This window comes from Leopardus geoffroyi, chromosome B4 (genome assembly GCF_018350155.1).
Source record: "Leopardus geoffroyi isolate Oge1 chromosome B4, O.geoffroyi_Oge1_pat1.0, whole genome shotgun sequence".
NCBI classification, from domain to species: domain Eukaryota; kingdom Metazoa; phylum Chordata; class Mammalia; order Carnivora; family Felidae; genus Leopardus; species Leopardus geoffroyi.
In genome coordinates, this window is record NC_059341.1 from 121,228,326 (window position 1) to 121,472,118 (window position 243,793).

A 243,793-nucleotide genomic window follows, 5' to 3' on the forward strand; every position below is an offset into this window, starting at 1 on the left:
TTAAATATGTTTTGTGTTAGTAAATCCCACTGTATTCCTCGTCAGACCACGTGGTGTTAAGTATTCAGTGTTGGTGATTTGCACTGTTGATTTCCTACTCAAATCTATCTGCTTCTGACCCTTCTGGTAGGCAGAGACCCTTTTAACCAGGTTCTCACCTTTGAGTGACCACATACTCAGGAAAGCATCCACTGGAAGTGATTTATTTTAACCAATGGTGGTTTTGACAGGAATGCGATGTATTTCAAAATAAGATATAAGGGTGCATCTGCTGAGGAATTTGGGGAGATTTAAAAAGAAGATGAGGGAAAACACTTTTTTTCTTTCCCCCTGCCTGTGGATGAAGCTGTGTAAAGAGATTTTGCTTGGAGCTTGCTGTGGTTAACTCATAACCATGAGAGAAGTATGAAGCTAAAATGCCCTGCAATGAAGAAGACAGAAAGATGGAAAGAATATAATCCTTGATAACATCAATGAGCATCAGTAACCACTCATCTCTAGATGTATTGTTTTGTAATATGAAACATTAAACCACTTCTACTTAAAACTTTTAGGGAATCACTACCTTCAAAGTGGGTTTTCTTTAAATTGTAGACAGAGACATCCAAATTTATTTAAATGTTTTAAGAGGGACTTTAGCAAACTGGGGTACATCCAAATGACAATGGTAAAGTCTTTGAACAAACTGTCTTTTGAAAAATAAGGGATTATGGATGCTAAGCCTAGAAAAGAGACTTGGCAGGAGATATAATCACTTTTGTATGTGAATAAAAAATGTAGGACCAACATGTAGTACAAGGGAGATGTTCTAATTCACTAATAGGAAAAAAAAAAAATGGCCAATTAGAACTACTTAAAACAGGAAGGTTTGTCTGGTAGAATGTTTTCTCATTAGGAATTTCAGCTGTAATTTGGTGACTCCATGTTGGAAACTCTGGATTTTTTTTTTTAATGTTTATTTTTGAGAGAGAGAGAGAGAGAGAGAGAGAGAGAGCGCACCCACGAGCTGGGGACGGGAGGAGAGAGAGGGGAACAGAGGATCTGAAGCAGGTTTGGCACTGACAGCAGAGACCCCCATGTGGGGCTCAAACTCACGAACCAGGAGATCATGACCCAAGCCAAAGTCGGACACTCAACTGACTGAGCCATCCAGGCAACCCCCTGGACTGGTTTTGAGTGGGAGGCTGAACTAGAGGACTTCTAAGTTCCTTCCAACTCTTCTGCAATTTTATTCTTTGACTTAATGATATATTGCAATATTGACTGTACAAACAGGAAGGAAAAAATGAATATAAAACCACCAGTGTATATTATTTTTATTATTTGTGCTTCAACTTCTAAATTTGGTCACATACTAAAATGGTCTCTGGGCATACTAATGAAGCTACACAAAAAGTGGATCGAAACAAAATCAAGCTAAATCCTCCCTAACAAAACATATTTACAAGAAATTGAATTCTGAAGGCAAAAAGTGGGGGAGGAGACTAAAAGATACATGTAAAAATTGCAAAGTATTAACTGTACCCCCACTAAAATTATAGAAAAGGCTCATATACATTTACAGTATTTCTCAAATATCTGTACCAATGTAGCAAAAACCTACCACTTTTCATAAAGATATTCTTGGTCTGGGCATATTTTTATTGATATAAGAATTCCTTAAATTATGGAAATTTATAGAAATGGGATATGAAAAAGTTGCTGAACTTGCTCATTCCATATGCCTATTCAGACTCTCTTACCTTCATAACTCTTGTTTTGCACAAAAAAATCTCGTTCAATTGCAAGGGATGAATAAAGTAAAAATAAATCAGAGTAAAGAAAGCAGCAAATGAGCACACGCACCCCAATGTTTACAGCAGCGCTATCGACAATAGCCAAAGTATGGAAAGAGCCCAAATGTCCATCGAAGGATGGATGGATGAAGATGTGGTTTCTAGATACAGTGGAGTATTACTCAGCAATCAAAAAGAATGAAATCTTGCCATTTGCAACAACATGGATGGAACTAGAGTGTATTATGCTAAGCAAAATTGGCCAGAGAAAGACAAATATACGACTTCACTCATATGAGGAATTTAAAATACAAAACAGATGAACATAAATAAGGGAAGGGAAGCAAAAATAATATAAAATCAGGGAGGGGGACAAAACATAAGAGACTCTTAAATATACAGAACAAACTGAGGATTGCTGGGGGGGCTTTGGGTGGGGGAATGGGCTAATTGGGCGAGGGGCACTGAGGAGGACACTTGTTGAGACGAGCACTGGGTATTATATGTAGAGGATGAATCACTGGATTCTAGTCCTGAAATCATTATTGTACTGTATGCTAACCTACTTGGATATAAATTAAAAATTTTTTAAAGAGCAGCAAATGATTATCATACCTGTCCGTGCTAATTATGCTAATAAGTATTATGAAGCAAATATCTTGAATTTGGACAAAATGCTAAGTAAGATGTCATATTATTGCTATACCAATAAAATGTCTCCACTAGCAGTGAATTTTCTCACTTTCCATGTTGAAATTAGAATCTTAACAGTTGTGGGCATATCATTTAGTGAAGAATTGAATTTCTGCATGTGCCAATTTTTCACATTACATTTAAGAATTTTCATATCAGGGGCGCCTGGGTGGCTCAGTCGGTTGAGCATCTGACTCTTGATTTCAGCTCAGGCCATGATCCCAGGGTTGTAGATCAAGCCCTACATCACTCAGTGTGGAGCCTGCGTGGGATTGTCTCTCTCCCTCTGCCCTCTCCCCAACTTGCGCGTTCTCTCTCTCAAATCAAAATAAATAAAGAAACATTAAAAAAAAAACAGAATTTCCATACCAATTTTTTGCTTTGGGTTTTAACTGAAGTGAATTCCTTCCCACAAATCTTTTTCAAGTGCTTTATTATTGGAATATTGTCCACCATATTCCTTACACCGTCTTTGTTTACTATGGTTACTTTAAAAATTTCCTGCTCTGATTATACTATATATCTATTTTAATTGGAATGATTTTAAATATTGGGGATGATAGGCTTTGATCATACCCCTGTATTTATTTCACTCATATCCTTCAGAGATACTTCTGATCTCTATTTAAGCTTTCATTCATATACCTATTTTTTATTCTCATTTATTCCTAATGGCATTTGTGATTCAGTATTTGAGTGTTTTGTCATATCAGCCAAAACAATTCTGCCAAATGGCTGCAAGAAAAAGACTAAATCACCTCACTGTGCTCTCCTAATCTCCATCACGCTCAAGTATTTCTTCACTAATTGAGCAAATATTTTTTCATATAAACAGTGAAGAGTTAAGAATGAGTATTGTACTTAACAGTTTAGTATAACTTGTAAAGAAGGAATTGACTTTTGATAGATGACACAAGCAAATTGAAGATAAAATCTAATTTATAATAAAGTACTGCCTTTTTGTCTAAATGGTTTCAAATCTCTTAAAACCCAGTTTACTCTTCTTTTGATTTAGTGATATGTTTTCTTCTAAGAACAAAACATTATCACATATGTTTTATTACACAAGTAGGAAAAAAAGACATTAGGTTGATTTCATATTTCTTAAAATTTTTCTGAGTTTCAAATTCTCAAACCTGCCAAGACTACACAATAGTGTTAGCAACATATATGCTACATTTCAATACTGTAACAGTAACGTGAGTTTCCTCCACTCTACAAGAATTCATCAGACATCTAATATCTGGTAAAAACAATCATGCTTACATTTTTGCTTCCTTTTACCTTTGTATTTCTCAAATAAAGGTGGCAAAAAATTAAAAAAAAAACTTATTGAGTAGTATAATTTAATGAAGAAATGTGTTTTAAAAACATTATTTGTTTCTATATCCTGTGTTAAGTCTAGCTTTTAGTATTTCACATTTTTAAAAATAAACTGAAGCTTAGCTCAAAATTTACTTTTTCACCATCTCTAGGAACAAGTGAGTACCAAAATGAGATTTTTGTACTTTAAGGAATTAGGCACTACTGATCCTGTGTACTAGTCAATTTGTCAAAAATCGAAAACTATTTCAGCCAGTACTCTTTTGGCCTTGTTTCCATTTTGTTTGGCTGATAGGACTGTCAGATCTTCACAGCCACAACACCATATGTTACAATCAAAGCCAGATGACATTCTGGCACTCTAGCAGTTTCATGAAGTGATGTGCTAATTTTCTGTTTTGTGATGGTTTGTGATAAATCAACTACAAGTTCAGAGACTAAAAATTCTGAAGAAAACACTATCGCAAATTTCTCCATTGCCCACCTTTTTCTTTCCCTAAGGACTCAAAGTGTCTGTTCCTTTAAATAACTACCACTATTTACTTTCTACCAGTGTTCCATCTCTCCTCAATCCAACGTAGAGGAAAAACTTAATACCTAAAAAACACCCTTGATACCTCATCCACTCATTTTATTCTTTCAACAGATTTATTGAGCACCTACTATGTGCCAGCCACTGTATGAGGCATAAGGAATACAAAGTTGAACATTGACAACAAAAACACAGTTCCTGTCCTCATGGGGGTTTACAGTCTAGAGGGTCTACATTAATCAAATAAATACATATAAAATTACAAAGATGTTCAACGCTAAGTAGAGGTATGTGTTCATGTGATAACAGACAACAGTGGTTCTTACTGTGTGACCGGAATTAAGGAATGCTTCCCTGAGGAAGTGATGAATAAGTGAGATCTGAAAGACAAATAAGAATTAAACTAGGCAATGCAACAGGAAGAGGTATTTCAAGACAAAGGAACACAAACAAAGGCTCCTGTGGTGGAAGAAGCACTTTAATTCCCACTCATTCCAGATAACTTGAAGTGCAACGAAGTAACAAAGTAACTGAAACACGATGTACAATTATGTGCCAGCCACCGTTTTAATGGTTTGGACATTAACTCTTTTAATGCTCAGAATTATACCCTAAATAGTGGCTCTAACTTAAATATTTTTGTTTTCATCTTAAGAGCAAGAAAAAGCCATTAAAGTGGGTAAGAATAGGGATGGGGGGGGGGGGGTTGCCTTGATTAAAACTGCACTTCAAAAGAGAATTTTGCCTGAAGTAGAGTGAATCAGAGGAGGGCCAGAGGAGCTGTAGGAAGACCAGTCAGGAGGCAACTGCAGTAAAGCAGGCAAAAGGTGCTGATGGTAGTTAGGGAGGCGATGACAGGTGGAGAGAAGCCGACAAATACGAGAGATGACAGGACCTGGTAAAGAGCTGACGGTGGGGGGCAGGTAGGGAGAGGAAAGTGTCTAAGAGTAGTTCAGGGTTTCCAGTTTGGGAACCAGGGTGATGGTGGTACCATTCACTGAAATAGGAAATGTCTTGAGTAGAGTGGAGATTAATAAAAACTTGTTAAAGTGGAAGTTATTATAACTCTTGTGACAAATACCAAATAACTACAACAAATCCAGAAAGGAGTTACTGGTTAATTTTTCTACGTATATTTTCATGCAATCACACCTAGCCATTCTTATGTGGCTTAAATAAAAATAACATTTCATCACAATTAATGTCACAGGGTGGTCTTTTGAAATTCTAGGACAAAATGAGATAAGAAAAAAAAATACAAGATACTAAGAAAATGTTTTTGATGTACATAAAATTAAAAGGCAAAACACAATTACCATTTCAGCCCGTGACCACTAACATCTCTGGCTAGAGACTCAGTGCAAATAACATAAAAGTAAAAATAAATAAAAAATATGGCAACTTTTTTTTTCTACTTTATGGTCATTAAAAAATTCTGGTAAGTTTATCATAGGTTTACTCCTGTATTTCTCACACTGTGAAAAGGTTGGGGTTAACTTAAACAAAGGTTCTCCCACTATCTTCTAAGTAGTTTGAAAAATATACACACATCACACTTGCACAATTAAAAGTATTATATTTATCTTATAAAAAAAAACCAGATAAAAGTAAGTAAATGACTCCTTTCCCTACCTCTGGCAAAATCTGTGAATTAATGACAAAGGTAAAATAAAAACATATAATTGGGATTTAAGTCAAAAGGGCAAGTTATTGATTGTGATTTCAGTCAAGTCACTTGTTCTTTTTTAAGCCACAGGGTTTGTTTGTTTGGTAAAAGTTATAAAATGTGAGTAATACCTACCTCCCAGATTTGTTGTGAGAATTACATGAGATAATGTTTTTCAAAGTGCTTTATGAATTTTAAGTCTCTATAAAAATAGTACTCACTATAAAGTTAAAAAGTCCAACAAAGCATATAAGAATGCTCAAATCAATATTAATTATCATCTCTACTGTTTATATGCTTCTTGAGAAGGCCAAGTAAACTAAAAAGGAAAAAGGAAAACATCCAGCTTCCGTAACACTAAACAATTACACCATAAATTTAAAACTTCTATGGAGCAAATAAGGCAGTCCTGAGAAACTGTCAGCTCTGAAGAAGTTAATGTCCCATCAGTCCTGCTTTTGTGTAAGAGACTGCTTTTGTGGAATACCTACAAATCAACAGTACTCTAAACTAAGGATATAAGCTGTATGTTTTAAATCTTTAATTAGACCTTTGCTTTTAGTCTAAGACTACTATATAGTTTTAGATTAACATGGTTTAAAGGTGATTTTTAAAATACTCTGAGGTAAAAAATTAACAATTTAATTTGTTCTTTGCTATATCCTCAGCTCCCACAACAGGCCTGTATTTTTAAATAATGTCAATGAAAATGGATGTTACAGAAGGAAAAAAAAGGCCAGTATTGTTTTCAGTGAAATCTAAATCACTCCAACACTTAATGTAAATGAAACATGTATTTTCCTCCAAGTATTCCGATATAGGGATGGCTATGGAAGTCATGCCAAACAAGCAAAGCACCATAAGTGTTGTAATGTCATTTAAAATCTTCAAGTATCTTAAAGAGTAGTCTGAGCTGTTTCATGTTATAGCTTGGATATATTTATGTTTAAGAATGTGAATTTTAAAATAGACCCTACTTAGTTTAATTCTATCAGAAATATATTTTAAATCTTTAAAAACATCTGTTTCTTAAACACTCATAAACTTTTATAATGCATGATTTTCTCTCTCATGTTGGTTTCAATCTTAACAATCCCTAGAAAATAGAATTCAAAATGTACCATTATTCTTATTATAGAAGATAATATTTATATCACAGAGACCTTTAATCAAAACTAGCTTTATAAATACAATATGTGTAAACATCTACCTAATATGTTACTACAAGAATGGTATGAAATTTTATGTATATGAAAAGAAAATTCTCTGCAAACATTCCCCTCCTTAAATAGAGAAAAGATAAAGGTAAAGAAATAATATAAATAGTACTAATTAAAATTCTTGTAGTTACAAATGCTACCAAATGTAGGGACAGTTAAATTACTCTTTTACTTCTAACATAAACTGTTTAAGGAATGTACAAGTAATGCTTTCTAAATCAGTTGGCCATATACTGTAATGCTTTGCTTTTTTACAGTTTGTGCTTTTTATTTTTACATTTGTACGATCTTTTAGTTGAAAATTATAGCTTTAACTTATACAGTTTGTTAATCATTGTAAATGATTTGTTTTTCACATTTTCAAATTACTTTGTAAGTTCAGTAGGGTGATGATTTTCCAGAATTTTCAAACCCAGTCAATATAATTTATTAACTTGATTGGACTTTTCCACAGTAATTAAATAATTATAGATTTAAGTACATAATTTTAATAACATTTAAAAGGTAAGCCTCCTTTTAATTACATTAGCCCTAAAAGCATTTGAATCTTTGTAAATAAATTATTAACAAATAGTGATAAATAAAACCAGCAATCTGTGGGAACACAATAGCTTTCCAATTTTCTTTTTAAAAAGTGCCTATAATGTGATATCAAAATTAGGAAATGACACCTTCTTTCCATTAGGCATGTAATTATTTTACAGTATGTGCTGACTTCCCCATATCATACCAGTTTAAAAGAGGGTTAAACCCCAAAACACAAAACAACCAAAAGATTGTAATGCCCGTACCTAATACTTTCTAAACTGGCTTTGGAACAGTCACCACTTCATCACATTCTACTTCATTTTATTGTCATTTCATGAAAAGGAAAGTCTTCTGCTACTGGTAACATAACATTATAAATACAACCTCCCTACTCCACAGCTATTAATTTTAATTTTTGATTGCCATTCCTGTTATTCAACTGTCATCTTCTTTATATGATGAAGAAGAGCATCTTTTTCCAAGTGAGCCTCTGCAAGAGCCATTTTAGCTTTGGCCAATTCCTGTTTAAGAAACTCATTCTCTTCCATGAGCTGAAATGATAAATTTGGGAAGTAAGAGAATTTAATCATTTTGAGAATACACAGACTATTTACACAGTATCTAAAAACACCCAATGCTGGTGAGAGTGGACTTAAGATGAAGCACTTTATAAATCTAATAGTGATTCTGTTTAATTTCAAATCCCCTCGACCTCTCTGTGGTTTTACACACTGCTGACCTTGCTCTTCCTTCCTAAGCCTCTCTCTTTTACCTTTTATGCCTCAGTTCTTTCATGTTTATCTCTGTTCACCCACAGGCTTTTCTTCTTTTCCTCTGCTGTTTAAGAACCCTTAAATGTTACTACTCTGTTAGATTCTGTAATTGGTCATCTTATAACTTGAGTCACTCACTCTCTTAGATGATCTCATCTACTCCTATGGGTCTATCACATAACTTGATCTAGCACGAAACTTTGTCTTGAGCCACAGGCCCATATTCTGAATATCTCATTAAACATTTCATCCAGATGGCCAATAGGTCTCCCCTCCCACATTAAGACTCAGTTGAAGTACTTTTTCCTCTTCAAACTATTCCCTAACCCCTAACTATGAAGATTTAATGATAAAACTCAGTAAGACCTTTCTCTCCTCCAAAACACATTTACACAGATACATTAATATATACATGTTTAATTTCAAAAAGTTCTCAAGACTTCTTTGGGTCCAGCTTAAGAATTCCTGCCTTAAACCAAGTTGGGTATTCCCTATATTTCTCCAATCTCCAGCATTGCACTTGCATTGCAGTATGTTATGACCATCAATTACACACTTCTATCTTTCCCACTAGACTTCAAGTTTCTTGATAGGGATGATATATTGTTCAATTTTCTATTCCTAGCTCAAAGGTGACATCCAAAAAATTCTGGTGAACAGATAAGTGAACTCATTCTTTGGTTCTAGCATAGAGAATTAAAATTCTGCTGGATATTTTATTTATAATAACAAAAATAAGAAGCAACTCAAATGTTAACAAATATTAAGAGGAAGAATTAGAAGTGATAGCACGGGGTACCTGGGTGGCTCAGTTGGTTGAGCATCCAACTCCTGACTTTGGCTCAGGTCATGATCTCACAGTTTCATGAGTTCGAGCCAGCCCATGTCAGGCTCTGTGCACAGAGCCTGCTTGAGATTCTCCCTCTCTCTCTGCCCCTCCCCTGCTTGCACTTTTTCTGTCTCTCTCAAAATAAATAAATAAACTTAAAAAAAAGTGATAGTACATTCACATCCATATTACTCTGCCATTAAAATAAATATGAAGCATATGTAGCAATATGGAAAAATATTTGTTAAACCATGTTAAGTAAAAAATATATATAGTATATACATTAGAATAATAATTATTTTGAAAAATTATGGAAAAGAGTCTGAGAGGAAAATTTTTAAAATATATATTGATAGCACTGCAGACAGTTAGAATACATTAAAGTTGTTTAAAAATATTTTTCCAATGTTCTGAAATATTATAATACTTTCACAAACTTAAAAATAAGACATCAAAAAGAACCTATCCTCCAGGATTCTTTTCTAGATTCCAGGAACTGGTTCTCTCCCACATTTACTCCTCTACCTTCTCATTAGACTACAACCTTTGTGAAGGCTGGGAATGTTCCAATCTTGCTCAACACTATATCCATGGCATCTAACACAGTGCCTGGGCACATAATAAGCACTCAATAAACATTATTTAAATGAATAAATGAATAATGTTTTAACTTTTTAGTATCTAGTATTTGTTTTAATTGCCCAAATTGAATGAGAATAAATTAGTTTTCCTATTACCTGTTCCCTAGTAAAATCAAAGGAGCACCCAGGAAAGTTAACCAACTGAGAAGGCCAAGGAACCTCTGGACTTGTCTGAGTGGCTTGAGTGATGCTGTGCTGTTCCTTCACATCATACTCTTCACTGGTAAGCAGGACTGAGTCACTTTTGACTTTGTTTTTCAAATCATTTCCAGTGTTAAGCATCTGAGAATCTGATCGGACAAATAAAATGCTCAGGTAACATTGCAAAATATGTGATATATATTAAGTTCTATTGTGAAAAACTAATTTTAGGAAATACATCTCTATTAGTATGAAAACATTATAATTAAATAGAAACACAAGTTAAGTCAATAAAGCCAAAAGCTCGTTCACTGAAAAGGTGAACAAAATCAACAAAAGTCTAGTTAAACTGACAAAAAAAAAAAAAAAAAGAAAGAAATTACTAGAATCTGAAATTAAGAAGGTGACATTACTATCAACCTTACATAAATAAAAATTAAAAGGAATACTATGAACAACTATACACCAATAAATTAGATTAACCTACATGAAACAGAATAATTCCCCAAAACCCAAAATACTAAAATATACCTAAAGAAAAAATAGACAATGCAAATACCCATATAGCAGGTAAAGAGTCTGATCAAGAATCAAAAAACCGGGGCGCCTGGGTGGTGCAGTCGGTTAAGCGTCCGACTTCAGCCAGGTCGCGATCTCGCGGTCCGTGAGTTCGAGCCCCGCGTCGGGCTCTGGGCTGATGGCTCAGAGCCTGGAGCCTGTTTCCGATTCTGTGTCTCCCTCTCTCTCTGCCCCTCCCCCGTTCATGCTCTGTCTCTCTCTGTCCCAAAAATAAATAAACGTTGAAAAAAAAAAAAAAAAAGAAAAAGAAAAAAAAAAATTGAGGAGCATTTCTCAATTCATTATATAAAGCCAGACAAAGAAACCACATGAAAACTAAAACGAATATGCTTATATAAATATGAAAATAAAAATCTTCAACAAAACATTAGTAAACTGAACCTCATAGTATGTATAAATAATTATACACCATGACCAAGTTGATTTATCCCAGGAATGCAAGGTTAATTTAATATCCGAAAATCAATTAATGTAATACATCACATCAATACAACAAAAGCCACATCATCTCAATAGATGGAGAAAACGTCTGAAAAAATCAACACTTCCATGATAAAAATACTCTGCAGACTAGGAACAAAAGGAAACTTCCTCAATTTGATAAAGGGCATCTATTGAGTTAATATCATACTTAATGGTAAGAGACCAGACATTTTCCCCCTAAGATCAGGAATAAGACAGCATATTTGTTCTCACCACTTTCACTCAACATTATCCTAAAGGTTCTAGCCAATGCAATTAGGCAAACAAACAAACAAACAAAAAAGTAAAAGGAATCCAGATTAGAAAGGAAAAAAATAGGGCACCTGTGTGGCTCAGTCAGTTAAGTGTCTGAGTCTTGATTTCAGCTCACGTCATAATCTCACAGTTGTGAGATTGAGCTGGGCATGGAGCCAGTCTAAGATTCCCAATCTCCCTTGCCCCCTCCCCTGTTTGTGTGCACACGTGCACTCTCCTTTGGGGGGGGGGGGGAGAAAGAAAGAAAGGAAAAGGAAGGAAAAGAAAAGAAAAGAAAAAAGAAAGAAAGAGAGAGAGAAAGAAAGAAAAAGGAAGGAAGGAAGGAAGAAGGAAGGAAGGAAGGAAGGAAGGGGAACAAACTATCTCTATTCACAGATGACATGATCTTGTATATAGAAAAAAAACCCTAAAGAATCCACTAAAACACTCTTAGAACTAATGAATGATCTCAGCAAGGTTGCAGGATATAAGGTCAGTATACAAAAATCAGTTGTTATTCTAAACACGTGTAATGAACAATCACAACTAAAATGAAGAAAACAATTCTATTTAAAATGTCACCAAAAAAATAAAATACTTAAAAATAAATTTAACAAAAAATATGCAAAACTTATGCTCAGAAAATTCTAAGCTTTCAGTAGAAATCGGCTGTAGCAACAATTTTCTAGATAGGTCTCCTTAGGCAAGGTAAATAAAAGTAAAAATAAACTATTGGGACTATATCAAAATATAAAGTTTCTGTACAGCAAAGGAAATAATCAACAAAACTAAAAGGCAACCTATTGAATGGGAGAAGTTATTTGCAAATGACATATCTGATAAAGGGTTAGTATCCAAAATCTATAAAGAACTGATACAACTGATTACCCACCCCCCAAAACACAAATAACCCAATTAAAAATAAAAAAAAAATCCAATTAAAAAATCCATAAAAATCCAGACATTTCTCCAAAGAAAACATCCAGATGGCCTGTTCAAAAGACACATGAAAAGATGCCCAACATCATTCATTCATTAATATCTGGGAAATGCAAATCAAAACTACAATGAGACATCATCTCACACCTGTCAGAATGGCTAAAATCAAACAAAGAAGAAACAACCAGTGTTGGCAAGGATGTGGAGAAAAAGTAACCCTTACACACTATTGGTGGGGATGCAAACCAGTGCAACCACTGTAAAAAACAGTATGGAAATTCCTCAGAAAGTTAAAAATAGGACTACCCTATGACCTAGTAATTGCACTACTGGGTATTTACCCCCCCAAAATACAAAAACACTAATCTGAAGGGATACATACACCCCTACATTTATTGCGGCATCATTTATAATAGCCAAACTATGGAAGCAGCCCATGTGTCATGGATAGATAAGTGAATAAAGTAAGATGTATACATACATGGAATATTATGAGCCATCAAAAAGAATGAAATCTTGCCATTTGCAACAACACGGACGAGGAAGAGAATGTAATTGCTAAACAAAATAAGTCAGAGAAAGACAAATACCATATGATCTCACCCACATGTGGAATTTACAAAAACAAATGAGCAAAGAAAAAAGAGAGAGAGACAAACCAAGAAAAAGACTCCTAACTATAGGGAACAAACTGATGGTTACCAGAGAATGGTTGGGGGGAGGGGAGCGGGAAGGAGATGTAATAGGTGAAACAGGTGATGGGGATTAAAGAGTACACTTATTATGATGAATAAACAAACAAACCCAAAACTACAACGGTAAACCACTTCATACTCACTAAGATGCCTATAATAAAAAAGTCAGGTATTAATGAGTGTTGGCAAACAAGTGAAGTTGGAACTCTTATATGCTGCTACTGGTAAACATGTAGAATGGTGCAACCACTATGGAGAACAGTCTGGCAGTTCCTCAAATGGTTAAAAATAGTTACATGTCCCAATAATTCTATACTTAAAATATATACCCAGAAGAAAAACTTATACATACATGTTTATAGCAGTATAATTCATAAGAGCCAAAAAGTAGAAACAATCCAAATGTCCATCATGCAATGGATGGATAAACAATATTTAGTAAATCCATATAATGAATATTATATTATTTGGCCTTACAAAGGGATGAAGTACTAATATATGGAACGACATTAATGAACTTTGAAAATATCTAGCGAAAGAAGTTAGTAATAAAAGGCCATAATACTACATGATTTCACTTATATGAAATGTCCAGAATAGATAGGTAAATCTACAGAGACCAAAGGTAAATCAGTGGTTGTCTAGGGTGGAGGAGGAATGGGGAGGGACTGCACCATTTGTGAACATATTAAATATGACTGAATTGTATACTTAAATTGGGTGAATGGTATGGTATGTAAATTATATCTCAAAAATGTTTTTATTAAAAATTAATTTTTAATAAAAAAATTAGGCAGGAAGTATCTACGTCAACATTTTTTCTTCCTTTTTGGATCATATATAGTCAGAGCACTTTAGGTTGCATGTGAACTGAAGCCCAAATCAAAACTTGCTTTTAAAAAAGAAAATGTACCTAAAACTTATATAACATTGTGAGTCAACCATACTTCAATAAAAAAATAAATTTTTTTGTAATAAAAAAGGAAATGTATTTGACTCTAACAGGGAGTCCAAATGATGGTGCTTCAGTCCATCACTGATAGTGGATATTGGGTTCATATGATGTCTTCAGGAGTGTCATTTTAGGAACCTGATTTTATATTTCTCAAGTCCATTTTTCTTTTCCTTTGTGTTGGACCAGTCATATGATGGCAAAGGTGGTCTCTAATGACCCCAAACAAGTTTTACAGCCTGTGACCCTTTCTCTCTTAGTGTCCTTATCAATTCACAAAACCTCAATACTTAGATCATAGTCAACTCATGTACCACTCACTGTGTCCCAAAGGCTGGTCTTTTTTTTTTTGAGTGAGAGTGTGTGCACACATGCACAAGCGTAAGTGGGGGAGGGACAGAGACAGAGGGAGAGAGCCTCAAGCAGGCTCCATGCCCAACGCAGAGCTGGATTTCAAGATCATGGGATCGGAACCTGAGTCAAAAACTCTTAACTGACTGAGCCACCCAGCCCTCCCATCCAAAGGTGGAAGTCTTTTGATTGGTCAAGCTGGGACCTATTCCCACTTTTGTGATAGGGTCACATGATTGTCACGTCCACCAAAATAACATGAAATGAGAGAACAGCAGTTTGCCAAATCAAATTGTATTGAGTGGACTAAGGAGTAATATCTGCTCAATATAATTTTTCCCCTTAAAAAGATTCCAAGAAGGGAATAAAGTCAAAGAAGAAACATTTTTTAAAGCTTTTGTTCATATTGCCAAATTATTCTCCATGATGATTCCATCAATTTTACCCCTACTCTCTCTCTATATATAAATGGAATAGTTCTATTTACATGGTTAAATGACATCAAGTTGAGTTTTGGTCCGTTCTATGCTTCATTTTATTATAGTAGTCCCAAATCAGAAACTACTTTTTATAATAATGGCTTGCATCAGTTATGTTTTTAGTAATATAACTAGAAAAAAGCTACAAAAACTGTTGTGTTGGTTCAGACTTGCATACCACTCAGCTTGGTACTGACTGTAAGAGAAACTTACAGAAACTGTAAGAAAATACTATGCCACAGGAAAGCCAAGTTCTATACTCTCTAATAACACCTCTACTTGATTAGCAACTTATACTTTCATTTTCAGACTTTAAAAGGAGCAAAACTTCTTTTAAATGAAACTTGTCACAGAATGCTAATATAGACTAAAAATAAGAGCTGAGTTACACTGACTATAGTTAGGATAATAGAGGACCCAGGACTTCCTCTATTTAGCTTATATCTCACTTCTCATGGGATCCTAAGAATAATGAAAAAACACTGACTAAACAATTCTGAAATCCACTTATTTCAATCATTGGGAGATGGATGAAGAGAAAAAAGGGAAGGAGGAGACAGAAGGGAAAAGAAAGACATATGGGGAGAGGGAAAGAAGAATGAGGCAGAGAAGGAGGGAGAAGAAAGATGGAGAATGGAAGAGTGGGAAGGATGGGAGGAGAGGAAGAGCCATGTACAGGGTAAGGGGAGCTAAAGAGGGAGAGGTAAGTAAGGAGGAGGAGGTAGGAAGTGAAAAGGAAGAAATAAAAAGGAAGAGAATGGGAGGGAAGGGGCAGGAGGAAGAAGGTAAAAAGATGAGAGGGAACGGGAAGAGAGAGAACTTGTGAATGATAGAGGTGATTGGAATCTGTTAGAGTAGAAAGATCTATTTCCTTTTATATACTTTAAAGAGCTTCTTTCAAGTTTTTTGGACAAATTATGATGAAAAAATCCATGCCTCTCATGGATGAAATGGGCAGCTTCTTACAGTAACATACTTTTTCCCTTAGCACAGGCTCTTTCAACTTGAAGAAGCCACTCGATGTGTCTAAACTTACATTTCTTCATTTGCAAAATGGAGGTGATAAGAATACTTGCTTTAATTATCTCAAAGGGTTCTGGTAAGAATTAGTTGATATTTAATGTAAAATAACTTTATAAATTGGCAAGCATTATCCGAATATTAATTGTTATCAGTACTACAGAAGGTATTGATAAATTTCTGACTTTAAATATAGACTTTACTAGTTATTTGTTTATTCCAATAAGAAATTTCTATTCATTTTTCTTCTCTGGTCATACAGACTCTTCAGAGTTTAGGCTTTACACCAACCACTAGGTTTCATTACTAAAAAAATCTTCCCACATTCCCAGTTAGGAACCATTACAGCAATGATTCTAGGAGTGTGTATGGAAGAGCTGCTTATTACAGACCTTTAAATATACATTGCCCCTTCCCCATTATGTTCTGATATAATATATTGGGAGGTAGTCCCTCCATCACAATCGTTTGAGTTGAGAACCAATGCCACAATAGCCATTGCTCCAGATGGGAGACTGTTTTGATACTTTGATGCCTTACATTTGATGCTTCTGAGTTTAGATATTTTTAAAAATCTAGCATATGCCTTTTCCTCTAATATGCCCTCACTACCTAAAGTGCTCTGCTGAAAAGACCCAATTAAATATCATTTTAAAGACAAGAAAAAATATATTCTTAAAATGTAGTACATTTAATAAGGATCAGCTTCTAGTTTTCCCAGATGTAAGAAATTAAGTGCATAATTTGTGAGACATGCCTTAATGAGAAAATAAAAATAGTTATTACCTTGCTTTCATTAGGGTAGACTAGTAACAAAGACGTGATTTTTTTTTTTTTTTTTTAAATTCACACAACTTTAAAGACAAATGCAAACAGAATTTCCATATTGAACCAATCTTCATGCATATACCTTTGCCTGACCGGTGATTTACTTTGGCCTTTAGCTACTGCATTAACGTTTATTTATTTTTTTGGGGACAGAGAGAGACAGAGCATGAACGGGGGAGGGGCGGAGAGAGAGGGAGACACAGAATCGGAAACAGGCTGCAGGCTCTGAGCCATCAGCCCAGAGCCTGACGCGGGGCTCGAACTCACAGACCGCGAGATCGTGACCTGGCTGAAGTCGGACGCTTAACCGACTGCGCCACCCAGGCGCCCCTAGCTACTGCATTAAAATACAGCTCACAGGGTGCCTGGGTTACTTAGTCCCATGAGCATTGGACCCTTGATTTTGGCTCAGGACAGGATCTCACGATTCCAAATGTTGCAAAGGCCTCCCTGAATGGGATTCTCTCACGCCTCTCTCTGCCCCTCCCCCACTCATGCTCCCTCTCTCTCTCAAAATAAATAAAAATCTAAAAAATTAATAAAATACAGTTCACAACTGGTAAAATATATACGTACCTAACTGTAAAATACAGATAAGAAATGTTGGGGAGAACACTCAAGGAGGAGAAATTTCCAAGCACCTTGGTTTTTTTTTTATGTTTAAATTTTTTTATTTTTTTAAGCCAACTCTACACCCAACATGGTGCTTGAACTCACAACCCTGAGATCAGGAGCCATAAAGCCCCTGGATTTTTAAATTAGTTTTTTACTCATTTTAATGTTTAATTCTATTTCTCTAATATGTGTATGCAAGTGGATTTTTTCAGATATTACAAACCTCTCATTTAAAAACAATATTGCTTTTGTCTTCTTTAGCAAAGAGTACTTATTTGGTAAGTTAGGTTCTGCATTTAGGGAATGTGAGAAATACCAGGAATCAATCTTGAATGATAGCATTTTAGAGTGGGGAAGCATTAAAAATAATCTAATCTCACTTCATTGCCAATAATTCCCCAAGAATTACTTTAAGGGTGTTTTAAAATTTATCAAGCATAAATATTTTATTTTCTGCTATACTTTTGTGTTAATGACAAACCTTATTTCACTGAAATGAGAGAAACAGTCTGCATGAACTGTAAGGTTTGGAATTAGGTGCTATTTCTTTGAGATTCAATAAATAGAAGTTTCATGGGTATTTAAATTTTCCTGTTTTTTGAATCCATATGTATACATATGTATACATATGTATACATATATGTGTATATATATCTCCACATTACTCAAATTCTCCATAATTGATTTTTATGTACTCACTTTAAAAAAATTTTTAAAATGTACTCTGAAGCAGGTTTTCTCAGTATGGTTATACTTTTTTTTTTTTTTTTTTACTGTTTATTTATTTTGAGAGAGAGAGACAGCAAGAACAGGGAAGAAGGATCCCCAAAACTGCAAGATCATGACCTGAGCCAAAAGCAAGAACCAGATGCTTAACCGACTGAGCCACCCAGGCACCTCAGTATGGTTATAGTATCTTAATATGGTATGATTACAAATAGGGTTGCTTTATATTTTTCAGTTATGTTGTTAGATAGATAAAAGTTTATGACTGACTTGTGTTTTGGGAGGTCTTTTATCAATGAAATCTTTGGGGTCAAAAAATTTAACAGGCACTTCACCAAAGAAGACAAACAGATGGCAAATGGCATATGAAAACATACTCTGCATCATATGTCATATGTCATCAGGGAAATGCAAATTAAAACAACTTATGACTAAACAGTGATTTAGAATGGTCAAAATCCAGAACAGACAATAAATGCAAGGAAGGATGTGGAGCAGCAGGAACTCTCATTCACTGCTGGTGAGAAATGGTACAACCACTTTCTTACAAAATAAACCATATATTTACCATAAGACCCAGCAATCATGTTCCTTGGTATTTACTCAAAGGAGCTGAAAAATTATGTCCACACAAAAGCCTGCGCATGGATGTTTTGTGATAGTTTTTTATTTATAACTACCAAAAAGTGGAAGAAACCACAATGTCCCTAAGTAGGTGAATGGATAAATAAACTGTGGTACATACAATGTAATATTATTCAGCTCTAAAAAGAAATCAGCTATTAAACCTGGGGGGGGGGGGGGAGGGACAAACAGAGAGGAAACTTTAATGTATATTACTAAATGAAAAAGACCAATCTAGTAAGACTACATACTATATGATTCCAACTACATGACGTTCTGGAAAAGGTAAAACTATGGAGACAGTAATAAGATTGGGGCTGCAGTAGGGAGGGAGGATAAACAGAGTACAGAAGATTTTTAGGGCTGCAAGACTGCTCTGTAAGTTATTACTAAACTGATGGATATATGTCATTATATGTTTGTCCAAACTTACAGAATGTATGACACCAAGAATAACTCTAATGTAAACTATGGGCTTTGAGTGATAATGATATGTCAATGTAGGTTCATCAACTGTAACAAAAGTATCACTCAGGTGGAAGATGTTTATGACAGGAGAGGCTATGAGGTTATACACCTGTGGTAGCAGTGGGTATATGGGAAATTTCTGTGCCTCTGCTCAATTTTGCTGTAAACCTAAAAATGCTCTAAAACTCTTTTAAAAAACTGTCCCATTTCCCACTGTTAGTTTTAAATTTAATGTTATCTCTCACTTCCTTTTTGTTAGCTTTTGTCTGGTATATATTTTTGTTCCATCACATATTTTCAGTGTCTCTGTGTCATTTTATTTTGAAGGAATATTTTTGAAATTTGAAGGAATATGTCCTGCCGCACATACCTTGATTTTTCCCCTAACACTATCTTAGTGCCTCTGCCTTTTAACAAGGGAATTTAAACCATTCATATTTACCACAATGACTTAACTGTTATATTCTAATTTAATGTTTTCTATTTATCATGCTTCCTTTTTATTCCATTTTTAATTTTTTACCTTTTGTTAGATTGGATATTGTCATCCAAGTTTCTCCTCAGTCCTAATGGTTTAAAGATTATTATCTTTAGTAATCTAAGGTTATATATACAATATTAGCACATATTATTTAAACACACATTGTTCTATCAAAGTCTAGTGTAACTGTCCTCTTAAAAGGACAAAAAAAAAAAAACAAAAACAAGACAAAAACTTAAGCACAATTTTATTAACCTATTTCCCTTCCTTTTCCCCCCAGTGCAACCTCTCATACAAACGTCATATAGAATTTTAGTTACACATTAAAAACAATTTTCCTTATAGAAATGAACAAAAATTTAGGTTTAACACCAAGTTTTACTAGTTTCTTATTACTGTTCCTTACTAATTTTTCATTTTAATTAATTCTTTCTATTAAAAAAAACTGTTCTTATTTTTGCCTTTACTTTTTAAAATTTTTATATTTAAATATTTATTTAAGTAATCTCTACATCCAACATGGGGTTTGAACTTACAACCCGAGATCAAGGGTTACATGCTCCTCCAACTGAGTCAGCCAGGCACCCCCTTATTTTTGCCTTTAAAATAAAAGTTAAGGTTTGGGGCACCTAGGTGGCTCAGTAGGTTGAGTGTCTGACCTCGGCTCAGGTCATGATTTCGCAATTCGTGAGTTCAAACCCCGCGCTGGGCTGTCCTGACAGGTCAGGGCCTAGAGCCTGCTTCCAATTCTGTGTCTCCCTCTCTTTCTGCCCCTCGCCTGCCCATTCTCATTCTCTCATTCTCTCATTCTCTCTCTCTCTCTCTCTCTCTCTCTCTCTCCCTCCACTCTCAAAAATAAACAGTAAAAAAATTAAAAGTTAAGGTTCAAATTATTGTCCCACAGAATTTTGAAGATATTACTTAACTATCTTTTAGCATCCAATGTTGCCAATGGAGAGTATGATGCAAATAAACCTGACTTTCATCCTTTTGCTTTTCTCTCTAAAAGAGTTTAAGACTTTTCTCTTTGTCTTCAGTATTACGAAATGTCACCAATATGTCTAGGTAAGATTTGTCTTTCACTCACTTTGCTCGGCATTTAGATGGCTCTATCAACTTGAAGGCTTGTTTCTTCCTTCAAATTTGAGACATTTCATTATTTTTTAAATTATGTTTCCTAATTCCTTTTTTCCTGTTCTGTCTTTCTGGAACTCTCTTTAGATACATGCTCTCCTTCGTGTATGTGTGGCCACCTGAACACCACTAGTCAAAAGAAATGTGTTTCTCCTACCCGATGCCCTCCCACCCTATGAATATACCTCAACATCTTTAAATATTTCTTTCCCCTAGACTTCTTTCCCTATTCCCATGGCCCAGATACCCCCCGCACAATGAACTGTGCTTTGCTAGAGCTACAGCTCCTTGCAGCTCCTTTGCCGCTCTATTTTTCTTTCACTCTTTACCTATTGTGTGTCTTTCTTAATGGTTATCTCAATGATTTTACCGTACTTTTTAAACTTGTTTTTCCTCCTCTCTCCCTGTTTTAGAATACCCTTTGTTCAGTCTTTGCTATCTGTGCTATACAAAATAGCAGCCATTTAGCAACACATGGCTATTAAAATTCAAATTGATTAAATATAAATAAAATTAAAATTCACTTCCTTAATTGCACTAGCCACATTTCAAGTGCTCAATAGCCACTTCATTATAGATTATAGAACATTTCCATAAGCAGGAAGTTATACTGCACATTGTTGTCATAGTCATATTCAACTTTAGCTGTGTCCAGTGTTTTTAAGCTGTCTTTATTCTCCCAGACATCACGAAAGTATGTTTTTTGAATATCTACTAGGCAAGACAGTATTTTAGGAGATAGGGATAGCAATGTATCAAATGAATTCCTGCACTCATGTAACTTACATGCTACTCAACAAATAAGAAAGAATATAGTATATCAAAAGGTTCTAAATGTTCACTGAGACCAGTAAGTAGGGCTAGGGAGAAAAGGAGTGACAGGAATGGGAGAAGGATGGATGGACAGAAATCTCTAAAAGGGGGGATGTGACCAGAGACCTGCGAAAAGTAATGAACTGAGGCATGGGGATATCTGAGGTAAGAGAATTCCAGGCAAAAGTACTGCCAAGTACAAACGCCCTGAGACAGGAGTCAGACTAACAGGAATGGATGGTGCAGAGGGGGAGAACAGCAGGGGATGACAATGGAGAAAAGCAAAGAACAAGATCATGTTGGATTTCGAAAGCCACTGGAAGGACCTTAGTAATTTTAATTGGATTGCAAAAGGAAGCCAGTGGAGGGTCTTTAGTTGAGAAGTTATGTGATACAAATTAAATTTTAACAATGGCAGTCTGGTTGGTGGGTTGGTAATAGTGCAGGCAAAGGCAGAAGAAGAAATACAACTTAGGAATTAACCAGAATAATTCAAGCAGATTTGGAAGTGCTAGTGTTATAGATGGTAGGAAAAGGTCCAATTCTGGTTGTCTTTTAAAGCTGGTGGTTTTAGGGAGGCTATTGTTTTTATTTCAAAGATAAGACTTTTAATTTTCAAAGATTTTTAACCGATTATTTTCCATAAGAGCTTGTTCTTATTCTAGGAGTTCAAAATCCTATCACGTGTTTATAAAAGTCTCTACTTTTCTTTGGCATTAACTGTATTTTCATTTATTTCTTGCCTCTTAATTGGTTTTTGAAATAGGCATTTTGTCATTTATTTCACCCATCCAACATCAGAATTCCTTTCTTAATGTGAAGAATTTCATTGGGGGAGTAAAATTTGCTTCCTTCAATAAATGTTGGAAAAGACTACTGAAACTTCCTGATTCCTTTCCATGAGTGTGACACAGATGTTGCCTCAAATTGTACTCACCTTAGATTTCCCTCAGATACTAAAGAAGGGAAGGGAGAGAACTTTCTCTTTCTGGGGGCAACAGCGGTGACAGTAGGGGCAAGGTCAAGTACCTAAGAATAAAAGTTCAAACAGGGCTGACTGCAGCAGTTGCCGTAAGACTGAATACACAGACCAATAATGACAGTAGTGCAAAATGAAAAATCAAGTGTCCAATGTTAGGCAGCAGTGTGTCCCATCACACTAGATTACAATGTAGTGTGGTTTGAGGGTATGGATCTGACAGGTAAATCTTGAGCCTGGTTCCCCAGATCGCCCATGATTCTAAAACATATATATTTAAGAGCTTTGTTAAATGATTCACATGTCCCATTTACCCATTTAAAGTGTGTGGTCCAGGGGAGCCTGGGTGGCTGAGTTGGTTAAGCATCTGATTTCAGCTCAGGTCATGATCTCGTGGTTCATGGGTTCGAGCCCCATGTTGGGCTCTGTGCTGATAGCTCGGAGCCTGGAGCCTGCTTTGGATTCTGTGTCTCCCTCTCTCTCTGCCCCTCCCCTCTTGCACTCTGTCTCTCTCTCTCTCTCTCAAAGATAAACATTACAAAATTAAAAAAAAAAATTAATAAAGTGCGTGGTCCATAGGTTTTTAGTACGCTCTCCAATGGTACAACCATCACCACAATCACTTTTAGAACATTTTCATCACCCTGAAATTCCACTGTACCTATTAGCAGTCTCTCCCCATTTCCTTCCAATCCTGCCTCCAGCCCTAGGTACCCACTAATTTACTTTGTCTTTACAGATCTGCCTTTCCTGGAAATTTCATGTAAATGAAATCATACAGTATGTGGTCTTTCATAACTGGCCTCTTTCATTTAGCATAACGTTTTCAAAGCTTCCCTGCTGTAACATGTATTAGTGCTTCATTCTTTTTATTGCTGAATAATAATCCATTGTATGAATATATCACAGTTTCCTTGTCCACTCATACCATGATGACATTTGGGTTGTTTCCACTTCTGGGCTATTATGAATATTGTTCTTGTCAACATCAACATTTGTGTACAAGTTTTTGAGTGGACCTCTGTTTTTACTTCTCTTGAGTGGAACTTCTGGGTCATAAGTAATTCTGTTTAACTTTCAGAGTTACTGCCAAATTGTTTCTCAAGCACCCACACCATTTTACAAGCCCAGCTATGTAGGAGGGTTCCAATTTCTGCACATCCTCCCACCACTTGTTATCATCTGTCTTTTTGATTTGTCACCTTAGTAAGTCTGAAGTGTTATCTCATTGTGGTTTTGATTTACATTTCCATAATGGCTAGTGACGTCAAGCATATTTTCATGTGCTCATTGGCCATTTTTATATTTTCATCAGAGAAGTATCTGTTCAAATCTTTGCCTATTTTTAAATTGGGTTATGTATCTTTTTTAGTTTTGAGTTCTTTATATAGCCTGGATACCAGCCCCTTACCAAATAAATGACTTATGAATATTTCTTCCATCCTGTGGGCTGTCTTTTTACTTTGCTGACAGTATCATTTGAGGCATAAAAGTTTTAAATTTTCATGAAGGCCAGTTCATCTACATTTTTCTTTTGTCATTTACACTTTTGGTGTGGTATCTGAGAAGGCTTCTTAACCCAGGGTCATTAAGATTCATTCCTATATTTTCTTTTAAAGAGTTTCAACATAGTTTTACCTCTTACTATAAACTCTGACCCATGAAGAGTACATTTTTGTGGATGATACAGGGAAGAGGTCTAGGCTCCTTCTTGTGGTATGTTTCAGCACCATTTGTAGAAAAGGCTAGTCTTTCCCACATTGAATGGTCTTGGCACCATTGTCAAAACTTAGTTCATCATAAATGTAAGAGTTTATTTCTGGTCTCTTAATTCTATTCCATTCCAATAATCTTTGTTAAACTCCTTCTCTACTCAATTAGCTAGAGAATATTTCTTGCTTACAATCATGACTACTGCCTATTTACAATCAATCAAATGTTTGAGAATTCTTGGGTGTTTGCTTATCCCATTTTCTTGACTATGGATGTTGTTTCTATGTGCCATAGCTGACATCCAGTGATGGCATGGAGGGAAGGGAGAGATACCAAGTTCATCAACTGGGTATAAAATCATTCCCTTCCTGGGGCCTGGCAGCTGTAGAATTTACCCTCCATGTTTTAGTCTATATGCAAACCCCGCTGAAGTGTGCTATTTGGTAGAAGAGCAGGAAATGGTCTCAAAAAGAAGTGTCTAGATTGTTCACCTATTGCCTCAGGGATCTATTCTAATTTCAGCATTCTGTTGGGATGCTTTTTGAGGAGAAAAGTCTCCTATACTCTCTTGACACCATTTGAGTGATGAGTTTAGAAAAAGGAACTCTGTGTGAGATTCAGTCTCTCCTTTCTTTGGTCTAAGCGTTGCCCACAAAAAGGATGCATTCTATTCTGCTTTATCTACAAGACAGACCTGCCTGTTTTGGGATCTAAAGTATTTGGGGGGAAAGAGACGTAAAGCAAACTTATCTTCTTACACCTAAGCTATTTGCTCCATGTGAGCTATTTCAGAAAAGAAACTGACTTTTTTTTCTTTATTGACCTGATGTCTTTGCTCTGGTTCCCAAATTCCAGAAGGGGTAGACTTGTTAGTTAAGAGTTGCCCATGAGCTGATCCTACCTTAGCAACAGTCCTCTTTTAGATGGGGTTATGGCTCCAGATTTTTCTGGTTTTGCCTCTTTGGCAAAGTACTCTGATTTTGTGCACTTACAAGGATTTCTTTTTTTTTTTAATTTTTAACAGTTATTTATTTTTGAGAGACAGAGACAGAGTGTGAGTGAGAGAGGGGCAGATAGAGAGGGAGACACAGAATCTAAAGCAGGTTCCAGACCCTGAGCTGTCAGCACAGAGCCTGACATGGGGCTTGAACTCACAAACCATAAGATCATGACCTGAGCCAAAGTCAGATGCTTACCCAACTGAGCCACCCACGTGTCCCAAGGATTTCTGATTACTTTTCTTACTGTATGACTTTATTCTTCTTTTAATATATGTCATTTCATGAGGTCTGATAGATGAAATAGATGCATATAACAGCTCCTCATATTTCACTCTCAAGAAACTACTAATAAAGTGAGACCGGAATACCTAAGTCAACCAAGCCAAGCTCTTTCCTCTACTCTACATCACCTTGTAAGATATAGCCCTTACACTAGAGACCTTAACAATCTTGTTACAATGGAGACACTAATTCTTACATCAAGATAAAAGTAAAACTAAATACATAGCAATATATTATAAGTAATTAATGTATAGAGAATAAGTAAGTACCCAAGAATTATAAGAAGTTGCACCAGGTTATAAAGAACAATTGATTGAAAAGGAGGAGCTTGAGACAACCTTGAAAGGAAACATACAATTCTAATGAGAAATAAGAAGGCAAATAAGAACATGGAGATGGAAAAGTGCACAAAAAATTCTGTTATAGGAAGTACACCAAGTTGGTTGAGTTATATATAAAAGAATAGTGGGAGATAAAGCTAAGAAAGAGATCAAGAAGCCCAAGTAAGCTTAAGAGCCATGTAAGACCATAAAAGCCTGTGTCACTTTCATTCAAAATACATTTGTAGAACAGGTATTAAAGCCACTGTAGATGAATTATTTTTGAGGTAAAAGGTCCATACATAGATGATATTCTATTCTAAGGTAGTGAAATTGTCCCCCAATCATCTACTACCACATATTATATATCTATAAACAGGAAGTACAAATAAACAAATCAGCATATCAATAACTTTAAATCTCAGTAGGTGCTCAATGACAATGTTTTTCATATATACCTCTGATATGAAAAGAACCATCGTCATTTCTCTCTACCACAAGATGGTCAATATGAACAGTTACAGGAGCTGGCTCAAGGGATATTGTACTACTACGAGGACTGTCGTCCTGTAAAAAAGAGAAGCGGTATCAGCATGTTGTTATTAAAGTAAATGATTTCTAATTTCTATGATTCTTTTCATTATTCCCCCACAAAGACCAAAAACTCATATCAATAAATGCTAATAAGCACATATTATAGAGAAGACACATTCTTAAGCACGAATTAAAGTCCCAGTCAGCAAAGTGAACATTCACAACACGAAAATATATAAATACTTATTAACATACTTTTAAATTTATTTTTGTGTTAGAAACTTGTATCTTCATTGGCATCACGGTTGCAACAGTTTCATCTTCCAAAAAATGTTGAATATTAGTAAGCGAAGATGTAAAAAACTCTGTGCTAAAGTTTTCTATATGGCATTGCAAAAATCCATTTTTTTCTGCAAGCAAAGAGTGTATTACAGCACCAGGCCCACTCTCAAATCTCAGAGTAATCTCAGGAGAGGATTTGGAATGAATTACAGATTTATGATCCGAACCTATGGAAAAAGAACACATAAAAATCATAACTTGTAGCACTATTCAAAAACTCTCAATTATTTGTCATCAGACATTATTGTCACTTTGTATAATGTTAAAGCAATAATATCTTAAAGTTTTAATATTTATCTTTCATTTACATGATATTTACAGTACATATACAATATACCATACACAGCCCTTCAATTTTTATAGACCTTCCATGGCACTTCTGTTGACCTATCTATATTTTCTAATGTTTTGGTGCCATGAAAACATATACCATGATATAAATCTGATATGATGCATACCTAAGATACTTAGAATGTCTGAGTGTGTACCTATCTATTCATTTATAATGTAACAGACAAATGTGATAAACAGTCATGACACTTAAAGCGACACTTAAGCCATTTCTTAAGAAGTAACAAAAACCTGAAGTTCTGTACCTTCCTCATTAAAATTGGGTCCTTATATAATTAGAAAAGTAAGTAGACAAGACCTCAATAAAATGTCTCTATTAGAAAACAATTTTAAAACTGAAATTAAAGCAAGGGAGATATATATTACATTTATGTTTATACTGATTTATACACATATATAAATATAGTATACATGTATTTATGCCTTGGCCTTGTTCCAAAAAAGACCTTGAGTTGGCTGAGATAAATACTAAATTCAAAAACAAGTTTTATCATTTCAATAAAGACTCACAGAAAATCTGATTTTAAAAAACAAAAGTTTTCAATATGACCACTTAAGTGAACCTACCCTCACAGCAACTATTTTGTTTATATTACATTACCTAGCTCCAAAAAGAGTAAGAGGCAAAACGTTCATGGTATAATCATATGAAAAATAAGTAAGCAATGGAAAAGGACAGAAGGAAAAAGGTAAGGATGGGCAGTAAGATTAATGACTCCAAACACATTATTTATTTTTTCTGTGCCACAGGTGAACCAAAAATGAACTTCCTAGCAGCAAAGAGAAAAATGTGATCAGTTTCACAATTTACAGAACCGATGAATTAAAAAAAAACAACTAACTGTTCTGGAAAAGTCAGACTATTGAAATAAGTCTCATGGGTCCTTGTAGGAAGACCTACTAATTAAATTCATGATGGAGTGTTTATTTTCCCTCAGCACGGATGTGAATCCTTTAGTCCTATAAAGGCCAAATTTATACATATTTGTGAGGGGGAGGGGATGTAAGAAAATAAACATACCCATATTTATACATCAAGGATAGATCTCCATACACAATTCAAAGTGGAGAGTTGTTTTTGTAACTTTATTTCAGGTACAGGATAACGTTTAATTAATGTTAGTACTACAAATCAACATTCAAAATAAATAAATAATATACAGGAAGAGTTCAAATAAAATTCTAAAGCATTCTTTAAATAATTAAGAAGATTTTCTTTTTAAATAAAAGGCAAAAGCCACAAATTGATAATGGTTAGTGTTCTTTCCTATATCAAGAAAAATAAGAGTTTATTAACGTGTATTTAATAATAAGGACAATTAGAAACAACTTTGTAAATGTGACTTTGTTTTGCCTTTCATCTGTTTATCCACGTATCTACACACACACACACACACACACACACACACACACACACACACACACAGAATGAGAGAGAGATTACCTACTCAGTCTAAGGAGCTGAGAGCCAGAAATAATTTCAAACAAAAAGAATATTTATTCGGAGCAGAGATAAAACAAAACAAAATCTTCACTAGTCAAAACTCACTCCTCTCTTCTACTTCTTATGCCATGAAATTATTATATTAAGGTCTTCCTACTAAAGGACTCCAAAATCCACACATTATAGAAAAACAAAAACAAAATCAAAAACAACTTTGCAATTTTAACTGGTCATGTCAGAGTGACAGCAGATACAAACTGTAGGTCAATCTTTATTCGCATGGTTTATTAATGTTTTAAATGTTCAAGCTAAACTAGTTTTTTTCTCCTTTTCCTTTTATTTCATTTCCCCTTGCTCCTTTCTTTTCCTTTGCTTTCTTCCTTCTTGTTTTTTAGAAAAAAAATTTTTTTAATGTTTATATATTTTTGAGACAGAGAGAGACAGAGCATGAACAGGGAAGGGTCAGAGAGAGAGAGGGAGACACAGAATCCGAAGCAGGCTGCAGGCTCCGAGCTGTCAGCACAGAGCCCGACATGGGGCTCGAACTCACAAACCATGAGATCATGACCTGAGCTGAAGTCGGAAGCTCAACCAACTAAGCCACCCAGGCGCCCTGCTTCCTTCTTGTTTTTTATCTTTAAACAACTGAGGCAGTTGAGAAAAATAAGGTATTAGCACTGACTGTATGATCCATACATACAGGACATTTCAAAATGATTTCAGTAAGGCACAACATGAAACAAATTAATAGGACATGGTACTAACTGACCCATAAAAATAAGTAAAAACAATTGAGCAACTGGAAATAATTTTAAGAGTGTACAATTTGAAAACTGTTTTGGATTTGGGAATAGAACAGGGTCTAAGTTTTGAAATTTTGGTTTTTTGCCCACTATGAAACCTTTCCAATTGTATATTTAGCTTCCACTATTTTGCATGCTTTTGGGATTGATACTTGCCAACAGGAAATTCTTGAAATTTCTTAACAGCTACATTGTAAACTGCAAGGCCTATACATAGAAAAATGCCTGGAGACAATTTTTTTTCTATGATGCTGATTTAAAGACAAATGGCACATTTACCTGCAATTCCCAGGATGTGAGGTGATAGTATACTTATTTGATACCATGCAGGACTATGTATTTCAACAATATATGTATCAGATACAGCATTCTATATATATAGCAAAGAAAAATATTTACAGCTCAGTGGCTTTTTAAAAGAATTAAAAATTTGAACAATGTCATTTTATTTTATTTAAATTTTTTTAACGTTTTTTTATTTATTTTTGAGACAGAGAGAGACAGAGCATGAACGGGGGAGGGCCAGAGAGAGAGGGAGACACAGAATCTGAAACAGGCTCCAGGCTCTGAGCTGTCAGCACAGAGCCCAACGCGGGGCTCAAACTCATGGACCGCGAGATCATGACCTGAGCCGAAGTCGGACACTTAACCGACTGAGCCACCCAGGTGCCCCTGAACAATGTCATTTTAAATGCTTAATAGAACTATTCTAATAAATTAATTTCTTCAAATGACTGAAAACCATGAGTGATAACTCCATATCAACTTTGAAAAAGGGATAGTTTTATGTGGTTTCCTCTTTATACACTGCATGTTTTGTTGTTCCTATCCCCCTACGTTCAGATGAATGTGTTGATGTTAGAATGAAGGACCGTAAGAACATGACATACGATTTTGCCAAACACCAGGTATCATGTCAGACTCAGGAAATGTTTGCTTACAAGCAAGATAATGGAATGTAAAAATTGACATTTATTCTAGCATAGAGCTAAGTTTGACATTCTAGGATTACTTTATTATTCTTTTCATACAGAAAAGACCTCTGTTTTCTTAAACCTATTATCTCAAAGAATGAGAAGACTAAAAACGATGGCACTTAACAAAAGAAATAAAAAGAAATTAGAGAATACATCCTCAACACATTACATCTCTAATAACAATCAAAATACTTTATGAAAATAAGGTAAGCTAAGAAAACAAATCTCTCACATTAGTATAAATAAATGTAATTTTCCTTGAATTCATTTATACCAAAGACAGAACTGCTGAGGAGTTATATGTAAAAAACACAACAAATTTAAATCATATTAAAGTCTTACCTATTGGACGATTACAGAGGTAATGTCGAAGACTGATATTGCCTAACTGATCTGGTGTCACTTGGTCCACTTGAAGACAGATTTCCATATCTTCCCCTCGGATGTCAATTTCCCCATTAACACCAGTAATTTTAAACACCACAACTGACATCTAATAATGATTGCATAAATAATATTAGCATACCAAGTAATTCAAAACAAAATTTAAGAAATGACATAGGAAACTACTAAAATCTCTAAAAATACAATAGTGACCTAATAAAACCAATAATATACTTGTGATCAACAAAACCTGGTTATTACATTACAGTGACAAACTTCAGCTTCCTTTCTTCCTATTCAGTCAAGAGATGAATTTTTTTAGGTCACACAGATAACATTTCTGTGTGAAATTATTTTCACTGAAAGCTGAACATATTTTCTAAGTCATCTGTAAGAATATTTCACTGGGTGGAAAGGACTTATAACAAACCAGTAACATATTTCTTTTGTAGAAAGTTCCTCAGAAGGACTGACTACCATCAACCATCAAACTTGTTTTCAAAGTGTATTTAAATGCAACTACATAAAGGTCAAAAGGTAAAAACCTCCCCTCCACAGTACGAAAAAAAACAGATTTAGAAAAATGAAATTCAGAGAAAAACAATTCAGTAAGAGGGAAGGGAGAAGTGTCAAGAGTAGAACGAGCAAAGTGAGTCACTCACTACTATGGCAATTCACTTTACATAATTATGTCATAAAATCTGTACATATTTATCTGAAATAAAAGTGGTGGCATTTCTCTTCATAGAATCTCTGTGAAATGATTACCAGGTCTTGATTTTCTTGAGCACCCTCTGAATTTGTACTGATGGCATCTGGAGAGGTTTCACCAAAATTCTGTAGATTTGCACTGGCATTTGCACTCTCCGTTAGGCTCTGGTAATTCGTAGTTGAGTTCTTTTTAATACCTGAAATAATAAAAAAGTTAACTAACAAATTAAAATCAGTCTTATACAAACGATCTGACAATGTTAAATTTAACCAAAAAGGGCTATCCTTCAAATCTTTCTCAAGCAAAGGCTTGGTTAAAAGACAATAAGCAAAGAAAAATTAAATTGTAGTTAGTTTAGCAAATAATAAGAAATGACGTCCACAATAAAATGTTAGAGGTACTAAAGCCCTGAATGTAGTATGAAAAGAACTCAAAAACACTGAGCACAGCCTTCACATTGCTGGTGTGGTGCTGGCGTAGCGGGTTCCTGGTCAGCCAGCTATGCCTCCCTCTCTGCCGTCCTACTTTGAATAACCCCAGTCCAACCACTTCATTTCCCCTTTCAGTACCACTTCTAATTATCTCCTACCTGAAGTTAATGTCACTACAATCAATGTGATCACCCTCTGTTCTTACCTACCTGCCTTAATTTTTCAGTGTGCTGTATTTCATTATTTCTCAAACTCTGTGGAAAAAGACAATCTTAAAAAAATTTTGTGCCCATCATAGATCAGTATCTTTTAAAAATACCATAAAAGTGAATTATTAGAAACAGTGGATTAGAAAAGCCCAAGTCATACAAAACACAGTTTAAGTTATTATACAGTTAACCCTTGAACGCTTCTAAGATTTGATTATTTAATATGAATTATTAAACTTGGATTGCTTTACCTTTTTCCAAAAATATATGAGTATCACTTCCATCACTTTCTAACAACTGTTCTTCCAATATCATACTGTCAAGTGAAATGGTGTCCAATGAGGTCTGTGAGGGGCTTCTTTTCATGTTCTTATAAGAAACACAGAGTGGAACCAGGTTGGGTGGAATCCGTTCCTTAGGCTTTCCACTGTTGATAAAATTATTAGAAAAACATCACAAAAAACCTATTCTTCTATGTGTTAACTCTAATGTCATATTTTGTCAGGAGGTTTTTCTGTCCAAAAACAAAATATGCCCCCCACCACATACATACGCCCAGAAAACCAAAAACCCCCAAATTCCAATAGTATGTTGTTACCTGAAAGATGACTGTGATTTAAGTGTTCTAACCGTGGGTGCTTCTTCTTGATTGATTTCTAGGTTCTCAGAGAGTGAAACTGTTTCTGGAAGCAAATCTTCAGCTTTAAAGACTGACTCTATGGTTTCATGTCCTCTAGTAGTTAAATTATTTGAAAGTATGTTTTGATTACCATCATTATCAAAGGACAGCAAACTTGAATCTTCTCTGTAGTTTAAGACACTATTTGAATCTGTATACAAAGAATCCTTTTTGTCACTTGTTTCTGATCCAATTTCTCCTGATCCACTTTTGCACACAATTCCACTACTTTCATCTTCACTTATTTTCCCTAAATTTTTATCTGATAAATAATCAAGAAAAGAAATACCTTTTTGCAGATTTGTATCACTAGCTGATTTAAAAAGCAAAGGATCCTTCGAAGGGACATGGCTAAGATCAACACTCATAGATCTGTTGTCTGACATGTGATTAACAGTTACACTTCTGATTTGATTTATACCACTACTAACTTGCCTCCTTTTTGAAGACAAACATTCTCCATTTTCTGTAGGCAAATAATCAGGAACCATTGGGCTCACACTTTCAGTGACAGGAGACTTAAGAGTACTTCCTTGATCCACTGGATGTAGCAAAAGAGCCACTTCTGCACTTTTAAGTAAAATTCCAATGCAAATGGATGTCTGACTAGGAGGAACGCCAGTCACAGCTTCTACATCTTTTCTTAAGTTCTCCAAAAGCAAAATGAGTGACTCGTGGAGGAAAAGCAAGAGCAGATACTGGTAGTGATTGATCTGCATACTGACATGTTTATGAATGTGAACCAGGACATGAACATCTGCATCTGATGATGAAGAGGAAAATCTTAAAAATGTATCTGAAGATTTTGGACTACCATTTGTCAAGGGCTCAGATTCTGTACTATAATACTCTTTCAAGAGCTTCTTCCGCTTCAATCGTCCAGTCAGATCACTAGATTCACTTTGTGATGTATTTAGAGATACCTGATTACAAGTCTGCAGCTCTTTTTGTGACAGGGCATACCTTGTTGGTTGGCAAATCCAGATGGAAAGAGGGAAAGAGTCTATAAAATTTATTGGCCGCCCTTTTCCACTTTTCATCCCTTCATAATCTATCCAAAATTGAGAAAAGTACACAGCCCAAACATCTGTGGCAGCAGAAGTTTTGAGAGTGTGTTTATTCAACTTGGGAATAATATTTCCTTTATAAACTTCATGCATTTTAGTATCTTGTTCATGAGCATGTCTCTGGAAGATTGGATGCAACAGATTAAAATTGTCACCAGATTTGGGAAAGCTGGTATATGCTTTACTGAAAAAATCACAATCTTTAAAGTCTTGAAACAAAGCTTCTAGATCAGAATGTCGACAGTTTGGACAGTGCCTTGTATTTGTGGCAATCATTTCAGAACTCTGAATAGAAACTGCACGTGGTTGATCTTGATGACATTCAGATTTCATTTCAGAAGGAATGACAAACTATAAGAGAAAAAACATTAATCTAGTCTAACTTACAAATCCATACATCTTGAAGATAAAATAATCAAGAATATAACTTAGCTCAGGAATTCTTTTTGGTATATCCCACCAAAACACTACTTTCTTATCCAAACATAACATACGAACTCTCTCCCCACAAATCTTTTTATTAAACCAAGTAAAAAGGACTTAACTAACCACTAAGAAAAGAACAACTTTAAACAAAATTAAAACTAAATCAATATTACTAAAAGCTTACTATGCCTTGAGAATTAAGTGTTAAGTTTGGAAAAAAGAACTTTTTGTTAAGATATTTAAAATTTTTTTTTTTAACGTTTATTTATTTTTGAGACAGAGAGAGACAGAGCATGAATGGGGGAGGGTCAGAGAGAGGGAGACACAGAATCTGAAACAAAGATATTTTAAATCCAAGAGATGTGGGGAATGACTGGATGGAATGACTGGATAGATGCCATTAGAATCACTTTTCTCAGATAAAACTATTAAGAAAATAAACTTAAGCATATAGGTCAAACCATTTACTAATTTTTCAGAAATAGTTACTCTCAGTCCTTAAAATATGGTTTTTTTAGTCCTTAAAATACTGGTTTTAAAAGTGCATATTGAGAAAATATAGAGATTACACAACTGTCTTAAAGTATAATTGTGATTTTATAAAATTCATCTTTTTATAATTGAACATAGTAAGATTTTTAAGAAAATCTTTAAAACATTTCTGCAATGAAATTTTAACATTTATGAAAAACCCCATTTTACAGAAACGAAATTAAAGGTATAGAAATTTAGAGTATCACCAACAGATCCAAAAACTGAAATTTTTCATCCAAGTCTTACTCTATTTACTACACTATAGTAGCTGTTGTTTTTTTAAAAAACAAAACGAGAGGTTAGAGTGGGAGAGAGCCAAAGCATAAGAGACTCTTAAAAACTGAGAACAAACTGAGGGCTGATGGGGAGTGGGAGGGAGGGGAGGGTGGGTGATGGGTATTGAAGAGGGCATTTTTTGGGATGAGCACTGGGTGTTGTATGGAAACCAATTTGACAATAAATTTCATAAAAATAAATAAATAGATAGATAGATAGATAGATAAAGTGTGCATAAAAAACAAAACAAAAAACCTCGCTCCTTTAAAGTTTAAATATCCCTGGGATTCAGATTATCAACTACTTGGTTGTAATACAAAGCAAATTTATATTATCTTTGGATATCAATAACAGAATAACTGTGAACAAATAAAACCCAGATCTAATTTATAAGTTTCACTGTATTAATTTCCACTTTAAAAGAAAAATTTTATCAGCTCCGGTAGGAAGTAGGGGAAAAAATACTGATTTAAATGTTATTTCTGCTTACCTCCAAATGGATGAGCAGTGACAAAATGAAACAGGTTAAATGGAAGATAGAGAAAGAAGGGGGAAAAACAGTCTCTTAAGGCTTTTTAAACTGAAAATCAAAATTAAAATTAAAATTTCAAAATCAAAATTAAGATTACAATAAAGTTGATTTATATTTGAACACCCATCTTAAATCCTGGAAATTACGATGTTAACTTTTCTTCTCTAAAAATGGTTTTGTTATCACAGTCACTTGTGTATATGGTACCTTTAGCATTAAGCCATCAATTCGAATATCAACATGCTCATCAGATTTTGAATTGTCATTCAACTTGTATACAGCCATAAATTGATTAAGACTCTGTTTTAAATCCAAGAGAAATTGATTTAACCATAGAATACTTCTTTCATCCACGGTAAACTGTAGTGCATTCAGTTGGCTATAAAGGTTGGGAGATGGAACTGTGGAGAAAAAACATTTTTAAGATTTTTAATGAACAGATAGTCTAAATCTTCCCTGAGAAAAAACATTTTTAACTTTTATTCTTTTTAAATTAAGATAATAAGTTTTGAAATTTTATTTACAAAATTAAAGTGACACATGTGGATGATAATGAATACATTTAGACAGACAAAAAACATTTTTCTATGCTTCACTAACTGAAAAATATATTGTTTATTCTAAAACTATCTAAAAATAGGAAACCACGTTTAGATCTCTCTTCCTAGTATCTGTAAGGACTTTTCCTACCTGAATGATAATCTGAGTCCTCTAAAATAAGAGAACCGAGTCTAATGACTAATTTCTTATGAAACTGGTGAACAGGCAGGTCTCCTTCGGGAGGAGGGGCCATGCAGTTTTATTCTCCACTTAATCCTAACCCTAGAATAGCGCTTGGTGCAAAGTAAAAATTCAAGTACTAGATAATAAAAGGAATATACTCCTTTTTCATAGCTCTCCTCAAATATTAGAATGCCTGGGGGTTGGATAAGTGTTTTAGCGCTAATTTATATTAAACTAATATTCACAATTAGAGTATACACCTCTTTCTTAAATCCTTTTGTTTATACTATAAAAGCCATTATTGTTTTCAGAGCATCTTGATAAAAAATCTTCTATCCCAAACATTCAAACCTACTCACTTCTAGTAAAGCAAATAGCATGTATATCTAGATTTTTTAGATAACAATAATTTAAGGAAAATAAATCCAAGGTATAGGATATCATTAAAAAGACAGCATTATAACTATGTCCTAAATAGGATGTTTTTTTGCACTCATTCATTCATTTTCTTCCAGGAAAGATTCAATGAATGCCAACAATATTTTGTGTATGGTGTTAAGCATAAAAATAATAAAATGTCTGTAGATTTTTACTCAACACAGACACAAAGGTAGAAAAATGTAATTCAAGTCTAACAGAGACATCCAATTGGGATGTGGCAGTGCTTATATTTGGAATTTGAAAGGAAGTGGGGTGTTGAAGAGATCACCACATCATACTCTGGAAGGAAGGAAAAAGAAGGCCTCTCAAGTATAAAATGAGTGATGATGACAGCTACAGAGAGGACTAGAGAGCAAATGTAGTCCCCAAAGCTATAACACAGAAGGAAAGAAGAATCCGGGCTGTGGAGATCTGGGACAGAGGAAGAAACTGGTACACTAAGCGGTAGAAAAATCTACACATAGTAGTACAAGGACTACAAGTAGTTTCCAACAGGGGTCTACTTATGAAATAGATTATTATATGGTTATTAAAGATACTTAAATAAACCTGTAGAAACCTGGAATATGCTCATATCATCAAAGGGAAAGGATGTAGGGGCGTATAGGTGGCTCAGTTGGTTAAGTGTCCAAACTCTTGATCTTGGCTCAGGTCATGATCTACTGATTTATGGGATAGAGCTCTGTGTCAGCTCCCGCTGACCGCACAGAGGCTGCTTTAGATTCTCTGCCTCTCTCTCTCTGCCCCTCCCCCACTTACTCTCTCTCACTCACACTTGCTCTCTCTCAAACTTTAAAAAAAAAAAAAAAAAAAGAACTGAAAAGAAGGGTACAGGATGTAAATCAAATATGCAAAAGAAACACATACATTAAAAACAGGACGAGCAATACTATACTTACTGTATGGTCTCAACTGTCCCCTCAAAATTGGTATGCTAACCCAGGGTACCTCAGAATATGACTGTATTTGAAGACAGAGCTTTTAAAGAGGCAATTATAGTAAAAATGAGTTCATATGGATGGGCCCTAGTATATATAGTACAATCAGCATCATTAGGAAATACACACAGAGCAAAGACCATGTGAACAGACAGCCATCCACAAGCCAATAAGGATTCTCTGAAGAGAGGCGCCTGGGTGGCTCAGTCGGTTGAGCATCTGACTTCAGCTCAGGTCATGATCTCACACTCCGTGAGTTCGAGCCCCACGTCGGGCTCTGTGCTGAGGGCTCAGAGCCTGGAGCCCGCTTCAGATTCTGTGTCTCCCCCTCTCTCTGCCCCTCCCCTGCTCATGCTCTGTCTCACTCTGTCTCAAAAATAAGTAAAAACAAAAAAAAGAATTCTCTGAAGAAACAACCCTGCTGACACTTGATCTAGAACTTCCAACCTCCAAAATTATGAAGAAATGAATGTCTTTTGTTTAAATCACCCAGTCGGTGGTGCTTTGTTATGGCAGCCCTAACAAATTCATACATTTATGTTTTAGCAGAAGTTGTCTCTAAACTGTAGACTCGTGGCCAGTTTTTTATTTTTGGTATATTCTTTTTCTAAATAACATAACATATATTACATTTACAATTATTTTAAAAGTTATATTTTTATAAAGTTGGGCTGCTTAACAAAGAGATGAAATATAAGGACTGAAAATGGATCCCTGTACCTTTGTATATGTTTGAAAATTTTCATAGTGAAAAGTTAAATTAAACACAGTTAAACATAACCTAGCAATTCCATTCCTAAGTATCTAGGGGGCTAGGCTTTAAATTGCTGTAAGGAATTTAATGTTTTTATCAGAAAAAATATATATTATAGAATAAGATTACAATTCCTATGGCACGTGTTAATAAAAATGATAGAAATAAATAAACCTAGATTAGAAATCAGAAATCTTGGAAACTAGTCTTCACTCTGAAGAATTACTAACTCAGTGATGCATTACTTAAGGAAAACACTTATTTATAAGGAGCAAGGAGGACTGGAAACAATGGGATTCTCCAGTTACAGACAAAGGTTGTGAATATTATGGGAAGGCAGTGTAATATAGCTGCAGCCTTGGGGGAAGACACATGAATTCTGATTTAGAAGACCCACATCTCAGCTGTGCCATTTTACTAAGGTACTAAGCAAATGTCTTAACCTTTTTTAATTTTCTCACTGTTTTGGTCAGGAAGGTAGAAAGGATAAACAAGAAATACACAAAAGACTGCTGAAAAGCATGAAGATGGTGAAAATTAGATCCCAAAACTTTGGCACAAACAAGGATTAAATAATTAAACAGTTAAAGAAAAGATACCATATAAACAAAGGCCAATTTTATTTTGAAAAACTATGAGATGAACTCAGATAATCGCATAGAAATTTAGCATTCAAAGAACACAAATGCATAATCATTTTCACTTTAGGACCCCAAAATAGCTTACAAATCAAAATTCATGTAATTCAATGTTCAAAGTAAAGACAAGTGCCAAAAGTTGTCCAAAATATACATTTGTGCATAAAATAGCCAAAAAAATTCTCTATAGCTAAAAGAATAAATGCATTATTAATTTTTCAAAGAAATATAGAGTTTTATATAGCTGAAATATAAATAGGTTTTGAGTAATGGAAAAAAATGACCTTATTCTACAAATAAACTAACTTTCATAAATTCTTTCATTTAACAAACAGCTACTAGTAAAGAAATGAGTCAAGCCTCAGGGATAAAATGAAGCATGACTACTACATGATTCCCAACATTAAGGATGCTACAAGCTAGTGAGAGAAAAAAAAATACGAACAAACAGTAAGAACATGTAAGAAATGCTATATAGAGTTATATACTAAAAACAATGAGAACAAGTGTAAAGAACAATGGGCTTTTGTTTCTTTTTTTCACATTTATAAAGGTTGAAAACTTAGCAAAAACAAAAAACAAAAAACAAAAAACTTCCCAAGTAATGGACAAATAATAACAAAACAGGAAACTCTCTTACTTGGAAAATCCTTTCCGTCTGGATAGTAATATTCTGTGAATTCTATATAAACAGCTGACATTTCTTGTGGAAGATACAGGGATTTCTTATTGCAAGAAATCATACTTTTGGGGGAAGAACGACACTGTTCTGCTGTAGAGACCTGAAAAAATAATTAAGTATATTGAAGTAACACTGAATAAAGCTCTTTCCAAACAATTTATGCCACATGGGCATCACTTCAAACTCCTAAAAGTACTTCAAATAATTAATTAATGGTTAATTTCCAATGCAAACTTTATTATATATTTAACTTCAAATTAAATTATTTTTAATAACACCAATCAACTATTCAGAAAACCTATAGCCCCTTAGAAGTATTAACAGTTACAAAATCAACTCTTTAGTAAGGTCCTTGCAAACTTATTATTGTAAGCCTTAAAATATCAGAGTATTTCTATTACAGAAGTAAGTAAATGGGAGAGTCAGGACACAGATCCAAGTCCTCAAGAATAGACTGCTTCCCTGGTAGGTATTTTACAGTAATTTGTTACCATAATTTATTATCATGAAAAAGTTAGCTATATACAGAGTTTTAGTCTGGGATAATAAAAAAATTACAGAAATAGATAATGGTGATGGTTGTACAACTATGTGAATAAACAATGAGAATGAATGCACAATTAAAAATAGCTAAAATGTTATCAAGTCATTACATTGTATGCTTGAAACTAATAATGTTACATGTCAATTATACCTCAATTTTAAAAAATGGCTGAAATGGTAAATTTCATGTTATGCATATTTTACATTAAAGATTAACCTAAAAATAACTACAAATTCTTCTGTCAAATAGTTTGATCACTTGTTTTTTTTTTAATGTTTGTTTGTTTATTTATTTATGAGAGAGACAGAGCATGAGTGGAGGAGAGGCAGAGAGAAAGGGGACTTCAGGTTCTGAGCTGTCAGCACAGAGCCTGATGCGGGGCTCGAACTCATGGACGGAAGATCATAACCTGACCTGAAGTCGGACACCCACCAACTGAGCCACCCAGGCACCCCTCACTTACTGTCTTCTAAAAAGACTACGAGTTTTAAGGTTCTTGTTACACTTTTTCACTCTCCCCTGAAAATGGTGAATTTACATAAAAAATGTATATACTAATTTTCCCCAAAGTTCAACCAATAGTTTTATCAATTTCATTTATTTGTACTTGTTTAGTATATATTCAGGTATGTATCTCAAGGTTAACTTTTTTCATTCATTCAACAAACATGTATATTTCTCATATGAAGTAGAATATTTCTCTTGTATAAATTGCTAATAAAACCTTTGAAACCTTGTATAGACTTTATAAATTTAAGTCAGTTCCTTGCATTATCTAATTAAGAAGTTTTTCTTTTTTTTTTTTAATTTTTTTTTTCAACGTTTACTTACCTTTGGGACAGAGAGAGACAGAGCATGAACCGGGGAGGGGCAGAGAGAGAGGGAGACACAGAATCGGAAACAGGCTCCAGGCTCTGAGCCATCAGCCCAGAGCCCGACGCGGGGCTCGAACTCATGGACCACGAGATCGTGACCTGGCTGAAGTCGGACGCTTAACCGACTGCGCCACCCAGGCGCCCCAGAAGTTTTTCTTTGCATATATGGAAACAAATCCTTTTCACCTCAAAGTATCAACTTATTTTAATAGACAATTACTTCCTTTTTCCTTCAATAGTTAAAAGGTTATTCAAATTGATATAAACATACTATTTTCTTTCAGTTATTTTTATTTGTTTTGTTCTGGTGTATTTGTATATGTGGGATTTCTTTTTTTTTTTTTTTTTTTAATATTTATTTACTTTTGAGAGAGAAAAGAGACAGAATGTGAGTGGGCGGGGGGGGGGGGGGGGGCGGGCAGACATAAAATCTGAAGCAGGCTCCAGGCTCTGAACGGATAGCACAGAGCCCAACACAGGGCTCGAACTCACAAACTGTGAGATCATGACCTGAGCTGAAGTCGGACACTCAACCGACTGAGCCACCAAGGTGCCCTGTGTATGTGGGATTTCTTTACTTTATTTCGCCCTCAACTACTTGGGATTATGGGTGATTCACCTCTGCTATTTCTATATGAATTTATTTACATCTTCTGGCTTCAAATAAGATGCATTATATATGGAATGTGAAACAAGAAGCCATTGTACAATAAGAAAATAATGCGTAATCAAGGTTTCTCAAAATTGTCATTACTGACATTTGGGGCCACATGATTCTTGGTTTTGGCACTGCTAACAACGTGCAGTGCATTGTCACAATGTTTAGCAGCATCACTGGTCTCTACCCACTACTTGTCAGCAACAACCTCCTCCAGTTGTGACAACCAAAGATGTCATCAGACATTGCCAAATGTCCTCTAGGGTATAAAATCAACCCCAGTTGAAAACCACTGAGTAAAATAAAAAATTTTCAGATAAAACTAAGTCTCAAAGCCATAGACTCATCAAAATAAACCAGAACAATTCATAAATGATAACATGTTATCTGAAATTGTTTATTTTTAAAGAATGTTATAGTCTATTATGTTGGTCTCAAGGACTGTAATATTATACCATATTGTATGATTACAGCCTGAACAATATAAATGGACAGAATTCTTAGCCATGAAATTATGTTCACAAGATAGCCAATACTCAGTTCAATAAGGCAAAAAAATATTTTAGTTTCTTCCACTAAGAGCATTGTGTAATAAGGAATCTGATCTCCTAAGAGAGGTCTGGCCTTTGTTCCTGCTTCTGGGAAGTAATTCTAAATTCTTAGAATTCCCTATTCATGGTAGATCCCTGGGACAACTGACAGTTTATGTTTACAGTGATGACTAAGAGTGAGGTTGGCCATACTTGATAGTCTTAGTAGTCTTCAGAGACTGGAGGCTTTGGGTCACCTGGTATCTAACAACTGAGTTCATCTAAGAGGGTAATACTTCATGTATATTGTTAGGTATACTTCATGTATATTGTTCCTTGTGCCCTGAGGACAAGGAAGTTCCACATTTGGAACCCTCTTAGCCCAATCCAGGTTCTCTTCCTATGGCTGAATCCAATTTATATCCTTCCCTGTAATATATGTAATTCTTAGTATAAATGTGCTTCTTAGCATAACTTATTTCAGTGAATTCTATTATTTATCCCAATGAATTCTTGAATCTGAAGGTGGCTTAGGGGAGACTCCCAAACAGTTGCTGTGAGAAGTCTTGTGCAGATTTGGCAGACTGGAGGACTATGCTCTTGACCTCACAGTTTGGTTAATTCTGTATAACCATATAAACAAAAATTAATGAATGGATATCTTCTATCCTGTCTAATTAGCCATTTCACAAAACTGGCCAAGATGTTTTTAAATAAAAGAGTGGCAGTAGTTTATAAGAGTTGCTTGCAGGGGCATCTGGGCGGTTTAGTCATTTAAGAGTTTGGCTCAGGTCATGATCTCACAGTTGTGGGATTAAGCCTCACCTCAGTCTCTGTGCTGACACCACGGAGCCTACTTGGGATTCTCTCTCTCCCTCTCTCTCTGCCCCTGCCCCACTCTCTCTCAAAATAAATAAATAAACATTTAAAACAAAATATGAGTTGCTTGCAGAAGATGTTTTATCATAAGATTTAATTAAAAATGAATCATACCTGGTATATATTGAAATCTGCAAGTCTAACCACAACAGAACTAGACATTAACTTAGCTTTGGACTGTTGAGATAATACTGAAGGTGATCTGGAAGTCCCTTTCAGAGCCGAGTCTTTCTCTGTGGGAAATAAGAAAAAAACTTTCAATTTATGGCAAATGATTTTTGACAATCACTTTTTTGTTAAGACAGCTACTAGAAATACACATGAACTCTAATTTGTCAAACAAAATAATATATGTGAAAATACTTTATATATAAACTGATGCAGGAATTTGTTATTATAATGATTATTCTTTTGTGTGATTATTCTTTAAACATGAGTCATATACCACATTTAAGATATTCTTATACAATAACTTTTACCAGAAATTCTTGTTAAAAAGAGAGACCTATCAGCCATTTAACAATCTCAAACATTCTAACGGGGTATTACTCTTATTGGTCATGTCAATTTAAAAAGTGCTTTTGGTCCATAAGCCTATGGTCTGAAGAAGGTGCAGAATTTTTAGACATTAATTAAATTTTACAGAAAATTTACAGAAAATATCCTATCATGATCACACACACACACACACACACACACACACACACTCAGGGGAATGCCATAATGTTGTTATAGGTAAAATACCTGTTTGTGTGTGCTGGGGAGAGGCATGTGTTGGGGATTTAGGAGGTGAACCTACATTATGATCCTTTACAGCCTGCTTAAGCATTTCAACGTTGCACTCAAATTCATGTAACAATTCGTTGGCCCATCCATTTTTTGTTTTGGTTGCATCACTAAAATACATCCAATGATTACAACTATCTCCTGTAAAATGAATGACAGGTATTTCACTGAAAAATGCACAATTTTCATTTATTTTATTGTAGCAATGCTTCTAATGAGATTTATTTATTTCCCAAGGGTTTTTTTCTCAAGGGAGTAGTCTTCACCTACAAGAGATTTTAATCTTCCTAGAAAATTTGAGCAAAACATTTGGAATACATGCAAAGAGTGTCAAAAGGAAGTTATCTAGAGGTTTCTATCAGAAATCAACCATTGGTAGAACATGACTCAAAATTTCAATTACAAACAGGACTGCTGGTCAACCCTCACTGAATGCTCAAGTATCAAACATACCTCCATTAGAAAGAAAATACTACAGAAAATACTACCAGAAAAAAGTCCTTTCATCAAAGATTTGTTGTAAAGTGACAAATAAAACCTATCCTTAAAATGATGAGGATTATTAAAACACTTAAGAAACCAATGAAATTTCTCAAGATGGACATTAAGTCATAAAGATATAGATCTATCTATACCTACATAAAAATTTTTGGAAGGAAAATAAAAAATTAGGATTATTAGGTTTCTCTGTAGCAAAAACTGAGAAAAGTAGTATGTACATAAAAGGGTTCAGAAAATATTGTGCCCACCCAGAAATGCTATCTTTGGGTGGCACCTGGGTAGCTCAGTCAATTAAGGGTCTGATTCTTGATTTTGGCTCAGGTCACGATCTGCATCTTGAGATTCTCTCTCTCCACTCATCCCTCTCTCTCTGCCCCTCTCTCTGCTTCTCCCCTGCTCATGTGCACACACATTCTCTCAAAATAAATAAACTTAAAAAAAAAAATAAAATCTATGACTAAGTTTCACCTTCCAAAATATGAATTATTTCTGTAGTTAAAAAAACTTTACATACGTGTAAGTAACTTACAAATCAAATATAGAATATACAACAAAGACTTCAAACAAAAATCAAATAGTATAACCTTTAAATTCGTCAAGCACACATACAGAAATAACAAACAGAAGAAGGATAAATTTGTGAACAGAAAAATTTTATCACTTCCTTAAAGTCCTGGAAAATTCCTTAAACTTGTTTTTCTTATTTTTGTTAATTAAAAAAAAAAAAAAATCCATACATCACCAAAATGCAGAGATGGGCATAAGGTCAAATTACTTAATTTGGCCATAAACTTATATATTTTGTTTTTTATTATTTGGGAGGAAAAAACCTATCAATATTTAATTATTAAAAAGTCTATTAATGTATCACTGCTCTGCCTTTTGGCTAAGATCACATGTAAAAAGTCTATTAATGAAATTTAGAAAACACAGAAAAGTTTTTTAAAAAGTTCCTGGAATCCTACAACATGGCTGAAATCATTGTTATCCTTTTACTTTATTTCCTTTCTTGAGTTTTTAATATTAAAATATACTAATAATATACTGATTTTTAAAATTCAAAACATATACTAACTTTTGTCACAATAAACAAAATAAAATAGCATAAAATATGTCCTCCAAATTCTGATTTTAACATTTAAATCAATAGAGTACTGCCAATTGCTAACAATTGTACTTCCTAATAATCTACATAAAACACTATATAAAAATGCATAAATATTTTCTATGGCAATTATATCTTCTTGGTGAAATACTACTAGGGAAAAATAACAAATATTTTGGTCTCTTTTTTTCCTTAAAAAGTTAAAGAGAAAAGAAAAATGCCAGTGGAGTATGACTATGCTCACCTCATCCCATGAATATAACTAGATTACCATCAAATCATCCTAAATATCCCAGAAATAGACCTGAAGACTGGCAGAACAAATGCCACAACTAAAGGTAGAGAAGAGGCCACAACAAGGAAGCTACGAAGTGCAGTGACAGGGTTTGGGAGAGAAATGGATTGGATGGTGGCTGCTATGTTGGGGAGGGAGTCACAGTTGCTAAGAAGGGCTAGAGACAAACTCACACACAGAGGAGTGCATGGGGAAAATGAATCCCCACAGTAGTTGACTTGGAAAGCAAAAGGGACCCAATTTCATGGCTTTTGCCAACCAGCAGGGCTTAAAGCCTGGAATTTTAAAGGTCAGCGTGCTTAGCTCTTGGAGAGCTCAGAAGGTACTGGAGCACCTCTTGTGAAGAAGTCAGGCAAACAACCCGCAAACATATAGCATGGAAACAGTAATCTGAAGAGCACCTGGAGCACACGCCGGGGAAGGTATTTGCTCATCTTGTATTGTGACCCAGAGAGATAGCGTTCACAGAGAAACCCCTCTGGGAAGAAAGGAATAAGCCAGCACCATTTCCCTTCCCCATCCCTCAGAATAAGCACGGGGTAACTGGTGGGAATCAGTTTAGTGCAGACATTCGCTACCTAACTCACTTACACCAAGCCACACTCCATGCACTCCAGTGGAATTTGCCTCAGCCCCAGCACAGCAGACCCTCTCCCCCAAAAGACCAACCCAAACCCCTGCTCACACTGTGTCTCCCTACATGGGAGTTTTGCAGAGCCTCGGTGCCAGCTGCGATGGCGACAGGCTTCATTTCACAGGCAGACCAGAACACACTTAGTTAAAATGTGCCATATTCAGGCCAGGGACCAAACACCGCCAGTGAGAGGCAAACAGAGCCCCTGCATTCAACTGGCCTGATGGATAAAGTGGCTAGGAAACAACAGCAAAGCACATGCAGCACATATTGGAGACACTCCCAGAAGCATCAGAACCTGGGGAACAGGGGACATGACAAAACAGGGCACTCCATGACCCCTGCTTCATAAGGCCATTACCCTCAATAACAGGAGATGTAGCTGACTTTCCTAACACAGAGAAACAGGCACAGAGACTTAGACAAAATGAGAGAACAGGACGGGACATGACCAGAGATCTAAGAGAAACAGATACAAGTAACAAGCCAGATTGAGAATTTAAAGTAATGATTACAAGGATATTCACTGGACTTGAGAAAAGAGGAGGACATTCGTGAGACCCTTAACAAAGAGATATGGAATGACATAGCAGAGATAAAGGGCTCAATAAACAAAATGAGAAATACCCTTGATGGAATAAGCAGCAGGATGGAAGAAGCAGGGGAAAAAAATTAGTGACCTAGAAGACAGATTAATGGAAAGTAATCAAGCATAACAAAAGAGAGAAAAAAGAATTATGCAAAATGAGAACAGACTTAGGAAACTCAGTGACTCAATCAAACATAATATTATAGAAGAGAGAGAGAATGGGGCAGAAAATTTATTTGAAGAAATAAAAGCTAAAAATTTCTCTAATCTAGGAAAGGAAACAGATATCCAGATCCAGCAGGCAAAGAGAACTCTCAAAATCAACAAAAGAGATCCACATCAAGACATATTTTAATTAAACTGACAAAATATAGTGATAAAGAAAAAAATTTTAAAGCAGCAAGACACAAGGAAACAGTAACTTACAAGGGAACACTTATAAAGGCTACCAGGAGATTTTTCAGCAGAGGCTTTCCAAGCAAGATGTCAGTGGTATGATACATTCAAAGTGCTGAATTGGAAAAAATCTGCTGAGTATACTCTTAACTAAAGGAGCTCATGACCACTAAACCAGCCCGGCAAGAAATATTAAAGGAGACACACTGAATGGAGAGGAAAAACCAAAAGTGACAGTCTGAAGGTAGAAAACACAAAAAAAGCAAAAATGAGTGTTTTTGTAAAAATTAGTCAAGGAACTCACAAAATAAAAGACTGTAAAATATAAAAACATATATGTAAAGCATGGGGAGGAGAGGAGTAAGAATGGGATCAAATCTAAATGACCAAATTAATATAGATTGCTATCTGCAAAAGAGGTTATATACAAAGCTAATGGTAACCATATCATAAACCAATAATAAATACGCAAAGAAAAAATAAAGAAATGCAAACATATCACTAAAGAAAATCAGGAAACCATGAAAGAGAAACAAAAAAAGATAGGAGAAAATCATCACAAATGACCACAAAAAAATAAAATGACAATGAATACACATCTGTAAATAATTACTTTGAATGTAAATGCACTAAACACTTCCATCAAAAGCCACAGGGTGACAGAATGCACAAAAAGAACAAGATACATCTATATGCTGCCATCAAGAGACTCATCTTACACCTAAGGACACCAGCAGGTTCAAAGTGAAGAGATGGAAAAACACCTATCATGCAAATGGATGTCAAAAAAAGCCACAGGAGCAATACTTATATGACACAAATCAGAGTTTAACAAGAGACAAAGAAGGACACTATACAATCAAAAAGGGGACAATCCAACAAGAAGATATAACAATTATAAATATTTATGCTGCCAACACAGTAGCACCCAAATACATAAAACAGTTAATTACAAAAATAAAGGAACTAATTGATAGTAATACAATAATACTAGGGGACTTTAACACCCCACTTACACATCAATGGACAGATCAAACAGAAAATCAATGAGAAATAATGGCTTTGAATGACAAACTGGAACAGATGGATTCAATAGATATATTCAGAAAATTCCATCCTAAAACAGCAGAATACACATTCTTTTCAAGTACACATGAAATACTGTCCAAAATAGATCTCAATAAATTCAAGAAGACTGAAGTCATACCATGAATCTTTTCTGACCACAAGGTTATGAAACTAGACGTCAACCACAAGAAAAAATCTGGAAAGAGCATAAAAATATGGAGATTAAATAACATGCTACTGAACAATGAATGGGTCAATCAGAAAATAAAAGAAGAAATTAAAAAGTACATGGAAGCAAATGAAAATGAAAATACAACCGCCCAAAACCTTTGGGATGCAGCAAAAGCAGTTCTAAAAAGGGAAGTTTATTGCCAAATAGATCATTCTCAAGAAGCAACAAAAATCTCAAATAGGCAATCTAACCTTACACCTAAAGGAGCTAGGAAAAAGAAGAAAAAACAAAACCCCAACCAGTAGAAGGAAGGACATAATAAAGATTAGAGCAGAAATAAGTGATACAGAAAAACAAAGGAATGAACAAACAACAAAACCACAAAAGAACAGATCAATAAAACCAGGAGTTACTTCTTTAGAAAAAAATCAATAGAATTGACAAATTTCTAGCCAGACTTATCAAGAAAAAAACAAACAAGACTCAAATAAATAAAATCACAAGTGAAAGAGTAGAAATAACCAAGACCACAGAAATACAAATATAAGAGAATATTATGAAACACTACATGCCAACAAATTGTGGACAACCTAAAAGAAATGGATAAATTCCTAGAAACATATAAACTAATAAAACTCAAGCAGGAAGAAATAGAAAATTTGGAAGCAGCAAAGAAATTGAATCAGTAATCAAAAAACTCCCAACAAACAAAAGTCCACGACAAGATGGCTTCACAGGTGAATTCTAACCAACATTAAAGAAGAGTTAATACCTATTCTTCCCAAACTATTCCCAAAAATAGAAAAGGAAGGAAAGTTCCAAATTCATTCTACAAGGCCAGCATTATCTTGATAACAAAACCAGATAAAGATACCAGTGAAAAAGAGAACTACAAACCAATATCCCTGATGAACACAGATGTAAAAATCCTCAACCAATACTAGCAAACTGAATTCAACAATACATTAGAAAAACCATTCAGCACAATAAAGTAGGGACTTATTCCTGGGTTGCAAGGGTGGTTCAATATTTGCAAATCAATCAATGTGAAATATCACATCAATAAGAAAAAGGATAAAAACTGTATGATCATTTCAATAGATGCGGAAAAAGCATTAGACACAGTACAACATCCATTCATTATAAAAAAGCCTTCATCAAAGTAGGTTTGGAGGGAACATACCTCAACATAATGAACATATATGAAACACCCACAGCAAACATTTTTAATGGGGAATGGTCAGGAACAAAACAAGGATGTCAACTCTCACCATGTTTATTCAATATAGTACTGGAAGTATTAGCCATGTATCAGACAACAAAAAGAAATAAAGAGCATCCAAATATGTAAGGAAGATGTAAAACTTCCATTATTTGCAGAGGACATGATAATATATACAGAAAACCCAAAAGACTCCAGCAAAATCTGCTGTAACTGATAAACGAATTCAATAAAGTTTCAGGATAAAAAAATCAATGTACAGAAATCTCTTGTATTTCTATACACCAATAATGAATAGCAGAAAAAAAAGTCAAAGAATCAATCCCATTTACAACTGCACTAAAAACCGTAAGATCCCTAGGAATAAACTTAACCAAAGAGGTGAAGGACCTATACTCTGAAAACTATAAAACAATGATGAAAGAAATGGAAGATGACACAAAGAAATGGAAATACATTTCATGTTCATGGATTAGAAGAAAAAATACTGTTAAAATGTCTATACTACCCAAAGCAATCTACACATTTAATACAATTCCTATAAAGGGGCGCCTGGGTGGCGCAGTCGGTTAAGCGTCCGACTTCAGCCAGGTCACGATCTCGTGGTCCGTGAGTTCGAGCCCCGCGTCAGGCTCTGGGCTGATGGCTCAGAGCCTGGAGCCTGTTTCCGATTCTGTGTCTCCCTCTCTCTCTGCCCCTCCCCCGTTCATGCTCTGTCTCTCTCTGTCCCCCAAAAAAATAAAATAAACATTGGGAAAAAAAAAAATTAAAAAAAAAAAAAATACCAACAGTATTTTTCCCAGAACTAGAACAATCTTAAAATTTGTAGGGGACTACAAGAGACCTCGAATAGCCAAAGCAATCTTGAAAAAGCAAAGCAAAGCTGGAGAGATCACAACTCTGGACTTCCAAGTTATATTACAAAGCTGTGGTAATCAAAACAGTATGATACCAGCACAAATGGATGCACAGATATATGCAACAGAATAGAAAACCGTCAGTTTTGAATCCCAGCTGCACGCCAAAGGAAAAACACAAGAGAGTTTTGACACAGGGCTAACTGACTTCCCTCTCTACTTTGTGAGGGCTGCCTAAATAGCAGGGGTTGAGATCCCCAGTCCGGGAATGAAAGATTGGGTGGCTTCATTTTCCCCCAAAACACCAACACGGTGGGAATTCAGAGAGCAACACAGCAGTCCCCGGGGGAGGCAGGGACCTACCTACATGAACACCCTCCCACCCTGTTCCTGGCAACTGCTTGTCTTCTGGGGCAGGACTGACTCTGAGCCAAGGCAGCCACAGCTGGCCTCTCCTCCAGACCATCACAGCCACCATCTCCCAGGCACCAACAGACAACTCTTTTTTTTCTTTTGCAATCAGGATCATAGTTTCTGATTTCTTTTTTTTTTTTTTTTTGTCATTTCCTTTTATCTTTTTTTTTTAATTAGGCTTTTTTATTCTTTTCTTTCTTTTCTCTTCTACTTTCTTTTCTTCTTTCTTTCTTTTTTGTTGGAATCAGCTTTATAGTTTTTTGATTGTTTGTGGGGTTTTTTTGTTACCTTTCCTTTTCTCTTTTTATGGAATCAGGCTTCGCCCAACCTCTTTTTTTCCCAGGTTACTTCAACAAACAAATCAAAGCACACCTAGTTAAAGGTCTAAACGCTCCAACACTGCAAGCAAAGAGTTCTGCAAAGAAATGACCAGTGGGAAAGAGATGCCAAAACACAACAGCAAAGTACACACAGCATATACCTGAAACACAATCTGGAGTACCAGGCCCTGGACAGTGTATGACCCCTTTTTAATACAGTAGTGCTCAGCTGCAGGAATCATAACAAGCTTTTACAACATGCAAAGATAGAAACTTAGCCCAAATGACACAATGGAGGAATTCTCCCCAAAAGAAAGGTCAAGAAGAAATCACAGCCCGGGGATTTGCTTAAAACAGATATAAACAACGTACCTGAACAAGAATTTAGAACAAGTCATAAGACAACTAGTTGGGCTTTAAAAAAGCATAGAAGACACCAGAGAAACCCCTGCTGCAGAGATCAAAGACCTAACAACTAGTCATGATGAATTAAGAAATACTATCACTGAGATGCAAAATAAACTAGACAGTGACAGCAAGGACTGAAGAAGCAGAGGAGAGAATAGGCAAAGTAGAAGATAAAATTAGGAAAACAATGAAGCTGAAAAAAAGAGGGAAATTACTAGACACAAGGGGAGACTTAGAAAACCAAGTGTTTCCACGAAGCAAAACAAAATCTATACCATATGAGTGCCAGAAGAAGAGTGAGAGAAAGGGACAGAAGCTTTATATGAACAAATTATAGCTGAGAACTTCCCTAATCTGGGGAAAGAAAGGTATCCAAGTCCAAAAGGCATACAGGACTCCCTTCAAAATCAACAAAAACAGGTCAACACCATGACATACCATAGTGAAATTTGCAAAATACAAGGATAAAGCCAAGATACGGTAGCAGCCCAAGTATCCATCGATTGATGAATAAATAAAGGAACATGTAGTATCAATCCATAATGGAATATTATCAGCCATAAAAGAGAAAGAAATATTGTCATTTGCAAGGATATGGATGGAGCTAGAAAGTATAATGCTAAGCAAAATAAGTCAGTCAGAGAAAGACAAATACCATATGGTTTCACTCATGTGAGATTTAAGAAAGAAAACAAAGGAGCAAAGGGGGGAAAAGAGCTAAATTAAGAAACAGACTCTTAATTATAGAGAACAAACTGATGAGAGAGGGGTGGATGGTGGTTGCATGAAATAAGTGATGGGGATTAAGGAGTGTACTTGTCCTAAGTACCAAGTAATATATGCAGCTGTTAAATCACTATATTGCACACCTGAAACTAATATGACACTGTATGTTACCTATTAAAATAATAAAAAATAAACATAAATTAAAATAAATACAAAATAAAATGAATTAAAAAATAATAAATACAAAAAGAAATGAGATAAATTGACTATATAACTTTAAGGCAAGATTTATGTCTGTTAAAGAAATTGTTATACATACCTGCTTTGTGATAAGGATAATAATCTATAGTTAGCTGTGTAAAAGACAGTTGCATAGCCCCTCCAGTAATACGTCTGTTTGACTCTGGGAAAATTAAAAATTTGGCATTGAGAGAAAGAGAAAGAAACATTAGCAAATATCAGAAACACTTCATGTATTGTACTTGCAGTCTAAGCAATGATTGTCTCTCTATTGTCATGAACAATATACGTTAAGGAATTCAGGAAATGCAATGCAATCTAATTAGTATTACTGAGCCCCTATCATTTGCATTGTACAAAGCTAGAAGATGAGGGTACAAAAAGAGTAGAACTTTTATATTTATAGCTCTAACCATATGCCAAATATTGTTTTGTTTTAAATACTTTAGTTATACTTATTGATTTGCTCTTCCTCACAACCCTGAGATAAATACTATTATTATTATTATTATTATTATTATTATTATTATTTTCTAGACAAGTAAATTGAGACACAAACAGGTTAATTAAATAGACCAAGGTCTTACCAGGCAATAAACACAGAGCTTATTTTGAACCCAAGAAATGTTAACCACTATACTATATCATCTTGTCTTTTATTGAAGAACTTGAGCCTACTAGATTAGGTAGTTGTTCAAAGTCACATAGCTATAGTAAGATTAGAAGCAGATCACAACTCAGTGTAACTCCAACATAAAAATCAAATTTTAACACAGCATGGATAAATCAACTGCAAGTACAGAAAATACAAATTAAGATACAACCAGGTATGAATGAATATGATTCATTTCAGACCTTTCTGGATTTTAGAACAAATCTGTACCATGAAGGAAATACTTTGGTGGAGTAGTTTTCCCCTAAAAAACATAATGCAGCTTATTCTATGAGGGAGTATAAAGAGTGAGAAATGTAAAAAAAAAAAACAAAAAAACAAAAAAAACAAAAAAAACAAAAAACAAAAAACTTGGAAGACACTTGTCTCTATTCTTTTGCTGATTACTTAACCTTGACCCCCTCATTTTGTTATGTTGGTTTATTTTAACTTTTTCATTTTCCTGTCAAATCAGTAAAGATACCAACTTTAAGACAAATGACACAAAGGTAGACAAAAGAAAAGACAACAAATCCCTCTCTAAACTCCAAATCTTCCTCATCTTTTCCATTCCACCCTTTTATCTGGTCACTGGTACTTAGCTGCCTTATCTGATGAAGGCAGAGTAACTTCTGCTAAATATCCAAGGTCAGTCTCAGCTTTAAAAATACAGAGTAACAATTTTCACAGATGTAGACTGTGATTCAGGTCTGAGGTACAGAGGTCAGATATAGATATCTCTGTTTTAAAGAGATCCTCAAGCTCACCAAAGTTTGAGAACCACTGTCCTAGAAGTAGGATCACTTGCTAAACCCTTCCAACACTCATGGGCGGGGGACACTCTCCAACAGAAAGAAATGCAAGTACCTAGATTACAGAACCACAGATTTTCAAAGTGACCAAGAAGAGCTATTTCTCCATTACCTGTGTCTACTAAATTAAGAAAAGTAAGAGAAACAAAAGCGAAAAGTAAAGAAAACAAACTTAACTAACTGGAATTTGGCTTCCTAACCAAATTTTGGGAGCATTACTGGAGAAGAGACGCAAGAAATGTTAAACAGCCACATAGTTGTGTTTACATGCAAATGGGGTCAGAAAAATGCAGATAGACCACCATGTGGAAACATATGTGCAAATAATTATGAATTGAGTATGGACTAAAATTGAATGTATTCATAATTTCAAAATTATTAAAAAGTTAATTCAAAGGCAAGTCTAAGATTTCATCATCCTCTAAGGATGTCATCTATTCAATCCTTGATTTTTTTAAACTTAATTTTACTGTTAGCATCTGTAGCTAATAATTGTGCTGAAATACTAACTACTAAAGCCAAAAAATTTCATACCAATATATATTGCTTAAAAGTACAACTTTCACCTATGCATCTCATATGAATGATAAAATTATGACCAGTCATTGTACAAGACATATTATATATTACAAATGATAAACAATCCAGTTTCGTAGGAAATCCTAAAAAAAAATCAAAGTAGTTTGAAATAAGCAGCTTTTATTACCTTTTTCTTTAGCATGAATGTCATCACATATGTGTAGATCTAGATGAGAAATCACTAAATGATGAGACGTTTCTTTAACATCAAAGTCATTGAATAGTTTCACAATTGCATCATTTAGATCAGGAGCATTTGAAGTCTGTGGTGTCTTCACTTGTTGGGTAGATGGGGCTACTGCCGAGCTCTAAAAGATTCAAAACTGCCTTATCACTACAAGTTAAATATTTGAATTTCCACAAACAAGAAAACTTAAATAAATATCTTTAGTAGTAAAGTCATGAAAAATAAGCTAATATATCTCTATTCTATCAATGACTCAATTCCCCCCCAAATATTTTCTGAATTATATGGGAATAAAATTAAATCTAAAAACTGGAAAACTATACACATTTGAATATGAAACCAATGTTTAAAATAGTTGATTATATCTATATATTTATAGCCCTTATTTTAGAAAATATATTTATTAACTATTAAAGCCAGCTTATTCAAATAGTATTAGCTCCACATATTAAAAAAGAAACAAACGTGAGCATCGTATATATCAGTTGTATACACTATTATATATCCTGTAGAAATAAATCACTTCTTTGTAAAAGTGCTTTTGATATCGTGTAGTATTTTAAGTGCCCTGATACCTCTCCAAAGTGATGTGGCATGTCCTTTGAACTTGGAAGAAGCCAGAAAGTGGAAGAGATTTATAAGAGACTGTGAGTTCAAGTTCTTTTCTCCCCAAAGTGACAAAGTATAGAATAATGCTGAAGTGTAAAGACTTATGTGAACCTAATAGCCTAAAATGATTCTATATAAGTATACTGTAAGATCATCTTATCTATAAGCTACAAAACTGTACATGAAAATTTGGTAATAAAATGAAGACCAAATTTTTCATCAAGAAATATTAAAAAGTTTCTAATTAAGAACAATCCACTAATAAAAGTGTAGTTAGTTATATATGAAAAATTAAAGTACATTTTGTATGTATACATATTTATACATTATCTATTAAGAACTACCTGTAAATGAATTTCAAAGTATACTCAGTTAAATGAGAATCTCTCAAAGAAAATGATTGGGACCCACAGTAATTAAAGAAAAGGAAAGATGAAATATAATTGTGAAGCCTTAAATTCTAGGGGGCTCAAGAAAAATTCTTTCACTAATTAACTGTCAAACTAATTTCCATAAGAAAAATCACTTATGTTCTTCTACTTTCACAGCCTTAACAGACTACTATTTATGTCTACAATTGTACTATTTTGAAGGAAAACATTACCCTGTATTTAACCATGTTTTTTTATGTTCTTCATCAACATAAATACTGATATACACAAAACATAAACATTAATCTCCATAGAAACCTTTCTCTTAATGTTGTGGTAGATTCAGTTTTTACATGCTGTTTGGGGTTGGGGGGTGAGTGGGCATTATAAACTCTTTTGCCTAATGAATAATCTTAACATTTCCTGGTTTCTTGTGTATTCTTCCCTTTTAGAAAAGAAAAGGATGAAGCTAATTAAGTATTTATGATAGAAGATGGCTGTCAAGTTGTCAGGCTGAGCAAAGGAACACTGTCAACTACTTTACTCTCTAATCCACTCTCTTAGTCCTCAAATAATCAGGGCATTCTGTATGATACCTAAAGTAGTTAATGTGACAATGACCACCCAAGAAAGAAACTTGAAGGTAATGAGAATGGTTAAGTAACTTTACCATGAAATATTAGGGAGCAACCAAAAATAAAAATTAAAGACTAACAACATGGAAGAAAATTGTATATATCCATTTACTACACACTTGCTAAAACTAAGAAAAATGCAGGTGCTGAGGCAAAAAAAACCTTTAAGGAAATACTTCAAAATGCTAACACTGGTTTTATTATGGTGATTGGATTACAGAACTTCGTCCTTTTTCTAGTTTCCTAATCTGTGATAATCTATACAAATATATCCACATGTTGTATAAGTAAGACCCACAGTAACATCAAAACTTTGTCTATTAGCCTTTAATTTCAATTACCATCTCTGTTACTGACACCCTAAACTACATAAATCTTTATTACAAACTTTGACAGACTAGTGTTCATGATGGTAACACTTAAATTATTACTTCCTGTACTTCTTTACGTTCTTTCAATTTCAAAATGGAGCTCATTATTACCTTTTTTTAGCCTTATCTCCCTTAATCAAACCTGCTTCCTTCTTCTGCATTCCCTTTACTGGCTGATGGAACTACAAATTATCATTTGAAAATCCTCAATTTTGCTCTTCATCCTCAACTGATGAAACACTCAGATATCTCTCCCCAACTTGGTTTGTAGATTTCTTCTTTCAAACCATTACCAGAGGTTCAAGTTCACCCCTTCTTTAGACTGGTAATCTTTCTCTTCTTCAGTCCATCCACTATAATACCACCAAGCATTATTTGATTGTCCTTTTGTACCTAAAAACTTCCAGTGACTTCCATATGCCTACAGGAAAAAGTCCAAATTCTTCAACATATAATGAATGCCCTTTACATCTAGTCACCACATACTTCTGCCTGAACTCAGGCTACCTGCCCAAAAAATTACTCGGTGTTACAGTTCAGTGTTCTGTTCACTAAAGTTAAAATTAGGTTCTCCCAGAGAAATGAAGATATCTCACTGGATAAATATTACTTATTGGTAGAATGATAAAAGGGTCACCATCAATTCTTTATTTCTTTTTATGACTAAGAAAACTATTCATATAAATAGGTAGATTGCAACGAAAATGAGTTTTACTTTAGCAATATGGCATGACTCTTTGAACTCCAAGTTACATGCCAGGATTCATGAAATGATCTTTAAAAAATTATTTTTAATAATCTAATAGCTAACGTTTATAGATCCTACTTCAAATGTGTTGAAAGCAAAGAAGTGGGAGTGGAAATCACCTGACTTGTTACTTTGTTATTCATTAGTCATTCACTCCAACATGAGTAACAATAATTCAAATTACCTCTGTCCTGTCACCCCAAACTTTTTAAGTTTTTCCTTAAACTGGACAAATCCATCATAGTAAGAATGAGTAAGAAGTAAGAAGGTGGCCTTTCATTTGTCAAACAAGGTAAGAGTAGTTTGGGAAAGGGAGAAGGAATCCAACGTTTTAACATAAGCAGCAGATAAAGTTTAAGAAAGCAGGTAAGTTTCTCCAGCAGATAAAGTTTAAGAAAGAACACAATACATCAAAGTGGAATATGTAGAAGCCAATTTCCTCAAAACCTGGACAGGTGTGTATCAGAGGGGCATGTGTACATAACTCTCAAAAACACTGCTCTAGTAACACCAAACTCCTTATTTTTATCAGGAAACACCATTCAAGACACTTTGGCAGATTCTATTCCCTCATCTGAAAGATCCTTTCCCTCACCTGTGAACTTCTAATTTTTAAGACTTAATTTCATTATCCTCTTTGTGAAGCCTTTCCAAACTATGCAAACAGTTGGCCAAAACTTCTCTATGCCTCTATGGTTCCTTCACTACAGCATTTAAGCTGCACTGCAATGACTTATTTTATACTTGACTTCCTGTTATACCTTATATCCTGAGTTCCTTGAGGACAGGGTCAGACAATATTCATTTTTACATTCACGGTGTCTAGCCCTGTTCCTTATGACATAGCAGGTAGACAGTAAATAATGCCAATTTGATAGTCATAGGTGTATGCCATTTCCATGTACCAAGTGAGATCACCAACAAGCTATTTCCTTAGAAATAGCTTCAAAGAAATAGGGTTTCACAATATCCCTTGTTTTTGTTAAGAATAGATACAACACTACAGTTTTGTGTTCAATTTCAGCATTTCCACAGGGTTTCACACTTGCTGCCCTGTTCTCACATTTCTCCCTTGACTATACCCAGGTTTTTCCTGTCTGCCCTTTATTTTTTTTTTTAAATGTTTATTTATTTTTGACAGAGAGACAGAGCATGAGTGTGGGAGGGTCAGAGACAGAGGGAGACACAGAATCTGAAGCAGGCTCCAGGCACTAAGCTGTCTGCACAGAGCCCGATGCAGGGCTCGAACTCATGGACGGCAAGATCGTTACCTGAGCTGAAGTCAGTCGCTCAAAGACTGAGCCACCCAGGCGCCCCTGCCTTTACTTTAGTAATTAAGTTGTATTTAACTTCCTGAAAAGAGGTGTTTATAATATCAAATAGTTTTATGTCATCATTAATTCTAGTGCCTAATACAGAGCTCCAAACAAAATAAGCACCCTATATATAGAAACACATATATGCTTTCATAGAGATACCATGTGTAGAAATTATACAGTAAAATATCTAAATTTTTTTTTAATGTTTTATTTATTTTTGACAGAGAGAGAGAGAGAGAGAGAGAGACAGAGCATGAGCGGGGGAGGGTCAGAGAGAGAGGGAGACACAGAATCCGAAGCAGGCTCCAGGCTCTGAGCCATCAGCACAGAGCCCGATGCGGGGCTCGAACTCACAGACGGTGAGATCATGACCTGAGCCGAAGTTGGACGCTCAACCGACTGAGCCATCCAGGCGCCCCAATAAGATATCTAGATAAAAGATTCTTGGACTATGGGGCACATGGGTGGTTCAGTCAGTTATGCATCTGACTCTTGATGTCAGCTGAGGATGTGATCTCAAGGTTCATGAGTTCAAGCCCCCTGTCAGGTTCTGCACTGACAGCACAGAGCCTGCTTGAAATTCTCTCTCTCCCTCTCTCACCATCCCTCCCTTCCTCCTCCCTCCCTCTCTCTTTCAAAATAAATAAATAAATAATAAACTTAAAAAAAAAAAAAAAAGATTCTCAGACTCAAAGTCTTACAATCTACTTCATATAAACAACTAACCATTTTGATTTTTAAACCATTTATAGGTCAAGTGTTTTTCCTCTTAAGAGCTTACCTGTGTAGGTTCAGGAGCCATACTCTTCCTTTGTTCAGTTGATTTTTCTATTGCTTCACTAAGAGATTTTGCATATTGTACCATAGCCTTCAACTGGGAATCAGTTAAAACCCATAATAAGTCATCCAATATTAGAACTAACTTTGTTGCAATAACATTGCAGTCCTTTAACTGTAAGAAAAAAATGATTCATAAAATTAAGCCAAGACATAAAACTTACAAATGCACAATGTTTTAAAAAATGCTTAAAATGTTTGAATGAAGTTAAATATGGATCCTTCCTTCATTGACCAAATATTTACTGGGTTCCTGTACTATAGAACAAATATCTCCTTGTACTGGAGATACAGTGGTAAAAAAGACTGACAAATTCCTATACCTTAACAGGTGCATATTATGCAAGTACAAGTACTTATATAATTTAATTTTTCATTTATAGCTAATAAGTCATATAATTACCTCCAATAATTGTGCTAATTCTAGTACAGAAAGGATTAAAATTAAACATGAAATGCTATGTTAACCACATTTCACATTTCAATTTTTTTTTTTTTTAATGTTTTATTTACTCTTGAGAGAAAGAGAGACAGAGCATGAATGAGGGAGGGGCACAGCGAGAGAGGGAGACACAGAATCTGAAGCAGACTCCAGGCTCTGAGCTGTCAGCACAGAGTCCGACATGGGGCTCGAACTCACGAGCCGTGAGATCATGATCCAAGCTGAAGTTGGACACTCAACCAACTGAGCCACCCAGGTGCCCCCACATTTCACACTTCAGAATACTGTAGTAAGCACTGTACTCTGAAATTTTTTTTGAACTTAATTTAGTATATTTATTTGTGTCTAATGATACAAAACATTTTGTTGAGAATTTAACTGAGCCATGTTTTAAAAAGTCATGACTCCTTCATTAAATTTCATCACAATCTATAGAGAACTCTCAACTTCTGATATCTTGAAGTCACTATCTTCCCTACTTACCTAAATTACCATTCATATGTTAATAACCTTCTAAGGCTAGTAGTTTTGGTGACTTTGGAGGCTTTGCAGTTTACCCACAGCAAGATTCAACAGAAGAAATGAAATTACAAGACAGTTAATGTTCAACAATATTTGGCAATGGAGAATCTATTCAATTTACCAAAAGTAAAAATCTAGGGGCTCCTGGGTGGCTTAGTCGGTTAAGCGTCTGACTTCGGCTCAGGTCATGATCTCACGGTCCGTGAGCTCGAGCCCTGCGTCGGGCTCTGTGCTGACAGCTCAGAGCCTGGAGCCTGTTTCAGATTCTGTGTGTCCCTCTCTCTCTGACCCTCCACCGTTCATGCTCTGTCTCTCTCTGTCTCAAAAATAAACGTTAAAAAAAAATTTCTTTTTAAAGTAAAAATCTAAGTATCAAACGTAGATAACTGAAAAATGTTATTACACTAGATTTTTTCAAATACTGCTTAAGGCACTATATTTCCTTTTATTTTGCTCTTAAGTATTCCTATATTTCACTTAAAAACTTATTTAAAATTTCCTCTCAATTCCACTAGTTATCACATGAACCAAAAAGGTAACCCTATTGACTTACTCTTCTTTTAAGTGTGACTCTGATTTTTGATTGGTTGGTTATTAATCGAACAGGAGCACACATAATTTCAAGATGTGAACTTTGAGTAGCATCTGCCTCTATTCGAATCATCTGCCAATTTATTTCTTTAAACGTCAAAACCTAAGGAGAACAGAGATTAGCTTCACTTAGGTGAAACAGAATGAGAAACGTGTAGATCTGTAAAAACAAAAAAGCTAAATAAAATTTACCTCTTTACTAATATTCTTATGACACTCTAGATATATTCACTATGCTTTTATTTTTAAAAATTGTATAGTTGCAACAAATTCAGTAACATATCTTCCTAATTATATTCATTATTTGTAAAGCTGTTAATATTTTACTCTGAATTTGATATAAAGCACAAAAAGCATGTGAATCATGTGACCAAGAAAAACTTAAATAGGATTTTAGTTTTGTATATTTAAAATTCAATTCTGAGTAGCTGAGAAGTTAAAATGAGGTTCATTAACTCCATAAGTTGAAAGATTTATTACTTAAAAACACTAAAATATGCACATTTTAAATTAAATAACTTAGAGAAATACATAGAAAAGTAGAGTTAAAAGGCAAGAGTAAATGCAGTATGTGAATCTAGGGTAACTATAAGAAGTCATTATTTTAAAATGCCCTCTTTTATTTATCAGTGACTAAAAGATTTTTTAAACAAAGAATGAAAAAAAAAATGCTTACCTCTCCTCTCTGTGGATCTTGAATGCGAGTAAATCTTAAATCTCCATGTTCCCAGTTTGCATTTACACTATAGATTCGTAACTGGGAAAGTTCAAAGGATGCATTGAAAGCTTTTGCTCCAATGCGGATAACAATGGAGTTTACAGAAACAGTAATTCCCTCAACGACTTTTTCAGCAAAGCCATATTCACTGGAAAAATAAAGGAAAATATAATGCACTAAAGCCCATATAAATCATTGATAAGTTATCTGTTAATATTTTCACACAAGTGTATAAAAGGACCATAATATTATTCATTTTTATTTTTAAAAATTTTCAGTAAAAGCAATAATCTAGCCTGATTGTCAACCTCAAAGGGCCGTGGACCTAGGGTTTCCCACACCTGATTGCATGTAAATTATAAAAATGTTGTCAAAATGATAAAAATCTTTAAGATTTCACATTATACAAATTTTTTATTTTAATTCCAGTATAGTTAATACACAGTAATATATTCGTTTCAGGTGTACAATAGAGTGACTCAACAATTCTATACACTACTCAGTACTCATGATAAATGTACTCTTTAATCTCCATCACCTATTTTACTCATCCTCCTCCCCACCCCTCTGGTAGCCATCAGTTTGTTCTCTATACTTATGAGTCTGGGAGCACCTGTGTGGCTCATTTGGTTAAGTGTCCAATTCTTGGTTTCGGCTCAGGTCATGAGCTCATGGTACATGGGTTTGAGCCCCACATCAGGCTCCACACTGATGCTGTGGAGCCTTATTAGGATTTTCTCTCTCCCTCTCTCTCTCTCAAAACAAACCTTAAAAGAAAGTATTAAAAAGTGTTTCTTGGTTTGTCTTTTTTAGCCTTTGCTCGTTTGTTTTCTTTCTTAAATTTCACATATGAATGAATACGACATATGCGGTCTCTTAAATACCGCATATGGTATTTATCTTTCTCTGACTTATCTTGCTTGGTATTATACTCTCCAGATCCATCCATGCTGTTGCAAATGGCAAGATTTCATTCTTTTTTATGGCTGAACAATATTCCAATGTACATATACATATATCACTTTTTCTTTATTCATCAATTGATGGACATTTGGGCTGCTCCCATATCTTGGCTATTGTAAATAATATGACAATAAGATAGGGGTGCACTTATCTTTTCAAATTAGTGTTTTTTTATTCTTTGGGTAAATACCCAATAGAATTACTGGATCATCTGGTAGTTCTAGTTCTAATTTTTTGAGGAACGTTCATGCTATTTTCCTGAGTGGCTGCACCAGTTTGCATTCCCACCAACACTGCATGAGTGTTCCTTTTTCTCCACATCCTCACAAATACCTGTGTCTTGTGCTTCTGATTTTAGCCATTTTGACAGGTGTGAGTAAAGGTTACTCTTTAAATGAGGTTATTGTAATTATTATCCAAAGCTGCTTATTCTCAAGTTGCCAGATATCCAGACAACTGGGAATCTATAAATAAGAGAGCTAAATTCTTGACACAAAGAAGGTTACAGACTATAACTACAATATAATCTCATAATTCAGGAATAAAGTCAGAAAAAGTTCACATTTTCTAATTCAATTCAGCAAATATTTGTTGAACATCTACTATGCGCACTACGCTGGGAAATAAGGAAACCAAAATATAGTTGTGGTATTCTAGGGCTTGCAAGTTCCTTGGAGACGAAAAACACATATACCCTAAGAACTGAAACATTAAGGTAGTCTATAATTAAGTGCTTTAAAAATAGAATCATCACGGGGCGCCTGGGTGGCGCAGTCGGTTAAGCGTCCGACTTCAGCCAGGTCACGATCTCGCGGTCCGTGAGTTCGAGCCCCGCGTCAGGCTCTGGGCTGATGGCTCAGAGCCTGGAGCCTGTTTCCGATTCTGTGTCTCCCTCTCTCTCTGCCCCTCCCCCGTTCATGCTCTGTCTCTCTCTGTCCCAAAAATAAATAAATGTTGAAAAAAAAAAATTAAAAAAAAAAAAAATAGAATCATCAATACACTTGGTAGAAGAAATTGCTCATAACTAGGGAGAAATCTATCCAGGAAAGAAAAATGTATTTCCCTCAGGGAGAGATGCGAGAAAGGGAAATCTTACATTAGGGAAAAGAATGAGCGAGTGCAAAAAAGTAGGAAAGTAGAGGTCACAATGAGAATAATGAGTAGATGGGGTGCCTGGGTTAAGTATCTAATGCTTGATCTCAGCTCAGGTAGTGATCTCACAGTTCATGGGATCAAGCTCCATATCCAGCTCCGTGCTGACAATGCAGGGCCTGCTTGGAATTCTCTCTCCCTCTCTCTCTGCCCCTCCCCTACTCACGCTCTCTCTCAAAATAAATAAACATTAAAAAAAAAAGAAAAGAAAAAGGGAATAATGAGTAGGACAGTATGCTTGGAATGTAGATTATCAATATATTTTGGCAGGAGGGGTGGTGAAAATTTGCCCAAATGGCACATTACTTCAATTATCATCACTATGACCATTATTCCTAAATCCATCTCTATCCAGATCTCTCACTAGAACTTCAGACTGTTATGGGAATGCAAGCTGGTGTAGCCACTCTGGAAAACAGTATGGAGGTTTCTCAAAAAACTAAAAATAGAACTAACCTACGACCCAGCAATTGCACTACTAGGCATTTATCCATGGGATACAGGGATGCTGTTTTGAAGGGACACATGCATGTTTATAGCAGCACTATCAACAATAGCCAAAGTATGGAAAGAGCCCAAATGTCCACTGATGGATGAAGAAGATGTGGTGTATAAATGTATACATATACACGCACACACGCGCGCGCACACACACACACACACACACAGGAATATTACTCGGCAATCAAAAAGAATGAAATCTTGCCATTTGCAACTATGTGGATGGAACTGGAGGGTATTATGCTAAGTGAAATTAGTCAGAGAAAGACAAAAATCATATGACTTCACTCATATGAGGACTTTAAGAGACAAAACAGATGAACATAAGGGAAGGGAAACAAAAATAATATAAAAACAGGGAGGGGGACAAAGCATAAGAGACTCATAAATATGGAGAACAAATTGAGGGTTACTAGAGGGGTTGTGGCAGGGGGGATGGGCTAAATGGGTAAGGGGCATTAAGGAATCTACTCCTGAAATCGTTGTTTCACTATATGCTAACTAATTTGGATGTAAATTTTAAAAAAGAAAAAAGAAAATTGAAAAAAAGAAAAAAGAAAAAAATGAACTTCAGAAAAATTCAGATGTCCACCAAATATTTCCATCTGGATGCCTCTCACACATTTTAAAGCCAACATGCGTGAAAGTGAACCTATCATCTTTGTTGATTGTGCACTTCCCTCCCCTCTACCTGCTGCTAGGCTTCCTTATTTTCTATCTCATTGAGTAAGTAAATAAACTTCCTAATCCTCCAATGACTTATCTTTTAAATCAGGTAATACTTTGAGGTTACATGTGGGCTGCATGAAATAATGCATATGAACCAAACAGCCCATGTCTTTCTTGATTCATGATACTTTATGAAACACAACTATTATTTATAGTACTAATAGTATTATATTCTTATTAATACTATGAAAAGTCTGGGTGGAAAAACATATGAAAAACTCAGCCTCAGTATCTTCATTTGTAAAATAAAAATAATACATATTTTGGGGCACCAGGTGGCTCAGTTGGTTAAGCGTCCAACTTCGGCTCAGGTCATGATCTCACTGCTAGTGAGTTTGAGCCCCGCGTGGGGCTCTGTGTTGACAGCTCACAACTCAAAGCCTGGAGCCTGCTTCAGATTCTGTCTCCGTCTCTCTGCCCCTCCCCTGCTTGTGCTCTCTTTTTCTCTCAAATATAAATAAATAAACATTAAAAATAATTATTATTATACACATTTTCAAAAGGTTGCTGTGGTCCTTAAGTAAAATGGTGTTTGTACAATAGTTTATATAGTCCTTAGCTTGCCTTAGATAATTTTGGTTGTTTACCTTGGGCTTAGAAAATTGAGAACTAAAGAGGAAGAACTCATCAGCATCCTAGGGAGAAGTTGCTTTAATCCCATGGACAAATATTGGTCACTTAGACAGAAATATTCCTGGAGTTGGAATGAATATATCTATAATAATTATTTGGGAACACCCTCTGGAATATCCAATGTCATCTGTTCTAACCTATGCACATTAAAAAGTGTTACAACTTTGGGAAGCCAAAGTTGTTTGGCAAGCTGGTGCAGCCACTCTGGAAAACAGTATGGAGGTTCCTCAAAAAACTAAAAATAGAACTACCCTACAACCCAGCAATTGCACTACTAGGCATTTATCCAAGGGATACAGGTGTGCTGTTTTGAAGGGACACATGCACCCCAATGTCCACAGCAGCACTATCAACAATAGCCAAAGTATGGAAAGAGCCCAAATGTCCATCGATGGATGAATAGATAAAAATGATATGGTGTGTGTGTGTGTGTGTGTGTGTGTGTATGTGTATATATATATACACATATACACGCACACACACACACACACACACACACACACATATACATACAGTGGAGAATTACTCAAAATCAAAAAGAATGAAATCTTGCCATTTGCAATCACATGGATGGAACTGGAGGGTATTATGCTAAGTGAAATTAGAGAAAGACAAAAATCATATGACTGCACTCATATGAGGACTTTAAGAGACAAAACAGAGAACATAAGGGAAGGGAAAGAAAAATAATATAAAAACAGGGAGGGGGACAAAGCATAAGAGACTCATAAATATGGAGAACAAACTGAGGGTTTACTGGAGGGGTTGTGGGAGGGGGGGATGGGCTAAATGGGTAAGGGGCACTAAGAAATCTACTCCTGAAACCATTGTTGCACTATATGCTAATTTGGATACAAATTTTAAAAATAAAATTAAAAAATAAATAAATAAAATAAAAAGTGTTACGACTTTACTGGAGGATTTACCATCAGAGGCGTGAAGCCTGAATCTATGACTAAGGTAGACAAGTTTCTGGTTATGTCATCCATTGTAAATTTAAAAGGTGAAACTCCAGTTTTCAAGTAAGTCTCTTCTAAGTTTGATTTATCTTCACATAGAAGTATATCTCCTCTATATGACACGGTAAAATCAAATATCTGAACTTACAAATTTGCTAGATCATTAATCTATAGGACTATTATCAGGGCACCTGGGTGGCTCAGTCTGTTGGGCATCCAACTTCGGCTCAGGTCATGATCCCACAATTCATGGGTTTGAGCCCCCCATCGGGCTCTGTGCTGACAGCTTAGAGCCTGGAGCCTGCTTTGAATTCTGTGTCTCCCTCTCTCTCTGTTCCTCCCCTACTCATGCTCTGTCTCTCTCTCTCTCTTTCAAAAAAAAAAATAAATAAAAACATTAAAAAAAAATTTTTTTTTAAATCTATAGGACTATTATCAACTCACCGGTCCTACACAGAAGGCCCTCCTGTTAAATATTAATTTCCCTGTATTTTAATCTCTTAGAGACAAAATCAAATAAATCAGTGTTTCCCCAAATTGTATAAGTATAAAGAATTGTTGAAAATATATAATCACAGTCTTGATAACCATTCTAAGACCTCAAGAATCATAATCTCAAAAAAAAAAAAAAAAAAAAAGGACCCTAAGAGACTATAGATTAATAAGCACCCAAAGTGATTGCTACCATCAGGCAAGTCTGGAAAATGTCGAAGTAGATTAACCATAAACCAAAATTATAAAGTACTATAAAAACATGCTGAAAGAGGAAGGTGGAAATGTGTATGCATGTGTGTCTGTGCATCTGATGTGTACGTTCATTCTATTTTTTATTTTATTTTATTTTTTTAAGTTTTATTTTTAATTAATCTCTACACCCAATGTAGGGCTCAAACTTATAACCCTGAGATCAAGAGTCGCATCTTCTACTAACTGAGCCAGCCAGGTACCCCATATGCATCCATTCCAAAGAAGAGTTTAACACTGGTTTTACACAGAACCTGGAACACTACAAAATGTTTAAGGTTGCCATGTTGTATAACTTGAAGAGGCACTAATCAAATTAAAATCTATGTGAACATTTTATATGAATAGGTGCACAATCCCAAAATTAGTGGAGATATCCTGCCTTAAAGGAATGAAATACAGTATGAGATCCAAATTTAATGAATACAATAAATAGGAAATTTTTTAAAGATCTATTAAGATCTAACTTTTCAGCAAAACTTTGTGAAATGGCTCTCATGCTTCTACTTTATTAGCATCTGATTTTTATTTATCAAAATCCAATTTGTATAAAGTATGAGCATTCTATATTTAATGAGTTTTAGAATAACCCAAATGGCCTATAATTTTTTTAAGGCACCAACTTAACTCTTAAGAGTCATAAAAGTTCCACTGATGCACAGAATAAATAAATGATAGGCAAAAAAACTACTTAGAGACTAAGAGACTATCGATTTATAGAAGCTTTTGGTTGATCATTACTATTTAATATCAAGGAAAGCAAAATAAACAAAAGAGGCTAAAAATAAATTCTACTATTTTGGCAGCACAATACCAAAACTGCAAATTGTTTGATGGAAAAGGTGACTGAAATAGAGATTGTCTGACATTAGGAAATTTTATGTCCCATCACTACAGATAACAGAGCTGACCAAAGAAAAGGACTCCCTTTGCCAGTCATGCAGATTAATGGAAATGGCTTACCTTTGTCCTGAAGCAGTTGCAATTGGTGATGGGCCATTAGGATTTCGTGGTTCTTCACATGTACTCATTTCCATTATTACTTTATCCAGGGACTAATAAAAATAACATCAAAAATGTAAAAAATTAGATACAGTATTTTATTTTATGTATGTTTTGAAATATTATGTAATGCTATTTTCTCTTTCATTTCTTTAGGAACAAAGTAAACAGTAAGTAAGCAGAGTCACTTTAAATGTCTTTCAAACAAATACCAAAACAGAAAACAATGTGCTCAGTCGTTTCTCAAGGAACTTATTATCTGATTTAAAAAAAAAAAAAAAAGGCTGTGGGCATATACGATTATGAAAGAAAAAAACTACAAGTAGCCATATGCTGGTGAAATCAATAGATTTTACAGGAGTGCAATCTCTAGTCCCAGAATGTATAACATTATTAATTGCTAAATGAGATTATGTATTAATGAATGGGACTTACCAACCTAAGACTTGAGATTTAAGACATATAACAATTAAAAATATGAAATATGAAAGAAATGTGGAAAGACATTCCCATAATGAAAAAATTTCTTTCAAGATAACAGTTTTTGTTAAAGATCAAATGTCTTTGGTAGTCATCACTAACAAAACTTAGTCATTCTTCATTCTCTATTTTAATACAGCATTTATTATCTGAAATTATCTTATTTGTTTACTTATTCATTGTCAGTCTCCTCTATAAAAATATTAAGCTCCCTCAGGAAATGGGGAAGGTGCTCAATAAATATTTGTGGAATAAATGAATCAATAAGTAACCAAATGACCAATCTTTCTTAAATTTTCTTTAAAAAAGAAAAGTATATTAATGTGCATATTATTTAATTTACTAGATGATTAAAATCAGAAACACAGAAAGCATGAATTAAATATTAATACTGCCATAGTATATCAATAAAGAGCTAAATGATACAATAAAAATATACCAACTTGCAACATAACACATGTGAAAATTTAAAGACCCTCCCATTTTAAGTTCAAACTTCTCATTTAAGGGCTGAGAAAACTAAGTACTATTCAAATAAAATGAAAGCTAATTAGTGGAAAAGCCAGAAGATCATATTTCTATGAAATAAAGCATTAATATTAGCAAAGTACTTAAATCATATCATATATAAATGTTTATTTCTGAGGTAAGTCAGAACTCACCAAACAGATGGGATGTGTTTTCAATTTTGTCCATGGGATCTACCAAAGAAAAATTAAAAAAATAAAAATTGTTTTCTTTAAAATCAATCATTAAAAAATAGCAATCAACACAGATGTTCTCTCTTTAAAAAAAAAAAGTTTATTTAATTAGAGAGCACGCCCGCGCGTGAGCGGGGTGGGGCAGAGAGAAGCAGGCTCTGTCCTATCAGCACAGAGCCGAACGTGGGGCTCAATATCAGGATCTTGAGATCATGACCTGAGCCAAAATCAAGAATCAGACACTTAACGGACTATGCCACGCAGGCTCCCAAGATGCTCTCTTAATTTAGTGATAGATATACCAAATTTTATCAGATGGCTTTTTTCTCAAATTGCAAAATAATGAACTGAGCAATTCATTCAGACTCTTAAAATCAGATGTACCTGTTTTGTATACGAAAAGACTACTAATCATTATTTTCTTGGTTATCTTTTAAAATAAGAATTTCAGGTCCTCTTAAGTTTCTTTTTTTTCCAGACCTTAAAAATATGTTAACTTCTTTCTTCCTTCCTTCCTCCCTCCCTCCCTCCCTCTTTTCTTTCTTTTCCTTCCTTCCTTCCTTTCCCTTCCTTCCTTCCTTCCTTCCTCCCTCCCTCCCTCCCTTCTTCCTTCCTTCCTTCCTTCTTTCCTCCCTTCCTTCCTTCCTCCCTCCCTTCATCCTTCCTTCCTTCCTTTCTTTCTTTCTCTCTCTCTTTCTTTCTTTTTCTTCTTTCTTTCAGGCTCCATACCCAATGTGGGACTTACAGTCATGACCCTGAGATTAAAAAATCACATGCTCTACAGACTGAGCCAGCCAGGCACCCTTTAACGTTATAATTTAAGATTTCCCAGCAAAGCATGATGGGTGTTTTGTTCATTTAACTGTTCATTTAACAGTTTTTTCAATTCTAAAATTCTGACCATGGGGCACCTGGCTGGCTCAGTCAGAAGAGCATGTGACTTTTGATCTCAGAGTCATGAGTTCAAGCTCCATATGGTGTGTGGAGATTACTTAAAAATAAAATATTTTTTAAAAATTAAAAATAAAAGAAAATAAAATTCTGACCAATATTTTTGTAGATATTCAAGAAAAATACACAAACGAGGCTATTTATGTAAAATGTAGGTAATATCAAATAACTAATGTCCAAGCATGCCTTACACTGAAAAATCACATCTTTATAGATATTTGGGTTTATGGAGGATATAACAAAAATTAAAGGCGACCATCAAAGGATATAGGAACCTTTCCACACTCTTTTCTTTCGAGTCTAATTTTAATTTTATGAAACAGATTACTCATGCACTATTTCTACTGAGTAGACTCTCAAAACACCTGGTCTTTAAGAGCAAGAAGTGATATGACATACGATTAAATTCAAAGGTAAGTAGGAATAAATTTTAATAAGGAAAAATAACAATAATAATGAGGAGAAATAATAAACTTAAAAATCCTCAAGGAAGAAACAAATGAGGAAAAGAAAATTTCAAATAAAAGTATAATGTACAGAATAAGATGTGTGTCTTCACGTCTTTATTTGAAATTGTGTTTACTTACTACAAATTTAAATTGTCCCAATTAACAAATATTATGAAAAAATATCTTTGAATATGTGCCAAATTTAATCAATTATTTTATTAATAAACTACCAGTAATGGGGGCGTCTGGGGGTGGCTCAGTTGGCTAAGCGTCCAACTTTGGCTCAGGTCATGATCTCACGGTTTGTGGGTTCAAGCCTCATGTCGGGCTCTGTGCTGACAGCTCAGAGCCTGGAGCCTGCTTCGGATTCTGTGTCTCCCTCTCTCTCTACCCCTACCCACTCACTCTCTGTCTCTCTCTCAAAAATAAAAAAATATTAAAAAATAAATTAAAAAAAAACTATCAGTAATGTTACTTAAATGTTAGGATTAAACTTTAAACTATAAATTACTATTATATTAGCATATGACTTCATTAAGTTCACCAGACACACATTCATGCAATTATTTAAACATAGTTATTTGTCTTTTTAAATTATATTAATAAAAATGCCTTTTTATAGATCTATAACAAAATACTTAAGAAATAGGAATGAAATAAAAACTGAAAATAGAAAATGCTTTCCACAGATATCAAAATCTCACCCTAATAGATGCTTTATTACAAAAAACTTTGTTGATAGCAAGCCATGTTGGCAAATCCAACATATTCTGGAGCACCTCTTCATCCAGCTCCAAATTCTTCAATTCACCTTCTCCTTTGAGGGTACTCAGATTTATCTTGTCAGGAGATAAATTTTTAGTAAATCTGAAAGAGAATATATATTGCATTTATTTTAGTGTCAGTTATTGTACCATAGTCATTCTTGCAAATATACAGAGCATTAAAAATGTAATAGCAGCACAAAGAAACACAAAACTGCAGTGACAAGCTCTACTTTAATCCATGTTTTTTGATGCATTTTTGTTATTATTGTTTTGATCTCTTATCCATAGCTCTCTTACATAAAGCCTGCAGTATTTTCAGCATACATTTGAATATCATATTCCCATATACAATCAAACTCTGGTTCTTACTGCCTTTCAAATTTATGAATATTTAAGTAGTGTCTACTATTTCCAGGTACTATGTGAGGCAGTGGGGATAGCTCAAAGCCATCCCACATCACATTATATTCACTTTGCTACAGACCACTTGGCAGAAAGAGATATTCCTCTTCTATGAACCAACCTACAAAGAAGGTTAAGGGGACTCTTTAGAAGTAGCATCAGTGTTGCCACCATTTATCATTTCAAGAACAATATCAAAAGTTATCAGTACTCCTTTTAGAATCATCCAGAGGTTCCCAGCTTTAAAAACTAACCCAGATCATTCAGGAATATATCAGAGTACACAAATCTTTCTCTAAAAGGTCTCTGACAAAGAGGATCATGCAACTCTACTTGGCAGCCAATTTCAGTGTTTCCTATGTGACATTTAAAGATACCAATTATTTATAATCCTAAATTGGCTGTGCAAATACCATTTACCCTTTCTGTAGTTCAACTAAATGAAGTATAGAGTGTTTAATGAAAGTGCCAAAAGTCACATGGGAGAGTGTACCCTAAATTCTAATTAAAGAACACAGATTCTCGATGATGAAAAATGAAAATTCTTAAACCTAAGAAAAAAGATTGCAAGTAACAATAAAATTTTAAATAATACTGGACATTTTCCAAGGGTTTACTGCATACCAGGTTCTTTGTTTGCAAGCATTATTACTTCATCGAATTCCCACGATAACCCATTAGGGTCAATACTATTTTTATTTCCACTGTTTAGATGAGTAAACATGAGAAACTAACATATTTGCCCAATATCTCAACTAATTATGATGATAAGAGTAATAATAAAAGAGCTGAGATGGAAGTACAATGTTCAATTCACGCCCATCTGAAAGGATGATGAACTACAGGTTGTGCACAGACACTACAAATGTCAGCAAATTGGCAAAGTACTCCAGGTCATCTACACTGAACAAGTACTGTGACGGAAGGCGAATGGCACAATTGTCCATGTGGGCATTCATCCTGGCAAGATGGCCATCACTAGACTAAAACTAGAAAAACACCACAAAAGGATCCTTGAACATAAAGCCAAATCTCGCCAAGTAGGAAAAGGGCAAATATAAGGAAGAAACAATTGAGAAGATGAAGGAATAAAGTAATCTTATATTCAACTTTAAATAAAAACTGTTCAAATGAAAAAGTAAATAAATCAAACAACCCTAAAAAATGAAAAACTGCTAACTGCCCAGGAAGTGCTTTTTTTCAAAAATGAAACTACTGACAAAATTAACTACCAGGTAACAAGAGCTATCAGCCAGTCTTCTACCATTTTTTGAAACTAAATATTAAAGGAATGAGATATACAGGTTATGCCCTATACATCAACAAGAATACCTATCAATATACACATGCTTCCCATTGACTCTAAACCAGAATTTTTTGAGCCATATTTTATCTGGATTCGTATTTTTTCACAGAAGGTCAACTGAAAAATGCAGAATTCATATTTAACCCATATTTGACCAGTGATGCTAGGTTATATTATACTTACCACCAATCATGTTTGGTTTAATACTATGATGTTTCCTGATGGGTTCCCACCCCTAATCATATAGGAATGCCCTGCCACTACCTCAAGGCACACTATTAGAGCTAGAAGGGAGCATTCAATGCCTACTTACTGAGAATTCACTATTCATACACATATACTGACAAGCAGTACACTCAAGAAGTCCTTGCCTTTGTGCAGTTCTCAATTCAGCTGGTAGACAGAACACCAAAAAGCATGATTAAGAGAATACAGTACAGGGCTTTAATCTAGAGCTTCTCTGAAAACAGGGACTTTTGAGCTGATATCTAAGAATGAGTAGAAATTAACTGGGCAAGGAAAAGAAGGGAGTCAGGGAAGAAAGAGTGTTCCAAGTAGTGGGAATAAAACATACAAAGGAAGGTTCTCAGGAAGGAGGGAGCATGGTATAAAATAGAACGGAAAAAAGATCAGCATCTACAATGTAACAAGAGGGCCAGAAGAGTAGAAGATAAATCTGAAAGGACAATGAAGGGACTTGATTCTACAAGGCCTTAACCATTACATTCATTCATTCATTCAATAAATTTTAATTGATACCTTTAAATTAACAGACAATGGATATATGACAATGAACAAAACAGATAAAAATCTCTGCCTTCATGGAACTTAAGGGGGCTGCGTTCTGAAAAGAATGAAAAAATAAGTTAAATATATAGTAAGCCAGATTCTGACTACGGAGGAAAAAAAACAAAGCATACAGTAATAAGATAGCAGGGGCAAGCAGAGGACCTTTTAATTTTTAAAGGATGGACAGGAAAATCCTCAGTGAAAAGATGACATGTGGGCAAAAAGATCTGAAGGAAGTGAAGGAGGTAGCTATATAAATATCTAATGAAAAGAAAGCTCTAGGCCAAGGAGAAGCAAAGGTAAAAAAGTTGAGGTGGAAACATGCTTGGCATGTCTGAGAAATAGCAAGAAGGTTAATGTGGCTACAGGAAATGAACAAAAAGGCAAGACTAAAAGCAGATGGAGTAAGTTAGAGAAATAAGAGGGGACAAATCATGTGGGACCTTTAAAGCCACTCTAAGGACTCTGGTTTTTACTATGAGTAAAAATGAAAGTGATTGGTGATTGGAGATGGTTTTAACTAGAATAGGAAACTTCAACTTTTAAGGGTCACTCCACTGAGAATATATGAAAGGGTGGACATGGACAGAAGCAGGCAGCCCAGACAGGAGGTTATTGCGATACTCCAGGTAAGAGAAGATGTTGCCTTCTTCAAGAATATATGTCTTGAATCAAGAAGGAAAAGTAGGAAGTGGCAGAAAGGGAACAATCTAGATATATCCTAAAGGTAAAGCCAACAGGAGCTGATTAAACAGAATGAAGTCAAGGATGACTCCAAGGTTTTTACTCTGAGTAAATGGAAGGATAGAGTTGCCATTTTTCAGGGTAAAGAAAAAGAGGGAAAAATAAGTTTGGGATTAAGGATCAGAATTTAGGCTATGAACAGTTTAATTAAGAGATGACTATTAGATAATCCAAGAAGAGATGCCAATTAGGTAGTCAGATATCGAAATCTCATTCTGTAGCTGCAGATACAAATTTGGTAATCACCAATGTTATAGATATTTGTGGTTGCAAGATGAAGACAGAAAATCAAATGGCTCAAAGACTATGGTCAGAGACCACTAAGAAGACAAGGAAATGTAAAAGAAACCAATAAAGGAGATTAAAAAAGAAGAACCAGTGAGGTAGGAAAGAAACCAGGTTGTAACCAGGTTTTGTTTTTTTATTAAGGTAAGAGAAAACTCAGCAAGCTTATACACTGGTGACAATAACGCAGAAAAAAGAAAACTACTGATGGTGCAGTAAGGACAGACAATTGCTAGAGCAGAATCCTGAGTAGATAAAAGCAGATGTGGTACACAAGAGGAGGGGTTGGCTTTGAATAGTTTTGACTTTGGAAAGCATGTTAATACTCTACATACATAAAAAACAAAATGAGAAAGAATGAGAAAAGGGGAAGCATCTAAAATTGAAAGGAAACTTAAACAAATGAACCTAATTGTACTTTAAAAATACTGTAAGCATATTCAAGTGGAAGATAGGAAGAAAAGAAGGACAAAGGGACAGACAAAGACTATCTGAGTAACTCATGAACACAAATTTGACTCTATGTCCTTAATGGTGGGCAGGATGGGATGCGTGGGTGTGTATGTGCATGTAGGAAGGGTTAGTGGAGAAATCAAGGAACATCCTGACTGGTTATGTACAAGAATGTTCTTGATCTCAATGGTATTTGCAAAAGGAAAAAAGTGAAAGCACTTAAATGCCCAAGGGGAAATAATCCCTTTACTTATGATATGTCATGCTACATACGTATCAGGTAATATGTGTTGCCAACCATATAAAGAAAATGCCTATATTATTATGGTGAAAATTCAAGGTTCAAAATTACAATATGATTTCAACTATGTAAAAAATGCATTAGAAAATGTCAAATATCAAGAGTACCTTTGGTTGGTAAGATTTTAGATTTCTTCATCTTTATACTTTTCCATATGTTTAAATGTTCTAATAAGTATATGCCATTTTTATAAGAACAAAAGTTCATCAGAAACCCAAAAGATAGGCCTGACAAGAGTAAAAGTGAAAGATGAAAAGATTAAAATACATGTCATTAACAAGAAATTATACCTTCAATTTAGTACGTACTAAAAGGACAACATCTGCAAAGAGCATGAGCCTTAAAGTCAGACATGTCTGAATTCTTGATTAGCTACTTACTGTGATACCTCTCTGCCTCAGTTTGCTCATCTATAAAATGGGGAAAATAACACGACCTCACACAATTTTAGTGAGGACTAAAGATAATATGGAAAGCATCAGGTACAAAACAGATATCCAAATAACAGTTCTCTTTTTCCTTCCCTCTGTCTATTTAGATTAAATCATGAACACATTGATTATAGTTTTAACTGAACCAGTATCAAAGTTCATGTTTATCCAAATAATACTTCAAAATAGCCAAGGTATAGAGTTAATCTTGAAAACATATTAATATTGCTCATCTATTAAACTGTTTTAAGTAGAAATCAGAAGACATATTGGCAACTTACATTCACAGCTATTAAAAAGCTGATTCCCTATACTGGGTAAGCAGTGTGTATATATCAAATTATTTATCTTCAATTATTCATATTAGGCATTAATTTACATATATTTCAGTTTTGTACAACTGTTTCTCAATCATTTATTAATACGTTTCTTCCAAAAACAGAAACAGGAGAATGATTCTTCAGCAACATTTGTCATAATTTAATTGACAAAGGAAAAGAAGACCTTCATTACATGTATATACTAGGCAAACAAAGGGATGAAAACTCACAAAAGAGTATTAAGGCGTGGAAGAGGTATTTTTCTACCTATGCTTTTTCCAAGTGTTGCTACAGCTCTTTGAACTAAATTGCCATCTGAGATCCCCAGATAATTGTATTACTCTACTGAATAGTATAATTGAGAAGGGCCTGATCCTAAAGAGAATAATCTGTTATATGAAATAAACCACTACTGCTCACTAAAGAACAATTTAAAGCTCTAAACAGTTATATAAACATTTTAAAACTGAACTTTAAAAATATGGTAGAAATTTAAGTCAATGAATTAAACTTCTGAATAATTATTTATTGACTGAAAATGGAGGGGTAGGAGAAATGAAACATAACATATATATAAAACCAACATAGATGTTAACAAAGACTCAAAACAAGGATAAAGGAGAAAGCTGATTGACCTGAAAATATCAAAGCCGTATAACAGCACAGAACAAAGTCATAAAAATTTTAGGGCACAATTCTTACTGATTTTTTTATTTTCAAAATTCAGAAACACAGCTTCATTACTATCTACACTATTATGCCAGGCAAAGTGGTTTATTTTAAAATAAACATGTGTCCTCAACTCTTACATCAGTATCCTATGAAATAAATTGTTAAAATAAATAAGTGTTTATTTATTTTGAGAGACAGAGTGTGTGTGTGAGTGGAGCAGGGGCAGAGAAAGAGAATTCCAAACAGGCTCCACGCAGTCAGTGAAGAGCCTGATGCCAGGCTCGATCCCACAAACTGTGAGATCATGATGTGAGCCAAAATCAAGAGTCGGACCCTCAACCCTAGCATGAAATAAATTTTAATATGAATGTATATATTTTATTGGTTAATTTTATGGTTTATTTTTAACAATGTAACAATTTAAAAACATACTTAAAACATGAAAACAGGCTTCTACTTCATCCAAAAATTTCTTTAATTACACATAACACATGAAAATACATTTACTAGTTTTTTCAGTAGTAACAACAAAAATAGCTAACTAGAAAAATAAAATTTCCAAATGGAAAGAATGTGTTTGACTTACATTATGCATTTATTACATGCAAAGCACTGTGTTAAATAGACATTTATGGCAAAACAAAGTGAAGTCCATAATCAAAGATTTATAATTTGCTTAAGGTAACAGGCGATAACGCCCAAAAAGTCAAGATTTCCAGCTTTGTAATAAAAATGCCATTTACTACACAACCTCTCTCTGTTTTAGCTTCCCTATCTGTAGAATGGAGATAATAATAATAATACCTGCTTTCATGGGGCTGTTCTGAGGATTAACTGAGTTAGAACATGTAAAATGCTAGGAAATGTCCCTAATACATAGGAAAACTCAGGGAGTGTTAGTTATTATTAATACAAAGACACAGGTTAAATGAAATTATGAACACAGAAACCTTATATAACGAGTGGTGAAAATTTTTCAAAAAACTTTTTTTGGCTTGATAAAACATGAGGTATGCAACAGATCATAAATCAAAAAGCATAAATTTACTATAAAAACGCATAAATGATACTATAAATTTTAGTTGTGATTTATTTGAACTTTCATCAGATCCATTCTACAGCTACATCATAAAAACAAAGATCATAAAGTTTTATTAGCTAAACCAACCTGAAACAGATTTCTGAAATGTACCATCTCCAAGTTAAATACAGTACTTGGGGGGTAGAATCAAACACTTACAGCTCACAAGAATCTCATCATAGTTTATAAACTCTTTTCTGACCCACTTACCTACCTTCTTCCACACCTACCTCTTTGCAATCATGTAATAAAACCCTGGGACATTCTTTTCAAACCTCATCAGTAAATCTGCATTTCTTGAGTTATTTACTTTGTCCTGAAATTGTTTATGGTTCCTGTTATTGTACATGTTATTAAAGATTCACATCAATTTCTACCATTCTTCTAGACTTAGTAATTGGCTGTACTACTTGACAATTACTTTCTCAAATTACAGTTTTAACTAGAAATAATCGTTAAAAAAATTTTTTTAATGTTTATTTTTGAGACAGAGAGAGAGAAAGGGAGGGAGGGAGGGGGAGGGGGAGGGAGAGAGAGAGAGAGAGAGAGAGAGAGAGAGGGAGGGAGGGAGGGAGGGAGGGAGAGAGAAAGAGACGGCACAAGCAGGAAGAGCAGAGAAAGAGGGAGACACAGAATTTAAAGCAAGCTCTAGGCTCCGAGCTGTCAGCACAGAGCCCAATGTGGGTCACACACCCACGAGCCACGAGATCATTGACCTGAGCCGAAGTCAGACGCTTAACTAAATGAGCCCCGTAGGTGCTTCCCCCCCTTTTCTTTCCTTTTCTTTCTTTCTTTCTTTCTTTCTTTCTTTCTTTCTTTTAACTTCTGAATGGTTTAATTGCCAAGTAGTTGGAAATGATTATTGGTTAAGGAAAGGTCCAAATCAATACAGTTTTTTTTTTAGTTCATATATTAATCCATATACAATTACTTGTCTTATGGTTTGTTAAAGCAATAGGTCAGACAACATTTGCCACAATAATGTCTGTCAAAGTGTCTGATATTAAGAATTCCAGTACATTCATCTGAAGGGCACTCCTGATGAAGGCTACTGATTTTGCCATTTTCATCCACCTTATAGTACTTCAGGACAACCAGCTTAACTTTATGTTTTTTCTTCTTGGGAGTGGTGAAAGACTTCTCTTCCTTTTCTCAGCAACACAAGTCTCAACACAAGATGAAGAATGGACTACTTTTGAATGTTGTAGTCAAAGTACATCCATCTTCCAGTTGCTTGCCAGCCAAGATCAGTCTCTGATGATCAAGAGGAATTCCTTCCTTATCTTGGATCTTGGCCTTTACATTTTCTATTATATCCAAGGGTTCAATCTCGAGAGTGATAATCTTCCCCATAAAAGTTTTCACGGAAATCTGCATCTTGCCAGCGGTTCCACCTGGCGGTGCTCTCGTGGGAAGGGCGAATCCCCAGGAACAGAGTGGGGTCCGGGAGGTTCTCGGGCCACAGGGGGAAAAGCGGTTCCACTGCTGGAAGGACACCTGGCAGAGACTGTTGAAGCCACCCAGTCCCAGCAGACCCCAGAAGGCGGCCACATTCGCTGGTGCTGTGGCAAGGTCGTTAAGGGTGAAGCCTGATGCCAGATGTGTGTTGTGATTTTTCATAATCCCTGAAACGCTGCTGCTACACTGTTTCACGAACTTTTTCTAGGGCGGGCTGGCACCTGGCCGCAGTCTTGGGGCACCGGCAGCAGCAGGGTCCAGCAGGCGTTCCTGGGTGCAGCCGACATTCGGCCATCACTCATTCAGCCATTGCTCAGTGAGCCAAATCAAAACAACATTTATTACATCTTTAAAATATCACAAATAAGGAGCACCTGGGTGGCTCAGTCAACCATCTGACTTCAGCTCAGGTCATGATCTCATGGTCCATAAGTTTGAGCCCTGCATTGGGCTTTGCACTGACAGCTCAGAGCCTGGAGTCTGCTTTGGATTCTGTGTCTCCCTCTCTCACTGCCCCTCCCCCACTCACTCTCTGTCTCTCAAAAGTGAATAAACACTAAAAAAAAATTTAAAATAAAATATCACAAAAAAGTCTGAAAAATCATCCAGAATCTTGCTGTTTCTGTAGCTGGACAACTTAAACCTTATTCATCAGGCTGCTGAACTGTCCCTTTTTCAGAAACATAGATACTATCCAAAAATTTTCTGATATCCTTATTGTGTAACCATCGCTTGCTGAATCAGAGCAGCTGAGTTTGATACAAGTCAATGTCATTTCCTTCAAGAATTAACTCATTGTTCTGGGCTTGTGATATAGCACAAGCAACACCTGGCCTCACCTGTAGAAGTATTTTTCACCCAAGAAATTTTGGATTTCGACAAGAGAACCATTCTCCTGAATAACAACACTAATGGGGAAGCGAACACAGACATCTTGTAATGGAAGCCCAGTGTAATGCCCTTGATCATGTTCTGTACATGACTATAGATGGTGCAAACAATAGCCAGTTCTTCTCTATTTCCCCACCATTTGTCAACTCAGAGTCTCTTCTTTTACTTTCCAAGACTGAGTTCTACATTGATGTGACTGAAAAGTCCCTTCACAGGGTTCCTTTGGAGCCCTTTACAATAACAGTGCATCCCTTCAGAGTGATGTTGACATTTTCTGGAATGTCTGCGGTCTGATTGCTAGAATGGTCTTCATTCTCGCAGTAGATGTGGCAAAGAGAGCAGAAATAATCATTTCCATTCTGTGATATTTCATGCTATAGCATGAACAACTAGATTTTACAAGGAATTTAACAATGCATGTTAAATTGTTTGATTATGAAACTTGTAATCTGAAGTTCTTGGGAGGACTTCAAGGGGTCCAAGATATTTTATCATATTTTCAAAGGAGACTTTTAGAGCCAAAGAAAAGATAATCAAAACCACTGCCTTAAAGAAAAAGGATTAATTGTAACCATCCAGAAAATAAACTTCAATATTATAATTTGATTTTTCAATACTGTTATTTAATATAATTAACTTGTTATTAATAAACAAACACTGCTTAGGGTGGCTGTCCAGCTACCAGTGATTCTATCTTCCCAGAGAAAGGTTATAAATACAGGAGAAAGGTGCATACCTAAGACATTTTAACATACCCTGGGTACAGCTAATTGATCTAGAAGTTGAAAAGGCATCTAGGCTGTTTAATCAGATTCTTTCCTTCAGAAATTTGAAACTAAAATACTATTTTAGTATCAAGGTGATAAATAACAAAGGAGTATGACTGACAGAAAACACAGATCCAATATTTTAGAACGTAAAGGCACCATGAGGGCGCCTGGGTGGCTCAGTTGGTAAAGCATCCAACTTTGGCTCTGGTCATGATGTCATGGTTTGTGAGTTTGAACTCGCATCAGGCTCTCTGCTGTCAGCACACAGCCCACTTTGGATCGTGTCTCCCTCTCACTCTGCCCACCCCATCCCACCCCCCACTCTCGTGCACACACTCTCTCTCAAAAATAAATAGTTAAAAAAATATATTAAAAAAAAAGTACATAAAGGTACCATTAAAGATTCTTCTCCCATCATTGTTCCATTCTCCTAAATTGGGCCCAACTCAGACCTATGAAATAAACTAGTAAGTGAAATCACAGCTGGTATCTCAAAACTGTGCTTCCCTACAAGGATTAAATTTTCATTGTATATGAAGACCTATTATAAAAACTGGTATCTATGTTTAAGCAAATTTAGTAGCTTTTGCTTGATTTTATTCAAAACAGTATTTCTAGAAGAGAACAAAGTACCTTAAGACTACATGTTAAGATCATACAAGAGAAGATATTCCTGGAGAGACCTCCCAAAATCTGATAGACTATCAAGTCCTTTGGCTAGGAACAGTAAGTTATTAATCTGCAACTAATTACATCCTTCCATAGTCCATGGACTTCATCATGCAGACATAAAGATAACTCTACTCAAAACTAAGAAAAACAGATGAAGCTTTTCTAAGGAAACCCACATTTCCTCATTTTCTCCATTATCTAACCCCATTTTTTCACCCCAGTTACACCTTTTAATCTGGCACTCTCCTCTTAGAGTTACTTGCTTTCTTGCCCTACTCTATGCCTTATTATCTTCAGGCTCAAAAAGTGAACTAGTTATTTTCAAAAATGTTGATATAAGGTAGGTCAAGGAATACACTTTATTTCTTTTAGTACTTACAGAAACACCCACACAATTAAAATGAAAATTTCACAGAGCAATAGTTTAATACAGTCTGATATTTTCTATTCTATTTCATTCTTTCAAAAGTCATTACAACCTGCCACAGAGATTTCACAAGGCAAGTATAACTCACAGTTTAACAGAAATATATAAGAAGTACATCATGACTAAGTATGAAGATTGGTTTAACATTCAAAAATCAACCAGCATAATTTACCATATTAAAAAGTAAAATCACATGATGATCTCAATGAGACATAAAAAAGCACTGGACAAAAGTCAATAGCATGCATGGAAAAATAACTCTCAACAAACTAGGAACAGAAGAGAACTTCCTCCAAACTACAGAGGACATCTATGAAAATCCTACAGCTAAAATCATACTTAAAGATGAAAGATTAAAATGTTTTGTCCCTAAAACACAGACAAGGCAAAGATATTTGCTCCTACCACTTCTATTCAGGTTCTCGCCAAAAAATGAGGCAAGAAAAAAATAAAAGACATTCTGTTTGAAAAATAAAACTGCCTTTTTTCTTCAGACGACATGATCATCTGCATAGGAAACCATACAGAATCTTTTTAAAAGGCTACAAAAACTAATAAATGAGTTGAGCAAGGTTACAGGATATAAGAGCAGTAGAAAAAAATAAAATTAATTGAAGGGACACAGGAAACAAGTGAAAGAACTTCCAATGGCTAAAGCTGGAACAATTTGGTCAATAAATTATTAGATTATAACTCAAAATATAAAATAAATATACATGAGTCCACATAGATATAAATACATGATTGAGTAAATAACTGGGAGATAAGAGTAAATCTCCCATACAGAAAATTTCCAAATAACTTATGTTTTCTCTATTTCAATCTCAGGGAAGTGGAACATAACCCTTCACTCCTTTTGTGTATGGCTGCTTTTCTTTCCAAAGTATACAGTATGAAAGCGAGCAAAAGAGTAACTTTATGGTGGAAAATCTGACAAAGGCCAACATGGACAATATGACATGTTGATAGTAGGTACTTTTGATATGACATAATAAAAATGGCATTTTTCCTCTGTGATCTTTTTGCCAAAAACCCATAACCCATTCTAATCATGAGAAAAAACATTACACAATAATTGATTGAGAGACACTCAACAAAATATCTAACCAATCTTACTGAAAACTCTCAAGACCATCAAAATGAAGGAAAGTGTGAGAAACACCCAGGAGGAGCCTAAAAAACACGATCACTAAATATAATGTGATATTCACAATGAGACGTTAGGTAAAAAAGGAACAAAAAAAGGATGTTAGGTAAAACTTAAGGAAATTCAAATGAAGTATAGGCTATACTTAATAAGAATTTATAGGGGCGCCTGGGTGGCTCAGTCGGTTAAGCGTCCGACTTCGGCTGAGGTCATGATCTTGCGGTTTGTGAGTTCGGCCCCGCATCGGGCTCTGTGCTGACGGCTCAGAGCCTGCAGCCTGCTTTGAATTCTATGTCTCCCTCTCTCTCTGCCCCGACCCTGCTCATACTCTGTGTCTCTCTGTCTCTCAAAAATAAATAAATGTTAAAAAAAATTTTAATAAAAATAATAATTTATAAATATTGGCTCATTGAGACAAATGTACCATACTAATATAAAATATTAATAATAAAAGAGATGGACTCCAATGCTATTGAATCCTGTCCTTTTCATTTTTTTAAACAGGCCATGAATAGCTAATTCTTAAAATCTTGTTTTTCTCAACCATAGAAAAATCTGTCATGTATACCTTATATCAAAGGGGTAAATGAAAAGTTCTAATGACTCATGAAAATTGTTTGAGAGCATAAACCCAAAGCATAACACAGAAAAATTCTTATTAAAACTATGAGAAGCCTAATAAAAATCTTTGCTATAGGTCTCTCAACCGATATTACTTCTTAAATAATAAAATTTTCCAGCAATTCTTATATGCAGATTTTTGTTATTAGTAACTTAGCAGAGAACATTGTACAGGGGAATAAACGGCTGCCTCAGAACTGCTGCTCAGAATAAATATTTACAAACCTGCCAACCTGGCACTGATTTTTTATAGAATGAATGCAAGCAAGAAATCCAAAGCTTATTTTTTTTTCACAGAAAAATATTTTTAATACAGACTTTCAACAGAGAAGTTGACCAGTATATCCTAGTAAAATGAGATAAATGCACAGTGTTTCACTGCACTATATGGTAATCCCTCCACAAAAATAAAAATAACTGCAACAGAAGGGAGTCTGGGTGGCTCAGTCAGGTAAGCTTCTGACTTCAGCTCAGGTCATGATCTCACAGTACGTGGGTTCAAGCTCTGCTTCGAGCTCTGTGCTGACAGCTCAGAGCCTGGAGCCTGCTTCGGATTCTGTGTCTCCCTCTCACTCTGCCCCTCCCCTGCTCATGCTCTGTCTCTCTTTCTTTCTCTCTCTCAAGAATAAATAATAACTACCATAGAGGAAATCACACACATAAACAATTGGGGAGATGGGATGTGAGGTATATGAAAACTCTCTGTATTATCTTTACCACTTTCCTATAAACCTGAAAGTATTCCAAAATAAAAACCTTATTTTAAAAGGTCATTTAAGTTGCATATAAAAGGTTTATCTATTTTGTTGTATGTAAATACCACTAAAAAAAAAAACATACATTATTTCCATGTGCTAGCAGCAATTAGAAACTGAAAATTTTAAAGTACCACTTACATTAATATGACAAGCATGAAATTTTTAGGGATAAATCTGATAAAGGTATATAAGACCTATATATCGTAATTTTAAAAGACATAAATAAAGGGAGAAATAACACATAGGTAGATCAGAGGACTCAGTATTTTAAAGATGTCAAGTTTCCTCAAATAGAATTATAGACCCTAAGCAAATGCCCAGCAGACTTTTTGGTAGAAACAGGCTGATTCTGAAATTTATGTAAATATATAAGATGTAGAATGCCTAACTTTAAAAAAGATGAACAGAGTTGGAGGCCTTGTACTACCAATTTCAAGACTTCTTAAAAAGCTACACTGGGGCACATCACTGGCTCAGTCAGTACAGCATGCAACTCTCAGGGGTCATGAGTTCAAGTCCTACATTGGGCAAAGAGCTTACTTATTAAACAAACAAAAAAACCCCACAACAAAACAAAACAAAACCCTACAGCATTCAAAATAGTCTGAGACTGGTGTAAAGATAGACAAATGAACAACAGAGCAAAATAGAGCGTCCTGAAATAGAACCAAATTTATAGTAAGGGGATTTTCAACAAACGTGCAAAAGCAAATCAATAAGAAAAAGCATTTTTAATAAACTGTGGGAACAACTGTATAGCCACTGCCAAAAGAAAAAGAAAAAAAAAAAACCTTGATACTTACCTCACGTCATAAACAAACATTTAAATATAACTAGATCACAGACCAAAATCCAATAACTGAATCTATAAAATTGCTGTAAGAAAATAAAGTAGAAAATCTTGGTGATATTGGGCCTGGCAAAGATTTTTTTTTTTTTTTTTTTTTCAACTTTTATTTATTTTTTTGGGACAGAGAGAGACAGAGCATGAACGGGGGGAGGGGCAGAGAGAGAGGGAGACACAGAATCAGAAACAGGCTCCAGGCTCTGAGCCATCAGCCCAGAGCCTGACGCGGGGCTCGAACTCACGGACCGCGAGATCGTGACCTGGCTGAAGTCGGACGCTTAACCGACTGCGCCACCCAGGCGCCCCAAAGATTTCTTTAACATAACAAAAACATGCACAAATCATAAAAGCGAAAACCAATACTTTAAGTTTTATCAAAATTAAAAACCCGCCTATCAAAAACACTGTTACTAAAGGAGAAACCACAGAGGGAGAGAAAATATTTATGAAACGTGTTTGAAAAAGGACTTGTGTCTACAGTACATAAAGAACTCTTGCAATTCAAAAGTAAGACAACTCATTAATTAGACAAAAGATTTAAACAGACCCGCAAACCAAAGAAGACATACAGATGGCAGATAAGCAGATGAAAAGATGTACAATATAGCCAGTCAATTGGGAATTGCAAATTAAAAACCACAGTAACACACCATTACTTACCACTAAAATGAGAAAATTAAAAAGACTGACAATAATGAGTATTGTTGAAGATGCGGAGCAACTGGAACTCTAATCTTACATATTTGCTGGTGAGAACATAACATGTACACTTTGGAAAGCTGTTTACCAGTTCCTTAAAAATTTATGTATATACCTATCTATAACCCAACCATTCTACTCCTTAGGCATTTACCCAAGGGAAATAAAAAGCATGTATCCTCACAAAGACTTATACATGAATGTTTATAGTAGCTTCATTTGTAATAGTAGAAAACTGGAAACAAACTAAATGGTCACCAGTAGGTAAATAGATAAACACCTTGTGACATATTCAAAATGGAATATATTCAGCAGTAAGAGAGAATGCATAAAACAGATTAATTGTAAAATAATTATGCCGAGGGCAAGAGGTCAACAAAAGGTATACTATATGATTCACTTATACAAAATTCTAGAAAATCCAAATTAATCTACATGAAATAGATTATACAATAATAAAAGATGAGGCAGGAGGAGAGGAAGGAGAAAATTACCAAGGAACTTGAGGAAACTTAAGGGCATATGTCAAAATTTATCAAGCTGTATACCTTAAATATGTGCAGTTTAATTGCATGTAAATCAATTATATTTCAATAAATCTGTTTAAGTCATATATACTTTTTTAAATGCTTATTTATTTTTGAGAGAGACAGAGATTGCATGCATGCACACAATCAGTGGCAGGAGAGGGGCAAAGAGGAAGACAAAGATTCCCAAGTAGGATCCACACTGCAAGCAGAGCCCAACACAGGGCTCAAACCCATGAACTGTGAGATCATGACCTGAGCTGAAACCAAGTTGGATGCTCAACCAACTGAGCCACCAAGCTTCCCCACTTTTTTTTTTAAATGTTTATTTATTCAGGGGCGGTGGGGAGTGTTCGTGTGTGCAAGTGGGGTAGAGGCAGGGAGACAGGATCCCCTTTATTGCATATTACAAAAATAATCAAGATAAACTATAAATTGAGAATGCTCAAAAATGAAGGTAATTTATAATGAACACACCTTCACACACACACACACAAACCTATGTGTACAGGTGTATACATACTTCCTAATAAAATAGAAAATGGACTAGTTAACTTAATGAAATGCAAGGAAATAAGAATTTTTAAGGGGCACCTGGTTGGCTCAGTTGGTTAAGCATCCAACTCTTGGTTTCAACTTAGGTCATGACCTCACAGTGGTAAGACTGAGCCCTATGTCAGGTTCTACACCAATTGTGGAGCCTGCTTGGGATTCTCTCTCTGTCCCTTCCTGGCTTATACATGTGCATGCTCTCTCTCAAAATAAACATTTTTTTTTTTTTAAAGAATTTTTAAGGGGCTCCTGGGTGGCTCAGTCGGTTAAGCGTCTGACTTCAGCTCAGGTTATGATCTCACGGTTTGGGAGGCTCTGTGCTGACAGCTCGGAAGCCTGGAGTCTGCTTCAGATTCTGTCTCCCTCTCTGCCCCTCCCATGCTCATGCTCTCTCTCTCAATAATAAATAAACGTTAAAAAAATAAAAATTAAAAAAAAAAAGAATTTTTAAGGTATTTGAGTCACAGCTTCTTGAAAAGCATACTACTCATCATCTGAAGATATGGGCAGTTTTAAGCCAAGTTAAAAAAAAACAAAACTGAGTAGATCCATAAGCAGCCTTCATACTATCAAAGAATATCAAATAATTTTAGAATTTTAGCACCTGAAAAGTTCCTCTAATCCAACATCTTCATTTTACAGTATAAAATGTGAAGCCCAGAAGGGTTTAAGTCAACTGCTAAGGTCACATCAAGGCAGAGCCAAGACTATAATCAAATTTGTATAATTTTAATTTAAAAGGTATTTCAAGATCAATCATCATTTCATTATCATACTGATCAATTTTCAATTCAACAATATTTAATGAACATTTCCTAGGCATTGTAGGAGTATATGGCAATTCTTACCTTCAAGTTTTCAATGTCAATTTGAGGCCTATTAAATATTTCAGTCATAAGTGCTATTTTCTTTAAAGAAACCTCTGGCGTTAATAGAAGGATCCAGTTATGCTCATAATAAATTCTCTCTCTTTTTTTTTTTAAGTATTCTCAATTTACAGAGTTTGTTTGGCTTGGTTATTTTTATAATACACATATAAAGGAAATCAACCAATCTTGTCTAGCCAATTTTTTCACATTTAAAGAATTGAACACTTTTAAAGAATGGAAAGGTTGCAAAGTTGGCAGCCTGTGAGCTATGTTTTACCCACAAGTACATTTTGTCTGTCTGCATAGTGTTTTAAAAAACCTAAATGTGTGGCTAACATTTACAATTAGCACACCTTGTATTAAAATCTGGGTTTCCTGGGGCGCCTGGGTGGCGCAGTCGGTTAAGAGTCCGACTTCAGCCAGGTCACAATCTCGCGGTCCGTGAGTTCGAGCCCCGCGTCGGGCTCTGGGCTGATGGCTCAGAGCTTGGAGCCTGTTTCTGATTCTGTGTCTCCCTCTCTCTCTGCCCCTCCCCCGTTCATGCTCTGTCTCTCTCTGTCCCAAAAATAAATAAACGTTGAAAAAAAATTTTTTTAAATCTGGGTTTCCTAATTTTGTTGAAACACTGGAAGATCTGACACAACGAGACATGCATCCTTCATGGCAAAAACTGAGCAATGATTAGACTCTTGGATACCTTAGACAAATAAGACATAATTACAACTTTCAAAAACCTCACAGTTATTAGAGACAAACACATAAGCAAGTCATGGCAGTCCGTTACAGTTTTATTATGTGCCAAACACTGTGTGACAGATATTACACTAAAAATGAAAATAGGGGCACCTGGGTGGCTCAGTCAGTTAAGCGTCCGACTTCAGCTCAGGTTATGATCTCAAGGCTGGTGAGTTCGAGCCCCGTGTCGGGCTCTGTGCTGACAGCCCAGAGCCTGGAGCCTGCTTCGGATTCTATGACTCCCTCTCTCTCTCTCTGCCCCTCCCCTGCTCATGCTCTGTCTCTCTCAAAAAATAAATACATGTTAAAAAAAATTGTTTAAAAAAATGAAAATAGAATAAGATGGAGGTACCAAAGAAGTGATAATCATTTGTTAAAAATACTGTTTTGGGAAGGCTTCATGGAGAAGAAAGAACTTGAGCTGTGTTTTTTAAGAGTAATGTTTCTTCCAGGTGAACAGGAGAGAAGAGGACATTTTAGGAACAGCCAACTGCCATGTTCACGGTTATAGGATCACATTAGTAGGCATGGTTGAAATACAAGGCATCATGCAGTTTGTGAAGAAATAGTATGCCTTTGAAAGATGGACTGAAGGCCAGATCAAGAAGGACTCTTGTATCCGATGCTGAGGAATGTGAGTTTCATCCTATACATCAGTATTGTTCTCAGAGTGCTCCTAAGGAGATTACTCATGATTCAACATAGCTGTGAGAACAAATAAAAAGGGAAAAGGTATAATAGCTGATTGCCCTAGTTACTGATTCAACTAAATTACTAAAAGATAATTTATGAGCATAGCCTGATCCTTATTCTGTTAACAGAACAAGTGGAGCCCTACCTTGCCTACCTTATGTAGTTGTTCTATTTTAAAATTTCTTTGAACAAAAAAATTCTGTTATAAACAAATTTATTTTTTAAAAAGCTTGAACATGAGCCATTAAAAATATCTTACCAATCTATACCCAATACACTACATTAACAAAACAAAGGATAAAAATCATATGATCATCTAAATAGATGCAGAAAAAGCATTTGACGAAATTCAACATCTATTTATGATAAAAACCCTCAACAAAGTGGTTATAGAAGAAATCTACCCCTCAACATAATACAGGCCCTATGACAAATCCACAGCTAACATCATACTTAAAAGTGAAAAGCTGAAGGAATTTCCTCTAAGACAATGATGCCCACTCTCACCACTTTTATTCAACATAGTATTCAAAGTCCTAGCCACAGTAGTTAGTCAAGAAGAATTGGAAAGGAAGAAATAAAATTGTCAATTTGTAGATGACATAATACAATATATAGAAAACCCTACAGATTCCACAAAAAAAAAAACCTACTAATACAAACTAATAAATGAAAATTAACATACAGAAATAGGTTGCACTAATAATGAACTATCAGAAAGAAATTAACAAAACAATCCCATTTACAACTGCACCAAAAAGAATAAAATATCTAGGAATAAATTTTATTAGGGAATGAAAGACCTACATTCTGTAAAACAGTGATGAAAGAAATTGAAGACAGCAAAAATAAATGGAAAGATATTCTGTGCTCATGGAATGGAAGAATTAATAGTGTTTAAATGTCCATATTACCCAAAGCAATCTATAGATTCAACGCAATCCCCATCAAAGCACCAATGGAATTTTTCACAGAACTAAAACAAATAATCCTAAAACTTGCATGGATCCACGAAAAGACCCTGAACAGCCAAAACAATCTTGAGAAAAAACAAAGCTGGAGATTATCACACTTCCTGATTTCAAATACTACAAAGCTGCAGTAATCAAAACAGTATGGTACTGGCATAAAAACGCAGACACATATATCAGCGAAACAGAAAAGAGAGCTCAGAAATAAACCCACACATACATGTTCAATCTATCTATAACAAAGAAAGCAAGAATATACAATGGGGAAAAATAGTCTCTTCAATATATGGTATTGGGAAAATTGGACAGCCATGTGCAAAAAAATTAAACTGGACCAAAAAAAACACCTCAAAATGAATTAAGGATTTGAATGTGAGGCCAGAAACCATGAAATCCCTAGGAGGGAAAAGAAAACAGATGATAAGCCTTTTAACATTGGTCTTACTCATATTTTTTTGAACCAGTCTTCTCAGGCAAGGGCAACAAAAGGTAAAATGAATATATGGCATCATATCAAGCTATCAGCTTTTGCACAGCAGAAGAAACCCTAAACAAAATAAAAAACAACCTAACTGAATGGAAGAAGACATTTACAAGTTATATATCTGATAAGGGATTAATATCCAAAATATACAATGAACTTACACAACTTAATACATATATTTGAAAAAAACCTACTTAAGAATGAGGAAAGGATCTGAATATTCTCCTAAGGAAGACACACAAATGGCCAACAGACACATGAAAAGATGCTCAACATCACTAATCATCAGGGAAATACAACACAAAAGCACAAGGAGATATCACTTCATACCAGTCAGAATGGCTATTATCAAAAGGACAAAAAATAACAGGTGTTGGCAAGGATGTGAAGAAAAGGAACCTTCATACACTGTTGGTAGGAATGTAAAGTGGTGCAGCCACTATGTAAAACAATATGGAGGCACCTCAAAAAATTAAAATTAGAGCTACCACACAATCCATCAATTAAATTTCTAGGTATTTATCCAAGAAAACCAACATCCACCAATTCAAAGAGATATGTGCACATCTATGTTCACTGTAGCATTAGCCAAGGGAAGGAAGCAATCTAACTGTCCGTCAATAGATGAATGGATAAACAAGATGTGGTGTATATATACACAATGGAATATTACTCAGCCATAAAAAAGAATGAAATCTTGACATTTAAAACATGGATAGACCTAGAGGATTTTATGTTACAAGAAGTCAAAGACAAATACCATAGGACTTGACTTATATGTAGAATCTGAAAAGCAAAGCAAATGAACAAACAAAAAAGAAAGAGACTCACAGATGTAGGAAGCAAGCAACCAGACTGGAGAGGGGTTGGGGGCTGGGCAAAATAGGTGAAGGATTTTAAGAGGTACATATTTCCAGTTACAACATAAGTAAGCCATGGGGATGTAACGCACACCATAAGTACTATAGCCAACAATATTGTAACAATTTTGTATGGTGACAGATGATGACTTATTGTGGGATCATTTTAAAATGAACCATATAAAATTTCACTATGATGTACACCTAAAATTAATGGAATATTGTGTGTCAATTATATTTCAATTAAAAAAATGAAAGACTTTGAGGAGAAAGTTAAGATTGTGGAGGAGTAGGGTAGACGCTAAGCTTGCCTCCTACCTTAAACACAGCTAGATAAATATCAAATCATTCTGAATACCCAAGAAATCAATCAGAGGTCTTAGAGAACAAAGTTGCAAGTCTACAAGCAGAAAAAATGACCCATGGAAGGTAGGCGTTGCAGAGAGTTGATTTGGGGGAGAAATGTGCCACAGCCACAGCAGAGGAGACAGCCCAGATCGCAGAGAGAGAAGTGAGTGACAGAGAATAAGAGAGAAAAAGCAAAAAAAAAATAAAAATAAAAAATTGAAAACATGCACAGGGACCTGCACACGAAAACTGTTCCCCAAAACCATTGACTGGGAAAAAGGGGAGGGTTTAAATACTACCAATCTTTATACACAGTCGAGCGCAGAGTATGAAGTTTGAGAGGTTAGTGCTGTTGCCAGGGTCACGCCTAACACTGCTTGGGGGAAAGAGGGTGGAGCCCTAGAAGCTGGCTAGGCAGTCTCAGGATCTCCTGAGTGCAGGAGAAGCAGCGGTTCCCCTGCTTAGAGTGCATTTGGTAGAGGTGATACAGCCTCTCCGCACTCAAAGGACCCTGCTGGCACCATCAAGTTACCCCATTCACTGGCATGGGAACAAAGACACAGGTTGAGAGCAGCACTGGCTCTGGCTGTGTTTTACAACTTACCATAAAATCCAAACACTGTGCTGTGGCACAACTGTTTTCTGGGATAAGCCAGCACAGGATACAGCGTCGCAAGATCCTCCCCCAAAGGATCAGCGTGGATCTGTTCCACTGGATTCACTGAAGTGTAGTTTTGAAACCCAGCCTCACAGGAGATAAAACACAGGAGTGCTGACAGGTGGACAGCTCAGACAAAAGGTGAGGGCAGAAATCTGATGGAAGCCGGGGACACAGGGGGGCAATAATTTGTTCATCTGTGAAGGCTTCCTAGGGAGTGCCAGGCATGGGCTTCCTTATCTAAAGATGGGAGAGTGGGGTGAAGCAATATTTACCCCTCATCAACCAGCAGTGGTGGGCCTCAGTGAGACAAAAACAGCACCACCAAATGAAGACCAGAACCACTTACACCAAGCTCTGCCCACCTGCACCCTGCAGACGCCATCTCGACTTGGGCAAGTGCACCAGAGAATCAGAGCAGCAGGCCCCTTCCCTCAGATGACCAGCACAAGCCTCTCAGAGGCACCAAGCCTACTGATCATAGAGTGCTGCAAAGCGTCAGCTCTTGGGGAAACTGGATCTAACTTCCTTTGAGTTTGTTTTATTTTTTTTTTGTTGTTTTGTATACAGAAAGAGTAATTTTAATTTTAATTACTTTAAATTTTATTATCCTTTTTGGGTTTTTTTTCCTATCAAGCTTCTCTTTTTTTTTTTTTTAATTTTTTTTTTTTCAACGTTTATTTATTTTTGGGACAGAGAGAGACAGAGCATGAACGGGGGAGGGGCAGAGAGAGAGGGAGACACAGAATCGGAAACAGGCTCCAGGCTCTGAGCCATCAGCCCAGAGCCTGACGCGGGGCTCGAACTCCCGGACCGCGAGATCGTGACCTGGCTGAAGTCGGACGCTTAACCGACTGCGCCACCCAGGCGCCCCGCTATCAAGCTTCTCTTAACAAGAAGACCAAAACACATCGAGGATCTACTTCCTTTATTCTTTTTTAATTTTTAAATTTATTTTATTTTTTATTTTATTTTTTTGACCTCCAAAATAACAAGATGGAGGAATTCACCACAAAAGAAAGAACAGGAAGAAATGGCAGCCAGAGATTTAATCAGTAGAAATGTAAGTAAGATGTCTGAACTAGAATAAAACAACAATTATAAGGATTCTTGCTGGGCTTGGAAAAAAGCATAGGAGACACTAGAGAATCCCTTACTGCAAACATAAAAAAACTAAAATCTAGTCAATTAAAAATGTTATAACTAAGATGCAAACTCGAATAGATGCCACAAGAACAAAGACGGATGAAGCAGAGCAATAAATCAGTGATAAAGATAAAACTATGGAAAATAATGAAGCTGGAAATATGAGAGAAACAAAGGTAATAGATTACAAAGGTGAATTTAGAGAACTCAGCAACTTATAAAACATAATTAATATTTGCATCATAAGAGTCCCAGAAAATGAAGAGAGAGAGAAAAAGGGGCAGAAGGTTCATTTGAACAAATTATAGCTGAAAACATCCATAATCTGGGGAAAGACAAAGACATCAAAATCCAAGAAGCACAGAGAACTCCCATTAAATTCAATAAAAGCCAGCCAAGGCCAAGGCATATCATAGTCAAATTCATAAAATACAGAGAAGGAAGAAATCCTGACAGCAGCAAGGGAAAAATAAGTCCTTCACCTACAAACGAAGACAGATCAGGTCAGCAGATTTGTCCACAGAAACTCGGCAGGCCAGAAGAGAAAGGCAGGATACATTCAACTGCTGAATGGGAATAATATGCAGCCAAGAATACCTTATCCAACAAGGCATAGAAATCAGAAGAGAAAGAGAGATAAAGAGTTTCCCAGACAAACAACAAAAAAAACCTAAAAGAGTTCATGACCACTAAACCAGCCCTGCAAGAAATATTAAGGGAGACTTTCAGGGGGACACTGAGTTGGGGGGAAAAAAGACCAAAAGGAACAAAGATTAGAAAGGAACAGAGAACATCACCAGAACCAACTTTACAGGTAACACAATAGCACTAAATTCATATCTTTAAATTATCACTCTGAATGTAAATGGGCTAAATGCTCCAATCAAAAAACACAGGGTGTCAGAATGGATTTAAAAAAAAAAAAAAAAAACAAGATCCATCTATACGCTGCCTACAAAACTCATTTATTTTTTTTTTAATTTTTTTTTAACGTTTATTTATTTTTGAGACAGAGAGAGACAGAGCATGAACGGGGGAGGGTCAGAGAGAGGGAGACACAGAATCTGAGACAGGCTCCAGGCTCTGAGCTGTCAGCACAGAGCCCAACGCGGGGCTCGAACTCACGGACCGCGAGATCATGACCAGAGCCAAAGTTGGCCACTCAACTGACTGAGCCACCCAGGAGCCCCAAAACTCATTTATTTTTTTAACGTTTATTTATCTTTGAGAGAGAGAACAGAGTGCAAGTGGGGGAGGGGCAAAGAGAGAAGGAGACAGAATCTGAAGCAGGCTCCAGGCTCCGAGCTGTCAGCATAGAGCCCAACGCGGGGCTCAAACTCATGGACTAAGAGATCATGGCCTGAAGTGAAGTCAGATGCTTAACCAACTGAGCCACCCAGGTGCCCCTACAAAACTCATTTTGGATCCAAAGACACCTGCAGATGGAAAGTGAGGGATGAAGAACCATCTATCATAATGGACATCAAAAGAAATCTGGAATAGCCATCTTATATCAGAAAAATGAGATTTTAAACCAATGATTATAACAAGAGATGAAGAAGGGCATTACATCATAAATAAGGGGTCTATTCATCAAGAAGATCTAATGATTGTAAATATTTATGCCCCCAACTTGGAAGTACCCTAATATATAAATCAATTAATAACAAACATAAACTAACTCATTGTTAATAATACAATAATAGTAAGGGACTTTAATACCCCACTTACAGAAATGGACAGATCATCTGAGCAGAAATTCAACAAGGAAGCAATGGCTCTGAATGACACATTGGACTAGATGGACTTAACAGATATATTCAGAACATTTCATCCTAAAGCAGCAGAATATACATTCTTCTCAAATGCACATGGACCATTATCCAGAATATATCACATACTGTGTCACAGATCAGGTCTCAACACATACAAAAAGATTGAGCTCATACCGTGCATATTTTCAGACCACAACACTATGAAACTTGAACTCAAGCACAAGAAAAAATTTGGAAAGACCATAAATACATGGAGATTAAAGAACATACTACTAAAGAATGAGCGGACTAACCAGGAAATTAAAAAAGAAATATAAAATAGATGGAAGCATATGAAAATGAAAACAAGATGGTCCAAAACCTTTGGGATGCAGCAAAGGCTACTTCCCCCTAAGAGGAAAGTATATTGCAATATAGGCAAGAAAAGTCTCAAATACACAAACTGACCTTACACCTAAAGGAGCTAGAAAAGGAAAGCAAATAAAGCATAAAGCTAGCAGAAGGGGAATAATAAAGATTAGAGCAGAAATAAATGATATAAAAACAAACAAACAAAAACAGTATTAAGAGATTAACAAAACTAAGAGCTGGTTCTTCAAAAGAGTTAATAAAATTGGTAAACCCCTAGCCAGACTTATCCAAAAAGAAAAGAGAAAGGACCCAAATAATTAAAACCATGAATGAAAGAGGAGATAACAACCAACACCACAGAAATATAGTTATTATAAGAGAACACTATGAAAAGTTATATGCCAACAAACTGGACAATCTGGAAGAAATGGACAAATTCCTAGACACTTAAACACTAACAAACTGAAACAGGAAGAAATAAAAACTTTGAACAGATAACCAGCAAAGAAACTGAGTCAATATTCAAAAATCTCCCAACAAACAAAAACCCTGGGACCAATGGCTTCCCAGGGCAATTTTGCCAGACATTTAAAGAAGAGTTAATACCTATTCTTCTCAAACTGTTCCAAAATATAGAAATGGAAGGAAAACATCCAAACTCATTCCACGAGATCAGCATTACCTTGATTCCAAAATTGTACAAAGAACCAACTAAAACAGAGAATTACAGGCCAATATCCCTGATGAACATGGATGCAAAAATTCTCAACAAGATGCTAGCAAATCAAATTCAAAAGTACATTAAAAGTATTCACCAGGGGCGCCTGGGTGGCGCAGTCGGTTAAGCGTCCGACTTCAGCCAGGTCACGATCTCGCGGTCCGTGAGTTCGAGCCCCGCGTCGGGCTCTGGGCTGATGGCTCAGAGCCTGGAGCCTGTTTCCGATTCTGTGTCTCCCTCTCTCTCTGCCCCTCCCCCGTTCATGCTCTGTCTCTCTCTGTCTCCAAAATAAATAAACGTTGAAAAAAAAAAAAAAAATTAAAAAAAAAAAAAAAGTATTCACCAAAATCAAGTGGAATTTATTCTTGGGCTGCAGAGCTGGTTCAATATCTGCAAACCAATCAACTGATACACCACATTAATAAAAGAAAGGATAAGAACCATTGATCCTGTCAATAGATGGATAAAAAGATTCTGACAAAATACAGCATCCATTCTTGACAAAAACCGTCAACAAAGTAGGGATAGATGGAACATACCTCAACATCATAAAGGCCACATATGAAAGAGCCACAGCTAATATTCACAATGGGGAAAAACTTGAGAGCCTTTTCTCTATGGTCAAAAACAAGACGAGGATGTCTACTCTCACCATTACTATTTATTATAGTACTGGAAGTCTTAGCCTCAGCAATCAGACAACTAAAAGAAATAAAAGGCATCCACAATGGCAAGGAAGAAGTCAAACTTTCACCATTTGCAGATGAAATGATAATCTATATGGAAAACTCAAAAAAATTGCTAGAATACATGAATTCAGCAAAGTCACAGGATATAAAATCAATGTACAGAAATCAGTTACATTTCTGTACACCAATAACAAAGCAGCAGAAAAAGAAATCAAGGAATTGATCACATTTGCAATTGCACCAAAAACAGTAAGATACCCTGCAATAAACCTAACCAAAAAGGTGAAAGACCTGTTACCTAAAAACTACAGAACACTCAGGAAAGAAATTAAAGAGGACACTAAGAAATGGAAAAACATTCCATGCTTATGAATTGGAAGAACAAACATTATTAAAATGTCTATACTACCTCAAACAATCTACACATTTAACGCAATCCCTATCAAAATACCACCAGCAGTTTTCACAGAGCCAGAACAAACAATCCTAAAATTTGTGTAGAACCAAAAAAGACCCTGAATAGCCAAAATGATCCTGAAAAAGAAAAACAAAACTGGAAGCTTCATGATTCCAGATTTCAAGCTATATTACAAAGCTGTAGTAATCAAGACAGTATGGTACTGCCACAGAAACAGACACACAGATCAATGGAACAGAACAGAAAACCCAGAAATGGACCCACGACTAACTATATGGTCAACTATTCTTCAATAAAGCAGGAAAGAATATCCAATGAAAAACAGTCTCTTCAACAAATGTTGTTGGGAAAACTGGACAGTGACATGCAGACAAATGAAACTGGACCACTTTCTTACACCATACACAAAAATAAATTCAAGGGGCACCTGGGTGGCTCAGTCGGTTAAGCATCCAACTTCCGCTCAGGTCACGATCTCACAGTTCATGAGTTCGAATCCCATGTCAGGCTCTGTGCAGACAGCTCAGAGCCTGGAGCCTGATTCAGATTCTGTGTCTCCCTCTCTCTCTGCCCCTCCCCACTCATGTTCTCTCTCTCTCTCAAAAATAAACATTAAAAAAATTTTTTTTAATAAAATAAAATAAATTCAAAATGGATTGAAGACCTAAATGTGAGCCAGGAAACCAATAAATCCTATAGAACACAGGCAGCAACCTCTTTGACATTGGCCACAGAAACTTCTTACTAGACAAGTGGCCAGAGGCAAAGGAAACAAAAGCAAAAATAAACTATTGGGACTTCATCAAGATAAAAAGTTTTTGCACAGTGAAGGAAACAATCAACAAAACTAAAAGGCAGCCTGCAGAATGGAAAAACATATTTGCAAATGACATAGCTGATAAAGGTTAGTATCCAAAATCTATAAAAACTTCAAACTCAAAACCCAAAAAAACCCAAACAATCCAGGGACAAATGGGCAGAAGACATGAATAGACACTTTATAAAGAAAACATTGAAAAGATGCTCAACATCACTCATTATCAGGGAAATACAAATCAAAATCACAATGAGATACCACCTCACACCTGCCAGAATTGTTAACATTAACAGTACAAGAAACAACAGGTATTGGTAAGGATGTGGAAAAAGGGGAACCCTCTTACACTGTTGGTAGGAATGCAAACTGGTGTAGCCACTGTGGAAAACAGTATGAACATTCCTCAAAAAGCTAAAATAGAACTACACTATGACACAGCAATTACACTACTAGGTATTTACCAAAAAGATACGAAAATACAGATTTGAAGGGGTACGTGCCCCTTAACGTTTACAGCAGCATTAATAACAACAGCCAGATAATGGCAAGAGCCCAAATGTCCATCAACTGCTGAATGGATAAAGAAGACATGGTGTGTGTGTGTGCATGTGTATAATAGAACATTAGTCATCAAAAAGAATGAAATCTTGGGGCACATTGGTGGTTCAGTCGGTGGAGGGTCTGACTCTTGATTTTGGCTCAGGTCATGACCTCCCAGTTTGTAAGATCATGATCCAAGTCAGGCTCTGCACTGATAATACAGAGATTGCTTGGGATTGTCTCTCTCCCAGCCACCTCTCTGCCCCTACCCCCTTCAAATAAATAAATAAACATTAAAAAAAAAAAAAAAAAAAAAAAGAAGAATGAAATCTTGCCATTTCCAAGGATAGGAATGGAGCTAGAGTGTACTGCTATGCAAAGCAAAATAAGTCAATCAAAGAAAGACAAATACCATATGATTTCACTCATATGTGGAATTTAAGAAACAAAGCAGATGAACATATGGGAAGGGGGAATAAAAGAAAAAAAGAGAGGGTAACAAACCATAAGAGACTCTTAAGAATTGACAATAAACTGAGGGTTGATGAAGACAAGCAGGTGGGGGATGGGCTAGATGGGTGATGGGTATTAAGGAGGGCACATGTTGTGATGAGCACTGGGTGTTATATATAAGTGATGAATCAGTGAAATCAACTCCTGAAACCAATATTGCACTATATGTTAATCAACTAGAATTCAAATAAATATTTTTTAAAAATTTAACAAGAAATTAAATAATAAAATTAGTGTTTTGGAAAGATATGTCTAGTAACATTGCCAAGTATGGAATAAAGAAGTATTAGACCAGAAGTATTACTCTTATTTACAAGAGTAATGCAAGAAATGCTGAGTTAAATCTGGGTCATAACAAAAGAGACATTTGAGTCTTACTGGTATCTACTTTGTGCCAATTAGTCTACTATGTACTAGATTCAGGATAAGGAAGATAAATCTATGAGTTATTTAAATAAAAAGGCATCATAAATGATTAAAATGAGAATATAAAGAGAAAAAAGGAATTAAGTTTGGTAGGTGACTTGAATAAACAATGTGGTGTAAATCGTAACACCTCATCTTCAATAAGCTAAGCACAAATCAGGGCAAAAAAGGTATGTTAAAGAAGTGTAATCTAAGAAAAGCAAAGGGGGTGTGTGAGTGGCTCAGTTAGTTAAGCGTCTGACTCTTGACTTCAGCTCAAGTCACGATCTCAAGGTTTATGAGTTGGAGGACGCCTGAGTCGCTCAGTCAGTTAAGCATCCGACTTTGGCTCTGGTTATCATCTCACGGTTCGTGAGCTTAAGCCCTGCATTGAGCTCTATGCTGACAGCTCAGAGCCTGGAGACTAATTCAGATTCTGTGTCTCCCTTTCTCTCTGCCCCTCCCTGGCTTGTGCTCTGTTTCTCTCTCAAAAATAAATAAACATTAGAAAAAAAAAAAAAAAGATTCATGAGTTCAAATCCAATGTTGGGCTCTGCACTGACAGCGTAGAGCCTTCTTGGGATTCTCTACCTCTGCCCTTCCTCTGCTCTCGCAGGCTCTCTCTCTCAAAATAAATAAACTTAAAAAAAATCATTATTAAAAAAAGCAAAGGACTACAGCTATGACTATACTTCAGCAACAAAGGTCCTAGGGGATTTACTAGAACTATATATAAAATCAGAACCATCTTTGAATGCCTTTATAAACAATATCCTTAACTATCAATATCTTAGAGATAATCACAAAGGTTTCCATAAACAGTCTATCTAAGGTTAAAGCTTGACATCTTTCCCTTGGCAATTTTGGTTTAGATCCAGATACCTATATGATAGCATAGAATAAAGGTAAACAAGAATATTAGAAAACAATACTTAATTGATCATATCCATACAATTGCCAACATATGGCCAGTAAATTTATCAAATGTCACATTACTCCTAGGTAACTAGGTAATTCTGCTTATGGTTAATCTTTTTTTTAAGGATTTTTTTTTAAGTTTTTTTTTTTTTAACGTTTATTTATTTTTGGGACAGACAGAGACAGAGCATGAACGGGGGAGGAGCAGAGAGAGAGGGAGACACAGAATCGGAAGCAGGCTCCAGGCTCTGAGCCATCAGCCCAGAGCCGGACGCGGGGCTCGAACTCACGGACGGCTAGATCGTGACCCAGGCTGAAGTCGGACGCTCAACCGACTGAGCCACCCAGGCGCCCCTTTTTTAAGGATTTTTTTTAATGTTTATTTACTTTTAAGAGAGAGAGAAGAGAGAATGAGTGGGGGAGGGGCAGAGAGAGAGGCTCCAGGCTCTGAGCTCTCAGTACAAAGCCTGATGTAGGGCTCAAACTTGCGACCAGGAGATCATGGCTTGAGCCAAAGTTGGACACAACCGACTGAGCCACCCAGGAGCCCCAAGGATTTTTTGTTTATTTTTAAGTAATCTCTACACCTACCATGGGGCTCAAACTCACAACCCTGAGATCAAGAATCACGTGTTCCACTGACTGAGCCAGCCAGGAGCCTCAATATGGTTAATCTCTAATTACTAATTTCTTACTAGACTTTTAGAATAGGGTCAAATTATTTCTGTGGATAAATTTCCCAGGCACTAAAAGTGTTCAATGATATGTTTCTAGGTTTTTCATTGAGTCCAACTTGAAAGAAATTCAGTGCCATTTCCATGTATCTGGTTTTACAACATACTTTCCCTGATAATAAATTTTTAAAACGGGTAGGTGAGAAGGGAAGGAATAAATGGGGTGACAAGCCCTTACATTCCTCAGAAATGAATTCTATTTTCACTGCTATTCCTGAGACTTACTTAAACCTGTTTGATAAAGATTACAATTAACATTAAGTACACAAAATAAACTCTTAAGTTCTTCAATAAGAAAAGTGATGAAAACATTCTCTTTATCAAAAGAGCCTTCATACCTCATTAATTACATTAGACTATGAAATCTCACCCATGAAAGACTACATCAAATGCTAATTACTATTTCCAAATAGCTAACTATAAGTTATAAAACTTTCTTTTAACAACAGAAAGATTTGGTTATAACTCTAAGTGCATTGCTAAACCTCATGTATTAGAAAAGACACTCTAAGAGAGGAATTGCATGAGCCTGCAGCTATGGGGGGGGGGGGGGGATCAGTATGACTAATACAGTAAGAATTAGAAAATACTCTCAAAGTATCTTTATGTGGGACATAATAAGCGCTTGCATTTATAAAAAGAAAAAGAAACCCAAAATGATGGGGAATAGAGGTATTACCTGAGGGCAGGAAATTCAGACAAAAGGTCCCTATTCCTGGTGAAAGCAAGTAGTCAGTTGCCAGGGTTTCTTAGATTCCTTGATTAGGAAATTCACAGCACACCAATCTCCACCACAGCCAGCAGGGATCGCTGTAGGGAATGGGTACACAGGGGACATAGGAGGGAGCAAGTTTAAGGGAAGGAAGAGGAAAGGAATGATATGATAAAAATATTTAGCTGTGATGCACTTTTAAAAAATACAGTTGTATTTCACACTGGAATAATACTACTGCTTAAATTCTAAGATAAATTAACCATTTATGATTTCCTTCATTCTCTCTACCACTGGTATTACTACTACTCTAATAAATATTTTTAAATTTTTTATATTAAAAATATTAACAAAAATGAGATAGCTCTATTGTACAAAAGTTATACAAGACTGAACTGTATAATTAAACATCAAATGAAACCAATTAGGACAAGCACTCTAAAAGACAAGCGATTTACAAATTTATCCAAATTAGTTTAACTGCCAAAAAACCCACTTAAAATTGTAATCCTCAATCCATTTAATGGAGAATACCAAAGAGTAAAGTTAGCTATGAAAAGTAACCCACAAACCAAAGAGACATCTGGCAATAAATTATATCTATATATACTAAAAAGCAAATCAGAGAACTACCGTATTTATCAGAAAAAAAGTTTTTACTTTAAATTTTTGGGGTGTGAGTCATCTGCCAAAAGTGTATTTGGGGCAACCTATATATCCTATGTATTCTATGAAGGCCAAAGTAATATAAATCTCTTCTCCAGTCAGCTGAAAATGTTTCTGAACAACTACTACATACAACAGTACTGTGGCAGATGCTAAAGGTACAACAGCGAATAAGAGAAGTATAATCACTGCCTTCAGAATTCCGTCTATCAGGGTGATTCTGTGATTAAAGAGAGGACAATCTAGGGGGCACCTGCATGCTACTCCTGAGGTCAGCCCTTTGTTAGGCATGGAGTCTACTTTGAAAAAAGTAATAATAATTAAAAATAAACAGAGATGACAATCTGTAGAACTAAAGGCATAAAACTTTTATTGTAATAAAACAATATATTTTAAGACCTAAAGGAGTTAAAAAATGAAAAAGACCAGAGAAGACTAGCCTAGTTAAAGCTGCCTGTGTAAGATGTACACGTAAAATGAAGCACAAGAGGGTGACCTGTCAGGAAGGAATGTAGACAATCTGGCTGCAGTAAATAAGACAACAAAAGATGGGTGTAAAACAAAAAAGGGAGAAAAAGTGTAGTATTGAAAAATAGTGGGAAAAAATTGCAGTCAAGTTTCTAAGGTCTAAAGTATCCTTAACTTCTCTAAATGATTGCTTTAAATATTCCCTTGGTATACATGCCACTGTCCAAGCAAACAGATTTAATAACTATCCATTTTATATCACATATGATATGCTGTTGTTTGTGTGCTTTTATTTCATTATTTCTTTATAAGTGTCTCTGGACTTAGACCACCTCTGTCTGTCTCAATGTCTATATTTCTGTTAAAGTTGCATATAGTACTTTGTGCCTCTCTCTTAAGACTCACTTTTTACCTTGATTTCTATTTGCTCATCTACCATACTGTTTTCAGAAGGCATTTCTAGATTCTTAATTTTAATTATATATCTAATAGATCCTCTTTAAGTATTGGTAGAAAGAATAAATAAATGACTTATCAGTGGGAATAATTATACCTATAATCTTAAAAATAATATAAATCATATTTTATGATGCCCCTTTTTTATAGTGTAGCTTATATATGAAGTTGCATCATAGCAGAAGAAAACTTAGGAACAGAAACTGAATTTAACATCTAACAGTACAGTTTTACCAAATTTAAAAATGACTGAATTTTCTGGTATTTCTAAGTTTATCTCTAAATATTAATTCCTAACAATAAAATTACAAAAACAAAAGGTTTACAAAGACATGACAGTAGAGGAAAACAACACTTGGTGCTATGCTAGCAGTGGCAAAAAGAAGCCAGAGAGCTCTCTCTTAATGGTATTTTTGGGTAGAAAAGAGTACATAAACATATAGCTAAAATTAAGTCTTAAAGAATAGACTAATCTAGAGATTCAAAATTTATATATAACATTCATTTTGGCTTGGAGAAATCTCAAAATAAATCAACAGACAGACTAACAGTAAATCTAATGTCTGGAAAAAATAAACAATAATTATTATATCCTGAATCATATTTGCTGCAGCTCTCAATTTTGTTTTAATAACTTGGTCTTGATGTGATAACTGCTCATATTTCACTCATGGAAATACTCATGAAGTCGTCCACCTGTTACTTACGTTCATCTGAGCTCAGTCACTAATACCAACTGGTTAAATACCAATATTTAACAGAAATATCAAATTATTCATCCTAATATATGCAATATAATATGCAGACTATAGTACATATAGAACTCATAAGAGATCAACTTACTAAGGAAATGTTTAGATTGGAAACTGCAGTATTAAGGCAAAGTGTAATATTGCAAAAAGAAATATTGCAAAAAAATTATGCAAGTATAAAGAAATGGAGAAATTGTGCTTTCCCAATGTCACAGAATTGCTAAGTCAAAAGACTATGTTTCCCAAGCTTCAAAGGACTACAGAGTCAAAAAGTTCCCAAATAATAAAAGAATCTCCTAAAGGATACTGCAACAGGATGGTGAAACACCACAAAATACTAAGATTGAAATTTTACAATAAATAAATGCTGAGAGGCGCCTGGGTGGCTCAGTCGGGTGAGTGTCGGACTTCAGCTCAGGTCATGATCTCACGGTTCATGAGTTTGAGCCCTGCTTTGGGCTCTGCGCTGATAGCTCTGAGCCTGGAGCCTGCTTCAAATTCTGTGTCTCCCTCTCTGTGTCCCCCTCCCCCGCTCAAGCTTTGTCTGTCTCTCTCTCAAAAAGGAATAAACATTAAAAAAATTATTTATTTAAAAATAAGTAAATAAATAAATGCTGAAAATTGAGTAAAAGAAAAGCAAACTGTTAGGTAGGAACATCAGCCTGAGCAGGCAACATAGAATAATCAAATTCAAAGGCTACTGGATCAGTGACTTAACCAGTCAACACTACCCTGTCAAACCTTGGGCAAATCACAAATCTCAGCATTTTAATAATTTGTCTCAGGGAATGGAACAAACCCATTCTGATTCTAGAATGGTAATATTACAACATCCAATGGACCAGGCATCCACGTCCCCTTTCAACTAATGTTTGCAAATCAATCTCCTGAAACTAACTTTCGAAGAATATCTCGTTTTAGTGTGAAAGAAATGGGCACCTGCTCAGTACCTCTACATAGTATGCTTAACAACAAAAAATACAACATAATAAAGTCTACCCCTTAAAATTCATTTCACAATTCACTTCGCTGTAATTATGCACAGTATGAATCAAAGCACAACCACACACAAAACACTTGGCATTGGTGCCGCTAGCCATGTAAACCATACTGATACCATGATGACTGCTCTGTGATCTGAAGCCTTCTTGATAATAGGCCCCACCCTCATTCTTTCCTTTTGTTTGACAGCACCCTTAAGTACATCCTTCAGATACACAATATTTTTTTTATCTGCTCTGGAAGTTTGACTATATCACATACCCATTCTCTCAGTTTCCTCCCTGGTGGTCTCCTAGTATACTCCCCAGCCTCTAGAGCTATAAAAGCAGGTTTTACAGAAAGTGGGGTGTGGAGATCTACCCGCCTTGCAGCCACCCAAGACATGCTTCTGTCCATAAGTCCCCTTAATAAAACTATTTCCCATCAAGCTGAACTTGCGGTGTTTTTCTTGGTCTTATGGCTCCTTGGGTCTTTGAAGGTCATTCTGCATAAACTTCCATTTTACAGAAGAGCAGACTAAAATAAAATGTGTAGTCTTAAATCAGTTCGCAAATAAAAGGGATCTCCATTCAGATATCTAACAGGCATTCAAATTGATACATCCAAAACCAAACTCTTCAGCCCTCTACCATAAGTCTGCCCCTCCTGCAGTCTTCTACTTAGTTAACAGCAACTCCATCTTGTCAGTTGTTTATGTCATGACCGCTCTTTCTCTCTCAAGCCACATCTTGTCTGTCAGAAAATCCTGTGGTTCTACCTTTGAAATACATCTAGAACCTTACTATATCTCAATAAGTCCACTGCATTGACCTAGGTCCAAGCCAAACCCTTTCTCACCTGGATAGTTAACACATTTATTTATTTTTAATGTTTATTTTTGAGAGAGAGAGAGACAAAGCACGAGTGGAGGAGGGGCAGAGAGAGAGGGAAACAGAATCTGAGGCAGGTTCCAGGCTTTGAGCTGTCAGCACAGAGCCCGATGAGGGGCTCAAACCCACGAACCTTGAGATTATGACTTGAGCTGAAGTCGGATACTTAACCGACTAAGCCACCCAGGCGCCCCTTGTTAACACTATTAATTGGACTCCTGCTTCTGCCCTTGTCCTCCTATTATTTATTTCCCACATAGCTGCAGAGTGATCCTTGGCTCAAAGCCTTCCAGCGGCTTCCAACCTTACTCAGGGTAAAAGCCAAAGTCATTACAAGGCCCCACAAGGTCTGGCCCTATTTTCTCTTTGACCTCATCTTCCTTCACTCCTCACTCTACTTCACTCATGTTGGTGGCCTATATTTCAAAAGTGACAAGCAAGCTTCCACATTTGGATCTTTGCATTTGCTTCACCACCTCTTTCATATCTTTTCTCAAATACCACCTTCTCAATTAGGACTTCTTGATCACCAGATTTAAAACTGCAAACTCCAGGCACCTAGGTGGCTCAGTCGGGTTAAGCGTCCGACTTTGGCTCAGGTCATGATCTCACACAAGGTTCGTGAGTTCGAGCCCCGTGTCGGGCTCTGTGCTGGCAGCAGCCTGCTTCAGATTCTGTGTCTGCCTGTCTCTCTCTGCCCCTCCCACGTGCACACACTCCCTCTCTCAAAAATAAACATTAAAAAATAAATAAAATTGCAAACTCCATCCCTACCTCCCTGCACTTCCTATCCACTTTCCCTGTGTTATCTAAAAAAAAAATTTTATGTTATTTATTTATTTATTTTGACAAAGAGACAGAATATGAGTGGGGGAGGGACAGAAAGAGGGGGGGCAGAGGATCTGAAGTAGGCTCCACACTGACAGCAGAGCAGCTGATGCAGCACTCGAACACATGGAACTGTGAAATTATGACCTGATCTGATGATGGAAGCTTAACTGACTAAACCACCCAAGGCACCCTCTGTTATTTTTTTTTTAGACTGAACCACCCAGGCACCCCCCCCACCCCCCACTGTGTTATTTTTTAAAATAGCACTTGCCACAAACTGATACAATGTCCTTCACTTTTTTATTATCAGCCTCCTCTGATTAAAATGTAAACTCTACTGAGGGCAGGGATTCTTGCCACAGCAGTATGGACTTAGTACCTGGTACAAAGTAGCACTTAGTAAATATTTGTTAAATAAACAACTGTTACATATCTAGTGTCAAAATCAACAGTATTGGAGGTTATTTTTTTTTTTTAATACTGTCAACTTAAGTAACTAAAAATTACTTTTAAAAAAGTCACCAAACTGGGGCGCCTGGGTGGCTCAGTCGGTCAAGCGTCTGACTTCAGCTCAGGTCATGATCTCACAGTTTGTGAGTTTGAGCCCCACATTGGGCTCTGTGCTGACAGCTCGGAGCCTAGAGCCTGCTTCAGATTCTGTGTCTTCCTCCCTCTGTTCCTCCCCCCACTCACACTCTGTCTCTGTCTCTCTCCAAAAATAAATAAAGATTAAAAAAAATTTTTTTAATCAAAAATAAAAAAAAAATCACCAAACTTACAAAGTAAATTTATTTCTAATCCTAAAAGGTAATAATTAACTCTATTTTTTTCTCAGTTGACCAATCCAAGTATATCAAACCTCGCAAATTTCATATGGCAGTAAAATTCTAGAAATCAGCTATATTTAGTGATTCTATACCCAGATAGGAATTGCTGAAGATTCCTAAGAGGTGAGACCGTGTCATACCCATCTTTGTATCTCCAATGCCTAGCATTCAAGGATCTGATAAACATAAACTCTCAAAATTATTTATTGAGTTTTGTCATAAAAGTGAACGATGTAATTACCCCATCAATAAGTATACAAAATTATCATTCGAAAAATAATATGATAGTCTAAATAATGTTGTGTTTCCTCTTAAGAATGTTTAATTCAGGAATGATTCCAGACCTAGCAGTAATCATCTCCAATTATATGCACCTTAACTTCTCTTCAGCAATTCAGTTCCATGGCCTTAATGAATACCTTGCCCTAAACTAGGTCTAATCCTCCTCTAAAATTTTGAACTTTAATATGACACTTTCAGACAAAATCCCCAATCCTTCCAGTTCTCACATTTGTTTTCCTCAACTGCTCTCCCACCAGATAAAATTTCCAATCCTTTGATGGTTCTTTCCAGACTATCAGCTACTGCTCCCCCCTTTTCTCCCCCACATAGTTTAAGCTAGTCCACGAATACACTGTGAGGCACCCTAAACTCTCTATCACCTTGCCATTCAGTCACAAGATCTGGCAAGTGTTCGACTATTCCTAATCTCCCTAACAAATATTCCAAATATTCAACAATCTTCTCAAACCACTCTATTTGCTCCTTCCCCTTAGTTTAGGGAACATATCTTGTTGAGACTATCCAGTGGGTTCTCCTACCTAGATCCTTGGAACTGGCCTGGATCTAATCCCTTTCCAAGTATGGCCCATAAATTCTGCGGGTACTGATATCCTTCTAATACATTACTTTTCCACTTAAACAGAGACCCTCTACAGACTCTATATTTCCACCCCAGTTGACTGCTCCTGAACCCTGGATTGCAAAAACCAAACTGATAACCAAGCATTTTTAATGATCATGTCCCTCTTTTGTACGGAATTCTTTATTAGCAGTCACCTCCTGGGATGAAGTTCAATTTTTTTTATATAGCAAATAAGACCCTCTGAAATCTAATTTAGTTCAGTGCCTATTAAAGACACCAAATGGAACTGCAAACCTGACTCAAAATAGGTCTCCCTATGACTGTATCTTTGCTTTATGACCCTTTATCTTTGTTACTGATCCACGGGCAAGTAGAAGTGGGCCAAACAAATTCTCTCCCCCAAGAATCTAAAACTTGACACGAAAGATCACAGATTAGGAGTTGTGAGAGGTGGAGGGATTTTACTCTCAGGAGACAATTGGCAATGCCTGGAGAATTTTTCATGGTCAAGGCTGTGAGTGCTACTGGCATCTGGTAGAGACCAGAGATGCTGTTAAACATCCTACAAAAACAGGGCAGCAATTCACAACAAAGAATTATCTTGTCCAATGAGGTTTTAGGAGCTGGTTAAGGTCCTGCCTTTCCCACACTTTGTGACCCATGCCAGAAGCTTTCTGTTACATTTCCCTTATTACCTAAGTTGGAGGTTTTTGCTGTTTGCAGACAAAATAACCTTAAGCAGCACAGTACCTTAGTTCAATCATCTGACACATTTGTATACTTCAAACCAGTTTCTCAACCTCAAAACTATTGACATTTGGACCAAATAATTATTTGTTGTGGGGACTGTGCTATGCACTACAGGATGTTTAACAGCATCCCTGGCCTCTACACACCCCCAAAAAAAGTTGTGACAATAGGAAATGTCTCCAGACATTGCCAAATGTCCCTTAAGGGGCAAAATCACCTCTAATTGAAAACCACAGCTTTAAACTTTATACAAAGACTCCACCCATGTGTGGTCAAAGTCCGTCTTCCCAGCTCTCACGTCCAGTAAACCTTGTGTCCAGCACAAGTTGGTATAAGCCAAAGGGAAAGCATGGGGGGTGGGGGAGAGAAGGGAAAAGGGAGCATTTTAAGTTTATTTTGAGAGAAAAAGAGAGCTCAAGCAGGGGAGGGGCAGAGAGAGGGAGAGAATCCCAAGCTCTATCAGTGCAGAGCCCAGCCAGGGCTCAAACCCACAAATTCCAAGGTCATGACCTGAGTCTAAACCAAGAGTCAGAAGCTTAACTGACCCCAAAAAAAGGTGGGGGGGGGGGGGCGCCTGGGTGGCTCAGTCGGTTGAGTATCTGACTTCAGCTCAGGTCATGATCTAGGTTCATGAGTTCAAGCCCCACATCAGGTTCTGTGCTGGAAGCTCAGAGCCTGGAGACTATTTCATATTTTGTGTCTTCCTCTCTCTGCCCCTGCCCTACTCATGCTCGCTCTCTCTCTCTCTCTCTCTCTCTCTCAAAAATAAGTAATGAAAAAAAATTTTTCTTTTTAAAAAAAAAGAAGCTTAACTGACTGAGCCACCCAGGCACCCCAGGAGAAGGAGCATTTGTATCTGAATCTTCCCTACTCCTTTTCAGGTCCTGGCTTAAATATACTATTCTCCATCTTCCAGCTTCTATGTTCCTCCTCTTCTCCTTTGCTTTAGCATACAAGTACAAATGCCACATTAACAGATAATGAGGCCTTGAAAGGTAGCTTTTGTTCTTATTTCCTTTCTTATATTTGTTATAACTTTTCTTTAGAACTCTCCGTTCCCTTGGGGGAAAAAATCCTCTCCTGGAAAAGACTCCAAAATATATTCTGTGCTTGTTATAGTATGAAAGATCACTGTAATTTCTCTTCAAAGACTTTTCCTGTTTCACTTCTCTTAAAATGTAACTAGTTCAACCCCCCTTCCCCACATACTCCTTGCCCTCTCAGCCTTGCCCTTGTGCTAGCTCTCTCCCTCTTTCTCTCTGTTCAGTTTCAGATCAGTTCCAAGTTCCAAGTAACCAATTTCATTAACAATGCAACACATGGTTGGCTTACAAACTAAACAATTAGGCAGGGACAAGTATACAGACTTACACTTCTCAAATAGTTTAGCATTTTCTTAAAGCATTTATTAATCTCTTAAGAATTTCTCTTCTAGGGGCGCCTGGGTGGCTCAGTCGGTTGAGCATCCAACTTCGGCTCAGGTCATGATCTGGCAGTGAGTTCGAGCCCCACAATGGGCTCTGTGCTGACAGCTCAGAGCCTGGAACCTGCTTCCAGATTCTGTGTCTCCCTCTCTCTTGGCCCCTCACCCACTCACGCTTCGTGTCTCTCTCTCAAAAATAAATAAATGTTAAAAAAAAATTTTTTTTTAATAATTTCTCTTCTATACTTTTCTCATATACCAGAGTCTCAAGTTCCTATATCTGGGTAACACTTTTTTTTTTAAACATTATTTTACTTTTTAAGTTTATTTTTTGAGAGAGAGAACCTGTGTGCACAAGTGGGGGAGGGGCAGAGAGAGAGAGGAAGACAGAGGATCCAGAGCAGGCTCCCAGATGACAGCAGAGAGCCCAATGCAGGGCTTGAACTCACAAACTGTGAGATCATGACCTGAGCACACCAACACTGGTTTTGCTGTTAAAATTTCACCATACTTCAATCTCAAGACTCAGAGTAAGTATTCTCTTTTTCCTGTTGGTTTCTTTATAGTCTTTTTCCTTATTAGAAGACCCCATATAGAAAGGGTCATTTTCCTAGTCCTTCCTTTCCAGGACAACAAAGGCATATTTATTCAAAGATTCAATTACCCAATGCTTCCTAAAACCACAAGGAAAGTGGTCATACTCAATACCTGTGATAATATTGGTGGCATATAGTCTTAGTTAAGAAAATGTCAGGGAAAGTCAATGCTTTGGTGCCATTTATTAAAAAAAAAAAAAAGTTGTTGAGTGCCTATGTTATGCTAGACTTAAACTCCCTGCCACCATGTAGTTTTACATTCAAGTGGAGAAGACAAAGACCGGGGCGCCTGGGTGGCGCAGTCGGTTAAGCGTCCGACTTCAGCCAGGTCACGATCTCGCGGTCCGTGAGTTCGAGCCCCGCGTCAGGCTCTGGGCTGATGGCTCAGAGCCTGGAGCCTGTTTCCGATTCTGTGTCTCCCTCTCTCTCTGCCCCTCCCCCGTTCATACTCTGTCTCTCTCTGTCCCAAAAATAAATAAACGTTGGGAAAAAAAAAAAAAAAAAAAAAGACAAAGACCAAGCATATATATGGGCAGAGAAGAATGGGAAGGGTGGTCACATAAGGCCTCCTTTGAGAAGATGTCATGAGGGGCATCCACTGGCCATAAGCAATGTCTATTATTGGAAGGTAATGTGTTGTTCTATTTCCTATTAAACATTATTAAACTGTCCACTGATGATTATATCAATATAGAGACATCTTTATTACTGAATAAGTTGCAAAATTAAGCTTGACCCAGGTAATTTCAAAAGTTCATCACTACTTGAATAACTGTAATTTATTATAATATCCATCTCATTTCACCTATTGTCCTTTAAATTCACAAGAAACTTTATTTTTCTTAAGAGTTAACAGTAATAGCAGTAAGATTAATACATTAACCAAGAATATGAATTTGACACTCTTCATTTATCTCAGTTAAGTTTTGAAATATGAAATAACTAAAAAATCAAGTGTTTCAAAAACTCATCTCTGTACTCAGCCATAAAAAAGAATGAGATCCTGCCATTTGCAACAACATGGACCTAGAAGGTTTTATGCTAAGTGGAATAAGTCACCCAGAGAAAAACAAGTAACATATGATTTCACTTACATGTGTAATCTAAAGAAGAAAACAAACAAAAAGCAGAACCAGATCCATAAATACTAAGAACAAACTGATGGTTGCCAAAGTAAAGGCTGGGGGATGGGCAAAATAGGTGAAGGGAAGTAGGAGGTACAAGCTTCCAGTATGTAATGAATAAATCACAGGGATGAAAGGCACAACATAGGGAATTCGGTCAATGGTACTGTGATAACGCTGGATGGTGACAGATGGTGGCTACCCTTGTGGTAAGCATAGCATAACCAATAGAGTTGTCAAATTACTATGCTATACACCTGAAACTAATTTTCACATTGTGTGTCAACTCGAAGTCGAAAGAGAAAGAAAGAAAAAAGAAGGAAAAGCCAAAGGTGCAAAAACAAAAACCTTCACCTCTGAAAATATCATTACTATTTACCGCACAGCTATTAGAAATCATACAGATTAAAAAGTACTAAGAACCTAATTCTGAATGTGTATTCGTGGTCTCTTTTGTGAAGTAAGCCATCACCGTTGCTATTAATTTTTAAGAGTCTTTCTCAACTAGAGCTCTACAAGAGAATTAAACTAACGCCCTAAGCCACTCACTGACTGAATTAACTTTTCTCCCATGCACCTGGAATGAAACTAGCTATGTTCCTCTTCCTTGGAAGAGGAAGAGGACAGTCAAATCATTTTCTGTAGTTCTGAATTTTCTCGTGAAACAGAGTATGACAAAGGCTGAAGGACATCTGATAAGTCAGACGTTACCTAAATAATAATTAAAAGGTAAAGATAAAACTTTTCCAAAACAAGGTAATTCAGTACTGGACCATAAGGTACAATATAAAAACTTTCCAATTAATGCTAATATTCAGAAATGTATATTCATAAATGCTGCTATAATTTGCTATATTTTAAAAAACGATGTTACATTCTATTCAATGTTTTAAGTAAAGGAAACATTTGCTGACTCACAGAAATATTGATTTTATTCCCCAAAATACAACCTGTGGTACTCAATGATCTGGAGAATCAAGAATTGTCTTTACCATATAAACATACCAGTATACCCAAGTTCTCTCCTAATATCATTAACTTACTAATAACAGAGAAAAGGGCCATACCCAAGTGCTTTGAATTCGCTGTTAACAAGTTGGAAACAAGATCCCACATTTAGCCTGTGTCTTGAGACAAATATGGAGAAGCCAGAAGTAACAAACTGCCAGCTTTACTGAGTCATGTTTCTGACTAAAACCGCGTTATGAAATGGAAAGAATGACAAGTATTGTGTTTATCACCGCAGATGTTGAATCCCTGAATTCACAGACCTCAAATTTTAAAAAGCAAAAAACTGTTTTTGCAAGAATGATGTGGAGCTAAAACGATTCCAGAAAGAACTTGCCAAAGCTGAAAACTCTGGCTATTTACCTAGAACAAATCCTAACTGTGCAAACAGGCACACCCTCTAATGCATCAGAGCGGGCCGGCGAGGTGGGGGTGAATTCAGAAAATAACAAGGTTAACGTTTCACGGACAAGACAAGCCTCAGCCCAAAGAGTCCACACTGCTCCAGACGCCCTCGGTTAACGGAACCGCTCTGCTCCGAAGGGAGCTGAGCACCGAGCTCGGGTTCACGCTGCCACAAAAATCAACCCCAGCCTCCGCACAGGACCACCCAAGCGGGGTCCCCGGGACGCCCCCAGACGCCGCGTGGGGGAGCGATCTCAGCCCGATGCCTCCCCCGGCCGCCCTCCACGCTCCTCTGCGAGCGGGGTGGGGGAGAAGCCGTCCAAGGGGCCGACTCGCGAGGCCGGCGCCGGACGCCGCAGGCGACGGGAGATCGGGGCGGCGAACCCAGCCTCGGCTGGATCCGGGAGCTCAAGAGTCGCCTCCCACACGGCTGCCAGTCCCCGCCGCCCCCCGAGGCTGCAAGCAACCTCCGGTGCCGGCTAGGGCGGAGGCGGACTGGCCCCCACCCGACACCCGAAGCTCTTGCTGACCTGGAGAGGTGCTTCAGGATCTGTTTCTTGATGAGCCCAGCCATGGTGCCGGGGCAGGAGGCGCCGCTCTCTTTCTGCGGTTCTCACTGCCTCCTCTCTTCGTGGCTGCCTCTTCGTTACCCGGGCTAACCCGGCCGGAGGAGAGTCGCCTGAGCGCTCACGCCCGGAAGAGACCGGACGCCCCGGCCGAGGCCACAGCCGCCGCCGCTGCTGCGGAAGACCGGGAGCATCGCGCTCAAGCCTCCGTGGCTGCCGCCGGCGCCATCTTGGCTGCAGCATCACCTAAGCGACCTGGGGGAGGGCGGGGCGGCGCGGACTCCGCGCGGGGCGGAGCTAGGCGGGCTCTAGCAGGCGCAGGAGGGGTGCTGCCCCGCCACCCTTGCCCGGGGCTGGGCGTGCGTCCTCCGCTCCCTTGACGCCACTGGGTGTTTCGACTCCCAGTCCTGGAACCTTCTTGCGCTTTACAGCCCTCCCTCTCCACTCTCTGGTCTTGTTCCGGTCTCCATCACCAAGTGTTCCTTCCACATCCTCCTCGTCTTTCATTTTTCATAATTTACTCCACAAACTGCCCTGCATGCATTGCTCTCTACCTGCTCTACTCAGCTTTCTTCATATTCTTGCCTCAGTTTCCTCCCCTTTGCTAAGATATACTGCTCCCTCCTTCCCCCCACCCCTCAATGCTATAATTTAATGTTTCCTCTGGTGATTCCAAACCTAAGGGAAGTAAAAGTTGACAACTTATCTTAAAAGATTCCAGGACCTAGGAATCAGAAGTCCTAAATTCAAGTCCTAGCTATATTTTATTCTAGCCGCATTAGGGTGGAGAAAATAATTTCCTTACTTTTCGCTTTGGTTTAATCATCTATAAAATAGGTTAATAATGTATTCCTTACTCATCTCTTTAGGTTGTTGTACCTAAGGAAATCAGAATGTAAAATTTCACTTGAAAATTTCTATAAAAAGAAAGGAAATTCCTGAAATAGGGAGAACTATTACAACTCTGAACTCCATCCTTCCTCCCCCTCAGCCTTAAACCAACATTTTCTGAGGTGAAAATGATCACCCAGTGATGTCTAAAGGAGGGAAAGAAATTAGACTACCTCTCAGGAATGTATCAGGAAGAATGTGGTTATGTATGGAGGAGTGGGGATAGTTCTCACCTAGTCTAACAACCTGACCTTTTTTAAAGAGGAAAGGAGATAGTGGGTTGACTATCATGCACTATAACCTAAGCACTATTCAAGTATCTAGGATTACCTAAACAAACCCCCCCAAAAAAACTATTGGGGGGGGACCTGTTCTGTCATGAAAGAGTTAACAGCCTAGCAAGGTCTTAGTGCTAAGACCTTGAGCTATGTCATTAGTCTATGGGCCAAGTGCTATCTCAGCCGTTTTGTAGCTATGTAAACTTGCGGAAATCATTTAATCTGTCAGCCTCAGTTATCTCATCTATTGGAAATAATATTAAAACTTTCTAACTCAGAATTTTATGAGGTCTAAATGAGATTATGCATATAAAGTTTTCAGCGAAGTGCTCCGCACATGACAAGCTCTTAATAATGTCATTGTTATCATTAGCGTTGTTGAAAACAGAAGCAAAGTATGTGAGAACACAAAGAAATGATTCCTTTAACCTTGAGTCATTGACGGATTTACAGTGGAGATGTTATTTCAAAAATGAGACTAAATCAGCCCAATGTGTTACCAGAACAGAACTTGAAGTCCAAGATTTGTATATAAAACCTAGCCTTGCAGATTTTTAGCTATGTGATTGTAGAAGTATGGAAACTCTCAGGCTCCATGATAGTTGCTGTGAAGATTAAACCAAGCTAATGAAGGTTGAGTACTTAAGATGAGTGCCCGACACAATAGAATGGAAGCTATTATTATTAATTCACTACCTAGAAGAGGATGTTTCAAGCAGGTGGGAGTGTCAAAATTCATGGCTTATAAATGGCAAGTGGCTTACTGTTGTGGCTAGAACAAAACCTGGATTCCTTTTCAAAGTAATAGGAGAAGGGGCGCCTGGGTGGCGCAGTCGGTTAAGCGTCCGACTTCAGCCAGGTCACGATCTCGCGGTCCGTGAGTTCGAGCCCCGCGTCAGGCTCTGGGCTGATGGCTCAGAGCCTGGAGCCTGTTTCCGATTCTGTGTCTCCCTCTCTCTCTGCCCCTCCCCTGTTCATGCTCTGTCTCTCTCTGTCCCAAAAATAAATAAACGTTGAAAAAAAAATTAAAAAAAAAAAAAAAGTAATACGAGAGGCACCTGGGTGGCTCAGTTGGCTAAGCGTCCAACTTTTGATCTCAGCTCAGTTCTTGATCTCAGGGTCGTGAGTTCAGGGCCCATGATGGTCTCTGCACTGGGTATGAATCCTACTTATAAATAAGTAAATAAATAAACAAAAAACCTGAAAGTAATAAGTGTCAAAGAATCTCACAGCTTAATAACTGTAGTTATAGTATTTTTTAAGAAGTTCAACTGAGCAAATCTGAGAATTTAATTGGCTTTATTAAGCAATTCATGAATGGAGGATCATCCCACATAGCAAGTAGAAGGAAGATCCCAGGAGAGGAGTTATACAAAATGGGAAGTATTTATAGGAAGGAAGGTGAGGCAGAAAGCTATTAGCAAGAAAAAAGAGAAAGAAAGGGAGAAAGAAAGAAAAGATTGTTTCAGTCAGGGTCACCTTTCCTTAGAGGGAAAGGCAGAGAGTCCTATTAGGTGGATTACTTTATCTTGAGGGAGGGGAGTGGCAGGTGGAAGGACCTCCTGAGTAACAGATTACCTCATTGGTGCACACCAGAAAATTCCAGGCTAATTGGCTTAAAATTCCACACCTAGAGAGGTTGAAACTGCAATTAGGTCTTGGTTTGCTGTGGGCAACTGACTCTACCTTGAGCCTGTGGTTTTCTTTTCAATAATATCTTTTTACTGAGAAAATGCATCTTCAATTTTTCTCTCCCTGGATTGAGAGAACATATAATGTCACAAAACCACTACAAATTCAGTGTTTTATATTTGTTTACATTTCTCTTAATTGCTTTTTAATTATTAAAGTATAATTTCTAGAAAGTTAAAAACATGACCGTCAGACAACTAAATAATCAAGGTGCACCAAAGATTTATTAACTCCTAGTAACTCAAAAGCCAACAAAATAGGATATAGAGCTAGTTTACTCACTAACATGACTTAAATAAATCTGCTGCACCTGTTTATTATGTACCCCTAGCAAAGTCAAATTTTTAACTCTTTTATTTTATTTTATTTTTTTAATGTTTATTTATTTTTGAGAAAGAGAGTGACAGAGCACGAGCCGGGGAGGGGCAGAGAGAGAGGGAGACACAGAATCCGAAGCAAACTCCAGGCTAAGAGCTGTCAGCACAGAGCCCCATACGGGACTCAAAATCATGAACCGTGAGATCATGACCTGAGCCGAAGTCGGACGCTTAACTGACTGAACCACCCAGACGCCCCTTAAGTCTTTTAAAATTATGTAAGCAGAAAGAGTTAGGAGTGTCTCGAAAAAGACAGACATAACTTCCTTCACATAAGTCATTTTAGCCTCCCAGCCATCTTCTGAAAGAATATAACAGACACCATAAGGCCAGGAGATAGCCTAATCATATTCACAAGTGAAGCCTGACCTGACTCACACACTTGAGTTATCTTTACAAGATCTAAGCTCCTTTGAGCACCCAGACACCAAGCCAACTAGAGCCAGAGAATTGATGATGCTAACCCTTGCCGCCCTTCCAACTTCGACCTGGTCACCTTAAAATAACTTTTGCTCCAGTTCTATGCTGTATTCCCCATTGCACAAGCCCCTTCATGAATATCTATGCACTCTTAAGTTATAACTCCCCAGTTTTGTTGTTCAGGAGACACTGCTTTGGGAAAGATCCTTGGTGGTCTCCTTCACTTCTTGCAAGTAAAACCTTTCCTTTTCTTATTTTTTGTATTGGTTGTGTCTTTTGGCTCACTGCCCACCAAGAGGTGGACACAGTTTCAGGTAACAATTATACATTGCCAAAATATACATGTACATGAAAAGTGTTAAAAAGGAAACCATAGAGGGGCACCTGGATGGCTCAGTTGGTTGAGCATCCGTCTGGCTCTTGATTTCAGCTCAGTCACGATCTCACCATTGTGAGACTGAGCTCCACTTTGGGCTCTGTGATGGAGCCTACTTGGGATTCTCTCTCTCTCTCTCTCTCTCTCTCTCTGCCCCTCCCCTGCATGTCTTCTCTCTTTCTCTCAAAATAAAAAAATAAACATTTAAAAAAAGAAAAGAAAAAAGACATATGCCCAAAATGAAATCATTTGTTCTAGGCCATGTCATAAAACCAATGCTTAATAACTAACCTAATTAAAGTTTAAAACTCCCTCGGGAAATATAGTCTTAACTGATCAGTCAGGAATTTTCTGATCAGCACCAAAGAGGTCATTTGTCACATGGACCCTCCATCCCCCCCGCCCCACAAAGGAAGATGACGTAATCCACCTAATAAGACCCCATGCCCTTCACCTTCAGGGAACATGACCTTGCCTGAAACAATCCTTTCTTGTCCTTTGCCAATATCTTCTTGCCCCACCCTCCTTCCTTTTTTTTTTATTAACTTGTTTTATTTTTTATTTTTTTAAATTTACATCCAAATTAGTTAGCATACAGTGCAACAATGATTTCAGGAGTAGATTCCTTAGTGCCCCTTACCCATTTAGCCCATCCCCCCTCCAACAAACCCTCCAGTAACCCTCAGTTTGTTCTCCATATTTATGAGTCTCTTCTGTTTTGTCCCCTTCCCTGTTTTTATACTATTTTTATTTGCCTTCCCTTATGTTCATCTGTTTTGTCTCTTAAAGTCCTCATGAGTGAAGTCATGATTTTTGTCTTTCTCTAATTTCACTTAGCATAATACCCTCCAGTTCCATCCACGTAGTTGCAAATGGCAAGATTTCATTCTTTTTGACTGCTGAGTAATACTCCATTGTATATATATATATATATATATGTATACCACATCTTCTTTATCCATTCATCCATTGATGGACATTTAGGCTCTTTCCATACTTTGACTATTGTTGATAGTGCTGCTATAAACATGGGGGTGCATGTGTCCCTTTGAAACAGCACCACTGTATCCCGTGGATAAATGCCTAGTAGTGCAATTGCTGGGTCCTATAGGGTAGTTCTATTTTTAGCTTTTTGAGGAACCTCCATACTGTTTTCCAGAGTGGCTGGACCAGCTTGCATTCCCAGCCCCACCCTCCTTCCTATAAAACCCTTCCATTTTGTACAACACCTCTCCTTGGAGTTCCCCTCTAGTTGCTAGATTGGATACTGCCTAGTTCATGAATCTTTCAGTAAAGCCAATTATTGTTTCTTCAGTAAAGCCAGTAACATCTTCAAATTTTCTCAGTTACATTATATTTAACAGAAGTAGTACATGCTTGAGATTATTTGTGCTAAAATCTTGTAGGGGAGAGTGCATGGCATGAAGGTAAATAGAATCAGAGTTTTTACTGAACAGTTTTATTCTGAAGTTGGCTCCTACTAGTTCATGAGAACCAAATGCATGCATCTCATCCCAACTCTGTGTTCAGTGTTTGGTGACTTCAGGATAGCTTGAAATTGCCCTTTGTGACTATATTTATAACTGTGGTAAGCACTACAAATCAGAACTTTTTTTTTTTACTGGAGATCTGGTTGTTAAACATTTACCAGCACACACTGTAAGATGGGTGAAGGGAATGAGATTGCAAATGTATGGACATTATTTCATAGACAACGTCAAGCCATGAAGAGAAGACTTCTGTGGTGAGTACTACATTTGAGGAGAATGGTCAGATTTCTGATTTAGAAAAATATTTGGTGAAAATTATGACAGCAGTACAGAAGACAGATCAGAAGGAGAAGAAAATGGAGGCAGAAAGGGCATTGGGAAGGCAGTGGCATTATTTCAGTTGAAAGAAAAGGCAGTATCAATAGAGAGGAATGGTCAAGGTCAGATTCCAGAGAGTAGGTCAAAAGTTAGAGTTGAAGGTAATTGAGGTATCTAACTTGGGGCATCAGGTGGGTCTTGGGACACACCACTAATATAGATAGGTAAGTATTTGGGTGGAACAAGCAGTTTCGGAGATAAGATTAAGTTTTGGATTTGTTGTCTTTGAAGTTATTTTAGGATATCTGGGTAGAAACATTCAGGTTACAGTTGGAGGTGGAAATTTTGCTTTAGGATTTATCAGTATGTAATGATATCTGAAACCAAGAACAAAAATGATCTTGATCAAGGAGTATGTAAATGTTGAGGAAAGCAAAAAGAGAACCTTAAATGAGAAAGGTCTGATAACCAGAAGGAAAGAGCATATTTTATTTTTTTTCAGAAGGAAAGAGCATATTTTAAAATATGAGAGATGAATATAAATGATGGCAGCTCATAAACAACCAACAAAACTAAAAGGCAGCCAATGGAATGGGAGAAGATATTTGCAAATGACATATCTGATAAAGGGTTAGTATCCAAAATTTATAAATAACTTATCAAATTCAACACCCAAAAACCCAAATAATCCGGGGAAGAAATGGGCAAAACACATGAATAGACACTTTTCCAAGGAAGACATCCAGAAGGCTAACAGACACATGAAAAGATGCTCAACATCACTCATAATCAAAGAAATACAAATCAAAACCACAATGAGATACCACCTCACATCTGTCAGAATGGCTGAATTAACAACTCAGGAAACAATAGATGTTGGCGAGGATGGGGAGAAAGGGGACACTTTAGCACTGTTGGTGGAAATGAAAACTGGTGCAACCACTCTAGAGAACAATATGGAGGGTCCTCAAAAAATTAAAAGTAGAACTACCCTACAATCCAGAAATTGCACTACTAGGTATTTATCCAAGGGATACAAAAATGCTGATTCAAAGGGGCACATGCACCCCAATGTTTATAGCAGCATTATCAATAGCCAAATTATGGAAAGAGCCCAAATTTCCATTGACTGATGAATGGATAAAGAAGATGTGGTGCATATATACAGTGGAATATTACTCTGCAATTAAAAAGAATTAAATCTTGCCATTTGCAACAACATGGATGAAACTAGAATGTGTTATGCTGAGCAAAATAAGTCAGAGAAAGATGAATACCATATGATTTCACTCATATGTGGAATTGAAGAAACAGAACAAATGAACACAACACGGCTGGGGGAGAGATGCAAACCAAGAAATAGACTCTTAACCATAAAGAACAAACTAAGAGTTGCTGGAGAGGAGGTGGAGGTGGGGGGGGGGGGTTGCTAAATGAGTGATGGGTACTAAGGAGGGCACTTGTTGGGATGAACACTGGGTGTTATATATACGTGATGAATCACTAAATTCTACTCCTGAAACAATTTTTTAAAAATTAAAAAAAAAAGAAATGATGGGCAGCTCTATGATGTAAGATTTATAAAATATTGTTTACATGTTTATAGTAAGGGATTTTATCAATTTAATAATAAAATAGAGCAAATAGAATGACTAAAATTGGACATAATTAAATTTGGGCATTCAATGACTTTGATACAAAGGATATAGACACCAATGGAATAAAGTGCCTGACTTCAAGGAGTTTTCCATCTATGTACGTTATGAGAATGATTATACGGGGTGCGTGGCTGGCTCAGTTATGGAACATGTGACTCTTGATGTCAGGATTGTGAGTTCGAGCCTCAGGTTAGGTGTAAAGATTACTTAAAAATAAAATCTTAAGAAAAAAAGACGATTATATGATGAAATGATGATGATCATTACTACTACCAGGTACTTGAATTTTATCTTTTACTATTCATAAAACAATTCTGCAAGGGAGTGTTATTTAGCTTACTCTATTTTATTTTTATTATTTTTATTTATTTATTTATTTTTTTCAACGTTTATTTATTCTGGGGACAGAGAGAGACAGAGCATGAACGGGGGAGGGGCAGAGAGAGAGGGAGACACAGAATCGGAAACAAGCTCCAGGCTCTGAGCCATCAGCCCAGAGCCTGACGCGGGGCTCGAACTCACGGACCGGGAGATCGTGACCTGGCTGAAGTGGGACGCTTAACCGACTGCGCCACCCAGGCGCCCCAGCTTACTCTATTTTATAGATGAGGAAACTAAGGCATAGAGTAACTAGCCTGTCCACAGTATCTACTAAGAGCCAGGATTTGGCCCAGGAGTTTGAATGCAGAGATTGCACTATTAATGACTATCTCTTTGATTTCAATAATACTTCATAAATTTAAAAATTAAGTTAGTATATATATATATATATATATATATATATATATATATACACACACATACACACACGTATATGTATATACATGTCTATAAACCTCTAAGAAAGTTTACCCACAGATATTAAGCTTTTTGTAAGTGTTAACCATTATCATCTTCATTGCCCAAGGTTACAACATTTTGTGGTGGAATCCGGATTAAAATTTCATCCTCTTAACCATTATTATACGTAGGAGTTAGCCCCAGGCATTAGGGGAACACAGAGGAGGAGCACCCAATTTTAAGACGGAGAACGGAGTAGTTGTTAGATGTTAAGAAACCTTTTTAGATAAGAATGAGAGAGTAGTGTTATGAAGAACAGGTACGCAGGGAAAGAGTCTGATTGAATAGAAAAGCAAGACGGTCGAGGGAACAAAGATTTGTAATTTAAGGGTGGTTGGACCCCACAGTCGAATGGGCAGTGGCGGGAAATGAAGCTGAAGAGACTTCATATCCAATTCCATATTGCTTATGGTTTTGCACTTTAGGAGAGGTCACTGAACAATACTATTGTTAACACACACACAGGGAGAGAGAGAGGCACAAAGCTACAGGTTTGCTACAGGGATTAGAAGAAACTTGTAGGGACGAGTCAATCTGCGAAGTAGAGGACAAACATGCAATGGGCGAAAAAGCACTTAGCCGTTTCCATTCTTGTTGGATCTCGCCCCGACGTAAAAGGGCTAGTCTTAGAAGCACTGCAGGACTCAAGGACCCGCCGAGAGACTGTGCAGTCTCTGACTTCCGGCGTCCTCAGTTGCTAAGGGAGACCGGAAGCGCGCTTACGCTCTGCCCATGCAAACCATAGAGTACCGGAAAAAGAGTGAACGGAAGTGTCAGAAGGGGAAAGCGAGTGCAGTTTGGTTCACGTTAAGATGACAACCCTAGTGCTGGATAACGGAGCCTATAATGCCAAAATCGGTTACAGCCATGAAAATGTGTCGTAAGTGTTCTCTCGCTCCTTAGGACAAGACAGACCCTTAATGGTTTCACATGCTATGCTTCATTTTGGGATCACAGTAAATTGCAAATGCCCCTACGTGGCCCTAACCTGAGCCAGAGGGATGCTCTGGTTGGAGTTGGGAGACTGGGATGCTTTGAACTGGGATTTTGGCGTTAATTTAGGCTACGCGTCCCCGGAAGTGGGACATGTGTTTCCTTTCATAACAGGAAATAGCTCAGGAAAATAGGCTTCTAGAGAAGCGGTTCCTGAAGGAGGGGTGCATACACAAAATTCATGAACCCTCAGGAATCGTGGACATTTGTGTGTATGCATACTCTTGAGGACGCAATTATGGCTTTTATCGGATTCTCGATGGGTTCTGTGACCCCCAAAAAGTTTAAAAACAATGGCCTTAATAATTGGAAACATTGAAGGCTTTGTGCCTAAGTCCTTCGTAGTGCTCAATGGCTGACCTGGTTGATAGAGTCGATTTAACAGAATTACTACAATGGCAATCAAAATATTTATGTTATATATGTAGAATATATCATGTTTACAGAGGATTTCCCCCCCTTTCTCCTTTCCTTTCTTTTTTAAAGAGGACAATCAGACCGCATAGGAATATAAATTGATAACAGTCGTCTGGAAAATGTTTTGCAATGTGTATGATTGTTTTTATCCTTTGACACAGCAATTATGCTATCAGTTACCTAAGGAATAAATAGGAAGCGTTTGATAAGAGTAAATACAGCATGCTCTATATTTTAGACATTGTGTATGTAGTTAAAAAAAAGAAAGCAAGCTAAATAATAAAGAATAGAAAATTGACTACAATTATAATACAACCATAAGATTGATAACAATGCAGTTTTAAAAAATCATGTCCTCAAAGAATATTTAAACATATAGAAAAGTGACAACATAGTATTGTCCCAATACTATTGGGACATAGAATTGTCCCAATTCCCTCTCTCTCTCTCTCTGTTCCCCTCTTTCTCCACACACACATACATGTGTACACCTGTGTATGGTTGATATGACTCTAGTTTGTCTTCCTAACAAGATTGTAAGCTTATGGTGGGCAGCAACCATATTTAAAACTACTCCTACTTCTGTACCTTATAACATCTTGCTAATTGAAAATCTTTGACTTCCTAGTGACTTAATTTTAATAGCTAGAACTTTGAACCTGTAAATCTTTTACCCGAGTGGTATTAAGATTTCCACATTAAAGCCAGAATGACTTTACTTGAGCCCTGACTGTCATCTATGTGGTGGCAGGATCAGCACCCACTTAGAAGAATTTCTCTTTTTTTCTTTCTTTCTTTCTTTCTTTCTTTCTTTCTTTCTTTCTTTCTTTCTTTCTTTCTCTTTCTTTCTTTCTTTCTTTCTTTCTTTCTTTCTTTCTTTCTTTCTTTCTTTCTTTCTAGAAGAGTTTCTTAAAGAGTACTCGAGAAAGATAAAGGGTCCAGTGTAGAATGTGGTATGTATTAGAACTTAAAAAAAATTTCTTTTTAAATTATTTGTAGACAGAATGAGAAACACTGTGGATATTTTTTGCCTGCAGTGGGGTGGTTAAGTAATTGCATTTTTAGGAAGTATTTAGGGAATAATTATATTATTTGTTTCTTTGTTAATAGGGTAATTCCTAACTGTCAGTTCAGGTCAAAAACGGCACGTCTTAAAACTTTTACTGCCAACCAGATAGATGAAATAAAGGACCCTTCTGGACTCTTTTATATTCTTCCTTTTCAGAAGGTAATTCAATTATATGTAATTTCTAGCAATCTAAACCTAAATTTAAAAACAATTTTTAAATGTATAATTAAGATTTAGTATGTATGGAAATACTTTTAGATCTCAGAGAAAAGTTATTCAAAATTTATATAAGGTCTTATTATCCAAAAATTGAAATTAACTTGTCTTGTTAGCAATAAATGACCATGGCTTAGTTGCTGATTGTGGGTACTGAATTTTACTTGTTTATGTTAAAGTTAAATGAGATGAACACATTAAAATAAAAGTAAGAATGGAGTGGCATCTCCATATACTGATATGTCTTTTGAATCTTTGATGTTTGCTTGTTGTTAATTTGTAAATTTTAGAATATTTAAAAGGAGAAAAACATGCCATTATAATTGGTTTGGAGGTAACCATAAAGAGAAATTAATGGTTTATAATATATTAATGTTATTTTTAAATGTTCAAATATTTGTGATAATTTATACAAGAATTTTTTTAGGGCTACTTGGTGAATTGGGATGTTCAAAGACAAGTTTGGGATTACCTTTTTGGAAAAGAAATGTATCAGGTAACAAATTGGAGTATGTATTCAAATTTCTATTTCCATGTCTTATTCAAATGAAAAGTTACAGCATCAAAGATGTATTAACTAATGTTAATAAAAGAACCAATAAGATAGGATATGAAGCTAGTTCACTCATTAATATGACATAAATAAATCTTATTGTACATGTTCATTGTATATAACAATCATATTTTTAACTTTTAAGATTATGCATACTGTGACAATATACATGTATCTGAAAAGTAATACATGCTTGAGATTATTTATGCTAAAATCTACAGGGGGAGAGTGCATGGTATGAAGGTGAATAGAGTCAGAGTTTTTACTGAATAGTCCTGTGCTGAAGTTCCTCATACTGGCTCATGAGAACTGATTACGTGCATCTCTTCCTAACTGTGTTCAGTGTTTGGTGACTTCAGGATAGCTTGAAATCGGTCTTTGTGGCCATATTTATAACTGTGGTAAGCTCTACAAATCAGGGCGCTTTCTTTTTTTCCGGAAATCTGGTTATTGAACATTTACCAGCACACACTATAAGATGGGGTGAAGGGGGTAAGATTGCAAATGTATGGACATTATTTCATACGCATTGTCAAGCCATGGAAGAGAAGACTTCTGTGGTGAGTAATACATTTGGGGAGGATGATCAGATTTTGCTAGCAGTACGGAAGACAGATCAGAAGGAGAAAAGAATGGAGGCAGAAAGGGCATTGGGAAGGCAGTGGCATGATTTCAGGTGAAAGATGAGGCAGTATGAATAGAGAGGAAAGGTCAAGGACTAATTCTAGACCGTAAGTCAAGGATTGGAGTTGAAGAGAATTGAGGTGCCTAGCTTTAACTTTTAAACATATTTCTAGTATATATTTAAGTCACTTCATATACTGTTATTAGCTTTGATTTTTTAAAAATAAAATAAGTGCAAGTGAATAGAATTTCCATTTTGAAGTGGAATTGGAGGTTAAGAGATGGTCTGTGAAACTCAAGATTAAAATTTCACTTCACATGTCTACTATTAGATCAATTCACTATCTCATTTTTGTTTTCACAGTAAAATATTTTTGTCCACATCTGAATTGTGAATATTATGTGAGAGTTTTGTGCTTTTAATATCTATAGTGTAACTTTAGGAATAGTGAGTGAATATTCAGTTTTTAATGCTTCTGAAGAGTGTGGTAGAGAATTATCTAAACATTAAATATCCTAAAGCTTCTGGTCTTTTAACTTTGAAAACAAAATAACATCCCTAATGCTTGTAATTATACTGTTCATTACTTTTACATAGTGATCTTCAAGCAATTTGACAGTTCCATTTTATTAATGCTACCATTAAGAGAGTTAAAATTAAATAATAAAGTGCATGAATTTTGTGACCAAATTTTCTGGGTTCAAACCCTAGCTATGTCCCTCACTAGTTCCATGAAGCTTGGTAACTTATTCAACTCTTCTGTACCTCAGATTGCCCTCTGATTAAATGGAGATAGTAATAAGGCTTGTTTTCTATGATTATTTTGAGGATTTAATACATTTGTTTATATATGTAAAACAAGTATTTATAACTACAAAGTTATAAAACTTCTGGGATTTTTTTCTCTCATAGGTTGATTTTTTAGATACCAATATTATTATCACAGAACCATATTTTAACTTCACTTCAATTCAAGAATCAATGAATGAAATCCTATTTGAAGAGTATCAGTTCCAAGCAGTCTTAAGAGTAAATGGTGAGTTAAAATTTTGATTGCAATTAAGTTACAGAAATATGGAATGAATAAAGAGGAACATTCAAAATCCAAGAATACTGGGTGACATTCTTTTAGATTTGGAGGAAATAAAATATGGGATTTAAAAATTAGATGGACTCTTAGAGATTATCTAGTCAGACTTATTTTACTTCATCTTTTTACTAGTACAATATTTTCTCCCCAGTGAAGTTACTAGCAACATATTTAAAAAAAATTTTTTTTTAATGTTTATTTATTTTTGACAGAGAGACAGAGCATGAGCGGGGGAGGGGCAGAGAGAGAGGGAGACAGAATTCGAAGCAGGCTCCAGGTTCTGAGCTGTCAGCACAGAACCCAACGTGGGGCTTGAACTCACAGACTGTGAGATCATGACCTGAGCCGAAGTTGGATGCTCACCCGACTGAGCCACCCAGGAGCCCCGCAACATTTTTTTTTAAGTTTATTTATTTATTTTGAGAGAGAAAGAGTGTGCACGCATGTGAGCAGGGGAGGGGCAGAGAGAGAGGGAGAGAGAATCCCAAACAGGCTCAGCGCTGACAGCCCCGATGTGGGGCTTGATCCCACAAACCTTGAGATTATGACCTGAGCCAAAATCAAGAGTCAGAGGCTTAACTGACTGAGCCAGGCAGGCTCCCCAACATGTATATGTTTTTTAAGTAATCTCTATGCCCAATGTGGGGTTCAGACTCACAACCCCTAGGTTAGGCGTTCCATGCTCTACTGAGTAAGCCAGCTAGGGATTCCACTAGCCACATATTTTTAATTTCTAAAAGATTATTGTTTCTGTGGTAGTTATCTTTTCTGTCACTGATGTGTTTGTTATTATTATCATTCATTGAAATAATGTTAATAGCTTACTTAGCCTGACAATATGAAGAAAAACAATCTGAAAATACCATCTAGAAGTAAGTTTGTTAAAAGCTAGAATTACATTACAGGACTGTACAATGAAAGTATTGAAATATTTAACTTGCAGGTGTTGAGTCTATATGAGCGATACTATACTACGATGGTTAAGAGCACAATCTTTAAAATTTTTTTTAATGTTTATTTACTTTTGAGAGAGAGAGTGCGCGCGCGCACACACACACACACACACACACACACACACACAAGGGAGTGGGGGAGGGGCAGAGACAGATGGAGACACAGAATCCAAAGCAGACTTCAGGCTCTGAGCTGGCATCACAGTGCCTGATGCAGGGCTTGAGCTTATGAACCGTGATATCATGACCTGAGCCGAAGGCAGATGCTTAACCGACTGAGCCACCCAGGTGCCCCATGTGGATGTTGTTTTAAACTAGCATATAGAAATAAAAGAAAGTTTTTGTTTTTGTGCTTGCCTTAATTTGTTACCTTTCTTTATTGCTTTAAATTAATTATACTTTTATTTAATGCAGTTTTTTTTATCTTTTTTTTAATAGCTGGTGCTCTCAGTGCACATAGGTATTTTCGAGATAATCCTTCCGAATTATGCTGTATCATTGTAGATAGTGGATATTCCTTTACACATATAGTTCCTTACTGTAGAAGTAAAAAGAAAAAAGAAGCAATTATTCGGTGAGTTGTACTTAATTTTCATGTCTTTCATAGGATAAAACTGAATGAAAGGTGTGATAAACTGAACCAAATTTGCATTCTCCCTTTTTAGGATAAATGTGGGAGGAAAACTCCTAACCAATCATCTAAAGGAGATTATATCTTACAGGTAATACTTAGCTTGAATCCTTGGGTGGGTTGGCTGCTGGTGATGAACTTTTTAAAGTAATTTAAAATTATTTTTAAAAACATAATAAAGTAATTCTTTAACCATTAGTTGTAACTTCAGGTAACAGTTGTATACTATTGCTTTAAAAACTGTATCATATAATATAAATACAAATGATGTTCAACTTGAAAAGCTTTCTAGTAGGGTGCCTGGCTGGCTCAGTCGATGAAGCATACAACTCTTGATCTCTAGGTTGGGAGTTCAAGCTCCACATTGGATGTAGAGCTCACTAAAAAAAAAAAAAGGAAGAAAGTAAGAAAGAAAGAGAAGAAAGAAAAGCTTTCTAGCATATAAAATGCTAATGTCCACCATAGTTTGGGTATCTCCAAACTCTAGGGAGTTTAATATGTTTATAATATTTTAAAATTATAAATGTTATAAAAACTATAAATGTTATACATTATAAAACAAATTAAAAATGCATTTAAGGGAATAAGAGTTTCAAAGGAAAATAAATCTCTACCTTCCCTGTCTCTCATGTCCGTTCCATTCCACACAAAGTATCATCTTTAAACTGTATTTTTTATATTTTTAGTCTCTATGAGCCTTAGTAATATATTGATATTTCTGTTTGTGGATTAACCAGTATTAGTTGACTGCCCATCGTTAAAAGATGAGGAATTAGTGTACTTAGCCACATCCAACTCTTCTCCTGCTCCTAAATTTTATTTATGCTATTATTTTATATTTTATTTTGTTTAAAAATGTAAGTGGGATTTTTTTGTTTTGTTTTGTAAGTAGGATTCTTAAATCTCAATTTCTTGCTACATTAACTTTGGCTTGTATGACACTGTCACTTTCTCTCAGTTCTCCTCTATGTCATATGAGAAAATAAGTGAATCTGCATTTCCTTCTACCTTTCCTCCCACATTTTCCTTCTTTATTCTGTCAGATGTACCATTAGTTTTTTAAACAATTTTTTTTATTTAAAAAAAATTTTTTTTAAGTTTATTTATTTTTGACAGAGACAGAGTGCGAGCATCAGCTGGGGAGGGGCAGAGAGAGAGAGAGAGAGAGAGAGAGAGGGAGATACAGAATCTGAAGCAGGCTCCAGGCTCCAGGCTGTCAGCACAGAGCCTGATGTGGGGCTTGAACTCACACACGAACTCATGTGAGATCATGACCTGGGCCGAAGTCAGACGCTTAACCGACTGAGCCACCCAGGCGCCCCAGTTTTTTAAACAATTTTATTGAGAGATAATTCACATCCCATACAGTTCACCCATTTAAAGGGTACATTTTCAATGGGTTGTAGTATATTAGAACATTTTTAGAATGTTTTCATTACCCCCAAAAGAAACCCACACCCCCTTAGCCATCCCTCGTGGCTCTAGTACATTTGTTGTTTTTTAAATTTTTTTAAATGTTTATTTATCTTTGAGAGACAGAGCACAAGCAGGGAGGGTCAGAGAGAGAGGGAGACACAGAATCTGAAGCAGGCTCCAGTCTCCAAGCTGCCAGCACAGAGCCCATCGTGTGGCCCAAACCCACTCAACCTGCGAGACCATGACCTGAGCTGAAGTCGGAGGCTCAACCGACTGAGCCACCCAGGCGCCCCTCTAGTACATTTGTAAAAAATTTTTTATTTTTAAATAATTACAGACCCAGGAAGTTGTAGAATAGTACATTGAGCTCTGTGTACCCTTAGTAACATCTTATATAACTATTACAATATAAAAATGATGACATTGACACTGGTATAATATTGTTACCCAGACTACAGGTAATGTTAGGTGTTCAACATTTTTTACATGCATTCATGTGTGTGTATTTCCATGCAACTTTATCCCATGTATAGAGTCATGTGAACACCACCACAGTCAAGATACAGAACTATTCCATCGCTCCGAAGGAACTCCTTTGTGCTGCTAATCCTTTATATTTGCTTTCCCACCGTGTCCCTCTCCCCTGGCAATCTCTAATTTGTTTTCCATTTCTTTGGTTTTGTTGTTTCAAGAAACAGAATCCTATAGTATGTAACCTTCATAGAGTCACTTTTTTCATTAAACATAATACTATACCACTTCTTCTTAATTACTGAGATAACATTTACATATTACTGTTTACTATAGTTAACTCTTCTTGCCTTGTTTATATATTAATTCTAAAAGTGGAAGGCTCATAAGTAGCATTTACAGTGTTAAGATTATGTGAATATTATTCACTGTAGAACCAAACAGAATTGGGCTCAGTTTCAAAAGGTTTGGATATTTAGTTCCTCTATCCCATCAGATTAGAAGCAGCAAATTGGAAAGGCAGAGAAAGTTCAGGCAGATGAAGATGTTAATCAAAACCCAGACAGTATGGGGGCACCTGGGTGGCTCAGTCAGTTAAGCGGCTGACTTCAGCTCAGGTCACGATCTCGCGGTCCGTGAGTTCGAGCCCCGCGTCGGGCTCTGGGCTGATGGCTCAGAGCCTGCAGCCTGCTTCCGATTCTGTGTCTCCCTCTCTCTCTGTCCCTCCCCCGTTCATGCTCTGTCTCTCTCTGTCTCAAAAATAAATAAAACGTTAAAAAAAAAAAATTTATGGGGCGCCTGGGTGGCGCAGTCGGTTAAGCGTCTGACTTCAGCCAGGTCACGATCTCGCGGTCCGTGAGTTCGAGCCCCACGTCGGGCTCTGGGCTGATGGCTCAGAGCCTGGAACCTGTTTCCGATTCTGTGTCTCCCTCTCTCTCTGCCCCTCCCCCGTTCATGCTCTGTCTCTCTCTGTCCCAAAAATAAATAAACGTTGAAAAAAAATTAAAAAAAAAAAATTTAAAACCCAGTCTGAGTCCAGAGCCTGTGCACTTAATCATTTCTGCATGCTGAGTGGAAAAAATTCATATATTTTAAAAAGGAAGGCTGTTGATGTTCAGCTTGAAAAGAACAAGGTGGCAAAAATACTTAGAAACAGTTATGAGCCTCAGTGGCTCAGTTGGTTGAGCGTTGGACTTCAGCTCAGGTCATGATCTCACGGTTTGTGGGTTCAAGCCCCACTTAGGGCTCTGTGCTGACAGCTCAGAGCCTGGAGCCTGCTTCGGATTCTGTGTCTCCTTCTCTCTGTCCCTTCCCTGCTTGCACTCTGGCTCTCAAAAATAAATACATGTAAAAAAAAAAAAGTAAAAAATAAACAGTTATGAGAAACAATAATGGTGAAAGGAGACTTTCTCTAGATGATGAAGCATTTTAAAATTGTAATAATTAAAGTGATACTTGAATGAGAATTAAATGATAGACCAGTGAGACCAAACAGTTAATTCTGAATCAAACATGTGTTAAAAAAAAAAAAAAAAAAAGTAAGGTATACTAAAGAAAGCATCAGGGGGGCGCCTGGGTGGCTCAGTTGGTTAAGCAGCCGACTTCGGCTCAGGTCATGATCTCATGGTCCGTGAGTTCGAGCCCCGCGTCGGGCTCTGTGCTGACAGCTCAGAGCCTGGAACCTGTTTCGGATTCTGTGTCTCCCTCTCTCTGACCCTCCCCTGTTCATTCTCTGTCTCTCACTGTCTCAGAAATAAATAAACGTTAAAAAAAATTAAAAAAAAAAAAAAAGAAAAAAAAAGAAAGCATCAGAAACCATTGAAGAGGAGGTTGATTAAGAAAGGATACAGGGAAAGTTGGCTGTTTGGAGAAAAATTTTCCTTTGCTTCGTATTCTAAAGTTCAAATGGATTCAAGACATAAATATAAAAATAAAACCACAACAAGAAAATATTTAATTAAAAGAGTAAAGTTTACAAGCCTGGAATGTATAATCCAATGAATTTTTAAAAACAATATACCCAGGTAACCAGAACACAGTTCAAGGAGAATATTACCAGCATTCTCATCCCTCTTTGTCCCCTTCTAGTCTGGAAAACCACTAATTTCAAGCATTTGTAAAGAAAACAAATACAAACATAAACCTGAGAAATTTGGAATAAATGTGACACCAAATTGTTATCTTTAATATATTAAGGGCTCTTATTGATCCATAAAAAAAGCATTACCTTGGTATGAAATGGTTACTAGATGATTCTCAGAAAACAAATGTTCAGTAGCACAATCATTAGAGTTACATACAGTCACAATATATAAATGGATAATTCTCAGACATAAAAAAATGTTAAACATCTGTAGTAACTACAGATTCAGTTAAAATATTTATTGAGCATTTATTTAGGAGGTTGGGATATATGGGTTAACAATAAGAGTTCCTCTGTTTCTTTTCGAAAAAAAAATTTTTAATGTTTATTTTTGAGAGAGAGGGACAGAGTGCGAGCAGGGGAGGGTCAGAGAGAGAGGGAGACATAGAATCTGAAGCAGACTCCAGGCTCTGAGCTGTCAGTACAAGCCCGATGCAGGGCTCGAACTCGTGAGCTGTAAGATCACAACCTGAGCTGAAGTCAGATGCTTAACCGACTGAGCCACCCCGGCACCCCTAGTGTTCCTCTTTTTCATGGTACTTCCTAGTAGAGCTGCTGATCAGAGCCTAACTTGAAATATCTTTTCTGGTAAACAGTTTGGCAATATACCAAGATACTAACAGTATTTCAAATTCTGTGTTCTAGAGTGTGAATAAATAATGAGATAATCTGAGATATAGATAAAATACCTGTAGTGCTTCGATTTTGAGGTATACTTTTTCCACATCTCTAGTTGGGACAGATCTTCCAGCTGTTGATAGAACTTAGAATTGTCATAGTTTAATTACCATCTTTTCTTTTCATTGGTGCAATAGTGAGTCTTAAGGTAAAACATGGTGTATATGAAGGTAACAAAAAGCAAAAGGAAGCAATAATAATGTTTTTTACTTATTAAGTATAAGGATTATGCTAAATACTTATGTATAATTAGAATCATTTACTTCTCACAGATGTGTTGTCGGTGATCTTATTATCATGACCCCTTTTGAGTTGAAGAGATTGAGTCCCAGAGAGGTCAAGTAGCTTGGTTGCTAAGTTGTGATTCAACCAAAGTGTCTGGGGTGCCTGGCTGGCTCAGTCAGTAGAGCATGCAACTTTTGATCTTGGGGTCATGAGTTCAAGCCCCAAGTTGGCCATAGAGCCTATTTAAAAAAAACAACAACAAAACCAAAGTCCATGTTTATACACACACAAGTATCTTTCTTCTCTGACCTAAACTTCCAACACTAGGAATGCTAATAAGTACATATTCATATATCGCTCTAATAAATATCATGGGACCATAAATAACCATATTTTTAAAGAATGATAGCATAAGAAAATGTGAGATGATGTTTAGTCTAAAAAAGTAAATGTAGTATATATGTGTAGAGAAAAATATTCAAAGGAAATAACTTCACATTTTTGTTCTTTCTTTTGCATTTTTTTAATTGAAGCATAGTTCACACGTTACATTGATTTCAGGTGTACAACATAGTAATTTGACAACTCTGTGTTGTCTTACTATAAGTGTAACTACCATCTGTCACCACTACCGTTGACTATATTCTCTATGCTGTACCTTTCATGTCCGTGACTTATCCCATAACTGGAAGCCTGTACCTCCTACACCTCTTCACCTATTTTGCCCATCCCTCCACCTTCTCCCCTTTGGCAACTACCAGTTCTCTGTATTAACAGGTCAGTTTTTGCTTTGTTTGTTTTGTTCTTTAGATTACACAAAGAAGTGAAATCATGTATGATTTGTCTTTATCTGACTTATTTCATTTAGCATAAAATCATCTAAGTTTATCCATGTTGTCACAAATGGCAAGATCTCATTCTTTTTTATGACAGCTTAGTATTTCAGTGTGTGGGTGTGGGTGTACATCACATTTTCTTTATCCATTTATCAATTGGCACTAAAGTTGCTACCATATTTTGTCTATTATAAATAATGCTTCAAAAAAAGGGGTGCATATATTTTTTCAAATTAGGCTTTTTGTTTTCTTTGGGTAAATTAGTGGATCATGATATTTCTGTTTTTAACTGTAAAAAAAAAGGTTTATTTTTGAGAGCGAGAGAGAGTGAGGGAGGGACAGAGAGGGAGACAGAGGATCCAAAGTGGGCTCTGGGCTGACAGCAGAGAGCCTAATGTGGGGCTCGAACTCACAAACTGAGATCATGACCTGAACCCAAGCCAGACGCTTAACCAACTGAGCCAACCAGGTACCCCTCTATTCTTAATTTTTTGAGGACTCCATGCTATTTTCCACAGTGGCTGTACAAATTTACATTCCCACCAATAACGCTTGAGAGTTTTTCTTTTTCTATATTGTTGCCAACACCTGTTATTTTTTGTCTTTTTGATACTAGCCATTTTGACAGGTGTGAGGTGATATCTCACTGTGGTTTTGATTTGCATCTCCCTGATGAGAGTGATGTTGAGTGTCTTTTCACGTGTCTCGTGGCCTCTGCATGTTGTCTTTGGTAAAATGTCTATCCAGGTCCTCTTCCCATTTTTAATCAGATTATTTGTTTGTTTGTTTCTTTGTTCATTTTGGTGTTGAGCTATAAAATATCTTTATATATTTTGGATATTAATCCCTTATCAGATATATCATTTCAGATATATCATTTATAAATATCTTCTCCCATTCAGTAGGTTGTCTTTTCATTTTGTTAATGGTTCCTTTCACTGTGTGAAAGATTTTTATATTGGTGTACTCCCAATAGTTTTTGTTTCACTTGTTTCCTTGGCCTGAGGAGACATATCTAGAAAAATGTTGCTGAAGCCAGTGTCCAAAATATTACTGCTTGTTTTCTTTAAGGAGTTTTATGGTTTCAGATCTCACATTTAGGTCTTTAATCTATTTTGAGTTTGTTTTTGTGTATAGAGTAAGAAAGTCGCCCAGGTTCATTCTTTTGCATGTATCTCTCCAGTGTTCCCAACACCAAATGAAGAGACTATCTTTCCCCCATTATATATCCTTGCTTCCTTTGTTGTAGATTAATTGACCATATAAACATGGGTTTATTTCTGGGCTCGATGTTCTTCCATTGATCTATGTGGCTGTTTTTCTGCCAGTACCATGCTGTTCTTATTACTATAACTTTGTAGTTTATCTTCTTACATATCTTGAAGTCTGGGATTATGATACCACCCAGCTTTGTTCTTTTTCAAGATTGCTTTGGCTTTTTGGTGTCTTTTGTTGTTCCATACAAATTTTAGGATTATTTGTCCTGGTTCTCTGAAAGATACTTTGGTATTTTGATAGAGATTACATTGAATTTGTAGATTGCTTTGGGTAGTGTGGGCATTTTAATAACATTTATTGTTCTAAGCCATGAGCATGGAATATCTTTCCATTTGTTTGTGTTGTCTTCAGTTTTGGTTTTTAAAGCATCTTTGTTTTCTTCATTCAGCCTGTGTTTTCTTGGATTCACTCATCAGATATTTATTAGGCATCTACTATGTGCCAGGTACTGTGTGCTAACCCACAATACTGCTATAATCAGAAAAGAAAGTGCAAAGAGTTAAGTCATTTTAGCAAGATTCTATTCAGAATGGTTAGAGGAAAAGGTTTGCTCTCTAATTGGATAAGCCTTACCATACTTAAAGCCTTCATTTGCAATTTCTTTGTGCAAACTGGACTGATATGTGCCCTCAGAGGGGTAATGTGGAGATTATATACAACTGAAGTATAATTATTCCATAAAGTTGAAAATATCTTACACATTCAGAAATTTAATATTAAAAAAATCAATTACCCAAAGATTTAATTCCAGAAAAAATATTTTATTTTTTTATCAAAAAAAATTTTTTTAATCTTTATTTATTTTTGAGAGAGAGAGACAGAGCATAAGCAGGGGAGGCTCAGAGAGAGAGGGAGACACAGAATCCAAAGCCGTCTCCAGGCTCCAAGCTGTTGCACAAAGTCTGATGCATGGCTCAAACTCACAAACCGAGAGTTTGAGACCGGAGCTGAAGTTGGACGCTTAACCAACTGAGCCACCCAGGCGTCCCAGAAAAAATATTTTAAATGGTAATTATAAATTAGACTTACATTTTTCCATTTCAAATTTTACTGTTTTTATTTCCATTTAGGCAGCTACATGTTATGGATGAAACGCATGTGATTAATCAAGTGAAAGAAGATGTATGCTATGTGTCTCAGGATTTTTACAGAGATATGGATATTGCAAAGTATGTATAATAGTAATCTAAGAATCATAAAGTTGATTCTTGGGTAATTTTATACATAGTTAATTATTTCACGTATCTCTATTTCGTTTTCCAGGTTGAAAGGAGAAGAAAATACAGTAATGATAGACTATGTTTTGCCTGACTTCAGTACAATTAAAAAGGGCTTTTGTAAGGTAATTTAAAAAATCCTCAATGACATTTCTTGAAGTGACCACCTCAGGCAGATTTGAAAAAATCTAGTTGGGTTTGGTAGAGTCTTACAGAATTGTTGATAACTGCTTTCCTGGTGGCTTTTTCTCCAGGCACAAGTGTATAAGTGATTAATAAATATCTCATTAAAGTTATTTAGAAAAAGGACTATCAGCTGAATGATAGCACAAGGGACAAATCTGGAGATAGATAGGATCATTACCTATATTACGGTTAACCCTTTTCTATTTTCTTAAGAATTAGTTTAAATCCAGTTAGAGCTTGGTTGTTTTCCAGTTGTGAAAATTATTGACATAGCAGACATGACTGAATTTTACTTGTTTGGTCTGATATGATCAGATTGTAGTGGAAAAGGGCAAAATCCAGTGCACTTTCAAAGTGTTGAGCAGCAGTTTATCTTGGATGTCAAAATAATTTCTCCTTATCTTTGATCTGTTCAGGTAAACTATCAGTTCTATGTTTGGGTAAATGTGAAGTTTGCCCTTTTAGCTGGCTTGATGGAAGACTGTTGGGAAGTTAAAAATCTTTGGTCAGAAATGTAAGCGTATTTCTACAAGGAAACATTTATGGTATCATTCACTGCAGTATACTTTAAAAGAGTGAAAGATAGGGAAAAGCCCAAATATCCGCTAATGGAGGAGAATAAATAAATTTTGACATGTTCATAAAATAAGCAATAGTGAAAATGAAATAGAGCTACATGATAATCATGGATAAATCTCACAAACATGTTTCTGTCTAAAACATGATGTCTTTGGGGCGCCTGGGTGGCGCAGTCGGTTAAGTGGCCGACTTTGGCCAGGTCACGATCTCGCGGTCCGTGGGTTCGAGCCCCGCGTTGGGCTCTGGGCTGATGGCTCAGAGCCTGGAGCCTGTTTCCGATTCTGTGTCTCCCTCTCTCTCTGCCCCTCCCCCGTTCATGCTCTGTCTCTCTCTGTCCCAAAAATAAATAAACGTTGAAAAAAAAAAAATTTAAAAGACAGGGGGTGGGGGAGGGCGGCTCCTGGGTGGCTCAGTCGGTTAAGCCTCTGACTCTTGGTTTTGGCTCAGGTCATGACCTGCAGTTCGTGAGTTTGAGCCCCACATTGGGCTCTGCGCTGACAGTGCATAACCTGCTTAGGGTCTCCTCTCTTCCCCTCCCCTGCTCGTTCTGTCTCTCTATAAATGAATAAACTTAAAAAAAAATTTAAAAAAAGGGGGGAGTGATAATGTATAAAGTTGTATCAAACTAATTCATGAATACATGGGTTTTATACTTCTTTTAATTATTTATACTTTTTTATATGTCTAAAATTATATATATATATATATATATATATTTTTTTTTTTTTTTTTTTAACCATACTATTGAAGTGAAATACAAGTCAGAATTCTGAGAAGGCTACCCAAAGCCTCATAAAATTGAGGTCATCCTGTAATGTTCTTAGAAACAGATCCTTGTGGAAGGTCGTAGGTTGGCTTTTAGAAGTGGGTGTTGGAACAAATTATGAGATCAAGTTGTTTGTTCATGAACTGGAAGCCCAAGTTGTACTTTATTTACGAGACAATGAAAACTGCAAATATATAGACAACACCATCTTCATATATTATTACTCATTAAAATACTCCAGTTATATAAAGCACCTTACGGATAATTTAAAGCACTTTGTAGAGTTAATGGTAGTAAAGTCATCTATATTTCTGCAGGTATGGACCCTGAGTAAAGACTCAGTGATTCCCAATTTCTCCAATCCTGACTGATTGTTGGAATCACCCAGGGCACTTGAAAAATAATCTATATCCATGTTCTTAGTTCCTGTCCCTGGAAATGCTTAGTGTTTAAGTTTGATAACTTAACCTTACAAAAATCTCTTCCAGATAATTGTACCATCAACTAAGTCTATAAATTTTTTTCTTTTTTTAAATGTATTCTCTCCTGCCCTGCAAATGACACCCTATCAGTTTACTAGACATTATCTGCTAAATGCCACCGATTTTCTCCTTGCCAGATTTTAAGCCCTGTTTACTCAAACCTGCATCTTATATAGTTAGCCAATAGAGATGTTATTCCTTGAATTGACCATTGTTTTACTCATTGTCTTTGGAGAAAAAAGGCAGAAGGTACATAATATTGTTTGCAGCTCTTTTTTTTTTTTATGTTTATTTATTTTGAGAGAGAGAGAGTGAGCACAGGGGAGGGGCAGAGGGAGAAGGAGAGAGAGAGAGAATCCCAAGCAGGCTCTGCACTCTCAGCAAGGAGTCCGATGTGGGGCTTGAACTCAGGAACCATGAGATCATGACCTGAGCGAAAATCAAGAGTCAGATGCTTAACTGACTGAGCCACCCAGGCATCCCTGCAGCTCTTTTATTGGCCTTTGGTTTTGTGAACAATATCTGGTCATAGGCTAAGCTTAATTAACTCAGTATAGACTCCTTCTTAACTTGTGGACTTTAATATCAATTGAGTAGACAGAGTCAGTTGGCCTCAACTTTTGCTAGATGATAGAGTGTTACATTGAATTTTTACTTCAAAAATAATGGTTTAATCTTTACTTTGTCAATGTTAAAATTTGTAATTTATTCACAATATAGTTGACCCTTGAACAGCTGACACCCCCCTGCCCCCATGCAGTTGAAATCTGCGTATACCTTGACCCGTCCCCTTTCCCCCAAAAAACTTAACTACTACTAGCCTACTGATGACTAGAAGCCTTACTGATAACATAAAGTTGATTAACACATATTGTATGCTGTATGCATTATATACTACATTCTTATAATAAAGTAAGCTAGAAAAAAGAAAAAGTTATTAAGAAAATCATAAAGAAGAGAAAATACATTTACAGTAACGTACTGTAAAAAAAATCTGCATATAAGTGAACCCATGCAGTTCAAACTGATGTTCAGAGGCGACCTGTACATGTTAAATCATGTGCATATTTGGAAAAAAAGACCTAAAAATAACAAAATACAAACAAAAAAATTATGTATATGTATCTCTTAATAATTTTAAGATTTATTTTTTATTTTTTTTATTTAACCACTAGGCACTCCAATAATTTGAAGATTTAGAAACAATTTTATTTCGTATGTGTTAGAATTAATTCTAAAGTGTATTGATTCTAGTACTTGGTTAACTTCATTGTTGCCTGATATGTAACAACTTTGATGAGAGCTGATATATGTTTATATTTTTTAATTTTTTATTTATTTGCTTTTATATATGTTTATGAAATTAGAAAAATAATAACTACATGAAATGAAAAAATTATAATTATTTGAGAACCCTTATACTCAGAGTATTGTTAAAACTATTCAAGAATATATTTAGGGGTGCTGGGGTGGCTCAGCCTGTTTAATGTCTGACTCCTGACTTAAGCTCAGGTCATGATCCCAGCGTTGTGTGATCGAGCCCCACACCTGGCTCCACACTGGGCATCAAGCCTGCTTGGGATTCCCTGTTTCTCTGCCCCTCTGCCTGCTCGTGCTCTCATGCTTTCTCTCTCTACAAGAAAAAAAAAAAAAAGAGGGGTGCCTGGGTGGCTCAGTCAGTTGAGCATCCGACTTCGGCCCAGGTCATGATCTCGCGGTTTGTGAGTTTGAGCCCTGTGTCGGGCTCTGTGCTGACAGCTCAGAGCCTGGAGCCCGTTTCAGATTTTGTGTCCCCCTCTCTCTCTGCCCCACCCCTGCTTGTGCTGTGTCTCGTCTTTCAAAAATGAATCAACATAAAAAAAATTTTTTTTAAAATAAAAAATAAAGAAAAAATAAAGAAAAAAAGAGTATTTTTGAGTGCTTGGAAAAAGGTACAACCTCCATTTTCTAGTACTTAATGATAGTAACAATAACAGTAATAGGCTCTGTGATATTTTTACTGATTACAACTGATACAAATTGCAATTTTCTTATCAGAAAGAGGATGCCTAATAGGGTAAAATGGACTTAAGTTGAGAAAATCAGGTTCATAATGATTATGGTAACACCTTGTGCAGAGCCATTGTAATTTAAACTGATCATTTCTTTTACAATATCAGAACAAAATTTATGAGACTGTGTGGTAATCATGGCCTACATTGACTAAAATAGCAACTCTTCTAAATTCCTTCATTTGTCTATGTCCTAAAAAATCTTTTTGGAGTTGTACTCTTAAAACAGAAACTACTTGTAGTTCCAGATTACGTATTAATGATCAATGGCTTTAGAGCCAACAGTCAACAAGGCTATCTAGTTCTGGCTCTTTCCCCTAGTTTAGATATTTGATCCTGGGATAGTCACATGATCCTCTTTTGTAAAATCTTGGTAATGGACTACATAATCTCTAATGTTTTGTCACTTGAATTTCTCCCAAGTTTACATCCGTTCCAGATTATTTTGAGTGTTGAAAAAATGAGTTATATCCTTTAAACCCAAGCCAGTATCACTTTTAAGTGAATTTATAAGTTAATAAATTTATAGGAAATATTTTTTATTTCTGCCTGAGAAGGAAGAATACTATGAAGGAATAACACTTTTTTCTTTTGCTACTGTAATAGTTGTTTATTGGGTTAAAAGTGGTTTGCAGTTTTCCTTGTTCTACCTAGAGTATTATGAAAATTACGTAATTTTGGATATTCTTATTTAAGAATAATGTTTTTAGCTTGGAATTTCCAATGATAGAATTTAGAATTATATCCAGGTTAAGAGAGGCAATGTAGTGGAAGGAATATATTGTATGTACTGATTATATTAAAGGATGTATAATGTTCTTTAAATACATTAGTCTTTAGTAATTTTTTTAATGTTTATTTAGTTTTGAGAAAGAAAGAGACAGAGCACGAGTAGGGGAAGGACAGAGAGTGAGAGAGATACAGAATCCGAAGCAGGCTCCAGGCTCTGAGCTGTCAGCACAGAGCCTGTTGCGGGGCTCAAACTCATGAACCAGGAGGTCATGACCCGAGCCAAAGTCAGATGCTTAACCAACTGAGCCACCCAGGTCCCCTAGTCTTTAGTAATTATTAATATTTTTATATATTTGACGTATTTTATACTTATATAAAGGATTGGGTTATACTCTGTTCCAGAAGGAAAGTTGCATATATAATTGCAAATGAATGTCTATAACTGAATCTAGAAGAACTGATGATATTAAAAAAAAATTTTTTTTAATGTTTATTTTTTGAGAGAGAGGGAGAGAAAGAGAAGGAGAGGGGCAGAGAGAGAGGAGACACAGAATCTGAAGCAGGCTCCGGGCTCCGAGCTGTCAACAGGGCTCAAACTCATGAACTTTGAGATCATGACCTGAGCCAAAATCATATGCTTAACCAACTGTGCCACCCAGATGCCCAAGCTGATGATTCCTAGTAAAATTGGAAAGGACCACTATTTTAATGGTATAGAATGTGGTAGAAGATTATTTAAAAAAAAAAAAAAAAAAAAAAAGATTAGTTTTTTCTAGTCTCTTCAGGAACACATCTCAGCAGTAAATAACAAGAAAATTTCATTGATAAAGTCCATGGATTTCAAAACTTATTTTTGAAGATTGAATAAATAAATTTAAATATTTAATTTTTTTTATACAAGGGAAAGGAGAAATCCTACTGAACAGAGCCACAAGGTCCAATAAACATGTGAAATAGGAGAGTAGAGGCTCCTTGCTGGCTCAGTTGGTAGAACATACAACTCGATCTCAGGGTCCTGAGTTCAAATGTCATGTTGAGCATAGAGCTTACTTAAAAATAAATAAATAAATAAATAAATAAATAAATAAATAAATAAATAAATAAAAGAGAGTCAAGGTAGGTAGTGATAGAAACATAAGACAGTAAATGGTTTAAAAAATTTTTTTTAAGTGTTTATTTATTTTTGAGAGAGAGAGAGAGAGAACAAGTGGGGGAGGAGCAGAGAAAGAGGGAGACACAGAATCTGAAGCAGGTTCTAGGCTCCAAGCTGTCAGCACAGAGCCTGACATGGGGCTCGAACCCATGAACCATGAGATCATGGCCTGAGCTGAAGTCGGACTCCCAACCGACTGAGCCACCCAAGACGCTCCAGAAAATGTTTTTTCAAATGTTTATTTATTTTGACAGAAACAGCATAAGTGAGGGAGCGGCAGAGAAAGAGGGAGAGAGAGAATCCCAAGCAGGCTCCATGCCATCAGTGCAGAGACTGATGCGGAGCTTGATCCCGTTAACCATGAGATGATGACCTGAGCCAAAATCAAGAGTCCAACACTCAACTGACTGAGCCACCCAGGCACCTCTAGACTTAGTAAATGTTTTTTAGAGTATCTTCTTTGTTCTCTAGAAACTGAAATTGGTCTATTATTATAGGTAGGAAATAAGGTCCCCTCTCCTCTTTTCTCCTTTTCTTTCTTTCTGTTTTAAAATGTGTGGAATAATTTAGCCAGATCATCTTTTGGGGAACAACTACAGTAGAGTCAGCAATTATTTCTTCGTGTAGATTAGGCAACAGAGAAGGCCACATTTTTCTAACTTTTGAGAATCCTGAAACTTCTGAGAATATGATTAATATGTTAAAATAGCATGTTACTAAATGTTATTAGTCATAAGAACTAGAAAATGTAGCTTAAACTTTTTTATCTTATTTTTCTTTAAGCCAAGGGAAGAGATGGTGTTAAGTGGAAAATATAAATCTGGGGAACAAATTCTTCGTCTGGCCAATGAGAGATTTGCTGTTCCAGAAATACTCTTTAATCCTTCTGATATAGGCATTCAAGAAATGGGTATTCCAGAAGCTATTGTCTATTCAATTCAGAACTTACCTGAAGGTACATGAATAATTAAAGTATTGAGACGTAATGATATTTCTAAAAAAATCGTAAGCTCTGTGAGCCATAGAGAAATCATCTGAGCTTTCTAAGTAATTTTGGGCAAATGGCTCAGTTGGTTAAGTGACCGACTTTGGCTCAGGTCATGATCTCACGGTCTGGTCCGTGGGTCTGAGCCCTGCATCAGGTTCCATGCTGACAGCTCAGAGCCTGGAGCCTGCTTTAGATTCTGCATCTCCTTTGCTCTCTGTCCCTCCCCCACTTGCACTCTGTCTCTCTCTCTCAAAAGTAAATAAACATTAAAAAAAAAAAAAACCTTGAAGAAATTAATCTCTCCATGACTATTAAGTTGCCATGTCCATTTTAAAAAAGTTTTAATTTAACTCATATTTATTTACAGAGAATCAAAATTTATAATTTAACAAAGCTATAGTTTCTAGCTATTGATGGGATTGGATTCTTCTAGTTTTATTTGCAATAATATACAGGAAGTTAACTTTTTTTAGTGTTTATTTATTTATTAGAGAGAGAGCGGGGGCGGAGGCAGAGAGAGAGGTAGTGAGAGAATCCCAAGAAAGCTCCACGCTGTCAGTGCAGAGCACAGCATGGGACTCGAACTCACGAGCTGTGAGATAATAACCTGAGCTGAAATCAAGAGTCAGATGCTTAACCTACTGAGCCACCCAGGCATCCCTACAGGAAGTTAACTTTAATGAAGCTGAAGTATGGTGCTTTTCAGTGATGTGTGAGTTCTCCTGAAGCAAGCTTCACCTACATAATTTTCTAGAGTTTTAGAGAGTACTTTTATATCTTCCAAGTGTCTTCCTAGATTGGAACAAATCTAGCACTTGCAATGTCCTTTCCTCCCATTTAAAAAAAAGAGAGAAGAAAATCACATAATGCTATCACCGTAGTATAATTATTTCACAACTGTTTCTGTGTTGTCTCATTAATTTCACATTTTATACAAGGTTGCAGTTATTGGTATACAGTATTTTATACCATACTGCTTTAATGTCATGAGGCTCAGTGTCAATATAAGGGAACTCCGCCCCTGTTTGTGAACAGAAGCTTTGGGTATGGTGGCTGGTATTTATTAATTGACTCCTCATAGATTTCCCCATGATGATTAGTAGACTTTTAATACCAGCTAACAATGTGGCACTTAATGTTTGCCAGTATGTAACTTCAATGAGTGTAGAACAAAAGATGCTTTATATTATGGATTATGGGTATTTTTCACTATCAAATGTAAATAATTATGTCTGTCTCAATGAGATAACATGGAAATTTGGGCTTCCAAGTTAAAATGTCTTGAAGGCCCTCCATGTTAGCCTTACACTAGCTTACAATCTCAACTTACGGAAAGACCTCCTCCATTTTAGGGAAGAAGTATAATTATCAACTGTCTGCTTCTAGAATGTTACCCATTTATGTGTAGCTTATATGTGTATGTAACAAGTAGTTAGTAGTTCAACTCCTTCACCTTAGCCTTTCTTTTAAAGATCTGTGAGGTCATATTTCATTCTGTTTGATGTGTCAATTTCTGTAAATTTTAACCTCATTATGAAATCTCATAAATAATTCTTATGGTTATTAAAAAAGTATATAGTTTCCAAACCAGTTACTATAACTGATGGCTTTTACTTAAACCCTCATATTCGTCTTTCCAGAAAGATAAGTAAACAGATTTTCTGATGCCTTTTTTTCTTCTTCTTTTTTTTCCCCCCCTCTTAAAGAAATGCAGCCGCATTTTTTTAAGAACATTGTTTTGACAGGAGGAAATTCCCTTTTCCCGGGATTTAGAGATCGGGTTTACTCAGAAGTTCGATGTCTCACTCCAACAGATTATGATGTTTCAGTTGTGCTGCCTGAAAAGTAAGTGTTGGCTGATAGATAAAACATGGAAGTCATTTTGTAGGTAAAATGGTCAATAGGCAGACTTGAGTTTAAGCCTGGTTCTGGCAGGTTTATTTCACTTTTGGAATCCTCATTTTCCCTTTCTCAAAAATTGAATTAATAAACCTGACATTTCAGTGGACTAAATGGGATGAAGTATGTAAAGTGCCAGCCATAAGGGTTGGTACATAATGGGTGCTCAATTAATATAAGATAGTATCCATATAGTAAATCAATCCTCATTCCTAAGAGATTTTTACCGGCAAAGCAATCAGGTTATAATCTGATTTTTTTATCTAAGATGTGTCATTTCTTGACAGTTTCTATCAAGAATAATAGAAATGTAAGAACTAACCATGAAGATAAATTATGTCAATTTGTAAGTTGTTTTGGAAACCATTGTTAAAAATGGTTTCCCCTGCTATCCAAAAGTAGAACATTCCTTTGAAACCTTTTGTAAGTCAAATGGTCTAAAATGAAGAAGCAATTACTATTAACTTATATAGAAAAATTTTGAGCATTTGCAGACCCAAAGAATAATTTCTCTTAGGCTTTTCTGATACCTTAGGACACATCTTGCTAACGGATATGCAAAATAAATGGAGGTAATGCATAGATGCTCACGGACGCAGTTCACAGCTATAGCAGCTCAATGCTGAGATGACGCGTGTAGCTCCTGGGGAGAGGCTTAGTGGTGCCACTCTTGCTGCTTAGGTGTGTGCCGCCTCTGTAATGGCTCGCTGCAAAATGAATGCTGTTTTGCTTTTTGCCTTTATTTGGAAAAGCAAAAATCCTTTTCAGTTAGCAAAAAGAGGTACTAATGTAGTCTCTTGTAAAAGTGAAGTGGCATAATGCAAACTTTTGAAAAATGGGATACCTGTATTTTAGTAAACTTTTATGTTTAAGTAGCCTTTTTTTTTTTTAAAGTTTATTTTGAGATAGAGCATGCAAGAGGGGCAGAGAGAGAGGAAGAGACAAAGAACCCCAGGCAGGCTCTGTACTGTCAGCACATGGTCAGTGTGGAGCCCAATGAAGGGTTGGAACTCACATACTGGGAAGTCATGACCTGAGCTGAAATCAGAAGTTGGAGACTTAACCGACTGGAGTCACCGACATGCCACAATGGTCATTTTTTTTTTTTTTTTGATTCAGAAATCTTTTATATCTACCCACTATCCCGTTTTATGAGAAAAACAGGTATCATTACACTTTTGTGGAGAAAAAAAATAAGGTATAATTTTAGAACCTTAAGAAAGCTTATAGGGGTGCCTGGATGGCACCAGTTGAGCGTCCGACTTCAGCTCAGTTCATGATATTGTGGTTCGTGAGTTTGAGCCCCACATCAGGCTCTCTGCTGTGGCTCTCTGCAGAGGCCACTTTGGATCCTCTGTCCCCCTTTTTCTCTGCCCTTTCCCCACTCCATCTCTTTATCTCAAAAATAAAAAACATTAAAAAAAAGGCTTATAAGTCCTCCTGTTCAATGTTTTTAGTTTGTAAATAAAGAAATAAGGGCTCGTGATTTGGCAGAGGCTTTACAGTAAGTTAATAGCAGTGGCCAGGCTAAAACCTAGTTCTCTTTATCTTGAGTCAGGAGCAAATACATGTCTCTTACCAAATATATGTCTAAATAACGCCCTCTCCCCACTCTCCCAGTCTTAAGTGGCAGAGTTAGAAATAAGACCCCATATACCTGACTCTTAATTTAAAAAAAGTTTTTTTTAATGTTTATTTTTTGAGAGACAAATAGAGACAGAGTGTGAGCAGGGGAGGAGCAGAGAGGGAGACACAGAATCAGAAATGGGCTGTCAGCACAGAGCCTGACACAGGGCTCAAACTCATGAACTGTGAGATCATGACCTGAGCCGAAGTTGGATACTTAGCCAACTGAGCCACCCAGGCTTAATTTTAGAGTCTTGTTTTAAAGGAAAATAGAATTTTTCTAAATCAATAGCAGTTACTAGAAGGCCCTTGTCTGCTCACTTAATTTATCGCTATCAGATTAAAGAGTAAACAATTGCTGGATATTGTAATGATTATCAGCATAATGTCCATATACTTTGCATACTGGATTTTCATCCTGTTTATTTATTTTATTATTATTTTTTCCACCATGTCTCTTTATTTCCCACACTTTTATTTTGTTTTGTTTTGTTTGCCCCACATGCTTTTTATCCTGCATATTAAATGGAAGTCATCACACATTACATGCCAAGGGATCCACAGAAAGAGTTTTCATTCTTTTATTCATCAAGTCTTGATTGCATATCTGTTTTACATATACATATATAAATGTTACATGTATGGAATACAATAAGGAAAACATTTATTAGCTTTTCACCATTTTTCAGATTTTAAACTGAATTGGGGGAGAGGAACATTAGAAACAGAATTGAGTCATAACATAAGGTATATAACCTTGGTTAGAAATAAAACCAAACTGGATGTTTTATTTATTTATTTATTTATTTATTTATTTAATTTTTTTTAAATGTTTATTCATTTTTGACAGACAGAGAGAGACAGAGAACAAGTGGGAGGGAGGGTGGAGGAGATTGGGCAGAGAGAGGGAGACACAGAATCTGAAGCAGGCTCTAGGCTCTGAGCTGTCAGCACAGAGCCTGACGCTGGGCTTGAACTCACAAACCAAACTGGATGTTTTATATGTCCCAATTTTACTTAATGTCTTTGTCCTACCATGTAACTGTGTATCATGCGCTGTGTTTCCTAAATGTTTCATTTATTAGAAGAAAGCATAGCAGCAAAAGCACTGAAAGCACTGAAAACCTCTCTGAGCCTCATTTTCCAAATCTGTAAAATGTTATAATATGTTGTTTCATGGGTTGCTGTGCAAATTAGTGAGGTGACATATCTTTGCCACATACAGAATTTAGATTCAGTTATGACAGTGTTTTTCAAACTTTTATGCATTTTTGATCTTTTGCTTATAATCTTGTTTTTTTAGAGAGGGTCCATAAATTCAGGGTACAAGTTAAAAAAAAAAAAAAAGAAAGAAACCACTTAGTTGTACTAGTGACCAAGGTTCTTTTCTTTAATAGTTTGCCTTATTCCTATGAAGCGTATGCTTTATTTTTACACTTTGTTTTCTGTTAAATCAGGTTGGGTAGAGATAGCCACGTTTTAGCTACTAATGAATGTTTTCTGCATTTCAGTTCTGTAAAATCATCTGGGTTCATTTATTTTAACTTTATTTTTAGCCCTATTACTTATGCCTGGGAAGGTGGAAAATTGATATCAGAGAATGATGATTTTGAAGATATGGTAGTAACAAGAGAAGATTATGAAGAAAATGGACATAGCGTCTGTGAAGAGAAATTTGATATTTAAGAAACATTCTGAATTAAAGTTTTGAATGGCTGTGATCGAAAGGTTTAATTTCAGTGTTCTTTTTAAAGTAGGTTAAGGATCTGTGTTACCTTTCATCCTAAGATTAGATCTTAAACTTATGTGAATACTTTGATCCTCGGCTAATTTTCAAAGGTTGCTTAGCTAAGTTATTACAGTAAACTGTATCTCAGCTCATGTTTTCATTTAAGAGTTAGACTACCATAACAGTGCTTACACTATTCCTGAGACTAGGTTATCTTTCATTAGAAGAGTAAATGCATTTTGAATTTAATTCTTTATAGCCAAGAGCGCAAACATAACTGCCTCACTGGTCAGTTTTCCTTGGAAAGCTGTTTTGTGTTACTATGAATAGGGAGGGATTGGCTAAAATGTTTTCTGGCTGATATGATTTCTCTTTTAGAACTAAGTAGTTTATATAAAAATTGCCATTTTTATTCATACATACTAAAGTTGGGAAGACTAATCTTATTTGTGTTTAACATTTGGTTTTTATTTAGAATAAATTGGAAAGGGTGGAAACTAAAGCCAATGTATTAAAGTGTTTTTTGATCAGTATTATGTTGGCAGAAATGTATTATTTCACTCACAAAAATACTGTACCATTTTTAGGATGAAAAGAAATTGGAAGTTAACTTAGGGTTGGTCAAAAACTCTTGAGACAAATGTTAGTGAGTGTTTTGTTTTAAAAACTTTATATAGAGGCACACTTACACACAAAAAACCTCTTGTATAATCCACAGTAAGCATATTAAGGTGTTAAAAGCTACAGATTTCCAATTTAAGGAAACAGGTGGCAATGACATTAATGAATGGATCAGGTAGGCTTTGCTTGCAAACAGGAGAAACTCATTTGGGCTATCCTAAGCAAAACAAAATTTATCAGTGGGACAAAGGGGAGCTTATCAAATCTAAAGAAAAATGACCAGCAGCCTTAGGAAGGATGAAAACCAGGATAACCTTAGGAATGTAGGTTACAGAAACTGAGTGAGAGACAATCCTTTTAGAGCCCTGCCATCAAAATATCTCAGCTTCTCTATTTTCTATCTTATATAGTTATGCTCATGAATCAAATTCCTACCAGTTTCTTTATCCTGGTTAGTATCATGTACCTATCCCATGGCTTCAGGGACTTTGACAGTACTACTAAGATAGCATAGAGTAAAAGAAGGTAGTTTCCCAAAGGAAAATTAAGATGAAGAGACAGATGCTGATCAGAGTGAAAGAGCTGTTAATTACAATTTTATTTGGATCATGTTGGGTTAGGGCCTGGTCAGTCCTTCCTAGACTTAGGCTGGTTATCATTACAGAGTTGCAAGTAGAGGGTTTGTGTGATACCCAGTTATGAGCATATAATCTGAATAGTGTAGCAAGAAGATACTGATAGCATAAAATAAATTTTTGCAGCCATACAGTGTAACTGTTAGATGTAACTTCAAGATGATGTGGTGGGAGGTAAAAAAAAAAAAAAAAAAGGCAAATCCCCATTTATAGGGCTTTCCTTGACTTGTCAGGACTTCATGTTGGACAGGCAGAATACTTATCATCATTGACCAGGTGTTTTTCCTGTGAGGAACAAACATTCCTCAAAGCTGCATTACCAAAACATGCCCTGGCCTTGAAGTCTTCTGTTATGTTCTGCTGAGAATGATTGTGTGTGTGTGTGTGTGTGTGTGTGTGTGTGTGTGTGTGTGTGCGCGCGCGTGCGCATATACTTACTACAGTAAACTAATTTCTGTAGGCAGTGTAGGTATCACAGTGGTCATCTTTGAGACACTAAACATTCGTTTCTGAAATTAATGAACATAGTCCTTACTCCTCTATTTCTAGAGCATTGAAACTCCCTTCCATTTCAATACCTATCTAATTTAGAAAGCTTATTGCTAGAGATTTTGTTTTAATATTATACAATAAGTTGAGTTCAAAGAGAACCTTTAACATTATTTATAAATAATAACATTGAGGTGATGCATTAAAGGTATCTATTATTTTGGAAAGATAGTCATAAAATCCTAATTTACAATTCATAAAAAGTAGAATGAGAACTTAGCCACATTAGAGTTTATGATTTTTTTCAAGTTTATTTATTTATTTTGAGAGAGAGAACACAAGAGGGGAGAGGGGCAGAGAGAGAGCAAAGGTGAGAGAACCCCAAGCAGGCTCCCTGCTGTCAGCATAGAGCCTGATGGGGCTTGATCCCACAAACTGTGAGATCATGACCTGAGCTGAAGTCATATGCTTTAACCCACTGAGCCACCCAGGCACCTCTGGAGTTTATTATTTTTTTAATGCAAACTGCATGCATGGAAATAACATGTTCCAGTGTTGGCCATGCATTATACTCCCCTTAAGACAATAAAGAATTAGGATTTATATCAATGAGTAAGATAGAACAGTCCTCTCAAACAGTTTTTTATCTTGGTTTTGAAATTTTTAATTTGGTGGTATTTGTCTTTGCATAGCAAACTGATACTGTTCACCTCCTTCATGTCCCAAATCCCTTTAAACATTTCAGGTGGAGAAGGGAGGGAAGTAAATGAGATCAGGGAGGAATGCACAGGGAACACTTCAGTGCTATTTGTGACATATTATTTCTCAAGCTGGATGGTGAGCACACGGGTGCTCATTGTATTAGAATCTACACTGTGTATGTGAAATAGTTCACACTGTATTTTGATAGAAGAGTAAATCTGTAAGTGACTCTAGGAAACACAAAGGGTGCTATTGATGAACAAAGTGGAAGAATTCCTAAAAGATGGAAAACAATGGCGTTAGATTGTTAGCGAATCAAGAAGAATATTCATGTCCCAAATCAGGACAGGAGAAAACTACTAAAGATAAAATAATTCCAGAGATACTTTAATGTCAGGACAAATGTCAGGAGAATAGGAGATAATGGGTGAGCCATTAAAAGAATGAATTGGAAACAACTGAGCCCTACTCACTTTCTTGGAATGGAGGCTCAGCAAAAAGAGAAAGTGTAAAGGTTGGACAGGGAAACAATCTAAAATAGTTATATATTCACTAAAGTCATCAGAGTAAAAGGAAAAAAATATTAAAGGGAGTGGTGGATTGTGGCACTCATCTCTGGCTAAAGATAGGAGCTCAGACCTCATTAGAAAGAAGTCTGACAGGGCAGGGCAGGGCCCTCGGGCACTTAGCACACCTCTCTCTTGCTGAGGAAAGGCACCACAGTTAGAACTTAGATTCATCAACAGGTAAACAGGAATTCATTAAAAAACAAAACAAAACAAAACAAAAAAACACAACCAAGCATTAAACATTTGAATGACACTTAAACACCACAAGAGGTACACCAAATCCAAAAAAAAGAATGAACCCCTAAGGGAATAAAGTAAACTTTATACTATTCTCTGAGAGACTAATGAGGCAATTGTATCTATCACAACAGGTTACTATAACAAAGATCATAGAAATTAAAAATAGGATTACTTATGCTTAATTGATGGGTTGAATAGCAAAATGGACACTACTTAAAATTAAAAAAAAAGAAGCTGAGGGAATTTTCCCAGAGTGTAGCACAAGTGAGCAAGCTCTAGGATGGCTGGGGAAAGAAGCTAGCCAACATTGACAATATAGGCTATGTTGTCCCCCTGATACTATGATCCTCTCCTATCGAGAGGCCTTTTGATGAGCTTGTACACAAAACACAAATAACCTCACACTTGGGGACCGTTCATCCACATACTTCTTTCCTAAAGCTTCTAGTTCCCAGGTTTCTTGTAGTTTTCAAGTCTCTCATCCTCTGGTCAAACCATTAGCCATTATCCCCATCCAATATGTTCATGCACATTGGACAAGAGATGCTGCTCTTGGTTCTGCCCTCTGGGATCATTTCTCTTCCCCACTGCAGGTTAGGCATGCACAGAGCAGCATGTCAATCTCAAGCGGACGGTGGTATCTGCAAGATTGGACTCAGGCTGGACAAGTAAATTCCATGAGCTCACACTTAGAGCACCTACTTTTACTGCACTGTTTACGTTTCACCTGGCCCATATCTGTGACCTTATGGAGGTTACCTAATACCAGAGAAAAAATTCAAACCTGATTTACAGGTGGTTCTACGTGATATGGGTAGTACCAGCCAGAAACACAGTGCTGGCACAGATCAATTGTTGAATTATTACACTCATGTATGAATCAGACAACAAGAGTTACCCAATAGTATCACTGGCCACAGAGTTAAGTGACAAGAGCTGGGGCTGCAATGCTAACTTGTTGGTTTTTATGGTCAAAAAGCTTTCTAGCACATTAGCAATTGCATTATAAAGGCACTTCCAAATCCACTTGTACAGAGTAAAGGGAAGAAAGATTTCTAGAAAAAAAGGTCTCAAGAAGGCCTTTCAGTCTTAAACATTCTCTATATAAATTATAAGAGGAGAAAAGTTTCATCTCAACATTTATTTCTCTGAGTTAGAAAATCTTTTATTTACCTGGGTAGTATCTGAGAATGTGCATAAGAAGTTAAACAGAGTCTTAAGCATTATGAATCAGACTGTTAATTCTCACAGAAATTTACTGAATGTTCCAACAGTAGGTAATCTTCTCAATGATTGGAGTTGGACTTTATTTATGCAGAGAAAAAAAGATTATGCGTGTAAGTCCTCCCTCTAAAAGGTCTAACCTAAAATCGAATGATAATACCCTTGGGAATTCTTTTTAAGTGGAATAACTGTAATTTGTGGAACTGTCACTAGGTGGAGTGGCACTGTTGGGTTAGGAATTCATGCCTGGGAACTTTCAAAAACCATTCAGAAGTCAATTTGTAAACAAGTTCAGTTGAATAATGGTATGTATATATGTTGATCAAAATAAGCTTTATTAGGGAATGTTATAAGAAATTGTCATTCACTTCATACAATAGTAAAACATTTCAAGCATTGCTGAACATTTCTTAGTAATTCTACTAATTCTAATTTGGATTTTGCCTAAATCCAGGGTGCTCACTTGCTAACATTTTCCCTCCTGAACTCAAATAGGTGAAGTAGTAAATCAAGGTCTCTGACACCAGAGCCCGTATCCTCATGTTACCTACCATACCACATGCATACCTTTGTATCTTTGATATTTCTGGTCCAATCTTAGAAATACAAATCTAAACATGTATATTTTTATTCTAAAAATTTAAAACAAAATAAAATAGGCTCAGAGGGAAGGTGTTTCCTTAAAATTATATACAACCTTCTGAGCAGCAGATTGAAGGACATGATAATATTCTTAATGCATTTCTCAAAGTCCCAGCCTTTCATAGTAATGGTAAACAATGTTCACATAGAATATTAAAGTGGAGACTTTACTAATAAGGAGACTCTGCCCTGCATCCCCTCCAATAAAGAGCATGTGGCTGCATGTTTCCAGGGTTTTCTGATCTCTCTATAACCACCCTCCCAGGGCTTCAACCAGAAGTGTATTAATTTCCTCCTCAACTCAAAAAGAACCATACACAGATTAGGGTAGTTACATCTTCCAGTGGCATAAAATTATTTTATTTTAGTTTTTTTTTTAGGGCATTAGTTAATGTTTATAAGTTAAACAACAATTTGAGGACTCAAGGAAGTAGGTCTATTTTAGTACCCTTATTCATAGTAACTCTTTTATTTCCTTGCTTTATCATAGTCATTTATTTTTATTTTTTTAATTTTATTTTTTTAAATTTACATCCAAATTAGTTAGCATATAGTGCAACAATTTCAGGAGTAGATTCCTTAGTTCCCCTTACCCATTTAGCCCATCCCCCCTCCCATAATCCCTCCAGCAACCCTCAGTTTGTTCTCCATATTTATGAGTCTCTTCTGTTTTGTCCCCCTCCCTGTTTTTATATTATTTTTGTTTCCCTTCCCTTATGTTCATCTGTTTTGTCTTTAAAGTCCTCATATGAGTGAAGTCATATGATTTTTGTCTTTCTCTGACCAACTAATTTCACTTAGCATAATACCCTCCAGTTCCATCCGCATAGTTGCAAATGGCAAGATTTCATTCTTTTTGATTGCCAAGTTAATACTCCATTGTGTGTGTGTGTGCGTGTGTGTGTGTGTGTATATATATATATATATATATATATATATATATATATATATACCACATCCTCTTTACATCTTCTTTATCCATTCATCCATTGATGGACATTTGGGCTCTTTCCACACTTTGGTTATTGTTGATAGTGCTGCTATAAACATGGGGGTGCATGTATCCTTTTGAAACAACACCCCTGTATCTCTTGGATAAATGCCTAGTAGTGCAATTGCTGAGTCGTAGGGTAGTTCTATTTTTAGTTTTTTGAGGAACCTCCATACTGTTTTCCAGAGTGGCTGCACCTGTTTGCATTCCAACCAGCAGTGCAAAAAATCCTCTTTCTCTGCATCCTCGCCAACATCTGTCATTGCCTGAGTTGTTATTGCTAGCCATTCTGACAGGTGTGAGGTGGTATCTCATTGTGGTTTTGATTTGTATTTCCCTGATGATGAGTGATGTTGAGCAATTTTTCATGTGTTGGTTGGCCATCTGGGTGTCTTCCTTGGAGAAGTGTCTATTCATGTCTTTTGCCCATTTCTTCACTGGATTATTTGTTTTTTTTGGGTGTTGAGTTTGATAAGTTCTTTATAGGTTTTGAGTATTAACCCTTTATCTGATATGTCGTTTGCAAATATCTTCTCCCATTCCATTGGTTGCCTTTTAGTTTTGCTGATTGTTTCCTTCACTGTGCAGAAGTTTTTTATTTTTATAGGGTCGCAATAGTTCATTTTTGCTTTTGTTTCCTTGCCCCTGGAGATGTGTTGAGTAAGAAGTTGCTGTGGCCAAGATCAAAGAGGTTTTTGCCTGCTTTCTCCTCAAGGATTTTTTAAATTTATTTTTTAATGTTTTTATTTGTTTTTGAGAGAGAGAGAGAGACAGAGCATGAGCAGGGGAGAGGCAGAGAGAGAGGGAGACACAGAATCTGAAGCAGGCTCCAGGCTCTGAGCTGTCAGCACAGAGCCCGACACAGGGCTCAAACTCACGGACCTGATCATGACCTGAGCTGAAGTCAGATGCTCAACCGACTGAGCCACCCAGGCACCCCTCTCCTCAAGGATTTTGATGGCTTCCTGTCTTACATTTAGGTCTTTCATTCATTTTGAGCTTATTTTGTGTATGGTGTAAGAAAGTGATCCAGGTTCATTTTTCTTCATGCTGCTATCCAGTTTTCCCAGCACCATTTGCTGAAGAGACTGTCTTTATTCCATTGGATATTCTTTCCTGCTTTGTCAGAGATTAGTTGGCCATATGCTTGTGGATCCATTTCTGGGTTCTCCATTCTGTTCCATTAATCTGAGTGTCTGTTTTTATGCCAGTACCATACTATCTTGATGATTACAGCTTTGTAATACAGCTTGAAGTCTGGGATTGTAATGCCTCCTGCTTTGGTTTTGTTTTTCAAGATTGCTTCGGCTATTTGGGGTCTTTTCTGGTTCCATACAAATTTTAGGATTGTTTGTTCTAGCTCTGTGAAGAATGCTGGTGTTATTTTGATAGGGATTGCAAAAATCAGGCTTATTTTAAGGAAAAATCAAAACACACCTAGTTAAAGGTCTAAACAGTCCCCATTGCAAGCAAAGAGGAACTCTGCAGAGGACCGACCTGTGGGAAAGAGCAACCAAAACACAACAGCAAAATGCACACAGCATATACCAGTAACACTTCCTGAAGCAACAGGCCATGGACAGTCTATGACCCCTTCTTAATATAGCATTACTCTCAGGAGCAGGAAACATAACAAGCTTTCAAAGCACACAAAAGACAGAAACCTAGACGAAATGACAAGATGGAGGAATTCTCCCCAAAAGAAAGATCAAGAAGAAATCAGAACCAGGGATTTACTCAAAACATATATATGTAATATATCGGAACAAGAACTTAGAACAGTAATCATAAGAATACTAACTAGGCTTGAAAGAAGCATAGCAGACACCAGAGAAACCCTTGCTGCAAAGATAAAAGACCTAAAAACTAGTCGGGCCGAAATAAAAAATGCTATAACTGACATACAAAACAGACTGAATGTAATCACAACTAGGAAGGAAGAATCAGAGGAATGACTATGTGATAGAGAAGATAAAATTATAGAAAATAATAAAGCTGAAAAGAGGAGGGAAAGAAAACTATTAGATCACAAATACACACTTAGGGAACTCAGCAATTCCAGAAAGCACAATATTATCCATATCATAGGAGTTCCAGAAGAAGAAGAGTGGGGAAAAGGGACAGAAGGTTTATTCGAACAAATTATAGCAGAGAACTTCCCTGATCTGGGGATGGAAACAGGCATTCAATCCAAGAGGCATACAGAACTCCCTTCAAAATAAACAGAAACAGGTCAACATCAAGACATATCATAGTGAACCTTGCAAAATATAAAGTTAAAGAGAGAATTCTGAAAGCAGCCAGGGATAAAAGGTCCTTAACCTACAAGGGTAGACACATGAGGTTAGTAGCAGACTTGTCCACAGAAACTTGGTAGGCCAGAGGGAGTGGCATGATATATTCAACATGCTAAATGGGAAAAATATACAGCCAAGAATACTTATCCAACTAGGCTACCATTAGAATAAGAGACATAAAGGGTTTCTAAGACAAGTAAAAACTGAAGGAGTTCATGAACACTAAACAAGCTCTGTGAGAAATATTAAAGGGGAACCTTTGAGCTGGAAAGAGAGACCAAAGCAAATAAGACTAGAAAGGTACAGAGACAATCTACAGGAATAGTGACTTTACAGGTAATACGGTGGTACTAAATTCATATTTATCAGTGATTACTCTGAATGTAAATGGGCCAAATGCTCCAATCAAAAGACATACAGTATCAGAATGGATTAAAAAAAGAAGACCCATCAATATGATGCATACAAGACACCTCTAGATTGAAATGGAATGGCAAAGCATTTATCATGCTAATGGACATCAAAAGAAAGCTGGAATACCCATACTTGTATCAGAAAACCTATATTTTAAACCAAAGATTGTAACAAGAGATGAAGAAGGGCACTATATAATAATAAAGGGGGGTCTATCCAACAAGATCTAACAATTATAAATATTTATGCCCCCAACTTGAACACCGAAAAATATAAATCAATTAATAGTAAACATAAACTCATTGATAATAGTGTAATAATACAATAGTGGGGACTTTGGGGTGCCTGGGTGGCTCAGTCGGTTAAGTGTCCGACTTCGGCTCAGGTCATGATCTCGTGGTTCACGAGTTCAAGCCCTGCATCCGGTTCTGTGCTGACAGCTCAGAGCCTGGAGCCTGCTTCTGATTCTGTGTCTCCCTCTCTCTCTGACCCTCCCCCCCATTCATGCTCTGTCTCTCTCTGTCTCAAAAAATAAATAAACGTTAAAAAAAATAAAAAAAACAACAATAGTGGGGACTTTAACACCCCACTTATGGCAATAGATATATCATCAAAGCAGAAGATCAACAAGGAAACAATGGCTTTGAATGACATACTGGACCAGATGGACTTAACCGATATATTCAGAGCATTTCATCATTAAGGAGAAGAATACATATTCTTTTTGAGTGCACATGGAACATTCTCCAGGATAGATTACATACTGGGTCACAAATCAGGCCTCAACCAGTACAAAAGGATTGAGATCATATTATGCATATTTTCAGACCACAACACTATGAAACTTGAAATCAACCACAAGAAAAAATTTGGAAAGACCACAGATACATGGAGTTTAAAAAGCATCCTATTAAAGAATGAATGGGTTAACCAGGAAATTAAAGAAGAAATAAAAAATACATGGATGCAAATGAAAATGAGAACATGATAGTGCAAAACCTTTGGGATGCAGCACAGGCAGTTATGGGAAGTATATAATAATATAGGCCTTACTCAAGAAGCAAGGAAAGTCTCAAATACACAACCTAACCTTACACCTAAAGGAGCTGGAAAAAGAACAGCAAATAAAGCATAAAGCCAGCAGAAGAAGGGAAATAATAAAGATTAGAGCTGAAATAAATGTTATTGAAAAAAAAAACAACAGTAGAACAGATCAACGAAACAAGGAGCTGGTTCTATGAAAGAATTAAAAAAATAGATAAACCCTTAGCCAGACGTATCAAAAAGAAAAGAGAAAGGACCCAAATAAATAAAATGAATGAAAGAGGAGAAATCACAATAAACAATGCAGAAATGCAAACAATTATGAGAGAATATTATGAGCAATTATATACCAACAAATTGGGCCATCTGGAATAAATGAATAAATTCCTAGAAACATAAAAACTACCAAAACTGAAACAGAAATAGAAAATTTGAATGGACCCATAACTAGTAAAGAAATTGAATCAGTAATAAAAAATTTCCCAACAAACAAGAGTTCAGAACTGCATGGCTCCCCAGGGGAATTATACTAAACATTTAAAGAATAGCTAATACCTGTTGTTTTGAAGCTTTTCTAAAAAATAAAAAAAGGAAGGAAGAGTTCCAAACTCATTCAGTGAGATAGCATTACCTTGATTCCAAAACCAGACAAAGACCCCCTTTAAAAGGAGAATTGCAAACCATTATCTCTGATGAACATGGATGCAAAAATTCTCAACAATATATTAACAAATCGAATCCAACAGTACATTAAAAGAATCATTCACCACAATCAAATGGGATTTATTCCTTGGCTGCAGGGGTACTTCAATATATGCAAATCAATCAACGTGATATACCACATTAATAAAAGAAAGAGTAAGAACCATATGATCCTCTCAATAGATATAGAAAAAACATGACAAAATACAGCATCCTTTTTTTTTTTAATGTTTATTTATTTTTGAGAGACACAGAGAGACAGAGCATGAGTGGGGGGAGGGGCAGAGAGAGAGGGAGACACAGAATACAAAGCAGGCTCCAGGCTCTGAGCTGTCAGCACATAGCCCACGTGGGGCTCAAACTCATGAGCAGTGAGATCATAACCTGAGTCTGATGCTTAACCGACTGAGCCACCAGGAGCCCCTACAGTATGTATGTATGTATGTGTATATATATATATATATATATATATATATATATGTGTGTGTGTGTGTGTGTGTGTGTGTGTGTGTGTGTGTGTATTGGGAGAAAGAGCAAGGGAGGGGCAGAGAATTCCAAGCAGTCTCCACGCTGTCAGTGTGGAACCCGATGCTGAGCTCTAACTCATAAACTGTGAGATCATGACCTGAACCAAAACCAAGAGTTGGATGCTTAACCAACTGATCCACCCGGGCGCCCCTTTATAGCATCCCTTCTTTTTTTTTCCAACGTTTATTTATTTTTGGGACAGGGAGAGACAGAGCATGAACGGGGGAGGGGCAGAGAGAGAGAGGGAGACACAGAATCGGAAACAGGCTCCAGGCTCTGAGCCATCAGCCCAGAGCCTGACGCGGGGCTCGAACTCACGGACCGCGAGATCGTGACCTGGCTGAAGTCGGACGCTTAACCGACTGCGCCACCCAGGCGCCCCTATAGCATCCCTTCTTGATAAAGACCCTCAAGAAAGTAGGGATAGAAGAAACATACCTTGACATCATACAGGCCACATATAAAAGACCCACAGTGATCACCATCCTCAATGGGGAAAAACTGAGAGCTTTTCCTCTAAAGTCACCAACAGGATAGGGATATCCATTCTCAACATTGCTATTGAACATAGTACTGGAAATCTTATTAGTTTCAGCAATCAGACAACAAAAGAAATAAAAGTCACCCAAACTGGCAAGGAAGAAGTCCAACTTTCACTCTTCCCAGATGACATGATACTCTATGTAGAAAAACCTAAAGACTCCACCAAAAAATTGCTAGAAGTGATACATGAATTTAGCAAAGTCGCGGGATATAAAATCAATGTACAGAAATTGGTTGCATTTCTATACACCAATAATGAAGTAGCAGAAAGAGAAATCAAGGAAATGATCCCATTTACAATTGCACCAAACCCCAGAAAATACGTGGGAATAAACCTAACCAAAGAGATAAAAGATCTGTATGCTGAAAACCTTAGAAAGCTTATGAAAGATATTGAAGACACAAAGAAATGGAAAAACATCCCATGCTCATGGATTGGAAGAACAAATATTGTTAAAATGTCTACACTACCCAAAGCAATCTACACATTTAATGCATTCCCTATAAGAATATCAAAATAACAGCTTTCCTTCTCTACTGTGTCTTATTTATTTATTTATCCTTCTAAGTCTCAGTTTCCCCTACTATAAAATGGGAGTTTTACCTCTTACTTTACAGGCCTATTGTTAGATTATAAACAATACATATAAAATGTTTAACAAACTGCTTAAGAAAGGGAAAGGGTAGGGACGCCTGGGTGGCCCAGTCGGTTGGCTCAGTTCATGATCTCATGGTTTGTGAGTTCAAGCCCCGCATCAGAGCCTGGAGCCTGCTTCTGATTCTGTGTCTCCTCCCCTACTCGTGCTCTGTCTCTCTCTGTCTCAGAAATAAATAAACATTAACAAAAGAAAGGGAAAGGGCCAATGACTGGAAATTATTTTTATTAGCATATTTACTGATAAATTACATCTATCTGTAGTTGGGAATTTCTAGAGGTACCCTATATCCTCAGGGGAAAGTAATAGGACAGTTGGGTTTTTCATTTGTAGTAGATAAAAATCACTTTTGTTTGGCTCTTCTTCTGCCTGTCCACTGGTCTTCCTCAGAGTTATCTTCTAGTCCCTTTTCTCTTCTTATTACCTTTCCTTTGGGCCCCTTGTCTTTCCCTTATCACACTTTTCCTAACTGCTGTTGATATCTTCTGCACCTCCAAGGTGCAAATTAGGCTTGTCCTGCTTCTGTCATGGTTTGACTAAATGCAGTAAAAGATGTAAACATTAATGAATTGGGTATGGATCCCTTCTGATTGTCCTGGGGATGGGGCTCTTCTTTGCACCTTTTGTGTCATCAGAAGGAGAAAAAAACCACAAGTAAGTAGGTGAAGTAAATAGAGGAGTAGAGCAACAGGTTGCCTATTTTTTTTTTCTGAAAGGTGAAGGTTAGGGAGATGTTTGGGAGGGAGGATGGAATGGAAAAAGTAAATGCTCACAAGAAGATGGTCTAGGATTATAAATAGTAAGGAGTCTATATGTCTTTTTTTCTGGTAGTATAGACTGTAGCACCTCCACTTAATCTGCTCATCGTCATTGTAAAAAATAAATGTTATTGGATCTATGTTGCCTCACCTGTCTTGTCTGATATAATCGCTATGTAGAAGGAAACTCTTACAGAAGAGCAGAAAATCAATACACCAAACACAGTACTTTTATCATATCTGAAAAGTCAATTCTTGGAGATCAGTGGTTACCAGGGGTTGGGGGGAAGGGAAGGATGAATAGATGAAGCATAGACTTTTAGGTCAGTGAAACTATTTCTGTATGATTCTCTGATGGTAGATACATGTCATACATTTGTCAAAACCCACATAATATAAAACACAAAGAGTACTAATGTAAACTATGAACTAATGTAAACTTGATAATGATGTATCAATGTATGTTCACAGATTGTAACAAATGTATCGCTTTGGTACAGGACGTTGGTAGTGGGGAAAATATACTTACGGGGGCAGAGGATATATGGGGACTCTACTTTCTGTGCTTTTTCTGTGAACCTAAAACTGTTCTTTTAAAAAAAAATTTTTTTAATGTTTATTTATTTTTGAGACAGAGCATGAACGGGGGAGGGTCAGAGAGAGAGGGAGACACAGAATCTGAAGCAGGCTCCAGGCTCTGAGCTGTCAGCACAGAGCCCGATGCGGGGCTCGAACCCATGAACCGTGAGATCATGACCTGAGCCGAAGTCGGATGCCCAACCAACTGAGCCACCCAGGCGCCCCTGAAACTGTTCTTAAAAAAATAATTAAAATATCAGTTCTTCCTGAAAAAAAATTATGAAAAATGAAATTACCTTCTTTTGAAAGTGAGAGAACAGGTTTGTCACAGGATTGTGATATTTGGAGGTATAACCACATTTCCACTTACTGTGTGGATAATTTCTCAATTATTTATTTTTATTTTTTTTTAATTTGAGAGAGGATGGAGGTGGTGCAGAGAAAAAGAGAGAGAGAGAGTGAGAGAATCATAAGCAGGCTCCACACTTAGCTCAGAGCCTGGTGCTGGGCTCAATCCCACAACCCTGGGATCATGACCTGAACCAAAATCAAGAGTTGGATGCTCAACTAATGGAGCCACCCAGATGCCCCAAGTTCCTCAATTCTTGTGCTATAGGATTCCAAATTATTTCATCTCCTGGTCTGTTAAGAAATAATATGTGGACTTTTTTATTATATTGTATAAGGGATCAAAATTTCAAATATATGTTTTAACTTACTGAAACTTATTTAGACATTCCCTATTTTCACAAAGGATTTCATGGGGATAACAATAAAAAACACAAGTAATACATTTATTAGATAATAGGATATCACCAAAAGAGGACCAAGTAGGGTTGTAAATAAAGAGAAAGAATATATGCTAAATGTAAAGTTAACATTTTTGCAATGATTGAATAGAAAACTTTTGTTCTGAGCTCCCACATACTGTTGGCTCTTTTTACTTTGGCTAAGTCATGTTTCAAAATTATAAAGCATACAATTCATCAAAGAAGGTAAAAGTTTTTCCTTCTATAAATTCTGAAAAAAATTATGTGGTAATGTCTTCCACAGCAGTTTTAGAGCAGACATGGACATAGATTAATTTCTACACAGCTTTTCTTTTACTGGCTTCTGAATAAAATGGAAAGTATAACATTTAAGTTTAGCTCAATGAAGACTGTTCTGTCAGAGTCTAAATACAATATATTGTAGTATTTTGGTTAACACTAACCTTAAATATTTCTTTGCTCTTATTTCATCAGTTAACCCATTCCCAGCATGCTTTTTTCTTTTGCAAATATATATATATATATATATATATATATATATATATATATATATATATATGATGATTTATTGCCTAGAAACTTGTTGGGACTACTGTTTTAATCTTCAAATTAGAGTTCCTTTTCATTTTTCAGTAGCTTCATTCCTACTGGTTCAAGTACTTGATGATTCGTTAGAACTTGGCAAAGACAAACTCCTTTAAGAGGAGAGGTGTCATTACTACTTAAGCACATGTTTTGCATAAGATGACTTGATGCTACATCAACAGCATCAGAGCCAGTAAAACAGTTCTTGTATGTTCGTCAATGATGCTTCTTTTTTTATTTCCACCTGAGTCTGAAGGGAGTGAATAATATCATCCCATAGCTGAGTAGCTTGAAAGGACTAGAGCATCCTGAAAAGAAAAGAAAAAAATGAATAAACAGGTTTCTTACAATTTAGATTACACAAAAATATGTAAGTTTCCCAGTTTTGACAACCTTATGTTTTTGTGTGGCATATCTATTGCCAGTGTCTCTCTTGTTTCTTCTCCTCCCATCCTATGTAAACCATAATTTATTTACTAACCCTGCACCATGTTTGTCTGCCAATAAAAACAGAGTAAATCTAGGAACTTGCTTTACTGATATCAAATGCATTATTATGTGAATTTATATAGCCTTAATATTACATGATGACTAGCTATACTTAATCTTGAAGAATACTTTTTAATTTTTTTTTTACATTTATTCATTTTTGAGAGACAGAGACAGAGCACAAGTGGGGGAGGGGCAGAAAGAGAGGGAGACACAGAATCCAAAGCAGGATCCAGGCTCTGAGCTGTCAGCACAGAGCCTGATGTGGGTCTCCAGCTCATGAGCTGTGAGATCATGACCCCAGCCGAAGTCAGACGCCTAACTGACTGAGCCACCCAGGCGCCCCTGAATAATACTTTTTTAAGAAAATGTTTATTTATTTATTTATTTTCAACATTTATTTATTTTTTTTGGGACAGAGAGAGACAGAGCATGAACGGGGGAGGGGCAGAGAGAGAGGGAGACACAGAATCGGAAACAGGCTCCAGGCTCTGAGCCATCAGCCCAGAGCCTGTGGCGGGGCTCGAACTCACGCACTGCGAGATCGTGACCTGAGCCGAAGTTGGACGCTTAACCGACTGCGCCACCCAGGCGCCCCTTAAGAAAATATTTAAAAGGAATGCACACACACATTGGAGTCTTAATTATGACAGACCTGTGGCTTCATGAGGCTCTTTTCTTTTTCTTTTTGCCTTTTCTAACCAATGGCAAGCCCTTCATGAAAGAGATCTAGGGCAAGCAGCTGAATAAAACTAATTGATTTATCTGCCAGTTGATCTGTAAGAAAAAAGTTTGTGAGAAATAACGGAAACCTGAAAACAATAAAAATGTCCATCACCTGGGGAATATTTAAATAAATTATGTCATAGCCTCACTGTGGAATATTTAACAGCCAGTTTGGAAGAATGAGATTTATAGCATGGAAGGATTTCATTAAATAGAAAAAACAAAACAAAACCAAAAAAACTTGCTAGTTTTTTTTTGAGAATGTGTATACCATCATCTTCGTTATATATAAATGAATTCTTGAATTACATACAAGTATATGTAAATAAATAGAAAGGTATATATAGAAGGCTAACCTTCAAACTATTAACCTTTGGGAAGTAGGTTTATAATGAAAAAGGTTGTTCACTTTTTATTCTATTTATTTGTGAGCTTTTAAATAATATACATACTTTTTTCAATTAATTGGAGACAGTAAAATTTTTCATTGAGATAAACTCACATACCACAAAATTCACCTTTATTTCTTTTATTTTTTAATTATTATTATCTTTTAGTGGCGCTAATGCCCAACATCGGTGTACTCACGACCCCCTAATCAAGAGTCATGTACTCTACCAACTGAGCCAGCCAGGCACCCCAAAATCCACCCTTTTAAAATGCACAATTCAATGGTTTTTCAGTACACTCACACAGTTGTGCAACATCGCTATTATCCAAATCCAGATCATTTCATCACTTCAAAAAAAACCCTCAGACCTTAGTAGTCACTCCTCATTCCTCTCTACCCCAGTAAAAATTTTAAAATAACTTTCTTTTGTTTTAAAATTTTTAATGTTTTATTTATTTTTGAGAGAGACAGAGTACGAGCGGGGGAGGGGCAGAGAGAGTGGGAGACACAGACATGGAAGAAGGCTCCGGGCTCTGAGCTGTCAGCACAAAACCGGAAGCAGGGCTTGAACCACCAGATCATGACCTGAGCTGAAGTCAGACGCTTAACCGACTGAACCACCCCAGCGCCCCTACCCCAGTACATTTTTAATTAAACAATTTTAAGAATGATAATGGAATAAGTTGAAACATCTAGATTGTTGTTTCTAGGTCTTTTGTTGTTAGAATCCAAGAATTTAAGCTCTCTCCTCCTTTGGAAACAGGATGCCCAATTTTGCATAATAGTCTGATGTTTATGACAAAATGACAGAAATAAAAGTCCATCACCTTCAAATGCCTTTAGTAACAGAAGCTGTCTATCCTTGAAATATTAGCCCAAGACCCTGTGGACAATGCGGAGACAGGAGTAGGGGATAGAGGGTGAATAGTGGAAAGGGAGGAATTAGAGGAAGAGGGGACCAGGGAGTGATGGGCGAGTAGGGACGGGGGTAGGGTGGAGTGGGGTGGAAAAGGCTAGGAGTCTATGATCGGTGCAGACAAGGGTGTGGCCATCTGCTTCTCTAACTTTCATTAAATAAGTAGTCGAGGTTAAGGAAATAATTCTCCTGCTTGCCACCTCGTACTTTAATCCTTTGTTGTTCTGAGTGCAGCCTGCTGACCAGCAGCAGCATTGGCGTCATCTGGGAACTTACTAGATATGCGGAGTATCAGACCCAATCCCTGAATCCAAACTACATTTTAACAAAGTCACCATATGATTCGTGTGCATATTCATGTTTGTGAAGCACTGCTTTCGTGGACACCTTGGGCAGAGTAGCTCCGGAAAAAGCCGAATAGCGAGCGATTCTTTATCGCGGACCAGACAGCAGGTGGGCTGAGAAAGGGGCGGGGTCAGGAAAGGGCTGGCCCTCAGGAGGCAAGTCCAAACCACCCGCTCCTCTCAGCTGCCGTTCCCTTCAGAACATATTTGGTTAGGATCTATAGGGCTACCTGTCCTCCTTTTCCGGCAGAAGCCACCTTTAGGGCTAACGAAACTCTGCTCGCTCGGTCCTGGCCTCGGAAGCCTACTCCGGCTGCCAAGGCTATGGAATCGCGTAGTCAAAGGGACCGCCGTCAGCTAGCGCTCGGGGTCCTCCCCTAGCTCGTAACACCGCCCCCTCCTGGCACTCTGTGGGCCCAGGGAGCGTAGGCCCCGCCCCTCCAAGCCTGACGGAAGTGACGTCATGCCCTGGCCGGCCGGTCTTTCGGTCTTCTTCCCCCTCCCGTACTCTTCCTCCCCAGCCCCTCCCCTCCCCTCCCCCTTCCCTCCTCCGGCTCCAGCCTTTGAGGCCGCGCGGGTGGAGAAGGCTATGGAGTAAGCCGGCGGCCGCGGCAAGGCTCTGAGGCTGAGCAGGGGCAGCCAGGAAGCGTTTGGGGGGGCGGGGGAAACGAGCCCCAGCACCGCCCCTCCCGGGAAAGAGGGAAGAGGTGAGTGACCGCCCACGGGCACAGGGCGATCTCCTTCACCTGCCACACTCCCATCTGGGCTCTCAAGGCCAGCAAGGAGGGAACGGGGAAGGACCCGCACCCGGGGTAGGCCTCCCAAGGCCCTTGGAGCTGGTGACTGTTGCCTGGTGACGGGCCTGCCGGCTGCGGGCCGGGACGGTGGACGCCCGTGTGTAGCCGAGCTGGGGGACTGGCGAGCTCCGGTGGGGGGGGATCCGAGAGGCCCGAGTTCCCCGAAGAGGCCTTGAGGCGACGGGAGACCAGGGCCGGAGCCATCTGTGGGAGGGAGAACCTTCTTTCAGGCCTTGGAGCTCGGGTTTCCGTGGTGGAGATCTTGGTTCCCTTTTGGGAAATTGGATACTACTCCGCGACTGGGTGAGACCGCTCCAGTCAGTTCTGAGGTCTGCACCTCATTACCTGGGTTACCAAACAGCGCCCTACGGCCCGGCGTCCTTTTCAGACAGTAGCTCTAGTTCTGGAACGGAAGGTTATTGTGGGTGAGGTGGGTGGGGCAGGTGTTTTGCGAAGACTAACACTCCCCTCGGTGGCTCCCTCACTCTTCTTTTTCTAAGCGGGAGAGAAAGGGTGGAGGAAGGTTTAGATCCGTAAAGCTTGCAAAAACTTCTTGGGATCCGACTGAATACATGCCAGTACTGTCAGGTCAGCCCTTATGACAGTCTTCATGAGACACTGCGTTCGAGCCACTTAAAAGTGCCGTGTCAATAGTGACTTAAAATTGTAAGTGCAAACTAGTTTTTGGAGATCAAATTCAGGAATTATTTGTATGATGACTTTTTTTTTTTTTTTTTTTTTTTTTTTTTTTTTTTTACAATTTGGATTCTGTGAATAATAATTTTTTAAAGTAGCGTTTGCATCCCTCTCCATTCCGGAAAATTAACATAGTCTAACGAAAATGCTCCAGACCTGCCTGTCACTTTAAAAGCTAGTTGTATTCTGGTAATGGCTTGAAAGTCAGGTACTTGAAGCTTCCTTCTTTGCAGGCTTTTTTTTTTTTTTTTTTTGGTTTGGCATTGTGTCTTATTCTTTAATATAAAAATATTAATTTTAAAGTTTAAATATGGTTTGTCATTTTTAAACTAGTCATAAAAGAAACTTTTGGAGGATTGTTGTCAAGGAAAGGAACCTAATGGAAGGTAAGGACCTTCATTCTTTTCAGATCCACTTTACACACATGCTGAAACCTAGTCTTCTAAGATCCATAAACATGCAACAGAAACAGACATGTATCATAGAATACTTCTGAACAAATCAATTATCATTAGGAATACCTACCCAACTCACATGTTTGAAATTCATTATTTACCCCCCGTCCCCCCAAAATAGGTCCTCTTACTGTGTTTAACTCAGTGACTAGCTTCATCATCCATCCCTTTTTTGTAGGAGTAGAGTATGACATCTTCCTGTCTCTCATGACTCATATCACTCTCTCTTGATGTCCTGTTAATTTGGCTTCTTGAATATGTCCACTCTTCATCGTCACTACTAGTACTCTCATTCCAGCCATCATCATCTCTCATCTGAGGTGTAACCAGCTTCCTCATTATGGTCTACTTGTATTTTCTGTGGCCTGCTCTGTAGTTTTCCACACCAGACTGAGTGACTGTTTCAGAATGCAGATCTAATCACATTGTCTTCATGGTTAAAACCCTTCAGTGGTTTCCATTGTTTTTTTAAGAGAAATTAACATCCTTAACAACCTGTTTGGCCTCCCAGTTGCCTTTTGAACCTCATCTCCACAGTGCTTTCTGGCATTCCTTTCTCCCCTAGTCACCTTGTTCTTTCTGTTCTGCTTCAGGTACATGGCTTTTGGTTATGATGCTTCCTCTGCTTGGAAGTGCGCTTCTTTTCCTTTTCATCCAGTTCAGGGAAGACTTTCCTGGTTCAGGGAAGACCTTCCTGGTTAAGGTAGAGTCTCATAATTATATGTTCACATGACCCCATTGCAGAGTTGCCATATTTATTAATACTTAATAAATTAATGAGATGTTTCTCATTACTTACTGTGTAAGTGCTTAATAAATGTTTGTTGAATGAGTGAATGAATGAATGAATGAATGAATTCAGTGCTTACTAAATGTGCCAGGAATTGTGTTAAACATTTTATGTGTCATCATCTTTAATCCTCTGAACAACCACATGATATGTGGGTGGAATTTCCCCCTTTTTATGGATTAGAAATAGTGTTAGGGTTACAGTGCTAGTAAGTATTAGAACAGGCATTTGAACCCAGGTTTCCTTGCCACTGAAGATTGTGTACTTAGTCACATCACATTTAATTCTCACACTGTGCATCAGAACACCTGAGGAGCTGCTCAAAATACAAATGCTGCCCTGACTGCACATTTATAGGTTCTGATTCCAAAGGTTTGAGACGGTAGATAGGCATCTATGTAATTAACAAATTATTCAGTCCTTTGGATGTTATTAGATGAATTTAGATGTTCATCAGAGTTTGAAAACTGTTGCCTTAGACAACAGTTCAGTGCTTTATGAGTTTCAGTTTTCACACATTTTACTCCATTGTATTTCAGATTTTGTATATTCTTAAATCAAGAAAGAACTGTAGACGTAAGAAAGTGACCTTAGTGGTCATTTAGTCTAATTTCCTACCTGATTATTCCTTTTCCCCGTTCTCTAGCTGAAGGGGCTGAATAGTGAGATGCTGCCACCCCAGTGCTGCTACTTTTTTTGAAATTATGGTAATTTCAAGAATCTGCTTGACTTCCTGTAGTAAAAACTACACTAAGTACATGGGGTTGAAGTGCCTTCACAAGAACTGGATGTAATCTCTCCTCAGATCTTACTGTTTAAATTGCTGATTTGATGTTTAAGCATATATTGCCTTGTAATTTCTTATGTTGTTTTCTAAGGCTTATTGTACAGTGGTCTTAAGTTTGTAAATAGTGATGGAATGTTTTACTTCTTGTTTCTCTTACTGTACCTAGTATGGTGCTTTCTACCTGGTAGGTAACCAATAATTTGTTGAACAGATGTGTGCATCATTGTTCATTCCTAAGTCTCTTTAGTGTTTTATGTTTTTCCTAAATCAGCTTGTCTCCTGTAAGTAATCTGTTCTAGCTCAACTGATAATAATTAGATACTTTCTGTAGTTGTAAAGAGAATGATTGTACTCTGCTTGTGTAATCTTTGTTTTCTGAGTAGGATTAACCATGATGGAAAGGCTAAAGAATAGTGTCAATCATTTTTTTTGAAAACTATATCTTTTTAAAGCTTGTAGTGATCTCTGAGTGTTCTCACAAGAAAAAAATGTATTTCAAGAATATATCTCAGAACCATCTTACTTTAGATGTAAACAGATACACATTGCATATGGGAGTGTAGGTACGACATTTTTTCTCAAATTTTATGAATCATTTTACCAAAAGCATTTGTGTCATGTTAATGTAATTCTTATTTTGAATTACAAAATTTCATTTTACGAATACCTAACTGTATAAATCACTGTATAAGTGGTATTCTTTTATATTCAGGCATTTATATGGAGAGAAATCTCAGACCCTTGTGCTTCTTTAACGAATAAAGCAAACTATTTTGAGTTCATTGGTATTTATTTGTACTGTTCACTAGTGGTCAGTGTGTATTATTTTGTGCTTATTGAAAGTCTCGTTTCTGCTAGGTGCCGTGAGACTAACAAGTACTAAACTTTATTTCATTATCAGATGTAATTATAGTAACTTTTAAATTTGCATTACAGTATTTACAACATAAGTGTGAGCTAATTCTACTTTTTGATATTTTATTCTTGGGGAAGTAAGGGATTCCTGGCAGTTGTGTTACTTGAAAATGTAGGAATTTTTTTTTTTTTTTTAAATTTTTTTTTTTTTCAACGTTTATTTATTTTTGGGACAGAGAGAGACAGAGCATGAACGGGGGAGGGGCAGAGAGAGAGGGAGACAGAATCGGAAACAGGCTCCAGGCTCTGAGCCATCAGCCCAGAGCCCGACGCGGGGCTCGAACTCACGGACCGCGAGATCGTGACCTGGCTGAAGTCGGACGCTTAACCGACTGCGCCACCCAGGCGCCCCTGTAGGAATTTTTTTAAGTTTAAATCTAATTTTACCTACTCTATTCCTGCTCTATCTAGAGTTTGTAAGTAGGCAGAACTGAAAGAATTGCAAATTCCTTTCAGCTACCTGCCATCAGGTGCTGTAACAGTCAACCCACTTTCTGCCAGCTGCTTGTAAAATCTGGTATTACAGCAGATTTACCTTCTGGTTCTACCAAAAACCAAGTGATGACTGAGCCAGATACAGAGAGATATAATCTTGGAATCATAATTAAGTTGTCCCAAATCTTATTTTGCCTGGATTCAGGAGGGAAAGATGAGTGAATTTCACATGTATTCTACTAAATGGTATACAAGGGGAAATGGCTTATATGAATGGGTATTTCTATCATTTGTAACTATCTTTCGAAAAAAATACTGGCTATTTTTCTTTATTCAACAATCAAGTGAAAATTTGAAAAGCTAACATTTTAAGAAGGATATTTGGACTCTAGTTTACTTATATGTCAGAGGAATATTGCTAATAATTCAAAATCTCATTTAAGTTCAGGTCTTTTTTTTAAAGTTTATTTATTTATTTTGAGAGAAAGAAAGAGAGTGTGTGAACAGGGGTGGAGCAGAGAGAGAATCGTAAGCAGACTCCACACTGTCAGTGCAGAACCAGATGTGGGGCTTGAACCCATGAACCATGAGATTATGACCTGAGCTGAAATCAAGAGTTGGACGCTTAACCTACTCAGCTACCCAGCTGCCCTGGGTTCAGGTTTCTTTCTTTCTTTTTTTTTTTTTTTAAATTTACATCCAAATTAGTTAGCATATAGTGCAACAATGATTTCAGGAGTAGATTCCTTACTGCCCCTTACCCATTTAGCCCATCCCCCCTCCCACAACCCCTCCATAAACCCTCAGTTTATGAGTCTCTTCTGTTTTGTCCCCCTCCCTGTTTTTATATTCTTTTTGTTTCCCTCCCCTTATGTTCATCTGTTTTGTCTCTTCAAGTCCTCATATGAGTGAAGTCATATGATTTTTGTCTTTCTCTGAGTGACTAATTTCACTTAGCATAATACCCTCCAGTTCCATCCACGTAGTCGCAAATGTCAAGATTTCATTCTTTTTGATTGCCGAGTAATACTCCATTGTATATATATACCACATCTGCTTTATCCATTCATCCATCGATGGACATTTTGGCTCTTTCCATACTTTGGCTATTGTTGACAGTGCTGCCATAAACATGAGGGTGCATGTGTCCCTTTGAAACAGTACCCCTGTATCCCTTGGATAAATGCCTAGTAGTACAATTGCTGGATTGTAGGGTAGTTCTATTTTTAGTTTTTTGAGGAACCTCCATACTGTTTTCCAGAGTGGCTGCACCAAGCTTGCATTCCCAAGGTTTCTTTTAAAAGCTCTCCTTGGCAACCTTTTTCAAGCTCACAGCCTTAACTACTGTACTGCTTTATAAGCTCATGGTGCCCAAAGTTTAGTCTTCAGTCAAGACTTTTTTTCTAAGTTTTGGCCTATATATCTAAAAACCTACTAGATCTATCTCCATGTGAATGTCATTCAGGCAACTCAACTTCAAAATGTCAAAAATTGAATTCTTCCTCTCAAAAACAGAGTTATCTCTTGTAAGTCTTATAAGCCTTGGTGAATGGCTTCACTCTCCACCTAGACTCTGAAATGGGAGACCTGATTCGGATTCCTATTTTTGTCCCTTTCCTTTATCTAATTGGTCACGAAGTTCGCTTAGTTCTAACTCGTACTTGTTTTTTTTTTTTTTCCTTTCTTTTCCTTCCTTACTGCTATTATCTTACTTCAGCAACCTCTCCCTCTGTTTTTTTTTTTTTTTTTTTTTTTTTTTTTTTTTTTTTTTTTTTGAGCGAGAGAGAGAAAGAGAGAGAGCAAGTAGGGGAGAGGGGCAGAGGGAGAGAGAATCCCAAGCAGGCTCCATGTTCAGTGCAGAGCGATATGGGGCTTGATCCCATGACCCTGGGATCATGACCTGAGCTGAAATCAAAAGTTGGACGCTCAACCAGCTGAGCCACCCAGTACCCCAACCTCTCCCTCTTTTAAAATTTGTTTAAAATTTGATGTATGTAAAAGTGCATAGCAAAGTTTAATATGTAGTTATAAAATAAGCATCCATATAACTAACACCTTTGAAACATCCCCTCTTCCCGCCATCTCTTCCCTATCTTCCTTGTCCTTATTTCCAAGTGTCCTTGTCCTTTTCTTTGTTTTCTTGCTTTGTATACATTGTAAATTATATCATCCCTCACTATGTATGTAGTTCATCACACTGATGTTCCCTTTAGTCTTGCCATATTCCCTCCTTCCACTCCTAGTATATCTTTCACTTTGCTTGATAGAGTGATTGATCTTACTCATGCTTGAAACCCTTCTGTGGCTTATAGCTTGATTGCTTACTACTAATTGCTCTTGGTGAACTGGCTTTTATAAGTCTTTTCTGCCATACTTCCCTGTTTCCTCCAGCTTTATCTGAACTGCTTTGTTTTTACTCTTTGTCTTTACTCCTATACTTCTCCCATTCTCTACCTAGTTCATTCCTATTCACCATTAGAGACATCTCTAGCTTTGCTTTACTGTTTTGGGAAAACTTCCTTCCCTCTGTTCCTGTTTGTGTTTTGTTTTGTTTTTTTGATTTTTTTTTTTTTTTTTTTTTTTGCTATGTAAGACTTTGTATGTGTATTCTGTAGCATTTTATCACTGTAGGCTAATGCTATGGATGGTTTACTTCTCTGTCTCTTGGCCCTTTGATGGTAAGATCTTTCATGGCTTATTTTTCCTTCTTTCTCCCCCACTTTCTTATATGGTATCACGTACACAGTGGGTACTCAATAAATATTAAATAATTTACCAGGTGAATTTCCATGTCTGTTCTCATCATGTGTACACACACTAGTGTTGGCTCTGTTTGGATGATGGATGGGCATCTCAAGTTTGAATATTACCTCTGAAAATATCCTTTGTTTTCATACTGAGCTATTTGTAGTTCTCAAATCACATCATGGTCTTGCTCCTCTCCTGGAGCATGGCACGTATGTCTTGTTAATTGCTGTAAACCTTTGCAGGTTTGAGTTAGCTACAGGACTGAGTCCCTAAAGAGAGAAGTGTTTCTATTTACATCTGCATTTCCAGTGTATAACCAGCACATGGCATATAATACGTAGCGACCTAGGCAGAGTTAGAGGAATGGGTATGTAGGTTTTAAATAGGGTTTTTATGTCCCTTCACCTCCCCCATCAAAATCAGCAGCAGATGTTCATAGAGAACAACTTGGCATGCAATAAATATTTTCATAATGCCAACAGCAACATTTTCTAACTGCTTATAGAAATGCATTAAATTAAAAAGGGAAAGTGAGTCTCTATTTCTGTTTATAGATACTTCAAATCTGTCTTGGAAGAAAGTAGGTCATATTTACATCAACACAATTTAAATTAACAGAGAAAATTAGATATAAACTAGTGCTGCCTTAGTCCAGTGGCCTTCCAAATATTTTTGCTTGTGTGTTCTCTAAATAATTTTGAAAAACAATATACTCCTTTGCATGTTTTTAAGTTGATGGTATCTGAAATTTTTGTCAAGAGTTTAGATAGTTACAGGGCACCTGGATGGCTCAGTTGGTTGGGTGTTGGACTCTTTGATTTCAGCTCAGGTCATGATCTCATGGTTTATGGGTCTGAGCCCTGCATCAGGCTCTGTGCTGTCCACACGGAACCTGCTTTGGATTCTATCCCTCTCCCTCTCTGCTCCTCTCCCCCTCTCATGTGCTCTCTCAAATAAACATTAAAAAAAAGAGTTTCAGTTGTTAAAAAGGATCTAATTTCTAGACTTGCATATTGTGATTATGTTTTACTTTTATCAAAACCTTGGAGTTTTTGCCTGTTGATTGAAATTAACTTGTTCTTATATATCCCTGTGACAGCCATCTTATTTCTTAATTGTAAATCTGTGATAGATAAGGCATGGGGTCTTGCTGTTAATATCTGGGCTGGAAGGAATAAAGCACATACATCCTCTTTAGTATTTTTTCCCGAACTTATTTTTGCTTTATTTTTTTATTTATTAAAAAAACTTTTTTTTAATGTTTATTTATTTTTGAGAGACAGAGAGAAAGCGTGCAAGAAGCAGGGGTGGGGCAGAGAGAGAGGGAGAACAGAATCCGATGCAGGCTCCAGACTCTGAGCTGTTAGCACAGAGCCCGATGCCGGGCTCTACCTCACGAACTGTGAGATCATGATCTGAGCTGAAGTCGGATGCTTAACTGACCGAGCCACCCAGGTGCCCCGATATTTTTTGCTTTATTCTTAAGGGACTTTCAGTATTAATGCATTCTTGAATTGCATTTACCCTACTCTTCAAAGTTTTTTATATCCAGGGAAATGCCCTATAATAAGACTGGGATAGCTGAGAAAATACTTTTCTTTGGTCAAGTGGGAGAAAATTGTAAGGAAAGTGTGGGTTAAGGAAGAGTTGTAGGACACAGACTTTGTCAGGCAAATCAGTTTTAGGAAGGAGTAAACACAGAAGTTGAAGAAAGTTACAGGGTTTAGACCTCTTTTTGTGCCATGGACTCTTTGACAATTTAGTGAAGCCTGTATCCTCAAGAGTATTATTTTTGCAGTCAAATGCTCTACCACTGAGCTTTACCCCTACTCAAGAGTATTATTTTCAGCTCATCAATTTCTACAAAAGCCTCAGGGATTCCACTGGGATTACATTGAGTATATAGATCAGTAGGGAAAATTGGTATTTTAACATTATTGAGTTTTTCAATTCATAAACACAATCTTTCCTTTTTTTTTTTTTTTTAAGTTTTTTATATTTATTTATTTATTTAGAGAACATGCACATGCATATGCACGGAGGAGGGACAGAGGGAAAGACAGAATCTTAAGCAGGCTCCACACCGAGTGAGGAGCTGACATGGGGCTCAATCTCAGGATAATGAAATCATGATCTGAGCCGAAATCAGTAGTTGGTTGCTTAACCAACTGAGGCACCCAGGTGCCCCCACAATCTTTACTTTAAGTCTTCTTCGGTTTTTCTCAGCAGTTTTTGTTATTTTCATTGTACAAGTCTTATATATCTTTTAAATTTAGATAGGTGTTTCATGTTCTTGAGATGGTATTTTTGAAATTTCAGTGTTTGTTTCTAGTATAAATAGTCTTTTAAAAAATTGTTTTTAATGATTATTTTTGAGAGAGAGCGTGAGTGGGGGAGGGGCAGAGAAAGAGGGAGACACAGAATCTGAAGCAGACTTCAGGCTCTGAGCTGTCAGCACAGAGCTTGACTCAGGGCTTGAACCCGTGAACCATGAGATCATGACCTGAGCCGAAGTGGGAGTTTAACGAACCAAGCCACCCAGGTGCCCCAGAAATAGTCTTTTTTAAAAAAATATTCTATTCTTACATTCTACTGTAATGCTAAACTCATATTCTAGTAGCATTTTTGTAGATTCCTTCTGACTTTCATTGTACATGATCCGAATACCTTTTTATTTTGTTCTTTTAATTGCTTTGGCTAAGACCTCCATTAGAATTTTGAACTGAAGTGGTAAAAGTAAATATTTTTACTTTAGGAAGAAAACAATCAATCTTTTATTTTTAAATATAATAGTAGCTGTAGGTATTCAAAGATTCTATTTATCAGATTGATGAAGTTCCTTTCTTTCCTTCTTTACTTCCTTCCTTTTTTAAAGTAGGCTCCATGCCCAATGTGGGGCTTGAACTCACAACCCTGAGATTAGGAGGATCATGCTCTATCAACTTCAGGCAGGAGCCCTGAGGAAGTTTTTTATTGTTTTTTGTTTTCCTGTTCTAAGCTGAGAATTTTTATTGTGAATATGTATTGAATTTTGTTAAAAATCTTTTTTGCCTTTATTGAGATGATCATACGCCCCTCCCCCATTATGTAGTTAGTATGGTGAATTACATGAATTTGTTTTTTTTTTAATTTTTTTTTAATCTTTATTTTTATTTTTTGAGAGAGAGAGAGAGAGAGACAGAGCATGAGCTGGGGAGGAGCAGAGAGAGAGAGGGAGACACAGAATCTGAAACAGGCTTTAGGCTCTGAGCTATCAGCACAGAGCCCGATGAGGGGCTCTAACTCACAAACTGCGAGATTATGACCTGAGCCGAAGCCGGACACTCAACCTACTGAGCCACCCAGGCGCCCCTACATGAATTTGTTTTGAGTGTTAAATCAACCTTGCATTCCTTAGATAAATCTCACTTGGTTATAGGGTTGGGTTTATTGGATTTGATGTGCTAATATTTTGTTAAGGATTTTTGCATGTTGATGAGAAATATTGGTATGCAGTTTTCTTGGGTCATTAGTTGTTGGTATCAGGACAATACTGACTATATAACATGACATGAAAATTGTTCTATGTTCTAGAAGAGCTTGTACATATCTGGTTTTTATTTTTTCCTTAAATATTTGATAGAATTCAACAGGGAAGCCATCTGAGCCTGGAGTATATTTTGTGGTAAAGGTTGTAGTTATGAATTGGATTTCTTTTATGTAGGACTATTCTGAGTTCCTGTTCCTTCTTAAGTCAATTGTTTTGGCTTTCAAGGATTTTTTCCATTTCATCCAAGTTGTTGAATTAATTGGCATAAAGTCATCTATAATACCTTATTGTTTAAAATCTGGGATTTATATAGGATTAGAATCTGTAGGATTTCCTCTATTTTTGATATTGGTCATTTGTGTCTTTAAACATTTTCTTAATGTAGCTAGTGGCTTTTTAAAGCCATAGTTTTTGGCTTCATTGATTTTTCTTTTATTTCTGTAAAATAGAGTGTTACATTAAATTCAATGTGTTTCATTGATTTCTACTCATTATTTTCTTTTTCCTACTTAATTTGAGTTTAGTTTTTTTTTTTTTATTTTTTCCCCTAGCTTTCTAAGATGGAAGGTGACAGCACTAATTTTGGTGTTTTTCCCCCCTCATATAAACATTTAAAGTTGTGTATTTTCCACTAGTCACCAGCTTGCCTACATCCCACAGATTTTTACTTTTCAGTCACCTCAAAGTATTTAAAAATTTCTGTGACTTATTTATTTTAGCCCTTGGGTTATTGAGAAGTATTTAATACATATTTGAGAAGTTCAAATATGTTTTGCATTTTTTTTTAAAAAGATATTTACCTACTACTGATTTCTAGTTTAATTTCATTGTGGTCAAATAATGTATTTTATATTTCAGTAGTTTTACATATGTTGAGATTTGATTTATGGCCAAGAATATAGTTAGTCTTTTTTTTATTTTTTAAAAATTTTTAAATTATTTTTGAGAGAGAGAGAGAGAGAGAGAGCAAGCAGGGAAGGGGCAGAGAGAGGGAGACACAGAATCGGAAGCAGGCTCCAGACTGAGTGCTCAGGACAGAGCTCGAAGCGGGGCTCGAACTCACAGACCGCGAGATCATGACCCGAGCTGTAGTTGGCCGCCTAACTGACAAAGCCACCCAGGAGCCCCAAGAGTATAGTTAGTCTTAATTAATGTTCCATGTACACATGAAAACAAAATGCATTCTGTTCTTGTCAAGTAGGATATTATGAGTCGGTCATGTTGTTTGATAGTGTTGTTTATGTCTTCTATATCCTTACTGATTTTTTTTTTGTCTGCTCAGTCTATGTCCATTTATTTCTGAAAGAGGATCCTTGAAGTCTCTAAGTATAATTATGGATTTGTCTGTTTCTTTCAGTCATTTTTTGCTGTCTTTATTTTAAAGCTCTTATTCAGTATGTACACATTTAAGATTTTATGTTTTCTTGATGAATTGACATCTTTGTTATTATGAAATGTTGCCTATTCTGTTTGTAATTAATATAGCCACTCTTGCTTGGTATATTTTAACATTTTTTCAGTTTTAAGTCATCCTGTAATGTGGACTTTTTTTTTTTTTAATGTTTATTATTTATTTTAAGAGAGACAGCAAGAACGTGCATGAGCTGGGGAGGGGCAGAGAGAGAGAGAGAATCCCAAGCAGGCTCCAGTGTGGGACTTGATCCCACGACCATGAGATTATGACCTGAGCTGAAATCAAGAGTCAGACACTTACCCGACTGAGCCACCTTGACACCCCTGGAGTGGATTTCTTGTTAGCAGTACACAGTTGGGTCTTGCTTTTTAATCTAGTTTGACAGTCTCATCTTTTAATTGGAATTTTAAATCATTTACACTTAATGTAATTATTTATAGGGTCAGATTTAAATCTACTCTCTTGCTATTTGTTTTCTACTTGTTACAGTTGTTCTTTGTTCCTTTCTTCGTCTTTTCCTACATCTTTTTGTATTCATCTTACTTTAGGATTCCATTTTATTTCCATTATTGACTTTTTAGCTGTATCTATTATTTTACTTATTAGTCTAGGATTTAATGTGTTTTTAATTTGCTATAATCTATTTTCAAGTGATGTTATATTACCTGAAATATAATAGAAGAATCTCTCAAATATATACTTCCATTTCTCCTCTCCTATGCTTGTTTTGTTTTGTCATATTTTTTACTTCTACATATACCTATATATATTATATATGTATATATATATAGGTATAATATATATATATAACATATATAGGCATAATATATATATATAGGTATATGTATTTTGTTTTTTTTGCTTTAAATGATCAGTTATCTTTTAAAAATAACTTGAGAAGTTTTTTTATAAACCCACGTAATTTTTATTTCTAGTGTCCTCCATTCTTTTTATGGATTCACATTTCCATCTGGTATCTTTTTCCTTCTGTTTGAAGGACTTCTTTTAATATCTCTTCTAGTGAATATTTGTTGGCAACAAATTCTCTCAGATTTTGTTTTCCTGAAGAAATATTTCACATTTATTTTTGAAAGTTTTTTTTTCCCCTGCCTTATAGAATTCTAGGTTGACAGGTGTTTTTGTTTTTTTTGTTTGTTTTTTTTAGCAGTTTACAGACCTCCATTCAGTTGTTCCCTGGCTTGTATAGTTTCTGATTAGAAGTCTGGGGAAAATTCTTATCTTTTTTCCTTTCTATGTAATTTTCCTGTTCCCTCTGGCTGCTTTTAAGATTTTCTCTTACTGACTTTTAGCTATTTAATATGACTTGTCCAAACATGGTTTTCTGTTTATCCTGCTTGTGGTTTATTGAATTTCTTGACACCTTGTATAGTTTTCATCTAATTCAGAAACATTTTGGCCATTATGCTTTCCAATATTATTTTTCCCTTTTCCTTCTTACTTTTGGGATTCAGTTATATATGTTATACTGTGATATTGTCCCACAGGTCATCGAGACTTTGTTCATTTTTTTTTTCCCCTAGGCTTTTACTCTACCTTCAGGTTTTACTAATTTTTTTTCCTACTTTCTCTAATTTGTTAATCATATCCTCTAAATTTTTTATTTGAAATATTTTACTTTTTATCTCTAGAATTTTCATTTGGGTTTTTAAAAAAAGACTCTATTTTCTTCATTATGTTCATGTTTTCCTTGAAATACTTAGATATGTGATAGATTTTTTTTTTTAAGTTTATTTATTTTGAGAGAGAGTGAGTGAACAGGGGAGGGGCAGATAGAGAAGGAGAGAGAAGATCCCAAGCCGATTCTGTGCTGCCAACACAGAGCCCAATAGGGGGCTCAAACTCACGAACTGTGAGATCATGGCCTGAGCCTAAACCAGGAGTTGGATACTTAACCAACTGAGCCACCCAGGTTCCTTTATGATAGCTTTTTAATGTTTTTAATGTCTATAACCTATCATTTTGGAGGATTTATTGACTGATTTGTTCTTGATTATGAGCACATTTTCTTGCTTCTTGGCAAATCTAATATTTATTGATTGCATGGTGAACATTGTGAATGTTACATTGTTAGGTTTCTGAAATTTTTTTTGTCTTTCTTTCATGAGTATTGGGTTTCATTCTGGTCAGTTAAGTAATTCATGATTAGTTTGATCATTTGAGGCTTACTTTTAGTTTTTTAGGGCAGGTTTAGAGTAGATTTTACTCTGAGAACAGTTTTTCTCACTACTAAGGCATGGTTCTTTTGGGGTTTCTACTGAATGCTTTTGGTTGAGCATTGAGTACTCTACTCTAGCTGGTGAGAAATTAAATGAATTGCAGCCCTGTGTGGACTCTGGAACTATTCAGCTTACAGCTCTCTAGCTGGTCCTTGCCTGACCTGGTGGAGTTTCATACCATGTGTGGGCATCTTAGTGTTCAACAGTGCATCAGATTTCTCCGAAAATTTCTGAGCTCTTTCTTAGCATAGTTTCCTTCTCTCTTTCTCTTTCTTTCTCTCTTGTTCCCTAATTTTCCCCTTTCTCTTTGAAATTGTATCCCAGAAACTCCTAGGCACTTCTGCATCCTTGAACTCCAATTTGTCTCAACTCTTTTTAAAAAAAAAAAAAAAAATTTTTTAACATTTATTTATTTTTGAGACAGAGAGAGACAGAGCATGAACGGGGGAGGGTCAGAGAGAGAGGAAGACACAGAATCCTTAGCAGGGTCCAGGCTCTGAGCTGTCAGCACAGAGCCTGACGTGGGGCTCCAACTCATGAGCTGTGAGATCATGACCTGAGCCGTAGTTGGACGCTTAACCAACTGAGCCGCCAAGGAGCCCCTCTCCTCAACTCTTTAACTCAGCTAGACCGCTGCTTGGAATTCTGCTCTCTACTCTGTGGTTTGCAGTGTACCTCTAGGCAGAAAGCTGGAGCAATCCTGGGGTTCACCTTGTTAGTTTGCTTTCTCATTGGGATTACCTACCTGTGCTGCCTGAAAACATTTATTACATACATTTTGTCCAGCTTCTAGCTGTTTAAGGTAAGAGGATAAATTCAGTCTTTGTTCCTACATCATGGCCAGAAGTGTGTAAAATTTTAAAAATATTTTATGAAGGGTGCCTGGGTGACTCAGTCTGTTAAGCATCTGACTCTTGATTTTGACTCGGGTCATGATCTCACAGTTTATGAGTTGGAGCCCTGCATTGGGCTCCGCACTAACAGGGTAGAGCCTGCTTGGGATTCTCTCTCTGCCCCTCCTTCCCTCTCTCTTTCAAAAATAAATAAATATTAAAAGAAAAAATATTTTATGACTTACTGCTTGTGCATGTTTTACTGTCCTTTTGCCATCAATGCTTTTCTTTTAGAAGATATTCTTGAGTGATTTCATAGGTCAACAGTAGTTATTTTACTTATTATTTTTAAAATTTCTCCAAATGCTTCTCTTTGTCTCTCTTTTTTTTAATGCTTATTTATTTATTTTGAGAGAGAGAGAGTGTACGCAAGCATAAGCTGGGGAGAGGGGCAGAGAGAGGGAGAGAGAGAATCCCAAGCAGGCTCCATGCCCAGCACAGAGCCCAATGTGGGGCTTGATCCTATGACCATGAGATCCTGACCTGAGCTGAAACCAACAGTTGGATGCATAACCAACCAAGCCACCAAGGCGCCTTATATCATTATTATTTTTTATTTTTCTGAAGTTTATTTATTTATTTTTGTAATCTTATACCCAACTTGGGGCTCAAACTTATGACCCCAAGATCAAGAATCACAAGTTCTTGTGACTGAGGCTGCCAGGTGCCCCTCAATGATTATTTTATTAGTGAATGAAACTTGTATCAAATACAAACTTCTTGTTTAGTATAGATAGCATTAGCTCCTTTCAGGTTTTATATGGCTGTTTTTAGTCTGAAGAAAGATTTGGGCCCTCTAATACCCTTAAAGTATTGAGGGTTCATGTTATATAGTTGAACAACATTCATGTCAGCGTCAAGTGTCTTTTCTCTTCCTGGTCTGTGATAATTGAGGTTGAAAGGAACAGTTTGGTTCCTAGATTTAAATTGCATTAGAATGTATTGGGTTCTTTGAAGACAAAACCAACATGTAGCTTTTATACTCGAGAATTGTTTCATTCTCTTTTTGGGGTATATTAAGTTTTCAGACTAAATAATGAATGTTAAGTGCTGAAACAAGTAAAAACAAATGATCAACGTTCCCCCGTTCCCCTGTGTTTCTAGGTAACTACTCAATATTGCAGCCATGGAGTCCATGCTTAATAAGTTAAAGAGTACTGTTACGAAAGTAACAGCTGATGTCACTAGTGCTGTAATGGGAAATCCTGTCACTAGAGAATTTGATGTTGGTCGACACATTGCCAGTGGTGGCAATGGGCTAGCTTGGAAGATTTTCAATGGCACAAAAAAGTCAACAAAACAGGTAAGTTTTAATTCAGAGTCCATTGGCAAAAAATGCACATGTTAATAAGTAGTATAATGTGCATATATGTTTTTATGTTAAGAAATGCCAAAAATAATGGGTTCTTTACTTCTCATTTCCATCTAATGAAGTCATACAAAAATAAACGCTTTTAAACATGCCCTGAATCTCCTGGTTACAAATATATTGTTTGATATATCACCCCATAATGTAATTTAATTTTGATTACTTAATAAAATAAATGTTTCTGCTGAGTAAAGAAGCATATTAGATTTTTAGCAAAGTATTTGTTTTGGAATAAAAATTGTGTTCCTTTTCAAATTTGTCAGTAAGCTACTGGCAAAATACTCAGTTAAATTTTCCAACATTAAATGCATTCTTATTTAGTGCATTCTTATTCCCCGTTTATTTTATATAAAATAAAAGTCTATTTTCTGGAAAATAGACTTCTGTAACATTCTTTTGTGTTTAACTTGATTTTATTATCAGAAGGGGGTACATTTGTGGAATAGTCGGTAAATGTGTTTTGAGATATACTGATTTCAAAGTTATTTTAAAAGTAACTGTTCTTTTAGCAGGGTCATTTGAATGAGTTGTATTTTTATTTTTTATTTTTTAATTTGACTTAAGAGAGCAACAGATGGTTCTCAGAAATGTGGAGGATTGTTAGTGTTAAATTTTACTAACAGTTTTCTGTTGGAATTTTTAAAGGATTGAAAAACCTCCAGGTTTAAAACCTCTGTAGAAATATATTCTTTAAAAATAAAAATTACTGTTTCTAAAAGTACTTTTATTTCTCTACAAGTGAAACATATGGATTGTAAGGCGTTTGGGATTTATTACACATATTTTCCAGTAACTGTCACAATCATACAGTTGTGGATATACATTATTTGTGACTTTTCCAAAATCAGCTTATTTGCCAAACAAGTATATTAAAGACTCAATTGGCTTTGGTTATCCTTTTATGAAGTAGGAACCTTGGTCTTGTGATAGATTGCTGGTATGTGGTATGTATCTGACTGTAAATCTTGTTTTTATTGCCATTTGGTTGGAAGTCTTTAAGTTCAGAGCTGATCTTATCTTAAATGCTGATTGATTTGTCATTTTTCAACATTGTTTTCTCAGTTCACCAAGCTCACTAAAAAATAAGTGGTTTCTGGAGTATTGAATGCTTAAGGTATTAATGAGGCCACGAAGTTATGTAAATGATCAGCCTCCAACACTAGCTTTTATAATCAGTTATATTATTGGCAAATCAAAGAACACCAAATGTACTAAATTTTGCATTATTTATTAAGGATGTAACCTAATAGTGTCTTTGTGCTTAACCGAAAGAGTTTCTAGGTGTTTGTGTTTATATCAGGAGTTCATATGCTGAAATTCTCTGATAATGTTGAAGCTTCTGTTGCTGTTCATAGAACATGAAAACCAGGCACAAATAATAGGTAATTAATTAGATATTGCACAATAATACAGCCATTCTCACTGCTCACTGCCAGAATTGGGTTCTCTTAGGAAACCACTATATCCCCCACCCCCCACACCCAAATTTATTGCTTTGTGGAAAAAGATAGTTTTGGAATGTATTCGTGGTTTTGTGGATGGATCTACATTCTTGGATGTAGTTTTGAATCTTCTTTCTTTACCTCTTTCAAACCTACAGTGTTTTAAACTGAGTATCCTATCTGGACTACTGGCTAGTTCCTTAAGGAATAGCTACATCTGTAACCACTTTGGAGTTGAAGCCTCATTTTAATTTTTCCCTTACTCGAAGTTTTAATTCTTTTTTAGTTATCTCATTTTTTATTAAAAGGGAATCATAGAAGATAGATAATCTGGAGCTGTGCTATCCAGTATGGTAACCACAAGCTACATATGCCTATTACAATTCGTAAAAATTAAATTTGGTTGCAGTAGTCACATTTGGAATGTTCCTTAGCAATATATGGCTAGTACTACCATATTAGACATCGCAGGCATAGAACTTTCTATCATCACAGAAAGTTATGTATGACAGTGTTGATCTTAGAGAAGCCAGGAGAAAAATAATGAAAAGGATATTCTTCTTCGTCTTTTTCCCCCCACATAAAGGGACACTGAGACTGAGAGCTTTTTTTTTTTTTTTTTAAACTCTCGCAGTCTTTTTTCATCTAGCATACAGTGTACTTGATTGCATTTGTGTTTTATAGCAGATTATATGATCTTAAATTTGACTTTGAAGTAAACATCAGGTTAGGTACTAGGGCTAGGAGATTCTCCCTGTGTACTTTTTGCCAAAGTTATTTGAAGTTCACAACAGTACACGATGAATTATAATTTCAGATCATGTACAACTTTTGACTTTTTAACCTAAATGAAGGTTTCTGAGAGGAGTGGAGTAGTAATAAAAGCACCTACAGAACAGATGAAAAAAAGTACATATTTATGAAACCTGGAATGTAGCAAGATAAAAAGAATTGGTAAATAAAAATTTACTTGTGTGCATGGTAACGTCATTGTACATGATTGGACGCCTGTTATTATTATTATTCTGGCTTTATGCTTCCAAAACCAGTTTTTGCTAGTTTTTATTGTTTTTGAAAGATATTCATTGAAGAAACATCTCATAGTGAGTAATTCATGAAGTGCAATGAACAATTCCTAAGAGTTTCAAGAAAAGTGTAAAGTTGATTTTTTTTTTGCAACTAAATAAGGTGTTTAGGCTAGGTTTGTATACAAAATAATTTTGTATGCAAAATTAAGATTTTAAAAAGCTATTATTGGGTAAGCTTAACCAAACACAACTTGTAAACATGTTAAAATGGATAATTAATTATAGCTTCTTAGCATTTGAAGCTACTATTTAGACTTAAATACTATTTATTTTTTACTAGTATTTAGACTAAATACTAGTAATACTAAATGCTAGTAAATACTAAATACTAGTAAAATACTAGTAAATACTAAATGCTAAATTTACTAGTATTTAGACTAAATACTATTTAGTTCCTAACCCTTACTCTTTCTAGAATCTCAATAGAGACGTAAGACATTTCAGGGTGACATTTATGGAATCAAAATTGTGCCTATTTAGAGTTTTAAATATAAATGTATTTTTAAGAACTTATGCAGAACAGTGCACAAATCATGAGCGTATAGCTTGATGAATGTTCATAGTGAGCACACCTGTATAACCAGTATCCAGATCAAGGAAACATTGCTAATATTCATATCTTCTCGTAGTCATTACCTCTCCCCACCTTCTCTCTAGGGGTAACTGCTATATGGTCCTTTGACACTTGAGAGTAACTTTTCCTGTTTTTGAACTTTATTTAAATGGAATCATGGTATATGTGCTCCTGTAGTTTGGCTTCCATTCCTTAAATGTATGTTCATGGGATATATCTATGTTGCTGAACATAGCAGTTTTTCATTAATATATGGGGAACTGCTATGAACATTCTTAATGTGCCATTGGTATATACGACACATTATCTAGACATGGAATTGCTGGGTAATAGTGTTCGTGTTTGTTCAGCGTCAGTTTTTCCAGAGCGGTTGTATCCATCAGCATTTATAGTTTCTTCACATTCCTGCCAAACTTTTTTGTAGTCTTTTTTATTTTAGGCATTCTGAGCAGAGGATCTACTTTTATCTTATTTATTTAATTTATTTTTTAGCGAAGTATAGTTGATACACAATGTTAGATTATTTTCAGGTGTACTACTTAGTGGTTCGACAAATCTATACGTTTTGATGTGCTCACCATAAGTGTTGCTACCATTTGTCACCGCACAATGCTATTTACCATTGACTATATTCCCTATGCTGTACCTTTTATCCCCGTGATTTATTTATTCCATAACTGGAAGCCTGTACCTCCCACTCTTCACTCATTTTGCCCATCTTCTCATCTGGCAACCATTAGTTTGTTCTCTGTATTTATGGGTCTGTTTCTGCTTTTTGTTTGTTTATTCATTTGTTTTGTTTTTTAGATTCCACATATAAGTGAAATCATATGGTATGATTTTCTGGTCTGACTTATTTCACTCCGCATAATACCCTCTAGGTCCATCCATGTTGTCGCAAATGGCAAGATCTCAGGGTCATTTAATTTTTGAAAATTCAGTGAAATATTCCTTACTCCTCTACTTCTGAAACTTTTATGATGTCTGATAGGTAGTTAATTACTGGGCATTGAGTTTGTTCTGCTGTGTTTCTGTTATAACTTTGTAACTGACTTTGTAGTTCTGCAGAGTAGCATGTTTAGGATTAAAATGGTATCTAAATATAGGTGTTCTTTTCAAACATATTCTTATTTCCTTTATAAAGAATATTTATTTTAGAGAGATTTCTGAGATAAATGCCCTTAATTGGATTTCGTTAACTTTTCTAGTTTTTAAATTTTACTTTATTATACAAACCATTAAAGGGAAATCTTTGGCCAAATTATATGTATCAATCATAAGTGAGAAATGGTTGCTTTGTGTACATATATACATATATATATATATATGTATATATATACACATACATATCTCTTAAAAATTGAAGTATCATCACCATCTCTGTTAGGTAAGAATATTATAACTATCAAGGCTGCTATTATATTTAATTTATAATAAAAGCACTATATAAATATAGTTTCTGTCTCACCAGTATACCTTTTACTTCCTTTGAGTAGAAAAATAACTCTACATTTTGAAAAATCTTTCAATTCTACTGTATCAACTTCGGGCATTTATTTTGGGGGAAGATTTTTTTTTTTAAAGAAATATTTTAAAAATATTTTTTAAGTTTATTTATTTATTTCGAGAGAGAGAGAAAGCACAAGCTGGGGAGAGGCAAAGAGGGAGAGAAAAAGAATCCCAAGCAGACTCCATGCTCAGGGCAGATCCTGATGTGGCACTTGAACTCACGAACCATCAGATCATGGCCTAAGCCGATGTTGTATGCTGAACCAAGTGAGCCACCCAGGCACCCCTGGGGGAAGATGTTTTTAAAAAAGAGTGTATATGTGGGTGTGTTTACTGTTGAAACATTCATTTATTACTATTAGGTATTTCTGTTTATTTTGCAAGATTCTCTTGCCAGGAGACTACTCTTAAAATGAATTTAACAACATTTATTAATAGTCTTCTAGTCTCATATTTATGATTATTTTATCCAGTTTTAGAATAGACTTTTTTTTTTTTAAATAAGTCAGCTTTAATCTTATTTTTGTCTTAAAAGTTACATTTGCTGCCCTGTTTCTTTTGCTTTGCTTTGACAGCTGTGTAAGCTTTAAAACACCCTCAGTTAAATGACTCTTCCTATGAAGATAATGAAGATAGACTGATTTTAAAAATATGTAATAAATATTTAACTGATATTCATTATTCTAGCCGCTCTACCAAATGTAGGCTTGGACATAGTCCCTTCCTTACTGCAAAATCTACATTATGTTATACAAATGCCAGTATTCCTGGGTGAGGCTTGCTGATATTGTGTAGGCAAAGGCATAATTAAATTATTATAAAAAGTTAAATGATACTAAATAAAAGTTTTAAATAAAAGAAATGATTGTAGAAAGCTGAAAGTGTTAGCCAAGTTGCTTAGGTCAATAATGACCATAGACTATCTTTAATAATTTTAAGGTGTATATCTTGTTATCTCTGAGTCTTCTTAAATAACAAGTTGTTTTTAATTTAATCTAAATAAAAATTTAAGTTTTGTTTTATCATTTTGAGAAAGGAACATTGTCCCCAAATCATATGAAAAATACAGTGCATGATGGTTGTCACCACTGACCAGTCACAGAAGATCTGTAAAATAGAGATTCACAGGGAATATCTGTGTCTCAGAAACCATCCCTGGTGGCTTTGAGGGATAGGTTACTGGAGGTCATGATTACTATTAGGAAATCCTAGACACATTGGTGTATATCTACTTAGATTTTATTACTTAAGCTGTCTGGTTTTCAGCAAGAGTTCAACTTTGTAGTTAGCAAAGTAGCTTTAAAAAATTATAAATTAGGTTTGTATCAATATGTAGTCTACATTTTGACAAATAGTTTTTTGAGTAGGTTATTTTACGGCCATTTTTTGCTTAAAGATAGGTTGTTGAGAAAAAATACTTTTGAGTAGGTAACTTTCTTTGCCAATCTATTTTAAAGAATATGAAGTGAATAAGTAAACAATAGAGTGCAAAAGATTGTCTTACATTTTGTTTTAGTAATTTTTGTATAAAAAAGAGCCTCAAAATTTAGAGTTAACAGTTGACTCTTAAGTGGAAAATATCCACTTAAGATGCCTTCATCTTTTCTCAGCTTTTCTATATATTTGAAACTTTTCATAATGAAGAGTCAGAAAAGGTTTTAATTTAGGACAATAATGGAAAGCTTCCAGTAACTGCTTATCTTTATTGACCGCCACTGGGTAATAAACATCTGAGTGTCTTCTAGGTGTAAATCCTGTGGTGGATACAGAGATGCTTAAAGCATGGTTTCTTTCTTTTTTTCTTTCTTTTTCTTTTTTTTTTTTTTTTTTTTGTTGGCATGGTTTCTTTAATAAGCTTCTTTGAGAAGCTTGTAATACTTCTAAGGTGAGAGGACTTTAACACAAATGATGTCTTAACAGGGTGGGTAGTGAAGTAGCAGAAGGAGAACATAGAAATTAGGTGATTGTTCTGAAGAAAACGTTTTGATGTGCAGGCTAAGAGTTTTAGGAGATCAGTATGAGGTCTAAGTGTTAGTCACAACTTTGTTGAAACTGGTTAATTTCAATTGATTGGAACAAAGAGAAAATCGTTTTAATATAGTTGATAATCTATTCTGATCTATGTAGAAATCTTTTATCTGTGACCTAAAATAATAAATGAATGTCTGAGGGAGAGAATTTTGTGATGTGTCTTTTTCTCTTGAACTGTAGTGTTTTTCCTTAAGAGTGGTGAAATTGCAAGTGCTCAAAGAGCCATTTCATGTGATCTTTTTTTTAAGGACTCAAAACATCTTGAAAAAATAAACGCATTAAATTAGATGCATTTATAAAATGTGTTATAGCAGAATACTTACTAAAATAAGATTGTGCTCATGAATAGTGAGATAGGAACTTGAACTTCTAGGTCATTTGTTTTTAGTTCAAATTAATATTACATAATGCTCTTAGCTCTTTCTTGATAGTTCTGTGTCTTACAATGATCAAAAGCGCTAAGATTATGTATTTATATATGAGTGCTATTTAAATCTCTTAAACGATTGTTTTCCTGAAGGCATGTGTTATGTTTTACTGGGGTACTCTGTGTTTATTGGCTCTATTATTTCTGGGGAGACAGAATGTGGCCCTTAGAGTTAAAATGACTGGATTCAAATCTTGATGTTACCAATTGTGAGATCTTTAGATAGTACATTTATCTTCTCCACAGTGTCCTCATCTGTGAAGTGAGGGTAATAACTTGTAGAATTATTGTGAAGAATGAAACAATTCCTTAAAAGTACATAAATGCTTTGGGAATGGGATGTTCAAATTGAGTTACTAAATAGTCCCTTTATGTTATCACTTTTCAGAGACTTAATCCTCTAAAACCCTTAACTTATTTGTATACATTTAAGGAGCCTCCGACCTAAAACAAGTTGTGTTTGAGAAATTGATTGGTTTGGGATTCTCCAGTGAATCTCTGTTAGGTAATTAGGTTGCCAGGCTAACTTGTGAAAAACAGTAATCCTAATGTAGCAGAAGTAATGAGGAGAGAACAATAAAATGGAAAGATACTGTCTTAGATATTGGTAGTTGAGCAGTAGTAGGTTTAATTAGAGGTTTTTGAAAGAGATTTCTATAGACATTCTGAAAGTCATTCAAAATCTTGCAAAGAATTTTGGAAAGCTAGCATTGATTCTTTGCTAATTTTGCTTCCAGCTTTATCATTTTTCTTTCCATTTAGGATGGAGATGTAGCATCACTGATGCATTACACAATGGTAATATGTCAACTATTAATACAGCTATTTTTTGAGTGATTTGTTAAGACTGGGTAACTGGATGGGAACTATTTTTCCTTGGATAAGAGAGAAAATGAAAGGAAGAAGATAGTTAAGTACAATATGTGCTTTTAATATTGTAGATAATAAGCTATAAATGATCTCAAAGAGTCACAGTGGGTGAGCAGCTTCCTGTACTCATCCCATTCATTCCCAGTTACTACCCATAAGATGGGGATAGGGTGGAAGGAGAGAGTGAATATAGGTTATTCATACGTAAAAGGTGCTTACAAAATGGGTTTTTGTGTAAACAAGCATTTCCTGACATATATAAGCTTTCTTTCAAAAAGTGATTCAAGATTTTATAGTATACTCCAGGGTTATCATTATGAATAGCATTTTGAATTTTTTTTTAAAAAAAAAATTTTTTTTTTCAACGTTTATTTATTTTTGGGACAGAGAGAGACAGAGCATGAACGGGGGAGGGTCAGAGAGAGAGGGAGACACAGAATCGGAAACAGGCTCCAGGCTCTGAGCCATCAGCCCAGAGCCCGACGTGGGGCTCGAACTCACAGACCGCGAGATCGTGACCTGGCTGAAGTCGGACGCTTAACCGACTGCGCCACCCAGGCGCCCCGCATTTTGAATTTTTAAACATTTTAGCTTTTATTTGAATTCTCTAAATTTTTTTTTTTTTTTTCAACGTTTACTTATTTTTAGGACAGAGAGAGACAGAGCATGAACGGGGGAGGGGCAGAGAGAGAGGGAGACACAGAATCGGAAACAGGCTCCAGGCTCTGAGCCATCAGCCCAGAGCCCGACGTGGGGCTCGAACTCACAGACCGCGAGATCGTGACCTGGCTGAAGTCGGACGCTTAACCGACTGCGCCACCCAGGCGCCCCGCATTTTGAATTTTTAAACATTTTAGCTTTTATTTGAATTCTCGTTAAATAAGAGATTACTACATAGGATATAACCCATTACATGCACCTTTTGTGTACCAGAGTTCAAAGATGGAGATTTTCCTATGTTCTCCTTAGATGAGGGTTCTGGGTCTAATACGTTTAAAAACATTTAGATTTACTAATCATGAAGAAACCCAACTTTTTGATATCAGGAAAGTATTACAGTGGTGCTATAATTTCTATGACATTAGATTTTAGTTATTTCTGTTTGTAGACTATTGTGACACTCGGGTAAAGTTTTATTACTTCTATATACTCTTGATTAAAATTAGATACACTATTCTTTTATTAGGAAGTGGCTGTTTTTGTCTTTGATAAAAAGCTGATTGACAAATATCAAAAATTTGAAAAGGATCAAATCATCGATTCTCTAAAACGAGGAGTCCAACAGTTAACTCGATTACGACACCCTCGACTTCTTACTGTCCAGCATCCTTTAGAAGAGTCCAGGTAAATTTTTATAAAAACTTCCATAAAAGACTTGTTTTGAACAAATACTTAAAAATAATTTTATATTTAAATTCTGTCTGTACGGCATGCTATCAGTGACAAATTCTTATAAACTGAGTGTTGAGCTCTTAGGGATTTACTATTTCCCTAAAATTTACTTGTATATTATGTGTATTTACCTCTTTGGAATTTTCTTCACATTTGCCATCAATCTGTATTTGCTTACTTTGTGCTCAGCACTGCAGTAGTCAAAGTGGAAGATCCAGAAGGATAGCATACAGTCCCTGCCTGAAAGTAGCTCTCCTTGCTAATTTGCTAGAATTTTTTGTATTCTTTGCATTTATTCCATATTTGCAGGCTATTTTTATGTATGTTTCAGGTACTCTTCTAGACATTTAACTTTCTGATATGCTCAGCATATCAGTCCGTAGCCCTCAGTTACTCTACCATTTATTTTTTTTCAAGGATATCTTGGGAATTGTTGCTGAGAATGACAAGAATATGAAATTAATGTTGTGTAGTCTTAACTGGATCTTCAAGCTTATGGTGCTTTTAATGATACCCTAGCTATATAAACTTTTTCCACATTAGTCATAACCCCTAATTTCTTTCTTCCTTCCTTCCTACCTAGCAGACTGTATTCCTCTCTCTAAATTCAGAAGATCTTAACCAAATGGTTTGCCAGTTGTGTTCTGTGGACCCTGGAATTTTAAGGATGGGGAAGAACAGGCAGGTAGAGGAACAGAGCTGGCAGAGTTCCAGGCTTCCAGTCCACCTTCAGCCAGGACACTTTTGCTTTTATCTCTTCATATATATTGGATTTCTGTGTAATTCTTACTTTGGAATCTTCAGTAATCCACTGTCACTGATCCCTCTCCCCTCAAGAGTAGAAGATACTTTCTTTCAACCCAAAAGAAAAAAACCTAATATTTACTGTGAAAACTGTACTAGATACTTTACATTTGTTTAACTTATCCGACTCTCAAAATTATGTGGAAGAACTGAGGATCAGAGACATTACTTAAGCCACATACTTATGACACCTTGATTCTTGAGCCCATATTTTTTCCCCACTGTACCATGGTGTACCTATCCAGATGTATGCCCATATTTCTCTTATCACGATAATATTTTCATTGCTCTTCTTTTCATGAATAAATCCAGAAGAAAAGTGTAGTTGTTGACTCTTATGTAACATTTACTATTGTGAACTCTGTATCCCAAAGTGGACTAAGTTTTGTTTGCCACGCTTGTCCTGAGCTTTCCTAACTGTGCGTTTTCCTCTAGAGTGTATTCTATCAGCCTCTACCATGTCACCTATTAGAATCCTGCCCATATTTGTTATTTTAACTTGTATCAATGTGTCTTATAGTTCATCGTTACATTTTAAGTCTCTTGAGGGGAGAAGCTCTCTCTGTAACTTCTTTTGTAGTGACTTAAATATTACAGAAGGGATTTATGGGCAGTCATTAAGAGAGACAATTCAAAGGTTACTTTAAGGCATCTTCATTGTTAGGTTGTAAAACTGTAAAATTGATAGAAAGAGGACAACTTTAGGGTAGGAAAAAAATAACTTCCAGTTTTTAATGAATTAATGTAGAAATAACACTGGAGTTATCCAAAAGAAATGTGCTATATAGTAAAGTAATCCAGGTGAAAGCCCAGAGTTGGTGATGTATATTAAGGGTAACAGAGGCAGTAATTAAAACTATGAATAAAAGAATTTTTCAAGAACATGAATAGAAAGAGCAGAGTACTGAGGACATAACTTAAAATGTAGAAGAGAAAAATAGAGTGAGGGAAAGAAATGAGCCATCATTGTTACATAGCAGGAGAAAAACAGCACATCATGGGAGCTGAGGGAGGGAGAAGGGACCTAGTCACTGAGGACCACTGAGTAAAGAGAAAATAAGGACTGAGAAAAATTCATTACATTTGACTAGTGAGAGGTTATTATTGATAATCAGTAATTTCAGTAGCGGCAAGGCAGTTTGGAAGCTAGAAAATAGGTACAAAGGAGCCCAGTAGACAAGACATCATGTGAATAAAGTCCCATAAGAGGAATTCAAAGGAAATTTTAGAATGATGGTTTAATCGCTAATATACTGAGGTAAAGTTTAGGGAAGTGAGGTCATTCATGTTAGATGAACTTTATGCTTTTTAAAGTAGAACATGGATAATAGGTGAGTAATGGGGAAAGGGGGCCATGGAATAAGGAGCTAAATGAGAGAACTATAAAGGAATGTCCTTGAATGCTGAAAAATAAAAAGAGCAAGGTTGAAGTACATTATGTGACTTAGTACTGAATTTAAAAAGACTGGGGTTTTCTATTTCTTTCCTCTGCCTATGACATAAGGAAGAGAGTAGAAGAAACTTGTAATGATTATTAAAGGATTCATAAGGGTTTTTTTCAGTAAAGGGTAATAAAGGGTGATGGTTTATTGTTGAGATAGTTGGGAGAAAGAAAGGAATCAATCATGTATGGTCAGGACTCAATACTTTGAATTTGGTGAATAAAGATGCCAGTGAGCTAGATTTGGTGGAAGTAGTAAAGGGGTAGGAGATAATGTCTAGTAAGTAGCTGTGGCTGGGAGGTGGTTCTTGAGAAGAGGATAGTGCCCTTCTCACATGTAACTGTAAAAATGATGATGGAAGTGAATATGCTTGAAAAAAATAAGGGGGCTTCAGCTGGAGGAATAATCATATGGGTGTTGATGTGACCAAGGATGATGTTGGGGTCAAGACAGAGAGGAAAAAAAAAATAAGAGTAACTCAAATACATGAATCCTGGGAATTACAGAAAACTGTAGGAAAGACTTTAGCGTATTTGATCAGTTTTCCTCCAGTACAGTTCAGCAGATGAAAGCCTGGTGTCCACTGTGTTAATGAGCTTGATGAGGGAGTAAAGAACAAGGTAGCATCTTTGTTGATGAGTGAGCAGGTGTAACTCTCTCCCTCACCCTAAGGAGCTTTGTGTTAATCTCTCACGTATATTGAGGTTCTGCATTCACTTTTACTTGAAAAATGAGTTTAAGGTGAAAGAAAAGGTACACAGGAATAGGAGAAAGATGAAGCAGCAAAGGGCACACTTGCCATTAAGCATTTACAATCCAGGTGCAGAAGTTTGGTTTAGCTTTGTTACCACACTACCTTGTAGTTCTCCATTGCCAGAGCCTAAGCCCAAGTCATAAAATGTTAGCACTTGAGTCTCAAACACTTGGTAATGATAATAGCAGTAGTAAAGACTTATTGAGTTTACATGCTAGTCACTGTGCTGTGTGCTTTACATTCAATATCTCCTTTGATCTTCGCGTAACCCTTCAAGGTGGTTTTTTATCAGCATTTTACGAATGGGCAAAGTGAGTCTCAGAGCTGAGGTGTCCAAGTCACGTAGTCAGGGGATAGGGATGCTAGGACTTGAAGTTGGGTATTTGTCCATCTTCAAAGCCTGTGTTCTTTATAATTACTCCATAAAGCCTATTGAATGTTAATATCTAATGTTTTCTGAATTTCTAAATATTCTTATATATCAAGGAGCAGTAATTTAAAATTTTAAAAATTGTGACACCTTTAAAAATTATGTATAAAGTAGGTCTGATTGAAGTAGTTATAGAGGCCCCTGGAGCTGTTCTCTGTGCCCTTTTCTGACTCCTCTTGCTCCAGGGCGGTCTGTGGGAAACTTGCAGGTTCCTTTGAGCATATTCTGAAAATCGTGTATTATATTAATGTTGAAAATAAATCTAAGTCTACTTTCTTGTTGACCACTAATATTTTATGTACATTTGATTTTGATAATGTGGGAAAAAATGGTGACAAATAAATCTTTTTCTTTTTTAAAACAGGGATTGCTTGGCATTTTGTACAGAACCAGTTTTTGCCAGTTTAGCCAATGTTTTAGGTAACTGGGAAAATCTACCTTCCCCTGTATCTCCAGACATTAAGGATTATAACCTTTATGATGTAGAAACCAAATATGGTTTGCTCCAGGTATGTATTTTTGTTCATCATGTGAAAAGAGTTTTTTCTTTCAAAATTGTTTTTTTGGCTGTTTCAAACTTATTAGCAATATAAACTGCTTCAGGTAAACCTTTGGATCCTTTCAGTAATTTAAAACTATTTCTGTATTTTGTAGTTTTTCTACAGTTTGTTGTTAGGTTTAAATTATATTTTATTTTTTTACTTTATTTTTTAAAAAATTTTTATTTATTTTTGAGAGAGAGAGAGAGAGAGTGAGTAGGGGGAGGGCAGAGAGAGAGGGAGGCACAGAATCCGAAGCAGGCTCCGGACTCTGAGGTATTAGCACAGAGCCTGATGCGGGGCTTGAACTCACACACCCATGAGATCTTGACCTGAGCCGAAGTCAAATGCTTAACTGACTGAGCCACCCAGGTGTCCCAAATTATATTTTAAATTTATGAAACATAACATTGGTAACCTTTGTAGAAGGGCACTTACTGACTGGTGGTTGGGGTGGTTCCATTTTTATTTTTTTGAGTTCTAAACCTCGTTAATGCATTTCATAAACAAACTATTAAGTTGAAGTACTTAAGTATTTAATAAAAATTAAAAATTACATCTTTAAGGAAATTATTTAATAGGCATCAAGAGATATTGTTAGCCTTTTCTTATATGTCCACTTTTTCTAATTTTCCTTTCCCTGTTTACCAAAATGAAATATCTCCAACTCTATAGAGTAAATTTGTGCAGTAGAATTTTAGTTCCTTGGGGACAGAGATCATTTTATGATTTTTTAACAGATTTATTAAGTTATTAATTGGTATACAATAAACTTTACATATTAAAATACTATATGGTTTTATAAATTTGACATATATACCTGTGAAACCATCGCTGCAATAAAAATGATGCACATATTCATGACCCCCCAAAGTATTCTTATACCCACTGTAATCCTTCCCTCCTACTTCTTGCTATCTTTCTATCTCTTGTCCCAGGAAACCACTGACCTGCTTTCTGTCACTATGAATTGGTTTGTATTTTCTACAATTTTCTAACTGGAATCATTTTATATGTACTCTTTTTTTTCTGCCTGGCTTCTTTCACTTAATTCTTTTGAGATTCATCCATATAGTTGTGCATATCAATAATTTTTTATTGCTGAGTGGTAGTCCATTGTATGGATATACCATAGTTTGTTTATCCATTCATCAGTTGATGGTCATTTGGTTTGTTTCTGGTTTTGGTTATTACAAATATAGCTGCTGTGAATACTCATATACAAGTTTTTGTATATGTGCTTTAATATATACAAGTTTTTGTACTTATGCTTTAATTTCTCTTTGTTAAGTACCTAGAAATGGGATGGCTAGATCAAATGGTATGTATACATTTTGGTTCTTTGGAAACTTCAAACTCTTCTAAAGTGGTAATACCATTTTACATTCCTTTTTTAATTTTTTAAATTTCTTTTAATTTTAAATTCCTATTGCAGTGTATGAGAGTTCCATTTTTACCACATATTTGCCAGAAGTATGGTTTGTCTTTATAATTTTAGCCACTCTAATCAGTATGTAGTGGTATTTTCTTGGGGCTTTAATTTGCATTTCCCTGATGAATAATGATGTTGAACACCTTTTCATATACTTTGCCCTCTGAATATTTTTTGGTGAAATGTCTATTCAGCTCTTTTGCCCATTTTTTGAATGGGTTTTTATTATTGAGTTTTGAAGTTTCTTTATATATTGTGGACATAAGTCTTTTGTCAGATACATGAGTTACAAATATTTTCTTCTAGTATCTAGTGTCTGGCTTGTCTTGTTTGCTTAACAGTATATATTTTTTAATTGTGATAAAATGCACATAATGTAAAATTTACTGTCCTACCATTTTTGAGTGTATAGTTCAGTTGGATTTAGTACATTCACATTGTTGTGCAAACATACCATCATCCATCCCCAGAACTCTTTCACCTTGGAAAACTGAAACTGGATCCATTAAACTATAACTCTGCATCCCCCAACCCCACCACTCCTCAGCCCCTGGCAACCAGTCTACTTTCATTTTCTATGAATTTGACTACTTTAGGTGCCTCATATAAGTGGAATCATGCATTATTATTTCTTTTTTGACCGGTTTATTTCTCTTACTATAATGTTCTCAAGGTTTATCTGTGTCATAGTGTGTATCAGAATTTCCTCCCTTTGTTAGGTTAAATAATCCATTGTATATATTTACGGAATCATATTTATTCATTCGTTTGTCTGTGGACACTTGGGTTGCTTCCATATCTTGGCTATTGTGAGTAATACTGCTGTCAACATGGGTGTAGTAGTTTCTCTTCAAGATCTTGCTTTCAAAGTTCTTTTGGGGATATACCCAGAAGTGGAATTGCTGGATCATATGGTAATTCTATTTTAATTTTTTGAGGAACTGGCATAATGTTTTCCATAGTGTTTTCCATAGCTATACCATTTTATATTTCTACCAGTAGTGCACAAGGGTTCTAATTTCTCCATGTCCTCACTAACATTTGTTTTCTAGTTTTTGATAGTGGCCATCCTCATAGTAATGAGATGGTAGATTGTTGTGGTTTTGATTTGCATTTTCTTAGTGGTTAGTGAATTTAAGCATCTTTTCATGTGCTTATTATCCATTTGCATATTGTCTTTGGAGAAATGTCTATTCAAGTCTCTTGCCCATTTTTGAATTAGGTTGTTTGTTTTGTTGTTGAGTTGTAGGTGTTCATTGTATATTCCAGATATTAACCTCTTATCAGATATATGATTTGCAAATATTTTCTCCCATTCTGTGGATTGCCTTTTCACTCTTTTGATTTTGTCCTTTGGTGCACAGAAGTTTTTTATTTTGATATATCCAATTTATTTTTTCTTTTGTTGCATTTGGTGTCATATTTAAGAAGTCATTGCCAAATCCAGTGTCACGAAGCTTTTCCCCTCTTTTTTTCTAAGAGTTTTATAGTTTTAGTTTTATGTTTAGGCCTTTGATTTATTTTGAGTTGATGTTTACATATGGTTTAAGGTAAGGGTACAACCTCATTGTTTTGACTATGGATATCCAATTTTCCCAGCACCCTTTGTTGAAACTTCCATCCTTTCCTCATTGAATGGTCTTTGTACCTTTCCCAAAAATCATTTGACTATATATGCCATTCTGTTCCATTGGTCTATATTTCTGTCTTTTCGCCAATGCACACTGTTTTGATTACTGTAGCTTTGTAATAAGCATCTGAACTTTTTTTTCCCCAACCATAAAATGGTTCCAAAGATTAACTGAGATAATTATATAAAAGTATCTATCAAATTAATGCCTGAAATATACAATAAGCATGCATAGGGGTTTCTTTTTCCTTATAAAGTTAGGAAAACTTTTCTAGACTGATAAACTTTGTATATTTTATAAATTAAATTTGAGGAATAAGCATTTTTTAAAATGCAAATCTTATATGAATTTCGTGGGTTCGAATGTGTTAGAACTAGAGAACATTCATCTGAGAAATATTAAGCCCCTAATTGCTTATTATACTAGTTACTCAGGGTAAATATCAGGCAGTTAGAGGTAGCACATCGCGTCTCAGGGAGTGATGAAAAATGAAACTGAAAAGATAGAAAAAGACCTTTTTGATGATGGGGAACACTGAAGGATTTTAAGCAGAGTAAATGACCTGGTCTGATAAGCATTTTAGAACTGTCATGCTAGAAGAGTAGAACTTGGGGGGTAGGGAAAATGTATGGGAAATAATTCTTACCCTATGGGGTTATTTCCAGAGTCAAATGTGTAAATTTGTAAGTACTTAGCATAGTGCTTGCCGGTAAAAATAGTTAATGATAGTTAAAAAGTCTTGGTCAGGGGCGCCTGGGTGGCGCAGTCGGTTAAGCGTCCGACTTCAGCCAGGTCACGATCTCGCTGTCTGTGAGTTCGAGCCTCGCATCAGGCTCTGGGCTGATGGCTCAGAGCCTGGAGCGTGTTTCCGATTCTGTGTCTCCCTCTCTCTCTGCCCCTCCCCCGTTCATGCTCTGTCTCTCTCTGTCCCAAAAATAAATAAACGTTGGAAAAAAAAAAAAAAAGTCTTGGTCAAAAATCATAGGAAGTACTAGAGGTATAGAGTGATGTTATGCAGAATTAGAATAGGCCCAGTTGACTGACTACGGGGATGGGAATTGAGAATGGTATGGAATCTTATGATTTCCCACACTTATTAAGAGGTTAATATGCCATTATTTGAAGTAATTTACCATCTGGGACCTACATAGGTTCAGTGACTTGCTCAAAATTGCAAGACTAGTAAGTAATGAAGTGGGGACAGGAATTCAGATATCTTCTAAAATAGTACTCTTTACATTCTTTACTGTTGACTTGTCTTCATGTTGAAACTGTAAGGGATTTTTTTTAGACAATTTGTTTTTGTATTAAATCATTAAGCAATATTTATTGGATAGCTGTATGTCTGGCACAGTTCTGGATGCTGAAAGTATGGCAGTGAAAAAAACAGACACAAATTCTTGCTTTTCAGAACTTATATTCTCATGGGGAAGAGAGACAATAAAATAAGTAAATATATTAGATTATGATAAGTGCACATGGAGAAAAAAGGTGAAGAGGGAAGAGGATGGTTTGGATGTGGAGGGAAAGGTTGCACTTTTGGATGGAGGTAGTCAGGAATTCTATAACTGAAAAGGTGACATTTGAGTAAAGACCTGAAAAAAGCAAAGAAGCGAACCATATAGATATGTAGGGAAAGAATGGTCTGGGCAGAAAGAACAGCAAGTGCAAAGTCCCTGAGACAGAATCATGCGTGACATGTTCAAGAGGTAGCGAAATACCTGGAGTGGTGGAGAGGAGTAAATAAGATGAGTAGTAGGAGACAAGGTCATGGAGTTAATGAGCGGTTAAGTCCTGTTATCCCTGAGAGCCAGAGAAATACTTTGAATTTTACTCTGAGAGAAAGGAAAGGTCTTTGGAAGTCTTTGAGTAGGAAAGTGACTTGGCATGGTAGCTACTTATTGAGAATTAAACTATGTAGAAGAGTAAGAACAAAAACAAAGAGGTGAAGTAGGTGACTGTTACAGTAATACAGGCCAGAGATGATGATGGTCTAGAGTAGGGAAGGTGGTAAGACAGGATCAGATTCTAAATGTATTTTAGTAGTAAAGGTATTGGGCTTTGCAGATGGCTTTATTGTATAAGAAAAATAGAGTAGTGCAGGATAACTCAAAAGTTTTTGAAAATGGAAAAATGAAGTGGCCATTAACTGATACAGGGAAAAGACTACAAGAGGAGAGAACCGAATTGTAGGGGAAGCTCAGTTTCAGATTCTTCTAAGATTGAAATGCTTGTAAAACATTCCAGGGAAAGAAATTGAGAAGGCAGTCAGATAATCAAGTCTGGACTTTAGAAAAGAGGGCCAGGCTGGAGAGAATTTGGGAACAGTCAACATATAGATGGTATTGAAAGGTATGAGAAAACTGAGAAAGAGTACATGGAAACTTCAGATGTCCAAACATTGAGTCCAGGAGATTGGGGTACTGAGGAGGAACCAGCAGTGTAAACAGACTGAAAAGCAGCGGCCAGTGGAGTTGGGGAAAAACCTGGGGGAATGGTGTCTTGGAAGTCAGGGAGCCTTAGTTTGCCAAAATCTACTCCTGGAAACAGAAATCCAGTCTTCATTTTTGGTTAACAGATTCCATAGTAGTCGCAGGTACAGATATAAAAATTGCCTGATACTAATCCAGCCTGAGAATGAGTGAGCATCAATTAATATTTGAAAACTAAGCACAATACTTTTCAGAAAAACCGAACTTCAATATGAAGTGTAGTATGTAAAAGTATTAAGAATTAGAATAAAATTGACAAAGGTGTCCCTTGATACTTACTATCTGTATCTTGGGAACCAAAGATTCCTTCATTTTTCAAACATAGGAACTTGATAAATTTGGATAGCAAAGTGCTTTTAAATTCTTTTCTTTTGCTTATATGGATATAGAAAGGAACTTTAATGAAGAGTGTATTCTGGTTTTATAAATGGGTTTTCCCACTAATGCTTTGATCGTTGTGGCAACTGAGAATATCTTCTCTTTTGCATTTATGATTAAATTAATGGTTACCTGCATGTAAAAAAAATCTTCTATTGGGAGAAGCAGCAATTATGATTTTTAAGAGACATTTTATTATTGTACTTGAAAGGAATTTTATTTAATGTAAAAGTCTTTTTTCCCCCTGTTTACAGGTTTCTGAAGGATTGTCATTTTTGCATAGCAGTGTGAAAATGGTTCATGGAAATATCACACCTGAAAATATAATTTTGAATAAAAGTGGAGCCTGGAAAATAATGGGGTTTGATTTTTGTGTATCATCATCCAATCCTTCTGAACAAGAGGTAATGAAGGTTTTAAATCTTCTAATTTTTTAAAAAGATTTTATTGTAAGCAATCTCTACACCCAACATGGGGCTCGAACTCACAACCTTGAGATCAAGAGTCACGTGCTCCACAGACTGAGCCAGCCAGGTGCCCCAGTCTTCTAATTTTTTTTAAAGCTATGGAAATTTGTGATGCATCTGGAATGGACTAGAGAATTTGCATGCCTGATAAATGTGTAGAAATAGGCTATGTGGTACAATGTATGTTTAAATGTTTAACTTTATAGAAATTTCTAGTGTTCATTTTACCTGAGTATTCTTCAGCTTGGTAATTCCATAGTAATGTTACTTGAGTAAAGGATGCTAGAGTTAAACAAATCTGAGAACTGTTGGGTTAAGTAGGCTTTTTTTTCCTTAGGATGTCAAATACACTAACAAACATTGTGAATCTCTAGTAGTGTTTTCCTAATTTATTGGACTACAGAATCTTCTACAGGGAGCATGATAACAACAGTAGCAGTGATAATAATAGCTAACGTTTATTGAAGCACTTTACTAAACACTTTTTATGTATTTTCTTAACCCAGTCGGTGAGATACAGGAATAATATAGATGACTAAGTTAGGCTCATAGAATAAAATAATCTGCCTAAGTTTAGGCAGGTGGTTAAGTGGTAGAGCTAGGATTTGAACCCAGTCTCTCTGGTTCCGAATCACCTGTTACTTAGTGATTATCATATCTGCCTATTTATACTTAGGAAATACTGTAATATTTCAAGTTTTTAATATATGAAGTTGTTAAAGGGATCCTGATTTGACCTAAGATAGATTTGTAATTGAAGTAAACTCTTTTAAAGGAAGCAGAAAGAATTAGTATTGGTTGAATATACACTTTGGGTCAGACACTGTTAGGTTCATTTTTTCCCATGTATTTGTTTAATCTTACAACAACCTTTTGAACTTGTTAACTAAATAATGCAGCTAGTTAGTGAAAGAACAAGGCTTCAAATGGTAATCTGAGTCCAGAAAACTTGAAGCTTATGTATCATAGAACATAGGTTCTACCTTTGCATATTCATATTGCATCTTATAGTGATAATTTGTCTTCTGGAAGAGAGGTCCAATCATCTGAAAGTTGCAAGAGTTCTTATTCATATCTCTCAGTTTGTTTAGTGTCCTTTCCAGATTTGAGAATTTGGGAATTTTAGGATTGAAGGTGGTAGTGTTTTTACTTGCATGACTGAGTATGAATTTAAAATTAGGTTGCTACTGTTTGATAGTGGTTTGCCTTAATTTGAAATATTTAATCTTTGTAATCCCTTTTCTGTGTTCTTATAGCCTAAGTTTCCTTGTAAAGAATGGGACCCAAATCTACCATCATTGTGTCTTCCAAATCCTGAATATTTGGCTCCTGAATACATACTTTCTGTGAGCTGTGAAACAGCCAGTGATATGTACTCTCTAGGAACTGTCATGTATGCTGTATTTAACAAAGGGAAACCCATATTTGAAGTTAACAAGCAAGATATTTACAAGAGTTTTAGTAGGCAGTTGGATCAGGTAATTTGCCTTATATATAAATATTTGCTTGCATTAAAAATGTATTAAATTTTTCTTTGATTTTTTTAAAATGTCCCCAGAAAATTCTGTAAAGTGAGACGAGTGTCTCATATTTTAAGTGTGCATAAAATCAACTTAACAAAAGTAATTCTATAAATAATGAGGATCAAAGTTTGTTACCAGAACTTTAATTGTGGCATTTATTTACTAGAGTGAATACTGAAATATGATCTAAAATGATGGGCATTTTGTTTTTGTCATAGAAACAATTTCAGGTATTGAAGATAAGTGTTTTAATTATCTTGCCACAGTAGAATTAGCAGTTTGTTCAGTGTAAAATATATTTTTGAATAAACTTAAAAAAGGTTTTTTTTGTTTTTTGGTTTTGCTTTAATTTTAATTTTTTTTTAAAACTTATATCCAAATTAGTTAGCATATAGTGCAACAGTGATTTCAGGAGTAGATTCCTTACTGCCCCTTACCCATTTAGCCCATCCCCCCTCCCACAACCCCTCCATAAACCCTCAGTTTATGAGTCTCTTCTGTTTTGTCCCCCTCCCTGTTTTTATATTCTTTTTGTTTCCCTCCCCTTATGTTCATCTGTTTTGTTTCTTAAAGTCCTCATACGAGTGAAGTCATATGATTTTTGTCTTTCTCTGACTAATTTCACTTAGCATAATACCCGCCAGTTCCATCCACGTAGTTGCAAATGGCCAGATTTCATTCTTTTTGATTGCCGAGTAATACTCCATTGTATATATATACCACATCTTCTTTATCCATTCATCCATCGATGGACATTTGGGCTCTTTCCATACCTTGGCTATTGTTGATAGTGCTGCTATAAACATGGGGGTGCATGTGTCCCTTTGAAACAACACCCCTGTATCCCTTGGATAAATGCCTAGTAGTGCAATTGCTGGATTGTAGGGTAGTTCTGTTTTTAGTTTTTTTGAGGAAAAAAAGGTTTTTTAAATAGACTGTTGACGGTAAATGCATTATATTTTTGAATATTTTATATTCATATTTAATAGTATTACTCTTTTGAATAGTTGAGTCGTTTAGGATCTAGTTCACTTTCAAATATACCCGAGGAAGTCCGTGAACATGTAAAACTACTGTTAAATGTAACTCCGACTGTAAGACCAGATGCAGATCAAATGACCAAGGTGAGTACACATGAATTCCTGCCTTAGGTGGAAGAGAGACAAGGAGTTAAAAGTAGATTAAGTGCTTCTAAAGCAAGATTTAGCCAGAGGCCCCAGATAACATCTGTATTCTCAAATGTGTTAAATATGCAACTTCTTTTAATCTTTAAACAGTTAAATAATTTATGTGTACAATTGCTGTAATATAAAATAAGATTTCAGATAATTAGAATCCTAATAGTTATAAAGGTGTAGAAATTCTGGACACCCCAAGAATTCACGGCCTTCTAATTTACTCATGTAAACATGGATTTTAATAGTGCTCTTTATGCCTTCAAGATATTAAATCTTTCAGCAGTTATTAGTTAGGTAAAGAAAATGTTACTGCCTAGGGAACTCACAGGTACCGACTGAAAAATTTGAACCTGAAAAGAAATTTGGTTATTCCTTATTTTGATTTTTATAATTAGAACTATTAAGTGCTTTTTAGTATTTTGCTAAATGTTTCTAAATTTTTTTTTACTATATTATGGCAGTTTCAGGTATGAGAAGTACTTTAATATTTACCAAAATAATTTTATTTCCCTATTTTTAGATTCCCTTCTTTGATGACGTTGGTGCAGTAACACTGCAGTATTTTGATACCTTATTCCAAAGAGATAATCTTCAGAAGTCACAGTTTTTCAAAGGACTGCCAAAAGTTCTACCAAAACTGCCCAAGGTTTGTTGTTGATCAGTTTTTTATTATAGACAGGATTTTCATTTACTATAATAACTCTTCCAGAGAAATAAATAGAACTTTTGCCTTAGGTGCATAAATGACTATAGAAGGCTGCAGACTGAAGCTAAAAGTTTAGTGGACCTTTTTCGTGGGGTCCAAAAATCATCTAAAAAATTAGGTAAAAAAATTAGAAGAATACTACCTATGCAAAGGTAGTGCTTGCATTAAATGTCAGAAGACAGGTCCATAAGCTGTCATTGTGGAGATCATTGCTTCACCAGCAATTAAGCAATACTTCTGTATTGATACTAGCCTCTCCAGTTCCTGTAACTCTCCTTCTCTGGCTTATTAAATCATGAGTGTAATATAGTCTAAAATATGTTGGTGAATGCCATAGAAGTCAATGGTTGGAAAACTGGTGATTCCTGCAAAAATATCTCCAGTGTTTAATCTGCCGATACTCTTTGATTATTCACTGTTTGTTTAGTTAGCCCTTTACTTAGATGCTATGGAGAATAAAGAGGAAACATAAATATTGTTCTTGCTCTCAAGGCTCTTTCAGTAAGTGTAGATAGAGTCAATATGCATGAAGCAGCAATTAATAATACAGGACAGTTTTTAAATTGTGTGGTATGAATCATAAGTAATGAAGAGGAGAAACAAATTAGTGAAGACTTAATGAAGGAAGGTTTCCTGAGGGAAATTATATGGTCATCTTCCCCAAAGGGATTGGACATTTTAGACTGTAACTTCAATATTAACACTAAAGACCCGAAGTCAAATTTAGTTTTATGAAAACATTTTTGCCTTTCAGCGTGTCATTGTGCAGAGAATTTTGCCTTGTTTGACTTCAGAATTTGTAAACCCTGATATGGTACCTTTTGTTTTGCCCAATGTTCTACTGATTGCTGAAGAATGCACCAAAGAAGAATATGTCAAATTAATTCTACCTGAACTTGGCCCTGTTTTTAAACAGCAGGAGCCAATCCAGGTATGTATGTAAATACTCTTTCCTATTTGTTTTCTGTTACTTAATGACATTAGTCAATGATGACTATCACTGAAAACAAAAGAAATGGATGTGTGACTTTTTAAAAATTGAGGTAAGTATAAGAGACTTTTTTTTCCATTAGAACCTATTTTGCATATGTTTGAAGTGAACCGTTCCTAAAATTATAATTAAACTTTGCAAGTAAATGTTGATAGCTCTCCGTAAGTTACCACCTCAGAAAATAAGTTATATTGAGATCTGGCATACTGTTCTTGTTGGACTTATTGAAAGTTATTGGTTTGTGAAAAGAAGTATTTCTTTTTCTTCTGTACTTTTAAATATTTATTTTTGTTTTTCTTTTTGTTATTTAGGGTCTTTAGCTTGTAGATAGTTTATGCCAGTTGTTTCTCTTTATTTTATTGCTGATAAATAGTTTTACCAGGAGGAGGAAAATGCTTACAGCACCATGGAAATAATGTGTGTGTGTGTATTATAAGTTAAAATGTAATTAATTTCTGATGTTAGACTCTCTTATAATATTTGTCAGATTCAAGATAGTCTTGGGTTTTTAAAAAAATTTTTTTAGGGGCGCCTGGGTGGCTCAGTGGGTAAGCGTCCAACTTCAGCTCAGGTCATGATCTCACAGTCTGTGAGTTCAAGCCCCGTGTTGGGCTTTGTACTGACAGTTCAGAGCTTGGAGCCTGTTTCAGATTCTGCATCTCCCTCTCTCTCTGCCCCTCCCCCACTCATGCTATGTCTCTCTTTGTCTCTTAAAAATGAATAGATGTTAAAAATTAAAAATTGTTTGTGAGAGAGAGACATCATGAGCTGGGGAGGGGCAGAGAGTAAGGGAGACACAGAATCCGAAGCAGCTCTAGGCTCTGAGCTGTCAGCACAGATCCCGATGCAGGGCTCGAACTCACGAACTGTGAAATCATGACCTGAGCCGAAGTCAGATGCTTCACCAACTGAGTCACCCAGGCGCCCCAAGGTAGTCTTGGATTTAAGAGCAGTAGGGTCACACACCTGGGTTTGAATCTTCTTCATCCTTATTAGAAGGATGACATGGGCAAGTCATTAGACTCTTAAAACCTTAGTTTTGCTCATTTCTGAAACAAAAGGGGTTGTTGAGATTAAATGAAATTTCTAGACACATAGTAAATATTACTACATATTTCTGCCATTCCATGGCAGTAGCATATTAATAAACCATCAGCTGTGTGATTTAATGGTTTTATGAGAGGCTATTTGCGGTCCTTCCTTTAAAAGGAGGGGAACAGAAGGAAGTCTGTGGTGGTAAAGCAAGAGTTCCTATGGCTAAGAAAGGGCAGATGAGGAAACTGTAGGCTTTGAAGCAGAGTTCCCCAAATATGGTCAAGATGTTAGGAGAGAAAGTGGCGGAGCCACATGTTCACTCATGAAACACTCATGTAGTCTGCATGAATAGAAGGGGCCATTTTTTCCCTCATAATCTAGGTATGTGTGGCAACTAGGTGAGAAAACATGATTGGAGACTGTTGAAAATGTCTCTTTTTAGAATTTTTCCTGACAGACCTTTTCATTTCTGTACCTTTTCTTCTGTTCTTAAACTTAGAAGCCAAGTGAACTACTTCTTTGGGATATCTGACTTTGCTGTTCTCAGGCTTTCTTTTTTTTTTTTTTTTTTTTAAACCCAGTGGATACCCAGATAGTGGTACTTACAGGTGAGTAATGTATTGCCGAAGATATGTGAGAGTTAGGAAATTAGTCTTCACTTAAATGTTTAAACTGAGAGCAAATGTTAAATATTGTGCTTCCAGAAATCTAAGAAACTTGATTTGTATGTTTTTGTCTTCCATGCCCTCAGGCTAGCAACATGGTGAGTGTCAAAATACAGAACTTACTTTTTTGAAGAGACTTTAAATTTTGTCATATGTGAAATCTTATAAAGATTCTAGGCTTTAATACATTGTTCCTTTTTTCTACACAGATTTTGTTAATTTTCCTACAAAAAATGGATTTGCTACTAACCAAAACTCCTCCTGATGAGATAAAGAACAGTGTCTTACCAATGGTTTATAGAGCACTAGAGGCTCCTTCCATTCAGATCCAGGTATAATATTTGATTTTTTTAAATAATGATTTTGATTTTTAAAACAAAAGAAAGAAGTACATTTTGGGTTTGAATTATAAAATCTTTTATATAAAGCTCAATAGTGATCTATATTATTAATCCATTGAATTGCATTATATACTGTTACTAAAATGTATCTGTTCCCAACTAATTTAAAGAATGTATTGACAAATATCTGTATTAACGAAGTAAAAGATTCATTGCTTTTATTTATCAAAAATGTTCTATTCTGAAAGATTTGATTTCTTATAGTTGAATCATTGTATATCTTCTCCCTAAATGAATAACTAACATAGGAATGAAATGTCAAAGATACATGTGACTTTTTTAATGAAAACATTAAGTAGGTATTCCCATATTCCTAACTTTTTTTCATGCTTGATAACTTACTTTTCTAAGTGTTCCTTCTGTACTGAAGTTAATTTGTGTAGCAAGTAGATAGCAAACCAGACAGTAATTTAGTGTGACCATTACTAATGCATTTATAGCTATTTCTGTGTGTCATAGAGGTTATGTTAAAACATCATGTACTTTGCCAAACTTAGTTCTTTAGCTTTGCTATTAAAATTTTGGTTCTATCTGGGCTGTCTGGCAAAAAAATTTTGGATTGCTGTTAAAAGTATAATTGTTTCCTTTTTTTTTTTTTTTTTTTTTTACTTTGGAAAATAAGTACCTATGTTAAGAACATCTCATTGCATAAATGGCTTTATATTTAAAGTTTCTTTGCCAGTATAGAAATTCTAGTAAAGAAAAACAGAATTTTAATTTTTAAAGGTTATTGACCAAAGCCTTTTTTTTCTAATGTGAACCTAATACCAGGGACACCTGGCTGGCTCAGTCAGTAGCGAATGCGACTCTTGATTTTGGGGTGTGAGTTCAAACTCCATGTTGGGTATGGAGATTACTTAAAAATAATGTGAACCTAATACCACGTGTATAAGGTCACTTTTTTGACTCATTTTAGTCTTTGTCTAGGTTTTTGCTTATTCAAAGTTGTGAGGTTCATGTTATATTTTTTCCATATAACGTCATGCCTTCTTAAAGGTGAGGATGTGCTGGTTTTGTCCAAATGACATGGGACAAAGAAGTACTTACTTTTACTTTTTAGGCCTTTCCAAAGGAGTTATGAATTATAGCTTCTTAAAACATTCCCACAGGCCCTGTGTAGCCAACCTGGTTTTATGTTCACTGAGATTAGGAAGGAGAGAAATGTTGAGTGATGTGAAAGCTAATTTTTCTTCATAAGGGGGTTCATTTGGCCAATACACATCAGCCAATAAGTATTTATTGAAATAGTTAACATTTAAATCAGATTGACCTGTGCAGCTTTGCTGAATTTTAGAAACCCACATTTCTTGTATCATTCAGTATGTCTTTAGTCACCAGTCCAATTAATTAGTATCATCATTGCTTGGTAAGAGTGTTAAAGTTAAAAGACTATCTGATCTTTGGGAGAATACTAGAATAAGAGCAAGAAACAAAAGTCTTTATTTAAATGTTTATTTATTTTGAGAGAGAGAGATAGAGAATGAATGGGGGAGGGGCAGAAAGCGAGGGAGACAGGATCCCAAGAAGCCTCCACACTATCAGTACAGAGTCCAGTGTGGGGCTCGAACTCTCAAACCATGAGATCATGACCTGAGCCGAGACCAAGAATTGGACACTTAACTGTCTGAGCCATCCAGGCACCCCAAGAGACAAAAGTCTTCAAGTTTCAAGCAAGTAGAAGGCTGGAAAGTAACTTTGGAAATTCATTTTTGGAGTGATATTTTTTATTTAATTTTAATTTTTTTTTTTTTTTTTTTAGAGAGACCACAAAGTGGGGAGAAGGGCAGAGGGAGAGAGAGAGAGAGAGAGAGAGAGAGAGAGAGAGAGAGAGAGAATCATAAACACAGGGAGAGAATCTCGACTCAGTGTGGAGCCCGACTTGGGGTTCCATTCGTGGGACCATGACCTGAGCTGAGATCAAGAGTCAGATGCTCAACCAACTGAGCCTCCCAGGTGCCTCTGGAGTGATATTTTTAAAGTGAAGTTTGATTAGAAATATTTAAGAGGCTAAAGGGGGTTCAGAAATACATTTAGGAAAGTAGAAAATGATGTACAAAAATTAGGGTGCTTAGAGGCTTGAATAGAAATGTATATGTGAACCAAATAAAAAATTTTTACCTTTAAAATTAAACTTAGAAGCTATGCTTTTTCTCCTCTCCCCACCACCAGTTATAAAGTATAAACTAAGAGGCAGAAATTCCTGAGAATGAGCTAATGACTTCCTTGAGTTTTGGTTTGTTTCAGTCTCCTGTTTCTAGGTTCTTCATCGTATTTCCTTCTTGGAAAAGAGCTCTTCCTCCCCACTTTTAGCTAAATGATTTAGACATAATTTAAGATTTGCCTCGTTATAACCTATTGCTAGGTTATACAGCATAGTGCACATGTATGCTTGCTCTCATGAATTAAAGGCTGACCTTCCCTACAGAGGTCCCCTCTGGTAACAGGAGTACATTATCTCATAAACTGCTCACTCTTGCCTATTCTTGCCCATCTTTGGAAAATGGGCATCCTTGAACGTAGCTTGTACTTCTTATCCTCAAGTTATGTCACGCTTATTAATTACAATTCTGAGTGGATATAAACATGCAACTCTTAATAGCTGCTTTTTGGAAATATGGGAGTAAAGCAAATAAAATACTTGGCCATTATTTTGATAACAGATTGTTAGTAGTTAATTTATTTCTGTCTGCTAACTACAAATGAATGTCTTTAAGTATACTGAATATTGTCTAACTCCTTCCCTGATACACAATTATGCCTCCATTTTCTTTAGTAATCCCTTCTTCTTTGCTTAGCTACAAGGAACATTCTGCTCTTATAAGGTATCTGAGATATATGTTCTTGAGCCAGTTAGTTCTCAAGCCATTTCTTGTTCTTTTCCTTATCTCATTTAGTCCCCCTTTTCCTCTGTTAGCCTCATTCAGAGTTCCCAGTTACAGTCATTTACATTGTGGCCAACATTAGTTAACAATGTTTTAAATAACTTTTTCCTGTTTCTATGAGTTATACTTGCTTAAGTTTTAGAATTTGGAAGTGCTTAAACCTACAAAGAAAATTAAAATCCTCTCTCAGAGATGCCCATAGTTAACATTTCCGTATCTATCCTTGAGTCTTTTTCCCTAAGCCTCTAGACAGACACATATGCATACATGTTTTAAAAACTGGGGTTACATAACAGTGTCTTATTGTATTTCTCCCTAATATTATAAAACAATCTTTTAAAATATATTAAAGAAAATGTTTGTATTCTATTTTATGATAAGCTAAGAAATCCCTTATTTCAGAGGAATAGTTCTATGTTACTTTGTATTTAATCCTTATTGTGAAAGATAGCAAAACTTAGGTGTTCCCATTTTTAATAAATGATGAATTGATGAATTGTGTTATCATGGAAAGAAATTAGGAATGAAGACCAAGGACTGTTGTTACCATATGCTAGTTATATGACTTTGCATGATTTTGAGTAAGGTCCTTTTTAAATTTTTTAAAAAAGTTTTATTTATTTTGAGAGAGGGAGAGAGAGAGCAAAAGCAGGGGAGGGGCAGACAGAGGAAGAGAGAGAATCCAAAGCAGGCTCTGCGCTGTCAGCAGCAGAGCCCGATGCAGGGCTCAAACTCACAAACCATGAGATCATGACCTGAGCTGAAACCAAGAGTTGGACTCTGAACCGACTGAACCACCCACGTGCCCCTTGAATAAGATCTTTTGAGTCTGTTTTCTCATCTGTAAAATTGAAAATTAGTGACAACTCTTCTTTCAACTAGTTGTTGAAAGGAGCAAATGATAAAACATAAATAAAAGTTTATTTCAAACTATGTGACAAATTTAGCTATGTAAATGCAAAATGTTTTTAATATGTGGGAGAAAGGATGAAGAGAGTCTTTCTCTAAGATTGAATCAGTGTATTTTCTTAATAGGAACTCTGTTTAAACATCATTCCAACCTTTGCAAATCTTATAGACTACCCATCCATGAAAAATGCTTTGATACCAAGAATTAAAAATGCATGTCTACAGACATCTTCCCTTGCTGTAAGTAATTGCATATTAATTTTTGCTTTTCTTTCATTTCTCATTGTTTTAAATCATTTTCTTATTATTAAATAACCCTTTAAAAAAATGTTTATTTATTTATTTTGAGAAAGGGAGATATAGTGAGCAGGGGAGGGGCAAAGAGAGAGAGAATCCCAAGCAGCCTCCACACTGTCAGTGTATTAACTTCAACAAACTTCATTTATCTTTTTTTAAGTTTATCTTATTTATTTTGAGAGAGAGAGCATGCGCATTCGCATGGGGGTAAGGGCAGAGAGAGAGGGAGAGAAGAAGAATTTCAAGCAGGCTCTGCACCGTCAGCATGAAGCCTGATGTGGGGCTCAAACTCAAGAACTATGAGATCATGACCGGAGCTGAAACCAAGAGTCGGATGCTCAACTGCCTGAGCCACCCAGGTGCCCCTAAGTAACCCTTTTGTAATTTGTTCATATATTTCATCTTGGCTATAGGTAACCTATATAATATAGTACTATAGAAGTGAGCAATAAAAAAAAAAAAAAAGTGAGCAATAGCTTTAGTTTTCCCTGATACATAATTTTGCATTATTACACCCCTGACCTTGCTCCTGTCTCCTAACTTTGAGTGCTTCACTAGAAAATCTGAGTAATTTTTCTTTCTTAATACTTTTCTGCTTTAATTCACAATTTATTTTGTTGGTAGTTTTGAAATAATCATGAGAGTTTAATTTGGTGTATAAGCCTATAATCATTCTGAATAGCTTCCTTTTGTAAACTGCCTTTATTTTTAGTAATCTATCTCTGTATTTTTATATCCACCACTTACCTACTTTAAAAAAAATAAGGGTACAATAAAACAATACATTAACAAGAATACAAGTGGCGGGAAATAGTTGTACTCAAAAATCTATGCCAAAGGCAGTTGATTCCTTTGAATACAGAATTTTTAACACTTATAGTTGTTGGTCAAGGAAGTAGAATAAATAACAGTTCTCATTATCTCATATTGAGAGGCATATGTATTCTCAACCTTTTCTCTAACAGTAGATCATAAGAATTTATCCCACAAATAGTTCTTTTAAGAAGTAACATTGAATATTCTCTTCAAATGGCAGCTTTAGAAAAGAGGGAGAAATGTTCTTCATTCATCTGATCAGTTCTTTATATTGTTGTTTGATAATGGTCATTAAATTTGCATTATGTAAATATAGTTCTTTGGAGATCTTATTCATCTTTATTAGGTGAAATGTGAATTTAAATAAATATAAGCATTTGTAGCTTAATGGAATGATAGGCAAAAGCAATTTAAATGACATGATTTTACCTTATTAAAATGACATGATTTACCTAATCCATTTTAGTTTATATTTTTTTTTGGTTCTAACGGCTCTGAGATAGAAAACAATACAAAAATAGGAAAAAGTATCATTGTTTACCAAAATGAACAAGTATGAAATGAGGTCAAGAAACCTGAGTTCTTTCTTATTCTGACTCTGCTACTAACCTTCCTGTGCCATTGGGCAAGTTACTATACCCCCCTGAGTGTTTTTCTTCATCAGTATTAAAAAGACTTGAAATCCAGTTCTTTTCTCTGAAATTTTCTAATTTTTTTGATTGAATTTTCAAAAGAGATGAAGTAATATCCAGCTTAAAATTCCATTTTCTTTTTTTTATCTTTTTTCCTTTTGATTTATTTATTTATTTATTTTAACATTTATTCATCTTTGAGAGATAGAGACAGAGCATGAGTAGGAGAGGAGCAGAGAGAAGGAGACACAGAATCTGAAGCAGGCTCCAGGCTCTGAGCTGTCAGCATAGAGCCCAATGCAGGACCCGAACTCACTGACTGCTAGATCATGACCTGAGCCAAAGTCGGACGCTTAACCGACTGAGCCACCCAGGTGCCCCTAAAATTTCATTTTCAAAATGCCTTTTAAAAATCTGGGAGTACCTTGCTGGCTCAGTTGGTAGAGTATGGATGGGACTCTTGATCTTGGAGTTGTAAATTCGAGCCCCATATTGAGTACACAGATTAAAGTAAAATAAAAAAAGCTTAAAAAAGGAAAAAGAAAAATCATTTAAGTCACACTTTTATTTTATGGTAGCATACATTTATTTTAGCATACATTTTGTCAAAGTGCATGTTCTAGTTCAGTTCCAAGTATGTATGAGGTGGGAAGCATAGGTACTTAAATGATCTGTATTAATGCCTGGGGATGTTTATATCTCATTTTAAGATGGCAACTGAGCCCTCAAAGGCATGTTTACAAAGAATTGTAATGAATGCATTTAGAGCAGTAACTCTGGAATGGATTTGCATTTTATATACCATGTATGGTGCTCCTGCCTTCAGAGGGGCAAATGTGAATTCCTGAATTGCATTCATGGACATAAGGTTAAAAGATTCTAACTGGGAAGTTCCTAAAATGTGAGTCATGAGTTAGAATTGTGGTTTAATACTGTTTAAATAAAGAAAAAATAAATTCTACACAGAGGTAGGTAAAATAAGAGCTCTATTTCTTCATGACTTACATGACTAATATTTTATATTAAAAATAAAAATAAAAGTAAACTAGTACTTCTAGGTTCTCTTCATACACACACACACACACACACACACACACACACACACACACATATGGCAATTCCTTTTAAAATACTGATTCTAAGAGCAAATTAAGACTTTAGCTATCTTTTTTTGAATTTGTAATATTCCTTATTTTTGAATTTCAGAAAACAATTGTATGTTATTTTTCAGATTTTTTTCTATCTTTCTTGTAGAAATATGGTGTTTTTTTTTAACCAACTAAATTATTTTGTTTTTCTTAGTTTTTTTAACTGGAATTTTATTGATTTTATTCTTTTTTAAAAAATTGAAATGTAATTAATATCCAGTGTTATAAGTTTCAGGTGTACAATATAATGATTCAACAATTCTGTACATTACATCAAATAAGTATATTCTTAATCCCCTTTATTTCACTCAATTCTCTACCCATCTCTCTTCTGGCAACCACCAGTTTTTGTTTTTGTTTTTGTTTTTGTTTTTTTTTTGGTTTGTCTCTTTTTTTCTCCTTGAAGTAATTATCTTAATAAATTCAAGGCAAAAAAATAGGGTGTGAAATATTTATCAAAATAGTCAAGCAAATATAGATAGAATTTTGGTGAAAGAGTTCCTAAGTATTAGGTTTTAATGTCTGTATTAAAGATATATTTAGAAATAGAAAACTTCAGGTAGGGTAAAGTATAGATAATTTTCACATGTTGTTGAAATATTTAAGAATGAATTAAACCTGAGTTAGAGAAAAGTACTGGAAGCCTAGTAAACTTGATCACTTGGTAGGAGAATGCAGTCCTTTTTATAATTCAGATGTCCCCCCAAAAATATTGTTAATAAACACATATATAGTAAAGCTTCTCAAATCCTAATCACTTCATTTAAAAGGATACAAAATTGAAGTCATTCCTTACCTTTACCTAACTAGTGTCCTGGTAAAGCAATCATAAATTCTTCCTGAAACAAGTCTAGGGGAGTTAGTAAATACATGGATTTCCTATGTTAATAAAGGATGAGAGCTTTTAAACCTCATCCTACTTTTATTCTTGAGATTTTAACATATCTACATGAAGATTAAATTTATACTTAAACATTTTGTTCTAGATTGCAAGACTTTAAGTGACTAATGCAATTTACCTCTCTTAATAGGTTCGTGTAAATTCATTAGTGTGCTTAGGAAAGATTTTGGAATACTTGGATAAGTGGTTTGTTCTTGATGATATCCTGCCCTTCTTACAACAGATTCCATCCAAGGAACCCGCAGTCCTCATGGGAATTTTAGGTAGCTGAAAACTTAATGTTATTTGATGCTACTTTATTGTTTTATAGTCGCACAAATGAATTTTCCAAATTATAAAACCTTTGTATCCTTTTTTCAAGTATATAGCATTCAGTAATTGAAGAATGATGGGATAAATACCATGATATAACTTTTCTTTGTGTTAATTTTAGCAAATTAGACATTTGGGAATCCTAGCTTCACAAATACCATGATAGCATGTAGTTTTCCCTATAAAATGATGCCAAATAAGAGAGGCAAACAAAGCTACATGACATGCTGATACCAGTCTTAATAGTAAAATTTGATAGTTATTTGGTACCCAATTTGTAAGAGGCACTGTGTTGAGTATTTTCTTTGTGTTATCTCTTGTCCTCTCCAAATTCCAATGAGATAGCTACTGTTATTTCTGTTTTACAGTACGGAAATTGAGGCTCAGGGTTGAAGTAGGTTATTCAAGATAACACAACTGAAAAGTGGTAGAGCTGGTTTTTAATTTATATATGTTTAAATCTTAACCAATATGTTTCACTGCTAAGTGATGTGTTGATGAAGCATATTAGCTTTACAGCACATTCTGTTCTATTAGCATAATTACAAATTACTCTGTCAAGAAACTGAAATTGTTTGTAAGTAATTACAGTTTTGATAGTCCAATCTGGAAATGCTGGGGTCTGCTATACTAATGGAAACAGACATACTTGTAGTATCACAAAAACATTAGCAAGTTTAGTTTTTACTGAAGTTAAAGTTTATTAATTTTAAAGAAAAATGAAATTACTCAGCCGTGTATTTTTAACACTTACTAAAGTACTAAGGTGCCTGGTCTATAGAAAGCCCTCAGTAAATATTTGTAGGAATGGTCAGCAAGTAATTTATTGTAGACCTTTGTAGACATGATATATGGTATGAGAGTTTTGGGCTCAAATAAATTAGTCTTCCTGAAAAAGAGTTTAGCATAGTGGAAAGAGCCCTAGCTTCTGTCCTGGCTATGTCAGTTCCTGGAATGACTTAGAAAAATTTCATCTGTCAGATGAGGGTAAAAATACATCATTATAGGAGTTTTATGAGAATTCAGTGAGAAAATGGGCAGGGAGAAGTAATGAGCATAGCGCCTAGCAAATAAGCATTTAATAGGTGCTCAGTAAAGTTACTCTTTGAGTATATAAGTGAAATTTACATTAACATGAAAATAATAACATATGGTGTGTTCTAAAGCTATGGATTATATACAAAACACTTATAACACAAGCATTCAGAGAATGAGAAACAAATGTGCTCAGTTTACCAACTGAGGGCTTTGTGGAATAGTTGTAATACGCTGGCTCTGGAAGTTTGAGTAAAGAGGTGAGACACTAGGAAAGGATTGTGTGGAGTTGAATTAAATTATGAAAGTTTTAAACATGTTAAATCTGGTTAAAGAAGTGAATAAAGGTGTAACCTATACTCACATACTTGTGAAATAGATGTCTTGAGTTTGGGTGAGAAGTCTCAAATACATATTTAGGTGTTTTCAGGAGATAGGATCATTCTGTAACCTTACTGTTGCACTGTAGTAAGGCCTTTAATATTATACTAATATTAAATGTGCTCTTAAGCCAAGCAAGTACAGGTTAAATATGTCATGGTTTAAACTGATGATAAAGCTGAAATCATTCTTATCCATATTTAAGAGCATCCTCATTCTAGGCACTGATAAGAAAAAATTTGTAATTAAACTGATTATCAAGAGATTTCATATAGATACAATATTTTCCTAGTATCTATGAATTTGTGGTATTGGATTATAAAATTTGTCTCATTGTTTTCTATCAGGTATTTATAAATGTACCTTTACACATAAGAAGTTGGGAATCACCAAAGAGCAGCTTGCTGGAAAAGTATTGCCTCATTTGATTCCCCTGAGTATTGAAAACAATCTTAATCTCAATCAGGTAAGAGTATTTTGTGTTTTATTCAATTTGTCCAGTTTATTGTTTTCTTGGAATTAAATAAATAAATATATTACATTTAAATGTTGCTAAAACAAGGAAAAATATGTCACAGAGTTCAATAAAGAAGGTTGTGGGTTCAAAGTAAGGAGTATGTGAGTTGGAAGGATGGATTATTGAAGGCCTCATTGGGAGATAGTAAATGACTAGAACATTGAAAGATATGTAGGATTTTGGGCTAATTCAAATTTGGGGCTGGAAAGTTGACATGAACAAATTAAAAATGAATGTGATGTGTCTGGGGTGTGTATTTCTTATTTATTGCTACATAACAAATCACCACAAACTAGATGGTTTTCATAGTTTCTGTGGGTCAGCCAAGCCAGGGCATGGATTCTCTGTTCAGAGTTTCTCACAGTGCTGCAGTCAAAGGCTGGGGCCTCATCTGAAGGCTCAAATGGGGGAAGGACAGATCTGCTTCTAAGCTTACTTACATGGTTGTCAGAATTCAGTTCCTTTTAGGTTGTTTGACCAGGGGCCTCAGTTTCTAGCTGTGTCAGCTCTCCTTGCTTCATGGGTCTTCCAACATGGCAACTTGTTTCATCAAAGTGGGAGAGAGAGTCTGCTAGAAAGATGGAAGTTACAGCATCTTATATTGTAATCAAGAAAATGACGTCCTATTACCTTTGCAAGTCAGGACCAGCAAGGTCCTGCCCACACTCAAAAATAGGGAATTACACAAAGGCCTGAGCAGCAGAATGAGGAGATAATTGGGAACCAATTTAGAGTCAATCAGCCACAGAGAATGAATAATCCAGTTTGACTGAGAGATACCTGTAAATCAGTAGGGGAGTAATGGAAGAGAGATAAATTGAGACTAGAACAGGTAGACTTTAAATGGCTGTCTGATTTAGGTGTTTGCTTTTTGTTGTTGTGTTTGTTTTTTATTTTAATTCTAGTATAGTTAACATACAGTGTGATATATTAGTTTCAGGTGTACTTAGGTATTTGAACTTCCAAGATGTGGTAAACATTTGAGCAAAAAGGTAATGTGTTCAAACATTATTATACAATTATCTCTCTGTATACCTCTATCACTGTAGTTGTCATAGGTATTGTCTGCCTTTCCCAGAAGGCTGGTTATTATATCTTATTCTTTATTATATCCCCAGCACTTAATGCAGTGCCAGAAACAAAAATATTTATTAAATTGAGAGAAAATTTGAGTTACCGAGTAATGACAAGTCATTTTGTTTACCATAGAACTGGTGTTTAATGGAGTATGATGGAAAAATACTGGGATTAGTTGGTTACTGTTTAATAGGGAGTGTCAGAAATGGATAGGCAGGCAAGATTGGGAATTAAGTACTGAAAGTGAGTTAGAGCAATGAAGGAAACAGAAGCTGGAGTTAAGCAGGAAAGCTTTTGGCTTATAGGGGAGAGTGCCTAGGGAAAGGAGTTTTGGAGTTAGGGAAATTTATAAAATTAATCAGATCTAAAATTCCCTATGAAGTGGTTGGGTAAGCCTCTGAAAGTTTGTGTCCCTAAATTTCAATTTTTGGCTTGATAGTTTCTTCATATCTTGGGTGGCGGGGTTGAGGTTATAACTGGCAAAAAGGGAAACAATGAATAATATTGAGGAAAAATAGGATGATGATAATGCCTAAGATAATCCAGCTTTTGGTCATTTCTGTTCTTAGTTCTCATATATATGATCTAGCATGTTTTTAAATATTCCCAAGTGCTTATATCAGGATATATAATTTCATATGAAATGTGGTGTTTGTTTTCTTCAGCTTTATGGTTGATATTTTTAGGGACCTATTTTCATCAACAGAATACTTTGATTCATATCTTCTGGTATTTCGAGATAGTTAACATGGGTGTGGTCTGCTTTCCTATTCATTTCATGGACAGGGTTCCTGATTTAAGAGTGCCCTCAGGGCACCTGGGTGGCTCAGTCAGTTAAGCATCCAACTTCTGCTCAGGTCATGATCTCACAGCTCTTGAGTTCAAGCTCCACATCAAGATATCTGCTATCAGCGCAGTGCCTGCTTTGGTTCCTGTCTTCCTCTCTTTCTGTCCCTCCCCAGCTTGTGCTTTCTCTATCAAAAATAAAAACATAAAAAAGAAAAAAAAGAAAAAAGAAAGAGTGCCCTCTTCTGTAAATTCTGACTTAAAATAATCTAAGTGTATTTTGCATTATGTGAGAAAGATAATGTGATTTAGGAAAGTACATTTTTTGCATTTGATTATAAAATAGCAAATACCAAGCAACAGTCAAAACACATCACAACTTATGTTGAGTAGGGGTTCCAAAGACCACCTTCGGATTCATTGATTCACTAGGAGTCCTACAGGCCTCAGCATATAGTTGTACTCGTGGCTATGGTTTTTATGGCAAAAGGGTATAAAGCAAAATCAGCAAAGGGAGAAGGCTTATAGGGCAATGTCTGGAGGAAACGAGATTCAAGCTTCCAGAGTCATCTCCTCAATGTACTTATTTTCCCTGGTAATGAGTTCTGACAGTACATGTGAAGTGTTGTAGCTCCATCTGCCTGTCATGTACTCAAATTCCAGACACCCAGAAGAAAAGCAGATGCTTAGCATAAAACATAGTCTTTGTTTAGTTTAGTGAGCCACTGTCATCAATTAATGGTGGGAACCCTCGTAAAATCTGAGTTTCTGGACACAGGCCAATGGCCAACCTTGCAAGCAGGCCTTTTCAAAGATGGAAGTTCAGGCCTACTATGTTAATTCTTCTGCACCAACTACATACAACAATATGGATGAATCTCACAAACATATGTTGAGCCAGTGAAGCCAGACACAGAAGAAGATCTACCTAATGATTCTATATAAAGTACAAAAAACAGTCAAAACTACACTGCCAGAGGTCAGACTAGTGTTTACTCAGAGGGTAAGGTGGTGGAAGTACCGAGAAGGGGGCACAAGGAAGCCTGTGGGGTGCTGCCAATGTTCTTTTTCTGCATTCAGTTTGTGAATTTTTTGATATGAGCACCTATATGTATACTTTTCTGCTACTATGTTTTACTTCATTGCAAAGTAAAAAGAAAACTAATCAGCAGAGAGTCTGTCAAAGTAAACCACTAAGAAAATAATGCCTTTTGTTAACTCTCATGGTAAGACAAAGGATGAACAGATGGTTGAGCATGGTGAGAAGCAGGGTCATGTAGAAACTAGTACAAGCTCTGGAGACAGACTTTTATGAATTCCAATCCTGCCATATGTTATTTAGTATCTCATACTAAGTTGCTTTGTCTCTCACTAAGCCAGAAGTTCCTCATTTATAAAATAGAGATATTAATAAACCTATTTTGAGGAGCACCCAGCACAAAAATAGAAGATTTGGGAGGGGAAGAACACAGTTTCTGGATTCTTCCTGTAATGTATGGTATTATTCAAATAAATTGTTCATGATGATCGGAGGCACTCTAAGAATCATCATTTAACCAAAGCCTGAACCACATTATGGCATAGTATTAGATATACTTTAGGAACTTTAATTATTTGAAAGTTAAACTAAATACATTTAATATTTCTTTGTAGAAAGCAGATTTATTTTAGCCAAACATGTCATTTTTGTAACAATCTGAATAAACTAATTTTTTTTGTTATGTATTTTTTTTCCAGTATATGAAGTTTATTGTCAAATTGGTTTCCATACAACACCCAGTGCTCATCCCAAAAGGTGCCCTCCTCAATACCCATCACCCACCCTCTCCTCCCTCCCACCCCCTATCAACCCTCAGTTTGTTCTCAGTTTTTAAGAGTCTCTTATGCTTTGGCTCTCTTCCACTCTAACCTCTTTTTTCTTTTTTTCCTTCCCCTCCCCCATGGGTTTCTGTTAAGTTTCTCAGGATCCACATAAGAGTGAGACCATATGGTATCTGTCTTTCTCTGTATGGCTTATTTCACTTAGCATCACACTCTCCAGTTCCATCCATCTTACTACAAAGGGCCATATTTCATTCTTTCTCATTGCCACATAGTACTCCATTGTGTATATAAACCACAATTTCTTTATCCATTCATCAGTTGATGGACATTTAGGCTCTTTCCATAATTTGGCTATTGTTGAGAGTGCTGCTATAAGCATTGGGGTACAAGTGCCCCTATGCATCAGCACTCCTGTATCCCTTGGGTAAATTCCTAGCAGTACTATTGCTGGGTCATAGGGTAGGTCTATTTTTAATTTTTTGAGGAACCTCCACACTGCTTTCCAGAGTGGCTGCACCAATTTGCATTCCCACCAACAGTGCAAGAGGGTTCCCGTTTCTCCACATCCTCTCCAGCATCTATAGTCTCCTGATTTGTTCATTTTGGCCACTCTGACTGGCGTGAGGTGATGTCTGGGTGTGGTTTTGATTTGTATTTCCCTGATGAGGAGCGACGTTGAGCATCTTTTCATGTGCCTGTTGGCCATCTGGATGTCTTCTTTAGAGAAAGTGTCTATTCATGTTTTCTGCCCATTTCTTCACTGGGTTATTTGTTTTTCGGGTGTGGAGTTTGGTGAGCTCTTTATAGATTTTGGATACTAGCCCTTTGTCCGATATGTCATTTGCAAATATCTTTTCCCATTCCGTTGGTTGCCTTTTAGTTTTGTTGGTTGTTTCCTTTGCTGTGCAGAAGCTTTTTATCTTCATAAGGTCCCAGTAATTCACTTTTGCTTTTAATTCCCTTGCCTTTGGGGATGTGTCGAGTAAGAGATTGCTACGGCTGAGGTCAGAGAGGTCTTTTCCTGCTTTCTCCTCTAGGGTTTTGATGATTTCCTATCTCACATTCAGGTCCTTTATCCATTTTGAACATATTTTTGTGAATGGTGTGAGAAAGTGGTCTAGTTTCAATCTTCTGCATGTTGCTGTCCAGTTCTCCCAGCACCATTTGTTAAAGAGACTGTCTTTTTTCCATTGGATGTTCTTTCCTGCTTTGTCAAAGATGAGTTGGCCATACATTTGTGGGTCTAGTTCTGGGGTTTCTATTCTATTCCATTGGTCTATGTGTCTGTTTTTGTGCCAATACCATGCTGTCTTGATGATGACAGCTTTGTAGTAGAGGCTAAAGTCTGGGATTGTGATGCCTCCTACTTTGGTCTTCTTCTTCAGAATTACTTTGCCTATTTGGGGCCTTTTGTGGTTTCATATGAATTTTAGGATTGCTTGTTCTAGCTTCGAGAAGAATGCTGGTGCAATTTTGATTGGGATTGCATTGAATGTGTAGATAGCTTTGGGTAGTATTGACATTTTGACAATATTTATTCTTCCAATCCATGAGCATGGAATGTTTTGCCATTTCTTTATATCTTCTTCAATTTCCTTCATAAGCTTTCTATAGTTTTCAGCATACAGATCTTGTACATCTTTGGTTAGATTTATTCCTAGGTATTTTATGCTTCTTGGTGCAATTGTGAATGGGATCAGTTTCTTTATTTGTCTTTCTGTTGCTTCATTATTAGTGTATAAGAATGCAGTTGATTTCTGTACATTGATTTTGTATCCTGTGACTTTGCTGAATTCATGTATCGGTTCTAGCAGATTTCTGGTGGAGTCTGTCGGATTTTCCATGCATAATATCATGTCATCTGCAAAAAGTGAAAGCTTAACTTCATCTTTGCCAATTTTGATGCCTTTGATTTCCTTTTGTTGTCTGATTGCTGATGCTAGCACTTCCAACACTATGTTAAACAACAGCGGTGAGAGTGGACATCCCTGTCGTGTTCCTGATCTCAGGGAAAAAGCTCTCAGTTTTTCCCCGTTGAGGATGATGTTAGCTGTGGGCTTTTCATAAATGGCTTTTATGATCTTTAAGTATGTTCCTTCTATCCCGACTTTCTCGAGGGTTTTTATTAAGAAACGTTGCTGAATTTTGTCAAAGGCCTTTTCTGCATCGATTGACAAGATCATATGGTTCTTATCTTTTCTTTTATTAATGTGATGTATCACATTGATTGATTTGCAAATGTTGAACCAGCCCTGCATCCCAGGAATGAATCCCACTTGATCATGGTGAATAATTCTTTTTTTTAAAAATTTTTTTTTTTTTTCAACGTTTATTTTTTTATTTATTTTTGGGACAGAGAGAGACAGAGCATGAACGGGGGAGGAGCAGAGAGAGAGGGAGACACAGAATCGGAAACAGGCTCCAGGCTCTGAGCCATCAGCCCAGAGCCCGACGCGGGGCTCGAGCTCACGGACCGCGAGATCGTGACCTGGCTGAAGTCGGACGCTTAACCGACTGCGCCACCCAGGCGCCCCTGAATAATTCTTTATATGCTGTTGAATTCGATTTGCTAGTATCTTATTGAGAATTTTTGCATCCATATTCATCAGGGATATTGGCCTGTAGTTCTCTTTTTTTACTGGGTCTCTGTCTGGTTTAGGAATCAAAGTAATACTGGCTTCATAGAATGAGTCTGGAAGTTTTCCTTCGCTTTCTATTTCTTGGAATAGCTTGAGAAGGATAGATATTATCTCTGCTTTAAACATCTGGTAGAACTCCCCTGGGAAGCCATCTGGTCCTGGACTCTTATTTGTTGGGAGATTTTTGATGACTGATTCAATTTCTTCGCTGGTTATGGGTCTGTTCAAGCTTTCTATTTCCTCCTGATTGAGTTTTGGAAGAGTGTGGGTGTTCAGGAATTTGTCCATTTCTTCCAGGTTGTCCAATTTGTTGGCATATAATTTTTCATAGTATTCCCTGATAATTGCTTGTATCTCTGAGGGATTGGTTGTAATAATTCCATTTTCATTCATGATTTTATCTATTTGGGTCATCTCCCTTTTCTTTTTGAGAAGCCTGGCTAGAGGTTTGTCAATTTTGTTTATTTTTTCAAAAAACCAACTCTTGGTTTCGTTGATCTGCTCTACAGTTTTTTTAGACTCCATATTGTTTATTTCTGCTCTGATCTTTATTATTTCTCTTCTTCTGCTGGGTTTGGGGTGTCTTTGCTGTTCTGCTTCTATTTCCTTTAGGTGTGCTGTTAGATTTTGTATTTGGGATTTTTCTTGTTTCTTGAGATAGGCCTGGATTGCAATGTATTTTCCTCTCAGGACTGCCTTCGCTGCATCCCAAAGCATTTGGATTGTTGTATTTTCATTTTCGTTTGTTTCCATATATTTTTAAATTTCTTCTCTAATTGCCTGGTTGACCCACTCATTCGTTAGTAGTGTGTTCTTTAACCTCCATGCTTTTGGAGGTTTTCCAGACTTATTCCTGTGGTGGATTTCAAGCTTCATAGCATTGTGGTCTGAAAGTATGCATGGTATGATTTCAATTCTTGTATACTTATGAAGGGCTGTTTTGTGACCCAGTATGTGATCTATCTTGGAGAATATTCCATGTGCACTCGAGAAGAAAGTATATTCAGGTATACTTTGGGATGCAGAGTTCTAAATATATCTGTCAAGTCCATCTGATCCAATGTCTCATTCAGGGCCCTTGTTTCTTTGTTGACCATGTGTCTAGATGATCTATCCATTTCTGTAAGTGGAGTGTTAAAGTCCCCTGCAATTACCACATTCTTATCAATAAGGTTGCTTATGTTTGTGAGTAATTGTTTTATATATTTGGGGGCTCCTGTATTCGGCGCATAGACATTTATAATTGTTAGCTCTTCTTGATGGATAGACCTTGTGATTATTATAGAATGCCCTTCTTCATCTCTTGTTACAGCCTTTAATTTAAAGTCTAGTTTGTCTGATATAAGTATGGCTACTCCAGCTTTCTTTTGACTTCCAGTGGCATGATAAATAGTTCTCCATCCCCTCACTCTCAATCTGAAGGTGTCCTCAGGTCTAAAATGAGTCTCTTGAAGACAGCAAATAGATGGGTCTTGTTTTTTTATCCATTCTGATACCCTGTGTCTTTTGGTTGGCACATTTAGTCCATTTACATTCACTGTTATTGTAGAAAGATATGGGTTTAGAGTCATTGTGATATCCGTAGGTTTCGTGCTTGTAGCGATGTCTCTGGTACTTTGTCTCACAGGATCCCCCTTAGGGTCTCTTGTAGGGCTGGTTTAGTGGTGATGAATTCCTTCAGTGTTTGTTTGTTTGGGAAGACCTTTATCTCTCCTTCTATTCTAAATGACAGACTTGATGGATAAAGGATTCTCGGCTGCATATTTTTTCTGTTCATCACATTGAAGATCTCCTGCCATTCCTTTCTGGCCTGCCAAGTTTCAGTAGAGAGATCCATCACGAGTCTTATAGGTCTCCCTTTATATGTTAGAGCATGTTTATCTCTAGCTGTTTTCAGAATTTTCTCTTTATATGTCGTGCAGAAGATCGATTCAAGTTACGTCTGAAGGGAGTTCTCTGTGCCTCTTGGATTTCAATGCCTTTTTCCTTCCCCAGATCCGGGAAGTTCTCAGCTATTATTTCTTCAAGTACACCTTCAGCACCTTTCCCTCTCTCTTCCTCCTCTGGAATACCAGTTATGCATATATTATTTCTCTTTAGTGCATCACTTACTTCTCTAATTTTCCCTTCATACTCCTGGATTTTTTTACCTCTCTTTTTCTCAGCTTCCTCTTTTTCCATAATTTTACCTTCTAGTTCACCTATTCTCTCCTCTGCCTCTTCAATCCAAGCCGTAGTTGTCTCCATTTTATTTTGCAATTCATTGCATCATTTTTTAGCTCCTCCTGGCTGTTCCTTAGTCCCTTCATCTCTGTAGGAAGAGATTCTCTCTTCTGTTTTCAAGCCCAGCGATTAATTTTATGACTATCATTCTAAATTCACTTTCTGTTGTATTGTTTAAATCATTTTTGATCAGTTCATTAGCTGTTGTTATTTCCTGGACGTTTTTCTGAGGGGAATTCTTCCGTTTCTTCATTTTGGATAGTCCCTGGAGTGGTCTGGGACTGTGGGGCACTTCCCTTGTGCTGTCTTGAATAACTTGCGTTGGTGGGAGGGGCCGCAGTCAGACCTGATGTCTGCCTCCAGCCCACTGCTGGGGCCACAGTCAGACTGGTGTGTGCCTACTCTTCCCCTCTCCTAGGGGCGGGATTCACTGTGGGGTGGCGTGGCCCGTCTGGGCTACTTGCACACTGCCAGGCTTGTGGTGCTGGGGATCTGGCGTATTAGCTGGGGTGGATAGGCAACGTGCATGGGGGTGGGAGGGGCAGGCTTAGCTCGCTTCTCCTTAGGTGATCCACTTCAGGAGGGGCCCTGTGGCAGCGGGAGGGAGTCAGACCCGCTGCCGGAGGCGCGTGTCCGCAGAAGCACAGCGTTGGGTGTTTGCACGGTGCCAGCAAGTTCCCTGGCAGGAACTGGTTCCCTTTAGGATTTTGGCTGGGGGATGGGCGAGGGAGATGGCGCTGGCGAGCGCCTTTGTTCTCCGCTAAACTGCGCTCTGTCGTCCCGGGGCTCAGCAACTCTCCCTCCCGTTGTCCTCCAGCCTTCCCGCTCTCGGAGCAGAGCTGTTAACATATAACCTTCCAGATGTCAAGTCCCGCTTGGTGTCGGAACACACTCTGTCCGGCCCCTCCGCTTTTGCCAGCCAGACTCGGGGGCTCTGTTTGGCCAGCGGGCCGCCCCTCCGCCCCGGCTCCCTCCTGCCAGTCCGTGTAGCGTGCACCGCCTCGCTGCCCTTGCTACCCTCTTCCATGGGCCTCTCGTCTGCGCTTGGCTCCAGAGACTCCGTTCTGCTAGTGTTCTGGCGGTTTTCTGGATTATTTAGGCAGGTGTAGGTGGAATCTAAGTGACCAGCAGGACGCGGTGAGCCCAGCGTCTTCCTACGCTGCTATCTTCCCTCTGATCCTTCTTTAATCAGTGTTGTATTGTTTTCAGAGTAGAGGTCATTCACCTCTTTGGTTAATTTTATTTTTAGGTATTGTATTATTTTTGGTGCATTCATTAATAGCTCTTGTAAATAGGTCTTTCTGCTGCTTCATATTTAGTGTATAGAATTGAAGCAGATTTCTGTATATTATTTTGTATCCTTTGACTTCATGGAATTCATTTCAATTCTAGGTTTTGGTGGAGTATTTCAGGTCTTGTATATATAGTATCATGTCATCTGCAAATAGTGAAAGTTTTACTTCTTCTTTATTAACTCAGATGCCTTTTACTTCTTTGTGTTGTCTGATTGCTGTGGGTAAGACTTCCAATAGTATGTTGAATAAAAGCCAGGCTTGTGGTGCTGGGGATCTGGCGTATTAGCTGGGGTGGATCGGCAAGGTGCACAGGGGCGGGAGGGGCAGGCTCAGCTCGCTTTTCCTTCCGAGATCCACTTCCGGAGGGGCCCTGCGGCACCGGGAGGGAGTCAGACCCGCCGGAGGGATGGATCTGCAGAAGCACAGCTTTGGTTGTTTGCACGGTGCCAGCAAGTTCCCTGGCAGGAACTGGTTCCCTTTGGGATTTTGGCTGGGGGATGGGCGAGGCAGATGGCACTGGCGAGCGCCCATGTTCCCCACCAAACTGAGCTCTGTCGTCCGGGGCTCAACAACTCTCCCTCCCGTTGTCCTCCAGCCTTCCCATTCTCTGAGCAGAGCTATTAGCTTATAACCTTCCAGATGTCAATTCCCGCTTGCTGTCGGAACATACTCTGTCCGGCCCCTCCGCTTTTGCAAGCCAGACTTGGGGCTCTGCTTGGCCAGTGGGCCGCCCCTCCGTCCTGGCTCTCTCCTGCCAGTCCGTGTAGGGCGCACCGCCTCGCCACCCTTCCAACCCTCTTCCGTGGGCCTCTCATCTGCGCTTGGCTTTGGAGACTCCATTCTGCTAGTCTTCTGGTGGTTTTCTGGGTTATTTAGGCAGGTGTAGGTGGAATCTAAGTGATCAGCAGGACGCGCGGTGAGCCCAGCATCCTCCTATGCCGCCATCTTCCCAGGATCCTCCAATAAACTAATTTTTTAATGCACTATTAAGTGGGTTGTTTCCAGATATGCACAAATTCAGATGGTCACTTTTGGATTATTCTAGGAAAGTCAATATGTAATAACTGGTGGGGGTAAATTTATAAGACCTCTGAATAATAGCTGTTAGACAACTCAGGCTAGAAAACCCATTGAGATATGTTTTCTGGAAGTTAAAAAGCCTCATCAACCTTACCACCATCATACAGAGATATTGTAAAAGCTTGCTGTGATTGCTGAGTTTAAATATACTATTTTTGTGACATCCGTACTCTGAGTGGGTCGTATACTGGTAAAAATGAGAGTATTATGATTAACTTGTTAAATTCTCTTATTACATTACATTCGCTGCTAACTTGAAACATTGTAACTGTATCAATTTCTTATTACACCAGTTCAATTCTTTCATTTCCGTCATAAAAGAGATGCTTAACAGATTGGAGTCTGAACATAAGACTAAACTGGAACAACTTCAAATAATGCAAGAACAGCAGAAGTAAGTAGGTTGCATATGAATTGTACATGGCCCAACAGTGACACTAAAGTGACCTCATGATTGATTTTCTGGAATAAGGACCCCAAAAATTGATGGATTCCTGTTTTTTTAAATGAAGTTTATTATTTTGATTCCAGTATAGTTAACATACGGTGTTATATTAGTTTCAGGTGTACAGTATAGTCATTCAAAAATTCTATACATTATTACTCAGTGCTCATTATTAATCCCCTTCACCTATTCTACACATCCCCCCATTCATCTCCCCTCAGGTAACCATCAGTTTGTTCTGCATAGTGAAAAATTGATGGATTTCAATTTGATCACATGTAAAACATTTAAAAATTTTCCAACATGTTAAGTTGAACTGAGTTAAAATAGAATATGGTGGAAAATCCAGTGTCATTTCTGAGTGCAAAAGTGTAATATGATAATCTTAAGATTTTCTATATGTAAAGAAAATTCTATTGCTGAGAAAGTCTCTTGTCAGCATTAGCTACTAGTGTCGTAAATTCAGAGTGCTAATCACGAAGAGCACCGCTTACAAATATTTTTCAAATCTATGAAACCCTTGTATTTTGATCTCACCCTTTTTCTTTTCTCTGATTCCAGAAACATTTATAGAGCATTCATTTCATATTTAATACCACAACATTCACTTCCATTTCTTTAAGGGAGGATTTTCCAAATTATTTGCAAAATACTAGTTTTCAAAGAAAGAAGGGAAAGATAAAATTACTCACTGGAGAATGCCGGTTTATTAAAATAAAATCACTATATTTGTTTCCCAGAAAAAAAACACGTGATTTTAAGATGGCTGTTAAATCCTGAGCCAAAAGACATCAGATACTCACTAAAATTTATACCAATTATGAGCAAGGTCCCCACGTATAAAATTTTTTAGGTTCTGCCCCAGAGTGAGATGAAGGCTTATGGAAGCAAATACACCAGGTGTAGGATGACTTGAAATAGCCCATTGTACACTCTAAATATTCTATTCTCTAAATATTCAATGATGTAGATATTTATGTCATTTCGTGGGTTGACTGTATTAACACAGGAACCCTGAAAAATAATTTTTAAAAATTTATAAGAAAAAATTTTAATATCTAGTATTTGTACTTGAGGTGTAAACGAACTCTTCTTTTTTCTTTTTCTTATCTAAATCTTGCCTGGTTTTCAAGGCATGGATCTGGCCCATCACAGTGTTTGTAGCGTTTATTATTAGAATCAGATTCTGAATTTAATCACATCAAGTCCTACATATCATACCTTGTCTCTCAGTGATCTATAAGCTTTCTGACAGTAAGAATCATGCTTGCCTGATTTTATGAGCCTGAGTAAATTCTCCAGTAAATTTTGAATATTGAATTAAAAAAAAAAAAGACTTGTTATGCAAATGTTACTGTTTTTGAGCAAGCAGACATTAATTGTAGCAAATAATGAAAAAGATTATGACTGTCCTGAAAGAAGTTTGTTTAGGTTACAATAACCCCCATGTGGAAGAACCATTTTTTGTAGGAGTATTTTAAAAATAAGCATTTCTTTTCATTGCTTTGTCATAATTCAATTTTCCTGCAGATCTTTGGATATAGGAAATCAAATGAATGCTTCTGAGGAGACGAAAGTTACAAATGTTGGATCTCAGGTAAGACATTTAGATTATTTTAATTTTTGTAAAAAGAGTTTGACAGTGTGCTTCATTTGAGAGGCTTTTGCCCTTTAAGCAGTAATATCACAATTTTTTGATGTCATTCAGGTGGTTTGACATTTTTCTTTTCAGCATATTGACAAAGTCTTTAACAACATTGGAGCAGACTTTCTTACTGGCGGTGAATCAGAAAATAAAGAGGATGGGTTACAGAATAAACATAAAAGAGTAAGTTTCTTCACTTACTCCTGTAGTGTACTTATTTATATTATAGGACTTCCTATAAATTATAGATTTTGTTGGGAAATACTGTTCAGCATCTTAACAAGACACATTTTTTAATATTTTTATGAAATTTAAAAATTATCATGGGAACATGACCTGATTCACATTGAGAATATACAGACTTGAGAATTTTAACTTCTTTTATTACTCAGCCTCCCACATGGTAACTTCTAGATTGCCTGCCTCCTTTGTCCTTTCTGCTGGACTTTGCCGGTCATACCTCTTGATAAATGTCACTGTGTCTTGACTCTGCTTCTGATTTTGAATAATAAATTATAAAATGATACTTTCCAATTGAAATATTTGTTAATATTCAATGTAATATGTTAATTTTGAATTTCTCCTGGGGGCAACTTTTCTTCTATTCATTTGACAAAAACGAGTACCTATATGTGTAAAGCCAAGGAGCTACCAGGCATGGTTTACAAAATTTTAAGAGAACATACTGTGAGTTTATAGTTTAGCAAAGTTGATAAAGGAAAAAGACAAATGTCAAATTTGATGCAGATCTTTAGCAGTGAAAGACACTGTTTATGTTTTCCTTAGCTTTTTGGTGAGTTCCTAAAATATTTTTGGAGTGAGATAGGGTTGAACAGGAATCTCCCAATTTTATGAAATGAAGTCATCAAGTCATATTCTCGTTGTCTGGAAAAAAGTCATTTTGATGAATGGTTTTAAAACAATAACTGTTTTCATACTGGAACCATTTTAGCAGAGATTTTGTGAGTTTCTACTTAAAGTAAAAGCTTATAATAATTCAAAATATAATGTACCTGTGGCAATCACTACAGGAATAATTTGCAAATTATTTGCTATCGTCAAACATACTAAGACATACCTTACAAAAAAAGAAGTCTTCTGTTTTATAAGTGGAATTATGAAATTGCTCATTGATATATATATATATATATATATATATATATATATATATATATATTTTTTTTTTTTTTTTTTTTTTTTTTCCTGAGGCATCACTTACACTTGAAGAAAAACAAAAATTAGCAAAAGAACAGGAGCAAGCACAGAAGTTGAAAAGCCAGCAGCCTCTTAAACCCCAAGTACACACACCTGTTGCTCCAGTCAAACAGGTCAGAATTGATTTCTCTTGCAGAATTTCAAGCATACTTACTTTCAGGTTATACTTGTGTATAATTTCAAGCGCACGATACTTAAGGAGTATATAACTTAGTCTACCTATTAGTGTTTGTCTAAAAATATATTTCTAAGAAATTTCAATAATGCAGTTTCTAAGAACTATGGGCATAAAGGATTTTCCAGCCACTCCTCAATAGCCTGCCCTAATGTATAATATTTTGAGATAGTGTTTGTTACCAAACAAACAGAAAGCTAGATAAATACCAATAAAGAGAAGGCAATAATATTCTTAAAAAATATTAGGTTTCATAGTACTGATTAACTCTGTTCACCTTGAAATGATCAGTAATATTATGTTCAGGCATTTATATATTTTTGACCAAAAAGTAATTTTTAATTTTTGGTGTTTCAGTTATAGCCAGGTCTGTAATTTGATTTAGGAATACTTACCAATATGTCCTGACCAGTATTTATTTCTTATTATGTACCAGACACTGTCCTAGGTGGTAGTGCTATGGCAGGGCTTAAGGTTCTTGCTGGTAGAGAGTTCAAACTCATACAGACTGCAGAAATAACTTTATCTTAAAAGCTTTCTTTAAATTATTTCTTGTTACCTCTTTTTTTGTGAAAAAAATTTTTATGTTTACTTTTGAGAGAGACAGAGTACGAATGAGGGAGGGGCACAGAGAGAGGGAGATAGAGAATCCAAAGCAGGCTCCAGGCCCTGACCTGTCAGCACAGAGCCTCATGTGGGGCTTGAACTCATGAATGGTGGGATCATGACCAGAGCCAAAGTTGGACGTCCAGCTGACTGAGCCACCCAGGCACCCCTTTTTTGTTACCTCCTAATCACTAAAATTCTTCTTCTGAGAAAAATCTTTATGGGCCAAGAGGCAAAATCAAAAATATTTTGTAGGTATTTACGTAAGAGAGAAAACAAATTTCTACAAAATTGTGATGCAATTCAAAATATAAAAATTAAATAGAGTATCATTTTTGTAATGCAGATCTAATGAGAAGAAGGAATTTCTATTTTGGGGAGTGGTGGGCAGAGCCAGCATTTTATTTAATTGGAATTCAAAGTTAGTGTTCCCTGTCATCAAATTGATTGCAAATGTTTATCTGTAAAAGTATGTGGCAGGCTGGATTTCTCCTGTGAGCTGTGGTTTGCCAACTTGGTATAGACTGTTGAGCTTAATTTGGAGTTGTCATTTATAGTACAACCTGTTAAATGTTACTGATTGTAAAGAATTTGGCAATCTTGGAGGTAAAGTAATTCCCTCATATTTTTCAGACTAAGGACTTGACAGACACATTGATGGATAACATGTCATCTTTGACCAGCCTTTCTGTTAGTACCCCTAAAATTTCTGCTTCAAGTACCTTCACTTCTGTTCCTTCTATGGGCCTTGGCATGATGTTTTCTACACCAATTGATAACACCAAGAGAAATTTGACCAACGGCCTAAATGCTAACATGGGCTTTCAGACTTCAGGATTCAACATGCCGGTTAATACAAACCAGAACTTATTCAGTAGTCCAAGCACACCCGGAGTGACCAAGATGACACTGGGAACACCTTCCACTTTGCCAAACTTCAGTGCTGTGAGTGTTCCTCCTGCTGGTGCGAAGCAGACCCAACAAAGACCCACAGATATGTCTGCTCTTAATAATCTCTTTGGCCCTCAGAAACCCAAAGTTAGCATGAACCAGTTATCACAACAGAAACCAAATCAGTGGCTTAATCAATTTGTACCTCCGCAAGGGTCTCCAGGTATGGGCAGTTCAGTAATGGGAACACCAATGAACATGATGGGACAGTCTGCCTTTGGTATGCAGGCTAATCCTTTCTTTAGCCCGCAGAACTTTGCACAGCCACCAACTACAATGACCAATAGCAGTTCAGCTACCAATGATTTAAAAGATCTTTTTGGGTGAGGTGTCTTGCTCTGTTTTTGAAGGATTACTTCAATTTTAATCATGGGTAAGCGAATTTACATCTTTGTATAGTTGGCTTGGAGGAACTACTTCTATGGGAAAGTGAATGGTTCCATGACAGAAAACACCTTGTTTCCATGCCAGCATAGTAATTGTATGGACTCGTAACAGTTGAGTTTTTTAAAGCATTGAGGAATTTTTTCCTCTTACCACCTCCTCTTCCAAGTTTTTAAAAGACCCAACCCTTACCAATCTCTAAGAGAAAAAAGACACCTGAGTATCTTGAATAGCAGAATTTTTTAATCAAATGTTTGTTTATTTTAGCTTGTAAATCTTGGTTTATTTAAGAAATTTTGAGTTGATGGTTAATGCAAGTTTCATATGTTAAATACTACATGGTACACAGTCTGCCTTCACAAGTCATTAGTCTTTATTTTAATGTGTGAAAAATCCTGATGCTCTATTGATTTGTTTGCATTTAGTATGACTGAAGGAGATAATGATAAACATAATGAAAAGGATCAGGTCACTTGCTTTTTCCAATCTTATTTACTTCACAGATGAACTAATGTTCAATAAAAAGACTGAACAAATACTACAAAATTTAACTTAATGTTGATTTCATTGGTTCAAACTAAAGGCATTATTAACCATCTTAAATGCAAACTAATCATTGTAAATTATATTTTAGCATGGTCTGCCTCAAATACTAATGTATTTTTCTGCATTTACTTGGATATATTTAGAATCACTTTCTTTCCTACTGTATGACAGATAGAAGAATATGTACTGATTTGTACAGATATTTGACAAAGCCCTCTGATGTGATTTCCCTGACTCTTGCCTTCATATTTCATTTTGAATTCAAACTTCTGAGGTTGTAGCACATATGAATTGCATTTTCAAAAGGATATTTGTAAGAAACTATATTTAATGAGTAAACTTTTGAGATTTCTGCTGTATCGTTTCAAATGTAATAAACTTTACTTCTCTAAAAATGAGCGGTTGTATCTTCTCGCTACCAACAGATTAACTTTCAGTTTACCATGATAAAGTCTGACCTCATCAATTACTGCAACTAAAGTTTAATTGTGTTCTAGAAATTTTAGGAAACTTTTGTTTGAACATTTTTATGTCCACAATTAGCTATTGTTAGCAAACAAAAAAAAATTCTTCTAATAGGAAATCTGCTTTATTTTTAAAGTCTTTCTCTGATATTTTTCTTTGATGTGCTGATTATTCAACCACAGAGCCTTATGCTGTAAATGTTATTTGTATTTTGTTTAAATTATATTCCACCATTATGTGATAACTTCAAAATGATCTTTCAGAGAACTAAATATGCATTATAGTTGCTGCCATAGGGTTTGTGGTTTTTAATTCTCTGAAACCAGCAATCATTTAAAATAAATCACATGAAGTTTAGTGTGCTAATACCAAGCTTATTCATTGAAATACACACACACACACACACACACACACACACACACACACAAAATATATACATTGAATGTACAGTTCTTGATTATAAAATGTTATTTGTTGATAATATTGCTGGCAGTATTCAGTAAGGGGGTACTTTAAAAAATAAAAGGTCAGCTTTACATCTGGTTTCTGTATGAGGTGTACTTTGTTACTGCATGGTTTTATAAAAAAGATTCATAGGAATGTTGAAGAAATTTATCCAAGAAATGAAAGGCACTAGGAAGATCAAATGTTTTTGTCAAATACGTTCACACTCTGACCAAATTACTGGTCTTATTTGTAACACAATATTAATATTTCTCTTGAGGAAAGTTTACATATGGAATAAAATTAATGTTGAAGAATTTTCCTTAGTAACAATTTTGTAGTAACTGTTTATTAGGAAATTGCTTTTTATTTTGTAAAATAACTTGATGTCAGTGTTGAAATCCTAATTAGAAGGAAAGTTGAATATAACAACATATAATTTGAACTTCTAAATATAAAAATAGATTATTTGAAAGAATATAATATATAATTCTTAGGTAATTTTTACATCTTGAAATGTGCTCATTCATTGAGGTAATGGTGCTACAGTTTTAGAAATCTTTTCGTATAGTTTTTCTGTTTTCTTGAAGATATTTTACCTAAATCATGTCCATCAATTGAACTGTTACCATTCCCTTTTTCTATTGAGAAATTGCATCTGATGGGTGCCTGGCTGGCTCAGTCGGTAGAGCACGCAACTCTTGATCTCAGGGTTGTGAGCTCAAGCCCCACTGGGCGTACAGCTTACTTGAAAGAAAGAAAGAAAGAAAGAAAGAAAGAAAGAAAGAAAGAAAGAAAGAAAGAAATTACATCTGAAATATAGTGCCATTTTTAGGCTTGTATTTCTGTGTGAACAAAATTTTCATAATACTAGATCATCTTAAAATTATTTCAGATATTGACAACATTTAAGTCCTTGTGCTTAGAGTAGAAAGTTGATGGGTTAAAAAGTACCTATAGACAAAAATTACAAGAAAGATTCCCTTTATTTGAGTTGGTTCCTTATTCTCCTAATGCTAAAATGTGTGATATATATAGAGAGAGGATGTATAAAAGGAAATGGAAATAGACTGTGTACTTGGCTGGTTTTTGTTTGTTTTTGTTTTTGTTTTGGAATGCTTATAACCCTCTTTTCACCTGAAGAAGTTAAGGAAGTAGGTTTTTGTTATTTTTAACCTGTAAAATACCTCACATGGTTGCTTTTACAAGACTAAAAGAAAACGTATATGTGACAGTACCTGATAGCAAGCACAGAGTATGCACCAAATAAATTTTAGCTTTGATAAAAATCTCTATATTAAGTTGTGATTTTATGCTTTGTGATTTACTGGTCTTGAAATAATTTTTGAGCAAAATGAATCTAAGAATTTAAGCTATATAGGATTTTAAGAGATAATCTACATTGGTGGCTTTCAAACTGTAACTATGACACTCAGAAATACATGTTACACTGCAAACCAGCATATGAAATATATACCTGAAACAAATGTTTTAGAAAATGTCTTTAATACATGTGGAATATTCTGATTTTTTTATTCTATCCTATTCATTAAAAAAAAACAACACCTTTTCAGTCTCAAAACAATTTCATGGTGTAGTGTGGATAAAACTGGAATAATTCAGCCCTTTCTCCAAGTTATAGAAATAGCGGGCCAGATACTTACATGGCCTAACCCAAGGAGGTCAGAGCCCGGAATAGAAGCTAGATTTTTCTCCCCCTAATCTGCAGTCTGATGCTCTACCATGTTGCATCCTTTATTGTATGAATTCTTCTGCAGTTGCTTTTGTTGAGAATGTTCTATGTAGCAATATGTGTTCAGTACTCATTTGATACCGTAAGTATATTTATGTTGGAAAAATTGACGTTGAAGGAGAGGGAGGTGACGAAACAAATGTTTATGGTTAAAATCAGCCTCTGGGCTGCTTCTCTGAATTGTGGGTGAGGAGGGCTGGGGAGCCGGGTTAGCAGTGCTTGTGGTATCCAGACATGAAGCAGAATTAAAGTATGTAACCCTGAGGAGGAGGGGGTGCAGTGGGAAAAACCATTTCACCAAAATGGAGCTTGTTGGATATTAAAAACTTTTTCTGTCCAAAGCAGCCAAGTTTCTCCTGCCACTCAAGGGAGGATTATCTCCAAGATGTAAGCCACATAAGTAATTTAAAATTTTCTAGTAACTTCATTAAAAAGTAAAAATTGGTGAAATTAACGTTTAACTGAATAAATAATTCAGAGCCAAAGTATTTCAACATAGAATTTATATAAAATTTAATGAGATATTTTACATTTTATACCTAGTCTTTGAGCTCCAGTATATATTTTACACTTAGCACACCTCAATTCAGGCTACTCACGTTTCAGATACTCAGTAGCCCCATGTTGCTAGTAGCTACTGTATTACATAGTGTAGGTGTATATGGAAGCTAAGCAGCCATAGGGGTGAACCATGGCAGTTATCAGCTTAACCATCTCCCAGCTCCAAATCCAACCTTTTCTGTCCTACTTTGTGATGCTGGAGCCTGGACCTTATAAATTTCTCTCTTCCGTGAGCTTAGCAGAATGTTAGTCTTCATTGATAGAGGGCCCTGAAGTGGCCCTGCAAAAAAGCAAGAGCATCAAGAAGACACTTCACTTCTGGGTCCTGGTTCTCTGTTTTAATTTACTGTTGGAGCTCAGGAGCCCAGCAGGAGAGTTCCAGCTGTGCGCGGGGTTAGACTCTCCCAACCTTGCTGTCCCTTTGGAACAGCTCCAGGGATCTACTTCCGGGACAACTCGGCAGCTGTCTCCCACTCTGTGGTCCATGAACTCTGACAAATTTCTACAATACTGGCAGTTTGAAAGTTCCTGTGGAAACCACACCCTCTCCAGAGAAGCTTGGCGCTCAGCTTGGGGGGTGGGGGTCGGGGTGAGGAAGAGAGCCTCTCTTGGTCTTTAGTTACTTAATTTTTTTCACTTCCTCTCAGCCTAGAGGTAGTAGCTCCTTTTTTTCCTGCAACTGCTACTTCTGTACTCAGGCCTCTTTTGTGCCTTTAATTAATTAACCACCTTCTACTAGTTAACAATTATTTTATTAAAATTTCCTCATTCAAATACCTGGTGTGGGTTCTGCCTACTGACCTTACTCACTGATAGATCCTGAAAGTACTATGCCATTTTATTTAAACATTTAAAAATATTATTAAAATCTTTGTATTGAAGTATAAAGTTAACACAATGTTACATTAGTTTCA

At 36.2% G+C, this 243,793-nt stretch overlaps 4 protein-coding genes and 1 pseudogene across 17 annotated transcripts; 2 read left to right on the forward strand and 3 right to left on the reverse strand.

Annotated features, from left to right (window-relative positions):
- Positions 1-4,780: 4,780 nt before the first annotated feature.
- UHRF1BP1L (UHRF1 binding protein 1 like) lies at positions 4,781-116,777 on the reverse strand. Of its 2 annotated transcripts, XM_045466046.1 has the most exons (22): positions 116,437-116,729; positions 103,832-103,962; positions 72,295-72,457; positions 70,152-70,190; positions 68,971-69,062; positions 62,285-62,474; positions 61,571-61,711; positions 59,998-60,168; positions 55,104-55,284; positions 53,013-53,096; positions 43,945-44,127; positions 43,315-43,433; positions 39,673-39,814; positions 35,746-35,939; positions 32,623-34,121; positions 32,276-32,451; positions 31,441-31,580; positions 30,631-30,781; positions 26,627-26,880; positions 26,296-26,404; positions 10,077-10,270; positions 4,781-8,288 (listed from the first exon to the last, which is right to left on the reverse strand). In XM_045466046.1, the coding sequence occupies exons 3-22, from the start codon at positions 72,355-72,357 to the stop codon at positions 8,169-8,171; spliced, it is 4,242 nt and encodes a 1,413-aa protein (XP_045322002.1). In that variant the 5' UTR covers positions 72,358-72,457; positions 103,832-103,962; positions 116,437-116,729; the 3' UTR covers positions 4,781-8,168. The 2 variants fall into 2 exon arrangements, with proteins under 2 accessions (XP_045322002.1, XP_045322001.1); XM_045466045.1 differs by lacking the exon at positions 103,832-103,962 and having other exon boundaries at positions 116,437-116,777.
- Positions 80,069-80,637, reverse strand: LOC123591577 (annotated as a pseudogene).
- An 8,781-nt stretch (positions 116,778-125,558) lies between the features above and the next one.
- On the forward strand, positions 125,559-152,347 carry ACTR6 (actin related protein 6). The gene is made up of 11 exons (XM_045466367.1): positions 125,559-125,692; positions 127,333-127,450; positions 127,935-128,003; positions 129,598-129,721; positions 131,167-131,302; positions 131,394-131,450; positions 139,477-139,575; positions 139,670-139,748; positions 146,356-146,527; positions 148,267-148,405; positions 151,642-152,347. Exons 1-11 carry the CDS (start codon positions 125,625-125,627, stop codon positions 151,769-151,771), a joined length of 1,191 nt encoding a protein of 396 aa, XP_045322323.1. The 5' UTR covers positions 125,559-125,624; the 3' UTR covers positions 151,772-152,347.
- A 7,021-nt stretch (positions 152,348-159,368) lies between these two features.
- DEPDC4 (DEP domain containing 4) lies at positions 159,369-170,139 on the reverse strand. The gene is given in 7 exon segments (XM_045466507.1): positions 159,369-159,424; positions 165,745-165,775; positions 165,777-165,832; positions 166,773-167,035; positions 167,037-167,094; positions 167,097-167,111; positions 169,900-170,139. Coding segments are annotated over 7 exon segments (714 nt in total). The 5' UTR covers positions 170,135-170,139.
- SCYL2 (SCY1 like pseudokinase 2) lies at positions 170,126-240,485 on the forward strand. Of its 13 annotated transcripts, none has more exons than XM_045466370.1 (20): positions 170,160-170,376; positions 172,211-172,297; positions 186,467-186,668; positions 195,862-196,019; positions 199,862-200,006; positions 206,224-206,373; positions 207,693-207,914; positions 208,967-209,083; positions 209,658-209,783; positions 210,598-210,774; positions 212,621-212,632; positions 212,744-212,866; positions 216,853-216,966; positions 220,651-220,783; positions 222,596-222,714; positions 233,983-234,083; positions 235,665-235,731; positions 235,867-235,962; positions 236,988-237,107; positions 238,409-240,485. In XM_045466370.1, the coding sequence occupies exons 3-20, from the start codon at positions 186,492-186,494 to the stop codon at positions 239,051-239,053; spliced, it is 2,802 nt and encodes a 933-aa protein (XP_045322326.1). In that variant the 5' UTR covers positions 170,160-170,376; positions 172,211-172,297; positions 186,467-186,491; the 3' UTR covers positions 239,054-240,485. The 13 variants fall into 13 exon arrangements, with proteins under 13 accessions (XP_045322329.1, XP_045322332.1, XP_045322330.1 ...); XM_045466369.1 differs by having other exon boundaries at positions 170,161-170,376; positions 172,211-172,320; positions 186,470-186,668; XM_045466374.1 differs by lacking the exons at positions 172,211-172,297; positions 212,621-212,632 and adding an exon at positions 171,496-171,548 and having other exon boundaries at positions 170,153-170,376; positions 186,470-186,668.
- The last annotated feature ends 3,308 nt before the right edge of the window (positions 240,486-243,793 follow it).

What these genes read in the sequence shown, in the direction of transcription:
- ACTR6 (XM_045466367.1), top strand. Translation starts at nt 125,625, where the DNA reads ATGACAACCCTAGTGCTGGATAACGGAGCCTATAATGCCAAAATCGGT. An exon ending in AGCAGTCTTAAGAGTAAATG is followed by an intron (nt 129,722 to 131,166) that starts GTGAGTTAAAAT and finishes TTTTTTTAATAG; the next exon opens with CTGGTGCTCTCAGTGCACAT. An exon ending in AGAGATATGGATATTGCAAA is followed by an intron (nt 139,576 to 139,669) that starts GTATGTATAATA and finishes TTCGTTTTCCAG; the next exon opens with GTTGAAAGGAGAAGAAAATA.
- SCYL2 (XM_045466370.1), top strand. Translation starts at nt 186,492, where the DNA reads ATGGAGTCCATGCTTAATAAGTTAAAGAGTACTGTTACGAAAGTAACA. An exon ending in TACAGACATCTTCCCTTGCT is followed by an intron (nt 216,967 to 220,650) that starts GTAAGTAATTGC and finishes CTCTCTTAATAG; the next exon opens with GTTCGTGTAAATTCATTAGT. An exon ending in ACAATCTTAATCTCAATCAG is followed by an intron (nt 222,715 to 233,982) that starts GTAAGAGTATTT and finishes TTATTACACCAG; the next exon opens with TTCAATTCTTTCATTTCCGT.
- UHRF1BP1L (XM_045466045.1), bottom strand. Translation starts at nt 116,480, where the DNA reads ATGGCTGGGCTCATCAAGAAACAGATCCTGAAGCACCTCTCCAG. An exon ending in AAACACATCCCATCTGTTTG is followed by an intron (nt 69,063 to 70,151) that starts GTGAGTTCTGAC and finishes TATTTTTATTAG; the next exon opens with TCCCTGGATAAAGTAATAAT. An exon ending in CAGATTTCAATATATACCAG is followed by an intron (nt 39,815 to 43,314) that starts GTATGATTCATT and finishes TTATTTTTTCAG; the next exon opens with GTCTCTACAGCAGAACAGTG.